This window comes from Manis javanica, chromosome 11 (assembly GCF_040802235.1).
Source record: "Manis javanica isolate MJ-LG chromosome 11, MJ_LKY, whole genome shotgun sequence".
Taxonomy (NCBI): Eukaryota; Metazoa; Chordata; class Mammalia; order Pholidota; family Manidae; genus Manis; species Manis javanica.
In genome coordinates this window covers 42,042,283-42,330,640 of record NC_133166.1, presented here as the reverse complement: position 1 = coordinate 42,330,640, position 288,358 = coordinate 42,042,283, and the positions used below count along the sequence as shown (strand labels likewise).

At 36.2% G+C, this 288,358-nt stretch overlaps 3 protein-coding genes, 1 long non-coding RNA gene and 1 pseudogene across 9 annotated transcripts; 3 read left to right on the top strand and 2 right to left on the bottom strand.

The window, feature by feature from the left end:
* Positions 1-42,230: 42,230 nt before the first annotated feature.
* Positions 42,231-44,072, top strand: LOC108389366 (guanine nucleotide-binding protein subunit alpha-12 pseudogene; annotated as a pseudogene).
* A 33,629-nt stretch (positions 44,073-77,701) lies between these two features.
* LOC140844400 (uncharacterized) lies at positions 77,702-110,002 on the bottom strand. The gene is made up of 3 exons (XR_012122643.1): positions 109,751-110,002; positions 82,696-82,802; positions 77,702-77,851 (listed from the first exon to the last, which is right to left on the bottom strand). It is a non-coding gene; the product is annotated as an uncharacterized lncRNA (long non-coding RNA).
* A 59-nt stretch (positions 110,003-110,061) lies between these two features.
* Positions 110,062-116,040, top strand: SVIP (small VCP interacting protein). Its single transcript, XM_017644865.3, has 4 exons — positions 110,062-110,310; positions 112,301-112,351; positions 112,864-112,977; positions 115,333-116,040. Exons 1-4 carry the CDS (start codon positions 110,257-110,259, stop codon positions 115,345-115,347), a joined length of 234 nt encoding a protein of 77 aa, XP_017500354.1. The 5' UTR covers positions 110,062-110,256; the 3' UTR covers positions 115,348-116,040.
* Positions 116,041-122,010: 5,970 nt separating this feature from the next.
* GAS2 (growth arrest specific 2) lies at positions 122,011-243,151 on the bottom strand. 6 transcript variants are annotated; one of them, XM_017644838.3, is made up of 10 exons: positions 241,339-241,493; positions 235,021-235,185; positions 224,120-224,241; positions 196,521-196,662; positions 183,041-183,104; positions 176,753-176,894; positions 170,356-170,463; positions 157,158-157,211; positions 151,888-152,002; positions 123,112-123,248 (listed from the first exon to the last, which is right to left on the bottom strand). In XM_017644838.3, the coding sequence occupies exons 2-9, from the start codon at positions 235,163-235,165 to the stop codon at positions 151,919-151,921; spliced, it is 861 nt and encodes a 286-aa protein (XP_017500327.1). In that variant the 5' UTR covers positions 235,166-235,185; positions 241,339-241,493; the 3' UTR covers positions 123,112-123,248; positions 151,888-151,918. The 6 variants fall into 6 exon arrangements, 5 of the variants coding, with proteins under 5 accessions (XP_036882883.2, XP_036882882.2, XP_017500312.2 ...); XM_037026988.2 differs by lacking the exons at positions 151,888-152,002; positions 241,339-241,493 and adding an exon at positions 243,027-243,151 and having other exon boundaries at positions 122,011-123,248; XM_037026987.2 differs by lacking the exons at positions 151,888-152,002; positions 241,339-241,493 and adding an exon at positions 242,743-243,018 and having other exon boundaries at positions 122,011-123,248.
* Positions 243,152-264,008: 20,857 nt separating this feature from the next.
* Positions 264,009-265,247, top strand: FANCF (FA complementation group F). Its single transcript, XM_017644811.3, has one exon. It carries the CDS (start codon positions 264,062-264,064, stop codon positions 265,136-265,138), a length of 1,077 nt encoding a protein of 358 aa, XP_017500300.3. The 5' UTR covers positions 264,009-264,061; the 3' UTR covers positions 265,139-265,247.
* The last annotated feature ends 23,111 nt before the right edge of the window (positions 265,248-288,358 follow it).

Sequence of the window (288,358 nt, the reverse complement as noted above, 5' to 3'; positions counted from 1 at the left end):
GGCTCCTTTCAATCAAGATGAAGGAAACATGATGCCAGATGGAGAAGGGTGATCATCTTTTTCCAGTGCTGAAAGTTTAAGTATAAAATGGAAATTGTTTCTTGAAGGTTTGTTGGAATTCATCTTTAAAATTGTCACTGGAAAAAAATGTCATAGTCCGCTTAATTCATGATTCAGTAAAGGGACAAAAAGAGAAAAAACAAAAGGAGAGAGGTAGTAGAGAAAAAAAATAACAAAACAAGAAATCAGAGAAAATAAAATGGGGTCACTTAGTCAGTCAGTCAATTAATTGGACAACAAATAATTGAGTGGTTATTATCAAATCCCCATGACATAACAACATAACAAATTCCAAGCACTGATAAGATCCATGAGAAAAGTAAGTAGGGTAACAATTTAAGACTAAGCAACTGATTTCATGCAGATGGTCAGAAAGGTCTCAGAGAACCTGATGCTGGAGTTGAGATGTGAATGGAAGGTCAAATATTCCAGGATGGCGGATCTTCACCTAACATTTTAGTGTCTCAGGATATTACAATTTGGCTCCACTTTTCTGTTTCTAAATCCATTTTTTGTCATGTGTATTTCCCAAAAACAAATCAGGTTAAATTGTCCATGGTATTTTCCCACAATTATTTTAATCTTCTTGATATCTGTATTTATTTCTTACTTTATTTCTAAAATTATTTGTTCCTTAGCTCTTCTTGGTCATACTTCAAAAAGTATGACCAAATATGTTATTTTCTTATTTTTTTAAATCTCCTGTGTTAATTAACTCTAGCCTTTCATTTTTATTACATTAATTTCTACTTCTCCTCCATGAATCCCTTCTTATACTTTGATGGGTATACTTACATTGTGCTTCCTAACTTAAGATGAAAGCATAGTTTACCAATGTTTAATCTTTTTGTTATTAACATATTAATTTAAGGCTGTAAATTTTCTCCCTCCCTGTGTCAGATCCCTCACCTTTCTTCTTCCTGGGGAAGTTGTTTCTTTGCCATCTTGTTTTTAGTAGCCTATCTTCATATTTTTCTGGGAGCTTTTAAGATTTTATTTTTATTTGTGGTGAAATGTTGCTGTGTCACTATGTCTATATTTACTAGTTTGTTTTTCAAATTATTCTCCTTAAGATAGGGTGAGTTCTTTTCATCAGATTCAATCTTCAGTTCTAAAGGTTGTCCATTGTCCTGTCTATTTATATATCACATGTACTAAGTCTGAGCTTCTTGTTAGAAACATGTTGAAACTATTGGATATATCCTCTGTATGTCACAACTTTTCTTTCACATTTGTCTCTCCATCTGTGGTGCTTTGTTTCACTCGGGTTAACACAATCTTCCAGAACCTAACTTATTCTTCCACAATTGTGGAACTTTCATTTTTAATTTCAACCACAATTTCCATATTTGAGGTTTACAGTTCTTATTCTTTCACTGCTAATAGTTCTTATTTTATGAGTATAGTCTACTCCTTTATATAACCCAATTGAGGGTAGAACATAAAAATTACAAAGTGCTAGCCACATAGGGAAAAACCTGTGGTAGCTATTAGCATTTTCCTGATGTTTAATTCTTCCATTTGTTGAGCTTTTTTATCTGCTTTGTACTTTTTGATCTGTTAGGCATCTTGATTGTATGCTCCTCGTACATAGGGGTTAAGTTTCTATTTAGACTATCTTCTGCATCTGTTTGTGCAGACTGCTGAGCGAGAGAAGTAAAATAGCTCTTGAATCCTGGCATAGTTTCAGAGAAGGTAAGAAAGTAGTACCTTAATGGTATTTTCAGTGTTATGCTTTCCCTATTTCTTCCATCCTCTGCCATTTGCAACACCACTCTGCCTTTCCTGCATGAGATCACTTGGAAACAGACGTAGAAATCCACTTGCTTGGCTCCTACTGTTGTGGTCTCTCTGGCTCCATCCAGCTCCTAGTATCCATCCCTTCCATGCAAAAAACAGTCTGGGAGCTGCCTGGTTTTTTCATTGCCTCTGTATTTTGTGACTCTCCTGTATCATCCCATATACTGCCCATGTTTCAGAGATTTTCACTTGTATGTGCTCATTAAAGTATTGAAATATTCTTTTTTGTGATAAGGTAAGGTGCTTACCTTGTGGCTTTCCATTTTTTCCCATAATTTTTGTGGATCTGGAGAGGGCGTAGAATATTGTAGCCAGGCTTCTCAGGCTACCATCCCAAAAGGGAACTGCAGAGAGTTTTAGAATTAAGTTGTCAGGAGTCTTTGCAAAATGAATACTTACAGAATTAAAATTATTTAGGTTATACAATATTACAAAGTATTTCTCAAGTAATTTTATACCATAAACCTAATTTAATTTATTAATGTATACATATATTTATGTATACATTATACATAATGTTTTACATATATAAAAAATAGTATTTTATTTTTTAAGAAGTACACTATAACTGGTAGTGTTTATTCCAGAAATGTCATTGTCATTCAGTTACTATTTCAGCATAGTCCATTCAGTCAATAAATTAAAATGAAAAGTCATATAGTTATACAAACAGATGACAAAAAGACATTAGGGATTCTAATGAAAATTTAAATAGGAATGTTAGGAAGCAAGTGATCTAATAATGGTCGTATAGCTAGAAATCATTACTCTTTCCAATTACGTGTATGTAGAACATAAAATTGGCCCTGCTTGTCTCTGTTCAGTTCTGTTCCTGTTCATACCTGGAGCCTACATAATGGAGCAGTCTTTACCTGCAATGTGCTATTCTCATTGCAGTGAGAGAGAATGAATCCTGGCAAAACCAAGAGATGGTTCTTAAAGCTTCCATTAAACAGGACTTTGAGTGATGGATGCATGTGTTCCATTAACCAAAACAACTCCTGTGTCAAGTCTGATAAGAAAGAGAGAATACTCCATCTACTGGGAGGTGCTGGAAGTCAATTGGCCATGATATACTCTTTTTTGGAGGAAGGAGAGAGAAAATGGGAAGAAAAAATGCTATTTCAACATGGAAAAGACTGTTATGCAAAACCCACTAGCAGAACACTGACGTTATTTCTGTGAAAATCAGAAATAACACAAGGATACCTGACATCAGTGCTAATACTCAACATACAGAAAGAGGGTCTAGTTAATGTGTTAAGAGAAGAAAGTTAATTGATCAGTTTAAATATTTAAAAAGGTACATAGTATTATCCTTCTTTGATAAGATATTGTGTTTATAAAATCACTTTGTCAAATGAAAAGCCAGAATTTTTAATGTGCCTGAGAAGAAGAAAAATTTAAGAAAAAAACAGTACTGTATTGTGAACAACAAAATATTTATATTTTATTTATATTTATAGGGGAAAACCATAAAAATTTAAGAAAAGAATAAATCAAAAGTACAAAACCATTAGGAACAAAAATATAAAATTTCATTAAGTTACTTAAAGACTGGAATTTGAACTAATGTGAAATGCTCTTGAACAAGAAAATTTATTATTACAACATCAATAGTTCAAAATTAACAGATAGATGAACACAAGCAAATACAATATTGTTTGTTTACTATATTGCTTATAAATTCATAATCTTCCTATATATTTGCATGTTTACATGTGTTTCTGTTTTCGCAACTCACCTGCAAGTTCTGGGAGAGCGAGGACCAGGTCAGTCCTGCTCACCATGTCAGGCACAGCACATGCATGATTCTTGTAGTAGTGCAATAAATCATTTATTGGTTGCATGAGCCACAACATCATCAACATAGCCGTTTGTTGTATTACTTCAGACTAACCACTTCATGTGGTTCTAGCTGCATGTTATTAGTCCTATTAGTAGGTTATTGCATCATGTTCCATGTTGTGGAGAATATAGAGATGAATAGACTTTGTCTGAATCTCTCTCCCTCTCAACAATTTCATAAATAATGAAAGGAAGGAAGAGAGGAACACTTGCCTTGAAGAAGCATCCTTTCTAATGAGAGTAACAGCCATATATGTAACTAAATATCACAGAAGGCAGAATGATAGGGGATGAGCACAGAACAGTATGGGGGTGGAGGGAGCACAGTAAAAATAGTAACACATTTTGATTTCTGGATGTCAGGGTCAGAAGGTCTTTATGCATCAATCAGATCAGTAAAGAATGAGTAAAAATTTGGTAGTCAGGAATGTTTTGAAATGTCTAGAGTAAGAGAAGTAATTTTACTATCAATTTTAGCCAAGCTGTAGAATTAGAAAAATACATGTATCACATTGACTCTGAAGTCGAGCACAATTGAAGTGTTTTAGCTTCACCTCTCCTTACTACTGGATACTCTTTCTGTGACTGCATTTAACTTCAATAAGCTAAGGTGATACAAAATTTCTAGGGATATTATTTCTGTTTGCTCTTTCATATTGTCTCCACTTTGACATTTTTTGTCACTCTCCTGATATATCTCTATTTCTCTTCTTACCAACCTGTCTTTATTTAAAAAATTCTCTCACTTTTTAATCAGTTACTTGACAGCTCTTTTTTTCTTATAGTCCATGAAGAACTCCATGTGAAATTAGTAAAAATACTACTATTGAATCCCCCTTAATTGTTGTATCTTCAGTGTACAATAGATGAGAGGTTTTTTAGCAAGCGTGTGAGGGAACTATCATACATATTTGCTACTGTTCAGGAAAGTAAGACTCATTTTGTAAGAAAAAAATTAAATTTAAGGGACTACAAATTACATTGTTATTCATTTTCTAAACATCCTAGGCATTCTTATAAATTCTTAAGTCTGAATGAATTCAGAAGACAACTTTAGAAAAGTAGATTTAATAATTGCATTCAATATGTGACATCATTCTGTCAGTACATAATATATGGCACTTAATAATTCCCAGTTGGATCTACATAGATATAGCTGGAAGTACAGATAACTGCAGAATGGATGTCATTTTTTTAATTTTGTTATCGTTAATCTACAATTAAATGAGGAACATTATGTTTACTAGACTCCCCCCTACACCAAGTCCCCCCCGCATACCCCATTAGTCACTGTCCATCAGTGTAGTAAGATGCTGTAAAATCACTACTTGTCTTCTCTGTGTTGCACAGCCGTCCCCGTGCCCCCCACTCCACATCCCCGTGCCCCCCACTCCACATGATACATGCTAATCATAATGCCCCCTTTCTTCTTCCCACCCATCCTCCCCAGTCCCTTTCCCTTTGGTAACTGTTAGTCCAGAATGGGTGTCATTTTGAAAAGATTATCTTACTGTCTTTAAAGAGGTTATATTACGCGAATAAAGAATCAGTGAATGACTACACTCTCGTTCCTTGGCCTTGTTATGATATTCTTGAATACTGAAAGATAAGAACCTAATTTTTAATGAATAAGCAACCAACAGACATTAGAATCCAAGTTTGAGTCTTAATCTCCCAAATCTTTAGTTAACTTAGTCAACTACATCTTGAATCATTGCCTGTTTAGTCAAAAAAACAAAGGTAAATCTTCTAAAACATATGAAGGCATATTCAAGAAAATAAAATCTTCTTTGATATGTAAGATAGTTTCTGTACAATGTCACAATGCCATATATGATTGTGTTTTTTTAAGCAACTGATTTTCATTTTCTTCTTTCATGAAATGTGGCACTATAATTATCTTCTGGATCTTTACTCTCTTTATATCTTATCATTTTTTCTTATCTGAATTGTATAGCTCCCATATATCAGCAGCACCATGGACTAGCAGACAGAGTTTAGCTATCGCCCAAGAATTTCAAATTAGAACATATATGAGTTCGTTGTGCTTTATAATAAATTCAATAGCAGATCATTTGTTGGCTGACTGTCCATCTGTTCCTACAATAATTCAAATCTGGAAGGGAATATAATCTTGAGCTGGAAGAGATAACTGCCTTCAGGTGCCAGATCCTCTTTTTCCTTTCATGTGTTAATCTGCTCGGTTAAGTCTGGCCACCACTTTTACCCAGGAGACATACTTAGAGAGGAAAAAGTAAATCAAAACACTGAAACTGTTTAGCTGTAAAAATGACCAGATTCAAAATAGAATTCTTCAGAATATATTTGTTTCTGAAACTAAAATGAGAAGACCAATATAAAAACAGAAACAGTACCTAAAATTTAAGAAACATTTAGAAACTAAAATAAGTCTCAAAATTAGAAATGATGTTAAAATAGCAGAATTGATCATTCATAGAATATTTACAAAAATGATCACCCTATGAAAAAATATTTATGAAAAATTTTCAAAGAGGGAGAGAATTGGCTTTTGTCAGTTCGAGCTAAACTGTATTTTCCATAGTTATGCACATATCATGTTTGCTTGAATAATGGCAAATTTCACATTAATTGTGGTCTTAAAAATTAATTTAAAAAAACAGTGGGTAGGGAATAACTAGGGAGTGTGTAAGAATAATAGATTTTAGGCATTTCCCTTCAGTTTTCCATGATGGCAAAAGAATAATATGCTAAAAATAAGAAATTTTCTCCCACTGGCTCTAAAATTTTTTACTATTTTTATCAGTCAAAGTAGAAAAACAGAATTATTCAAATATACACATACAACTTATTACTAGAATTGTATCTTACTCCATTTAGGAAGCTGGTTAAATACAGATGGTATGTATCATTTATTCTGTCTGGTGATACAGCCTAAAGCCAGCTGGCAGGTAATAAGGAAGGGAAGATAGACATCCAATGGGGACAGCAGAGACTAAAATATAATTGTGACGACACTTGAAATCCATGTGGGCAGCCTAGAACAAGCTGGTATCCTTTCGTTTAGAGAAAAATATGCACCAGGTCCCTGAGTCAGAAAGTTAAAAGAGGAGATGCAGCAGGACCTGGAGTAGTTGCAGGTGCGGATACTTCCACACCAAAAAGGTGAACCAGCAGATATGCCTCATGCCTGCTTACAGTGTCCCTCAGGCACAGTGTGTGAGTAAAAACAAAATAAATTATATGAAACAGCTTCCCATCTCTAATCTGATACCAAAGCACCAGTTCTTTTCCTATCTGATGTTTATTTAAACTGCTATTTACAATATGTCTGTATGTATATAAACATGTATGTTCTTTTAATACAGAAAATTTTCTCATTATAGATTGGTTTTCAAATACTATTCAAACATGAATCCAAAGTGTTTGGGAAAATACCTGGTACATGAATATTTTGTAAATATTTAGCACATCACTAATTGTTTTTTGCCCTATTGCAATTCCTTGCATAAGTTTCAAAAATAAAGAAAATGGAAGTATTGTATAATGGTTGATTTGAATTTCCAATTATAAACTCTTTTATTCCCAGGAGAATTTATATAAAGGAATTTTTTATATAATTTTTATAAAGGAAATTTTATAATTTTTAAGGGAATTTTATAAAGAAAAACGAGCAAATAGTTCCACTCATTAATTAGAATTCTTGCAAAATTTGCCCTCCAAAAATAATTGATACTCTTTTGTAATGAAAAAATGAGTGTTCATATGTAGGAATTACAATTATGGCTAAACACTTGGCAGATCATAAAATAATATATTCATTACACAAAGTTGTAATAAAATATCAGTTTCAGGTTCAGCAATCTGTCTTTATGTGGAATATATTTGATTACTTACCAAGTGTCTTGTCAGATGAGTAAAGAATTCTTTTTTTGTATATTCAACTCATTATCATTGACTGAAGGCCTTTCACTAAAATCTCTAAGCACACACATCCAATATGTAGATATCTTACAGCTACTGAGTAAAAACAACAGAAATCTCCCATTTCAGTTTCCTAATTTTTCCTCAGCTTAAATTTGAAAGAGCACCTGAAAAACTGAAAAGCAAGAACTGAAGTTGAAATCAAGAATTACTAGAAAAAATTCACAGTGGTTAGAAATCAGACCTAGGTCTAATCCTTATATGACACTTTTTAAAATTGATGATCACCTTCCCTTTGTTTTTTTCAATCTTCAGGACATGAGCTGACCACAATCCATCTCTCCAAGCCCATCTTTCTCCACTTCCCTTTCCACTTAACATGCACCAGCTGCTCTGACCTTAATGTCCTAAGTCCATTGCCATTTCTGACACTTTGACAACCTGTTTCCTCTGCACACATCCCTCCCCACCACATTGGTTCTCTTCTGCTTCCTATTAAGTAACCACTATACAGCTCACTTGCCTCGCCTTCAGGATCCCTTCCTGACTGACACCTTCTCTAGAGTATCAACTCTTTATGCTTCTCACAGCTCCAGGTACTATGTGGTCTGCTCCTGGTTCACACATGGACAGCAATCGAAAAAAGGTTCAGAAGTCAGAACACAGGGTTTAAATTCCAGCCTTGCTGCTTATAAATTGTGTAAGGATGGAGGGACAATTAACTGAAAAGTTGTGGGCATAATACATACACAACGAAGCTTTTAGAGACAGTATACCTAGAATCAAAGCCTTGTTCTTCCATTTACTGGCTCTGTAAAATCTTGGGTAAGTTATTAACTTCCAAGGACCTTGGTTTCAGCAGTTGTAACCGTGAATATCAATAGTATCTAACTATTCAGCTTAACTATTAAAACAGTACTTGTCAGATCAACGTCAGTTACCATATAAGATATCATATAGAATTCTTAAATAGGTAAGAACATAGCTCAGTACAGGGCATATTAAGCAGCCAAGAACTTATTTGGAGTATTTGTTGTATTTGTGGTAAAATGGTTGCCCCATTATAAATATATCATCAGTTGTGTGATTGTTTGTTTAATATTTGCTCCCCAACTATACAGACAGACACATGATGATAACAATGGTATTCATCTGTGGACACTGTATCCCCAAGACCTAACCGAATATTTTGCATATAGAAACTCCTCAATAAAATAACTAGTCAATGAATGAATTGATCTTTTCCTTCAAGTGAAAGTTATGAAATCAATTAACTTGCAGTACTTTTTGGAACTTTTGTGAGATTTCAATGAAGCAAAATATATTAAAAAACACCAAGCACACTGCCAGAAATATGGTATTCCGTAAATGTAAATTGTTTTTCTTTTTCCCAAGTCCCTAAGCAAACCTATATGTCTCTTCAATGTACCACATTTTTGATCCATGTCTATAATATGCATCTTTACTCTGCCATTAGGACAATTTCCAGAACAATTTAAATGGTAATTCCTTTTAGAACTTTGACCAGTTATGGTAGCTTCATTGGGAAAATAGTTCATGGTGCTCCTTACACCACAATTAAAGAAGTTTTCCTTAAACTGATTTTTAAATTTGTTCTTCCATTTTGTGTCACCTTGGAAAGCCACACTAAAAAATAGGATTAGACCAGGTTATCTCTAAATAGTATTCCATCACATATTTGCTTGCATTCCCTATTTAGAGAACAGAGAATTTTTAGCGATCATTGGAAGAACATAAATATCCCTGAATGACATTGTGTGACAATGCAGTCATACACAAACACACACACACACAAAGTCCTAACTGAACTGAAATTTATGTAATCTTTTGTCTTTCATTTCACTGAGAATTTTCAATAGCTGGTGCTCTAACAAAAACTTCAAAACCGTTCTAAGTCTCAAGTTACTGAATGTGGACAGCTGCGCTTGTCTCTTCTTACATTTGAAATTCAAAGACCATAGTGCTTTGCTAAGAAAAAGGGCAGGGAAGGCTTTTATCTCTAGCATGTTGATGAACAGGTTGGAAGTGGCACTTGCACCATTAGGAAACCATAGGCCATGAGTGGCTGTCTCATCTTTGACCTTTGTTACTGGAACAATTCCTGGTGATGAGCAGCTTCCTCACAGGTATACTGTCAATTTAGCTAGTTCCTTAGATTTAATGACTTCCTGGCTCCTATTGATCCACTTTTCAATGACTGGCAGAACTTGACTTGCTGTTTATAGATGCTCTCTGAACATTATTTGAGGCAGGTCAACAATTTCGTTCCAAATTTAATGATTCTGGCAATCAGAGGTTCAGATCACTACAGATCATTTCACAGACTTCCTGTCACTTATAATTTACATGAATAGCAATATGTGGCTGACACTTACTAAGCAATGTTTATTTTAACAGGAGCCAGATGCTTTACTGAGTGATGTGTATACATGTTGCTAATTATAATAATCTTACATTGTATTATGACCAAATGATGTAGGAATTGTGGTGATGGTTACACAATTATGTGAACATACTAAAAATTACTGAATTGTGTGATTTATTTAGATGAATTGTATGTATGTGTGAATTGTATCTTAATAAAACTCAATTTGAGTCATTTTTCCTTTCCCACTTCTGCTGGACAGAGAATCCATAAGCATTCTAGCACCATGTTATTCTCTTCATATATTCTTAGCACACTCCCACACGTTTTACTGTCCCACTTAAAACACATAGAAACATTTTCCCAATCTTGCCTCATTTGTTTTTGCTCCTGAGCTTGCTTCTATTTCTCTTTCTGAACAAATAGCCTTCTTATACATATCCATATCCCTACATCATATAGTAGTGTCATAAAAATAGGGAATCTATGTGCTTAGAACTGAGCAAGGCACTGTGACATCTTTCAACATAGTAAATGAGTAACAAAATAGAAAAACTTCCTTGCACCCTCCTAAAAGGAAATGATCTCTCCTTTGAAATTCTTTAGCACTTAATCAGAACATCTCTTATAGCTTTCATTAATCTATCGCACCTTAACAATTGTTTGCATCCCTTATGAATCTTCCCAGCTATTCTGTGGAATTCTGGTGCAGAGACTCACATTTAATCATCCATCTCCCAAACCACATGATGCTGTAAGTCATTGGTTCCCAACCTTCTTTTGGCTCAGCACCCACTTTTTCAAAGAGTGATTCAGTAAAGCCCCCTTCGGTGAATACTATACTATATATAAAACAGTAGATTTTTTCATATTATTTTATTAGAAGAAATTAGCAATATTAATGTATTGCTCAAAGAACAATTCAAATTTTTTAATTTAAAAAGTTTATATTATTTTAAAAAGTTAATGAAGTCTATTCGTGAGAGGGTTGAGCTTTGTGAGATGACACTGATTTTTCAATGTTTGTTGTCATTTTTTGTCATCAGCAATCTTAAATCGTCACATTTCACTATTGACAGTTTGTTTCTTTTCTTTGTTAATAGATTGCTGGCCATATTAAATCCTCTTTCAGCTAAATATGATGATGGAAATGCAATGAAAAACTTCTTTGCTACAGCTCATAAGGCTGGATATAATATTGGAATTTGCCTTTGAAGCCAAAATTCTGATATCCATTTTTAAATTTCAATTTCAATTCTTCATTTGTTGACAATTCTATCAACTCCTCCTGCAGTGGTAACTTCTGCTAGTTGTAGGCTTGGGGAAGTTTCTAGGACCCAGTCTGGAATAATTATGTTGAGTAAATCCTGAGATGTATTTGTAAAATCTTCTTTAAGTGCTTCTAAATGCTGGCTATAAGCCAGAATGTCATCATCATTTGTTCCCACTGAAGAAAGATTGGGAAACGGATAAAATTGTGTTCGACTCAAATTTTGTTTGTACAAGTCAAGTTTTGACACAAATACAGAAACAGTTGCCTTGGCTTTGATCAAATTCACTGTAGAGTATTCATCAAACCTGTCATTGCATTCATGCAAGTATCGTCCAAGGGGGCGGCGACTGGACCCCAAAGTCCCCTTAATATCTCTTGGACCAAAAAAGCCCCCTCAGATTTCTTCCCCTCCCGCTGGTGGACAATCCTGCCCTCCATTGGGAGCCAGGGCTCTAAATTGAACGTTATAACTTACAGTTAAGATGTGTCTCTCATGAGCAGCATGTACTTGTTTATGACTGTCTTTTAATCAGTATATTTTGTCAATTTACATTTAATATAATTACAGATAAAGCTGGGTTCATAAATACTATATTTTTGCTTGTTTTATACTAGAAAAAGTTATTTTATGTTAATTTTTATTGCCTTTCTTTGCCTTCTTTTGAATAATCAAAAATTCTCTATTAATTTGTTAGCTATAAAATCTGATTCCATTTTTCCTTAGTTGTTCTAAAGATTATTATAACATGAATCTTTGACTTATAATAAAAATCCAATAAAAATATTTAACATTTTTCCTGGTGCTAAAAACATTAGAACACTTTAAATTCATTTATCCCTCCTATATTTTTTATTATTGTTGACAAACATAACAGATGTGCATGTATTTTAGAACACACAAGACCTTACTATCTGTATGAAAAAACTCAGTTCTTCTGCTTATGTTTCTTTTTTATTCTTATACTATTATCACATCACAGAACTTCTGAAACCAGATGTGTGGGTTTTTTTCCCCACCAAGCAATTCTCTATGACACTATCTGGGTGTCCCACAATTTAATTTAATTATGACACTATCTACCTGAAGATAGCATCACTCCCACAGGTTAAGGGCTCAATTCTACAAGATTACCTACCTCCTCACATTCCATATGCCAATTGCAAGTTCAGGTTGTTACCTCTGCTTCCCATTCCAAGAACCCTTTACTAAGGAAATTACTTTGGTTAATTTGCTAGAGGGGCTCACAAAACTCAGAAAAACAGTTTACTTTCAGTTTAACAGTTACTATAAAAGGATATATAAAAGATACTGTTAAACATCCAGATGGAAGAGAGTGTAGGGCAAGGTATGTGCTAAGGGGCTCGGGCCTCCCACGTCCCCTTCAGGAGAACCACTCTTCCTGCACGTCCACGTGTTCAGCAACCTGGGAGCTCTCTGAAATCCACACCTTCAGGATGTTTATGGAGGTTTCATCAGGTAGGCATGATCAATCATCATTCTTCAAAGAATAGGGGTGGAGTGGGGCTGAAAGTTCTAAGCTTCTCCTCTCAGCCTGTTCTTTCTGGTAACAAGTCCCCATCCAGGAGCCCACCAAGATTCATCTCATCAGAACAAAGGGCACTGCTATCATCCAGTAAATTCCAAGGGATTTAGGAATTCAGTGTTAAGACCCATCAAAATAAGAACGATCAATGGTCCTAATACTCTTACACATATGAAATTACAAGAGTTTTAGAAGCTTTGTGGTAGGAACAAAGGGTAGAGACCAACTATATACTTTCTAGTATTTCACACTACTTTTTTAAAGCTCCAATATTCAGTTGATGTATGTACACTTACCTACATATTTGCACTCTCCTTTCTCTACATCCTACCTGCAGTATATTTTTGTCCAAGATCATTTTCCTTCAGTTTGAAGAGCTCTTTTCAATATTTCTTCAGTACTGGTGACCAACAATAAATTATCAGTTTTTATAGTCTGGAAACACTAATTTATTTGAAGTCTGATTTTAACTGTTATAAAATTTACATTGGCAGTTATTTCCTTTTCACATTTTTAATATGTCATTTAATGACTTTCCATGCCCATAATTTTTGATAGTCAGCATTAAGTTCCTTAAACATCATGCATTCCTCTCACCAAACCCTCCCTCTCCCCGTACACCATGATTACTTTTGACAATTGTATTTATCTTTGTTTCTCAGCAATCTTCTGTAGTGCATATATGCATTGTATTCTTGGTATTTGTACTCTTGAATTCCACAGAGCTTCTAGAAAAAGTGTTCAGTTGTTAATCTCTTCCAATATTATTTCTGCTCCCTTTCTCTCCTGTCTTATGAGTGGACCCCATTTAGACATTTGTCAGATTTTTACACTTTTACTGACATATCTCAAATTCATTTTATGTTTTCCTTTATTTTTTATCTCTCTTCTTAAGTTTAGCATTTTGTCTTGATAATTTTAGTTTACTTCTTTTCTGCTCTCATTGCATTTAATCTTCTGTTAAACAAACAAATTGTCTTCATTATAGATGATGTGCCTCTTAATTCTAGAATTTATATTTTATTCCTTATTTGAGATACTGATTCATCATGTTTTAATCTATTTGCATCTATTTTTTTCTATGGTCAAATTTATTTTAAATTCTTTGCCACATTTAACCTAGATTTACATCATTTGCAGTCATTTTTATTGTCTGTTTTTAATCTAGTTCTCATTAATTTGCTCCTGTGTTTTGTCATATATAGTAATATTTGATTGCCAGAAATTGTGTATCCAACAAAAAAGGTCCAGATATTATATTCCTCCAGAGAGTTCACATTCTGTTAGCCTAATAGAGTGATGGAAGATTATGACTGTCAATTCAGGAATGTGATGAGGCAAAGACTATTCACAGTACTATAAATTTCAGTCTACTGCTGATTTATCCCTAACGATTTGTAATACTGAAATGACAGCCCAGTGTCGTAGTCTACAGGGCTCCTCCGTATGATAGGTTGAACTTCTAATTTGTGTTTCATAAGACTGCTGAAATTTCATTTACTGTGTTAGCATAATTATGTTTAATTCCAAAACATAACTTTCATGAGATATAGCCCCAGATTTTAGCAACTGTCCTGATGGTAAACCTAGGATATGCAAAGGGCAATGTTTTCAAAAAAGCATAGTTTCTTTTTCCTGTACCTCTTTCAACAGTGCTATACAAGTGCAAAATTTGAATCTCAACCACTGGAAGTAAGCAAAATTGGCAAATTCTCCTACGGGAAAAATTAGCTACAGAAACAAGTGCAATATTTTGAGATTCTTGCAACTCCAGTGACTTAGTCTCACAAGTTTTTGTTTCCTCACCACCTACCCATTATACTCACATAAATAATTTTCTGTTCTGTTCAATTTTTGCTGTAGTTCTTGGTTGGAGTCATATTCTGCCAATAGCTTAGTTCATCCTTCCCTATAACAGAATTATAAATGAAAAATGCCCTAATTTCTGATGAATTATTCTATTTTCTTTTGCATAAAACTAAATTATATAATATAAAATACTCTAAAGTGAACATTATCAAAGCACCTGTCAATGTAAAATGATTGTAACAAAATTCAAGAATACTTGTATAATTCTTATTGCCAAATCATATTATTCTGTCAAATTGAAGCATCTACAAGGGAAACGCCAATTCATAACTTTTAACAATGCAAAGGTCCAGAAATTACATTTCTGAAAGTCTATTTCTATAAAGCTAAAGGACATTAGCACATTCCCATCTAAATAGAATTCAAGGGCTTTGAGTTAATCTAAAAATCTATCTTCATGATCATGTGGAAAATTCTTCCTAATTTGTTTGAAAAGTCTTGGATTTCTACTCAAGTTTAAAGTAAAAACAAAATGAAAGCACAAAAAGCATCTAGCTTTAAACACATTTGGCACCGATTCAAATAAATTAACTGAAATAAAATGCCTTTCACAATGAACTGTACATCATGTGCTGTTCTATGTCCCTAAGATTTAGGTTCTTACAGAAAATAAGAGAAACAGAAATAAGAAACAGTTTTTTATTATGACTACCATTTTATAAAAGCCTCATTGTTTTTAAAAAATTGAACAAAACAATGAACACTTCATAAATACAATGTTTTAAATAAAAAAAAATAAGTACTTTACATTTTAATATGAACATTTTGTGTCTTCACCTGCAGTTCTCTCTCTCATTTTTTTCCCCTTTTTAATGGCAGATGTGAATTTTAATATTGAATTCTCTTTGGGGAAAGAATAATAAGAAAAACATAACTTCTGTTATTTTTATTTATAACATAAAAATGAATTTTGGAAACTTATGAAAGTCTTAATTGAAACTATGCAAATAAGGAAAAGGAGAAAGTTACTTGGCTTCTCAGTAAATAGTTTCAAGTTCAAAAACTCTTTCTCTGAGTTTATCATACTAATATCTAATCAAATGCATTTTTCTTTTCTGTAAAATAAGGATATTATAGTTTATGTCTCATTCAATTAATGAGGTAATATATACAAATGTAGAGATATCACATAGTTTGGATCTTTATAAGTAGTTACTATAATTTTTATTTTCATCACTTTTGTTATTGCTATTATTTATGTCAAAATCAGCATAGTGATTAATCAAAACCTTACTGAAAGTATGTAAAACTAAAACAGTGACAAGTTATTTCAAAAGAGATAAGATAAAGTATCTGGATGAATTGATTTAGTCACAGAGATCAGAGGTCTTCACATTTTATCCACATCCACTGATACCTCTACAAGTTACCTTCTATGTTTGGATATTTCCCATAAATGACCATAGAGAGAAATATGCAACAAAAAATATAGAAAACAAAACTATGGAGATATATGAGTACTGGGGGATGTATAGTTAGTGCAATAAATAAAACTTATGGAGCATTATCAGCTACTAGAATATTGAATCCACACTCTCAAATCAACTATCAGAAAACTCACTGAGATGTAGTATTACTACCCTATCCTTAAATATGAGGAAACTAACTGCTGAGAGGTTTACTAACTTGTCCAAAATTGCAAAGTCAGTAAGCACTGCAGCTGGATTTTCTGGCACAATTTCTCTTGTTGCACTTTTAATGACTATTCTCCTCCATTCCCAGCAGAGTTCACTCCACTGGCTCAGTGACTTCTGCAAGTATGTTTCACAGTGCACATGTTCAAACTATAGAGAAAAATGCTAATCAGTTTGATTATTGACCATCAAAAGACTATTTTTCATACCATTTCACACCATCTAATTCACTTAAGAACTCATTCCAGATAGAAAAGTGCTATTTGGAAAAATAATGTAGGTAAATATATAAAGAGATTATAGTAAATCTGCATAAGAAAAGGTTTGGGTTATTTTATTTTTTCTTAATGTTGTTTTAAATAAAGTATAGCTGCAAAAACATGTTATAGTAATACAATCATGATTTTTTTCATAGAGAATACAATTCATACCTCAATCATAGACTATCATTTGATTTTCAGATTATACGTAGTGATGAAAAATGTAGAAGTTATTGCAACAATTTGTTAATGTAATAGACATGCGAGCAATGGTTGTGTAAGCAAAGATGTTTATTTCTTTGCATGTGCAGTGGCACTAAAATGAATCTCATTTTTTAAATACAAGATATTAAACTTTTCTTTCCTTAGATGTCTCTGCTAGTGAAATTCAAAATATCCCATCTGTACCAAAACCACTTTTACAAAAAATTGATATTTTCTTAGAAAAGTAAATCTAGAGAAAAGGGTGGATTTGAAGTTTTATGTCACTGCTAGTAACAGAAGCTAAATTGAATTGGCACTTGGTAACTTAGTTTATGAGAAAGCTGAATCTACTTTTTGATCTGTTTCTGTAGAGGAAATGCACAGTAGGACAAAGAATGTGATTCCCAGTCAGCAAACCTGAGTGCTAGGCTTCATCTGTGCCAGGAATAACCATTTGTTTGATTTTGTGTGTATCACAGAAATTTCCAAGTTTTAATGTCTGCTCATCATACAAAGCAAGGGCTTCTGCATGAAAAATGCTTGACTTGATTTAGGCACTGTACCACCCTTCCGGGACACTTGGTAAATAATAATGGTAGATGTCAAGTAATTCATTAAACACTAACACTAGCTTCATGTAACACTCACAGGATGACTGAGCATCAAGTAAGATAAATTCTCTGATTCTTCCTTCCCATAGCACTCTTTATTCCCTTTTGTAAACTCTCATCCCAATTGCAGTTAAATAATTTATGTATCTGAATATCCAGTCCTTAGACCAGTGCTGAGAAATTAGATATTCAATAAAACAACTTTATGTTTGATTCTATTAATTACATGTAAAATATTTAAGATGGTTTCTGGCCTATAAGACTTCATTAAATGGAGTGGTTATTATTTATTGTTCCTCCATAAATTACTGTGGTTAGGCAAAGTACACTTCCACAAATAAAGAATGTAGGTGAGACATTAGTTATTATTATAAAAAGTTATCTATTCAAAATTATTTATTTAACATTTCCTTAGTACTCAACTTTATGCTTAGAACTGAAGGGAAAAAGTACTCATAATATGTAGCTCTGGGGGAAGGGTGTTCCCGGCCTGGGGCAAGTCCCTGTGAAATCACTGAAACCAAAGTCAAGGGAAAGGGTAGTTGGGAGAAAGGTGTTTAGTTTTCACAGTCACTCCGATTCACTAGTTAGGCCTGGCCCTACCTGTCTTCTACAACTGCAGCTCATGCTCTGCGGGACACACTCTACTTCCTGCTGGCCCCTTCCGGGAGGAATTCCATTGGCAGGTTCTTGGTGACTGGCAGATGCCAGACCAATTATGTGGCAGGAATGGAGGGGAGGAGAGAATACCATTTACTCTCCTCCCCTTGCCCCAGAGGCTGCGGGATGCTGCAGTGGTAAGCATTTATTTATATTTATGTGGACTAAGGCCAGGTGAGAGATTCTGTAAATTCTGCCATTTACCCCACATAATAATAAGTAAAAAATACTCATAAAATGCTTTTTCATTAAATCAGGGAACCATTACCCCTTTTCTAGAAATCACCTTCTCTGTGCAAAGTTGAGCGCCAGGCCAGGTATTCCATCCACGCTTTCCATAATGAATAACAACAGGACAGGCAACCGACCCAGCTAACCAAGGACATTTCTTTCCAGAGATGGCGATGTAGTCCCTATAAAAAATAGAACTAAAGTAAAAAAAAAATAAAAAAGAACCAAAGTGATTAGTCTTTTCAGCCACAATTCAGGTATCCTCTGGTTTCTGAAGAGAAAGCCAATTCTCAGAAGAATGAGGCCAGATAGACAATGCAGGAGGGAGAGGGACATGCAGAGGCAAGAGAGAACAGAGTGAATCATTCAAAGGCTTTCAGTTTGCACTTCCAGCTCTCTTGGGAGGCTAATGGCACTGGGTCCCTAGGTTTACGTTGGACTCTTAAAACCTTACAATAAACTCCTAGTTTGTTTTCACTAGTGTTTACTGTTTCTAATTGAAAGAGTAACACATTCAAGTTCATGGATTCATCTTTGAAAAATTAGGGATCGTATTATCAAGAGCGAATATCACAGATTCTTCTCCAGCACCTAGAAAAGGCCCTATTTACTGTCTGTTGTTATGGCTTGTGTTAGTATGTGTCCTTGAAACACTAGATGATATTTTTAGCTCTATAATTCCCTCATGAAATATTAATCATAGATATCATCGGTTGTATTGTAATACAACCAAGACAGTTTATTGAATGTAATTGAAAAATTCTAAGTTAATGCCAGTCTTGTTAACTATTTAACTTGTTGGGACAAATTGAGAACCAGCTGAGAATTGAATGGAAGTACTGAAAGCATTTAATACAATTTATTGTTAAGTATAAAGAAACCCAAGTCTGGAAAGGTGCAGTAAAATTTCACTCTAAATCAGTACTGTTTGTGCCTGGCACTGTGACTTTGCATTGTGAATATATTTAGATATTTGTTAATCATTACAACAGAGTAAATCATATTTTCCAATTCTACCTATTTTTAACCTACCGAAGGCAATCCACAACCTTTTCACAGAGGTTTCTATATTTCAGGAAAGGAATAGAATGTTGAAACCTTGAGATTGTATTTAACAAAGTTCTTCAACAGCTTTTCTTTCTAATTAGAACCAATTTAAGAGGTGAGAAGGAAGATGAATATTATGTACCATGGAATTCAACTGAATTAGAACAGTATTTTAATTATATTAAAAATCATATTAATTTTGATATATTGTATTGATTATATTAATATGCATATATTAATATATGCATTAGTAAGTTTTTTTCATAAAAAAAGAGTAGAAGGTGTAGTAAGTGGAAAATTCTTGCGAAAGGGCCTCTGGAACTGTGTTTACATCTATCAGCACCACTAAGTTGCTAGGTGAGGAGGAATGGACTCTGAGAAGAGAACAAGTGACTTCAAAAGTCACTTCCATTGCTTAAAGTCATTTATATGATACAAGAAATAAAATCCTAATGTCTTTCCACAGCCAAAATTTATGTTTTATTCATCTCTTTAAAACAGTGCAAATTTCCTACTTCATCTACACTTTTAATCCCAATAAATGTGTGTTCAGTGAAGCATCCTAAATTACACCAAATGGTTTTAATGACTGATAATCAAATAATCAATTACAGATGCAGCTTCATTGTACTGGGATTCATTTGCATGATGAATCTTTTATTTGTTGTTAATACAATAATGCACTACCAACTAAGCATTGATATTTGCCTACATAGTTGAATACTATTTAATTTACTCATTCTCAGTGGTCCCACCTGTACTCTCAGCTAGTATTAGTTCATTTTTAGCAGTCTTGTAACTGCAGCAATAAGTGCTCTAAATTTAAATTAAATTTAGTGTCCCCAAGAGAAGCTTAAGTATATAATGTTAATTTGTGTGTGTTTATATAGTACAGTTTTTCTTTAATTGATTAGTTCAGGTAATTTCCAATGGAATCTATATACAATGATCATGTTTATTGAGATTTCTCTTGTATAATTAGACTTAGTTTCTGTTGTGAAATATTTAGGTTCATAAGTTTTCTGTCTTGGATCATTATATTCATTTAACGAAAGTCATATAAGCTTTAAATTTTAGTAACATTCGCTCTATTGTAAAAAAAATGTCTAATTTGCATAAAATAAATCTTTCCTTTATTAGGAGCTTCCTTAATTTCTCAGAAAATGAATAAAAATGGTTTAATTATTTAATTACAAAACCAGTTTGACTTGTTAAAAAAATCATAGTATTGATATACTGCAATAATTTGACACAAATAATATTTAGCAGGCTAATATTGTTGAGCTTGAATAGCACACAAAATCACACAAAATGAAATTGCAATAAAAGCTATTTCTAGCATACAAACTTCGTAAGAAACTATAGGAAGAGACTCTGACACCAACCTTCTGAGAAAAGCAAAACCCTTTAAAATCATTTCCTCTAGTGCCTTCACAATTCGGAAGAACATTACAGCCCAAAATACCAATATAGGTGTTATGTGTATTCTATAGTTATGTAAAGATTGTGGCATATCCCTCTCCTCAATCTTTTTTCATTCTCATTCTGAAATTATACACAAAAAAGGTCCTCAGCTTGGTCCAAAGTACTAATTCAAGTCTGCATGGCCTTTTCCATTTGGGAGACAAAGCTAAGAATCCCTTTTTTTTTGCCACTAATACACCTTCTCAGAGCTATCTATGATGCTGAGTTAAAAAAAAAAAAGAAAAGTGAAATATTTAAGCAATAGCAAGGACCACTTTGAATCTTTGAAGTTCATAGTCCAAGTATTTTATATTTTTAAATGTCTTCTATTTATATTTTAACTAGTTCATCACAATTAAGCAAGGCATTTGAATAAGTAGAAAATTAGCTTTTGCTTTCACCTTTGTATTTAAAATTTTATCAATCAGATATTTTGCCATCACTTAAATGAGCTAGTTTTTCAATGTCATATAACAAAACCTTTCTTTTCCCCTTTTTGCAAAGAGAAACTTGTGAACCATGTAAAACTACTCTGGTCTTTAAAATTGAACAGCAAATATAAATGGCTTTAATTACACAATCATACAAGACCAATGACCTAAAATATTCCCCCAGATAAGTCAACTTTAACCAAATATTTACTAACATTTGAGCAAGACAAAATTACGTTTTATTTAATTTAAAAAATTATTTTCTTAAGGGTAGATTGCACTCCTATTTAAAAGTATATTTCAACTGCATATTTTTCTTCATGTTCTTTCATTTTACCAAAAATGACCTATTTTGGAAGGCGAAGCACAAAAGCATCTAAAGCTAATGCATACTGAAAAAATAATGAACATCCTAACCATTCTCTGTATGAAAAGTCTTTTCTCATTAGTAATCTGTCCTGGTTTTATCTCATGCAAAAATACCAAATAACTTATTCCATAGGAATAAATTAGTACATCTAGAAAACTGTGGTAATGTTAGAAAAAAATACTCCTTAAAAGGAACTACCCATTCCTTTGATGTTTTTTATTTCTACCTAAAATTCTTGACCTCAAGGATCCTTAAGGCTAGTCTTCACTACTTAGAAAATATAGGAAAAAACAAGAGCCATTTTCTGCCCCAGGGCTATTGTCCATTAAACACATTTCCATCTATATCAAAATGCATGAATATAAACTCAGTAAGGTTGTTTAGCTTCATAATTATACAGAAAACATGATGAATCTTTGGAGGATGGTATAAAGTGAGAAAGACCCAAGATATATTAGATGATACATTCCACATAATATATGTGTATCATACGTGGCACAGACAAGGCAAATGACAACTCAGGAAAGGAGGGGAGGGAATGAGATATGAGAATATAGCTCTCAAATAATGTTGATCTGGTTTAGAGGTTGAATCAACCACCCATAGTCAGTGAGTTAAATCATGCCTATGCAATGAATCCTTCAAAAAGCCCAGAAAGAAAGGGTTGTGAGAGGTTCCAGGTTGGGGAATTAGAACATTTCCACGTGCCATTGTGCCAGGTTCCAAGAGGAGGGAAGTCTCTTTGTCCAGGTCCTTGCCGTATGTACCTCTTCACCTGGCTGGTCATTTTTAGCCTTCTAGTGTAAACAAGTCACCTAGTACACTGGTAATCATTTGGTTAAGGTAGTATTTGCCAGGTTTGTCCTCTACAATGTTATCATTTTTCTTTATCTACTCTATTATTTGGCAGTGAGTTGGTGGTGAGTCATTTTTCCCCATGCAGAACGCAGGGAGGGAAGACTAAGTTTCACCTGGGTGTATCTACATGTCTTATTTGGGTCCCATAACTTCAAAAGACTATTTTCATTGTTCTGGTCTCTTTAAGAGGCACTTTCTTTAAGAAAGAACACTTTCCAAAATAGAATTAGATATTCTATATTACTTTTTCTCCAACATTTAAAACATTAGCTCAAAGGTTATACAATATTAAATAGTCTCATAAATTGTAAAAAAAAAAAAAGCATGAACTATAAACTCTAAATAAATTTTGTGTTCACTGATATCAGAGGATATGTAATTAATATTAAAAGCTCTATTTGTCCTATCTTTATGTAAAAACAATGTACCCAGAATATTGAATCGATTCGTGTTAAGCAGAAATGCACATTAGGCGCATTCTTACATAATGAAAGAAATTGACTTTAAAAATGATTTTGCACTGCAAAGAGAAATCCAAATTGTCTCCAACATACACACACATAATCTTTCAATTTAATATCTAATCATTGTCAAGAAAGTGAGTTAACCATGTAAATAAGAGCCAAATTTTGTAGTTAATCTTTTAAAATGTTTGCAGTTTATATGGAGACTAAGGAATTTTTCTGTCTTGAGTCATGAGTACCCCACTAAAACTTGACTTATTACTTCCAGAGTAAAACTTTAAGGATGTAAAATTGAAGAAGAATCATTTACAGCCCTTTGTTTAAGTCTTCTAAAACATGAAAAGTGAGTACATAAATGATATAATCAAGCAAATAGGATTTGAAGGAGTCTAAGAGAAATTTTACTGATAGTAAAATCAATTCTCAGTAGTAAAATAAAGCAGAACTATCTGATATCATGAAAGTAAAAGAAATATTGTGTTCTCTGGGAGTTCACTGTGGAGAGCATATCTATTGGGCCAGCAAGGGAAGGCAAAACAATATGCAAGCATAACGAGAACAAGATCATTTTGCACCGTAGTTAACATATAAGCTACAAATATTAGAAGTGAGGAAGATGCTCCTCAAAACAATATACTCTAAGAGTCAGGTCTCATTTCAAAGTGGTTAATAGGATTATGCTGTATTATGTACTTTGTTGTATTTTGCATGTGTGTTTTGGTGTGCTGGTGTTTGCCATGTTAAATTACAATTATGGAATTTTGATAGGAAACTGAAGTCAATTTGTTCCATTTTGGTCATGTCAGATTACATAGACGAGGCAAGTTTCACAGGTTTATTCACTATAATTGTCCCTCTATATTAATCAATAATGTGTGAAGAGATACTTTGAGAATATTGAAATCTCTTATGTTTCATTCAACTTCCACAGATTAAGTTTAGGAAACATTGAAGATTCTTAGCAAAATCAATGACTATACTATGAAGGTTGCAAATGGTGATTTTCCAACTCCATCATTTCCTTATATTTTTTAGTTGGCAGTTTAAAAGCATTCACCAAATGCTGAATGTGTGGTAGAATATTATGATTTTAATATACAATTCTCGTTATCTTCTGGATATCTGCTAAGTTGAGCACATTTTATATATTGTGTTTCTTGTCCTTTTATTTCTGTGTGTGGGGTGACCTATCTTGTCCCCTCTTTGAACAAAATAGAGTGAGAACTCAATTCTTCCTGTTGGCCTCACTTCCAGCCCCAGAGAAGTAGCCACAAGTAAGAACAATTCATGCCACCATCTTTCAGCAATTCAAGTCTTTGAGTTCCTTCAGATTAAAGCCCAATTTATATGACCTCTGTTGCTGACAAGTGCTTTATCCATATCTTACTCAGAAATCTGAAAGGCAGACTTTATATCCTACTATGTCACCTGAAAGAAAAGCTTCATCTCCTTAATGTTATGCCTGATTTCTTGCCTTTTGAACATGAACACCATTTTCACAAGCTGACTTTAATTTAAATCTCTAGTTTTCATGATTGAGATCTTCTATCAGTTATTACATCATGAATATTATCCATAATGGAAGTCTATTCCAGAAGTAAACCCTTTCTAAAGAAGGGCATTAATGAAATTAATGAAACCATTGGGAATTTACATATAATGGCTGTATTTATGCTGGTTGACCCATATTTCAGTTTCCTTTATCCTTGTTCATTATGAATGCAAATGTGAATTTTAAAGTATTTAATAATGTATTCTGTCCTAAAACATTTCTTTCTTTCTTTGCCAAACTTAGCAGATCTCTCTTAACCATCAGATCACCAGGTTATGATTCCTATGGAACGTTAAATTTTTGAGGAAAATACTGGTTCGTAAGTGCTGGATTTTCCCAGAGGAGGACGCTGCCCCAAATCACTCACGGAAGGCGTCTCTTGATGCAACAAGCAAGAGGAATTTATTCAGGGACCAGCTAGCTTGGGTCCAAGTGTCAGCCCGACGCAGCGGGTCTCAACAAGGACTCCGAGCACTCAAAGCCAGAGGTTTTTATAGCATTTTCAAAAGGACAGTATTTTTCCACAAGCACATAATAGTGTTTCTCCATAGACACATAAGTTTTCGGCTGGCACCACATCCTGGGGGTTTAGCGAGATAAGATCACCCTCAGAATGTTAGGGTGGTTTTAGCAAGATAAGCTTGGTATGTATGATTAACTGATTGAGGTTAGCTGACTAAAGGTCACTGCTATCGGTGCTCATGATTGACTAACTTGTTTTTCAAGGCCCTACCTAGTTCCAATATTCTTTTCTTCCTGAGTCACACCCTCAGAAAATGGTTTCTAGGTTTCTAAGATGGCTATGCTTATGCTAACTTACTAATCTTACTAATGCTTAGATTCTACACTACCATTTGTTACTAGCTACTTGTACTACCATTATCACAGATGGCAACTACCAAAAATTAAGAATTGTGTATAACTACTTTGAACATAAACCTGATTTAATAAATGAATCCACAGAAGCAAACTCATTTTGAAATATGGGAAAATATTTTTTCCTTATAATTTTAGAGTCTAAAGAAAATACAATAGCTTATTTTAACAGGCTCCATGTAGATACACCCAAACCCACTCTGATATGATCGTAGTTTAGATACAAATATAATTTTCTATGGAGATTATAACATGGAAATCAATGCTAAAGTATTGTAGACTGTTCTTGGATTGTCTTGAAAACAGGAGACCTGGTTCCACAGTTGTCTAGGTAACAGTGAAAAGCTACAACAGTAGAGTGAATAAACTGCAGGTAATAACAACATTAAGAAAACAGGCCAAAATACATTTTTATGGAGAGTTGACTAAAATAAGAATATAAATCAGTCATTGGAAGAGCTAACACAAAACAATAATAATGAAAGTGAGTCTTTGGGTTTATTCTGAACTAAATCAATGACCTTGTTATGGAAAACTATATTGATGAAAAAGTCATACACATTATCTAATGAGTCTGATGTGACAGAGTGAGATATGAATAGATGAAAACCATCATTCATCAAAGCTCAAGAGATATACTTTAAGTTTCACCTAAATGCCATGAATGCAGTGACCATGTCATTTATTGTCCAAATGGGAACACTTGTGGGATGGAAAAGGGGCACTAGTAACACAAAGATGACAGAAGAAACCATACCATCCCAAGTGAACTGAGACAAATAATCATCCTGGCAAGAATCACAATACTAAAGCTACACTTTCATCAAGTTGGCCACCACTTTTGTGGAACACAACTGCCAGGGCGCTTTACCCATCCTGTGCTGTTCTCCAAATGGCACCAGTAACAGAAATCATCGTGAACTGTCCCTGGGGCTGGGTAAGGTGGTGGTCCTGGTCCTTACTGTAAGCCAGGCAATTTTTTAAAGGCTTAATGCATATTATCTTACTTATTATTAAAAACCTCTGAAATGCTTGTTATCTCCACTTTACAGATGAAGAAACAGAGATAGATAGCTTGGATAACCTGCCCAGAGTCACATACTAAAACTGGTGGAGCAAGGATTTGGACCCAGACTGTCTGGCATTCCAATTCTTATTTTAATCACTGCACTACATTCCACCCATCTATTCTCTTTTCTCTAGTACAATATTTAATTATTAATAGTCAGGACAATACTCTAAAAGAGTATAAAACTTTGACGATGCATAATGTTCCCATAATGTATTCTATTCACGTAATTTCCATTACATTAGTAAGGAATATGCATGTAAAATGATAACATGGGAGTTGGGAATATTTCACAAAGACTAGGTTAAGATGACAGACTTTGTAAGTCAGAGTTTTACATCTGGCAATTTTATTTTAAATTACTTAAAAAAAGAGGAATCCCCTTTTTTTAGAATCATAGTCAAATATTCCATTTCTTGCTTTATATTTCCAGACTCCATGAAAATGAAGAGTAGTCATGTGAAAAAATTCACACCTTTCCACCTCCTGATGATCACTGCTGACAATTCTTTGAACTAGTAACACTTTCCACGCAATATAAATGTTCTCCAAATAAACTGTTTCCCCAAAGAAGGAATTCTAAACCTCAGTTTTAAAAATCAGATCAAATGTGAAGAATTCAAATATAGTATTCCTGGGCCCATAATGTTTATATTCTAAATTTGTTCTCAAACCCTAACTATGCAGATCACCCAAGAGAAAAGTGGCTTCATAATGTAAAAAGAATCAAACTTGAATGTGTATTGGGAGGAAGCTATTCCGAAAATAGCAAGAAGAAAGCTAATAAATGTAACAAAAATAAAATATTTAGCATGGGAATGGCACCTTTCATCTTTATTTAGCTTCTAGTTTCCCTACACTCATTCTAATATAAAATTCATGTTACAACTTGAACATTAATGAATGTGTTCCTTCTTTTTGGGGTGAATCAACTTCTTGTCTGCTGCTGTAGAGGCTGTTGTGCAAAGGTGTCATTTGTCTTCCTGGACTAATTGCTACAGATACTGTTTTCCTGAGCTGATTGATGACTGTAGACTATGGGTCATGGTCCTATTTTTACATATACTCTAGCTACCACTCATTTGCATATTAAGTGTCTCAGGTCACATAAACCATCCAATTTTGGGCATATCTGAAAGGGCTTCCAACTCTAAATCTCCATTTAGGGTCAACTGCATTAATTAAAAATGGTAAATAACTGAATATGAGTGAAAGTTTTAGATTTTTTAATATGAAAATATAAAGATTGTTCAGACCAAAGGTTTACCACACTCTCAGAGGTGGTTGATAATAGCTATTTCCAGGGTAGTAATTATCTTGTAGGTATTGGGCTCTCTATTGCTCAGGAATTAAACAGCAAATGAGTACTATCAATGAGAGAAATAAGGTAATATGTAAGAGAATAGGGAAGCTGGTAGGCTATTCCGCTATGGTTCTGCAATCTTCTTTTTACTGTGTTGCCATCCTCCAGTGTGTATTGGTAGAAATCTCCAAGAAAAATCTCACTGTGTAAAATCCGAAACCCCAAGCCAAAGCCAGCCTTCGACAGGAATTTACCTTTCTCATCACCAAGTCTTACATTATTACCACAATAATTTTTTGTAGTCCCGTAGTTAAAATTTAGATAGAAATGCTGTGTTTAATTATAAACATGTAACAGGCTTTTAATGATATAATTTGAAAGAAATAGGGCTCACTTGTGAATGAGAAGCAAAGCTATAAATGACTGGTCACTGTTGATATAAAAGTCATGGCTACAAGTAAATAGCATAAAGAGCGGGTCTTCTCTCCAAGGCAGTAACTGTTAGGGCACTTAAGGAGCTCAGAAAATTGCTAGGCAGAGAATTGTCTTTTTAGCAACCATTAAACTTCAGGACTGTCTGACATATAATCTAACTTATTACATTTAAAGGTTATCTGTAGTGTTTGCAATTCTTATTACCCAGGGAACTTTGGACTGCCAAAATACAACTTTTGTTTCTAGTGTCGTTATTGTTCTTCTTCAGATGGTTTCTTAAGAAAGCAAGATTGAAAAGAAAGATTGGTATCAAATAGGTAACTTATACCACATCCTTCCCATCTGCCTTGGTTACAGCCACACATTCACTAATTAAATCTCTTGTGTCAAGTGGAAAACTCATATTTAGGCATATTTTAGGTTATTTTATTTTCTGCATGGCAATAATCCATTCTAAAGTCATTATATCACCATTTTATGATGGGCAAAGAATACCAAAGAGCAAAACTGGTTAACTGAGGATGAAAATATATGAGAGGCCAATAAAGCATGTACTCTAAAATTTCTCAAGTTATCTATTACAAATGTCTCTACAAAAACTTTCAGAGCATAATGTTCTACAACAGTTTCTATTTTGGACAAGTCTGCCTTTCATTATCTCTTCAAGCTAGACACAAGCTCACAAGTAATTATTACAACAGCATCCTAATTTCCTGTATGTGCAGACCACATTTAATAAAATGTTTCATTTTTCTAATCTATTTCTTCCCCCGTTTATAGTGAGGTGATAAAAGAGGGGTTGAAAATGTTCCCATAGTCCCCAGAGGAAATGTCTCTGATGTAATGAACATAAAGCAGAGATTTAGCTGCCAATCAAAAATATACCTTCATGACTCCAAACTTAATGGCAAGTTTCCATCTTTTCCCCAAGGCTAGAAAAGGATCAATACTGATCTAATAGTCATAGCCATAAAGTAGGATTATCTAATTTAAAAACAGATGTGGTAATATTTCTCAGAAATTACTGTGTAGTCATTTCTTCTTCAGAAATTATGATCTAATAAAGAATAGCTTCTACCAATAAAACAGTAGTAACTACAATGCTATTTAAGTGAGATAAATAATTATTACATTGTGTTTTAAAACTTAGAAAATGTAGCTGGGAGTACTGCTTTGTTATTTCCAATCTGTATTTCTAAATCTTAATAAAACACTGATCTGATTCCTAATATTTGTCAACCAACTCTTTTTTTAAATAAAGTTACCCTAAAGCCTAAAAATAAAAGATATCCTCTACAGTTTTCTATTTCTTGATAGTGCTCTTTAAGTGCTTTGAAAGTTTATTCCCTTAGTCAATATTTTCTTTGGCTTAAAGGCACAAAAGTTAGAAGTAGCTTCGCATCAGATCCTCCCCGAGGCAGGTAAAAGCCCAGAACCCAACCATCACTACAAGGAAGGCAGCTCAACAAAAATCTTCTCTACCAATCTGGAGGTGCAAGAGGTGGCTCCAAAGCAACTAAACATGGATCAACTATTAAGATAGGAAAAAAATAAAAACGACATGTTAGTGGAATACCCCATGGGAATAAGAGGGCAGGGAATGAGGTCTTCCCTCTACAGTATAAGGGGCATACAAGAGGGGCCTCCAGGAGAGTGGCCACTGGAGATCCATGCCAGTTTTTGAAGCCTATCTTGCTTTGTTCTCTTAAAGGAAGCAAGTACAAGCAGTAGTATCCTTGGATTTCTAAATGTCAAAAAAGATACATACGTTAGAAATTAAGACATACATTACTAAATTACATGAGGCAAAGTTGCTCAATGGGGCAAGAAAACCTCTGGCAGGTGGAACGCTGCCTAAAAGGCACAGGAAAGAGAGAAATTAATGAACAGAAGAAGAAACTTGATTACAGAAATCAGTACTTGTGAAAATCCTGGATGTATCAGGAGAAGAATCTTGGAGAGTGTGAAATCTGAGTGGGCTTCAAAAAATATTTTTATTACATCCGTAAGGTGGCAAAGAATCTCCTAGGCAGAGGGAACAGCCTGAACAAAAAGCCAAAGGCAAGAAATCAGGGTTGTGCAAGACAGCTCCTAAGTCAGGAAGACTGAAGAACCTAGGTGTATGGGACTGTAATTAGAGATGAGGCTAGGAAGGTAGAGAGGGACAAAATATGAAAAGGCTTTAAAGATGACTGAGGTTTTGAACTTGACATTTTTGCCCAGAGCCTGCCCTAAGCTAACATTTGTTTGTTGTTTTTAATCCAGAAGAGGCAACATAACTCTGGAAAAATAAGAAAGGGTTATTCATTTAAAGATGCCCACATCTTCTCAAGTGTTGGATATGTTTTTGGCTTCCAAGATTTGAAATGTTGTGATGAAAGACTTGGACAAACTTGTTCATGATCTTGCAAAATCTAAATTATTCTAGTGCAAAAATTCTTTGGGAAAACACCGTGTGCAGGGAAAGAACTTAAATATCCTTCAGAAAATGATAAGGTTCAATGAAATCCTGAAAAGAATCCTTCTCTCAATTATTAATTAATTAATTATTTTTAAGACACTCTATTCCAAAAAAATTAAGTGCAGATGTGGGCTACCTAGTAAATGTTTGTCATATAATAAACATTATGAATAATTTAGAGCCTAAATCACTTGCAAAATGAGGAATTCACTCCCACCAAACCTGATGAACATCACACTTCAGAATAACCTTGACAGTGGGAGCTGTGAGCATGACCAATACAGAAAATTAAAAAATAATTGATCAAATGCTTTGAACCAATTGTATACTCTTTGATTGAAGGAACTCATCAGTTAGTAAGGAAGAACTGAAACTGGGCAGGAAACAAAGTTTTGAAATCTAATTTGAATCACTAACTCTGTCTTTAGGTCTTTAGTTGTCTAACAAACATACATAGTACGTACTAGATGCAAAGTACTTTTCTAGGCATTCATAAATTGCAACTCATTTCATTCTTATAACAATCTTAAGTGTGTAAGGTGTTATCACCATTTTAAAATTGCAAATAATAAGGTACATTAAGTGTCTTGCAGAAAGTCACATATGTTATTAGGGACAGAGCCAGGGTTCATGTGCATGATAACTACTGGGCTTCACCCTCTTCTTTGCAGATTGTTTTCCAAGAGATAGAGAAAATGTGATTATTCATTTATAAAACAAGTATTTATTAGCCTTTATTTTCAGAGTAGGCATTAGCCAGCTGCTTGGGATTAGTGGTGAATGAAAGGTGCATAATGACTCTGCCCTTCTGGACCTCACTTTCTGGTTAGACAAGGCAGGAAATACATAATTAAACCATTAAATAAGCAAGATTATTTCAAAGGGGAATATGAACCACGAAGAAGATAAAGGGTTATTTGAGGGGAGTAACTGGAAGTGGACCAAAATTTATGGTGGACAAATATATACAAAACTGACTTTGATTTACATATCTTCAAACAAAAAATAATTTTCATTGCAACACTTATCTATAACTTATATAGTTGCAAACTAACTTAAGGACAATGAAAGTTACAATTTCTACAAAGTCAAATACCCAGAAGGGTGTGCTAAGACATTATTTTCCATTGATTATACCCAGTATAATGTTGATCCAGTCATTTAAAAATTTTTCACAATTTCGTCTGACACTGTGTCACAGATCATTAGTGTCATATAAGTTATACTCTAATGACTTAGAAATGTGTACTTCAGAGATCCTGACATTTTTATTCTTGCATATATTGATACTCAATAAACCTGTGTTGACTGATTAAGAATAGTTACTTAGATGAGTATTTCCAAAGCATATGTCATGAAATAATAGAATGTCAATGATTGACACAAAAATGATTTCACTGACATTACTAAAATTAATAAATGCTGGAAAAATACTTTTCAAAAAGTTTTACAGGTTTTTTTATTTAGTGGGTTTAATATACCAATGTGTATTATGAATTGTCATGAGGGGGACTAGCATATTGAATTGTTTTTTTCTTGTTATTTTGGATTAACGACATGTTTAAACTGATCATACTTTAATTATATATTATGGCTATTTGGGTGTGTATGCATATGAATGTGTTTATTTGGCTTCATTGCAAAATTGGAGAACATGTGTAGAACACTCAAGTTGGAATTTCTTGTCTATTCAGTTTAGCTATTTTACCATATTTTTGTGACTAATTCTATAAATTTTATAGTGTTTTCTGAAATTTTTAAAATAAATAGGCAACCATTAATATAAGCATTTGATTAAACAGATTAAACAGATTAAACGAGAAAATAAAACTAACCAATGAGGAGATGTGATTTATAAGACAATAGATTCTCAGGCTTGTTAATTAACATAGCACATCTTCCAAGTCTGCTAAAATTGTACAATAGATTCAAAGGTTTTAATTTACCATTCACCTGGCTCATATATTAATGAAAGCCCCTTTTCAATACTACTATTTGGTTGTAATACCTTTATTTTTAATTTTTGTATTGAGGTACATACAATAACATGCACAAATCTTAGTGTACATCTCAGTGAATTTTAAAAAGATACTATATGAACAAAAAATATGACATTTTTTAACACTTAATATCCTGGATTTGTTGATTGGTCTTTTAACTTTCGAGTGAGGAAGGAAAGAACTGATAAGTCTTTTGCCTCCAGATTTGCACATTTATAATGGATTGATTGCCAGTGAGAGGGAGGAATGAGGAGGACTTTCAAAGCTTCAACCATAATGTACCCTAATTTATTAAATTCAAATTTTACAGAGTTAATGGAAAGAAATGCATGAGTGGCTATGGCTGAATTCCTCAGATATTTGTAGATGCATCATTTGGATCAGAGTTACTTATTAGTGATTAATTTTACAAACATTTACTAGACTCCTCTTCCCAGGTACTAGGAATTCAGCAGGGAAAAATATATATAAGGCTTTGCCTGTCTTGGAATGTATAATCTAACAAGGAAGACATATTAATAAACAGTAATTGAACAAATAAGCCCATAATTGAAGATATGATAGCTATGGAAAATAATGGTAAAGGTGACTGTAAAGGCACACAGGGCGCCTATTTTAGACTTGGAGATCACTGTAGACTTCCCTTAGGAAGGGACATTTAAAGGGTAAAATGAATGTAATTATTGTATAGCACCATATTAAGTAATTTCATTTTCTGTAAAATACTGATCATTATTATTTATAATTTGGTTACAAGTGACATGTAAATATGTAGATATAGATATATAAATGCATTAGCTCCTGAATTTCTCCTTAATATGACTATTATCATCAGTCTTAATAATATGACTATCATTCACAACAGTGACAACTTGAAGAATGACAGCCAGCTTTACTCAATGTTCTCTTACTATCTACCCCAGAAATATTCTCCGCTAACAAGTTTATTAATGTACTTTTTTTCTAAAGTAGAAGTCAGAGAGCTTTTTAAAGAGCATAAATTTAATACTGATTTTTGCACTTACCACATAAATTTGCTTCAGATCTTGCTATCAGATCTTAAATGAATGAGACTTCAAGCTTTGAAAACAGTATAAGAGCATGTAAGGAGGTTGATAATTTATAGTTAACATGCTTTGCTTTATCCACTAAGCAAAAGGTAAAATTTAGAAAGAAACTTAATAACCCATTTTTTTGAATCCCAAAATGCATCAGAATCACCTCCATCTTTAAAATCATTTTGAAAATATAAATTGAATCCTTGATAAGTGGTGATTATATAAGCTATTAAAATTTTTAGACACTTTTTTGTCAACCTAGCCTTAGTTTTCAGCCTCTAATAAAAGCAGATAATCCCCTTAATACAAAAGATTATGCTTTCTACATAGTGTAGGAATTATAGAAGTTTTATAATTCAATTTAAACATTAAATTTGCAGGCATGATTGCAGTACATATACATAAGATCCTTCAAATACTGATAGAGTTGACATCCTTGTCAATTCAAGTAAAAATATAAAATAAAACTAATACATGTAATCTTGCTCTAAGTGTCCAGATTTAATTTGGTGACTCCTTATGGAGTGCCTGCTGTATGTGTGTGGCACTGTAAAGACCACAAAGCAGAAAATCACATGGTCCCTGGATTCTGTGGTTGGTGTAAAACTACGTCTGCTAAGCACTAGCCGACTATGTGCCATGGTTTTTTGAAAGGAACAGGCTGCATGTCTAAGTGAAAACAGCATAGATGTTGGGACCAAAAGTTTATAATAGAGACAGGGAATTAGGATATTACTTTAAAGGTTAGATGACTATTATAAATACTAGAGAAAATAAATTATTTCTTCTTTCTTATTTATATCTTGTTTAATTTAAATAGGGCTGTAAGTATGTATGTATGATATAACAGAAATAAAAATAAGATAAAGGATTTATATTGCAGAAAAATAATATGCAGATCACAGAAGATTTTAGTGTGGTGAAATTACTCTATAGCCTACCATAATGGTAGATATGTATCATTAAACATTTGTCCAAACTCATAGAATATTCAACACCAAAAGTAAATGGTAATACAAACTATGGACTTTTGCTGAATAATCAGTAAATTGATTGTAACAAATAAAGCACTTCAGTGCAACATTTTGATAGTGAGGGAGGTTGTGTATACATGGGAGGAGAGAGCACATGGGAAATCTCTGTATCTTCCACTCAATTTTGCTGTGACCCTAAAACTTCTCTAAAAATAAAGTATATTTAAAAATTGAAAGAAAAAAAAAGTAAGATTAAGGGCAATGAAATGTCAAGTGTATCCATCAAATACATACCATAAAGTCTTAGGTAGTTTCTAGGAGTGGGCCAAAAATGTGGCTTTTGACAAGTGCAGAGGAAACTAATAGCAATATTTCAGTATTAAATAAGATTAGAAAGTTTTCTTAATAATAAGGGATAAGAAAAATTTTCTTTTGTCTCAATAAAAGGAGGCATATAAGGTTTTATAGTGGAATACAATACAATAAATATATCAATGATGTTCCATAGATATTTCTCATGACTGAACAATTCAACTACTGTAATTTTAGGAAGTGCCAAAACAGTACATTCTATGTGTACAGATTTTGGTGACCTGAGTATTTCACAGGTAAAATTTAGAATATCTAAGTGGTGTACTTTTCAAATTGTGTTAAGAACACACCCAGTGATATGTGCAGGTGTACAGGGGCATTCAAAATCACATTTTGCTCCATGTTGAATCATATTAAACATTCATTTTATATGAAAAAACCTGGCTAAAATACAGTAATATGATTAAGTAACCTCCTCTCCCCACAAGAAAGGAAAGAAAAACATGAAACTTTAAAGAAATGTCACTCCCTGTGTACAGAAGGTTATTTGGCTAAATGAAAGTAAGTCTCCCACGAGTACCAACTTACTCTTGCATCATGAGGATGATTTTGGTGAAACATTTGAAATGGGGATTCCAGAGGAAGGGTGACAGATTAAATGCCAGAATTAATGTTTGCAGTGTGCTTCATGGAACTATAACCTTCAGCCTGGCCGCACCTTCCATTTTCCCTCTGAAGTCCATCAGCCCCTGGTAGTAGCAAGATTTCCATCAAAGTTTAGAAGGAAGAGACTGAAGATAGGTAAGGCAGACATAGAGGAGAACATGACCTTCAGAGCCAGAAAAAAAGATCATTTGAAATCCTGATGATGCCACCTATTTGTTGTGATTTTAAGCAAGTTACTTTACCTTTCTATGCCTTAGCATCTCATTGAAAATGAGAATAAAAATAATACCTACCTGGTTATATGTAATGAGGATTATATGATATGATGCCGCCTGGTCCCACCAGGGTAGCCACTGCCTGGTTGTGGTTACTGAGTGGTAACATGTAGCCGGTCTGACCTGAGATATGCTAAAACTAAGATATACACTGGATTTTCAAGACATAGTATGAAAAAAGAATATAAAATATTAATTTTCTAGATAGCTTATTTCTGCACATGTAACTATATTTTGGATATAACGGTTTAAATAAATATACTGTTTCAATTAATATCACCTGTCTCTTTTCACTTCTTGAGTTTTTTATTGTTTTATACATCCATTCTGAAAATGGCCAGGATTGCTTTCATTATTCTAATATTACAAGTTTGAGAATGGAGGCTCAAAGGAGCTAAGACTTAATCGAAATTCCGTAAGTAGGGACAAAACAAAGAAACTAACTCCAGTCTTCTGTTTTTTAATCACTTAACTGTGTTACCTCTAAAATCAGCATCACTACATAATACTAGTTGTACTAACATTTTCACTTACTGAGTGCTCTTCATGAGCCTGACACTGTTTCCAGCACTTTAAGAGAACTGACCAATCTAATACGCCTGCTCTTGAGATAAATGCAGTTATGATCCCTGTTTTACAAAGCAGGAAAGCGAGGTGCAAAGCAGGCCTGTGTGCTTTGGTTTCCTACACTTGATCTACATACAGACTTTGACTTACAAAGGAGCAAATTAAGGGACCTTGAAATTTGTTTTTCATTTTGTGAAGTCAGAACATCTCTGCATCTCCAGTGCAATGTTGAATTTTACTTGATAATACTGGATTGTTAACTATTACTAGTGAGCATCTTCTGGCACTTTACCAAGGACTTCAGCATCAGTGTGTTTACATCATGGTTCGGAGTGCAAAGTCTCAAACCAGCCTGCAGGTTTCAATTCCTGGATCTAAAGCTTCCTAACTGTGATTTCAGAGTGAGTTACTAAGGTCTTAAACTCACAAGTTTTTTCTCTGCAAAATATGAAATGAAAGAAAGTTTAAAGAAGGCAGAAAAATAGTCTCTTTCCTATTCAAAAATTGCCACGTACCACAAAGTCACATCAAAGGTTCATTTTTGAAAGGTGCCAGAGAAAATATTTTTTAAAAGGTCCTTCAGAAATTGATTATTTCACTGGATTTTTTATTACTTTACATTTTGTGTAGTGAAATGAAAATAGGAACAATGAAGAGGGTAGCATTGTTATATCAATATCTGTCATTGCTACATCAATATTAATTGATCTACACATAGAGGGGTATAGTGTTTGTGACTGGTCATTGGTACCTTGCTGTCCTGTTTAATTTAAATGTAATTTTAAATTTAAATATAATTGAGAAGACCCTCATGTAAGTTATGGCTTAGAAGACATAAAATTATATGTATTCAAAAACTTAGGCTTTGTACCTTTATGGTATCCATTTTTTGATATAAAAAAACAAATTGACACCATTTTTCCCACAACATCCTTTTCTCTAGTAGTGTAAACTAATCTCATCACTTGCCTATATTGACAGAGCTCTGTGTACTTACTCTGTAATAGGTAAGTCTGAGGCAATAAGCTCCCTATTTCTGTAAAGACATGATACAAGGTTGTGGAATAGATGTAGACAACACTCTCTAAATTTATGAATTTTTAAGCATTATCTTTGGCAGCCATGAAATAAATATAATTCACCTCCATTTGGACTGCATATCCTCCAACCTCTATTTGTAATACCCTCTTAGCACTTTATCCCTCACACTATCATAAAAGTAATGAAGAACATGTATTTTTAACTTCATCAAAAACACTGAAGTAAATATGGAAAAATAAATCTCTTACGCACTGGGATCTGTTCACAAAATGAAATAAACACTACCCCTTTCTTTGATTCATTGCTATAAATTTTCTCTCTGGATTTAGTCATTTTATTCTCTGTGCCTCAACAGTTACTCATGCACATAAGTCATATATGCAAAATCTAAATACTCAACCTAGGACTACTAAAAGAAGAGCGAGATCAATTTAACATTCTAATCTACATGATAATTCTCATTTGATTCATTTATTTTTCTAATTCTAAAAATACTAGTTTACAGATTTGTTCAATCAGCAGAGGTTTTTGAAGCGTTCACTCTTCATGATATTCTGTAATAAACTCTGTTGTTAGAAAGATGTCAAAGAAATAGTGCCTGTTCTCCACTAACAACTGGAATATAGTTTCATTGATGCCAGTGTTTTTAATCAAAAAGAGAGGAAAGCAAGTATGTAAAAGCACCCCAGTGAGGGGGAGCCAGAGGACAGGGACACAAGGGACACTTTCAGCTGCCTCCGGAGACCCCACCTGCTGTGCAAGGCAGAACAGAGTGAGAGCACAGGGCCTTCTATGGAGGTACTCACAGAGGGAAACGTATGCATAGAAAGGTAAGACACAGAATTTGTTGAAGAAATGGTCAGTTGTGAAGTATGTTCCCAGAGCGCATTACAAGGAGACAGGGTTGAGAAAATATGGGGCTGGAGAGAAAATTAGGGGTGAGTTCATGAAGCAGGCCTGCCTTCAATGTTTGTAAGGCATGAGGGGAGAGTATAAGTGAAGACTGACAAATCATATATTAAAAATTTTAGAAGTTGCAAGTCAAGCTTTAAGAAAGCTTAAATACATTTAAGGTGTGTAGTGCTGGACAGCTGCCCCAGGTCAGGGTTGCTTTGTCTCTGAGAGCAGCTCATCACTGGGCTAGCAATTTAAAGCAAGATCTGAAAGGTGAGGGGCGCAGGAACAAAAGACGGCAGGAGGGCACATGTCCTTGGCCCTGAAGACTGCTTTCTTGTGGGAAGAGCCAGAGGAGGGCCACAGAGACCCTCCAAAGCACAGTGACATGGGCGGGGGTACCTCTCCTTGGGGCTGAGACTGGATGTCTTTTATGCTAGGCATAAGACTGTGGACCTTTTTTTTGCAGCCTAAAGAGATCCACTGAAGGCTTTTCAGTAGTGAATACCTTAGGTAACATTTTTATATTTTGGATAGCTACAAATTAGTGAAGATAGCAGGTAGGAAAATTTTCTATTCAAAGTAATGCTATATACATATCTAACCCTTTTTTTGAAAGACCTCATTTATTAAGGTGCTGCACAATAGATATAATTAAAATTGGCAAACTACATAAAGTACACATTGCTATTTATCCTGTGTAGTGCCTTGATATTTAAAAACCCCTCAATATCCACGCCAAGCCTTGGATTTCATCCTGACAGTGTTCAGTGCTTGGAGTGAAAACAGATTTCCCACAGAGGAGATCTGTAAATGTCCAGGCTGAGCCCCATAGAATCCTTAGGAGATGCTGGAGAAAGCAGACAGCATTTCAGAGATGCAGACTTGGGAACTGAATCTGCACAGCCTATTTTTCAAACAGCCCCACCCAATTTTTCCACAGGTATTCCTTAAGTACACAGTACCTATGCACACATCGTCTAGAAATTCTTTGCTTTAAAATTGCTCGCCCACACAATGATTCATACAATTTATAAATGTCTACGAATGGTGTTAAAATAGCATAGAATTTACATCTAAACGAAGAAAATGTCCAACACATGGTAGTGAATGTCATGATGTGCCACCCAGACGCCCACCCACTCAGGGTCAGAAGCATCGTTTGCCCAGGTGGCTGGTGCCAGGGTCCCTCTCTGGGAATTGTCCTTTTCAGAAGAAAACTGCCCCTGCGAGGGAAACAGCTCCTTCCAGGAGGAGTTAACATACGATTAGTCAATGCATATCCCCTTAGAGAGGTCGGTCCTCCTTGCTTGAATGCGTGGGAACTGCGCAGGCTCTTCTCAGCAACAGAGCTGATGCTTCACAGTCCACTCCTTCCCTTTGCCGAATCCTGCTTCCACCACGCCTCCGCGGATGCCAGTCCTAAGAATTCCCCCAATAAATGCCCCGAGCATGAATTTCCATCTCAGAGTCTGTTTTCTGGAGAACAGCACTAGAAATACATATTGAACTCATCAGTTCTTAAAAGAATTACCTGAAGGGATAGGGAAAAAATCTTAAAGAACACATGTGAAGCCGGTGCCCTGTCTTTCCCTTAACATCATAATTCTATAAAGGAATTATTGCACCCTTATAAGGGTAAATTAATTTTTTTAGAATTTGTCCCTGTTGTCAGAAGTCAAAAAGACAGTTTCTCCACTCCTTTTATTATAACACTTCATCGAGAAACCCAGTATTTATAAATTCTTTCTCTGTCCTTTTGAAATGTATGTAAATCTTGATAAATAAAGTAGTGTTACAATCCAGGAAATTTTTTCTTAAAGGCCTACAAGCCACTTCTGTGAAATGTAAACATCAAGGATGCTGGAGTCCCTATCTCCATGTCATCAAAATTTAAGTTTAGAGGCCTCGCTCCAAGGTGTAACCACCTGCTTGTCACAGAGGTGCAGAAGTTTTATTGCTTCTTCAGATAAAAACAATTGGCTATCCCAGCTTGCTATCCCATTATCAGATGAATTTGGGATGAACTATGAAAGAATATATAGCAAACAGTCTGTCGAGTCTTCCAAGAAGACAAATATGGTTAATCAGGAAAACATACACATAATGGAATATATCTGTTTGGTGATACACAAAGGAAAAGATTCCTTGACTTTATAATATCATTAACAGATGCCCTGTGATGCCCATCCCAGTCTGATTTAATGTTTAATCAATAATAAAACTGTTTCCTTCCTTTTCTAAAGTTCAGGGAAGGATGTTCTAGGTTGACAGGGTATTTTATTTTAAATTTATCCTCAACACGTTGAGCACATTTCTGTCACAAATAAAAATATAAAATTAAACAATGCTATCATCACGCTATCCCTGTGATGTCAGTGATTTCCCATCACTGATCATCCCTGGGGATGTGGTTGGACTGTTAAATGAGTGTTCATGGCAGGTAGAGTTGGAGAGAAGGTGGGACTCGGTCTCTCGAATCCTCTCTGTCTGAGGGCTCTGGGCAAAAGTCACACTTCACCACACCATAGAGCTTGAAGCTCCCATCCTTTGTGGACCCTGGCTATTTAATGAGCTGACTCGGGGCACGTATGTTCGAGAGGACTCTTCTTGCCTAGAATGAAGCAGCCTGGTCCAAAACCAGTTCTCCTTGGACTATTTTCCCTAGGACAGTGATTATTAATCCTTTTGAGAATGTCATTAATTCTTGGAAACTCTGATGACACTTTGAACATCTAACTCAAAGTACACATATTCTACTTAAAGTTAAATATTTGCATGCAAATTTAGGAAAGTTCTGAGACTCCTGGGCCTTTGTTCTCCAGTAATCAAGAAAATAAAATATTCCTTAACATTGTATAATTTTCACCTGGTAGATATTCATTCAGTAAATACTAGGTAGTCTTCCATGGAGAAGTGAATGGTGCCTGTGATTAAAATGATAGGCAAACTACTTTTTTTCTTGTTTTCCTACAAAGAACTGAATTTCCAAAATAAAAGCTTCCTTAGCTGCCCTTGGATTTCAGTTTAACTTCATTGTGCTTCTAGCAAGAGCCCTTTCTGTACACGCCACTATGCTATATGGGTGGGCATAATATAGTAGTTAAGAACATAGACTTGGAGCCACATTGCCTGTATTTCAAATAATAACACTCTGTGCCTCCATTCACTTTTTGTGACAAAGTAACTCATGTACTACATATAGTCATTGACATAGATAATTGTCCAATAAATGTTAACTATAATGATTCTAAGAGGAAAGTTCATATTCAAGGATGCTGTTTAAGGACAGAAAGTAACTAATCAAAAAGTTAACCAGTACTGATGAAAGGAATTTTTTTTTCGTAAAACAAATTAAACACATATTCAGACCTCTTTTATCTGAGGCTAAGCAATTAAAATGAATGGGATAGAAGAGAGGAGAAAAAGCAGTTAAGGATAGCCTGATTCACATAGATGGATGAAATCAAATAGGGATTGAGGAATAGTCTTATATTTGAAGTTTCAGCCCTTGGTGAGAAATTTTAGGAACATGAAGAAGACCACAAAAGGGATTTTTTCCTTTGAAATAGATCACATTTTCTGCTTAGGATAGATCTGTCACACTTTCAGATTGATCACATTTTCCAAAAAGACTTAAATTTGATGAATGAGGAGAGAGAAATGAGTCTTGATGCTGAAGTTGTGAATGACGTGATGGAATTTAAATATAATTTGGGAATGATTCAAGCACAAAGCACACATTGACATTTACTCCTCTTATTCTCACTCCCCCTGACAAATTATTTAAACTTCTGGTTTTGTGATGGAAAATTATGTTTTGAGAAAATATGTTTTGGGAAACTGGGAGGAGAGAGTTTCAGCTGGGTGAGTCACTGAAGTACTTCCAGGGCGACCTGGACCAGGTCAGCCATCTTAACGGAGGGCAGAGACAGGAGACAAGTGTTATGATCAATTTTCCAAAAAAGCTGAAATAAAAACAGCATAGTAAAAACTGGAAGGATTCCATCTTATAACTAAGATTCCATTTTAAGCCAGGAAGTTAGGAAGTAAGATTCCTAATATATTCTTTTGCAAACAGACAAAAATTCAATACACTTTGGGGGCAGGGTTGGCAGTCTTGATTGGTATGTTCCCAGAGGGAAGCTGCTATCCTGGTGAGGAACTGACAGATTTCTTGTGTAAAGTTAATTTTGAAAAATAACCTGAAGGACTGAAAATAGAATAGACTTAATGTCTCTCACCCAAGATAAGCATTTTGAGACCACTTTACAAGTTTATACCCCCTGGCCCTTGAAAAATCCTTTAAAGAGGGAACCCCCAACTTCTCAGTGTGCCTCCTCTCTGAGGACATCCACACTTTTTCTAATTGTGTATCTTTAAATAAAGTTTTCTCACTGCTCAACTTACTGCATTTTGTCTTTTTGCTATTTTATTCTATTTCCAAGTCTCCATTTTACCTCTGATAACTAAGGAGGGGCTGCTGAGAGCTCATATTTGGGCCTGCACCTTCCTGTCGCCTGGGTGACCTGGATGGAACTGCAGCTACAGTAACTTACCTGAAAATCTCCTGTCTCTGGGAAGCTCTCAGAACATAGCCTAACTCCATCCCATGCTCCACAACTCCCCAAATCCCAGGGTGGTAAGGGCTAGCCTCCATGCAGTGAAGATCCAAGTGGACATGGGAAGCCAATGACCCTGGCTTTAAGAGATGGCAAGGGAATCTGCCCTATACCAGGAAAGTGTTCAGCGAACTTTCTCTCTTTCTCTCTACACTTCTGCATTTTCCTGCTCTCAGCTGCCTGCAAGGCCACTGCCATTCATTTCTACTCTCACTCTAATGAATTCCTTCCTTACCTATACTCATATGACCTGTGAGAATTCTTTCTCCTTCAGAGTCAAGAACCCTCTCCTGTCTAGGCTGAGGTTTCACCTGCTGCACAGGAAGAGGCCTCCCAGGTGCAGCTACCTGGCAACAATGTGAATTACTTTCCTAGTAAGCAGAACATACTGTGATAAGGAAGGCCACCAAAGGCAATGCGGAACTCAGCTTCATTGTTGAGAAAATCCCTTTCAGGATGGTGGATGTGGGTGGCCAGCAGTCCCAGTGCCAGAAGTGGTTCCTATGATTTGATGGGATCACATGGATCCTGTTCATGTTGTCCTCTAGCAAATATGGTCAGGCTGTCATGGAGGACAGCACACCAACTGGCTGGTGGAGTCAATGAACATTTTCGAGGTCATAGTCAACAACAAGCTCTTCCCCAGTGTCTCCATAAACCTGTTCTTCAACAAGACTGGCCCCCAAGTGGAGAAGTTGAAGACCATCAGCATTAAGAAGCACTTCCAGGACCTCAAGGGTGAGCCCCACAGGATGGAGGATGCGCAAGGCTACCTGGTCCAGGATTTCATCTGAAACAGACCGAATCACAGTAAGGCGCTCTTCCACCACTTCACACTGTCATAGAAACCGAGAGCATCTGCTGCATGATCCACACAGTGAAGGACACCATCCGCAGGAGAACCTGAAGGACCTGATGCTGCAGGGAGAGTATAGCCCCTTTCTGCACCCTGACAGGCTGTCAGCTATCTGCAGTGCATGTTGTCCATCTGGCCCAAAGCGGGTTTCCCAGATCCATGGCATCCAACACCTAGTTCAGGAGCGCTGCTGAGCCAGCCAGGCAACACGCTCCAGGCCAGAGGACGTGGAGCCTTTTACGTTAGCTACTGAATCTTGGGGACTAGTGACAATCTTGAAACACAAGTGCTCGCTTTGGTATTGGTATCTAGTAACACAACTTTCTTTTTACAGAAACATTACTCCTTTTCTGATACAATTGAATCAAGGACTGTGTGTGTGTGTGTGTGTGTGTGTGTGTGTGTGTGTGTGTGTGTGTGTATGCATGCACATGCTGTCTGTAATGACAAAAACACAAATCATCTGGCCTAGCAGATGGCATTCTCTGAACTCCAAGTGTTCAGTAAGACAAACTTCCTGAAAGTTTTGCCTAGCAATAGTTTTGAGACCATTAGATGTATGCCTATGCTGCTAACCTTCAGATCCACACCTGACTCCTGCACCCCATCCTTGGGGTCTCAAGGCCACCTCCCAAAGCCAGTGAGTTGCCTTTTAAAACTCTTTGTGTCAGTTTCCCACGAGACCCTGGCCGAGGCATATTAGATTAGGCTGAGGGACCCCAGCTTTAAAGGATAGGAACAAGGGCTCCATGATGTGGACCTTCCTTAATGCCCCACAATGGGCACTGGTCTTCCTGCCTTGTCAGAGTGCACAGCAATGTGAGACAGGGTTGAAATGTATGGAAAAAGTATGCTGATAGTGAATGTCCCTCTATCCGTGTGCAGAGTCATGTCTACTACTCTATACCAGCCCTTCCCTCCCCTCATGGACTGGCATCAACCAGCTTCCCCAGAAGGTCAAACCCACATTATCCAAAAGACCATCGTGCCCAAAGAGCCATCTCCTGAGTTTGAGTTCATTAAAGAAGTGCTTCCATCTCATCCTTCGACCTGGAGGTGATGAAGCTGACAGATCAGTTTGTGGCCAGGAAAGGGCTCCAGTTTCTGACCCAGCTAATACAGGAGAACAATGCAGCTACCTGTCTGACTTCCTCTGCCCACAGCACAGCCTCCTCGACTACATCACAAAGCTGCTGGAGCAGTATACCAAGATCTTGATTCCACCTAAAGGATTAATTTACAAAGCTCAAGAAAGAGGCCAAGAACCCTGAGAAGTTTTAGTCCAGGTGTGTTACTGAGTAGAGTGGGCCAAGTTCCAGCAGCGTGAGAGGAAGAAGGAAGAGAAGGAGAATGACTGGGTGGCCTATGCTCAGATATCCTGGCATGATTTTATGGTGGTGGAAACAGTGGGCTTCCAACCCAGTGAGTGAGGGAACTTCCCTCCCCCAACCACCACGGAGGAGCTAGGGGCCCAAATCCTCATGCAGAAGCTCTAACAGAAGTTTGGAGAGCGTGAGGTCAAGAGTGCCCAACATACCAGATAAGAAGGCGTGGAAACAGCATGGGCAGCCGCTGGTCTTCACCCTCCCACTCACGGACCAGGTCTCTGTCATCAGGGTGAAGATTCATGAAGCCATGGGCATGCCTGCAGGGAAACAAAAGCTGCAGTATGAGGACATCTTCATCAAGGATCCCAACATGATGGCCTACTACTACATGGCCAATGGCATCCTCACTCACCTGGTCCTCAAAGGGGGAAGTGGGAGGAAGAAGTAGAAGACAGAAATCTACTATTAGGTCTCAGCCACTGTCATTTTGTTTTATTAAGGTATCATTGATATACACTCTTATGAAGGTTTCATAAGAAAAACAATGTGGTTGCTACATTCACCAATATTATCGAGTCCCCCCCCCATACTCCATTGCAGTCACTGTCCATGAGCATAGTAGATGCCACATAGTAACTACTTGTCTTCTCTGTGCTATACTGTCTTCCCCATGATTCCCCCCACACCATGTGAACTAATCATAATACCCCTCAATCCCCTTCTCCCTCCCTCCCCACCCACCTTCCCCCACACCCCTCCCCTTTGATAACCGCTAGTCCCATCTTGGTGTCTGTGAATCTCCTGCTGTTTTGTTCCTTCAATTTTGCTTCGTTGTTATACTCCACAAATGAGTGAAATCATTTGATACTTGTCTTTCTCTGCCTGACTTATTTCACTGAGCATAATACCCTTTAGCTCCATCCATGTTGTTGCAAATGGTAGGATTTGCTTCTTTCTTATTCAGCCACTGTCATTTTATCTTTTCTGTCCCCCAACCCCTGTCTCAGACCCAGAGACTTGCCCTGCACACATTTCCCTCTTACTAAATTTGGAAATTGAAATCATCCTGCAGAGTTTCCTCCCCACTCACCCACTCGGACATTAATAAGAAAGGGTTTCTTAGCCACTCTCTTCCCCAGTGGTCAGTGGTCTCTGGAATCCCTTTGCATTTGGATCTTTATTTGAGGAAATACATTTCTTCTGGAAGCCCATTAGGAAATGTGAACCCAGGGATGTCCTGCGGGAATAGTGTCAAATCGCCATGTGACAATTGGCTAATAGAATATGCTTGTTGCCGTTATTATTCATTTTGTATCTTTCTGTGGGCTGTCTAATAAGCCTCTTGAACCCTTAAAAAATTAAGGTATAAATTTTAAAAGCTGTTATTCCTGTTTTAATGTAATTGTATTGAATGTGAAAAATCCGTATCATGCTCCCACTATTTGTGAATTGCTTGAAAATACATACAATGAGTTAATACAGTTCCGGGTTTTTATTTTGCAATTTAGATAGGCAGCAAGAGAGCAAAATTCATTTTTTCTATGTCATTTTCATTGCACGTCCCCAAATGGATGTGCCAACTTGTCTTTCTTTTGCAGAATATCCTAGGGGATCAAAGCTACAAATCCTGCCCACCGCAAATAGTGATAACTTTTCACAGTCAAGGTAGTCCAGGTGGATTTATTACAGGAGAGCTCAATTTTGCACTTTCTTCTGCTTCCATAAATTCAGTCTTTGGGGTAGACCATCTGGAAAAGGGAGTTATTCTCTTTGTGTTTTTATTTGACCTGAATATAAAAGTTTAATGACTTCTATTCCATTTATGATTGTAGGATAATAGGCCAATTTCTCATAAATATTGATGACAGCCACATGGCCACTATTATGTGTTGCTGCTTAAATGACTTTCAGAAATTCTGTGTAGTTACTTTAAATTCATTGTGATTTACCCTGGATTCCTAATTGGTCCTTATATAGTAAAGAATTTGACCTTAGCTAAGAGAGATTAGTCTGGCCTCAGCTTCTGGTAAGGTAATCTAAGTCACATTTGACAGGAGTGTCTTTGTTTAGTAAAGGCTGGTCACAGTGGATCTTAGAGTGGGGCTGGCGACATCCCCATCATAGGGTGGGAACTGGCCACACAAGAAAGACCATGTGAGTTAGCAGGGGGGGCTTTGTGTCATGCAGCATCAGGTGACTTGGTGGCTGAGATCAAGCACTTGGATAGTCAATTGGTGATTACACAATAAGCCCCAATAAACTCTGGATGCTGATGGTCAGGTGAGCTCCCCTAAGTGGAAGTACTCCATGTGTATTGTAATAAATCAATGCCAGGAATTAACACATCCTAAGAACAACAAAAGGTCCATGTTTGTAACCTCCCACATTCTGCTTTATGCATTTCTTCCTTTGGCTGACTTTGATGTGTGCACTTTTCCTGTAATAAACTGTAACTATGAATATAACAGCTTTCTGTGAATTCTTTAAATCTGTCTAGTATATTATTGAAATGAAGGGGATTTTTGGAAAAACCCTGAATTTACAGTTGGTGTCAGAAGTAAGTATAGTCTTATTGAAGCTAATGGTACATTTATGAGAAACCAGTTGCTCTGATGGATTGCTCCAGTAAGGGAAGTAATTCAGTGTATATAAAATAATAACCTTACTTAGTCTTTCAGTTTTAGATATTTAGCTTGTTTTTAATTTTCTGCTATTAGGGGTAAACCTGGAACAAATATTTCATACACACAATTTGTCTCTTTTTGGCTATAAAGATGTATCTCTCATTTCCCAGTAGGTCTTATAACACCAAGTTTTTTCACCAAATGAAAGCTGTTTTTTCTTTGACTCAAGCTATTGTAAGAATATAGTAATTTATCCTCCATTTGCCCCATGGTCTGAAGCACATAAACCGGTGAGAATTATGCCTGGGCTTGCCTGGGGCTTGACTGGGTTTACCCCGCCTTATCTCTAAACATCTGGACCCTCCCTCAAGGCAACAGGCCGAGGGGATCCGCCACAATAAAAGGCACCACGCTGCTGCCCTCTCTCTCTCTGTCTCCCTGCTCTCCCTGCTCTCCCTCTCCCTCTCCCTCTCTCCCTCTCCCTCTCTCTCTCTCTCTCTCTCTCTCTCTCTCTCTCTCTCTCTCTCTCTCACCCCAGCCCCCTCTGGGGCAGCCACTCTCTCCTTCAGATTATAATAAAGTCTCTTGCGTGGGTCCATGTCTTCTGAGTCATTTTGGGTAAGGAGGGTCGTGGCGAGATACCCTTTCAGCTATCATGTCTCTTTCATATACATGTATATATATGTGTGTGTATATATCTATATGTATATATATATACATATAGATATATACACATACATACTTGGTTTGTATCAGTTCTGTGTTGTTTTCTAAATAAGGCTTTATTGATGTATGTTACAAACCATAAAGTTCATGCATTTAAAGTGCACATTTCAATGGCTTGGCTTTTAGTACATTTACAGAGTTATGTTTCAATGTTAAACTAAAAAGTTACCAGTGATGTAAAATAGCAACAAAATTTCATCATTTAATTTTAATGATTCTTGGATACCAAAAATGGTAAATTATAGCATTTACGCTACTCTAGTCATGCAACATTATGAAATTTATTTCTTCTGCCCTTTTCATAGGTGCTTTGATTATATTGGTGACAATATCTTCTCCTGGAATTTTTGGCTTCTATTTTATCATTACAGTTGTTAGATTGCATCATCTTTCTTAGATTTGTTTGTCTTTTTCTTATTAACACCATTTACAGCCTAGCTGTGAGCATTCTCACTTTTAAAAGGTGTTTGAACTCAAGAGAAGATGACTGGCTTACAAACAACTCTAAATATGTGTAGAGCACTGAATCAAGTCAGCTTTTATGAAACTTTCATTTGACGTGTTTGCTAAGCCTTGTAACAACTGCCTCCTATTTGTGTCTTACATAGTTATTTGCAGAAACCTAAGGAGCATATTGTCATGGAGTCGTATCTTTCCTTTTTTTTTTTATTTGCATGTCCTTATACTTTGCTGTACGGCTTGTCAGCTGATGAAACTGGAAACTAAACCTTTCAGTTCCTTTGCCTGCTGTTGATTTGATGGATTACTCCAGGATGTAGGAGAAGAGCTAAAGCACTGTCAGAAATTGGCTTGGCAGCAGCGCATTTCCTAAACTCGGAAAACACAACATGAATTTTTTGACACACCCTCAAGTTTGTATTTATGTTTTCCAGAAAGTGATTCTTTTCTTTAAAAAATACTTCTTTCTGCACAGTGGAAAAAGAAACCAACGGTTTCTCATAAATGTGCCATGAGCTGCAATATAATTTATGGCCAAAGGTATTCCTTCCTTCAATTTCCACTGGCTGTATTCTAACCTGGACACAATTTATCTTCTGGGTCATTGCACCAGTCTTGTATCTCCCTAAATCTAATATATCTGTTCAAAATCATGCATGATGTTGCCATACTAAATTTTGTAAAATACAACTGTTTTCATGCTTTTCCTAGCTCAAAAATCTTTACTGGCTCACCATTTCCTGTAGGATAAAAGTAAAATGCCTTAGGCAACATCTAATGGGAGAGGAATTTGTAGAGACAAGAGTTTGTATCCCTGCTATGTTACTTTGCAGTTTTGTGATTTGAAGGCTATTATTTGTCTATGAAAGTCAGTTTATTTTTCTGATAAAATTAACTATTCCTTTTAAGATACTAAGAACAGTAATTAAGTTAATGTGTGCCCAGTTCTTGGAAAACAGTAGGTGCAAAATAAATGTTTCCTGTGTTTCCTTAGCCTCATTTTCAGGCTTTTCCTCTTTCTTGCATAAAAAAATATTTCCTGAACACCTACTGTGCACTATGTATAATAGCAACTTCTGTGAGGGATATACAAAAAGACAGTGTGTTGTCCTCAAAAATGTTCAGTGTAAAGAACACACAGATTTAGGCAATGGAAACTGATATGAACAGAGCGGATGGATTTATGAAGTAGTAGGTGGTAGAGACAATGAGACATAGTGATTGGTTGAATGGAGTTGCAAGAATAGATAGGATAATGTGAAAAAAGACACTAAGGTTTATAAATCATACCAGTTATTCAATGGCAGTTCTTCTTTAATTTTTTTCTGCATTATTTCCCCTTTTATTGGGTTCTCTCCTCCTTCAAATGAACTGTAAGTTCCTTAAGCTAACAGATCATGGCATAGAATTATTTAAATTCACCAGAGTGCTCGGTGAAAAAAAGAAACAGGCACTCAATAAATGCTTAATGAAGGATAAGTGCTCATAAAGAAAGTAATTTGGGGGTGAGTGAGGTCTGCCAGGGATCAGAGGCTTTCCTTGCTATTAGCTAATCAGTTCAATCTCATTAAATAATGCCAAGGCATAAGCACTCACTCCCATAGTGGATAGAGTTACTTTAATAAACTTTTAAAGACTCAGACATCTTTATTTTAGTCATATTAATTTCACCTTCTGGAGTTGTTAAAAAACCCAAAATGACTGACTTGAGTTTTGTTATTATTTCTGTTCTTAATAGTGGCAGACTGAAAAAAATGAGAATGTGTGCAGGAAGTGGGACGAGAAAAATTCAAGACACAGTTTATATAAAAGAAAGTTATATTCTAAATTTACTAACATTTACGATACATAAGCAGCAAATAAATGGCTGTTCACCAAAGACCTATAAAAATGCATGCATACATACATATGAAATATATAAGGACATGTATATTATTTAAACCACCAGTTAATTTTTATTGCTTGTCAATGTTGTGCAGTATTTAAACCACAAATTACAGTACAAAATTATATGATCCATTTGAGACTTGAAGGAGTTTTTTAAAAATCAAGTAAGAGTTTTTTTCTTATTTTCTGTAATGTACTACTCCAAGAGAAGCCAAAAGACTAGAAATATAGGTGTATTAATTCTGAGTTTCCTTCACAGATAACCCTAGCAGTAAAGTATCTGGAAATCATATTCACAGATACGGCAAAGAAAGGTAGATGCCATACTGAGTTAAGGCTGAGAGCTGTATGTTTCCTGTCTGCTGTGCAATCATGTGCAGGGCTCAGGCCACATGTTAAGCTCAGAGATGTTCCTGGAGAGGCAGAGCTCCTGCCCACATGTAGGATGTCCTCCTCACCCATATATTTTATTGTCATAGGAAATTCTAGAGTCATAAAAGTTTTTGAAGTAATCTACTTTTCCCTAGATTGAATGGCTGGAAAAGAAGAGTTCAGGAGGTTCTAAGCGTGAGAGACAGAATTTATAGAGTAATAACACTAGGATATGAAGAAATTGAAGAGAATAGCACCTGGCTCTTATTAGGGTCTCCATAATTTTTATTATATGTCTGAGTGAAAACAGCTGCAAACTGAACTCAAAAGTATTGTTTTCCTTGATGGCTGGAATCCAGAGTATGTAAGATTGGAATGGAGAAACTATGTTTTATGTTAATCTTAATAATACAGAATTCTCTAGGAGTTAATGATATAACTGAAATTTGTCTTATTTTCTAGTTTTTTGGGTTTTTTTTGCAGAATAATATGGGTGGTTTGTATTTGCAATTTTTTAAAAATGGAAAAACAAAAAAATTTTGTTTACAGCTGGTTTCACTGGAATCACCTGGAGAGATTTTGAATCATCCTAATACTGGATACCACCCACTACATATGAAGATTCATTATAACTGGGGCCAATGGTCTGTATTCTTTAAATGTTCACTGGGTAATTCTGATTGTGCCTCTTTTAGCTCAACCTCCCTTCCTATTAATCAGTGTCTTGAAAGGTCATTTGCCATCATTAGCTTGACTCTTAGGAGAATCACTATGCTCCAAAATAATTTGTCTTTTTAATCAAAATAATTGTTTTACTAGTTTTGGATAGTCAATTTGTATGCATGCTGGCAAAGAGCAAGAATATCTGTATGTTAAACTGTTTCAAACACCATATAAAATGTTAAACATATTTGAAATGTCACCTTTAGCAGCACTGAGAAAAATGCAGACCCAATCATGCAACGGGAGTTTCTGTTCCTTTATTGATCACTCATGCAACAAACAAAACGACTTTACAGTCTTCTCTCCTTGAATCTTGTGGAACTAAGTGAAAACCACCCAAATAAGAAAAAGAAGCTATTTATGTAGAGCTTGCTATTTAGCAAGACACTGTTGCTTGCATTTGGCAGAGACTCAAGAATAGGCAAGCTCCATAGTGAGGTGGGGCGGGGAGGAAGGTTTCTGGTAGACTCTGATTGGAGGTCATTAACATGGTGGAGCTTGAGGTGAGTTAAATAGAAGCAGCGAAGTGTTTGGGGAGCATATTTGGCTTTCTATAGTTGGTCATTAGCTGAAATAGGGGTAAAAATAGGAAAACTGGTAATTACAAACCAAGTCCTGATCATCCTGGCTGATCACTGCACAGGCTGTAGCTTGGCAGCCAGGACTGCTCACTGGTTGTTGATCAGACTCTTACCATATACGGTTTGGTTCGGTTGTATATATCAGTCTCTCAAACTTCACAACCAACTGTCAGGTGTGTTTTATTATCTCCATTTCAAAGGACAAAGAAACAGAGCCATAGAAAAATTAAATAACTTCCCCAAGATTATACATTTAGGTAAATGAAGGAGCTGAGATGTGAAATGAGGTCCACCTGACTGAAAGTCCTTGCTAGTAACCACTACTTTACCTGTTTTACCATAGGAAATGATAATATTTAAAACTAATAATGATACAAAATATCTATATTTATACATCTCCTAGGTTTTTTTGCTTTTGTTTACATCTTTCAGAGGCCCATATTTATTCCAGTAGTATTACAGCGCACGGACAATCTAAGGTACAAAAGAAATTCAAGACATGGCAAATTATAAATATCTTTAAAAGCTTATGAATTCAAAAAGGAAGAATTATTTTATTTTTGAAAAGTTGGTATCTTTCAGAATTAAATGTTTATTTTTTAATTTTCTTAATTATATGCTATTTTTGTTCAGGATTCAGCTTGTCTGATTAAACCGTGTTATATTTTGGAAGATTATCCATTACACTGGAGGAAAGTGGCCTATTAGAGGAATTCTTAAACGTTGAATAAGAAAAAGACGCCCTTCTCTATTCTGCTACATATTTGCAGCACGACCTTAAAAGACCTTTCATTTTTCCTTCTTTTTAAACAGAAAATAAAAATTTTATATTTCTTCATAAAAGTATCCATCTCCTCGTCATTTAATTGGTAGTTCCTGAAAGCAATCACAAAGTATATTTATTTTCTAGAACTATCTGAATTCCTCTATAATATGTTTAAATGTCAATTTTTGTGGGTAAAAGTAGAAAGGTAGAGAAAAAGAAGTCCTGATTCAATTCATAAATTCTTACTGAAATTTACAACTCAAAAATATTTACAAAAACAAAAATTTACAACTCAAAAAAAATTTACAAAGCTCTACAATATTAAAGTGAATCTAAATACATTACTTAAAAGAGAGACATGATCTACTTAATTAGATTTTCATAGTTAAGATGTAAAATGTATTATAAAAGTTTTTTTGGCTTAAAAATGGGTCACAGTAACTCATATAAGTAATGGATTAATAATGTCAGTCTATTATTGTTATCATTATTCTAAGATTGAGGTAACAGATGATGAATCATATGACCTTCTTTTAAAATAATGCTAAGAAACCTTAGGTTGTTAAGGTTTAGTCCAGTGGGTGAAAATTTTAATCCATTAAAAACATTTATCTTTTTAATAAAAGCATGAATCAAGAGATTTCAAGCAGATACTATATTTAGTAAATGAATATAGTTTTAAATCAGATATATGCAATTGATCTTTTACTTATGTATCATTTTACTGAGCTTCTGAGATAAACTGCAACATAAATACTTCGATATAAAAAGGGTTAAAAACCCTTTTTTAAAAATCCCTGTATTTAGTTCATGTATTTCTATGCTTGTAGTAAAGAAATATGACTTAAAAGAAGGATATTTTTTAAATGGCCTTTCCTTAAGAAGTTTTGTCAGTTCAGACTAATTTTAGATGTTCACCTTAGTATTCATGAAAATTAATTTTCCTCATCTGACCACTGAAATTAATTCCATTACCTGTCTAAGAGCTTATTTGAATCTTTATTGGAAAGATCCTTATTTGGAACTTATTTGGAAAGAAAATAACTTTCATCAGCTCCTTTAATGGCAAAACAACTTCTTACTTTGAAGTGTATGAATATGGTTATATATTTATAGTCTTTCTAATTTCAACCTCCCTCTTTAAAAAATACAGTGAAGGAACAAAGCTCTACAATATTAAAGTGAATCTAAATGCATTACTTAAAAGAGAGACATGATCTACTTAATTAGATTTTCATAGTTAAGATGTAAAATGTATTATAAAAGTTTTTTTAGCTTAAAAATGGGTCACAGTAACTCATATAAGTAATGGATTAATAATGTCAGTCTATTATTGTTATCATTATTCTAAGATTGAGGTAACAGATGATGAATCATATGACCTTCTTTTAAAATAATGCTAAGAAACCTTAGGTTGTTAATAAGTAATATCCAAAGTCTATTCTCATTGAAGAATAAACCTGAAAAAAAATATGATTTACTTAAAAAAATGTGATTTACTACATTAAAACAGGTTTATCTTAATATTTGGGATAAAAACAGATCTCTTCATATATTAGTTTTAGCATAAATGGAAGTCAATTTAAAAACTATTTAATCAGGGCTTTAGCTGTTTGTATCTGAAATTAACAAGTTAATGGACTTTTCAATAGACCTTTATCCTCCCCTTAGGATGAGGGTTTTATCACATGAGCTGGGTATGTGCTGAGGAATAGAAGAGAAGACATTGAAATTCGGAAAATAAAAAAAAAAAGGAAAAAATGAGGATGACATAAATGGATCATGTATTTTTGAAATGTACCCCCAGAAAGTTAACATAAATTCAAGAAAGCAATTTTGCACTGGAGAGGAGGAAAGACTAATATTTATGTAAGAGGTGTCAAGAATACGCTGTTATTTATGGTGGTATCACAAAGTCACAAATGTGGGGGTGAGTTTATGAAATTCTGGCTAGGGGTGAGGAAGGCTGCGACCACCTTTGGATCCAAGAGCAAATCCATTCTCTGGACATTCTGCTTACCCACAGAAAGGATTTCAAAAGTTACCTGCGCAATAAAATTCTCTCCTTAAGGATTCATTTTAAAAATCAGTATTTATTATGAACTTACCACACACAGATGACTGTGAAATATGTAGTGGAAATAGATATTGTCAAGGCATAGTCACTTCCCTGTGGCAAGTACTGATATATGCAAATTATCAGCTTTGATACAAAGCAGATTTTAACAAAGACCTGTTTTGAAAAAAATCATTAGAATTAATTAGGTTCAGTTGGGTCATGATCCTGTTCAAAGAAAGTATGAGCTTCAGATACCTAGGTTTGAATTTCTCCTCTTTTATTTACTATCTTGAGTAAGACATGCATCACTTTTGATTCCGAGTTCTGTAAAAGCAGATCTGGGGATGCACGACCCACTTCAGTATCCTGCCCGAAAGTACTTAGTTCAGCCCTTTGCCTGGCAACATGTGACCAGCACATCATCCAGTACCAACAAGATCGGTTTTTTTTCCTTCATGGAATTGGATATTGTGTTGTGCCTTATCAATAGTGGATATAATTTTGAAAGGAGATGATATTAGAAGAGGAAGAAAAATTGGTTTACTAAACCATGCTAGGTTTATACTCTGAGTTTAAATTAATAGACAATTTAATTTCTATTTTTTCTTGCTGATATTTAATCACCTAAGAAAAATCTGACAAATGGTTGGTGAGGCTGGATGAATTCTTTTCTCAGAACAGATTTTCTATCACTGTCACCTTTCTCTGGACCAGGCTCCTGATTTCATAAGTAACATAAGTTTAAAGGTGAAATTTCAGAAAGTGTGATAATACTAGAAGAATTATAATTCTGTATAATAGAGAAAAAGTTCTAGAACTTCAGAATGTATGCTTTTCATTATCAAATATAAATTGTGACCATTTGTAGTATTGGTGCTTAAATTTAACTTAATCTAGCCCTTACTCTAATTTAAATATTAAACAACTTTGTCAAAAGCAAGAAAATGCATCCTTTTTCAAAATATTTACTTCATTTGTATTTTTTAAATTCAGAAGAAAAAGAAAACTATTCGATGTCTGGATGTAATTCTGATACTTCTGATAGTTCTCAAATTTTATGCAATTTACTGAAATGCAAATACCAGCCTTTCTCCAAAGGAGGGATTGAACATTGGATATGGGAGGAGGAGGTAAAACTATTTTCACAAAGTTCTTCTTAAAGCAACTGTTACAGTAATTGATAATATAAAATTAATTATGCAAGCAATTTTATAAAACAAATACTAAAAACACTGAAATTTTATAATTTGGCCCAGCCCCAGATTACCAATAATCTTGTCTAATAGTATGTGAGAAAGAGTACAATATGTTAGAAAGAGTACAGTTTTAGTAATAAAGCACAAGAAATTATTAATCAGCCATTAAGCACTAGTAATAGCTAACAAGAGCTTGCAATGTACAAAGAGCTCACAATGCATCTAGATTTGTTCTATGCATTTACATGTACTCACATTAAATTAATTTCTGCTTTTAGCTATGCAATCTCTAGCAATTTCCTGCTTCTGTTACAGGTTTGTGTTGCTCTATGGATGCAACGCTGAGTTTGTTTCCTTTGTGTTTTACTCAGTTTTTTCGGTTGGCACTCGTGTTCAGCATTCTGCATATTGTAGGTGGTAGGAGAGCTGGAAATAGGGTGAGGTGAGTGAGACATCTTATGCCTCACTCAGGGCATAAGATTAAAAGGATACCAAAAACTCAGTCAAAACAAATTGTATTTTTATACACTATTTTTTAAAATTAAAAATGAATGCAAAACTCCATGAAAACAAAAATATAAAAATTTCAAAAAAAGATGCCATCAGTAAGCCTGCTGCACTTGAGAAAAAAAGGAAAAAAAGGAAAAAAATCAGAAACACAGTTTTTCACCATGGAGTTTTTACATTCATTTTTATTTTATAAAACTTTGCATTAAAGTATTATCTCAGTTAGTGAATTTTTGGTGCCCCTTTAATCTTGTGTCTGAGGTGAGTGTTTCGTGTCCTCGCCAGAGTTCTCTGTCTGCTAGAAGTTATTCTCATGCATATCATGTGCATCTATCACAGCTGGAGTGGCCTAAATAATACTCAAGTGAAGCTTTTTGCCATAAAAGGAAAAAATGACTGATTTCCTGCACAATTACTTATCAGGACAACCTTCACTCTAAAAGCAAAACCATATACTGTCCCTCCAGTATGTTCTGTTTCTCTGCTTTAAAGTACTAAAAAGCAGGAGAAATCAGCTATAAAATGGAATTTTAACTCCTGACTCAATGTAACGTAGTTATGCAAGCATTAGAGAAGATGATCAAAGGATCACAATAAATGGAGTGGAATAGTCCTAAACAGCAACTACTATTTCTCAATATATTGTTGACTAAAATGCAAAGATCACAAAATTGGTAAATTACCATTTAAACCTCCTTGACTTTTTTCTAATGATGTGCTCTCTTGTTTATTGATGGTATGAACACTGTAAACAAAATTCAAAGGATATCAAGTCATTTTTAAAAAACCCAGGTTTTGGAGGCCAGGCTTTATTTAAACTGAAGAAGTGAAATGTTATGATTCTCAAGAGTACCAACAATAGAGACTGGGGAGCATTTACTTTCTATCTCCAGTAGTTTCTGAACATGAAAGACATCAGTAGGGAGTCATATATTCTTCCAGAAATATTTACTCAGGGAACAAAGGTGAATAGGGCATAACCCACTCTAAGGAAGAGTTTAAACCTTGATATGTACATATGACTATTTTTAAGGAAAAATATAAACTACTGTCTTTTATTTTGATACATTTGAAATTTACATTAAAAATTATTTTAAATACTCTTTTAACGCTGTGGTTCAGCAGACATCTGAAGGTAGGCTATTATTTGTTGAAGACTAGACAGGAAGTTGGGATAAGCATGAGATAAAAATTTCCATTGTTCCTTGAAATTCCATCTGTGGCTCTCCATATTCCTAGATTTATCTTAACAATCTTTCATTCCCTATCTTTGCTGTGTACTTCTCAGAAAATGTAAAGATAATCATTAGAGTACGTTTATAATATGAACATAAAGAAGGAGCTCACGTTTTCTCAGTATGTACTATGGGCACTGTGATGGAAAAGCCCATTCTCACAGCAACCCCAGGAAAGGAATAATGTTTTGATATTTGATAAGAAGGGAAATTATGTTGCAAAGCAGTGAAGGGATTTGTTCAATCTCGCATAAATAAGAGATTTCAAATTTCTACCTAGCCCTGTCCCAAAGCCTATGTGTCCCATACTGTGCAGATAGGGCCCTGCACGTGCGTGAGTGAACTGGGTCATTCTAGGAAGTGCCAGTGTGCCCAGAGGGAGCTCAGCTGTAAGGAGGCAGGATGTTACTCTCTACAGTTTCTCAGGAGAGGACACCTGAAGAACACAGAGACAGTCACAATCAAAGAAAAGAAGGGTTCCAACTTTCCAGTAGGTAAATTCATAAAATTTTGTTCATGGTCTCTATGCTCTTGAGGATTAGGGAGAAAATAAGGGAAAATGAAAAAAAAAACAAAGTCAATTGCAGTCACAAATGGGACAAGGTAAAAAACACAATTTCAAACCTTTGTTTAGTTGAAACATTAGTTATAAGGCAGGCCTGACCCCAACGACAAACAAGTAAAACTGGGAAGCCATCTTCAAGCAAGACGGGAATTTGGCAGCCTCAGGGAGAAGTCTTGCCGATTTTATACAGAAACCATTATATCAGTGCTGCTAAATATTGTGTTTTATATTCTTAAATTTATATCATGTGCTTCAAAAATGGTATGTATGAATGAATGAAGAGATTCACCTAACTTATAATTATAGAATTTAAAGGATAAACAGTAGGTTTCACTTATCAAGATTTATTCCCTAAATGCTGGCCTCCCCAAGACAGAAATTACCTCCACAGAGCCCCCATAGAAATCAGTGTTTAAGGCGACTATGAGCTCAGCCCACTGTAGGACTTGGACCTCAGCCTTGCTGCCCTCATGCTAATGGAAGCACTGGAACTAAGAACTGAACGGTAGCTGCTAAGGTTGAGCTGGAGTCAGTGTTCTCCCTGTAAAATTGCCAGTTCATTTCGGCTCTGATTTCCCCAGGGAGGGGTCTGGATCTTGCCTATCATGCAGTTTAAAAGCCACATACCTCAAAGGGTTAAGGTTGCTTCCTAGTTAAACAAAGTTATAAATATTTGTTCAATTCTTATCCCCAACCCTAATTGGCAAGCAGTCATGGAGATGAAGGTAATATTTATCCATATAACAAGAAACATGATTAAATAAGTGGCAAAACATCTGATTCCTGAGCTTCACATATCATTTCAAGTTTCCTAGGGCTCCCAGGACAAAACAGTTTTACATCTTTTCCCTCCATTAGGCAATCAGCAATTTATCTGATTTCTCTCTCCATGATCACTCTATGAATTTCATCTATAGGCAATGTAGTTATTATTACATGATCTGGAAACTTCAATCTATTTAAGACATGAACAATTATATTGTTAATTTCCTAGAACAAATTGTTAATAACCATAGCATTTTAATAGACATATATTCTTATTAAATCACCAACCAGTGTAAATTTTCCAGAAGAGTGATTCTGTATGTCTCCATAGGAAACCCTAAACATTGTTAGGGGTGCATTCTCTTGGGGGGAAATGATTTCTATATTGCTTTGCACATATGTGTACCCTCTTTTCTTCATTGAAGTGTAGTTGAGGTACAATATTATATTGGTTTCAAGTATACAAGATAGTGATTCAAAAGTTATAAGCAATATTAAATCCTCACCCCAACTAGTGTAGGTGCTGTCTATCAACAAAGATGCTACAGAACTATTGACTATATTCTTTATGCTGTACTTTCATCCCTGTGACTAATTTCTATTATGATTGAGATTTTGTGATGTGTGACCTCTTTTTGACAATGCATTTAAAGAAGATTTTTGAGTCTTTCTTTGGACACTGAAGCACAGTAAAGGAAGACTTACAATCCAGTAGGGGAATTTAACATTGATTCCTGTCTGTCCTTCCAACCCAGTAGCCCACAGGTGTACTATTAATTACAATCCACTGTGTTTCAGGTTCAGCTGCTGAAAGGGGCAGGCTGTATTTCTTGGCATTATTTTCCCCAGATGCTGTTTATGGCTTTTTTGAGGCATCATATAACTGGATGCATGAATCCAGATGAGCTAGTGAAAAATATGTTTTTGAAGAAGCAGTAAACATTTCTTCTATCAATGCATAGTTGTCACTATTTGTGTGGGTTTTTGTCTTGGGAGCAAGGACAGGCTCCACCCCCCTTCTCCCACGTCTTAATGCTACTAGTCTAATACCAGAATCAATTCTTTTCCCATTGACGGGGTAGACTGTAAAGATATATTCTTACGTTTTGAACAAATCTATCCTCTTTGGCTTATAAGCAAGAAGATTCTGCTTCTTTGTTGTGTCTGTGTTTATCTTGGGATTTACAGATTTCTCCAGTCCCAAATTACAGCAGCAAAAAGTGTAACTTCTCCTCATTCTTGTCCTTGCAAGGAAATACCATGAAGTATGATAAAGTTTGGACATTTACTCACTACCTGTATGTGTAAACCTTTCTGATTTCATTTTTCATACCAGACCTTAAGGGATTTTTGATGAATGTCTTTTGGAACTAAAGCCTTTCTATACAGAGACAGAGCTACTGATGAAAAATGTTAAGTTTTTAAAATCAGTCTAAGCAATTAACATAAAATCCTGCTTTGTAAATCGATACATTCCTACTTACACTAAACAAATAAATTTGTTTGCCTTAAAGATCAAAAATAAATAAAATAGAGGTTATACTTGCAATGCTGCAATAAATAATTTAAAAGCAACACAATAAAGCATAAATATTCATGACTTATTTTAAACAAATAATGTGTTAGAAAGATAATATCTCCCCATAAAAAAAGAACTGTGGATGTTATTAGCAATGCTGGTTTTTATTGGCATTTTTACTGTAAGAAATTGTTCTCTAATTAATCTGGATAATATGAAAGAATTGAAGATCTCTGATTCACTGTTTTGGATTTGTTCTGTATCAAGAGAAAAATCTCATTAACACCTAGTTACTGTGAAATAATCTAATAATTTTCACTGTAAAACAAATGTTTCACCTAGATTTGAGTTTCAAAATGATGAATAAATTGAGAACTGATTGGATAACAGTTAAATACAATCCAAAAAAATCTCTTGAAGTAAACATCAATTACTTCTTTTTGTTTTCTCTAATAGAAATACCTAAAAACCACGTAACTACATTCAAAGAATGTATTTAGTTTGGAGAACCCAAGAAATTAATGAAAATTTAAATACTAATCAGTGATAAATGCAATCAACAATACAAAACAGGAAGTCTTTGAATCTATATTTTCAAAAAAAGCCAAGACTTCATAGATGAATTGCAACTTTATCAGTGGTTGTATTTACTTCTTTATTTATAATTTAAACTGAACATGTTATTTCAATATACTCACATATTACAAAAGGATTACCACCATAGCATTAATTAATACCTGCATTACCTAGTTACCATTTCATTTTTGTGGTGAGAACATTTACGATCTACTCTCTTAGCAACTTTCAAGTATGTAATACAGTATTGTTAACTGTTGTCACCATGCCACACATTAAAGCTCCAGAACTTACTCATCTTATAACTGAAGTTTATATTCTTTGACCAACAGATCCCCATTTTCCAACCCTCCAGCCCCTGGTAACCACCATTCTACTGTATCAGAGATTCTGTTTAAAGAAGCTAAGGGCTCTACTGACCAATTCCTTATTCCGAACATTCCACCAAACATCTTATTAATCACCAACTGGAATGTATATTGTTTTGTGTCAAGTTAAAATATAACCACAGTTTAATATTTTCAGAGAGCTTAAAGTTTACAGTAATTGGCAACTTTCAGGTAATAACTTCGTAATTATTACAATTGGCAAAATTCATTAGCTCATTGACTGAGTGTGGAAGAAATGCCTTATTTTTCTTTCTGAAAATTTATAAACATTGCGGCACATGTTCATATGCAAACTGGTTCAAAAATACCAAATCAATATAAAAACTGACTCCAAAAATGTACTTATGTTTAGCTCTGTTTTCAATCTAGATGTTTTGAAAGTATTTTTTGGATGTCTGCCTACAATTGTCAGCTCTGAGGAAATAAACTGTTTTGTAAAATATTTTTTAAAGAATTGTTAAACATAAGCTAATTTTATACTAACAAACATAGGAGTCTAATTTTTAAAACTATTGACATAAGGCTCAAGTCTTCCATAAAGACTATTTTTTTAAAGCACATTGTTATAACCAAGTTTTCTCTAGACTGTGAAAATGAAAAGTTCTGTAAGAAATGATTTAAGATTATGATTTATATTAAAAATTAGGTCTTACATAAAAGTGAAATGACTGCAAATGCCTGATTGTTTTTCAGTGACTCTTTTGATAGGCTAGGAGACTTAGAATGGTTAGGTGAACTGATGTTTTAAAACTTCTTTTCATTGACTGAGTGTGGAAGATGTAATAGGTAAGACATGCAAATCAAAGTATTCCTGGCTACAACTGTACTCTTCTCAGTATGGAGAGAAAGTTCTGGGTCTTTAGCTATGAGAAGCAGTGAACATAAGTCCAGGAGTCTTCAGCAGATCTACCTCCTTTTTCAGCAAATAGGTTACAGCTGCAGGCCAATCCAAGAGGCAAATTAGAAGCAATTTACCTATTTCATATATGCTAGCAAGATCAAGATTTCCAGTCCCTTAGAGAAAATGCAGTTCTGTAAGACTGAACACAGTTTTCCAACATTTTCTAAAGAGCATTCATTGGTGCATGCAAAATTGATAATTGTAGATGTAAGTAGCAGTTTTGTTCAGTGAACATCTGTTTGCAGATCCAAATGTGCTGGTTAATAGAATAGGAGATAGAGAAATGGTAACATCTGTCCTTTTAAGATTTACCTTGGATACTTAATATGCAACACCCAAACTTCCACTGATACCTAAGCATAACTTCTATGCCCTAAAAGAATTCTCTGTTTAAAAAATTGAGAAATGATAATAATATGAATTCATGAGTAGCTACTACATTCTCATCTCTCAAGAAGGTATCTTTGAATAATTTAGAAATATGAGGTATGGTTCCTACTACTGATGGGTTTATTTAGAAAGATAAAACTAAATAGCTAAATCGAAAAAAATGAGGATCTCAAAACAGTTATTTGCAAAGTACTTTGAGAATAAAGGGTAAGGAATTTTGAGTTAGAAATTCTGGGTCTCAATACCCAATATAATGGAAGTGGTGAAATGAACATGAGCTAATTAACTTCTCTTAGCACATAGCTTCCTGTGATACAAAGGAGATAATGTTCCCACTAGACACCCCTTGGGCTCTCATCTTGAAATATCCATTGAGCAACAAGGCTCAGTGGAGTTGATGCCACCCACTCTCATGACCTTCAAATATACAAATCTCTCTGTATTAACAGGGCCTCTCTTGTATCACCTGAGCCAATAAGAAGTGCTGCTATTATGGTGACAACACCAGGGAGAGGCACAGGTGGCTGGGGAGCCACACTGCCTTTAATCTCTAAAGGCAGAGGTCCTTGTTTGTTTTCTTCCATGATAAATCCAAAAAGGAAGGCCTGGCAGCACTAAATGATCAATAATATTTCTTATAGAATAAATAAAAGGGTTTGTCACCAGAGATTCAGTTACCTAGTTACCATCACGTTATCATCTCAATTTTCAAAACAACACACAAGGGATCGCAGCACAACTGTATGTATTGACAGTGTTACATAACATAACTGTAGTCCATTTCTTTAAGTCTTATAGAGTGATTCCATACAAACTAAAAACAAAAGGGTCAATCTGTGTGGAAGGCAGCAAGAAAAGTGGTAGGAGCTAGAACTCAGGACAAAGGAAACTATCAAGAGATAGAGTAGGTGGGAGCAGGAGAGAGAAAGAGAGAAGCACTTAACTTTGTTAAATGTTGAGGCAAGTGATACAAATTGCAAGCTCTATTAGCATTTACTGAAAAGGAGGGAGCTCTAAGAAAGGAAAAATGAAATTTTGAGCTTTGCTCCAGGACAGAATATCAGTAAGATGAGAAGAGTCATCATGGAAGAAATTAACAAAAGTCTGAGTGAAGACAAAGAGAGAAACTGTTTATATTTGTAATAAATAGAATAAACAGAGCAGAAATACATTTAGTTCTCATGGCTTCCTCCCTAGGTTCTTAATGTTGTTCATTAGTGTTCAGCAGATGCTGCAAGATCTCAAGCAACCCTTCCATGAGGGGTTCCACAGTGCCCGAACTAGACGTGGAACTGAATTGAGGTAAAAGTCAGCATGGCAGGAAGTAAGGGAATAGTAAGTGTTTCAGAACAACTGGAAAAACTATTGGTCAAGAATAAAAAGTCAAATTTGTTTGGGAGGTCATATGGTTTGCAAGAAGCTAAGAAGGAAAAGGAAGCCACTGACAATCACTAGATGGAGAAACAAAATGATAAATATGCCTTAAGGAATGTTAACTACATAGTTTAACAAAATATACTTGAGAAAGAAGAGGCGAAAAGCCTAAAAGCAGAAAAGGCAGCCAATCCAAATAAAAGCAGATTATTCATGATTAGAGCAATGAGGAAAAAGAAAAGAAGGTAATTATGAAAAGATACACTTTAAAGGAAGTCAAAAGATACTTGATAATTACAAAATGACAGAAAGAAATTAAAGATGATGCCATGATATTGATCCTGAAAACATACATTATTTAAAATAAAGTTGAGAGAAAATACAGTATTTTATTGGATTGTTGGTAAAATTGCAATATTTCCAGAATCTCTCACCTGGCCTTAATTCATCTCCATATCAGTATGTGTTTCCAAGTGGTGGAGAGAAGTAGTCCATCTCCACATCATAGGTGATTACGTGGGGGAGTGAGGGCATATCTGAACTGAAAAGGTTGGGTGGGGCCCCTTTTTTGCAGCTGGGTCATGACACAGGTGAGCAGAAGTAGACAACTGCTTGTCAGCAATAAACTATCTCTCCCACTTTATTTCTCTCTTTGACTGATTTCTATTTCAAACTTAATTTGCCCCAGTCTGGGAAAATACTTAACCCCCAGAGTTACAAGTATGTTCTATAATTTGCTTTCCTTGGACTATAACATTTTAAATTTGGAAATATGGTCTTCCAGGTCATGTATCATGAAGAGTATTTATGGAAGTAAAAGGATAAAACAAATTTTATCAGTTTCTTAATTTTATAATATTCACTATTTAGATAGGTGGCCTCCATTTGAATTCCTGCCAAATGTTAGGAGTGGGCCTGTCTAATTCCAATAATCACTTATTTCTAATCCTTATGCTATTCTGCTTCTTTTCCACACTGTTTCACACGGGAGTATTTGTGAAATTTGGCAACTGAAATGCCCTTTCTACAAATTTCTATGATACTATATTTTTTGTGGATGGCATCAGAACTTTTCCTAGATTTTTCATTATGTTAGAAATTCATCTTATTAGTAGTCATAAAGAAATAGTAGTCATAAAAATTAAGTAGTTGTAAACAAATATCACTTGATCTGAAAAAAGTTTGCAATTTGCAACAAAATGTAACTTCAGAGAAAAATCAATATTATATAGCTGAGGGTTTACCAAGAATATATGAAGGAGTCAAACATCCTAAGAGTAGTTACAAAGAATAAGGAAAAAAAGACAATTACACAAGGTCAAACCTTCTTATTAGAGAGAATTCCCAATTAGAAAAATAATCTTTTCATTATAAGTTGATATACCTCCATTTTGAAAAATGGGCTTTGAAAGGTCTGGTCACACATGAATGAAAAGATGCTCATAGCAAATCCGGTAGATTAAAGCCATACACTTTGGAAAGGCAAAGGTGATTATTGAAAAAGTTTAGAAGCTTTTAGTATTCCACTAAAAAGTTTTCTATCTGATCATTTTAATTGTTTTTATATTGGAAGATTTTTATTTTATGAAGGTGAAATGGAAGTGCTGGTCCTATCTAGTCCCTTAAAAATGTTCCAAATTACAAAAGAAGAGGTCAAATTATAATGCTCAATCAGATTTCAGCTTTCTCTCTCCTATAGTCTCCTTCCTAGGCATGCTGAATTTCATGGTCCAGTTCAAATGCCTAGTTAGAGACAGATGCATTGATATGGAACAACACCTCTTTTCCTAAGTCTTGGTCTTGGCAACAAAAGATCATTGCTCATCTTTATTCAGTTGGGAAAGTTCAGACTATTGAATTAGTCATCCCTGGACCTGAGCCCACTGATTTCAATTTTGCTTTTATAATCACATTCATTAAAGTTGACAATTTTATCATGGTATCTAATACTTATACTCTATTGAAGGGTTCCAAAGCCATTAGAACTAAACTTCACACAAAGATCACAGAAGTTAAAAACAGGTAATGTTCATATCTCTAGTTTCTCAGTTCAGTTATTACCACCCTATGACAGTCTCAACTCTTATTCCCTGACTGTTGTATGTAAATTTGGGTGCTGTAATATTTCTTAATGTGCCAAATCACAAAATTTACTACAAATAGTAATAGCTAACCCTACCATGAAGCTTACTGTGGACCAGGCACTACTTAAGCATTTTAACTCCTTAAACAACATAAGAACCTATGAGGTAGGCAATATCTTCTTCATTTTTACAGGAAAGCTTTGTTCCATTGTCCAGTTATCAGTTCCTCCACATTTAATTCAAGTATGCATTCATTCAGCAAATACTTATTGAGCCCCTACTCTGGGAAAGCACTGTACCTTACACTGAAGGAACACTGACAACAAATATACACCTTCTCTTCCTTCACAGAGAGGGAAATCTAGTGGGGAGACAAGCACAAAAACTAACAAGGCAGAAGAAGTTCCAATAAATGTGTGCAGAGCTCCCTAGGGTCACAAAAAGGGTCATCTGAATCAGACCAGGAGGGTCTCACAAGACTTTCTTGTACAAGGAATACCTAAGCTGAATTTAGAAGAATCAAGTAGCTAGAGAAAAATCTGTGTGTGAGAGAGAATGTGGGGATGGAGAGGTGCGGGGAGGTGGGTAACAGACGGCATTTCAGGCAGAGGAAACAATACTTGTAGCAGTGATTTTGATTATTTGTAAGGAAAATTTTGATCTGTGGCAAAATGTCATTTTGATGAGGCAGAACTTTTAAAAAACACACACCTGGTTGGGGGTGGAAGGAGTTGGATGAGAGGGGAGTAGCGAGCAGGGGAGAAGCGAGCAGGGGAGAGTGGGGGTTACTTAGCTAGTAGGAGACTCCGGCTTACTACCGAGCAGCCATCTCTCAAAGGCATATTTATCTAGTTGATCATAAGTTTCATTGTGAGACAAAAATAAAATTCATGAGTTTATGAATATCAAAATGAAAGTTAAGATTCTTGATTTAGTGAGTATAGTCCCTGGAAATGTAACTTTTGAGAGAACAATAAGAGAGATGGGGAAGAGGATAGTAATCGATTCTGGAGAAAGATAGGAAGCTTTGCAATTATTTCTGAATTGAAGGATACATGAAGATCTTCCAATACACTCCTCTTGGAGATTCTTGTTGAGAGCAAACTCTCTTTTCCAATCTAGCTTGTTAACATCTAATTGGCTGAAGTTTGAATAAATGTATTCTTTTCTTATCACTTGTAACCAACAGCAAATACAGATGTGCCCCTGCTGTTAAATAGACAACATATGATTTTGTATAATAATTTACATTAATTTTTACTTAATTCATGTGTGACCAGTATTCTTTCACACTGGTAAGAGTAGGTAATATAGCATAGCATTCAGGATGATGACTCCATGCACCCCACCACCACCACCACCAAACGCTTGACAATTGCCTGTCTAACTGTCATACTTACCCATGACTGGATTCAGATCAGGCTGGCATTCTTCAGTGTAAATCAGGCATTCATTCTGCATGACTCTTACTTCAGGAAGAAGTAATACCTTTAATACCTTTAATAATATGGGTAACTGTTGAACCAATTGAAACCAATATGATTGTACATTAATAATATTTCAATAAAAAATGAAGTCATTCTCTTGCAACAAGCAATTTTTACACATTAGAAGGAACTTAAACCTTTGTCAATAAAACTGGAAAAGATTGTTTCTTTTCTTAAAAGAACTCTTAAGCAGATACACAGAATGACCTAGGATTAACATAGCAAGGGACACACACAAGACCATAAGCAAAATCTAGAAAACTGAAGGAAAAATAATTTTGCTAACCACTTTGGTGAATAGATTTCACCAATATTTGAGGGAAGAAGAATGAATAGAAATTAAAATCATCAAAATCATTCTCTATGTTCTATCTCTGAACATATAAATATTTATGTTGAACTTTCTAGTAACCAGTATAGTTCCCTCGATCCATAATGGGAGTTGAGCCAGTCACTAGAAAAGAATTAGTTGAAAGATCTTTATATATATGTGGATCATGAAAAATTCTCAATTCTGCAGCTAAACCTCAAATGCCAGAGTAGACAGACTTGGTAGGTATAAGTCTGTAATGGGTACTATTGTCCCACCAGATTTCCTGTGTGAATGTGCCTCCTATTTCATAAGCATTAAGGCATGAGATAATACATAGAGTTAGATAATAAAATAATGATAAGGTAATTTTTATCCTCCCCAATTTCAAAAGAGATTGACACTCAAAATAAAAGCACAGTTATGATATACCTAAACAATGGACATAAAAAAAGAGTATTAAACTGGAGATGGAGAAATGTGGAGAAAAACAATATTAGTTACTTTTCTCTAAAAGATAAAGTAGGTGCAAAAATTTAACCATATGCTTCCCTAGTAATCATGACAAGAATGATGGATACAACTACGTGCTTTCAGTGAAAAAAGGTCAGATTCACTGATAACATTTGAAAATTTCCTTTATTTTATAGCTATTATAAATTATTTGTATAAAGTTATTTTGGCATTAGAGTTTCATCTCTATCCTTTGAAATGTCCATGAGCACCACACAAGCTGGAGAGATCCATGTAGATTTTAAGGTTCCTATTCTGTTTTTATTTTGCCAAAACACCTCAGAAGTCAGTTGTGTTTTTTTGAAATAAATTTGGGATGCAGAAAGTTGAGATCACTGGTCTAGATAGGAAATGAAGCCAACTGGTTAAAATTTTTACTACAATGGAGAAAATTCTATAAGGTAAGGCCATTTCCGTGATCCTTTGGTAAAAGTGCTTTACTGAGTGAGTATCAAAATTTTGTATAATATAAATAATGAAAAGAACTGAAAAAAGTACTTTCTGCTACTTTTATATCAAAATAATTTTAATAAAAATCTTTTTAATGTTTTCAATGAAGAATGAAAAGATAATTTGAAATTTTCTTACCTCATCAGTTAACCTTCATATTTCCATGTTCTCACTGTCTGGGTTTCTCAAGCTAATACACAAACACGCCACAAAATACAGGATTCAGGAAGCAAAACATAACTATGGAATATACCTTAAGCATACATTTTCCAAGCAATTAATTTTATACTCAAACAAGACATATTTTTAAGTAGAAAGGTAAATCTGCATGATTTTTTAAAGTAAAATTCTAGATTTCTACAGATGACTATGCATGAGTGGATCAAGTCAAGTCACATCTGCAGAAAGTGGTTCTCTTAAGGAATGATTCAGGAGGACTTCAGACCTTTCATGATGGTGTATGCCTTTTTCTCCTCAACCCAAAAAATGAAAAATAAAAATAATGTTCCTATGTAAGAAAAATTATATATTAAGGATGAGTAGAAGTCTATTTTTTGTTAACATACAAAGAAACAACAAGAAACTTCTTGTTTCTCTTTTTCCAACTAGCTGTTTCCCCAAGATCACCACATATAGACATTTTGTAGAAGTTCCTGCTTTCAGAATGTGTGGGGTTATACATTGACTCTTCTCTATAGAAAAAAATTAGAAAAATTTAAGATGCACATTCCTAGACCATATGAACTTCAAGGGCAAGTAATCTGATTTCCCTGGTTGTCAGGACTAAAATGGTACCAGAATCAATTAATGTTTATTATAAAGAACTGCCCTCACTTTGCTCTACATAAATATCATCCCAAACACCAAAAATATATAAACCTATTTCCAAACTTCACAAAACAAAAGCTCACACACAGATCTTGAGTTCGAATGATTTCCTTTCCTACTGGCTTTTTCAAATCAGAATGTTCCTGACAATTTGCCACTTTGGGAAGCAGTTAACACTGGCCTGAAATAGTTCAAGGTCTGTTGGTAGCCCCAGAATTTCCGCATCAGAGAAGGATGGAGTGACAATCTGGTTAGACACGGGAGATGGAGAACTAGGAGAAAATTCTTGACGTATTATCAAAACTAGCACGTTCTGTTTTGCTTCTTTAGAGGTCCCATTACAAATATAAATATTTAGTTCTTTGATATAAAAAATTTATGAAGAGTTTTTATAAGAATTTACTTAAAAAGCCAGTAACTCTGAAGAATATCATCATGAAGGGAAATACCTAATAGAATAAAAAGTTGTTTTTCTAAAATATTCAAACTATTAAAATTAAAATAACAATTATAATTAATAACATCAATATATTAAACAAAATGTATCTGAGTAAAAGTGAGATTTTAATTTTTTAATTTACAGTAAATCTTGTTAAAGACATTTTTTAAAAATAAAACTACTGACAGTTCTAGCATTAATTGTCTTGTTGCCAATGCAAAGAATATACATATGTCACTGCATATGCATTGTTTTTATATCTATATATCTATACAAATTTAAGAGTGATATAAACTGTTTAATATTATACAGTATTCCATAGTTTGCATGTACAGTGGTTGTAAATACTGGGCTAGATTGTGAATCATAAATTGGAACACAAAGAGAAGTCAAAGAAAGGACACTCAGCATTACCATAAGCCATAATTCCATATGCAAGAAATCGTTTGCATTCATGCATCTTGGGGAAATAATTTGACAGATTAATTAATTTATCTTTTCTCTTAAGCAAGCACTTCTGCCTTGGAAATCATCCTTACCCTCCAAAACAATGTGTTCTCAACAGCAGCAGTGGCACGAGCTATGCATCTTCACAACATGAATGCTATTATCTTATCCAAGGACACAAGGCAAATATCTAGAAAAACATTTCCTTAGAGCCTAAGTAGGGTTACTCACAAGTGCGTGGCACATGAACACCTCCTGCACCAACCTAAGGGTGTCTTTTAAATTTTCTTTCACTGGATATTAGAGTCCATCCAGCTGCACATAAGAATATTCTTTTTTCTCCAGGTCTGTCCTTCATGTTACAGAATTTCTAGAATTCTTGAATGCTATCTACTCAATGCCAGTGACACTTTCAATCATTTGTGCAGCAATACTAAATTTCCTAAATACTCCCACCTGGTTTTACAATCCACATTGAATAATAATTCCTAGAGAAAGCCAAGTTAGAACTAAGAACTGTTAGAATTTAGACATCAATGTTGATGTGGCTTTGTTTAAATTTAAGCATTTGAGCTATAGCTCTAAAAGTGGTAGAGATAGCTATCAACACTTCTGCACAACAAAGGAGCTATTGGTGATCACTGCTGTGGCCTGCTCCACTCTGACCAAACAGAGCTTCATCTTCTATGGGATTACAAAGCACCAGTGACGTATCAATCATTGTTGTTACTGCCTCGCCAGCTTATATATACTGACTACCATGAAGTCATTTAGATCTAGGAGGGCAGGAATGGTGCAATGTATGCCACCACTCTCCCCAAGGAAGATATATGACAGACTATTCAATCCCAGCATACCTTTCTGCTATGCAATATGGGTCCTCTCTGTCCCTCTCAGACCTTGCTTCCAGGTAGCTACAATCTGCAAGCTGAGTAGAACATGAGAGGAAATTTGTTTGCCATCCTTCATGTAGATAAAGAGTAATGAGCTATTAAAAAGACATTAATGTAAATAAAGGAGAGTATTAAGTTATTTGTTAAGCCTTAAACCTATCAATAAGAAATGCTGTTGCAGGTCTAGGCATTCTGGAATCTCTACAAAGTGAGTAAAGAAGAGTACCAAGGGCTTTATTCTCTGGCAGAAGGAGACTGCAGTTTATCTGACAGGTATGCCTTCTGTTAACCAGTCTACTCTAGAAATCTCTTTCAGAAAGATTATTTACATCAAAATGACTAGGGTAATACATGCTCCTGTTCCAGATGAAATAGAGTAAACACATTTCACTCTACCTGACACTGATGGCAATTATAAAATAAGCACAGAATGCATGGATCAGCTATTTGAGGACTGAAAAATAAACAGTAGCAGAGACATTGGGGAAGATTAGCATTTGAAGTCCATTGAACTATGAATGACATCACTAGTTTTTTTTTTCCTTTGGTACAGCCCCATTCAGGACTCAACATAACCTTAAACATGGAACTGGGTGAATGGAACCTGATGTGGGGAGCAAGAGCTCCTCTGGTTCTTACTCTAGGAGCTAGAGGCAGGTTTCTTAATGCTCTGGGATGGGGTTGGGGCTAGGAAGGGTTTCTTTGATTCTTTTTTTGTCCTCTAGTACCCCAGCTTCCAGACAAACCTGCAATAACAGGTTATCCAAGCTTTATAAAACAAAAAGATCACAATACAGAGCAGACAAGACCTCAACTAGATATATGTGTACATTCATGAAGAAAGAGCATGAGAACTTAAAGAAAACTCAGAATCCTCTCTAATTATCCACACTCACTTTTATGTTCTGTCTCTGTCTCCCTCTCTCTTGTTATTACTGCTATAGCTGAATGAAACAAGTTATTACCATGACTAGTTATTAAACTTTCACCATTTGTATTAAGAGGTTGTATTAGTCATGCAAACCAAGAAACAATAAAGCTTTAAGCGAAATTTTAGGTCTACTATAAAAGCAGTCCTGCAGTCTTGATCCTGATTCTATAATGCCTGGTGAGACAGCTGGATGCTGGGTTACTTTAAGGTGAACTGGAATATACCCTCCCTGTAGTTAAGGAAGTTGAAACCAAAGGAGGTTGTGTTATCCGCTTGTGTTAGCTTTGGGCCCCTTGAAAACGAGGGAAAGGAAGTGAATAATGGTTGAGTGGCCATGGTGAGCCTTCATCTTGCCTACATAATACCAATTTTTCTAAACTACCACTCTGAGGTAGGTGTTATATTTTCCATGTCTCTGATGAGGTTCAGTTTCTTATATTTCCCAAGTTTACTTGCTCATGGAGAAATAAAACTGGCTCTCTCCTTCCTAATTATTTCATTTTTCTCTCCCTCTCTCTCTCTGTTATTTTTTATTGTTCTTCTCCTGCTTTACATTAAAACACTGAAGATGTGAACAACTGAATCCATTTAAAGGAATAGAATAATACTATTATTCAAGCATTCAATTTCCAGTAGGCATTTGTTACCAGAATACTGATAAATATTAGAATGCTATACCTGTGCTTCTATTCAGCAAACCAAAAAGACAGCCTTATTTACAGCTTTGGTAGATAATAGGAGATTAAAGACAGCAATGAGCCATCGAACGTAGGTGGCAACATAATCACTCTGTAGAAAAAGCATATCCAACTGTGGAATATACTCATGTTTTGTGATAGCAGACAAAAGAAAAGGCATAAACTACACTTAAAGTCAAAGAGAATCATCCCTCTCCCCATATCCCCTGTGACTCTTGGCAGCTGCATGGAGCAGCTGACTGATGGATCTTGCCAGGCTACACAGGTGAGACATACTTGGCAGGTACAACATAGGTATGCTATTCCTTTTTTGTTAATGATTAAGCAAAAATGTAAATAAATGTAAAAATAGATAATTAAGAAAAGTAAATAAAGACTGGAGAAATAATTTGAAATACATTAATTATAAAAATATTCTAGGTATTTGTTTTATTCTTAATTTATTGTTTGGAAAATGGTACTGTGTTTATTAGCACAAGTCAATAAAATGGCATAACAAAATTATGCACTTTTATATCTGATTACATAAAAATCATAGTACTCAAATGACTCTACAGCTCAATCAGTTTAAGTCCCTCACTTTATTATACACCACTACCACCAGCTGCGTGATACATGCAATTCCAAAAGAGCCCTGAAATCCATGACCATTATTACATATATATATATATTTTATTTCATATATATATTACACACACACACACACATATATATATATATATATATACATGTTTTAGATTTTTATCATTCCCCATATGTCTAGGGATAATGACTCTACTCACTTTCTAGGATATTTTACCAGCTTCTTGGATATTTCTAGCATTGGGTGAATTCTACAGTTACATCTATTACCATCTCATTAACTCATAAAAGTGCACATGTCAAAAAAATTTCTAAAATATGTCTATGCAAGTACTTCCCTATAGTCATCTTTAGTATGGGAGAGGTTAAAAAAAACTTCAGCACTTAAATTAAAAAAATCTTTAATAAGAATTGTCAATTACATTGATATTTATCAATGAAATATTTCTTACAAACTATAAAAAAATTTGTGAGTGCATGATCATCTTTATGTGATGTTTTTCAAGTAAGAATGCTCTTTTTCAAGAATAAGAGATCTTAAGAGACTGATTAAAAGTTAAGAATCTATTTAGCTACAAACAATTAAAATCCCAACAAATAATGACTTAACATAATAAGTGTTTGATCTCAGACTTCCAGCTTCCAGAACTGGGAGAAATACTTGTTTCTCACTATTGTTTCTAAGCTACCTGATCAGTGGTATTTTGTTATAGCAGCCCAAGGGGACTAAGAAAATTGGTACTGAGAAGTGAGGGCTCTTTTGCATCAAATACATGCTTCCTTGTGTGAACTTCTCAGACAGATAATCTCCTCTGGGGTCAAAGGATTGCCTTCCTGTTTCTGACCAGATATGCTATTGCCTTAATGAGTAAGGTTGTGTCATTCAAGGACTGAAGCCAGGCAAGATGTCCATAGGCAGGAGCAGGGAGAGCCAGAGCAGGCAGGCAGAGCTGAAGTTCTTTTTCCCCTTGATGCAGTCATCCTCCAAGGGCTGCCCAGGGCATGGTTTCAGGGAAGCTGATATGTTACATTACAGGCTTCAAAAAAGCAAGCTACTGAGTTACTCCTGACACCCTTAAACACAGGGGCATCATCAGGCATCTCCCATTTTTCATGATCCACTTAACAAGCTACTTGCACAACCATTAACATTGTTTTCAAAACTTAAAATTGTCACAAGCTTCAGGAACAGTGAAGTCAAATTCACTTGTAATTATATAACTTCCAAAACTTCAGTCCCTTTAGCAAAAAACCTTGAAAATCTATTCCAGTGCAAACCTGCAGCTATATATTCATAATATACATAAAGGGACACATTTTTCCTAGCCTTAGGGATTATGTGCTTGAAATCCCTTGCAAGTGCATTTAAATTAGCTGGACTACTCCTCATGATAAGAATTCAGTGGTTCATTGTACAGCTAGATCCACTGTAGATGACTAAAGTTAATATGTAGAATAAAATGTCCCCAACCTATGAGAAAGGAATAGGTTGCTCTGAAAAGCATTTATGCTGAAAGACCAGGGGGAGATTATATTTCTGATCATTTGGCTCCAGTTCCTCAGCCCCTATGGCTGCCAACTCTAATTATGTCATTACAAAAATTATCTCCTAGGAGATTACTGGGATTTTTGTTCTGCTATTTCATTTGATGCAATTATTTGAAAACTTTGAGAAGTAAATTAGGTTACTTTTCAATTTTTTTACCTGGCTGATTTAGAGTTATTACTAATTACTATGAAACACAAGAAAGTTTTCACCAAGGCCAGGTCTACGGATATAAAAAATTCCTTTACCACAGCCAAGGAGTGAATTTTGCACTAATGACTAGAATGCCGTAGATTTTCATTGTGTGCGTGTGTGTGTGTGTGTGTGTGTGTGTGTGTGTGTGTGTGTGTGTGTGTGTGTGTCTGTGCGGACATCCGCACCAGATAGCCTCCATTGTGTTATCCAATCTACTCCTCACCCATTTCCTTCTTGATCTCTGCCTTCACAGGCTGACTTGTATGAGCTTTATCAACAGCTTTTAGTACCCTGTGGCTTCCAAGGGGATTTATACAACAGGTAGCCCCCAGCAGTTGCTCAAAAGGAGCAAGAGAGTAAGATCACAGCACTGATTCCACTAGTTGACTCCTTTCAAGTAATCTGTATCTCTTGATCAAAAACTCTTTGCTTTTCTCAGGATGAGCATCTTATTTGACTCCATCTATGGTTCTGCAACAGTACCTTTCAATTATCCCTTTAGGCTTGGGTCAGGGAGATGGGAGATTGTCATAGACTTTGTGACTGTTAAGATGCATCCAATTTCTTTCTTGCAACCCAAGTAGCAGAGGAAAGGAGGCATAAAGGAAAAACAGTGCCTTTCCCCTGACAAGTTTCCAGATATTAGTGGGAAGAGAGTGAAAGATGGCAGCACCTGGGAATAAGGGAGCTCCTTTCTGATGAAGGATTTATTACAGAAAGGAGATTGGTGATTATAAAGGGGACTACCTCGAAATTATCTGCTCTGAGGAGGAGGTTGCTCAGCATCAAATATCAAAGAGATTCTGGAAATATAAAAATTTCCCCACATAAGTGTTTTCAGTTGCTTCCTGTGATTTTTATGATACTGGATATTGACACAAAGAAAATAAGCATTCACTAAATTCTACTCTTTCCAACTAATAGGAATATTTTATGGCTCTTCTGTTAATTAGATCTCTTTTATAATCATGCATAGTGTTTGCCTGGTTTTCATGCCTAATAATTATACCCAAACCAATGGCTCCAGCTTCTTTGGTTCACATCTTACATAATTTAATACTGAAGAGATTCCCAAACTCACATAAAAAAAAATAAGCATTCTCCAGATTGATTCCTGGGTAAAATCTAGCAGCACAACCAATTTTTCATCTTTTCAAAATGAAGGAATGACCCCATTTATCTAAAATGGTGGTCTTTAAAATGAGACACCTGAGCTCTGAGGGTAGGCCATGTAAACATGGTTTTAAGAACTTCTGGTTCAGGACTGTCCAGCAGATCCACTCCAGTCTTGACTTCAACAGTAACTGGCTGGCTGACTGTTGGTAAATTACTGACCCTCAAGAAGCCTCATTTTCATCTTATGTAAATAAGTGAATCTGTGTATGAAAATAATACCTACCCCACAGGGTCATTGTATTGATTACATAAAAGAAATGCAGGCACAGAACCTGGTACAGAGTAAAATTTCAATGTTCTAACTATTATGATCTATTAAGATGCCATTAAAGGAGAGTTGAGACAAACAAGTGAAATCTAGGATCCCCATCATCCCTCCCAAAGCCACTCTGTTATTATTTGGTTTCCATTTGGAGATTTCAGGTAAGGTTCTACTTGAAGAGTTTTTCACTCTGTAAAAGAAAAAAATGAAGGATGAAAATCAATATTTCAAGAAAATAATAATCAACTTTTTTTGAGTACTTATTATACACTAAGCAATATTCTGAGTCCTTTGTATACATTAACTTAATTTTCACAGCAAACTCTGACAGGTACAATTACCTATACTTTATAGAAGAGTGAAATGAGACACAGAAAAGCTAGGTAATTTGGTCAAGTCTATCCAGTCAGTAGCCTGAAGAGCCAGGAGCTGAAATGAGAATCCTAGCACCAGAGCCTGGCACACTCAGTGTCTCTCCTGTTTTTCTGAGTATGAGCCACTCTCTGCAGGCCCCAAATGTATCTTTCTCCCTACTGTTTTGAAGGGAACAATTACATCTTTTACTTCCTGTTCAAAAAACAGGATATAACAATAAAAGACTTGAAAAGATAGCAATCCAGAAACAAACCATGCTGTCCAAAATATATTTCCAGGAGCCTATATACTTGTGAAATAGTATGAATTATCTCAGTGCAAAATCATCAACTTCAAAGTCAGGCAGACCTGGTTGAAATCCAAGGTATGGCTACAGTATTCTTTCTTAGGACTCTCAAGGGGCAATTGTTGAAACTCAACTGTTTACTGGCATAAGGACTTAGGAAAGATACCAGATGCCTTACAAAACCTAGAACAAAGCCAGCCAAAGGGTCTCAAGGATTGCAACAGAGGACTCAATACCAATAGAACTTTCTTCTACTGACATTCATTCTCTGTGATGCCCCAGGACTGCCCTCAGCTCTGGGATTCTGTCCATAGCACTCATGGACAAAGGTAAAGGAGGAGTTTTCACTGCCAGCTCCAGCACGAAACCCAGGGGAGTGACTCCAGTTGCCCCAAGGTGGACCACCTCCCTTCTCTTCCTATCCAGTCACCCAATCCCTGTCATCAAGGAGGGGCCCTCCTGTTTCTAGATGAGGGAGGCCCGTTGCTGGACGAATGGGGATAGTAAGAACTTAAAAGTAGACAAAGTCCATCTGTACCACAAGGACTCAAGTATTTATCTGAAAGTTCAGGTAATTCTATTCATCCCACTGTATTATAATAACGATAAGTTGAGTGATATATGTGAAGTAACAGGAACACTGTAGATGCCAAATAAATATTAGGTTCTCCAAGTTCCTTCCTCAGGTCCTGAGAAGCTGCTGACAAAGGGCCAGAAGAACTAGTTGAGGAGTGTGTATATTCTCTATGTTTCCCATCCATGGTACTTTGTTCAGTACTGTACTCCGTGACAAGTTTTCTTCTCTGCACTCTGTTTTTCTAAGATGGTCAATCCTCTTCTAACCATCTCACCCTCCCCAGTTCAGGTAATGTCATGCCCACTTGTGCAGTTCCAGGGTGGGTCTCACAGTAGCTTCAAAGCCATCCAGTGGGTTATGTCCAAAGGTTATGTTCTCTCTCCGTGTCTCTGGAGCCAGAGTCCAGATATGCCTCCAGAAGCTGAGAAATGCTTTAACTCCTTCTGCTGCTTGGAGTGGGCTGCTCCAAACCACTACACTGTGCTATGTGAACATCAAGGCTAGCATTAAACCAAAGGCAGATTGACACAGACAACACTGTCATATTCCAAAGGGATCCCTGATTTGCTACTGCAGGCGAGTCTGAAGTACGTGGCTAGATCTAATCCCTGCTCTGGACCTTACAACTGTGACTGATTTAAGTGCTTGTCCCAGGCTGCAGGGGATTTCCCAGAATGAGGGAGAATATCCTTTGCCTCCAGTACTGTGCTCTGCAGAAAATAGTGTGTCTCTAGACACAGCACAGAGTGCATGCAGCATAAGTGAGGATAATTATTTCCAGGATATTCCACTCAGGGGGGGAAAGGGAATGATGTTCCCACATCCCCATTTAAGAAGGTCACTGTTGCTTTGTCATTCTTTGCCTTCTTGTGCCCTCCCCTAAAGAAGCAGCAAGAAACTATTTGTTTAATTCCACACAGATCATAGTCAGTTCCATGTAGCTGGAGTTCTCTGCAAGCAAGTCAAAAGTTCCCTGGGTGATCTGGAGGAATTGGATACAGGTTGAGGACACCGTCAACTTAGCTATTTACTGGATGATGTCAGTGAAATGGGCTCATCCCTAATTTCTTGTGTGCTGTACGTAGACTTTCTGAAACTGTTTTCTATTAAGGGCATGGTTTCTCAACAACAGTACTGATGTTTTAGACCAGATAAATCTGTCAATGTGAGCTGTGATGTGCATTGCCTGACATTTACCAGCATCCCTGGCCTCTGTCCACTGGATGCCAGGAGCATCTCCCCACCTCTATCCTTCAGACAAGGCATGAAAATTAAATGTCCATAATATTATTCAGTTGTAAGAAGAAAACAAATTCTACCATTTGCAACAATATGGATGGAACTAGGGGTATTATGTTCAGTGAAATAAACCAGGCGGAAAAAGACAAATACCAAATGACTTCACTCATTTGTGGTGTATAAACAACAAAGAAAAACTGAAGTAACAAAACAGCAGCAGACTCACAGACTCCAAGAAGGGACTAGAGGTTACCAAAAGGAAGGGGGCGGAGGAGGATGTGCAGGGAGGGAGGGAGAAGGGGATTAAGGGGCATTATGATTAACACACATAATGTAGGGGGTGGGTCACGGGGAAGGCAGTATAACACAGAGAAAACAAGGAGTGACTCTATGGCATCTTACTAAGCTGATGGACAGGGACTGAAGGGGGTATAGGGGGGACTTGATAATATGGGTGAATGTAGTAACCACAATGTTGCTCATGTGAAACCTTCATGAGAGTGTATATCAATGATACCTTAATAAAAAGAATTAAATGTCCATAGACATGACTGATATTTCTCCAAACCACTGGTTTAGGAAATCATTATCTAATAAGACATATATACAGAAAGAAAACTTCCCTATAGAAAGGGAAAATTTCAAATTCTCACTTTCCTGGCCTTTCTTGCAATTAAGGCTCAGGGATATAATTCAGTCATATATATGCACCAATTATATGCACCAATCCTATATTTGGAATTATGTGTTAGTAATGCAAATACCAGTAATGCATGCAGTCTATGCTACAGAGGGCGGTATCCATAATAAGGCTTTGTCAGTGGTAAGCTATAGCATAAATATAAAGATAGTGCTATGGACCAATGTTGATGGTGTCTGCAGTGTGTACTGTAGTGACTCTGACAGGGTCATCTGTGGCATCTAGATCAGACTGGTTCTTCAGTGTCATTTGGGGGCCTTGTTTTGACCACATAGTTCCTAATCTTGATACTCTGTTCAGAGATTCTTGGAGCTTCTCAGTAAACTTTCAATAAATTTTCTGCTTATGTTAGAGTTATTGCTCTTGTTTGCATTTAATAATCCTGACTGTTACAGTAACTAATGCATAAATTCAGATGTTTCAGGAAGCTTTGACAAATTATTATGAAAGATATATAATTTGTTTCCAAGTGAAAGTTCTTATTCTCTGTTAGAGAGGCTAGCCCACCCCTTACTGTTGTCTACATGTTGGAAAAATACATCATAGATAGGTATTTCATGATGGATTAGAGAAACAGAGTCTACTGATTATGACAGATAAATATTGCTTTGAAAGAGATAACTAGCTTGACAGAAAAAAGAAAGTATGCCCTTTGCTGTATTTTTCATGGATTTTATAAGCTCCCATGCAATATGGTGCTTTTATTATTCCTGAAAAAATGATAACTGGTCCAGAATCAATCTTATAAAAGGCTCTTAGAAAAAGCTTCTTAACTTGACTATATGTAGCACAGTATATAGTATATGAACAATCCCTAATCATATTTTTACCACTTTCTCAACAGAATATAATTGTTTAGGCTGGGGACTTTGGAATAGGAACTACTCTGAAGAAAATCACTTAGAACTTTTCATTTAGATACCTACAAATCTGCTTCTTAACACAAGATGCCTTCTGTGGTTCAGAGCTTAGAGAAAGGGGAATTGACAAGATGCTGGGATGTTAGAAAAAGGACTCATTTATCTTTCTGAAATTTTGCTTTTAAGCCAGGATCACACACTCTTTAGGGGTCAGGAAAGCATCCAATAACTACCAGCCTTGGGCATCCTATCTTTTTTATGGAAATACACTTAATTCTCTCCCTTGGCCATATTCTGGCTTCTACTTTCCCATCCAGGGGTTTCTGATTTTTCATGCTTTCTTTTTCATTCTCAGTTGTACTTGTTTTCCTTGCCTTTAATCTCTACACTTCCCAGAAATTAACTTGCATTCATGCTGAGATATGTTTCCTCATCTGAGAGCTTCAGGAGCCCAGCCCTCTGGACCCAGCTTTGGTCTACACATTCCAGCACAAATCCACCAAAGTGATGGCTCCGCCCACTCCAAGATTCAAAGGAGGTATCCAATACCATGTTTTCCAGTGGGAAGGATCCCCTTAAAGAACAAAATCTCCAATTAAAACGAGTTCAAACAATGCAGGCATTTACCATCGCACCCAATCAGAAGACTAGAGGTAAGAGGTGCTGGCTCTGGAGCAGCCACTCAACATTGTCATCAAAGGTTTTTCTCTGTCAATTCATTCATTGACAATGAATCTCAACATGGCTGTTAGGCTGCTGCCACAGCAGGGACACAAGTGACTTCAAATAGAAAAACGGGGCATGAGCAAGGTGGACTTCTATGTACAGGACTGGCTCTCTCTTACCAGGAAGGAAAATTATTTCCAGGATATTCCACTCAGACTTCCCTCCAACTCCCAGGCCAATAAATGTCATGGAGCTGGGCACCCTACCACTCAAACCCACATGGAATCCTATTAGCAAGAAAGGAAAAGGTGCATTTGGAATTGCAACTTACAGGTCTGTCACCCAAGCACAGAGTAGGAGTAGAGAAAGGCGTAGTGGTTGTACGGGCTCTCCTTGTTCTTTCTACCTTTCTTGTCAAAAAATCATCAGAAAAGAAGTCTGAAGTGTGGAAACAGAATTTGATGTTTAGTCAGAGGGGATGTTCAGTATTACTAGCCGCTAATTATAGTATGTGGCCCAAAACTGGAATCTCCTGCTTGTAGGAGACCCCATTTGGTTACTGTCCCATGAGAAATCATCTTCAGCTATTACCACCACCATCTCTGCTCTCGTCTTATTTCAACATATTCATGCCACAGCAGAAGGAAAGACTGATGACGGTAACAGCAGAGCTGAGACATCCTCACGAAGGAGATGAATCACACCACTGCGTTTTTCTGCAGACTCCTGGGGCACAGCACAGCACATTATGGGGTGAATGCTGCACATGGAGAGAAATGAGCCAAAGGCAGATGTAAGCCTTGTTTTGTATGGATCATGTAACCCTGACAAGCTCATGGTGATAAATGTTAAAGAAGAAAAAAGAGGGATTAAGCTGAAAACTAGTCAAACTGCGACACAGAAAGTGATGCTGACTTGCGGAGATAGCTGCTAAAATAGAAGGCTTTAGGATAGACATCTAAAACAGGATTTATTACAGTGCAGAGAGTCCTCAATCAATATCCATGCCCATATAACATACTTTGCAATTGCCTGTGTGAATGGAATAGGTTGGGCTTGAAGCAGAAACTTCTTTGCGAAGTTTAACTTTTCTTGGTATCACCTGCTCCAAACATAATCTTCAACAGGAGGCACCAGACTTATTTCATCTCAGATAAGTACTCTTTATAAATCTTTATGTAAAAAATGAACACCACACTGTTAATAGCAATTGCTTTTCAAAGATAATGATGGCAGTAGTGATAATTTAGTAATGTACAGGAAAAAGTTGCATTAATGTTTTCTTCATCAGACTGCATAAAATGGATAATGTTGATAATTTGTCCCTTGAATATGAACCTCTTGTATGCTAAACACTTTATTTTTATGCTTTATCCCTAAAGGTTATAAAAATCCTATATTACAAATAAGCAAACTGAGGCTCCAAGTGATTTTCCCAGGACTATGCAACTGGTAAGAGACAGAGCTGGTCTTCAAGCTCAAGTTTGTCTGGCTTTAAAGCCCTTATATTTGATATGTCCTAATATGCAGTTTCTTACATACTAGTGTTTCCCATAACAGCAATTATACATCAGTCCATCTAAAAATGCCAAACATGAGTAAGAGAGAATGGAGGATGAGCCACATCTTGTTCTGTGAGGAACACAGGAAGGGACTGGGTTAAAGGCCGATTAAAAGTTGTACCTGTAACATGAGGACTAACTGTTGAAAATGCTGCTTAGATAGTGGGTAAAAGTAAATCAAGTGAATTAAAACAGCACATATTTTTGTTGCTGAAGCTGAACACTGGCAACATTTGTAAAGCAATTCATATCATTAGTTGAATTCCTAGATCTTCCTCCATCCAATTAACTAAAGGTTTGTGAGGGTGTTTTGGGATGAGATTATTAGCACCGAGTCCATTGGTGGACTCAGTGAGGTAGTTTGGTTTCCCAGTGAGGATGGGTATCATCCAATCTATTGAGAGTCTGAATTGAGCAAAAAGTAGAGGAGGAAAAATTCATGCCTTTTTGCTTCCTGCCTGCCTGCTTGAGTTGGGACATGTCATCTCATCTTGTCTGGACCTCAGACAAGGACTGAAACCATCACTCTTCTAGTCCTGCAGCCTTCAGACTAGAGCTGAACTACACCACTGACTTTCCTGGGTCTACAGATGGCAGTCTTGGTTTTCATAATATTGTGAGATAATTCTTCATAATAAACATTTCTCTCTCTTTTCTCCCACTCCTTAACTCTTTTTCCTCTCTCTCCATTTTGAATCCATGAAAAGCACAGGCTACAGTATTTCCTATTCTACATTCCATTATACACATACACACACATATTCATCAGGACATGTCAGATATGACTGTAAAAAACTAAAGTCAATAACAATCAGGCAGAAAAAAAGAATTTTTTTGGTTCATATAATTTATACATGAGATTTTGGGGTGCAGGGGTTGGAGGGGATTAAATTTGTTGGACAGGAAAACATGGATATAGATTGAGGTCGAGTTTCCTAAAAGAGAAAGGGATACTGTTTTTGCCTGAAGAAGGGTAGGAATATCTGCAGAACAAGCTAGAAAAATAATAACTAATTCCAATTGAATAGATGAGATAGACAGATAAGTGCACATGGATAAACATAAGAGATTATGTGACAGAATGTTAATGTTTTATCTGGATGGGCATATTATTTGTGTTTTGTTGCTTTTTTTCTAGTTGGAGCATACCTGTATGTAGTGGACACTTTAATTCTAAACCTCTATTCCATTCTTCAGTGTGGAGTGTTTGGAAAGCTATAATCTAAACCCCAGCCATTGCTGTTGCAGTTAACATTCTGGATTCAAATTACGCCCTGCTAGCACTTGGTGATTTGGAAGGCATAATGAAGAAAAGACCATTTCCCTACCACTCTTAGCTCTTGCTGCTGGCAATTTAGAACATGAGACTCTCCTGCCGCATGCCAGCCCACACTCCACTTTTGTTGGTATGAAAACATGGGGTGACTTCCTTGTCTAACTTCCTAATATCTGGATTACAGCTTCAGATTTTTTCTTCCAGGGTGAAAGATAATTGCCCCAGCAAGTAGTAGTGGCTGCTTCAGAGATAGTAGCTCCCCGTATGAATCAGCTCTATATTATTATTCTGGGAACCAGTTCAGAAAGTCTGGCCCAGAAACTGTTCTCTCAGGCCTTCCAACAATTGTGTAAGTACCTCATATCTTATATTAAATTCCTTTCTGCTTAAAATACTTACAGTAATTTGGTTTTTTTGCACTCAGTTCTACTGATTCACCTGTATTTATTGTTTTGTGACTGTAAGTATATATATACTTACATCTTATTTAACTAAAATACTTCTTTTAAATCTCATGCTATTCCTCTGCACACAAACTCTTTGTTTAAATTAAGCTCACATCTTTTCCATTCCCAGAAATGCTCTTTGTTCATTCTTCTATGTATTCATTTGCATTGTCTGCTCCTCCCTTCCTTCTGTTCCAGCCTACCTGGGGAAACTATGGCACGTGGTGCAAAAGCAAAGAGTTGTAATGTGGCTGCCACATCCTCAAAGCCCAGCCAAGCCACAGGAGTCTGTGTGGGGGAACTGGGAGGTCCAACATGGCAGGACGGAAATAGTGAAATGGAGCTGTGAGAAACCTCCCAGACCCAAAGAAAATCCTAGGTAGATCTCGAGTTTCTCCGTGAACTGTCAAGAACAAGGGCAGGGTGATTTGGAAGTGTATGTTTGTATATTCTGATCTCCAGGAATGATTTATTTATTCTTCTTCTCCTAAAAGAACTCTGAATTTTGACAGTGCGGAAATGAATATCATCTGCCTATCTGTTTGACTATGTTTCATTTCCTCCTCTTTATTCTAGTGAAAGAAAGCTAACATTAGGTTGTATTGTTTTGTGTCCCTTTGGATTAATTTTTTTAAAGATAAATGCATGTGGGAAAAGTTTGACCCATAAGAAAGTGTATCAAATGCATAAAAAGGGAGCTTCCTGTCCTCATCCTTTTTGTCACCTCAGTATGCAATCCCACTGCCCAGAGATAGCCAAAGCCACCAGACCCAGGATAAAAAGGCTGACTGACATCTTTTGATACATTTACATAGTTTTTAAAAAAATGAGAATACATTGTACATAGTGTTGCTTGGTATTATCCCTTAACAATGTATTATGTACATATTTCCATGGAATATTCATTAGACTACCTTTCTTTAAAAAGACTGCTTGTGACCCACTGTACACATGCAGTTTATTTTTTTATCCTATTATTCTTTATCCTTGAGATTGTTTCTTCATTTTGATTCATGAAAACAATGAAGCAATGTATTTCTTAGTGTACTTGGAGTTAACTTGATTTGAAAAAAGCTTCTCAAATGCAGGTTTCATTTGCCAACAAAAGAATGTTAAGAACTACTTAATTTATATATTATAAGACCTGTGGATAAATTAATATTTTTGTTGTAGTTTGATATAAAATTTGAGTTGAAGAATGAAAGTTGGGAGTTAGTATATTAAGTATGAAGATCTTGATCTTTTTTCCAGCAGTACCCTGAAAATAGACTCACAGAATAAAGGGCTATTAACCACTTATGTTTATGTATGAAGTTGAGAAGATTAATATATTTGAAATATAGTATGGGACCCACTCCCAAAAAGCAAATTAACCAAGTTTTATTGAGATAAATCCAAAAGACTTCTTAAAAATTTAGCAATAAATGTTACCAGTGACTCAGTAAAAATTAAATTTAAAAATGTTATTTGAAATGGATAATTTCAGTTATCAAAGAAAATAATACAGCTGAAACAAGTTCTAGTTATATTTTGTTTCAAGTATATCCCAAGCAGAAGTTGAAAATATGAACTTAAGCTGAAATTAGTGCTACAAACCATGTTAGGAAATCACTTTCTTTAATGTCCTAAACACAACAAAACTTAATCCCAAGAACTGTGAGGAGCCCCCTCCCCATTCATGACTGGCCTAGAATGAATCATCATGGCAAAGACAGAGACAAATTTTTTAACAAATTATACTTCCAGAGAATCTCAAAGCTCAAAGGGATTTCACAGATCACCTAACTCCCTGGCCCTTGAGTTCCCTTTTCTGCTCCCCACCGAATTGGCTACTGGCTTATGCTTGAATACCACTAGTTACAGGCAGTTCTCCACTTATTGTAGAAATTTGTTTTATTTTTAGATATTCAGTTTTTTAAATCTTGGATTTAATTCTTCCTGTAGCTTTTGGTCTTGGAGCAACCCTATGGAGCCATAAAGAAAAAGCTTCACTCTCCTTCCACATGACAGCCTTGCCAATATCTAAAGACAGGTGTCATCTGCATCCTGAGGTTTCAACCTCAAGGTTAAAACATCTTGGCAGAAGGAATATGTTCTGAACACATCAAATCAATTACACTTTGCAGAGATCTCTAATTTTTTTATTTGATTATTCATTCTATAAATCTATTAATATTGATTGAGAGCTTCCCACATGCCAACTATGACACACCCACTCACTGGGAATAAAAGCGAAGAGAACATTACAGTTAGGAAAAAGGAGACATTAATCAATTAATCAACTGAAGGAGGCAAACTTTCTATTTGTCATCCCCATAAGCAATGTCCAATTACAGAGGAGACCAAACCCAGTGCTACAGGAGCACATAACAGAGAACTAAAGAGCCTGACCTAGACCCGGTGGTGGGGTAGGCTTCATGTTTGAGCTCTGATCCAAATAACGTGGACATGTGGGAGAATAACTTTGCTGACTGAAAGAAGATATGAATAAGACCTGAAGGATGAGGGAGCATAGCTTGAAAAAGACTATGTAACAAGGACTAGAAAACAGAGTAGATCTCATACTCTTCTCTTGTGAAGAAGTGCTTCTTGGTCATGTTTAAGGTTTGGATGTTTATGAGCAGTGGAAAGTTATGGAAGAGTTTTAAGTACAGGAGTGAAATTATCAAATTTGCATTTATAAAATATGGCTCTGAGATCATAAGAGAAAACAGATTGGAAGGAAGCAGGAGGGAATATTAGTCAACTTCTAGGAAGCTCTTGGAATGAGTCAGTAAGCTGAGGCTAGACCATGAGGAAATGGAGTGGCTGGTGAGAAATGGATGCATTTAAGAGATCTTTCATAGGCAAGTGTTTATAATTCCAAGTGAACCAGCAACACTTTCTAGAAAACAGTTTTTGCAAATATGAAAGACCACAAAGTACAATAGAAAAAATTCCAGCACATTTTTTTTTTTACTAATTTTGGCATGTCTAAGTGTATCAGCAGATTTGTACATCTTTAATTTAATGTTTCTTCTTCCTAAGAGAATCTTGGAATAGAAGGAAAAGAAAGAGGAATTTCGAGGTGGATTATAAGTGTTTGTATTTTATTAAGAGTATAATATTGAAACATATGAAGATAGAGAACGAGTAAAATAAATAGTTTTAAATATAATCCCTTTTCCGTACAAAGACTGAGAGATAAAAGGAGAGTAGGAAAGTGTTTCTTGTTTCCATGAGCTGGTCAGGGTTCTTTTATTGTAAAAGTAATGAATTTGAAGCTACTGAAGATATTGAAGAATTTCAAACAGTGATGTCAACAGTATCCTGGTTGTTAATCCTGGAATTCGGTAAAATTGAAGTTGCCTTTTTCAAACGCATTGATTCTTAAAGGCTGGTCACCTAGCACCATCTTCCGGCTATGCAGCTTTTCTTCTCCTTCACTACAAATTGTTACTGTGTAAATATTATGATTGTGGCGCCACCTGCTGGATTCGTTTTCCTGCGAATGAACACAAATCCTAAAGAGGAAAGCTGGGAAATGAGCCAATTGCAGTGCAGGGGCAAGATTTCTAATCACTCTAGAAAAAATATTTGCATAATAGCTAGACTTCATGATTCTGAGAATTATTCTAAATTATTCATACACGATATTCTAATTATTTAAAAGAATTATTGCATATTTTATTTATTCTTATGGAGAAAGAGAGTATATACCACTTTGGTAATTAATTCTCTATTTCATCTTTTGTTGTCTCCATGCAAACTTTAACCACATGAGAAATTATCCCCGAAGCTTTTAAGAGGAACATAATACTTGAGCACACTTGAATATACGATTCCTTCTATCTTACAACACTAGTAGACAGTATTATCCCCATTTTACTTACTGGAAAAGAGATTTAGTTTAGCTCCACTAAAGTAGCTTATACCAGAATAGAACAAAGAAAACTTGAACCAAGGTATTTTTACACTGAAGCCCTGATTTTTCTACCCAACTTAATGGGGTTTAGGTAAATGCAGATTACATGTAAGATTTTTTAAGTCTATTGAAAGATGTCTTCATCTCCATTAATGTTTCCTTGTCAGAACTTTAAAGCTCTTAGTCAAGATCACTTTATTTCCTTCATTAATTTTTCCACTGGATGAATACTGCACTCTCCATTTGTCATCTTTGGTTTCTTTCTGCCTGGGTATCTCTAAAACACCCAGGACATTCAAATCTGCCATATTGGTTGGTATGTGGAAAGAAAAGTCCAGAGAAAGGAATAATGGGTTACTTTATTTCTAAAGTGTTGATAAGATTCAACTTAAACATAAAAATGCTAAAATTTGTAAGTTAAAAATGGATGTTCTATCAATTTGCTAATACTAATCATATTTAATGTGATTTAACCTGAGCATTGTAATTATACATTTCAAATGTTCTCTTAGCTAGTTAAATATTGCCAATCAGAGTCTTATACAAAAGCTGGGAGTGAGGACTCCCTGTTAGGTAGAGCGTCCAATTGTAAAGGATGGCAGCTTAGCAGGATGGAGGTGGGGGCTAGAGATCCACATTATCTTTAGAAAAGCCTATTTGCAGCAGGAAAAAGTAAGGCCAACATACAGAAAGAAACAAAGCTAATAGGGATGAATAATTATTATTTAACTCAACAAAATTTCCTCCTTTATTTCCCAGTCATGTAAGCCAAAATAAAAATTCTTTTGTGTATTACTTTCACAAGTGTTTCTGTTCTTACAACTAAAGGAAGACTATTTACTGACCCAACTACTGTTAAATGGAATGACCTTGGTTAGTTCTCCTAAGGTCTCAGAGCTTCATTTGTTAAAATTCCATTGAAAAATGGAATCATATGCACTTTACTTTCCTCCCAAAGTCAACACAGTTAAAATAAAATGAGCACCATATGAAATGAAAGATTTCTTAATGAAAGATTTAGGAACTTATTATAAATGGGCTATATAAATGACAAAGTCATGGGTCCAAACCTTCTATATTGTTGAAGAAATCAACCCATGTGCCCAGCATAGCGCTACTTGAATATGGTATATGTTCAATTAAGTTTAATCTGTTTCACCGTCAGTTCTAAAACAGAATGATAGTAATGGGGAGCTTTCCAAAAGTTTTATTAGTTAATACAGCAGTCAATAGTTTTGACAAGATTAAGTAACATACCAGTATAATGATCACTGACATCTGCATTTGTCATTCAATAGGCTCTTGAAAGAAAATACTTGATAAGAAACATCACATTTATATATTTTTCTCTTTTGTAAAAAAGTGAAGTCATTGTGTCTGTCAGTACAAAGTGAAATCATTTCATCATAAAATGAAATCATTGCACACACTTTTTTTCAGCTCCTACTATCTGGAAAACGTCTTTTATGAAATACTGATCCAACTTTTAATGTTCCTGTGATTATGTAAAAGATCAGAGGAGCAATTCTTATTTATTTCTGTGATGTTGAATAACCAGTACAGTTTTGGTAGACAGTTAAAGATCTAAATTAAGATGGAACCAGAAGCCTTAAAGGAATTGTGTCTTCAGTAATGATGAACATATCTTAAATACAGTTACATTTTCTTGCTTAACAACTAAGTCTGTGTGCTATATGTATATCCAGTTCTATACTATATGTTTTCATGTGCTCTCAAAATGGCAACTTAGTGTAAAAAGCTGTATGATTGCCAAAACTAAGGAATATATGAAGAGATTTGTGATCTCTGTGAACTTGAATATAATTACCTGCTCTTACACAGAATGACAGCTTTAGCAAACTTACCTTTCCCATCCAGCTTTCCCCAGAATTGAGATTTCAAGACTTTTAAGTACTGTAACAGGAGCTCTCTCCATCACTAAAACTTAACTCTTAAATAATCTTGTTCTAAAATTAAATTACACTGTGCTTTTTTCCAATATGTATCACCTAAACAAAGACTGCAAAAAAGATTGAATAAAAGTCTTCCATTTTTCATTCCTGTAAATTCACAGAAAACAGTGTGAACATAGAGGGAAAGGGGAAGTAACAGGGAGCTATGACTTACCAAAACAGATCATAAGTATTGAGCATTATTGACCCTAAGATCAAGTTGCCTACAATATGCAGTTCCTAGAAATGCATGTTATTTAATAAAGATGTATCCAATACTGGGAATTTTAAGGCACGCCCTATACAGATTAAAAGTTAAGTACTTGATAATTATAAAGTGTGGCTGTAAATCACTCCTTTCATCTTTACTTAGATGACTACCTAAAAATTAGAGTTAGACCCTGAAATTTGGGATTCAGAAGAATAAGTGTTAATTACTAGTCCAGCCAAATAATCCACTGATAGTTCCTCTTTAGACTCATAACATTTCCAGGAGGAAACATGAAATTATTATAACTTTTGGAAGATTTCTTCCTATCTGCCTGTAGAAACTAGGCAGCTCCCCCATGATGGGGAGGAAGTTTTACTGTGAAAGTCGGTCACCATTATCACAAGTCCTTTTTTGTGTTGTTGATACTTTCTCCAGAAAACTCTGAAAATCCAACCTATTCTAATGTGTGAAGATCTGCTTTTCAGAATGAAACAAGAACAAAGGATCCCATAACCTGGACTTCCATAAATCAGCACACAGCAGGCTCCTACATGTTTCTCCAGGCTGACTGTATGTAATGAAACATATCTAGGGACAGAGACTTGAGGGATGAGAAAATGTTTTGCAGTGTTTAACTAAATAAGGAGGCTGTTAGACAGATGTGACTCTAATGCCCTGGCGGCCAATGAAAGCAAACCCAAATCTAAGTCTGTAAATGCCTCAAGGGGTGAAATCAGTAAGAGCCAATCACAAACAGCCAATAGGCTTTGAACTATAGCCAATCAAATAATTTCCTTTTTTGGCTTCTGTACTTCCTCTATAAAAGTCTTTACCCTGGTGCTGGTCAACAAGTGGTCCTGACCACTTCCTGTTTGGTGCAGCTCCATTTGAATGGACTCTTGTTCAGATAAATGCATAAAAACATGAATAGCATCAGTTTATCTTTGAATAGCACCATCCTTTGGTGACTCTGTGTGTGTGTGTGTGTGTGTGTGTGTGTGTGTGTGTGTGTGTGTGTGTATACATGTGTGCTATCTAGCAGTAAGACTGGGTTCTTCCTGGTAAATAATTGCCTTTGCAGTCCTTTCCAAACTATTTAAATTGTAATATAGGATTGATAAGAAATTAAAACATTCCAACTGAGAAAGATTGAAGACATTTAAGAGGGCAAATATCCCCAAGGACTTTTGTCAGCTGGACTAAACTTTTAGAGATAGAGCTGTAAGAGTCAAATGTCTACTTGTAATATTTATTTCCTTACACATCCATGCTTAAAACCACATGATATACATATTATATTAATTTAGAAATATGGCTTATTTCCATACCCACATTTCATCAAGCAGTTTTATTCAGCCTCTTCACATGCATTTTCAATATTGTCTTCATTTCCACTAGAGCCACTTTTTTAGTTTTCAAAGACATTCCTTTTCAAACCCATCTCAGTGCCTCCAAATATAGCACTTTTTAAATTCTACACTGATAACTGTTAAATGTTAGTGGAAACTTATCCAAAGCCTAAGCACTCGTTTACATAACATTAGAACAGCTGTTTATTGTTTTCATTTGTCCTTTAGGTGTATATTAAACATTTCCAAAATGTAGCCGTTTATCTGTTATATTCATTTTTGAAGTGATCTTTAAAAGCCTTGTTTACAATGGTTTCCAGAACTTCCAGATATGAAGTGGTGCCCCACGAGATAAGTACTGTCTTTACCCTGTGTCTTGACAGATACTGAGAAGTGACCTTGGTAAGTGTCCAAAGCTGGCATTCAGTAAGGCCATTTCCAACTAATACGTTTTCCTGACAGACTTTGTTTCTTTGAAATAAAGTAATTGAAAAAGTACTCTGAAATACAGAGACTTCGTAAGAGTTCTGACACAAAGTGACTCACTCTTTCCTAAGGAAAAATTTTGAGGGAAGACCTGACCTTATGTGGGGCAGTCATGATAAGTGCAGAGTCGGCAAGGATAAGGGAGCTGAAATACAGATCAAGTGCAGAACCACTTAGGAGGAATTACAGCTGAGTGGAGGCAGGGTTCATGGCCTAGGACATGGAGGCACTGTGCTCCAGAAAACAAAGAAGGCTCTTGACAGGATGGAATGATAAGCATTCTGAGAAGGTGTAACTTCCTACAGAAACAAATTAAAAAGCTACAACCCGGATTTCCTAATTTAACTATCTAGGTACAGAAAAGGGAAAACCTGTTACAAACTCAGTACCAGGCAATAATAGCTTAAGAAATGACACTAAATGCTACTAGGCACCAGGTTTATGATAGACTGTTAATTTCTCACAAACTCTGTAAAATAGGTTCAAGACCACTTGCGTAAGTTGCTTGTCCTAGTGCCAAATGAAACTGCAGAGCCATTTGCTTAAAATTACAAATTTTAAGATGGGAAAAGACCATTAATCTTTCTAAGCATGACTCCCTATGTGACTACAAAGATTGTACACATGAAGTCATTCTTTATTATTATTTTACCTGGGACTCATTCATCTAAGACTCATGTCTGCCTGTTCTGGGACAAAAAAGGGCACTCGGCATGTGAGTGAGTATATGAATGAACGAATGAAACAGGGGCAAGAAAGAGTGATGAATCTGTCAACATTCTATTTACTAAATAGACAAATAGCATTTTATCATGGAAAGGCAACAGACTTTAATTATAAGAAATATTTTACTGTTTAAAGAATCTTAGGACCTAAAAAGATTTACTTCTTCAAACTATTGGAGTGGGTGGGTGGGGAGGGTGAGGGGGATCAAGGGGCACAAAAATTCTCAGTCATAGTGTAAGTTGGTCACAGGGATGGTGGTACAACATGGATTATGTAGCCAGTGATTCTGGAACATCTGCCTGTGTTGACAGATAGTAATTGCTCTGGTGGGATGAGTATTTAATAATATGGGTGAGTGTGGAACCACTGTGCTATACATTTGAAACCAATATAAGATGATATATCAACAATACTTCAAAAAAATAATAAAGTCATAAAAAAATCCTAAATACATAAATTAGTCACAGTTCACCCCTTTACCTTATAAAATCATTTCAGATCAAAAAATTAAAGTTATATTGAAATCAAAGTAAATATTTCCTAAATGACCCCAGATAGATTCCATGCATGGCCCATGGCCCATTGGAAACCCAGAAAGCAAACGAATCAGAGAATCTGTGAATACTGGTATCATAATATAATTTTGTATATGATAATGGTATTATTATATAATGCTACTTTAACTGATTTCATCAGTGTATAGAGACAGATAATAAAGACACAAGCTGCAGTATGTAAATAGTCTAACTTGCATTATCAAACAGCCACTTAGGATACAAAACAAAAATCAGCAAATTTTGCTTGGACAGAAAATGAGAAAAATAATTGGAAAATGTGGGAAAATTTGATATTCAGAGTTGTTGTTGTAGTTTATTACATAGTAAAAAAGTCCATACTTAAGGTAATGTAAAATAATATTTAGTTATTTAGAAGTAGTTATTCTCTTTAATCTAGAATCCTTCACATATAAGTGAGAGGGATAATGGATGTCTCACTGAAAAGGGAGTCCAACAAGCAAGTTAACTGGAGAAATACTGTATAACATACACTCTTCTGGAAATTCACAATGACCTTAGCATATTACAGATCTGATTAGTTCTACAGTAAAGATATGCATTTAACTTTCTTTTACCTAGAATATGTTGCAAACTCATTTGAACTTGGCACCCATTTTTAGGTAGTGTGGAAGGGTGCTTTTTTACTTGTTTGTTTTTCACATAAAACTATAAGCATTTTGAGATGGTGGTTATGTTCTGGGGTTGACTTTAAGAGTTGTAACTCTATACCAATTGTTTTGTCAATGGGTTTCATCCCCAGGCAAGTTCACTGTGTATTCAGTGAGACTGAGGAGTGACAATGGAACATTCTTGGGGTGAAAGGGTTTATTACCTGGCTTGTTCTCCTGGCAATAGGTTGAGCACTAGAATTACCTCTGCATCCAACAGACTGCAGGTCTATGATCCACCTTGTCTCTGCCTCTGCCCAGAGCTCTTTACATAGTGACTCACCCAATAATAGCTTATTGCCTAGGGTATGGAAGCAGTAGCTTAGCAGCAGGCCAGTTCCATCATCAAGTAGGTTAGGGTCAGATGAGGACCCTGGCCACAGGAACTTTCACTTTATGCACACCAACCAAACAAGAACAGCAGGAATACCGACTATGCTTTCCTTTACGATTCAGGAGTTTTCATAATTTATTTTACAGTTAAATTGTATTCACTTCTCACAAGGGCAATTTTTATGCAAATGTACTGTCCAAATATTGGGAATTAATACTCCTGCCCCTTTCAGTGTTGGTCATATCACGTTTTGAGATTTGTGTTCTGTGCTGGGCATTGGCTGACTGATAATATAGGTTATCAACCTGGACAGTGGGGAGATTTGAAACTTCTCAAGCATGTTAGGTTGAAAGACTACAAGTGACTTGGGGCATGATGGTCACTGGGCCACTTAGTAACCTGGTGGCTTTCAGCTCTAAACCCACTCTTCCCTATTCTGTTTGGTGAAGCCAGGGCTGGGACTCCATCTTTAGAAAGAGAACTGGGAATTTAGTTAGCTGGTATGCTGGCAGGTTTAGCCAATGGTGGGTGTTGGAGGGAGCCTGGAAGGCAGGAAGGGGAGTCTTACTCATCCCTGTTTCCTGCTCTCAGTGTCGCCTCAGAAATGACACTTCACTTGGCAGTGGGGATGATCACCAGCAGCAATTGTTTCCAGTTTCTAAGTGCTTTCTACCCCAGATCTGGTTTAATTGCTTTTCCTTAATTATACAAGCACCTGCTAAATACTGCCCCTTCCTGAGAGGTCTCTGATCACCAACTCTGAAAGACCCTCCCCAACCATCCAACCTCCTGTGGTACTACTTCAGTTTGGCAGAGTTCCCCTCAGAATCCCAACCCTAGGGCTCCTCCTCCAAATGCCTAGATGTCGACAGCCTCTTCCCCAAACCTTCATGTTGAGGAGAATGTGTTTATTTTGTGAGGCCCTTGAGGACAGAACTAGAGCTGGTGGGTTGAAGTGACAGATTCCAATAATTAGAGGTGCCAAAAAATTAAATGGGCTGGAGTGAATTTCCTATCTATTAACTCAATCAAAAAAAGGTCAGCCTTTTGAGTGGGGGCCTGGGGGGGAATACACTGTGAAACTAACATATGGACAAGATTTAAAGTATCAGATAGGATATTGGACTGGATGAGATCTAAGGGTCTTCCCATGTGAATGATTATACAATGTAACCTATAGTACAATATAACTAGAAACTACCATTATTGAGTAACTACCCCATTAGTAAGGAATTAACTCCCCATTTTCTTATATTATTTCTAATGTTCATAACAAACCCATGTGATTTCATCATTCCTGCTTTATAAATGTAGAAAAGGGAATGGAGGCTCATGCAAGATAGTTAGTTGGCCAGAATCACAACATTTTCAAGTGAAGGCAGGATTTGGATGCTGAGTTCCACTACCTGCTTCCTAATACGTGTCAGACAGGTACCTCTGAGTCATTCTTTTATGGTTGTCTCATGGTGCCTGGATTCAGTTAATCAATATTTTATTTCAATTTCAGTCCTTGTGTTTTTTTGTTTTTGTTTCTTTGCAAAATGGTAAGAAGACTATGAGAAGTGATGAATTAAGAATAACAATTTGATGCCTATGGCTACGTATTTGTCAAACCCATGATAATGAGCCATATTCCCTGCCATTTGGATATGCTGCCACCTCCATCCGGCATGACCTCTCCTTAGCTATCTGATAAAAAACTTCTATAATGCTTTAAAGTTCAGCTCAGTCACTTCCGAATACAACTTCAGGGTCTGTCATCATCCTAATGAACCCCTTCTGAGGGTATTGCACAAGCAAGAGGTAGTTCTAGAGGATTCTGCCTGTGGAAGTATCATTCCAGAAGTGCAAAGGCAGATCAGGAAGTCAGAAGAGTGGAACTAACATGATTGGCCAATGTGGCTATACCACTGGGATGGCTTCTTGACATCATCCTGAATGCTTCCTCATCCGACTGAATTAGAGACCACTGTGTTTCTGCACATTGTGACATTACTAGACCTCAACACATTGTTTTACCTTTTTATTATTGTCTGACTTTCTTTAAGGGCAATAGTTTAATTTCAAGTTAATTTCTGGTTTGTGGTCATGAGCAAGATTACATTATTCCCAGAGAGGAGATTTACAAGGAGTGGCCAATAGCTTCAAGCACTACACTTGGGCAAGTTATTTGATTTTTCTAAGCTTTATTCTTCCAAAATACATCTTTGCTATTCCTAAAGCTATGCAAAAGTCATGTAGTAAAAGTGTCCATTTAAATCAGCAGGAAGACTAATAAATAGTGACCATTTTGAAACAAGTACCAATGGGGTAGTAAGGGCCATATATTATGCTGGATATAAAAAAGAAGAAATGTGAATTGCAGGCAATTCTTAGGAATATTTACTGTAGATAGAGGGGATGGACAATAGTCATAATTAGTTGTTCAAAGGGTTTTGGTTCATTAATTTGAATAAGGGAAGACTTGAGCATGTTGTATGTAAATGTTTAAAAGAGAGAGGCAATATAGAGAAGTTAATAAGGAGAGGGAACAATCTGTAGAGAAAGATCTCTGAGGAGGCCTCTAGGAAGGAAATAACATGGGAAGAGAAATAGAAAGATTTATTTGAGACACGAGGAGTGACAGCAATTTCAATTTCAACAGGACTACAGGGGAAAGTATAATGTGGATACAAACAAGGGTTACAGGCTTACAGGTAGTCATGAATTGAGACAGCTCCAGTCCTGGCTTTTAAAAGCACTGGGTAGCATAGCACAGTGATCAATATCACAGGCACTGGGGGCAGACTGTGTGGATTTAAATCCCAGCTCACCCTCTGATTGTCTAACCTTAGCATGTTATAGGTTTTTTTTAGCATAGTAGTGCCTTGTTTCCCAGATAATAATCTTGCACTTAACCCTCTTTTGTTGTTTTAAGGAGTTGATGAGTTACTGTGTATAAATCCATCTAACTGTGCTGAGCATAAGCTTTATATAAGCGTTAGTCTTTATCAGTGCATGAAGCAAGAGTTGTCCTACTTCTGCTGAAAGTGACTGGGAGATGGTGAGCTCAGAGATTTTCATAGAGGGAAGGCAGTCTAAAGGCAACGCTGCATAGTACAAAAAAGAAAGAACTAGGGAAACATAAGGAGTAAGCAGTGGTGAAGATTCAGTTAATTGGAGATCATGAATACATATGGTAGCAGTCCTCAAGTTTTTCACCCCTTCAGCCCAGTGACTGACAGGGAGAAGGCAAACAGGTGGATGAATCCAACTGGAAGCGTTGTGATGGAAGAACAATGAGGGGACGAAGCTGAGAACCCTGACAACAGGCTGAAGGGAAGGGCCATGGAACCGAAGCAAGGTTAGTAGGGAAGGTGGCTCCATGGAGGGAGAGTAGGGAGATGAGGAGTAGAAAGGATGGAAACTGGGTATCAGGTGGTTGTCTGAGTAAGGGTGCTGGAATCGAGGTAACCTGATATCCCGTAATTCTACAGAAGCTCTCGGGACACCAGGGAACTCACTTTTCCAGATTGGGATTGGAAGACGACTAAAGGGAAGGGCGAGGCCGGGGAGGATGAAGAGAGCTGTGGCGGGACGGGGCGGGGCCTGGAGTGGTGGTAGACGTGGCCCATGACTCCTCAGTCCGGTGGTCTTCCAGGGGTGCTCCAATGCTCTGCAGCATATGCCTGCGCTGCAGGAAGGGCGAACCTGCCCAAGTCCGCCCTGTGAGTTCGCGAGGCCTCTAACGCTGCCTCCTCACCCCTGCCGCTGACCTGCACGTGCGACTGGCCTGGCAGTTCAAATATCTGTTTGTTGACTGACCCTTTGATCTGTCCCGGAAGTTGGAGTGAGGCTTACAGGGGAGGGCGGCAGGATACAATGATGGCGGGGGAGATTGCTTTTGGGTCCTTGGGTTCAACAATTGGATGAAAATGAGGAGAGGAGTGAGTAATTACGGTACTATTTAGAAATTAGGGGAAGGAGTGGAAACCCCATAAAGCAACCACCAAGTTCCCTGTGCTGCAGAAAATCATAGCACCTGCTGGAGTTCCTCAATCACCCCAGCTTTCCCAGGTTTCAGAAGCCAAATTAAGGACCAGGCCCGTAAGTGAAGCACAGCCCGGCCCCACTGAAGTCACATACCAGCAGAGACGGGAGTTTTTCGATTGGAGGTCCTGCCAGAAAAAAAAAAATCTCGGTTCTCTACATATTCCCTGTACCGTGGTTCATAGCTGGTTCTTTTTCTTGTAATACCATCTCCATCCTCCACCCGATTTTTACCTTGATGCTCTTATTCTGGTCTTGCCTCTTGAGGTTGAGATAATATGAAAATATTACATTAATTAAAAAAAAAAACAGTAGCATAGTCTCCCTATAATAATAACCATATTTTCTGTTTGCTCATGCCTTTTTCAATTTTACAAATTATGTAGGAAGGACCAAGGCGGCACCATCCTTCAGAGGTCACCAAAAGGCAGGAGATATTTAAATCAATAACTCTGATTATTTCAAAATTGTGCCTTCATCTTGTTCTTTTACATATGGTGGGCTCTAATCTGATCATCATGTAATTAGCTAGACAATTCTGCGTTATCTTTCTGGGAACTTTGGGATCTTGTGAACACTGTCGGTATTAGTCTTGGAAAGCCTACAAGACTTTTATTCTCATTTTTTAATGTAACATTTGATGCATATACAAGACTATATGCAGCCCATGTCATTTGTAAAACAGAATAATAAAATACACCTCCATTTAAGAAAACATTCCAGGTATCCTTGAAGCTCATCTAGGGGCTGCTCTCCTGTTCTGCTTCCCGGTATCTCTCCTAAAGGTAACCACTATCTTGGATTTTGTTTTTAGCAGTCTCATGTTTTCCTTTAATAGGTTGTCACATATGTACCCGTAAAGGTATATTGTTTGGTTTTGCTTGGTTTTGAATTTTATAAACATATGATCACACAACATTTAGTGTATGATTTATTCCATCTTCTCAGCATTGTTTCCTAAGAGTCATCCATATTGTTGTATGTAATTATAGTTCCTTTATTTTCATTGCTGTTTAATATTTCATTGTGGAACATATCGTAGTCCATTAATCCATTCTCCTGTCAATGGGCATTGGGTTGTTTCTTCATTTTTCTATAATGAACATTGCTATTGTGAACATTCTAATAGATGCTTTTTTTGCCCATTAACAGGAGTTTCAGTTGACTACTTAGACAGGAGTAGAATGGATCATAAAGAAAGCTAATTTTTCATTGTTATAAGGTAATGCCACATTGTTTTCAAAGCAATTGCACCAATTGGCCTCCCATTGGCAGTGCATATAAGTTTCTGTTATTCATATCCTCTCCGCCCTAATGCTGTACTATCTTCAAAGCATTCTAGTTTGATCCCCTACATCTCTGCTCTGTATAATGCCGTACAATAGGGACATAAAAAAATGTGTGTGTGACATGCAATATTTTAAAAAAACTAAAGAATGTGAATGGCTTTTGTTTTCTTACTTCTATAAAGAAAATCTCATTGGTGTCTTTAATGGACATTATATTTAATAAAAGTAAACACATACATCCATGAGTCTTGGATCTGTCTAAACATGCACAGTTGGTGAAGTGGGACTCAAGAGTAAACAGTCTAATTTGAAGACTCTACTGATGCTCCAATGTGTTTTCTTCATCTTATAATCACACATTTGAAAAAAAGGTTTTTCCTGTTTCTAAGCAGTGATGTAAACAATATGCACTGATTGTGTTCATCTTTTTTATTGACACAAACCAAAAATATAATCCATGTTAACTTTTTATGTCATAAAAAGTATGATTTTCTTTCCTTTTAAATTTCCAAAAGTCCACAGTTAAATGTATCCAGGATATGAACCAGGACTCCTAGTAAGTATAGAGACTTCACTGAAATTAACAGATCCTTAAATGTGAAAGACATCCTCATTTTTACATTACATAATACTCAATTTTACTTTTGTCCTTTACTTTGAGAAATGTGTAAATGTTTGGGAAGGTAGCTTAAAACTCATCTAATTAATTTCTCATTTATTACTGAAATCTCCTTTGCAGTTGTCTCCTGGAGATGCTGTTTAATGGAAACAATATGATCTATGAAACCACGTTATGGATTCCAGTTTTTGCTTTGTCCTATATTATCTGACTGAAAAGTTATTCACTTAAATTTTTTGGATTATGTTATTTGGAAAATAAATGACAAATTCTCCTGCCAAATAGTTGTTCAGCCTAGGCTTGAACACTTACAACAGAAGATTGTACGTCAATCACAGTTTATTCCATATTTGCATATCTTTGACATGGATTTAAAAGTCCTTCCACACAAAATATCATATTATTCCCATTCCACACAAAATATCATATTATTCCCATGATCCCTTAACATGTGGAATTAATTATATTTCTTGTAGCCAGACATAAATCCAATGGTCCTTCCTTTTGAAATTCCTTTCAGATATTTGAGGATGACTGTTACCTCCCTTTGTCTTGAGGCTTTCCTTCAGGGTAAAAGTCCCTATATTCCTCATCCAGTCCTCTTTCAACTTAGTACTGAGCCCTGGCCTATTTGGGCAATCTTCAGGATAAAAATATTTCATTATAAAAATGTTGCTGGGTAGCTGCATCTGGGAGGTCTCTCCCTGCACACCAGGTGAAGCCTCAACCTGGACAGAGGAGGGATCTTGACTCTGAATAAGAAAGAATTCTCCAGCAGGTCAGAAGAGTGTAGGTAAAGAAGGAATTCATTAGAACTACAATAGTCACAAATGGCAGTGGCCTTGCAGGCAGCTGAGAGCTGGAAATTGCAGAGGGAGGGAGCGGGAGCTTGCTGAACTTCTCGGCATAGGAAAGTCTCCCTTGCCAGCTCCTGAAGCCAGGGTCACCTGGCATCTTGTGTCCGCTTGGATCTGCATAGCGCGGGGACCAGTCCTTACCATCGCAGGATTCAGGGAGCCATGGAGCATGGGATGGAGTGAGATCATATTTAGAAACATCCCCAAAAGGGAGATTTTCAGGCAGGCTACTGCAGCTGCAGTTCCGTCCAGGTCACCCAGATGACAGGAACTCGCAGGCCCAAATCTGAGTTCTTAGAAGCCCCACCCTGCTTATCAGGAGTAAAGCAGAGACTAAGTGGTGGAGACTTGGAAATAGAATGAAATAGCAAAGAAACAAAGACGCTTTCCACTGGAAAAGCACAGAGAATCAAAACACAGTTAAGTTGAGCAGTGAGAAAGCTTTATTTAAAATTACACACTTAAAAGAAAAGAGTTCAGGCAACCAAAGAAGAGGCACACTGAAAGACTGGCAGTTCCCTCTTTTAAGGATTTTTCAGGAACGTGACAAAGAGCCAGGGATGTAGAACTGTCACATGGTCTCAAGATGCTTATCTCCAGTGAGAGACACCATGTCTCCTACCCTCTATTATCAGTCCTTTGACCAATTCTGCAAAATAAACTTAACACAAGAATTTTATTGATCTGATTCCTCCCCAGGATACTGACTTCTCTCTGGGAACATATCAATCAAGACTGCCCTGTCCTGATGGAGGGCTGAATTATTGTCTATTTGCTAAAGAATATGTTTGGAGTATTACTTCCTAACTTCCTGGCTTTTAAAATGGAATCTTAGCCTTAAGATGGAATCCCTCATTATACTGTTTATATCTTAGCTTTTTTGGAAAATTAATCATGATGCTTGTCTCCTTTCTCTGCCTTCTATCGGAAAGACTTGGGAAAAGTTATATTTCTAATACTTAATTTTTTCCTGTTAATTTTCTTTTTGAAAGAAAGTATTTTATAGTACACTAAAGAACTATGTCAGTTATGAATTGCTAACTTTAGCTCTTCATTAGAGAAACTCAACTTCAGGGACTTAACCAAATAGAGTATTTATTTTCCAAACAAGAACTACTGACCGAGGCAGTCTAGGGTTTATACAGTGGTTCCAAAAATCACCAAACTCCCAGGTTCCTTCTGTCTTTATGATCATTCAAACTTTTCACATGGTTTTCATTCTCATAGTCTCCAAATGACTTCTACATCAGATGTTGTGTTCAGATTCCAAGAGAAAAAGGTATAGGACAAGAAATTGATATAACCATATGATTTTTCTTCTTTAGACTATTGTAATGGATTTTATTAATTTTTTTCAGATGTTGAACCAGCCTTTCATACCTGGGATGAATCCCACTTGGTCATGGTGTATAATTCTTTATATATATTGTTGGATTCAATTTGCTAACATTTTATTGAATATTTCCATATTTATGCCCTGAGAGATAATAGTCTGTCATTTCTTTTCCTTTTTATTTTTCCCCCTTGAGGAGAAAGACAGAGGGAGACTTGAAGCACCTAGAGCAGGAAATATGACGCAGGCTTGGTACACATAAAACAAAATTGCTTCTCAGCAGCACCTCCCAATATCAGCCATAGCGTTCCCTAGGAGAAGGTAGAGTCCCCCAACTCAAGCTGGCTGCACCTCAGCAATTTTCTTTCCTCCACAGCTGTATGTAGATGAACATTTGTAATTTCCTTTCTTATAATGTCTTTGGTTTAGGTATTTGAGTAAAACTTATACCATGGAATAAGTTAGGAAGTGTTTCCTCTGTTTTTACTTTCTGCAAGGGATTTTTCAGAGAACTAGTATAATTTCCTTTTTCATTGTTTGTTAGAATTCAACAATGAACCCATCTGGACCTACTGCTTTCTTTTTTGGAAAGTTATTAATTATTGATAAAAATTTCTTACACTTTTTAATTATCCCACAGTTCTTGGATATTCCCTTTTCTTTTTTGTCCCTCTGTCTTTTTGCATTTCAGTTTGGTCTGGATCTGATGCTTGCTTTGTGTCTTTAGAAGGTTTTTTTTTCCTTTTTAGCTTATTATAATTTTTTGTTGAGAGCCAGACATAATGTATTGAGTAACAGAAACTGAATAGATAAACATTTAATGTGAGGTTTTATGGTTTTCTGTCTAGGATTCAGGCTATGTTTTCTGTTTACTGTAGCTGTGGTGTCAGAAGTAAAAATTTACTCTATGACCTTACTTTTGTTTCCCTTCTTGTGTTTGGGTTCCCCTAGAGATTCTTTCTTAAATAGGCTCTGAGGTTTGCAGGTCTCTAAATTGGACTCCCCTGATGTTATATAGGAGCCCTATTGATGTGATGGTAAGTTGTGAGGCAAGAGAAATATACTATAGTCCTATGGTTATGTCTCAGTCTTTTAGTGAGTCTGTGTCCTTGGGATGTAACTTTCCAACTACTTCTAAGCTACCCTCTCCCTTAAGTGAGACAGGAAGACTATAGCAGACCTGAGTTGGGAGTTTTCCTTGCCCCAGGTCAGTTAGGGTTTGATAAAACCCACGTTGGTTAAGTTCTGTTAAACTAGTTTGCTTTGAGGGCATACAAAGGGTATTTCAGAATGGTTGCTTTTCCCCTCCCATGGCTAGAAGCAAAAGGAGGCTTACCTTGACCTTCACAGTGAGACCTGGTGGGGCTCACAGATGTAGAACTCAAGGAAATATGAGGGCTTCCCTAAGATATTACCATCTACCCTGAGTTTTTAACTTTCAAGCTAGTTTCTGTTGACTCTCAGCAATTCATCCAAGGTTTAAGTGTTCCTACCAGGACTGCCTTCAGCAGCATCGTTTGTCTTTCCAGTTTTCAGCATAGTGGTTTGCCCTGTGACCTCAGTTCTCTGAAGGAGCTAAGAAGAGTTGTTGATTTTAGTTTGCTCAGCTTTTTTTTTGTTGTGAGAATAGATACGATGATTTCCAAGTCCTCTACATGTCAGACTGGAAACCACTACTTACTATTTCTTCGGTCAAAACTTAGGCCCGGCCACCTAGCTGCAAGCATGCTTAGGTGGGTAAACAATTGTACTGGCTTCCTTGTTGCTCTGAAGAGAACTGAAGTGTTGCTAGTGTGGAAGAAAGTACCTTCCTTTCCCTTCCAGATTGATGATCCTCCTCCTGTAATTCACCACACTTCCTGAATTCTGGAGTAAATGCATATTATAAGAGGAACTACAGCCTATTAGCTTTGTTTTCCTTTCATTTTTGCACAGTCAAGGGAGCTTAGGCATTGCCACCTAGAAACCGAGCATCCTCACCTTTACAGAGTTATTGGACTGTCTTCAGTATTACAAAGCTCCTCCTTTGCAGATGGGCCAGTGTTTGTAATTCTACTCCCATAATCATGGCCTCTCTGATAAGCATGAAATATACCTACACACCATATTTTACATCTGTACACTTATTCCTTAATAAAGCAATAATGTAAGATATAGGGGGAGAAGGGAACAGTGATTCCTGATACCACCTTTCTATAGGGTATGGCAATTGCCACTACATCTGAGCCCTTTAACTCTTGAAACCATTTCTTCACAGGTGGTTTGGTTAATCTTCCTGTCACTTTGCCAGCTCAAATATTTTGTGCCATTAATTTCCTCTCTTTGTGACTTGTCCCTCAACACCAAACCATTTAGGGCTTTCAATTAAAACGTTTCCTTTTCTTTCTTGAGCTGCCAGATGTCTTTTATGGAAATGTCTCTAGAACTGTTCTATAAATCAGTCATCCCACCAACTCACTTGAGCTTTCAGAGACAACTGTAATAGCTCACAAATAAATAAAAATATACAAAATAAAAAGTACAACATATGAAAAGCCTGAGCACAACCTGGTATTCAGTATTCATTCTCCTTAATACAAATATTCTGGAATTGTCTCCAGAACATCCAGCTATTTTCTTTTGACAGTATAGACCAGTTATGAAAGTTCTCATATCTGTAAAAGAGAAATATATGTGTTTCTCCCAAGAAAAAACATCAGGAGCCTCAAAGGTCCAAAGTACACACTATGCTCCAAGGGTCTTCACCACTCACCAGAGTGATAATAGCAAGGAAGTACTAGGGGAAACCCTATTCTAGTGTTTCTTCTATATATTGGACAAGACTTAAAAGATCTCCTATTTAAGCACAAGCTCTCAGTGTCTCTCCGATGTGCTCAAAGACCAGTTTTGTTTGATTTGGTTTGGTTTAACTTCCAAACCATCATGGACTTATTATTTTATAACATAGAGTCAAAATGTCAAAGCCGTATCAAATTGGTACAAATGAACATAAGACTAGCAGTAAAACCAGACCACACAGAATTATGCTGCTTTCAACTTCCCAGATTATTCTTTTTTTCTTCTATTTTTTCTAAATTCTTTTGTTATAAGCAGCATCCCTACTGATACCCTTTTCTCATTTTCTTTCTGTTTAAATTGATCTTTGGCTTTGGGGAGAAATATAATAAGTATTTGTATAACTTAGATGGTTTGGATGAAAATGAAGTCCATACCTATAAGTATTTTATTGATATATGGGTTGTGCCCAGTAGAACAGAGGATGCCTTGTGAGGGTAGAACAGAGGTGAAAAGAAGTTTGAAAAAATAATTTTGTTTTGATTTTTGTCTATGTAAAATCTCTATAACAAAAGTTCTCTCCTAATTATAGCATTATTTTAGTTATGGATATTAAAATTATCCTGAAATATTATTTTAAGGTTAAATTCCTGCCAATACAGAAATATACAATCTTTCCATTTGCTCTCGCTTGTCTTGTTGCTCACTTCATTTTGAGTCATTTCAAGACTTAAAACTTAAGAGACCTAAAAAAGACTCTAACAAATGCATATAATATGCTTTCTCAGTCAATCAAGACCATAAACTTGGAAAAGAAAATCCCTGTGGACCTCTGTCACATCCATTAAATTTAGAAATCACTTTGACCCTTTTTCCAAACTGTTATTTTCAGCTTCTACAAATTCTCCCTGCTTGCAGTGTTTGTTGCCTAACAAAAATAAAGTTTTATACCACATTTATCCCTAGATGTGATTTATTTGATAACAGTGCTTTTCAAATCTGGCCTCTTTCTGAGTGGGGCCTTGCTTTAATTTAGCATTTCTAGCTCTTATACGACTCTTTTTGTATAAGGACGGTTTCTTTCCCTGAAACCTTTCCCAGATAATTTAGAGCTTGTATATACTTTCTTTTTATATTTTTAAATTGAATTTCTTTGTCTATTTTAATCTCTTCTTCCAGTGGACATAAACCTGGAGTCTGTGTGGAATAAATCATGCCAGACCAAAATGTGAAGATTTCTAACATCAAGTGCCATTTCATGATATGACTTCATTTGAAAAATAGAGGCAATACTCAGCCATCTCAGCAAAATAAACAGTGGAAACACAACATACAAGCCACAGCATCTGTAATTTGATTAAATACCATATTGCACTGCCATATTCTTCTTGTGGTAAATTTGAGATTTCTTTTTCAAGAAATAACAAATAAACACAGGCCTCTGAAAATGATACACTCATGTTTAAATTTTTACAAATAGATTTATGACATTTAAATATTTAGAATTATACTTTAATAATAGGGGGAAAAATTTCCTCTGCTGTTCATTTATGTGACTTGTATTGAAACAAAATGTTTGAAATCTTTAAACAGCACTAGGAAAGAAGTTTTAATATAACTAAAGCCTATGTTATGTGGTGACACTGTAAATAAGCTACAAGGCAATTAAAATTTTCATTTAAGGTAAAATTTGATTACCAAATTAAAATTTACTTTCATGTATGAAATGAATTATATCTGTCCCTGTAAAAATTCTTGCTTAATTACATAAGTAATTTTTAACATGTAAATGGAATTATCACAATTATTTTCTAAGTTAAAGAATTACGACTATTGAATTAATAGGAACATTACATTCAGTGACTAATCTGCCATCTCCAAAATAAAATTAAAGTGAAGTACAGGGAATTCTGCTTCAGGGCATAATGGAAGTACCAGATTTACTTTCCCATGGTAAGCAACTAGAAAACAGGAGGAAATATTAAGTAACAATGCTTTTCAGAAATTAAGCAAAAGTAAACCAAGGGGTGTGATCCTTAAAATAAATGTTTTAACTGCTTGGAGGAGCAGTCCAGATTTTGATGCAGGGAAGAGGATCACAAGCAGAACACAGCAGTTTTCCTGAGTTGAGAAACAAAGAGAATTATTCAGGGAGTCTAGGGTAAAGAATTCCAAAAAGTAAGGAACTATTCAAATTACTCTGTAAATCTGCATATGGCTTGCACTGAGTCTGCTGAATGCTAAGCTGTATGTGCACAAAGAGAAAGTCAACAAGGTCAGATCTGTTTACTTTTTGTCTATCATCAATGTCCACTGTCTAGTGTCCAGTCAAAATTAGTAGGCATGACAATATGCAGAAAATTGTAACACGGTCGGGGGAAATAAAGTCAACAGAGACACAGATGAAAAGAGATGATGGAATTAGAAGAATTAATTCAAATTGGTAATGAGACCAGGAGACTTTTTTGGGTGATGGAAATATTCTATATCTTCAAGTACACGGATGTATACATTTGCTAAAACTCAGCAAACTGTAAAATGGGTGCAGGACATTATATGTAAATATTACATTAATAAATCAATTAGCCTGGAGGAACATACATTAAAATGTTAACAGTTAACTGTCACTCTGTATCCTATCCTTTGTAATATTTGAAGATTTTTCCAACAAGCAAGAACTAATACAATGAAAGAAAGGAAACGGAAGCGGTTTTGTGGAGACCAGGAATTTGAGGGTTGCATGGGAGTTTACTAGAAATCTCAGGTTCCACCCGACTTGCTAAATTAGCATCTAGTGGGCATCTAGTTAAACTGTAGATGCTGATTTAGCAATTAATATTTGAAATATTTGCCAATTAATATTTGAAAAGCACTAAAAACATTTCTGAAGATCAAAATTACTACTCTTGGAGGGATAAATGAATCCAAAATACTAGTAACCAATGGGAATCTCAACTAATGCCGCTTTCACGAGGCTGTATTCTGAAGTATAGTGATGGATTTCATATTCTACCTTCTCAACTGGAGTAGTACCGACAGTCACTCAGAGGGCAGAAACGGGTGCTGAGGTAGGTCAACTTGCAATCTGCTATCTCGCAAAAGAGGTAGTACAAATTATCCAGAGTCGTGTCACTCATTTATAAATGGCCAGGCAACGGAATCACGAAGGGCTTTGGAGAGTATAACCAAGCTTTCCAACCTTCGTTGCTGAGCACAGCATAAACGTTTCCTGGCACCGAGGCCCTGTTCGCCTGTCTGTCACTCGCCGGGCGGGGCTGGGTGGGGTGGAGCCGCGAGGTGGGTGGGGCATTGCTCTGGCAGGCGGGGGCGAGCTTCAGGGTCGGGGCGGAGTCGCGAGGAGGCGGGTCGTTCAAGCAGGGGGCGGGGCGGGGCGGAGCTGAGCCGCGGGCCGGGGTTGGGGCGGGCAGAGCGCCGCAGACCTGGACGCCGCTCTGACCGCCCAGTTCACACTGCCTGGTCTGGCGCGGGCCCCGTAGGGGACCCCCAGCGGCTGTCTCGATGGGGCTGTGTTTTCCCTGTCCGGGGGAGTCCGCCCCTCCCTCGCCGGACCTGGTAAGGCCGCGTCCTCGGGCCCCGTGACCGCCCTCCCGCGCCGCGCGCACCTGTTCTCCGGAGGGGCGCGTCCGGGGGCCCCGCCCTGCGGGCACCGCGGGCGGTCGGACGCTGTGGCGCGGGCCAGGGAGCCCACCGATGGGGACTCTGGTGGCGAAGTCGTGTGGGACCTTAGGGTCTTGCCAGCGGGACCTGTGCCGCCGCCTCTGTGTCGGTCTCTCCGCTTCTATTTCAAAAGAAAGGGTCCGAAGGCGGCTCTAGGGACTTTTTACCTGTCTCTGAGTTGGGCAAACTGGGAGCTCGTAGGACGCAGGCGTGCGCGGACGGTGGGGTGTGTGGGCCAATCTTGACGATGCAGTAGATGGGGCGAGGGTGCAGAAATTCCTCTCTCCGTGAACCCAGTTTAATGTTCCAAGAGGGCATTTTCCTGTGTCTCCACCGGCTGTTTAAAGAAGGTGCTCAGTGAAGTCCCTAATACTCTCTTGCGCTTTGTTGGATCCTGTATTAATGATTTCCCTTTAGTATTCATCTCAAGTTTTTCCTTTTTTAAAAAAAAGTATTTTATGTAGAACAGAGTTTATAATTTGTGACGTTGTTTGGTACCTTTAGCAACAGGGCACGCAGTTAAATTTCAATTTTCATTTACAAAGAATACATTTTAAAAATAAAATTGCCCCATGCAAAATTTGGACCATGCTTATACTAGAAATTGGGTATTTTGTGGTACAGTACATTTATACTTTTTGGAGCTTTTGTTTTTAATGTTAATAGTCCTTACAGAGAGTTGATAACAGAAAACTTAAATTCCTCTCTTCTATCTACTTAAAAAGTCGTTAGAGGAAATGAGTTGTATAGGGAAGTACATTAGCTCTTCAGCCACTTGATTGTAGGTACTAAAATGATCTGAGAGTTGATATGGGAAGGTTTACCTGTCTATCTCCTGTTGCTTTTAAATGTTCATTTTGTTTATTTGGCGGTTGATAACATGCAAATCTGCCAGCATTTGTTAAGCCCAGCCACCATCCCCTCAGATAACCACATGGCTTACTACTTAAGTGTCACTTTATCTTTGAGGCTTTTCTTGACCACCCTAAATAGATCCCCCGCTATACTACCCACCCATCCTTTCATTTGTTGTGCACCATATTCTGTATTTTCCCAAAGCAGTAACTACTATCTGACAGACATATATTTACTTGACTAAAAGTTCCATACGGCTGGAAACGTTTTTTTTTTCACTTATGTATCCTCAGGCCCTAGAAAAGTTCCTGAGGCATAATAGTTGCTCAATATTTGTCCAATGAATGAATGAGTATATGTATTGTGGTGTGAAAAAGAAGGAATTATTAACACAAATTCCAAGAGAATGCTACTACTGTCTTACATATTTATATATAATTTATAATAGTAATATGTCATGTAGAAAATTAATGTTCACTGTTTGCCAACATGGAACAGTGCCTCTCATAAATTTCTTTCAGTCCTTCCTATCCTGCACAATGAGATTAGCCCACTTCATTCATGAAGTTTTCTGAAAGTACCAGCTTACTTCAAACTCCTTTTTAACAGACAGTACCAACCAAAACATGTATTTTACTCCTTGTGTTATTAGATGTCATTCTCTTTATTAATTGCCCTGACTAGCTTGTAAGCCCTTTAAAAAAAAAAGCCAGCAACAGATTATTTTATAGGCCAACCTGAATATTTATACACACACACACACACATATATTTATGACATAATATATATAAGATATATATTTATATGTTTTATATGCTTATTTGAAGTCATATTGATTAGGAGAATGAAATTCAGAAAGTTAAATATTTTATAAATGTTGTAAACAGTGGCAGTCTTAGTGGACATTTTGGGCCACTAAACTCTTATAAACAACATAAACTGTTATATTACCTACGAGATATGGGTGTATAAATTATCCATGATAATATCTGTTTTACTTTAAAACATATTTTTTAAACATTTTCCTTAGGAAGAGAAAAGAGCAAAGCTTGCAGAGGCTGCAGAGAGAAGACAGAAGGAGGTGAGAGTGGAAATAAATTTTTACCTCCATAGATAAGTTGTACTTTCTTTTCAACAGATGTCTATTACTAGTAGTATTTTCTAATGAAAATGTTTTCTGATATCCTATAAATTTATGTTAAAGATAGTTATTTTTCAAAATGATTTCTGTTTTTATAAATTACATTAATGCATTTATGTCATTTAATGAATGAAAATTACTATACAGAAGTCTTCTGAAATGTGAGACACTCCTTTACTAACTAACATTGTTCCTTGGGATAAAATGACTGCTTCAGTAAACAATGACAGATGTGAAGTAAGTTTAGGGGGGAAACACCTAATAAGGAAATGATAATATCTTGTATGTTTTCTGTAAAGCTGTTGTAGAAATAGTATAATTCTTTGTTACCAAAAATGGAACCAACACCCTGGCTCCAAAGAAAAAACTAAAAAGGAAAAAAACACAAGTACCCTAGACACTGGAAACTGAATTTTTTCGTTTTTTTGTACCCCTTAACAAATTTCTTAAAGGCTGCATCTCGGGGCATTTTGGATATTCGGTCTGTGGAAGAAAAGAGAAAGAAAAAGGAAAAAATAGAAAAACAAATTGCTACATCTGGCCCCCCACCAGAAGGTGGACTGAGAGTAAGTATTAAAATTAACTTAAGTTTTAATTTACCTGGCATTTTTAAAACCTTAAATAGCAGTCTATTCAGGAATTTCAAGTGGATTATCAGGAAATTTGAATTAATTAAAAAGCATGAATAATGTAGACTGGAAGAAGTGTCAATTTATTTGGACATTCCATTATTCATTGGAATAGATTTGCTTTCTTTTTCCCAAAATGAGAATAGATTTTTCATGATTATCTTAACACTTACTTACATAATTAATCCTAATCTTAAATGCGTATAAAACTTAAGCAATAAAAAATACAAAAAAATCACCCAAATTTGCTGCCATTTTGACAGACATTGTTTCTAATCTCCATTTATATATCGATCTTACTAATTGGGCCACACTACAAATTCTTTCTGTATAACCTACATTTTTGCTCCAAATGATTTGAGAGATTTTTTAACTTTCCACTGTCACTCATTATCTTAGTTATCTGAATGTTAGTTTGGACAATGGGGTGTACAGGGGTGTGTGTGACCTATTGCACCTCTCAGTGTAGCAATTACAGCTTTTGACACTAGCAGAATAAGGATGGACAAGCTAAGTTTCCTGAACTTGAGGATCTTTATAGTCTACAGGACTGTAAAGGTTTTATTTTACATGTTAAAGCTCAGGGAAATAATAGTTCAGATATTAAGATTTTATCCTTTGGTTCATTTTTAAAGGAAATAAATCTCTCAAGTAATTATATTTGTAAAAAGGACAATGTCCTGAATTTCACTTATTTATATTTAACTTGTCAGTGATTTATGAGCAGTTTAGCTGATTCACTGTCTTTTCAATTCAGTTTGGTGTTTATTCTCAAAAGTGTATATATATATAAAACTAACTAACTTGTGGGACAGGGAATTTAGGAGCCAGTCTCATGAACCACTACTGTTGCCCACTGTGTTGTTTTCCGTTGGACTATTCCTAATCGCTTCTACAACTAACACAGTTTCTTTAAGGAACGTGATCCTTCCCCTTGACCACCTGTATAGTTCATCAACAGCATGCACTGAAGTTCAAAATAAAATGTTGAAGGCTTAGGGATAACAGATGGGCAAATACAAGGCAGAAAATACTTTAATCCTCCACTACCTCGGCCTAGAGTTCTTGAAGGGCTACTGTCAGGCCTGTTCTGCAGGCTGACCTGGAGTGTCCTGTAGTATATATAGCTAAATTCTTTCTAGCCAGACCCCTTAGTATGAAGAAATCATGTCCTTTCCCTGCCTTCATGCCTTTTTCATATTCATCCCCTGACTAGCTCTTCTCTTGCCAGGATAATTGTATTGGTAGTACTCACTGTCTCTTGGAGAGGCAGCCTTATTTTAAGAAATTTCTGTGGTGATAGCATCAGACCACTAACATCAGTACAGGAGAAGGGGCAGACCTCTAGTGCTGTGGCTCTCAACCCTGGCTGCACGTTAAGAGTCTCATGAGGAACTTTCAAAAAAGGCTGACCCTTGGATACCACTTTATACCAGTCAGAATCTCTGAGAATGGGGGTTAAGCTGTCTGGACTTTTTAAGCTCCTCAAGGTAATCTAATATCAGACCAGATTGAGATACACTGCTCTAGTGTTTTTAATACTTGTCCTGAGAGATATATTGTGGAAAATAGAATCCCATGGTAAAAACTTCTCTAAATTGTATACTAAATTATTTATTGTATATTGAATCCTTTTCTTGAAGAATAAAAAAGGCATGATATTCAAGCTCTAAGAATCCTAAAGTAAATAAAAACAAGTTTACTAGATTAACCCTTAATTTTCAAAAGTTATTTAAATACAGATCTTTAAACATATAACGTCCGGTAATATTACTTGGATGTACTTGGAAAATACTACTCAAAAGACTGGCAGAATAACTCTGGTACAGTGGCTCTTCCAGAACCTGTTGTAGATTTAATAAACTTGATTAAACAGAACAACAAATGGAAGAGTTTCTCAAGTCAAGCAAGGGAAAGATTTTGCCAAACCATTAATTTAATACGTTCTTCCTTTTCTGGCTCCCTGTCTCACACAAGAATTCCTTTATTTTTATTTCATAGTTTCATTGTTCTGTTTTGTGTTTTGTTTTTCCTTTACTGACCACTAGATATTTGGGACCTAGCTACCCATTAATCTGCCCAGATACTTTGTTTTACTTCTTTATGATTTTGAGCCACCATGTATCTTATTTCAGACTTCTGACTATAATGTAAAATTTTACTGATTGTTGCTGCAAGTAATTTTGCATTTGTATAGCCCATAATCCTCTCTTTACCTGCTTGCTTACTAGAATATTGCTGCATGACTAAGTAAAATTTACTTTTCTCTGTGTATTTTTATCTTTTCTAAAGTGGACAGTTTCATAAAGTGTAACATGAGTGGAAGAGTCTACTGCCAATAACATCTCTGCAATCAAGTGGACACCCTCCGTATAACTTCTCTTTGAATAAATGATGATTCAGGCTTTGTAATTTTAGTGCCCTTACATGTAGTGCTTTTTCAATATTGAAATGTTGAAAATGCTTTTGATATTCAAACTTAGAAAATGGCCAGGCATTTCATTAAATGCTATTTTCCTAAATTGCTCTTCTGTTGGTAGTGGGTGATTTGCCATTTTTTAGCAGTTAAACATGGACCTAAATAGTGAAAATATATATATATGTATATGTATATGTATATGTATATGTATATGTATATTTACATTGCATGTAAAAATGCTGTATATGTCTCAAGTAATAAAGTTTGCAATTGTATTTTCCCTCCTTTATAAAAGATCTAGCTATTTATAGTTTGCTACTTAGCCTTTTAGCTCTTTATTTCATTATATATGAAGACTGCTTAAACTTAGGGACTTAGTGCCTTTAAACTGATCATCAGGGAAAATACTGAAAAATCACTTGAAGGGCTTATGTGAAGGAACACTGTAAATTTTTATAACTTACTAAGTAATGAATGTTTAGAAAATGTTGAATTTCTAATTTATTTTCTATGTCTGTAGCTTATAAAATTAACTTTCTGTGTTTTACAATAAAGTTTCTTTTTGCTTGCTGAATTTAAAATTATATATTAGTAGTACCATCAGAGGGCAGTGATGTTTTACTGTACAATATCAGATTTGGCTCTGTTAAAGATCTTTATAGTAACTAGTTAAACTAAGAATCTGGAGGGTTATTCTGAATGGTAATTTGTCCAAATTTCATAGGTATTTTCTTTTGTATTTTTTAAAGAATACCAGAAGGTTTATGCAGATGGAAATTACCAAGCCGTATAAATATATGAAAGAAAAACACAGAGGTACTATATTTAAAAAGGTATAAACATATTAGGTAATTCTATATGATGCATAGTCATAAACTATTTAGATTTTTGTTCATTAGTAACATGAGTTTTATAGCATTTTTGTTTTTTGAGGGTTTTGGGGTTTTTTTTAGTATGTAAGTTAAAATAGAAGAATTGCTGTATATTTTATTCTTTAAAATGACAAGGCCACAATCTGAGCCCCAAATGAGAATGTGCAGGTATTAAGTGCCAATAGGGACTGTAAGTTAAATAGACCAGCTTATTTATTTAACAGAAGCAAAACTGAGCCACTATCTTCCCTATCCCTCCTATAAGACTTGTGTTATATTGCAATATATTGTATATATTAGTTTTAAAGAGTTTGAACTATAATATAGGTCTCTCGACTACTCATTGGAAAATTACTTTATTATGGCATGAACTATTCTATGAATATCCAGGCAAGACGTAGAATTAGGGTCAATTTTTTTCATCCTTTTGAAAGTATGTGGTATTTTGTTTATAAAGGATAGTGAGGTCATTGAACTGTATTTTAAAAATAAAATTTTTGACATAATCAACATGATAAATTTTTCCAAGGCAGAAAGGAAAAAAGGATCATTAATAGTTGAGTGGATATAGAACCAGAGCATACCATCCTTGAACTGTATAAATCCTTCTTTATGTTTTAATGTAGAAGAGTTTTATCTGTACCACATCTTAAATTACAACTTGGGTTAGTGTAACAAAGGTCTATATCCAGAAGATAATGTCCTCTTTCTAATAGCAATTTCATATCCAAATACCATGCTAAGTTACTACTGAACCATGAATGATAAGCTGGAGTATTGCCTTTTGGAAACAGTAGGATATGCTGCTCCAGCCCACTATAACTTACCTGCATGGCTGTGATCAATTTTCTCCTAAATCACATGGGTTGCATGGGCTAAGGGGTAATGCTCAAATGTCAAGAACAATACTAGAAAGGGTAAGAGAAAAAGGGAAACTAGGGATATAGGAAACCAGTAAGTGACTACTAAATAGAGCTATATATCTATATTTATAGATACCTGTATTTATAGATTAATGTAGATATATCCAGGCAGCAGTGTCATAAAGTTACAAATCAATTCCTGATGAAAACCTTGGAGCCAATTTCCCATACTTCATATTTTAAATAGGAAAACATTATGATGTTTAATACGTCCCCAAAGCCCCCAAACCAAATTACTAAAATATAACTGAAACAGTAAAATGTGTACATGTAACTCTCATGTTGTGATGTATAATGCTTAACTCAGTGTTTCTTTATTCTAATCAGACTTAATACAACTGGTAACAGAAAGTTGTATATTATTACACGGCCCCTTTGTTAGCTTGCATGTTTTTAAAAACATCTATATATGTTGATTGTATTTAGAATGTAATAATCCCACATGTGGTTTGTTATAGATTCTGTATTGTCTTACAGGGATAATAAACACATATTTTTTCCTATATAACAGTTGGCTTTGACCGTCTCTGTTAAACAAAATTTTATCTTCACTGCATCTTAAATAATTAGAATTTAGATGAGTGGTTAGAAAAACCTCTGGATGTTTTCATCAATTTTGGATTAACAGGAACAGAGCTAAAGGCTCTTTGGTGTGTCCATACAATCCTTAAATTTATAAGTAAGCATTGTTCTTTTGCTATGCTCTAAAGGAGAAATGATATTAGTCTCCGGTTTTCTGAGAGAAATGCTATCATAATGAAGGTTCTAGCTATCCTTGGTATCCCAGGGGAACTGACATAAGATTTGAATTCTCCTTTTCTCCTTCAACAATCAACTTGATAAGAATTATGCAACCCCTTAGAAGAAAAAGTAACTCACCAATTTTAGATCCGAATTATATCTGCAAAAATAGATAAGTAGTAGGTAGGTAGATATGCACACCTATCTGTATTGACATTTAATGTGTATTCCTTTAACATTTCCAAACAAGCATCTCAAAATTCCCATGACTACTATATGTGATTTAAGTTGATTCAAATGTACTATGGCCATTTTCTTTGATTTTCTTAAAAGGCACAAACACAAAGCATTTGTGTATATAGCAGATTTGGAGAAATTTTGGTTTGATAGAGAAGTTTGTGTCCACAAACAACTCAAATACTTCAAATTTCTCTTATGGCTTTTTATTATCCTGTTATCCCTCTTCCAGGTGTGTTTGTTACAAACATTGCCTCTGAGTATTATGATGGACAAAGAACTGAATATTCATAAATTAATTGACCCAGATATGATACTTTTATTATGTCCTGAATTACATTGTCTATTTTTATGGTACTATACTTGACTCGAGTTTTGAGTCAAAAAACAAGGTTGAGCTATTTTTTTCAAATACTTCAAACTTATCTCAAATGGAAATAGTTTTCCATACAAACTGGCTCTATGCTATTTCTCTGAAATCTATTTTATTACATAAGTCAGAAGTCGAGGAGAAACTCCTTACTCTAACTCCTACAGTGCCCTTTTCTCATTCTGCATTTCTTAGATAGGTTATAAGTAACAGACATACTTACAAAAGGTTTAAAAAATACCAAGCATCTCATCTGTTGAAAAAAGTACATAAAAATTTGTAGAATTAATGAGTTTAGTAAGATTGCAGACAAATCAGTATATGAAAAGGTCAATTACAATACACAAGTAATGAGCAGTCTGAAAATTAAGAAAATTTCAATCGTGTCATCACATAGAAAAAAATACTAGAAGAAAAGTAAAACATCTGAACTAAAAGCTATAAAATGGGAAAAAAGATCAAAATGGTGAGACATCACATGTTTATGGATTAGAAGGCTCTATGTGTCAAGATTGTGTTCTGAAATTGATAAATTCAATGCAAAATCTCAGCCAGCTTTTGCTAAGAAATTAACAAAATGATCCTAAAATTTATATGAAAATACAGATTTTAATAGCCAATCTAATTTTGAGAAAAGGAAGTAGTAATTTTCACTAAGGAGTCAATGAGTAAGCCATCTACATTTGATCATTTTCTTCTGAGAATTGTCTCATTTTTCCATAACCTTGCTTCATGCCATTCAGCTAGCAGCTAGCTCCTAATGTCAACGGTGATCAATTCTAACATTAACAACACTTAAAAGATCATCATAGGTGTAGTATAGGTAGAAAGAATAATGCCTCCTCCAAAGAACAGTAGCAATCCCTGGAACCTGGGAATATGTTACATTACATGGCAAATAGTATTTTGCAGAAGTGATTCAGTTAATTACCTTAAAATGGGGAGATTAGATTAGATTATGTAGGCTGCCTAAAGTAAATCTAATCACATGGAACCTTAAAAGCAGAGAGCTTTTGCAGTCTGTGGTCAGGCAAAGAGATATAAAGAAACAAGCATCATTTAGGTACTTGATTGCTGGCTTTGAAGACAGAAGAAGGGGACCTGGGCCAAGAAAATCAGGCAGCATCTAGAAGGTAGAAAAGGCAAAGAAACAGATTCTCTCTTAGACTCTGTTTAGACAGCCCTGCTGACATGTTGATTTTAGCCCAGTGAGACTGTTGTAGGGAAATGTGTGGGGAGGTTTCCCTGCACAGTAGGTGAGACCTCAACCCTGGAGAGGGCTCTTGACTGATCAGAAAGAATTCATGAGCAGGTTGAGCAGGTGCAAGCAACAGCTTCTTAAAGGAAAAATACACACACAACAGTGCGGGCAGGCTCGAGCAGTGAGCAGCAGTGGAGTGGCTAGGTTTGGATTTTTGAAAAGGGTCTGATTAACTATGGGGTGAATATTTATGGATGTGGAGGTAGGTAATCTGCCTAATAGATTGGGTTGCACATACCTGGTAAGGGGAAAAAAATGTTTCCTCTTAAGAGGAAACTGACCTGGTAGGCAGACCACAAGACTTTGTTTAATATGTCCCCCCATCAGCAAGCATCCTACTGTTTTGTACTTTTTGTCTTAAACCCTGAGAACCTGAGTGCCTCTGCTTCCTTTTCTAGCCTGCCTCAAGTCCATCAGAAACTTCTGACCTACAGAATTGTAACACAGTAAATTTGTGTTGTTTAAGACACTATGTTTCTGGTAATTTGCTACATCAGCAATAGAAAACTAATAAAATAGATGAAAAGATTAATAGTATTTCTGTTAACCTAAACTTATTTTTTAATCAAGTTAATGAGATTAATTATTAAAGCTATAAAAATGTTTATGGGAAAAATTAAGCACAGGATAAAGATTTGATGAAAATGTTATTGCCAGTTACTATACAAATTCAGTGTTAATGTTAATTTGGTAATTAAAAAAATCTAATCATTCAATGTATACATCTAAAAGATATAGTTATTCACTGTTTCAAGGTGGTTTTATTTCTTACAAAACTTGTTGGGAGCCGGTCCGAACCACCAGCCTGATGACACAGTCCGGGCAGTCATATGGCAGGGACTGCACGGCGGCCTTGCCAGAGGAGCCACCCCGATATCCCTCCTGCTCAAAATGTCCCTCCTCATAAATTTGCTTATTTCAGTTTCAAGTCCAGCTGCCCCTTCAGAGAAGAGGCCATATCCAATTCTCTCTGAAAATTTTAGGTACTGGCCCTAAAGGAAATTGGAAAAAACCACTACTGTCCTTGTGACTACCCCCAATGATGCGAAAGTGAGACCCCATGAGTACTGGACCCAAGTTTAAGGGAAAAGGGATATGGAAATTTACCTGGGTCAAGGTTCCTTCCCCCGCCCCTACATGGCCTCCAAATAACATATTCAATGTTTAATGGCAACAGGTGGGTACAGAGAACAAATGATATTCTTTGGCTAGCCCACCAAAGAACAACCTGGCAAACTAAAACACAAATGAGAACACGGCATTACCTAACTCCAGATCAGAAAAATCTCCATTGTAAGTCCTTCTGAAAATGGGTCTGAGGCACAGTTCATAAAATTTCTCCCTGCCTGCCAAAAAGTCATTGTGTCATTTTAGAGAGAGCCTCTTTCTTTCCTATCGGAGAGAAGAATGGGAGTATAGCTATGAAAGAATGAAGGCCCTACATAAAAATAATAGAATAGTGAACTTTAGTCATCTGTAAAGAAACCAAGAGTCTGGCACCTACCTAACCTTTACAAGATTTTCTGACCACAATAACTAGGACCAAGAGCAGGTGATTTAATCTCATTTTCCAAACTCATGTAACCTTGCTATATGTCAAATAAATGAACAATGCCTGTACTTTACTTTATGTAATCAGAGAGTATAAACACAAGCTGCTACTTTTCATTAAAGGCCAGGCTCAGCTTTTGCTAGTGTCTGGGTCCTCATTCATTTCAGTCAGTCACTGACGTCGTCCATCCTTCAGGGACTCCTGGACTCGCTGGAGCAGGACTCCAGCAAAACTTTTTTTTTCCTGAATGATTATCACCACTTCTAGTACCGCCAGACTATACCATGCCTGTTGTTTAAAAACTTGCCAGTTAGCAGGTTGTATATACTTTGACTAAATTGGTCATGCAATGTTTTGAGATACTTCCTCCTGACTCTGTGGAGCAAGAAAAGTGGATTTTGTTGTTTAAAAAATCAGGAAGTGACAAATTAACTCTGCCTATACTTTTCTTATGCATGGTACCACTTAAGGGACTACCTGTAATAAAATCTAGATTTTCCCCTAAGGAGAATAAACACCACCACCACTCAGCTGCCCAAAGTAAAGAAATACCAAGTAACCACAATTTGACTCTTCCTAGAACTCTCAGAGAAAGTTGCCATTTGAAGATTTTTATTCCAGAATGAAGCGTTGTTATAAAGAAAAAATTTTTTAAGTATCTTTTTAATTATTGAATCAGAGAGGACAATATCTTGCCGTTTATTAAGTACAAAACAGCCCTGTCCTAGGTATACAAGGATATACATAAGTCTGTAACACCATTAGCTACAGTGACTTTATTTACTAGACAGCATAGCAAAGTAGGATTAACTAAAGATATATTTCAATAAGAAAATGCTATAAAATAACATGAAGTCAATGAACATTTGACTGTACAATTTACTCTGTCAAAATATAAATGTATGTCAGCTTATGTATGTGAATTACACTAAGTCAGTCTCAAACAGCCGTGTGCTTAGGAATGTGTGACACAATTCATACGTGATTATCTAAGGGATGTACTGAAAACTTTCAAAAGTACCCCAGATATTTGGTCACTGATAAGGGATAAACTTTAAGGCAATTTTTCAAGTGAATGTAAACTTTTTGAAGTGGCTTTTCCAGTAGAGTATTACTGTTGTGAACACTCTGTAGTGCAGTTGGATATTTATAGTAGCACATTATCACACTAATTGTCACTTTTTAAAAATTAGCTTAAAAATCCTGCAATTATAAAAATGTCTGGGGTGCTTTTACTCTGTAGACACAAAGCAGGCACTTGCTGTTTACTTATCTGTAAATCCTAAATATTTTCTCCTAATAAGAGTTTTCATCTCTTTCTAGAATTGTATTTCCAATATTGTGTTCTAAATACTGTGTTCACATACTGAGAAATAATTGACCTACCATTCGTCTACTTTAAATCTGAGTTTAGAATTTCTTTTAATAGGTCATTTTCTACTGAAGCATTAAAATAAATAGTGCTACTCTTTGAACATTTTTCAATAGGATGATATGTTTCTGTCTGTTACATCTTTTTCCAAAGTAATTCTCAGAACATGTGGACTAAACTGACTACACTGGAGAAGTGGATACAGGCCATTATGAGAGTCCCCTTGTAGTGACCGGCTAGTTTCATTTAATCTCTTTCTTAGACTTATAATTGGCAGAGACCACCAGGTAATTATCTGGATTCATGTCCTTAAGAGTTGGAGATTTGCTCTGGATGGGGGATGTTTTGCCATCCACACGGGAGATCTGTAGCATCCGGCAGGGGTCGTGTTTCAACAAATACCCTGCAAAAGTTTCCCATCCTCCTCCCACTCGGACCATGACGTGTTTGTTGTGCAGCATCTGAAATGAAATAAGAGCGAAACTGTTAAACTCTTGAGAATTCTTCTGGTATCTCAAATCAGCTTTCAGTTCAGGTGGTGTTCCTGTGTTCTATCTGTCTTGCTTTTCATGCCCCATTGTTTTTCTACTTGGTGCACAGTGTCTGAGTTAGCATATAGTTTATGAAAGAAGCTTTGTTTTCCTTTGCAAGAGGGTCATGTGCACACCATCCCAGGGATCCAGCTTTGCCCTGCTCTGGGAGTCAGGGACTGTGTATAATCCCTTGCTGGGTTTAGTTGTCTGGAGGCTTCTCTCTGACTCTTGATGTTCCCTGACAGCCTCATCACTGTTCCCGTTTCCTGCCTACTGCCTCAGATGAGTGCTCCATATTCACCCACCCCCCAGGTTATCCTCTCTGAACCAGGACTTAAAAGACCATGGAAATATCTGCTGTTCAATATAGTGTTGATAATCACATAAATATTCACAACAAAATAGAACTGAAAATGCACTCAGAAGTCAAGTCACTGATCCCTTCCAGGCAAGATGCTATTGAATGGCCAAACATTTATGTTTTCCTTTATTCTTATTCTTCCTAATTACTTAAATTTTACCTTAAAAAAAAACACCTTACCTTAAGGCCTGTGAACCATCTAGAACTCCAGGTTAATAAGGCTACAGATCAAAAAAGTGAAGAATTATATGTTTCCTTCTATCTACAAAAGACATGCTAGAGCTGTGGAGGTCCAGCATGGAGAGCCAAAGAATTTCACCCTGGCTTTTTTCAAATGTCACAAAATGAAAAATTAAGGAGGAATGTTGAAACATCACCAAAGATCCTGTTGACAGCCTCTTTTCCCCCCATCCTCCCCAACTCCCATCCCACACAGTATTATAAAAACACACTGGCCATGTAATCTTGGAAAGGGGATGTAGTTGTATGAGGGGTTTTGGAGGTATTTTAATTGCAGGACCTGTAAAAACTATTTTAATTCCTCTTGCTCTGTGTCAGCTTGAGATCTGGACTTTTTGGTCTCCGGTCAAGTGGAAGATGACTTGTGCTCTTACACTTTCATTTACATGTGAGAGAATCTGATGCAAGTTCTGGTCTCTCTTTCTGAATGCCTGGATCCACAGAATTTTGTCTATGTGCTTAGGATTTTAGTGACTCCCAGAAATCCATTCATAGACTCACACTAAGAAATCCTGATTCATGGAATCGACATGAAGCAGTTTCCAAAATCAAATATTGTGCAAAGTCATAAAAGTGTGCTGCATGTCAATAATAAAAACTGTTAGACTCATGAGAAGTAAATGTAATTCTACTGGTTATTCTCATTTAGAATTTAAGAATACAAAGGATCTTGGGAAGCATCTTCTAGCTAGAGAAGTCTTAAAACTTATTTTAGCATCAGAATCTACTCATTAAACAAATCTTTCATATATATATATATCCCTAGAATATAAAGCCGAAAAGGCAGTCAGAATTTAGCTTGTAACTCTTTTGCCTCCACTTGTCCTGCCAGTGTGTTCTTGTTTTGCAGGTGAAGACATTGGGGCCCAGATCTCTGATGTGATTTGCTTAGACTAGGACCCAGATTTCCTGACTCTACTCTGATAACTTTTTCCATAGAAGCACCTCCTTATAAAATTAAATCTATCAAGGCTTTTATAATTTTACTGGCTTATTTCCATTCCCTGTGTGTGCTTCTATTACCTGCTTCCAAATATTGGAGTTACTGGAACAAAAAAGGCAAAGGCCAGGGTCAAAGCAGTACTTTGACTCTTTTTCCCATTGTTGTAGAGAGCAGCTTGGCTTTTTGTTGAAGTTCTGGCACCTCCTAGCCCTGCCAATTGCATTTAAGAGTTGCCTCTAAACAACAGCCTTGGTATGAATGCCTCTGCCATAATGCCCAAGTTCATTTGACTGTGAGCAGGCTATTTCAACCAGAAAGAACCACCAGTCAGAACAATTCTTAAACAATTAGTTACTCTGGAAAACAGTGAAAGAAGTGTTTTTCTGCCTGGAGTACATGATTGGTTAGGTATCAACTCTGCTTGCAGATTCTCTAATGAATCCTGCAAAGGGGATCCAACATGAAACAGAGTCACAGTGACTGTGGGTAACACAGGAATTAAATTTCTGGCCAACATCTCTTCCATTTCCTTCCAATAGCTAGTCAGCAACCTATAACTTGTGAAGAATGCCAGTGGTCCAACTGGGCAACAGTTTCAAGCATGGGATTAAGGTTTTAGGACCATAGGGGTTTACAGCCCTGAATGTGGAGATTTAAATTCCATGCCTTTAGTTAGTATGTGTTTGGTCTCAAGAAAAAGTTTCACACCAGCTTCATCGCCATAAAGAAAATCTCTACAGTTTAACCTAAAAGCAATTCAACCTATCCACCAAATTAGTCTCAACACCTTTGTCCCTTCACAGTGCTTGCTCTACAAAACCCGGACCTTGATCAGCTGTATAATCATCCTTTTAAGTCAGGGCAGATTAGCTGAGCACTCCTGGAAGAACTCTTTCCATCTCAGGGATCAGTGACATTAGGCCAGTTGCAACTAACTGATTCTTTTATTTTTTGTTTTGGTCAGCTCCATTTCCTATTCATCTCGATTTTTCTCAAACACTACTTACCACCAGCCTCATCAGTCTACTGATGACTTCACCTTCATCAGGCATGGCTTCCTCTCTCTTGGAACTTCCACTGACTAATTTACTTCAATCTACATTTATCCTTTTTTCCCTACTTTTCTTATAACAGAAATAAGCCCTTCTGTTCAAGGTCGATTCCTTCCCTTAAATCCTAATTCCCATTACCTTTCATGTTGAACCTAGCTGAATCAAACACCCCATCTCTCTTCTCTCTCTCCAATTTATTGTATAATGGTCCTAACCCTTCAAGAAATAAACATTCCCAAGCCTCTCCATTCTTATACAAAGCAAAACTCTGCTCCTTCCATCCCAGTCTACATTCGCTGTCCCAGATAGTTAAGTTTACACTTGCTGTCTTTACTGCTGAACTTCTATTCACTGTCCAACCCACTATGCATTGCTTCAGCTACCTACCTCATTTTTTTCTTTATTAAAGTATCACTGATATACAATCTTATGAAGGTTTCACATGAACAACATTGTGGTTTCAACATTCACCCATGTTATCAAGTCCTCAGCCCCCCATTGAAGTCACTGTCTATCAGCACAGTTAAGATGCTATAGAGTCATTACTTGTCTTCTCTGTGCTGTACTGCCTTTCCCATGACCTACCTATATTTGTGAATGCAAATTATAATGACCTTTAATCCCCTTCTCCCTCCCTCCCCATCTACCCTTCCCACCCCCTTCCCTTTGGTAACCACTGGTCCTTTCTCAGAGTCTGTGGGTCTGCTGCTATTTTGTTCCTTCAGTTTTGTTTTGTTGTTATACTCCACAAATAAGTGAAATCATTTGGTACTTGTCTTTCTCCTCCTAGTGGCTTATTTCACTGAGCATTAATACCCTCTAGCTCCATCCATGTTTTTGCAAATGGTAGGATATATTTTCTTTTTATGGCTGAGTAATATTCCAATGTGTATGTGTACAACATCTTCTTTATCCATTCATCTACTGATGGACACTTAGGTCGCTTCTGTATCTTGGCTATTGTAAATAGTGCTGCAATAAACATAAGGGTGCATATGTCTTTTTGAATCAGGGATTTTGTTTTCTTTGGGTAAATTCCTAGGAGTGGAATTCCTGGGTCAAATGGTATTTCTATTTTTAATTTTTTGAGGAACATCCATATTGCTTTACACAGTTGTTGAACTAACTTACATTCCCACCAACAGTGTAGGAGGGTTCCCCTTTCTCCATACCCTCGCCAGCATTTGTTGTTTGTTGTCTTTTGGATATTGGCCATCAGCCCCCTGCCTCTTAACTGACTGTATAGGTGAAGGGAACCAGACAGCTTCTCAATTATCAAATCCAATGGATGATCCTTAATCCTAATCTTTCTTGATCACTCAAGAAACATATCTGATGGGAGTGACTACCCCTTCTCTAAAACCCGTTATTTTTTTTCTCTATGATAAGATTCTCTTTCCCAGATCTCCTGCTACCTACCTGAGTGTTCATTCTCTGCCTTTTTCCTAGGTTCTGTTACTTTTCCCTGTTTTTATGTTTTGCTGTTCCAAAAGATTCCAAAGGATTTCTTTCTCCGCTGCTTTACTCACCCTAACCACTTTCCATTTGCAACCTTGTGGTTTTCACTACCATCAAATTGTCCTCCAATGTATATCTATAGCCCTTGCCTTTTCCTGAGTTTCCAAATGCAAAGGCATAACCAGCCCACTTCCTTCTACTGGTAGGTCCTACAGCCTTTCCTAAAAGAGTGGGTGGCATGGGCATTCTCTGTCACTAGTTAGATACCAAAAACATTCATTTCCCTACTGAATGTTTCTTGGGATCTTTGTAGTCTTCTCCCTGAGAAGGTCTCGCTGCCTGCAGCCTTGCTCTGTCTAATCTGGTTAGCAAACTGCCACCAGTGGGAATTCCAAAAAGGCAAGTTTGATTGTCACCTGCCTTAAATGCCTTCACTCTCTCCTTCTCTCACTCTCCTGTAGGATGCGATTCAGTTCCCTTTATTTGCATACATTATTCACCATGACAACTCCTGCCAGTCTCATCCATCCACCCTTCCCTGAGCTCTAGGACTTCTGAATTCTTTTAATTCTACATTCCCAGATAGCATATTCATTCTTTCACGTTTTTGCGCCTTTGCCCCTAAATGTGGAACAGGAGATGTTGCCCTTCCTACTCAGTAGGACCACAAATATTTCCCCAATTCAAATATCACCTCCACCTGAAATATTTTCCATGATCATCTTCCTTACCAAATCAGTGAATGCTTCCTTGTCATAAGCTGTTTACACGTAACTTCATCCTTTCACTCATCCTGCTGTATTGTAATTGCTAATTCACCTGTATGCCCCTTTTAATAATGTGTGAGCACTCTGAAGAGAGTGATGGTGTATTTCTTATTTTTGGTGTCTCACATAGATCAGCTCGAACAGTATCACTACTGTAATCTTACAGGACTCTTCTTCATGTATGCCCACTCCCACAGGCTCTGCTTCCCAAATTTGCCTGACCTATGATGTCATTACCACCATCACTCCCACTTTAGAGATATGAAAACTGATGCTCTTGGAACTGAGGTTCTAAAACAACTTGGGTTGTGTGGGATGGAAATGTTAATGACAGAGCTGTGCACAGTGCTTGGCTTGTTAAGATAGAGATAGAAACTTCCAGAGGGCATCATGGGATTACAGGACTGGGCATAGATCCTTGGAATGCTGGATTATCATTGGAAAGTCACGAGGGTCCCCCACTCCTGTTGTTCCCATGAGCCTGAAGGTGTTTTTCACAAATGCTGTTTTTGCATAGTATAGTTCTAGTTTAACCAAGCACATGGCACACACAGAGCTCAGCTTTGTGTCTCTGATAATAATGAACACATGGAAACCTTTGACTGTATGAAGAATTTAAGATTAATCACATTCTGTAACTTTCTGCACTCTTGTGATCTACACCTGTGCTATTTTTAATCATGATGTTAAGATTCGAAAGCACACAATAAATACAGGAACGAACATAGCAAAAGGGTCTTAACCTCAAGTCCTGGCCCCCTCGCCTTCTCCTTTCTTCCTGTGAAGTAAGATGTGGAGGAATCCTTCATCCTTCCTCTCAGGGACTGCTGGCCATTTCCAGCACTGGGCATGATCACACAGCAAATCAGAACTGGGACAAGAATCCTTGTTTCCTTTATACCATACTCACTTATTCTGTAAAGCTCCTAGATTTGGAGTGTCATGTCTGCTGACTTACTTACTAGTGATAATTTAGTACAGGCAGGGAATTATCAATGGCAGAAATAATAACAAGTAGTTTAAGCAGATTAAATGCTTGTGTAAAATGATTTATAGTTTTAGGTTCTAATAAACCATAACAAACACTGAATTTAATTTCAGAAAATGTACCCATTGGCTAGGAAGAATTAATATTGTCAAAATTGCCATCCTGCCTAAAGCAGTCTACAGATTCAATGCAATCCCTTTCCAAATACCAACAGCATTCTTCAGTGAACTGGAACAAATAGTTCTAAAATTCATATGGAACCACAAAAGACCCCAAATAACTAAAGCAATCCTGAGAAGGAAGAATAAAGCCAGGGGGATCTCATTTCCCAACCTCAAGTTCTACTACAAAGCCACAGTAATCAAGACAATTTGGTACTGGTACAAGAACAGAATAGACCAGTGGAACAGAATAGAGAGTCCAGATATTAACCCAAGCATATATGTCAATTAAAAAATGATAAAGGACCCATGGATATACAATGGGGAAATGACAGCCTCTTCAACAGCTGATATGGGCAAATCTGTTCAGCTACATGTAAGAGAATGAAACTGGATCATTGTCTAACTCCATATACAAAAGTAATCTCGAAATGGATCAAAGACCTGAATGTAAGTCATGCAACCATAAAACTCTTAGAAGAAAACATAGGCAAAACTCTTGAATATAAACATGAGCAACTTCTTCATGAACATATCTCCATGGGCAAGGGAAACAAAAGCAAAAACGAACAAGTGGGACTATATCAAACTAAAAAGCTTCTGCACAGCAAAGGACACCATCAGTAGAACAAAAAAGCATCCTACAGTATGGGAGAATATATTCATAAATGACATATCTGATAAGGGGTTGACATCCAAAATATACAAAGAGCTCATGCACTTCAACAAACAAAAAGCAAATAATCCAATTAAGAAATGGGCAGAGGATCTGAATAGACACTTCTCCAGAGAAGAAATTTAGATGGCTAACAGGCACATGAAAAGATGCTCCATATCACCAATCATCAGAGAAGCACAAATTAAAACCACAATGAGATATCACCTCACACCAGTTAGTATGGCCAACATCCAAAAGACAAACAACAAATGTTGGTGAGGATATGGAGAAAGCGGAACCCTCCTACACTGCTGGTGGGAATGTAAATTAGTTCAACCATTGTGGAAAGCAGTATGGAGGTTCTTCAAAAAACTAAAAATAGAAATACCATTTGATCCAGGAATTCCACTCCTAGGAATTTACCCTAAGAATGCAGGAACCCAGTTTGAAAAAGACATATGCACACCTATGTTTATCGCAGCACTATTTACAATAGCCAAGAAATGGAAGCAACCTCAGTGTCCATCAGTAGAAGAATGGATAAAGAGGATGTCATACATATACACAAAGCAATATTACTCAGCCATAAGAAGAAAACAAATCCTACCATTTGCAACAACAGGAATGGAGCTGGAGGGTATTATGCTCAGTGAAATAAGCCAGGGGGAGAAAGACAAGTACCAAATGATTTCATTCATCTGTGGAGTATAAGAACAAAGAAAAAACTGAAGGAGCAAAACAGCAGCAGACTCACAGAACCCAAGAATAGACTAACAGTTACTAAAAGTAAAGGGACTGGGGAGGATGGGTGGGAAGGGAGGGAGAAGGGGAATAAGAGACATTACGATTAGCACACATAATGTAGTGGGAGCAGGAGGAAGGCAGTATAGCACAGAGAAGACAAGTAGTGACTCTATAGTATCTTACTAAGCTGATGGACAGTGACTGTAATGGGGTGTGTGGTGGGGACTTGCTAATGGGGGGAATAGAGTAACCACAATGTTGCTCATGTAATTGTATATTAATAACACCAAAATAAAAAAAAATAATAAAAAGAATAAATAAATTGTACCCATTGACATAAGCAGGACTGGGCTTTGATTTGACTGAGCTCGTGTATTTTTGATGCTCCACCATGTTGAACATATTTGTGTTCTTCCTTCCAACAAAAGATAATTCTATCTTGACTGGTAGCATCGATGTATATGTCAACTGGGTTGTTAGTACTGGTTTTATATGCTGTAAGTGAGAGTTGCTACTAATCTTCCCTAACATTGTATGTTGCAAAGCAGCAGTTTTTGCATGTTAGGTCTATTCTGGCTGTTAACTTTTTTAAAATCAGCCTCATTCCCACAGTGCCCTTGATCTCACCAAAGGGAAGAAGATGCATTATCAAGTTAGCAACGTCTTTAAATGTTGAAGAGAAAAAAGACAATAACAAAAATCTGTCCCAACATGTTTCCCAAGGGCCTTAATGAAGTGTAAACAGATCTGAGCTGTTGCAAACATCATAAACATTTTTTTTCATGTCTATGAGTGACATTCATTGCCTGCCAGAGAACAGAATCAGGATGCCTCAAAGTTATGTTTTTTTGTTTTTAATGATTTATTTCAGTAATGGGGAATAGCATTCCGACTCTTATCAAGGGCATTCTGTTTATGCCTTTGTCTTAATATGATGCCTAATTATGTGCATTTTCTTAGGATGCCTCTTCCTTTGTGCCAGCAAAAGGGAACCTTTTATTCCTTAGATGACAGAGTCATAGTAGTCAAGCACCTACTCTGTGCCAGGTAATCTACAAATATGCCTTGTTGAAATAAAGCGAATGAAAAGAAACACGAAGATCATGGCAGGTCCTCTCATTTCACAGATGTACAAACAGGTAGACAGAGGGGCATGCAGAGGCCAGCAAGGACATCTCCTTTATGCCCAATCCAGTGCATGGATTTACAATTGAAAAGATGTAGTCTTCCAAAAATTATTACTCTTAAAATGAATCCAATATTTCAAGGAGGTGAACCAGATTAATATCAATATATTATCATGTAATATATCACATTGATATTATATATATATACATATAAAATACATATATATATAAACCAGCAGTAGTTTATAACATGTCAGATAAATCCTACCTGTTTTACTGTGCCCGGTGCCCATTTTGTTAGGCTGCAGTACCTTTACTTGAGGCCTGCTTGCTAGCACTACCTTTTGCAATCTTACTTTCCTAACATTATATGGTAACAAACTATCCCACAGCCAACAAGTTCTGTGGTTCATCCAGATACTTAATTCAAAGAAAAGGCTGAAAGAAAATAAATTAACTTTCCCATATCAAATCAGAACATAATAGAAATTTCGAAAGTTGTACAAATGATTAATCAACAGCTCCGTACAAATCTGGAGGTCCGTGAGTTATCAGGGGGCCCAGTGCTCTGGCTCTTGTGATATGTGATAACAGGATTTCAGAAAGGAGATTTATTTTTTCCCTCTCTAATTATGTAGCTTTCAAAGACGGGCTAGAATTATATTATGTGTAAACTGAGCTTAAAGCAAGAAAAAGTATGCATTTTTCTTCTTCTTGGGGACATTAATTCATCTTTAGAAACAAAAATACATCAACTCACTTGTTGACAAGACACAGACCTTATTTATGTACATCTCAGAAAATCATATGTTTTACTAAATGAAAAAATAATGGTCATATAAGAGAGTAAGAAAATATTAATGATTTATTGGTAACATGTTTGTTTTTAAGGTGACCAAGCTGTGTACAGCTATATTATACAAAACAAGCAAAAATGATCAACAAAAATAAATATTAACAGGAAATTTCTTTCAGATAAGTGGAATTTACAGTTAAATGCTTCATGGTTCATATTTTATAGCTTTATTTTATTAACTCCCCAGCATAGACATGCTTGAATATTCACATCTGTCCTAAATCATAATTCTTATGAAGTGTTTCAGGAGCTACCACCTCTCAGGAAAACAATGACAAATCTCTTTCATTCTGATTTGAATCTGTCAGTGACGTTGAAAACTGAAGGAAACCGAAGTATCTGTCAAGTGCTCTGAACACCAATGTCACCAGCCCCTGAGGATGTGAGAGCTTCCCAGCAGGATGCCCTCATCATCTCTCACACTTCACTAATCCACCCCTACTCCAGCACCTGAGTGGTCTCTCTAATAGGAAAATCTGAACATGCTACTGCCTTGCTTAAAAACCTGTGAGTGGTTTTCCATTGTAGAGTTTCTCAGGCATTTTTAGCTCTAGCCTACCTGAGGAATGACTCATTCTGATTAGCACAAGAAGTCTGGCAAAAATTGTGAGGGAGCGACAGTCAGACTTCACACGTGGGCCATGTATGCGTATGTGTCTGGACGGCTGAATCTGCATCTCTAGGATCATCAGAAGCACACAAAATTTGAAGAAACAATTCACCAGCAATTCTGATATTCCCTGTCCTACCTCTGTGCCTCTTCTGCCATGAGAACAACAGTCTGGCACACAAAGCACGTTATGGTCCAGCCCCTATTCCTTTCCCACCTGCTTTCTCATATGCCTTAATGACCACATGTGTTGTACAGTTTGTGCACTGCACACCTATGCAGCTCTACTGTGATCCTACTTGTCTGTGCCCATGTCCACCCTACAAATTGTCTACCCCACAAATATTCTGACCTCTCTACAATCCCCTGAAAATTTCATGCCTTTCTACATGCAGAGAATTGGTCCACATTCACCAGGTGAGCCACTTCCTTTAGACATTCAACAAATAATTGTTGAATCCTAAGCAAGGTTATTCCTTGCCAAATTTCATACCCTGAGGGACTAGTACAGTGCCAAGTACATGATGAGCACGCAAAAATGCTTATTAAATGAATTAATGAACAAAGGTTAACACTACTAATGTCCCACCCAAGCATCACTGCTTTTATTTAATTTTTTGGTACTCTTAGACCTTTAGATTTCCTTCTTTGGATATTGTGATTTTCCTGAACAGACTTCAAGCAAAGCATTTATCATTCTTTATTGCCTCATTTTCTTGTCCATCTTTCTCTAATGCCTTGTAACCTCGCTAAAGGGTCACTTTCTATTGGATTTTGCATACCTGGCAACATTTACAGTATATGATATGTAGAAAACATTACTTATGTACAGAAAGGCAAGAAAAAGGAAAAGATGAAATAATTTGTCTTTAGAAGGGAAGGCATGAAAAACACTATGGTATGAATGTGAATCCCCATCAACCATTGTTTAGAGAATTCCTTCAAAAGATAGATTTGGGGTCAAAGAAAGAAGCTATAACAGGAATCAGGAGGGAGGGAAATTGCACTGAGAATCAATAGAGCAATGGACAGGAAAGAGAAAGGAGCAGGGGAAGGCGGGAGAGAAGAAGAAAATATCTTGAATGCATCCAGACTTAAGTACATCCCTCTCTCCAGTGTCTCCCTTTACAAGTTCTCATTACATCTGGAATGCATTTTTTAAAAAGTATTGTTCACTATAGTAACAAATGACTTCATAAAATTCTCACCCTCCTTTTTCTCTTTTAACATGCGAGGGTTCTGGGTCTCTCAGCACAACTCTGTCTCTCATTAAGCCCTTCCTCACTTAATTGACCACGACGGCTCAGATTTCTGCCCAGTCAATCAACTGTACCTCACTGGAGCCATTCCTTTAAGACACTGCCTGGAGTAGAGACAACCCACCTAAATTTAGATCAGTTCAGCCTCCTGGGATGTCATATGCATCCTAGCACATCTCTATCAACCCTATTCACTGTGTGTTTTTACAAGCCATCATAACTCGAGTGAAAATATTGTTTTTAGAATGCAGTTACCTGCTCTCCAGGGAAGAGTGTTAATTTATAGGACAATACACTCTGTCATCATCTAATATTATACTGAAATGGCATATGCTCAAAATTGGGCAACTGGGAATTCAGCTCTGCCAAAGGCCCCTGGCGCATTAAAGAGTAAGATGGCAGGTGTTCAGTCTCCTGCCTTGTTGAAAGTCTGATACCTGTATTTTCAAGATGTGATAAGGTCACCTGTTAATAGTTCAACAGAGGCTCTTAACTACAGTGACATGTGAAGGCTTCTTTGTCAAAGGTTGGGGATTCACGTCAATCTCTCCAACTGTTTGAAATTATAAATGGTTAAGTATTACCCAAATAAACAAGCTTCTGGAATGATCACTTTATGGTTTACAAGCATTTGTCATATTTATTGTCTCCTTTATCTTTCTACTAGTTTCTTAGTTTATTATGCCCTTGTCTTAGAAAAAACCTCAGAGAGATGAACAACAATAACCAGGAGTTACCATTTGTTTTGTCTTTACCAGATTGCCTAGATATTGCTGCCACTAATTAGCTGTATATAACCAAGACATATATTTAATCTTGCTGTGCTTCAGTTTCACATTCATAAAATGATTACAATATAGAGTTTAGGGACAAAGACATTAATGTGTGTAAGCATCTAGCAACATTGCCTGGCACATGAAACCTAATAGTAACCTGCCATTACTATTACTATTATTAAAATAGTAATAGTTATTGTGATGATGATGGTAAGCTTCTTTCAGATTTTATTTCAGTTAATTCTTCTTGCAACTTTAAGTGGTTTGCATTATTATCCATATGTTCAAATGGAAAAAAATGGCAGCTCAGAAAGGTTAACTGCACAGTTACCAGCTAGGAAGTGACTAAGTGTAGATTTGAACCTGAGTCTCTTTGACTTCAAAGACAGTACTCATTACCACTTAACTTTACACCCTAAAGGGTTCATGGTTGAATTTTTCTCTAGACTCTTTAATGGACAATGCTTCTTTTCTTTCAGAATACATGTGGCCATTTTATGATGACTGCATTGATGATCACATTGCCCATCTCTGAAGGCACACCAGACACTGAATAAAGAAGGCGCTTAATACATGCTTAGAAGAACTTATGGGAATTTGAGTCTGACTGCTTCACTTATACAACTGTTAAAATTAGGTACATGAGTGCTTTTGTTCTGGGCCCCACACTCTGAGAAGAAACTGTCTAGGAGAGATTTCTGAATGTGTGCAAAGTATATTGCCTTGAATTATTTCATTTTGTTATCATACTTCTCCTGTGTTCCAGGTAGGCTAGTATTACTGTTCTCATTGTAGAAATGGGGAAATAGTGGCTCAGAGAGGGTAACTGAGTAGCTCACGGACACACAGCAAGAACATGGACCTAGTCTTCTAATTCCCAGTTTTGTGATTTGTTGTCTTCAGTGAAAAATCAAACAGTTCAGGGAATGTAATCCTCAACCCCTCATTTGAAGGGTAAACTACTATGGTGCCCTAAATGGTGGTAATCCATCCTTCAACACGAACAGGGTCTTGGGCCAGAAATCATCTGGATAATGAGGATGTCCAGAAAAAATTCCTGGCCTGCTTTTGTTGTTTCCCTCTGGATTTGGAGGTATAGATGGGGTAGGGTCACTTTCCAGGCCCACTGTAAACAAATGACTTTCAGTAGCTTCTTTCTGGAAGCAAACAGGAGAAGAGCACCTAGCAGATAAATGTAAAGATTGACTGGCAAGAAGTGCCATTTACATCTGCTTGGAAATATGAGTAGAAGCACGTTATGCCAGCTGCCTGTCAGTTCTCATCTACTTGTTATATAAGGCCTCCATTTTCCCAGCTCAGCACCCAAATGAAATTAAGAAGCCTTAGCTACAACCTAATTATAAGTCTATGGCACCATTTCAGACAGGGAAGGCAAGATTATGATATATATTTCATAGAACACTCAGCATAGTGAAAGCTACGAGATGGAAATCCTAATGCAGGAAAGAGAACAGCTATCTTCAGGAAGGACTGTAGCTGTTACACACCTGATTGAAACTAGAAGTCAACTACCTCAGAGATGCAGCAATTCTTCAGGAAGGGGAGTTAGGCTCCAAGGGGCAAGGAAACCCCATTCTTTTCACTAGCCAAATGGGGTCATGGTTTTCTGACTCAGTCTGAACTCCCATTCTCTCTTCTAAACACTGACACCAAAACCTAACAGACTGGAATCAGTACTGGGAAGGCCACAGGTTAACATTTCGTGACAATGATGCACACCAGTGGCTTCCCACCTGGTGTTCTCCTGGGTCCTGAATAATAACATGGTCCATAATCCAGACACTGGAAAAACAATTACTATGCCACTCTTGAGTGTATCTTTAGTATATTGGTAGAACCATTAAAATGGAAAACAAGTATCACTAAATACATTCAGATCTTTTATTTAACACGATTTGAAAACTTGATTCTCCTTCCCCTCAAACCCCCATTCAAATGAAAGGCAAAGAATAAGAAAGGTACAAAGCCATGGGACAAAGGGAGGTTGAGAGGATGGAACAGGAGCCCAAAAAGGTCCAGACTATTTTAGAAGATGGAAAACAGAGATGAGTAGTAACCAACTAAGGATGGAGGGCCCTGAGACTAAGAGCCTGAGTGACGGCTGCCAAAAAGAAGCAACTTGATTCATACCTCGAAATCACAGGAAATTCAGGTGCTAGGATCACCAGGTACTTCCATCAGGTGAGAGCAAAGTTCAGCTGACAAAAGGATCAGTTGCAAATCAGTTTGAGGATCATTAGACAAGGGAGATTAACTACACTGCACCCCAGGTTTGCTGGGCCCCTGACTATCCCACTGTGCCGTTGACTACATCACCACAACAGGAGGCTGAAGGTTTATCTTTGCAGAAACGGAATCCAAGATGCTCCAGACTCAGGGATGACACAGGCACAGGACAAAGAGATGGACAAATAGATGATAAAGCGAATACAGCAAAGAACCCAAATGGTGGTTCTCTGGGTGTGGACAGTTATAAAAGGTGAAACTACCTGCCTCTGGGGAGAACTCAGGAGAAAGACACGGAGCACCGGGGTGAAAGCAATGGGGCAGGTTTGCTGTTCTTGGTCATAAGCCTTACAGTGTCATTTTGTTACCTATATATATGTATTTTTTATAAAAATTAAAATTAAATTTAAAATAGTCACACTACTTAAGAAAACACAAGCAAAAAGGGAAAAAAGAATTTCTAGAACATACAGAATGCATATTTCCTCATCCAAAAAGTTAGTTCATTTCCATGAAAACCTACTCTTCTTTTGAAAAACTAGTTGGCAGGCCCTCAGATACTTCACTATAAGGAGGCAATTTTACCTGAAATCGCTACAGATTTAGTAATGATCTTCTTTCCCTCTTGACACATTCTAGGAGTAATAGGAAAGGTCAGAGTAGAGACCTTGAGGACAATCTGGCTGCCTCACCTTGAATACGTTTCCTAAGATCTTAGTAGTACTTTATGGTTTACAAAATCCTTTCCAACACCATTGCATTTAGCCTCCAATGTTACTTTAAAAAATATTGTCATATTACATGTATTTAGATTTCTCCCAACATAACAAAAACATCACTGTATCCTCAGATAAGATGGTGACATAAATTTAGGGATGCACATTTTGCTATTTGCATGGTTTCCCTTTAGTTTGTTTTGTCCTTGCCTTTTTAATCAGGTTATTTCTTACTCATAACCCATTGTAAGCCTCATCCAGAAACTTTCTCTCCGAGATCACGATTCCTCGTTGGCCCTATTCCTCCCTACCCTCTGATTAAACGCTATACACTTCCCATCACTGTGTTCCCTGTAATCCTAGTTGGCTCCAAAAGCTTTCTGTGAGGCACAAAAGTGTTCCTCCTCCTCTAACTCCATTTCTTATGCTATTTAAACAGTAAGAGCATAGAAGAAAAATATAAACCAATCTCACTTATCAATACATATATATAAACATACCACTTTTGTACATGGCATTTTAAAAATCTTTAGCCTTTATCTTCCACACAGCTATACTCTTTGCTACATCTTTAAATAGATACAGCTGTTCTGAATTCAAAACTCTTTCGTTACTGAATATTGCTTTCCACCTTTCATTTTCCAATATGAGTAAGTGAAGTTTGAAGCTCACTTCCAGTTATTCAATATTTTTAAAGATAAAGTCCAGGAGAATTAAGCATCCATCACTGTGTTCTCCCACTCGTGCTCCAGGGACTGGTCATGTGCCCACTCATAAATGAGCCTCTTGTTCCGTGGGGCCACCCAGAGCTCCCGATAGGGAAAATGACACAAACTCATGTGGTAAAAGCCACATATAACGAATGCCCCTGGAAACTATTACCAGAAACCTCCTGCTCAAATCCACCCTGTTTTCAGACATGACCTCCCAAAGCACCCATGGTGATTTTCTTTGCTCATCAATTAAGTTTTGCCTCCAAGAATTTTAGTATCTCTTTTGCTATCAAAGTTTACACTAAAATTTCCACTGTCCCATCTTTTATTTTTATGTTTCCATAACTTTATTCTCTCATTTCTATAATTTTGTCAAGATTTTCTCAAGTCTTTCATATGTGCATGTGTGTGTACAGGTGTGTGATATACACACAGGTAGTTAAGAGAAATAACATATAAATGTATCCCATCTGATACAAATACATCCAATCTCATTTATCATTCCTACTCCCATGTCTTTTTTTCCTTCAACTACTATAAGAGAGATATTGTTTGTCAAATGAGTTCCAGGCTGGCACAATGGAATAGTTTTCTCTTTGTTTAGTCCATCTCCCGCAAACAATGTGCATTTTCTCACGACAGGATCCACAGAACAAGTCCACAGCCACATAAGTCCCTTGGCCACTTCCTTTTCTCTCAACAACCCACTGCTTGTAATGACATCTTCCTGTTTGTACAAATACCTTCACACATTTCAGGAACCTACCTGCATAGCTGGATCTCTGCATGTCAGTGAGAAACCATGGTTTTTCTGATAAACACTTCCCTGGGTCCCTCTTATTCTATGTTAAAGTATGATGTTGAACGAGCAATCATATCCCCACTAACAAACCCCATCTATGCCTCCTAACACCTTGTTTCAGATTCAGCTAAATCTCCAAGGATGTACTTGTTTCTCTAAGGGCCTCATATACAGACTCCATTCTTAACTTGCTAATGGAGAAGTCACCCCTGCTGACAGCACGAAGCCATCCCCTATCCAAGGGAGGCAAAGCTGGCAATGGTGTAACCCACTCTGATTCTGCCCCTTCCTTTTTTGTCCTAAATGTCCTTTTTTGTTTGTTCTAATATCTTTTAAGGCCACTCAAAGCTCTTTTTTGTCACTTCATGATTTATGCCCCCTAGCATCTAACAAGCTTCTGTAGCAAGATCAAAACAAAAATTTTTTAATTAAAGTCATATTAGTGGCTCCAGATTCTAAGATCCCTCCTTTCTTCTTCTGTACATAATATGATTAATACACAATTAATGGAAATGGCTACTCCATATGCTGCCCATTAGCTTCTAAAAGTACTTATCAGAAGCATGACTGTCTGACATCTTAAGGACCTTTACACGGAGGCCTACAAACTAAGAGGTACTATTCATCTACAGCGATCTCACAGGGGTCTTTGATGTGGGACATCAGCATCGAAAACCCTCACCTCTCCCCTCGTGATCTAGAGAAATCTGCCTCCCCTCCATATCTTTTCTAGCTCTTTACAGTTCCACAGGATTCCATTATCCAGTCTCTCTGCACCTTCACCATCTATTCATTCTTAACAAACCTACCACCTTTCTTCTCTGTCTCTCTTATGTCCTAAGGGGTGTTCAGGAAGGGGAGTTTATGTACTCATCTGTCAAAGACTGGGGGCAGCTGCAGGCAGAGAGAACATTCCAGCCACAGAAATCAAGTTGGGCCCTGATGCGGGGAACTCGACAACATACTAAAGATTCTGTAGAAGTAAATGTGGTGATAAGGTTGAAGAAAAGAAGGGGGATTGTGCCATCACACCAGTCTGAAGAGCCAGGCAGGAGCCCTGTATAGCCATTTAAGGATTCTGGTATGTAAATTCAACGCGAAGCCTCTTAAGTTCTCTAAGTGGGGGAAGCAATGCGTTTACAGGTTTACCAGCTGCACTGTGATACCTGGTAGAAAGGAGGAAAGAGTAGATGCAGCAGCCAGTCTGGAGGCTATTGTAATGGCCCAGGCTACAGGTAGTTGACTGGGCTAGGTGGGGTGTGCCTGCTAGAAAATTTCTTACAGTGTCCCAGTTACCTCATTTCCCCCCAGGATTGATGTTATCTCCTTCTCAGAATGCACCACTGGTTCACACGTGGGAACCCTGTCATCCTCTCCAATGGGAGGTGACATAGGTCAAGGGGAGAGGGTTCACAGTCCCTGTTAGGTAGGGGAGAAAAGTGAGACAAAAAAGGCAAACTGCTTTACCAAACATCTCATCACTTTAGAACAACCTCCAGAACAGGCTCTGAGATCTATGCCTGTCTATTATGTCAAGTTGGAAAAATACTTTGTTTTATTTAATGTGTTATAATCAAGTTTCACTCTAAAGTGTCTCTTATTTTGTACAGCATAAAGCTGAGTTATAAATATAGTTAAAACATATTTCTCCCTTGCTAATTAATTTCAGTGTATAAAGTGATATCATTTTTTAAATCCAGGAGCTTATATTTCTCCAGTAGTCAGATATTTCTCTACTGCACTAATTAACTATTAACTAGCATTAGATTCTCTATGATCATCTCTGTCTTGTTAGTGTCAATCCTAATAAAAATGACACCTAATAGGGCCTTGAACTTCCCTTTCATCTACCATAACAGTTATCAAAAGAATTATGTATACTTTTGTTTAACTTCTACTTTGGAAAAATAGGTTAAGCAGCATTATCTACCTAGTGATGACACAATCCCTGACACATGGCACTTATAAAAAATATCTACAAAATAATAATAATTTTTGAGCAATTACTAAATAGCACACACTGCACTAATAAGGACTTTAAGTGCAATATCTCATTTAATTTTCACAGTTATGAAGTAATTGAGAAATCTTTATTTATTTAATCACAAAATTCAGTAAGTGGCAGAGTTGGGATTCAAACTCAGACCATGTATACATGTATGATACTGCCATTTTTGAATACATGAATGAGTGAATGAATGAATGGATTGATGGAATTTGCTAACAATTCACTATACATACAACCTGTCTAAAGTATAGTATAAGATCAGACTAATTAAAATGTATAAAAATCACTTCCTAATAAGTGATTCCCATGGCCTGCTTTTCCACTAGTGGTTCCCGACCCAGGGGACATATGGCAATTTCTGGAGATATTTTTTATTTTCACAACTGGAAAGGGGAGCTGTATGAACATCTAGCAGGTGGAGGCCAGAGATGCTCCTAAACCCCTACCTATGCACACAACAGCCCCCCACAACAAGGAATTATGTGGTCCAATATATCAATAGTGCCAAATTTGAAAGACCTTGTTCTATATCTTAGGAATGTTCATATGAAGTCATTGAGTTAGGGACTGTTCATATGAAGTCACTGACACCATTCCTATTCTAAAAAAACCCACATTTTAATTATTTTCCCAGTCTCAATCATAATTTCTTGTTCTCCAGGCACTTGGGCTCTCTTTTTATTGCAGTTTTTACTCCCATGAGATTAATTAATGTGCAAGATGCACAATATACTACTTTACTGTAGGAATAATAAGAGTTGTAACAGATATGTGGTGGCAACATTCCTTTTCCTCGTAGGGCAACAGTGCTTTGCTAAAACGCAGAATTACAGAGGAAACATGCACCATTTCATATTGCACCTGATCCGTGAATGCCAGATGAGCCATGCGACCAGCAAGAAGCAGGCAACCAATTTTGCTTGAGCCAGAAGCTGTGCACTCTTACATCCTTGAGAAGGGAGGGGAAAAAATAAATTCCTACAGACACACCACAACGTTATTTAACATCTGTTTCAAAATGACTACCAAGATGTTTGCCCACCAAAAGTGCTGCAAAATTGCAGTTACTGACTCTGGGCCCTAGGTGGCAGCATCATCTCCGTGCGTGGCCACCCTGAGCGAAAATTCCGTGCTGCACTGGCTTGGGTTCTACTTGAACAAAAGAGGTAATGTTTTTCCCTGACATTCCTCACCATTGCCTTGCATTTCTTTTACTGAGTTTCACCTTAGTAAGCTGCTTTGTTTTCTGAGCAAAACTTTTCGCTCTAGAATATTTATTTCTCTGTGTGAGAGTAACAAATGTTTATTGTACATGTGTGTATGTGTAACACGCCTACACTCTAATCATATCACACAGCATTATGTCTTATATGTACATGCGTTGCATATGTTGTATTTAATTGCATAACTTATATACATGCAATGTATAATGATGGTTGGTGGACATGACAAAAGAATACGTGTTAGTCTCTCCTGAGCAGTTTATCTCATTTAATACTTTTAACAAAAACCTTATGGGGGAAGGTATTAGCTTTCTCCCTTTTCAGTTTAATTGCTAAGGACCAGAGATTTTGAACAAGTTGGCCTGGGTCACACCATGTAATGAGCCACAGATGGGGGATTCACGTTAACATTTTAACTCAAAGTTTGCACACTTCTTGAGATCAGGGATCTTCATTTCTATTTCTATTCTCCCTCACCAAACATAGGTCAGAGGTACAAATGTGTTATATTAGTTATAAAAACAGCTTGTGTCCATTTTATGGTGTTAAGGAAAAATAATTCATGTTGGGAAATGAAGGCAATTACAGGGATGACCAAGTGTTTAATTAATTCCCCCCACTAATTAAACCTGAATTTCTTAAGGAACGTACTTTTCTTAAAGATTGAATTCTAATATGCAGGGGAGCGACTGTGAGAATAAAGTTTTGAGTAGTCGTAGAAGACTTTTCTCACTTCATTTTGGTAAGTTCTCAGAGACAGAACTGAAAATGCCAACAAACTACGGAGAAGGTCATGAATGTGGTATTTGGCACTGAAGAAGATACAAATTCGCAACTCACTGACACCAATAATATTCCACCCATTATTGTTCTTTCTTCTGTGGTCAATTCTGTGACTTCAGTGACGGAAGCAAGAATCTATTTTTGTCTGTTTCCATGAACAGCATTTCCACACAAGCTCTACATGCAAAGAAGCTAACGGTAGGTAGAATTTGGACAATTTCTGTCCTACATTACTGATTATCTTTTAGGACCGCAGCAAAATATCCAAGATACATTTTGAGATGTGATTTATTATTAACACTAACTCTAAATTACTATTGTTGAACGCAGATTCTTGCACATAATGGAAAGGGATAACCTTCTGCTGTATGCATAAGTGGATAAATGGATGCAGAGGGAGTAGTTACATGATGAGTCGTGACTGATTTTATTGGTTAATCTTCAAAAATCCACTTAAAGGCATTCTTAGTAATTCCTACAGATATTATTTAAAAAATTATATAGCCAATTATTTAAAAAATAATAAAGATTGATGATGACAGCTCAGAGAAAATTCTCCTTTTCACCATTTTCTTTAACTCAACTGTTGTATTGCAGATTTGTTTTCAGAAGTGAAGGTCTGGAAAGCTGTGACTGTTTTAACATAACTATGAGTATAATTAGGAACATTTTAAGCAATTCTAAGGTGACTAGAACAAAGGTATCTTGTCCTTGGAAATATAAAATAGTAAGAGAGTGGGGGATTTTTTTTGTGTTGGTTTGCTTTGGTTTTTAACCAAACCTTCCCATGGAAAACTAAGCCCTTTTGCAGGACTTAACCAAGAAGTCTGCCTTGTATGGATTGTACTCCTTTATGTGCAGAATCAATTCAGATCATACATACAGCTCATAACATTAGCATGAAAGCAATTCCAGGATGTGCTAACATGTTGACATCTTCTAGAATTATAATGCCAATTTCCCTATAAAAGTAAAACCCTCTACGTTAATTTTTGTTGTTCTTGTTGCTTATTTATATTCCTGTACTGATCACCCTGAAAAGCAATACTCAGGAGGCTAACAACCTTTCTAGGGCAAGTGGACTATCATCCAGTTCTTAAATGGCAGGCAGCACAGAGCAAAAAACCCAAGCACTGCAGATATTGTAACAAAAGCAAAGGTGGAGACACACTTAGCAAAGAGTCCCCAAAGAAGCTTGTAATCCATACAGGTTGTCAAGGCACAGCTGTGGAGCTGATTGGGGCATTCCCTCATTTTCAAGACATCATCAAAGTTCTTTAATCAGCACGTACATTGTTCTGTTCTGTGGATAATAATGTTTTGGAATATTAAGGGGCTAGTGATTCAGGACCATCTGGCACTTCCTGGTAAAGCACAGCACTGATAGAGTAAGGCTGTGTCAGGAGAAAGGAAAAATAGTTTCCAATGAGGATAACATGTCAGAATGAATCTGAGAATCTAGCTGAGAATGCGAAAGAAGACTGAAAACCTACCCACTCAGGATGAATAGACAAAGAGGAGGCAGCAGGGCACCAAATGCTTGATGCTGTTGACCTTTGACCATCAGATTCTAAGGATGTGCTTTCTGGGCGCTGTGGGTTGTAGTGTTTTGTTTTTTCCCTCTGCAGTAATACTGTGGAGTGTGGACCTGTGGTATACAGGGTAGGTTGGGCTTTGATGACAAAAAGCCACAATTCACAGGAGCCCAACAAGCTCTCCTTGGCATTCAGAATCCCCAGAAATGGAGCATTTAGAGGGTGATAGAGGAACCCCCCCCACCTCCCCCATCCTCCAAGAGCGAGGATGTCCTTCCAATGTAATCACAGGCTTTTGCGTATTTCAGGTTCACTGGAACCTTCTGTGGTCATGCCAGAAGATGCAAAAAAAGTCAGCAAATGAATCTAATCCATGACCTCAGACCTTATAGTCAGAGGCAGCAACTGGCTGGAAAAAAAAAAAAGAGTGTCAAGAGAGAGAAATGTCTCAGAAATGAGGGTTAAAAGTTCTTATGTGAGGATGAAGATAGAGGATATGCAGAGGATCGCAGCCACTTAGGATAACAGCCGTGCAGGACTGGGCTCATCTCCAGGCCCACGGAGGAAGGATACAGGCCACTCGGAGTGCACCAGAGAGGCACCGGGAGTGGCACAGGCCCAGCAAACCTGGTTTGTGGGAAGTGTTGAATAAACTCCTCAAGAGTGATCAGCTGCGACTTGCAATTTAAACAATTTCTACTATATGCCAAGCTCTTAATGTACAATTATCCAGAGCACAGGTATTTCTTATCCATTTTATAGATAAGCAACTTGGGCTCACAATAGAGCAGTGAATTGACAGACAATGCTGTTGAATATGGCAGAGCTGGGGCAGGAAGTCTTGGTTCAGTACTGAGGGTTATAAACCTTCTAAACTAGAAAGTACCTGAGAGATCAGCAATCCAACATTTTCCTTTTTGAAGATGATAAGGAGCCTTTAAATAATATCATGACGTGCCCAAGCTAGCTTTGCCCAGATCACCTGAGTCTTAAGTCTGTTGAGCCTTAAAACAGTGCTTCCCAATTGGTCCATAACCAAGGAACCCTTTTCATTTGATTTTTCTTTTAAACCCCACGTGTTGACAGAATGAGGATAACTTTGCTGGTGACAAGCATCCTTCATTAAGAGGCTGCAATATGTCAGTTTCTGGGGTAGGTGTCCTCTCCCAACAAGCCTGTTGCAGAGATTATTCACTGACCCCTTCATGGAGATGAGAGAATTCATGACGTCCTCAAAGTAACAAAACAGTATCAGGGCTGCCTGGTGTATTTTATTCTAAAATCTATGTTCTTTCTATAAATCATGCTTAATTTGTCAGTTAAACTTTTTCATAAGAAATAACTTACACCCCAGTATAATTAATCAAAACCAAAATTATGCTCTGTAGACCATCAACTGATAAACATCAATAAAGAAACAATCATAATACTAATCTGACCGAAAGCCTAATGTTTTGGTGAGCCACGCATCCTTGCCAGTGGTGAAGGTACAAGTCCCACTTTGCTTTCTGAGATACTGAAATTAGCCTGTGAGTCCCCTTTTCTACAAGCACAAGACTTAGGAATCTAGAGATCTCAAGGTGGGAGCAACTTTATTACATTATTATAAAAAATAATTCCTGCCAATATTGTACTTTTGGACTTTGTAATATCTTACACTGGCTTAAATAATAACCCTGAGGGAGTTCACTCACATGTCTAAAAAGCACACATCAACAATTATGATCTGCTTTTTATTACGGTTTCTGGTGAAAATCTAGTTGTTAAAGGGGTTATGTTCTCTTCCTATGTAAACAAAGGAACTGTAAACATGCAAGAGGTAATGAGCACTGAGCTTTTCTCTCTAAGAGAGAAAAATTACAAAGGAGGAATGATAGATGGTGCCTGCTGGAAATTTTAATTAAACCTGTGAGTGAAAAACTCTTGAATCAGGCCAAGTGGCAGCTGCACTCATACATGACCTGCTGCAATAGCAGAGGCGGAGGAAATACATGCATCAGGAAATACATATCCTCTGAGGACAGCCGTAATATCCTTGAATTTCATTTAATCCAGCTCTCCATAAGGCCTAGCTTGAAGGGCCTTCTGGGAGACCCCCCTTCCCCACTCCCAGCTCAGTGCAGAACTCAGAATACAAAGAAATCTGCTCTTGGTTGCTTAGTGACACTAGAGTGTAGACCACAGCCTGTCTTTAGAGAGTGTGTGTGTGTGTGTGTATGTGTGTGTGTGTGTGTGCATGTTTGGTCCTCGCTTGTTGAAGGACAGTATGACCTGCCAGTACACTGCACTGAGGGCTTTGCTGCAGCAATTAAGGAATTAAAAGCCCTGACCACGGAAGATTCCATAGGAACCTTATCTAAGAATTTAGATTAAAAATACCAGCTATCCTCTCTAGTTCTCCTGTATTACATAAATATTATAATTATGCTTGGCTCCTATTCCCTGCTTTCCAAAAAGGCATTTAGGAGATGCATCTTCTCTCTTCCATACATCCACATGTTCCCATTGCCAGGGTCTGATGTGCTTTTGGGGACAGGAGGAAGAACTTGGACTTAATAGGTCACGAAAACATGGTTCAATCTTGACTCCATCACTAATAAGTTGTCTGACTCTAGTCTGTTAATTTCTCAGGTTCTCATTTGTAAATCTATCTAGCTTTGGGGGCTGTTCAAAGGTCAAAAGTCCTTAGTCAAACTGCTTTGTAAATACAGTGAAGCATTAAAAAACATAAGGTGCTATGATTTTTCTTCTTTATTTCTAAACCACATTTATTCTTCTTTCCTGTATTTTTGGAAATTTAAACACTTATATGGCTGACTGAATTTAGCTTTGAATCTACTATAAAATTAAACTGCTTTCAAGTCAACACATTTCATAAGAAAAGCATGCCAGACCTTACTGAAACAACCCTTGCTGTGTCTGTCTCCTATGTAGGTTCCACCAAAATAGCAAAACAAAAACTGCTACCCAAAAGAATAGATTGTTTTAGTATCATAATTCTTGTGCTGTTAATTGTTATTACAAATTAAGAATCAAAGCCTTAAATCCAAGGCCATAATTGATGCTCGATGATCTGCCAAGTGGTCATTCATCTTTGTTCCTGATCTCTGTGGTGTTTACACTGACCTCCCCAAACGACACAGATGATCTCCAGTATCTATCTTCCTCTGAGAGCAACAGAAATTTTATTTGGGTGCACAGCTGCCTAGCGTAAAGGCTACTCTCTAGCCTTCCCTACAGGTAGGTGTGGCCACACTGCTAAGTTACAGCCAATGAGAAGTAAGCAGCAGAGTCCACTGAGTCAGGAACTGATCTCTCCTGAAGAGGCACAGGCACTTGGTGCCTTCTTCATCCTTTCCTTCACGTTTCTGCCTGGGGCAGAGAGCCACCCTGGACCACGTGTCTGAGACCCACTAGCAATGGCAGACTGCAGGGCTAAAGAAACCCTGAGTCACTGAGTCCTTTCAGGAGCACAGTCTTGAGCCAGCCCTAGAATTTCATGATGGAACAATAAACTTCGGTCTTCTGTAAGTTACAGATTTTTGTTTGTTTCTGTTACTTATACAACTAATGAAATTACTTTTCCACATTTTTCTTTTCAGAGCCCCTCAACTTCCAAAATTCCTGCACTATCCAACAATATCTGTTTACTTTAGTGCAACACATTTGACAAGATACTTATTATGCAACTCTCACATGCAAGACCAAGTTCTGGAGGGTGTGTTGGACTAAGAGGAATCAGTGAGTCCAACACAGATCAAACACCTAAAGTCCTTAACAGTGAAGAAGGAGTGTAAGGTGCTTGGGATCAGTACTCCTTAACAGAAAAACCAAATACAATGGGGGCCCAAGAGGGAGAGGAAGGAAGGTTGTTGAAGGTCAGGACTAAAGAGTAATGACTGAAAAAGGAGATATGAGGCAATATGCAGAGAGACGAGGTGCACTCCAGCAAAAACAACAACAACAGTATTTTCAAAGGCCTTTGAGCAGGAAACAGTGTAGTGTTTTGAAAGAAGAGAAGTTCAGTATGGCCACAGCAGGGCAAGAGAGACCCCAGATGTAAGTGGAGAGGCAGTCAACGTCCAAAATCCGCCACTTTATTCTCTATTGTCTTCTCATCTAAACTAGGGGAGTGGATAAATGAGAAAGACTAATAGAATTCAGGAAGAAAAAAAAATCCTAGTGCCCATATTTCAGTATTTCCTTGTGGGGGAGGAGATAGAATTTAAACACACACCACAGAATCAAAGTATTCCCTCATGATAGGTTTTTTTTCCCCCAAAAAAGAAAAAAACACTGAAGTGAGAAAAGATACTGCTTAATGGGATCATTGTTTTGCCCTAGTTTCTGTAAGAATGGACAGACCAAACTAAAATATGCCAGTCATCCCTCTCAACAGAACACTTCTTGTTCTCCTCTGTTTCCAAGCCTTCTCATTTACAAAAATAAATAAGAAAATAAAATTCTCTTCTCTTTGAAAGAAGCTGGCTTCTCAGAAATTTTTTGTTTCCTATCTCAGGAAATATTAATGCATTGCACTGGACAGATGAATGAGCACACACTTTTGGCATCCTCCACGGTGCTAAGAAGTGTTGGGAAAAGCCTATTAAAAGAATTAAATAATCCACAGGGAAACTAGAAGGCAGGTGTCTCTTTTAAAATCTGCTACAATTTCTACCCACAGACTGACAACCAACCCCCACCACTGTAGGTATGCATGCCTACACTGATCCCGTTTTCCAGAACTGTTCACATTTAAGGTAAAACGTCTGCTATGCTGCTCTTCAAATAAGCCCAACCTCATCCTTGTTCTTCCTGTCACCTCTGAACAGCTTTCCCTGCCCTTCTCAAACCCGGCTCCTTCCATTGTTGATGCCTCCCTTCAAATGTCACCTCCTTGTGGAGGCCAGTCCTTAGAGCTTTACCTAGAGTAACTCCTCCTGAATCGCATTCAGCAAACGTTTCCTTCTAACATTTGCCAGAACCCCAAATTACCTTATATATTTACTTACTTGATAATAATCTGCCTCTAAGGAAAAAGTATAGTGCTTAAAGGCAAATGACCTTATTCACTACTGTATCTTCAAGAGTTAGAAATGAATTTGTGGAATATCTGCTGAATGAATGAATGAGGGAATGAATGTCAGTTCTCTAAAATGAGTATTATAATTCACATTACAGATGACTCACAGAGATTGTAAATAACTTGCTCAAGGTTATGCAGCAAGTTGATGGCTGAGACAATCTCAGAGACTTCTTTAAGTTTTTGTGGAGAAAATAATTTCTTCTAAGAAAATCATCATTTTCAAAACTAGTTTCTTCTCTGCCTCTTCCTTCTGTTCTATTAAGATCCAATCAAGCCTACTCTCAAAATACTATTCACATTATCTGCCCTTCCTCTTTCCATTCTCTCTGCCATTGTTTTAATTAATGCTCATATCCAAAAGAGATAGAATACCTAATTAGTTGCATAGCCTTTACTTTCTTCCTATGTCAATCTATACTTCTATATATACACCTTTCCCAGATTAATTGCCTTAAACTTTAGTTTTATCATGCTATTGATCAACACCTTCAATTGCTGTCTAAGGCCTTCAGGTCAAAATGTAAGTTTTTTGGCTTTATAATCAAGGCCCTCCACCATCTTGATCACTGCCAGCCTATTTTCCTCACATTATTCCTTACTTAAAACTCTACATGATCTCCAGCTAAACTGGCTCACTCCCCATTCAAACACATCTTAAGTTCTTCCTATTCCTCCACCATACTTCCCTATTATCCTCCAGAAATGCTTTCCCACTTTCAAATACTATACATTTCTCAAGACACTGATGAATTTCCATCTTCTCTTTGAAAACTTTCCAGATGAATCCAATACCGGTGGCTCTGCCTATCTAAATTCATCAGTGCCTAGAAGAGCATCTAGCTCATTGTAGGGGCTCAGCAAATTTTTGTCGGATAAATTACTCAATCTATAATCAAAATTTATTTTGTCTTATTTTATCTGCATTATTAACTCATGGTTCTGTTTCTTAACTGGATCTTTGAGGTCTGAGGCCATGACTCCTATTTAGCTCTTTATATACAGGAGGTTTTACCCCCGTTTGACAGATGATTCCACGTGCTTTAACCAAGTGAATCAAGAGTCACACAGTATTACTGACAAACTTGTACTCTCTGATTTGCTCTATGGCTCAGGATTTAACAACTACTAACTAATTTAACAAGTACTAACTTTACAGATCTTGTCAGAGAGAGCACTTGAGATTCAAAAGTATGTCCCTCCTTTTTTCTTTAGTTAATGTTTACCATCATTGATACACTATAAAAGCAAATCATCAGTCTGAGCCATTTCTTGTTAGAATGCACTCTTTTTTAACTTTTTCTGACACTCATGAAATGATACCTAATAGTTCTAGTGTGTCAACAGGTAAGGACACAAAGCTAGCACCCAGGATAGAAACTACTAGAATACAGGGTCCATTCTTTACAGGGCAGCATACACTTTTAAAAGGCATCATGCACAAAATACATACTTACCAATGTTACAGTTTCTCAATGTCAAGTGAGTTCAGTCATTCAGTAAGTGCCATGGGAGTTCAAAGGAAGTATGAATTAGTGAAGGCTGGGCATCAAGGAAGGTATCTGAAACTCTCTTCAACAACAAAACATCAATTATTGAGTTCCTCTACATGTAGACACATTCTGTATGGTCCCTACCTTTTATAAACTTAGAATCTGTAACTTAATTGTTTTACATACAGTTTTAAGATATATAAATGATATCAACAACTTACTCCTTAATTGCTTGGACACTGATTTAGCGCAGTCGCGAAGAGGCCTTCCCAGCCATTGCAGCCGAAGCAGCCCCACTAGCCGCACCTGGTGTCTCTGTCCCACATCACCCTGCTCTGTCCTCTTCCTTATTAGCACATGGAACAGCTTGCTTATTTATTAATCTATGTCAAGGGTGAGCAAAATATTACCCCCAGGACAAATCTGGCCCTCATCCTACTTTTATAAATAAAGTTTTACTGGAACACAGCCATGCTAATTATCTTTATAATCTATAGCACAGCCTTACATATTATCTAAGACTGCTTTTGTACTAAAACAAGAGAGTTGAGTAGTTGTGACAGAAACCATATGGCCCATAAAAACTAAAATATTTATAACTGGCTTTTTACTATTTGACCCTCTGCCTATGTGCTTATTTTCTGTCTCCTTAGTCCCAGACTATGAAAAGAGATGGTTCGTTTACTGCTCTGACCATGCCACTTGTACCTGGGACATAGTAGGTGCTTAATATCTGCTGCTGACCAGAAGAAGGGTGAATTACATGCCCGTGTACCCAGAGCTCTGACCTCGGCCACACACCCGGAATTATTGCTGTCTGGGTACATATGTAATGAGCCCATGTAAAGAAATTTATAAATGGCCAAAGAGTCCTTTAGGGAGTATTCTTGGCCCAAGGAACAGTTTTCATAGAAAATGCCTTGGTCTCACTGCTGGGCTTACTGGGGGAACACACTGTATGTTTTATAGCCCTGCCATGCTAACCGAAATATATACTGAATCACCACGCAGACCTGGAACTGACAGTCTCCATAGCATCTGGGGAGTAAGAGCTTGGGGTAACAAATTTCTAAAAATTTGTTGAGAGGAGCAGTAGTCTGTGCTTTTTTTATTAATTTATTTGGCTCTTGTCAACTGATGTCACCCAGAGGCTTAAGAAAACACAAACACCAGAGTTGGAAAATATAAAAACACCATGTCCCCCACCATTCACAAGGTTTCTCTAAGTAACTTACAATTGTATTCTATGTAAAATTCACACCAAAGAAACTGTTGATTACCAAGTGGAAATTCTGACCGACTGAAACCCACCCAATTCCTGTATGCCTGGCAGATGTGGCCAGAACAAGCCAAAATCAACACATTACAATTCCATGTAAGGGACAAAGACCAACGTCACAGCGCTTCTGTGTTTAAGTAACCTTCACACCAAGACAGAGAGCTTCAGCCAAGAGATCATACTCTGTATTCCATCTGGGATTTTCATCAGGTATGTCTCCAGGCTGAGCTGCTCTTTTCATGACCCACCCACTCCTCAAGCCAATATGAGATGGTGTTCCTCCAATTTCACACTCTTTTGATTTATTCTGTATGCTACAGCTTCAGCGATATAATCTATTTACATGCCGTTCCTTCTGTAAATTCTTCAGAATCTCCATACTGCCTTCTGAAGAAAGCCAAACTCTCTTAGCACAGGTGGCTCAGCCTCTCTTGCCACCGGAGGTGAGCCCTCTGCTCTGAAGGCTGCACTTCTAAGAGTTTTGTTAATGTCTCATTCCACCTCTGTCTCCTGTCCATCCCTTTCTGTCTCTTGTTCCCCTTCCCTTTTCTCTAGTGCTTCTGGGCCTTTGAGCATATTGTTTCCTTTCTGATTCTCGTCAAAGTAGTGCTTTCCCATCTACTCTTGTTTGGCTAACCTCTGCTCATTTCTTTAGTCTCATCTCAGACTTTTCTTTCCCCTGATAGCCCTTCTTGATTTCTGAAGTCCAGATTAACAGAGAAGCCCAATGATAGGTAACACTCTTATTGCAAACTCCAACCTTAAATCTAATCCCAAGGAATGTGTCACGCAAAAGATTAATAAATGGTAGAGCTCATACTTTGATGCCAACCCCAACATGGTCTAAATTCTTAAAGTCAACGTGCCAAGTACTGCTTTAAGTATTCTCCCAAGCAATTCATCTAGGGGTCTCTTAGATAAATTTCCAAATGCTTTGCTATCCAAAACAATCCAAGGATTGCTCTTTTTAAAATATGGTAAAAGCACTCTGTTTAAAATGGCCCCCTAAATACATTTTAATCAAAGACATAACTCTTGCTGTGAAAGCCCTTCACCTAATGGAAATTAGAGAACATGCATGAAGATAAGCCACTTAGAGTAGCTCCAACACCTTCTAATATGAAAAAGCACTGGGTTATTCTGGAGAAATACTTGTAATAGAATAAAAAGATTTTGAGATCACTGAATACGCAATCTTGTGTAAAATGGAAATAAAGCATTGATGTATTTAACTGGAAATATCCAGGCAGCAGATGCCGGGTGGAGTCCTTTTATGTACATCAACACCTCCCTCCCCAGCCTCCGGTTAAATGGAAATTGCTACAATCTAAATGGCTAAAATTATGCTTGCCACCTTGTTAATGAGCTGATGAGAGAAGGGGGTCAAAAAGTAGCATCGTGGAGTAAAAGAACTGATCTACAAAGCGCCTGCAATAGCAGGCAGAAAAGGCAGTCTTGCTTCAGAGAGAACAACCATTCACACCAAGCAGGTCGCAAGGCAGACGGTCAGTTGCTGGCCTGTGCAGACCCGGTGGGATCTGAGGGTGGTCTGCCTTGCAGAGAGACTCACACTGAGGGATGGTGTCTGTTATGAGGGGTGCAGATGAAAAGAGCAGAAGTCCCAGCTGTGGAACGGTGTTTGAAATGAGGCAGGGAAAACTGAAAATTGGGTACAGACTTGTGTAATAATACTCAGGAATGAAAAGAGCTTGGCAAGCCTCCCCAGCGAAGCGTCAGCAGGATGTGAGGGCCTGGCTTCCTCCAGCGGATAGTGTGAGAGTGGAGTGAGACGGCCGGCAGCAGAGCACGGCCACGAGGAAGACTGTTGGCCTCCAAGTACATCAGCCCTTGGGTCTGAGGTGTAACATAGCTTCCTAAGCCATGTTTGCCCCTGTCTAGGAAGTTCTTAGTACCCCGAACCTCCTGGGCTCAGGAGTGAAAGGAGGGATAACTCCTAAAAGGTCTGTGCCCAACAAATGATAAAGGTCAGCTCAGAACTCTTTCTTTGGGCACTTGTAGGGTCTCTGAGAAGTGCTTCCAGGAAGCAAGTCTTAATCTTGATTGTAGTACATTTCACTTCAGTTAAGACAAGGCCAGTGTTGTCCTTCCATGTCTGACTTTAGACAGAAAGAACTGCAGGCAGCTGGGAGGGGAATGCCCCCCAAAAACCTGGTCACGTATGTTCCCTTCCTCTACTCACCTTCTCTGGGAGCAGAGGAAAGGAGAAAGAGTTCTCTGCACTGCTTTCACCTCCCCAAAAGGAGATGTGAGCTGCCCCCAAGAGAACTAGCATGCCAGCTTCTAAATGAACTTCCCCTACAAAATCCATGATGCCTACTAAGAGGCATACTAGCTTCAAAGATTTTCTAGAGAGACTCACCCTAAAATACAAACACTCGTAACTAGGATTATCAGATAGCTACATTCCTGACTTTCTAGTTCAATACACATGCCCTTTTAAAAGACACCAGTGAAAAATTAAAAATACTTTTAAGAGAAATAAGGAGAAGTGTGGCAATTTAAGTTCTGAAAGGTACACAGATACTCACAGTCATTGAGCAAAGAAAGTCTGTCAAGTAATATCACCTTCTTTAACCAAGTGACATCTGAACAGTGAAAAAAGAAAACCTCAGAGCCAGCCAGCAAGAATGGTTCAATCAACTTTGGTGCAAGATGGGGGTGAAGGCTGTCAGAGCCAGATCAGGGCTACAGATCTAGGTTTCACCTTCATTTAATGGTTACGTGCTTCATACACCTTTCTTCAACATGTTTTGAGAGGTTCAAGGAAAGCTTTGGCCAGTGTTTGTGCTCTCCAACTTGGTTGCGCACTCTAATGTTCTACGACATTTTCAGGTTCATTGAGGCGATTCAGAACTGACCTGAAGGCAACTCATATCTTTCTCTTCCTTGTCAGTTATTAATGTGGTAACCAATCAAATTATATTTAATTATCAGAAGTATTAATAATTATTACCAATTATTTACATTGTTAAGCATGGTGTTTACAAAGAAACAGCTTACACACAGGGAAGCTGTATCCTCAAGATTCTAATGGTTCTTTGCACATAGCATACACTTATGTATATGATGAAGGAAGGAAGGAACAAATTGTGGATAAAGAAATTCATTTAACAATACTTTTTTAGAAATCTAATTCTCATAATTAGATTCAAGCCATATTCATCCTATTTAAAGAAGAATTTACAAACTGAGGCTTTTCCAACAATTATTTTGTATTTATGTGAAATAGAAAAGACAAAAAGCAAGCTGTTCTTTCTAGATCATAATTATTAATATGTGAAGGCTAAAAATGAGCCACTACTTCTGTCTACACCAGGAATCTCACAGCATCAGATTCAAATCCTAGTCCCTTCCTGCCCTCTTTAACTTTCACTGTACTAATAAATCACCTGTGTTAGTTAAAGCTGATACATCTGGAGGGTTAGGTAAGGTGTCAGGAGCAGATCTTCGACAGGGGCCCACGAGGTTCCACACGTTAAACCACAACCAGCAATTAGTGCAATGGGAATAGAATGGAAATATTCTGAAATTGTGTTGTGTTTCAGTTTCATTCTACAGTGTATTATTTTAAATATTTTAAGACAAAGACCAAGATGATATGGCATACAGAAGCTAAACCCCAGATTCTACTTTCAAAGAATTTTAGTAATAATCCCAATGAACACACCAGAGCATGGAAACCGGGCTAAGAAAAGACAAAAACTGCTCGGTTCGACCTGCCACCCATGACAATAAACCCCAGTCTGCCATTTTTACAAAATGTTATGGGGAAATGGAAGAAGGAGCAGCAGTTTAAAATCTCACTGAAGAAAAAACAGAAGAGGTAAATATCCATTTTTGGGTGCCCAGCTTCCCTCATTTGATTGGAAGCCAAGACTCCACTGGAGTGAAAGCAAAGTGGAGAGGTTTTCCCCGTAATTATCTAAGTAATTACCTTAAATGTCTGCTTTGCTTTGGCTGTGGACACATAGTTACAAGCATGAAGACCCTACTGAAACAAGAAGATACGAGGTTCATATGATGCTCTCCGTCTCCACTGCAGAAAGGCACACGAACAGTACCTGAAAATGCAAACTGTGCTCTTTGGGAACAAGGTTAAAGAAAACTACTTTTTGAAGTTACAATGAGAATAACTATTCCTGTATTTCTTCATATCTTACAGTGAGGGATGTTTTATTGCCTCTGCAATATAAGTAATAAACTCATTTTATAAAGATAATTACATCTTATAAATAATAATATACATTGAGTAATAATTGAAGCACACATTGTCTGAGAATTGTAGACAGTACCCGTCGTTGGCATTTTAAGACGCAAATGTTAGAACTATTTTCTGGGGTCTTTTGGTCTCCTGTTCCTTGCTCAGAGATCTTACTATAGAAATCAGAGATACATGTACGGACGTAATTTTGCCAGGGAACAAACATCAAGTCTGTGTCCTAATTCCACAAAAGAAACATATTCCAAGAAATGTTTAATGAAATCCTAGAGAAAATTGTTAAGTAAATAAAGTATTGATTTTCTGTATGAAACTTCCTATTTTAGGGGACTATCTTGTCATCTTGTCCTGGCTTCCTTGGTACCTCTGCAGCTCATGTATATTGGCCTTCTGCTTTTATTCAAGGCCCTACCATTATATTTACTTTCATAAGACTGTGTGACACATAAGACACTCTGCCACTTCCTTCTGTTGTAAGTGAAAATGTATTTATGCAGCTTTCTGATCTGACAACAGTCACGTACTCACAAAGAGACACGCAGCCTGTCTGAAAGGTGATTGGCTGAAAGGCCTTCAACAGCACTGAAGGACGCATCTCAGATTCTCCACCTGGGCATCAGGGTCCCAAAGCAAAGTCACCTTTAGGAAACACTGCCTTCCCTTTGCATGATTAGACCTATTATGGCTGTCATTCCTTATTAGTCAAAACTACCTTCTTCTTTAACCTTAAAATAGTTAACTGAACCCTTCCTCTAGTTAATATATGTAAATGTGCTGTTCACCAGCTCTCTGGGTGCTGTACATGAAAGGAAGATCATATTCAATCTTCGATGCCAATATGTCAGTTAAAATTCGGGATTCTCTGGAAGTCACTTAGTACTCATTGGCGGATTTCTTTCTGCTGTAAAATGTTGAGTAAGTACAAGAAATAGCTGAACTCTTTAAGGTTGGATATGAGAGACGTTCCCTCTGCTTCTGAGAACACTTCTAGCCCCTTGCCATGTTGGCTCTAGATTGTTAGGAAAATAGGAGGTAGGAAGCTGTTTTGTAAACATGACTGTAGGAGAGGAATTTTATGACATAAACATTGTGGTCCAAAGGGCCTCTTTGTGCCAGGCTGCAGCCAACCTCAGTGTTAGTCCTACCAGGTGGGCAAGCAGTGACACAATAACAAATCTAAGGTTATGTGTGCCATGTGAGTTTCCATAGTTTTTCTATTAATTCAGGACTTTAAAAGACCATGATTACCAAAACAAGGAGTCTTGGATTAGGTAACACTAGCACAGCTAACATTGGTGCATGACGACAAAGTAATGTGTTACTACTTGCTTGGGTGTGTGTGACTGTTTTGGAATGGGATTCCTGTAGACCTTATGACTGATGTCAAAGTTGAAAGAGATATCTGAAGTCAGGTCTGCCCTTTACCTGCCTTCAAATAAGGCCTCAGAGAGATTATCCAATTATTCCTGGTCCACATATTCTATGAGACTGGATTTCAGGAAAAATATGACAAATGACTGTGTTCAGGGTAAAAGAGAACTATTAACCAAGGTGTCAGTTTCTGGTAAAATGAATAAAACATCAGGTTGTTTTTTTCTTTTTTTTAATAGGATTACAAAGTCCTTTACATGGTGTTATCTTGAGTAATTATAAATTTTTATTTGGAGTTTATAGTCTCCTAAAATTTGTCTATAACATAAACTAGATTATAAGAACTCTGGGCCAGAGAAAAGGCATTTCTCCATAACCACCAAGAGTGCTAGAAGCACAAAGCATAGTGTAATTCAGGAGGATTCGAAGTTGGCAAGAGAAGCTAGTGTGTAAAAGAGATGACAGTGTCAGAGAACCTGCAACTGGGAGAGTAATGTCCTGTAGTGGTTTCTTGCTGGTGTTCTTTTAAGGAAACAAGGAAAGCATCTCTAAAGAACCCATTGGAATTTTGTTGTTGTTAACAACATCAGGATTTTCATTATGAACCAAATTGAGTATATGTCCTAAGGTCAATAGTAAACCCAAATTTGTGCATCTGTTCCTCCCAAAATCTATACAAATATTTCCTTAAGATCTTTGCTTCTAACAAGATGGAAAGGGCAGACTAGATCCTAAAACAACATACAACCAAGCTTCAAATCAAAATATTAATACTAATAAATCTGGAACACACCAGTGAACTAACATTGTATGTGAATTAGTAAGGCTCCTGCAACGACAGGCTTGGCAGTTGGTCATAGAGGCAACTGCTCTGTTCAGGACCAAGATGCTATATTTTTATTGGAACTGAAATTCAAAATGTCAATTATTAGAGGAGAAATGCAAGGTCTAAAACGACCAAGTCACACAGAAACTTAAGTCACTGATTTTATTAAAAAAATACAATAAATGAGTCCTAATTTATTGTCATCAATTCAATGTAATGACAAAATTTCCACCGTGCTTGAATACATTCACTAGTAATTCAAGATAGACACATTTGCAAAATATGCTTTTTAATGAATCTGGCTGCATCCTGTTTGTGCAACTTGAGCCCATGGGAAAGTTATATACAAGCTATAATGCCAGATATTTCACCGGTTTATTATTTGGCTGCTAGAAGACTCATCAATAATTCAAGAACACAACACATTACGTATAATGGTTTCATTTCTTTCCCTTTTGCAAAAAAAAATCATTAATGCTTTAATCATTAAAAATAATTCACACTTATATCAACACAGAACATGTAAACCATGAAGTGTTCTTGCTGGGAACACTACGAAAGGAAAAATCTTGTAACCTTTATAATTTCACATTACTATGTAATATTTACTTTGTAATGCAAAGCACATGATCCTTAAATTAAAAGCATAGTGAACAACTAAGTCTTTTCACTTATGTTAAGATTTAAAATATAACTTCAAAGGTAAATTTTATCACATGAAATTTAAAACATATTAAATTTAATAAATAAACATTTATAATATAATTTATTCCTGGATCAACCACTTACTAGCTGTGACACCTGTAAAATCTTTTATCTGAAGTTTCCTCATCAATAAGATGTGAAAATTAACAAACACCATTTTTGAAACAGAGCAGTAATGAAAATAAGATGAGATAATGTATAAGTGAATGTACTTTGCAAACCATATAAAAGATACACTCTACCACCATCAAATAACAGATAAATACAGTAGAGAAAAAATGTTATTTAAAAATTTCTTGACATTCATTTGTAGGAATCTTGCTTTAAAAAGCATTAGTTGCTATGAGAGAACTTTTCAGTTTGTACTTTGTCATAAGTCTAATTAGACCCTTTAAGAGTATAAGAAGGTACAAAACACAAGTTCACCTCCCCACCCCATCATAGTATGTTCATAACATCCTTTCATATATCACCAAATTAGGGGAATTTAATCTTAACTGCATAAAAGCAAATTGGAAATGGAAATATATAATTGCAGTAAATTGAGATTATCACTTAATATCTGCATTTCCAGAATAAAATTTTGCTTTTGGAAGACTTTTCAAGTCTGTTTAATACATAGTGTAAAGAAAAACAATAAATAATGTTGGATGGTATGGAAACCATTCTGGTTGGCTTTTCTGAAAATTTTTTTGGGGGTTGAGGTTGTTACTGTTTTGTAAGATTCTGTTTTCCTGGGTACTCTCTTCTGATTCTCCAACAGGGATTAGCTACTAAATTCCATGTTTTGCCAAAGCACACCAGCAAAGGAATAAGCAAATTAGAAGCTGCCCATCAAGTACAGGTCAATAATTAGTGGATATTACAAGGGTTTATATCAATACTCACAATATGACTTGGAAAAAGACTAGTCAGAAAAAGAACAAATAGCGAACAGTTAAAACTGAGGGCTCTTAAGTCAGATATGTGGAATTCAAAGAAAAGTTTTGACTCTTACAGCTGTTGGGCTTTGGCATGCAAATAACTCCCTAATGCTTGTTTTCCTGATTGTTGAAATATAGGTAATAGCAGTGCATATCCCAAAGAGTTTTGAGGGCTAAATAGGAGATTCCAAGGAAAGTACTAAGTAAAGGACCTGACGCACAGCAAACATACAGTGAGTGCTAAATGGTACATGTAAAGAAATGTAGACAAACAAAAGGCTTATTTTTCCCACAGAATCTGTGAGTAGATTTAAGTTTCAGGCACAGAAAAATCTGAGATCTCTTTTAAATTCAAAATTTCAAATCACTGGACTAATTCAAATCTCTAATATTGTACACACACGTACGTAAACACAAACACCACTAAGTAAGACATGTACACATATACACACGCACATACATATGTACATGTGTATGCATGCAACAAATTTATCTAAATGGCAGGACAGCTACATCAACGCAGAAACTGGAAATGCAGATCATAGGACCTGTGCATTTGCTCAGTGAAGCCATTTAATTTCCAATTGCTTCTGTGAATTTAAATAATTTGATTTGTGGCTAGTGAAAAAAATTGTCCATTTATTCAAATAATAATTCAATAGCAAAATATAATGATTCAAGGTGAAACAGAGTCACACATGTATTGAATGACTTAAAGGTATGGTAAACCTTGCTATTCCAGTTGGATATAAGCAAGAATGCTTATCACATCAGGTGAAAGATAGACACAATTTTTAAAAAATCTACTCATTAAGTGGCCGTAGTGGCATAGTCTCAGGGATAAAGGATCTTTGGTTTTGAACTCTCATTTATTTCTTGTTCTTCACACTTGATCTATCTGTTAACAATTGAATGGAAGAAGTGAATTCTCTAACTTAAATTAGAATATATAAAAGTAGCCAGATATGTTACCTAACTTTCCTATTCTTGTAAGAGAGCAAAGCATTTTTTCTTGCTTTCAAAAGTGTTAGATGTAGTGTTGGGTGCAATCTTGGACAAATTCTACTTTAAGTTTTCCTATGTTTAAAGGTTTTCAAGCTCAGAGGATAAATCTCAGAAAGGCAACACCCCAATAGCTGAAGCTTTTACGCTCATGGTTAATCACTATTTGTATATCATTCATTTATCCAAATATATATGCCTTTCTGAGAAAGAAGAGGTTCAGAGAACTTATTAACATTTGCAAAGTCCTTTGAGAGATGTGTTACCAAATTGTAAATTATATCCATGTTATTAGACCAGCCTCACTGAACATGAATAGATTACAAATGAGTGTCTCTAATGGAGCAAAAATATTATTCAAGTTTTTTTAAATCTGAAATTAAAATGTTTGAATACATTTTAAATACTTGCTGATTGCCTTCCCTGAATTACTGTTAGGTTTTTAGATAGATGGGCAAAGAAAGGAAACTGAATCTGGAAATATTCGTGTGTTAATAACAGCCATGTTTCTCTCACTATGGGTTAGAGCACTAGAAATGTCTGAGATTTTACATTCATCAGAGGCAAACACGGCCATATATTTTTCCTAGAAATGTATATAAGCCATTAATTAGATAGTTTTGGTATAATCACCACTGTTCTCATAAATTGCTAAATTAGATGAAAGGCTCATATTCATGTTACTCAAAAAATGAATGTTCAGCATTCAGCTGCTATTTGTGCAGTGCTTCCACAAAGATAAATGGAAGTTTTATTCTCCTTGCTACCTGTTTAAAACTCCTTTGCATTTTTATACAACAGTCCATTTTTCATTACTAGGAAAGGTATGCAATTTGAACCATGCCACTTTTTACTCACAATAAATCAATATGTGTCAGAGGAGCAGAAAGAAAGTAATATCACTTCCTATCATTGGACCTTCCCTTACAGCAAGTCCCAGAAGACATTGCCAGGTTACTATAGCAACAGAGCTCTGGGGCCTCTCTTGCTTGGTTGTTACAGTGAGCTGAATTTTACCATACAGGTATAACTCTGAAAAATTTTTATGGTAAAGAAGAAATGACAAAGAATCCATAACAATGTGTGTGGCCTTTCCATTGATCTGAGATGATTTAATTCAAAGGTAGTATAAACATGGTGACTCCATAATACTTCAAATCCCTTTGCTGACTTCCAATTAAATTATTCATTGTCTTATCTTTAGCTTCCTTAAGTAGTCACATTTCTTGAATTGTGGAAATAAGCAAAAAAAAACCTCTGTACCATTAGAGTGTTAGCACAGAACCTCATATGGGTTTACCCACCTGTGAAGCTCTGCTATACAAATGTCTTATCATAATACTAATCCAGTAAAAAATATCTACAATTAGCAAAAAAACTCAACAAGACTATACTAGCAATATAGAATTATATCTTCAGACTTCTATTAAAAATATATCAGGACAGATAATGATATATCTTATAATGTATAGAGTTCAAATTAGTTTTACCAATTAAACAAGACAGGCCATATAAAACATTGTGAACAGTGTCTGGAACACAAATAAAGACCTAATAAATATTGTTATAATTTTTATTACGGTCATAATACAATCAGATAAACTCATTACAGCCCTTTTTTACAGTGGGTATTATTGATTATGATTGTAATACCCTTGGCATTCTGTATATTTTTACAGTAAAAATGAGGTAAGGAATATATGACTATATAGATGAGCCTTAAACATAACGCAAAAGGTGCAGGTCCTCTTTAGAGAACCAATCTTATGAATAATATATTTGTACTTAATGGATGTGCCCCAGGGAGGCAGCTTGGAATGGAATGTGTTGTGAATTTAGGAATCAAGACTTCAGTTTTGTTTATCATACTGCTTACTGAAGGAAGACCTTAACCTCTCTAACACTTTGTTCACCTGAAATTAAAGGATAAGAACAATTTCCCAGCTTTGTGGTAGAGAGGACACAGTGACACCATGTATATAAAGCACGAGCTAAAATGCTTGGCACATATGACAGTTATTAAATTTTAGCTCTTTCCTTTAAAGGTTTTCTAGTCATTTCCTTATATCATAATTTCTAAAGAGAGCTTGAAGGTAAAAATGAGTATAAACTCAGTATTTTTTAGTAGTACCTTAATATGTATGGTTTTAACTCTGGTAAAATCTAGAAAATTTTCAATTCAATAATTCTATATTATAAATTATGTTTTAATTTTGCTTCATCTGATAATGTATTTCCCTCAAGTATGTTTTAATGACGTCCTACTCCAGGATAGTGGTTGGAGAAAAAGGGTGGAAAAGGGATCATTTCTATGGTCAGACACATTTGGAAAATGCTACACAGTACATCTTACTCAAGAAAGTAATAGATCACATGAGTATATTCTATCCTCTAAGAAATCCCAGATAAATAAATCAATAGTGCTTAGTGGTAAAGAATATAAATTCAGGAGTTAGACCTTTGAACCCCACTTTCACCACTCATTAGTTTTTAACTCTGGAAAGTTACTCAAACTTCATGTTTCAACTTCCTCATCTGTAAAATGGGAATGGCAACAGTATTTGGCATATGGGATGAGAGCTTAAAATGAGACATATCACCTGCTCAGAAAGAGACTAATACAGCCAATTAATAATAATAAGGGTTATCACAGAAGCCTGTTTAAAATCTTAACCATGATTACTCTTCTTTACAAATAGCATCTTCTGGAATGGCTATTCCTTGGAACACACTTTGAACAATGCAAAAGTATAATGTGAGGGTAGTAATAAATTATAATTAGTTAAAAGAGTATTCATCATATTAGTGCCCAAAGTAAGTAGCACAGAATGTCAGCTACCTCACAACATGTGGCCTCCCTGGCTAACTATTTTACCAAAACATTAGAGTAAGTGTGTTCACTGTAGAGATCTTATGCCATGGATGTTCTACTCATTAGAGCTATTTACAACCATTTCATGCATTAGCACAGATGAGTTTATCATATTAGGTTATTTGCATGTCACTAAAACTAAACCTTAAAAGAAAGGGACATCAAATGATTAAAGTTTTAATGACTTGGAGAGAGAAAACTGAGTACATGGCTCACAGATGGGATCTGCAAAGTGCAGGGACATTGTCCAGATGTCTGCATGTTTCCTAGTGCTAACCCAAAACAATTTGAGTGAGTTTCCAAAATGGAAGGATAAACGAGTAAAAGAAGATAAGAAAAGATGAGGGTTTCATCCAAGGAAAATGTGCTACAAATTCACAGCAAAATGCAAAGTCCTCCCTGGTTAAATAGCACCATGACTCCAATAAACCTCCCTACCTTTTTTCAAAAGATGGGAAACTTAGCCAAAGTACCTGAAAAATGAGCAGTCAGCTAATTAATCTGATAGCTTTTAGAAGTCCTTTTACTTATTCTCAAATTTGCAACTGTACTTGCTGACTTCTTTTAAAGCATTCATACTTGTTAAAGTCATCATCAAACAGAAAAATAGTTCATTCATAATTCTATGCCCTCAACATAGAATTATGAATGATGATACCTAAAAGTCTTCAAAATGCTCATCTCTAGTACCTTAATGGTTCTATTCTTCCATGACCAGACATATAACTGATTCTAATCATGTGTTGTACAACAAATCTCTTCCTTTACATAGTTCTTTCTTTCAGATTAGTGGTTTCAAACCTCAGCCCACATTAGAATTATCTGGAGGGGTTGTTAAAACACAGGTGCTGGGCTCCACCCTCAGAGCTTCTGATTCAGTAGGTCTAGAGGGAAGCTACAAGAATTTGTAGTTCAACAAGTCATTGGTGGTATTGAGGTTGTTTATCTGGGGTCACTTTTAAACATTACTGTTAGGTTATTTACAAGGAGTATTATCATCACTAAATTGGTGTAGACAAATAAACAAATGACCAATGACAAATAAAATTGTTATGGCATCTAAGATATATTTCTAAAACCTTTCCTACCAGCATATACAGATTTATACTGCCAACTGTCTTCTTGATACTGGAGGCCTGGGTAGATATCAACTAACTGAAAGAACAAAAGTACAAGGGAAAGTGCTTCTCTCCTCTTCAAAATCATAACATTAGGCCTTAGGTCCATCTACTTACATTCTAAAAGCACATAGCATGGTTAAGTGGTAATATTCAAATCTCTGTGTGAAATCAGCAAGGAGGTTTTATCAACACTGTCCAAATTCAAAAGTTATTGAAACTTAACCAAAATATTTATACCTTGGTGGATAGTAAATTTATACCTGCAGATACAAATTAATTGCATTTAACCTGTTTGTCCAGACAATTCAAAAGCAGTGTTCCTCATTGGAAGGTATAGGGCAAAAATCTGGTTTTGAGGAATTGTTTTTGATAAGCTAGAAACAAGAGAATTCCCACTTTGGTTGGGGATTATTAACATGTTTGCCTAAAAGCCACAGACAAAAACCTCAGAGATTTTTCCTCGCACTCAAGGATTCTCTATATTTGGGTAGAGATTAATCCCTCACTTTAAATGGAGACATGCATCTAAACAAATATGCCTACAGAAGTATATAGATTCATCTATATACATACACATTAGATAGCCATGTATGTGAAGTGTCTATTCATACATTGGTTTCTGGAAAGCCACAGATAAGACACATGCTTAGCAAAGATATCTTCTGCAGAAAGTGTCTTCTGGGATCTTTCCCTGAAATCTGCACACATTCTTATATTTTTCATACTTATTTGCTGTTACTGTATCTCTTTTAATGTATTAAAACAAGATGTGTTCATATACATAATAATCATAAAAACCATACATAAATAAGGTGATTAGATTTAGTCAACAAACCTTGAAATTTGGTTCACAATGAAATTGTTAACTCTGGCTTTTGTTGAAAAGAATACATCAAGAGTGTGTTAGACGCAGACTTTATAAGAGAATCTTGTACTTCAAGTTCGTTAAGAGGTAGTTTTTTCCGAAGCAGTGTTTTGGTAATTATGTTATCTTGAACAAAGAGCTAAATCAATAGTCTTAACAGCTCTAAATAACTCTAAACTGTTCTTTGCATGGACAGGTTGGTTATGGCCATATGAAGACACTGCTGCCCTTGGGATAGACAGAAAACAAGGAGATAAATCATGCTAAAACACTATGTATACTTCATTAAATGTGTAGTTTATAAAATAATATGCATAAAGGCATCTACTTATATTATGTAGTAAGTATTGTTATATTTGGCATTGTCAAAAAAAGATAGGATAAAGTTTAAAATATGCCAATGTTAAAAATACAAACTTAGGAAGCACAGAATTGCGTTGCAGAGACTGTAGGGCAATCCTCCTCCTCAAGTGTTTTGAGAATTTGACTACAGGCACTTACAACTTAATCCAGGCATTCAAAAAAACTTAGGTTAGATTATTAGCAGCCAAAACCATATGATCACTGGAAAACCAGTATCTCTGAGGTTTTTTTTTTTTTTTTTGAGTAATAGCTTCTAGTTCTTTATAATGAGTTAGAGCACAATGACAATCAATTAAATATTGTCCCAGCCACAAATCAAAAAGTACTGGCCAAAGTGTGTACACATCCATGAGGCAGTTTCAATTAGCTCATTCAGTAGAGAAGAGGAAACTGGGAGAAAATGAGAAATGAAAGGTGCATCTGACTTGCCTATGAAATTTCAATTCCTAAATTCAAGAATACAGGAGTTAATTGACCCTACGGATATCAGAGAGAAACAAAGGAGCATTTGAGGAATCACTTTATGCCATCAGGGTGGGAATGGGCCCCTGGCAAGCCACAGGATAAAAATGTCAATGAATATGTATTAATGGATATTTTCCTTTCCTGACAAACAGATTAGATTTAGTTTCCAATTTAGGTAGTGATATTAAGTTTCCTTTAAAAATATATTAAGATTTGAAGAAATAGGTCAATTTTAAAGTGAAATTTGTTGTCAAAATAGTACAAAATTATATGTGGACAGTGCAAAATGAAGAAAAAGTGAATGACTAGAGTTTGTTAAAACACTGTTGTGGAACACCTGTCATAGCTGCTCAGTGCCATCACACACTGGGCCAATCACTGAATAACCATACTACAGTTAACTTTCTTATTGCAGGCTTACCTGGAACATTAGAAGCATGAAACAAATGTGCACAATGTGCTATGGTATGTTAATTAATATTAAATTCAAATGCTATCACTTAGGAATTTGGTGAAATTTTTTCAGTAAAGCAAATCTCAATTCCTCTATAAACAATACATGCATAGCATTAACCAAAAGGAAACTATTTTCTGAAAAGAAAAATGGAACATCAAAACATATCTTAAATGTTAAATACAATATAAACTCATGTTAACCATAAATACTGATATCAAATTCTTTGACATTGACTAAACCTGGAAGATCAGACACAAATAAACATAAGTAATATATACTTTTGCCTAAAGGCATTAGGTTACATTAAAGAGGGAAGCTGTAATTTATTAGTTATGTTTTATCAATACTTCTATTATAAAAAGAAATAATTGCTTAAATAAATAACACTTTGATTCTAGGCTCTAGAGGCTAATATTCACAAGGAGCCTGAGGCTCAATTGAGAAAGGTCAACCTGGGAAAATATAAACACATCTGTAGTAATACTACTATTGTAGAGATAATAATCACTATTTTTAATGTACTAAAGTGAAAGCAGGCAGCTTAGCTAAAATAAAAATATATGTTATCCTTCTAATAAAAAACAAGAGATCAGTAAGTGATGACTGGGGCAACTGTCTATCCTAGTGAGGCCATATTCCCAGATTTGTGCCTAAACCCCTAATAATAACATAGCACTACATCCTTTCTGTCGACCACTACAAAGCAAAATAGCAATTATTATTACCTGGAAATTTAAAAAAAATGATCATTAGATTAAAGTACAAAGTGACATTATTTTTGATGGCTAATTATGCTAATTAAACTTTTCTTCAGATATCATGTAGAGCCTTAGAAAATTTGTCATATAAGTAACTTTAAGTGAAAAATCGAAATCAAGGAAATTTTACACTGATAAGATCTCTACTGTACTTTCAATGATTTGAGTATTGTTAAGAATGTTCATTGCTTGTACTAGACGTACACATTCACATCATTCTGCTCTACAAAATAACAAGCAAGATATTTTTAACTTATTGAAATAAGAGAATACAGTTCCTTTGAATCATAACCTCTGTTCTTTAGGAAATGACTAAAAATTAAGGTAGAAAATACTCATTACTTGCAGATTTCTGGGAATATTATCATGCTATGTTTTTCCTGTTCTTGTTTTTGAAAAGAAGAATTCTTGGTTTTAGGAAAAGTCACAAAATTATTTCGAGAGATTCAGTTCTCTTGATTGTTAATAAAACAGATCAGAAATAAAAGGCCTGAATGTCAATTTACTGAGCCAATAATTATAATATGAAACCATTCATGGTATCTAGTCAGACTTTTTATTTGGATGACTGTAAAATGGATAGAGACCACCAAATCCTGACACTGGTCCACAATTTTTCATCCTAAACCAGAAAACTAAGTAAGAAACGCCAGTCACAGTTAACCAGGCTATTATAATAAGCTTTCATTCTCCTCACGCTACTTCATGACCCAAATTTCTTGAAAAATCATGGTCAAACAATCTGAAAATTACCAGGACCAATAGGATTATTCCTTCCCAAACTTGAGATATGGAAGACCAGCGTAAAATACTATTTCCCATTGTTTCTGTGTGTGTGGGGTGGAGGGGGCAGGGAATGCGTAAGTTCCTTTGACACTAAAAATATATAAACAAAAAGGAATTTGTTTTTTTCTTTTCTTTATTCTATTTGATCTCTATGATCTATTTGGTGCCTGTGTTAGTGTATATGCAAAAAGAGAAAGATAGTCCTACTTATTTAGCCCTCAGTAGTAATTATGTACGACACATTAAAAGATGTTCATACTTCTTATCTTCAGATCAAACTGTAAGCATCCTCAGGGAAGTTCTTACTTAGTTACTGGTCCTATTTCCCTTGCTACCCCCAATTCAAATCCTGAATAATCTCATAAAGGACAAAATATCAAGTGAAAAGTAAAACCTTACCCTAATGAAGAGGATCTTTTCCCCCACTCGGTATCTTCCTTGAGAGAGCCTCTCCACACAGAATTTGTTTGGGCATTTGCAAGGAGGATCTTCAGAAATCCGTTTCACCTAAAATAGAAGAGCAGGCCTGTTGATACACCTCAATCAGGAGATTTCAATATCAGACTATGGACATGATGCAAGCATAGAAGTATCACATTAAGTCCTAACTATGTAAACTATGTAAATTCAAGGCATCTTCTGAAGGCCAATAACCGCACTAAGGCATAATAACCTGGATGATAACAGTGCTGGAGGATAAAGATGGGCAAATCAGTCGGCAATGGAGGAATGATGAGCTGGGTTCGCAGCTTTGGAGGATCGAAACAATCATGTACAGTCAGTTGCCAAGATAAATATACTGAAAACTAGAATAGTACATTAAATAGAGTATATGTTTTCTCATTATAATGTTATTTTACCCATCTTCAAAATAAATGAGAATAAATTATTTTTTAAATGAGACTATTGTTTAATATTATTTTGAACTCTAAGATTTTCTTTAAGAAGTCATCTCTTAGTTCACCCAGACTCAAACAGAAATTCACTCCATCTCAGTTAATTCCCACCTGCTGAAACTTATTTTTTTCTGTGGCAACATCTTATAGGATGTGTTTTATAGGATCAGTGTCCAAATATAAAATTTTATCTCTATTTTATCTATCTCTCTATTCTTTAAAAATATATATAATCTAAGTGATATGTGCACAGTGCTTATAGTTTTTATTATTAGAAGACATTGTATAATCCATGATTTTAGGAATAAGGTTTGTATTTAGGTTTTCCTTGACAGGGAATCTACTGTACTGCATCTTATAAGCATACTCTCTCCACCTAACCAACCAAACAACCCAAAACAGTAACTTCCTATCTTTTGAGTCAAAGTTTCCATGCAAGAAGAACCTAATTCATGTACAGCCAGCATTTGAGAATCTAGAGAGAACAAATTTAGATTCTGAAGGAATTGGCTTGGACTCTCCTCACCCAAATTCTTTCTTCCACAAAGACATGTTTCCTAGAATTTTGTCATCAAAGAAATTCAATCATTCCCTCAAATAATTTAATGTCTGGAAAGAGTAACACACAAACTCAGTTGCATGTTAGTGTAAAGGTTTTAAAGCGCTTGGTTTCCCTAGAATAAGAGGGGTTCCAGAAAGTATAGAAGTATAAGACACTAGAGGGAAAGCTGAAGCAAAACTAAGAACTATACAATTATGCCTCAGTGAAGACCTATAAAGAGGAACTAACACCTCAGGATACATATTTTCATCAGTCCCTTCTAGAATCCCTAATTCTGCCAACATATAAAGCTACAATTCTTGGTACTTATTTTCACCACAGCAAATTGTATCTGTTATTGGTAAATTTTAATGTCTCTTTGCTAGATGGTGAGTTACTTAAAGGGTAAGTATTTCATTACAGTTTTAGATCCTTGAAACAAAGCACAATGCCTTAATAGCATATAATATTTGTTCAATAAATGTACATTGAATAAATAAATGAATACATAAGAACATGAACCTATAAGACACAGGAGGAAATTAGTGCAATAGATTAAGATTGAATTCAAAGAAATCTTGGATACAGCTTTCATTGAAAAATGAGGGAAATGTCTGACATCACTAACTTAGTGATTGCCCATGTCTTTGAGTTCTGAATTTTTCTTACCATATGATATTTGGTCTATAGATATATCCCCCAACTCTTCCAGTAGTAATAGAATTCTGTCCTGAGGGATCTTTTGAAGGGGTATTCTTTTTTTTTTAAAAGGAATGTTCTTGAACAAGATGGTGATACTAGAACAAAAAGTACAGAAGTTGGGTGATATAGTGTCATTTCTTTCTATAATGCAGAACCACCTTTGAGGCTGGGTGGGGTCACAAGACCAATGAATGTGCACTGTTTTCAGTGTTTCTCTATGTGTATCTCTATATGTAGTTATAAAAATGTTTTATAAATATAAATGTGTCTATATATGAATTATGTTTAATTTATACCATTGCTATAAGTGGTACAGCTTTCCTTATCACTGCAGTAAGAGCTTCTATGAGAAAAGAAGGAATGAAGGAAAGGAGGGAGGGAGGGAGAAGGGCCTTGGCCATCCAGAAGAGAACTGGACAGTCAGCATCACAAAAGCAAATGGCCCAAACTTTAGGACAGACATGTTTGGCACAGCTTTACCATCACATAGTAATTGAGCAAACAGTAAATTGGTGTTCAAGTAGTCTCTCTGCTAAGGAAAGAGGATTACAAGTATGTCAGGAAAGTATTTCCATTTTGGAGTGTTCTAAGGCAAAACACAGCATCTGTTGGTATCAGATGAAGTAAAATACAAGAAACATTTTCTCCAGCAGCCTGCCCTTCTTTTAATGACTTCCTAGCTTTGAAAACACACTTGCTTTTAAAAATCAAGGGCTTTTTTATAGTTGTAGGAGACGTGGAGGCAGAAATGGAAGAGACGAGGCTGGACCGTGGGTCTTGTAAATATACTGGTGAGTACAGTGCTTGATGGCATCTGTGCTTCCGACACGACCGTGGGATCAGTCAGTCTGGCAGGTGCTCTGGGTTTGGCCGGAACCCAGACAGCATTTTGCTGAAACAGGATTTCAAGAGGAGCCTGATTACTCAGAATTACATTCTCTCTCATCCCAAGGCTGAGGAAGTTGTTGCAGGAGAGGAAGAAAGTGAGAATGGTTTCTTAGAACTGTATTCAACTCATTGTGTGGGGAGTAGAGCAACCCACGGGAAGGCAGAGGATTCAGCCGCACTCCGCCATTCTGTCCCAGCCAAATCGCTCCTCTGGCACTTCTGGAGAAAAATTCATCCAAAAGGATTCCGCTGGGTTTCTTTTCTGGTATCTTGATTAAAGAAGGTGGGATGTATTACCCACCTATTTTTTTCATTTTCCATTTTCTGCAATTCCCCTTTGTAGCAAACAAGGAAATGTGAGGAAACATTAAGATTTCAAAACTGGCAGTTACTGTTGAAACTGTTCTTTAAAATATATCTTAACATGGGTCCGCTTCTCTTTTTTTCTTTATTCTTTTGCCTTTGCTCCCCTTTTCTTCATTCCCCCTCTTTACACTCCTTCTGTCCTTTTTCTTTTTTGTGATGCTAATAATGACTTTGCCAGAGTTGAAACAGCTATTATTATTAACTAAACACAGGAACTCTGTGAGCAGTCTCTATTGTATATTCCTGTTCTAAAGCACATATTGGAGTACCTGAAATACAACTCTCCCATGGCTGTATAGGCCTCGTATGCAGTGAAGTCATTGCCATAGAAACGATTTCCTTTTTAAATGTGACATATGAAACTGATTTAAACTATTAGAGGCTCAAATTATTTTTCTCTCTGTTCGACTGTCCCTGAAATAAAACACTTCAGTGAAAAGCTGTCACTTCAACAAAATGAAAACATTTCAATTCAATTTCCCCAACATAAAATGAAAAGACTCTGCAAGACTTCTGTGGCCAATTAGTTTGGAAAATTCAAGGTTAAAAACAATCTTACTAAGGAACTTAGAAGTACCTTTGATACATCAAAGTGCATTGCCAAACTATAGGTAGGGACTAGAGTAAGGTGTACTTCTTAAACTAACCTAACTATGGAATTCTTTCCCCCCTGGGGCATCTGGTGTTAGCGTTGGATTAAACATTCTTTGAGAAATGCTAGTTTAAACACTTTTAGAACATAGTATTCTCACTGACAACAGAACAGAAATACCCACGTTATACATTTCCTACATTCAGTTAAATCCCCTTAACTAAACAAATAGTTTTGGCCCAAATATTATTTAAAAGGGGGAGGCTTTAAAGGGGGTTTATAGCTCTTCTGTAATCCCCTCAATAGTTTCCAATTGAGAGAACAGAACTTGGTCTTGGGGAGAACCACCCTGGAGCGACAGCCTTGCCATTTTAAAGACAGTACCTATCTCATTCTACTTCTTCTGAAGCGGAGTATCGGTAAACTTTTCCAGACTCCCTTTCATAGTTGTCTCACCACCTTCTACCTCCAGTCGCTTTCTCCCTTCTTAAGGCTGAGGGATGGCTACACCTGAGACAAACTGTTGAAGAAAGGGAACCATTCTATCTACTCGTGCCAGTCATGTAAATTTATCCAACTAGCACGGCACTGGCAGATAACAGATTAGTGAAATATGGTCCTTGACTTTGAGAACAAGGACTGCACCTAGAGAAGAATGGGTATTAATGGCCCATGAGGTAAATACATCATTAAAGATATAAAAATCCTTGGGGCACAAGGAAAACTAATTCGTCAATTACTTGGAATGGAGATGCCAAGAAAAGCTTTACATAGTGGGTCGCATGACCAGAATTTTAAGAGACGAAAATGTGTTTCAAAGTGGATTTAAAAGAGAAGTAGGCAGAAGTAAGGTGAGGAAGGCAAGCAGCACAGGGTATATATAACATGTTCTATGGGGGTTTAGCAGACATGCTTACAAGGGATACCTCAGATGACAAGAATGAGTCCCGAGGGCAAAAAGGCCTGGAAAGAGAAAGTGGGCCAGAACATGGAGAATTCATGTGACATATAAATGAGTATGGGCTTTACCATGGATGTTCTATGAAACCTCTATTTAATTTTAATGAAATCCAAGTTGCATTTGACTTATCATTCTGGCAGCAATAATGTTCATGGAGGCGAATTTCAGAATGGAGCAGCCACTGGTGTCACATACCAGAAAGTTCTCTGATAATATGAGGAATAAAAAAATTTATTTGATTCAGTAATTCATTCATTAAGGCGTTGAGAGTGATATTAGCCAAAGCTCTGACTGTAATGCTTAAAGAAGATGAATGGAAGTGATAGCTGAGAGGAAAAGGACTACTATCAAGTGTAGAAACCCAGAGAAATACATTTGTAAGTGAAAGGCTAAAGGGTCATCTTACTTTAAATTTAAGTCTAGTCAAAAAAGTAATCAAGAGAGAAGAAAAATTGTTGTCATCAGTATATAAATAATGCACCATTATCTACTATTAATGCAATGTTATTCAATTGCCTCACAAAATAAAAATGAAATACTATGACAAGCAAGGCACATGACTGATCCTTATAACAATTCTGTGATTATACAATCCTTTTAGGTAGCATGATATTAAAATGCTCTTCCTGTACTTTAATTCCTGTGTGGACTGAGCAGAAGAAAACTAAATTTACACTGGTATTGGCTAAGATGCCTCGGCAGGCAGTTTAAGTTTGCTGCCCTTAGCAGAAAGAGGAATTCTCAACCTGTCAGACAAATTGCTGTATTTCTGCTCACCAGTGATGAAACAATCAGCAATGCAGGCTATAATGTCACACGGAGGAAAGCAAAACATGGGGAAATTTTTCTTTTGCATCTTATAGTGTCCATCAGCCATTTTTCTAATTCTTTGCAGGACAGACCTGGAAAAGGAACCTCTCAGCTCTGGGCCCACAGTCCTTTCCAGTCCTGCCGGTTCCATGTAACTGGCATTATGGCTGGTGCTAGTTCCTGATGACTCTCCCCATGTATGTGAGACACACTTCAGTGTAACATTCCTAAGGTTACCATTGTCTATGAAATGCATAACCAAGTTTTACATTTGCACTGAAAACATATGCTCTGGGACGTGAATGCATATACAGTATCAAACACTAGTTATGACCAAAATCTACTTAACAGAGGTAGCCAAAGCATTTTAATTCATCCAGTTTGGTGTTACAGCCAGAATCTGTTTTCTGTGACTATGAGGGTATGATGAAAATATTTCCCCAATCTGCAAAAGACTATGATTCAAGGACTCACTAAGTAGAGAGACAGGGACCTCAGAGAGTTAGACAAAATTGGGTTCGAAGCTCAGCTCTTCTCCTACCCTCAGCAGGTGATCCAACTCCTAAGTTTCAGTTTCCTTAATCAGAAACCTGCCTACAGAGAACAGGGGTGCTGGAGGAACTCAGGCAGCCCCTGGCGCGCAGCAAGCAGGCAGCGCAGGGCCGTTATCTTCTGGCGGCACATTTGTTCCGCCTTCTTTAACAATCCTCAAGGTCTCATGCCTCCAGCTTCTTATCTGTGAAATGAGGAACCATGAACCAAAACATCAGGTTTTAAGTGTTTCCAAAGACAATTTCCAGGAAGTTGACTTACTATCCTAAAATTTTAGATACTACTCAGCAGAAGTAAATGACATTTTGTTTTAAATGACTGCTCAGTTCTGAATCTCAGTATGACAACTATAGCTGTTAAGCTTTTAAATAAAATATTAAATTGAATTTCAATGGAATAAAAATAGGTAAAGGATAGACCAATTAAGAATGAGTTTTGAAGTTTAAAAAAGTTAATTGCTGGTGAGTAGGGCAACCAGTTTCACTTACTGCATCATCCAGTAAGTTTCCTGTACTCTTTTTTCCAGAAGACTTTGATGAAGGAGAAGGTGAAGGAGAAGGGGCAGAGAGTGTTTCTTCTTGTTCAATCTCTTTTTCCAATTTTATCAAACCAGGAGGCTCCACACCATACCTTTTAAAAGACACCAAATCAATATATACATGCATAACTTAAAATGATATATTTACCATATGTTGCATTTATTACCGTGTAGTATCAAACTGTCACTTTTTAAAACATTACCTTTTTATGGCATTGAAATGGAATGTCTTAAATTGTTATCTTTTTAAGGAGGAAAAAGCATGTATATCTGATTTTGATATATGTATCTACATAAATATATGCATGCATACATATAGACATGTTTATATATATATGCACATATATGAAAACACATAATATTAAAAATAAATAAATACTCCATGCAATATAGTCAATAACATGAACATATTGAATCAATAACAGGAACTGTCTTGTAAAATTTAGTCTTCAGCTTTCAGACTTACTAGCTTTAATAATATTAGCGTTATAATTAGACTCCTATTTTAAACACAAGCTTGTTAAAGATGCAAATAAAATCAAGAGAGTCAGAGTCCAAGTTTGAAAGCAGCAATTCTCCAAAACAAACATCCTTAAATGATTTAACAGCGAAGAAATTCACTGTTCGGTCTATACCTCTTAGTGACCCAGAACAATACAGTCTCATAGGTTACACTCTTAAGAACAATATAATGAAAAAATTTATAGTGCTACTGGTAAAGAAAATGAACAGCAAGGAAACAGAGAAAGAGTTTATAAGAACAGTATGTTAAAAATTGTGTGTTGTAAATTATAAACACCATAGAAGTTCAAAGAAAAAAAGATGTGGTTGTTAACAGCATTCTCATCTCCCATAATCATATTTTTCTTAGGCTAAAGTTGAAGCTGATTTAGTTTCCTAGGTGCATGTCAATTGCACCTACATGGAGAAGCACAAAGGTAGTTCCAGAATTTGAGTTGGGAAGGACCTTTGGGATCATCTAATTACACCCTTTCATTTTTACAGAATAAAGAATACCCATGAGAAGAACGTATAGAACTAGCTAGAAGCAGGAGAGAGATGCAAACACGGATTTTCTGAATTTCAGGGAGAAGGCTATTTTTCTCTGACATTTTTAATCAGGTAATCATGTATTAAAAAGGAGAGGGAAAGACCACTTGGAAATTTGAAAACGGGCTATAGATAATCTTCGAAGTAAATAATCTATGTAGAGAAAATTAATTTGTTGACAATATGTCTAGTACCTTAAGTGAATAGTGTAGTGAAACATCATTAAATGTAAAAGCTTAGATTATTGTCTTGTTCTAATGGCCTATTATTTTAACCAACTCCATCACACCTGTGTGCAGTACACACTTCTGGGAGAAAGGAAGTTCCCCACTCTTGATGTTTTGTTCTTGTAGAGGGTGCTCAGTTAGTTTAATTCCTGGCTCTCTTTCATTACTCACTCTTCAATAAGATGAAGGGATTTCTCTAATTCTTAAGTCTAAGAATAAACTGAGTATGCTGGGCTCAGTTTGCCCTTCTTTTAGAGAAGAAGCTACTCACAGGAGGGCCTCCATAGGAACCACCCCTCTGACTGTCTTTCCCTGTGATTAGGTCATTAATTGGGCTGATCCTGGAGCCCAGTTAGACACTAAGCATTTCCGTCAACTTAGATCTTATCAGTAATAAAGGTGATACTTGATGTGCTGCTGCTCTTCTATTTCCTTTTCTGTTTTTCAGAATTCAGAGGGCAAGACTGGGGTTTGTGTCAGGTGTACTTTGAGAGCTGAAACACTTAGGATTCAGTGAGCAATATTTTATGCTGGCACAACTCTACTGAACACCTTCTGTTTTTAGAACTGCCTCTAGTGAACAGAGTAATTTGTAGTTATACAGGTCATTAGCTTAAAGACCTAGGCACCATATATCATATTTTTAACCTTTCATACATATTAGCTAGTTAATGGGACATCAGAAGAAAAAGGTACCAGACTGCAATTTCTCTATCAGTAAAGATACTCTGATTCACAGCATCCCCAGCAGCTAGCACAATGCTCATACAATGCTTTTGGGTTCCAAATACAAATTTGGTCTCATTGCAGTGGATATTTAAATATGTATCACTTTTATAGAACAAACCAATAATAAATATGCATAAATGCTTTGCCAAAAAATGTTCTCCTAGAAGACTTTAAACCTTATCCAAAATGAAAATGCATGTTTTTTACTGTCTAGTACTTACTACTTACAGTGAACTCAGCCCAGCATCTCATTACTGTTGACAAATACCAACAATACTCATGTGGAGACCTGTATATCATTCTTCCCGGAGTTGGACTTGAGCTAACTGTGCCATTAACCTGCTTCTTAAACTTAGCAAATTGCTTAACCTCTAGGAGTCTGTTTTCCACCAAGAAAGTAGAGATGAAAATGGGCTGCCCTAAAGGTCTGATGCAGCTGGGAAGGAAGGGAGGGGGAAGAAGAGTAGAAAAGCAACTGCTATGGACCATCTTCCATGTGTCTGGTACATTTGGGCATCCTGACATACATTATTTCTGAGCCTCTGTTTTATTTCAAAGTGAAATGAAAATTCTAAATCCTGCATTTTAATATTATTAGAAGGAATTAAAATAGTATCCATCACAGGCCAAGCATAGTGTCTAACATGTGGTACAATCTTTGAGTTTGCTGTTGATCATTGGTTCTATCAAAGGTTGCACAACCAGGAAACTGCAGGACTAAGTACTTTTGCAGAAGTTTTTTTAAAATATTACATTACCAAATGAAATAACGTAACAGTCTCACAGTTAGGATGTAAAGTATTATTATTGTTTTTATATTATTGCTATTGTTTGTAGCCTTTATAAAAGAACTTACTATAGGCTTTCCCTAAATCAATTTTCCCAGAACTGGGGAGGGGCAGAAATGTTTCAGTGCTGGAGTGCAACAGAACAAGTTATAATTCAGCTTTGCTACTAACTTGCTGGATCCATTTCAGCAGGCATCTCTTTTTAATCTCTCTAGATGTCTTTGAATTCTTAGTTCCATCAACGTATGAAATCTTGTTATGTTTAATGTTAAGAGAATAATACAGTCAGTGAAGTTAGAGGAATTTAGCACACTATAGTTCACAGCCAATTAAAGGTTAATCGTAAGCAAAACTATATTTCAAAGTTTAAATTAGTCAATTGGAAAATATGATTTCATTTGTAATTGTAGATGGATCCATGCCACTTTTCAGAAATAGGTTTTATATTTTTTTCTTTTTCTGTTCTAGTTTACAAAATGAAACAATATGAAACCTGTGATTATACCAATAAGCTCAATTCTATGCACAATAGGAAGCAGACTAAGTTTGAATGAAATCTGGAACAAAGTCATGCATAGAAAACCTTGCCCTGGAGATTTTTTTTTATATGGGAATACTGAAAATTAGCTATGCCACTAAACACAGAAAATCAATGCTAAGCTTCAAATTTCTGTTTATATTGGCTTTTGAATACTTCAAGCTGCCTAAGGTACAGTCAGCCAGTCCTGAAATGCTCACTTAAATACGATCATTGGCTTCCTGTCTGTCTGGAGATGTCAACAGGCTGTAAATCACAAAATTCCCCTTGGGTCGGGAGCCTGCACCTGCAGCCAGCTCAGTCACCAAATAGGTCTTTCTTCTGCTCTCCAAAAGGCTACTTCATTCTGGTTTCCATGAATTTACCACTTCTCATTTCTATTTTTGTCTACACAATTTTCACAAATGTATACTTTTTTCTATTCATTTCCACCTACAGGATTTTATAGCTTTGGGGGAGAGAGGCAACTGTCACTTTCAAACTGAATTAGGTCAAACTCAAGATGACAAGACAGTTGAATCAAATACTCAAAAGTGCTAGGGAAAGGGTCTTACAGTTACTGACTTTACAATGAGATTCTAGGAAAGGACTTTGCCTTTCTCTAGCATGTGATACAAATTTTGAGACTGTTCTAGATGAAACAACTGAGCCTACAAACTGGGTTCTGAACTAAAGAAGTTATTAAAGGCTGTAGTTTTCAAACAAATCCCCTTGGGACTATGTTACTAGAGTTAGAGGGACAAATTTTAGAAATGCCCATTTTTAAAAGTATGTAACAGTTAATAGATTTTTACAAGACAGATTTTTCCCCTCATTTTTGTTCTGTTTTAAAGTAAAGTAAAGATAGATATAGATTTGGAAGAAAATTTCACCCATGTGAAAACGTGATATTCTAAGCAGAACTTGAATGCTTTAAATAGGATGAGTTCATTAAGAAGCCTTGTATAAGAATATTTCTCTTTTACATAACATTTCATTAGGCCATGGATTGAAATGAGAGACTAATGAAAATATTCACTTTTGAATGAATGGTATTTCTTTTGAATGGGCATAAATTTTGTTCAAAATCAAGGAAATACTCTAAAATAAAGATACAAAAATCTCCACTATGATGTTGATTATTGATATGGCCCCAAACCAATATATCAAAATTTTACATTTATCATAAAGCTAATCTCAATTTTGCAGTCTGTAAAAAGGACTGAATTCATAGTAACTTTTTTTTTAGCAACGAATATCAAAACACTTATTAAAAAGGTCTTTGAGGTTTTATTGACCTACTTTTGCTGAGTGTTTTAATTTTCAGAAGGCTAACTCTTATATTTTACACTCAGAAACTGACATGGTTTCTGAAATATTAATGGAGGGACTCTACTCTCCAGTGGTGATAGCTGTATTTCATTGAAAATGAAAGGAAGTTTTACTCCTGAGAACAAAAATAAGTGGTTTCATTCTCCTGTCTTAGAACTCAGAGAAACTTACAGCTCTCAAAGAAGTATCCCTGAGTGTTCCCAGGCAGGAAAACTTGGTAGAGAATCAGAAACATTTTGCAAATCATTTTTGAAGTGATGTGGATGCTTTTAAGATGACGTTTATGTAATTTTGAGAGGTAAAGATTTGAAACCAAATACAAAAAAAGCATCATGTATAAGTAATTAAAAAATAAAACATAAAACTTTTGAGGACTTTGTTATGGTCAGAATTTATCTGTTGCATGTGCAAATTAACATTTTGATCCTTGAGAGCTCTTCCCAAATCACTTCTAGTTTTGGTTAAAGCTGTTTTAACTTGTTAATTAGTGTGATCCTCCATGGAGCAATGGGGGGAGGAGAAAGTACAAAACAAGTATCTAGATACAGGTTTAATGTCTCCAAAGAAAAATTTAAGAGTAAAATTAGATTGGGGTGGGGGTTGGTGGTGGAAAGAAGAATTCCTCCTTTTTCCTTTAACTAAACATGTTTTACCATAGGGCTAAAGTACTGAGTCTTGGGTTTATAGGATTGCTGTTTATAAAGTACAACTGAACTTCCATTAAAGTGAACATCTTCAAATGTGTACAGAAAGAAACTTCAATAGGCATTTATAAGTCCTAAGGAGGAGCTAGATACCACAAAGCTTGAACTATGCCCAAGAAGTAGAGACCTGAGCGGACTGAAGATGAGGGGACTTTCTTCGATGGCTTTCACACAAAATCTGGGCATGGTGTGGGAGAAAGGAGGAAACCCTCCAAATGTTTTGAATTTATTTTTCCAATCCTTGTTCAATGGAGCCACAGTCATTTAATTTGAATTTTTTAATGAGAGCAATCTTTCTCAATTCACTTACTGTGGTAAAGCAAAATTCATACCTGTTGTACAGTTTGTTAAGATTTTGTTGACTGTGATGTTTTAAAGAACTTGAGGTTACTTCTTCTGATTGCAGGTTAACCTTCCACTGACCAACTAAAAGGGCTGAGGATGAGATGCTACATGGTGAAGAGGAACAAAGGAACAATGGAAAAAGGAACAGAGTAGGAGGTTGAAAATTCTTAAAGATTAAACATACAAAAGAGGGTGAAGGAGCTGGGAACAAGAGTCAAGGGAATAGACCCCACTAAGGAAAGAGTAACTGTCACATACAACCTCATGTACAAGACCCTCCCCTTCCAGTTGTAAGTACTGGAGGGAAAATGGATTCGATTAAAGGATATTCAGCAAATGCTCAGACATAGTGGATTTGACAACAAAATATTGATAGAATACTTTTAGTTTGAATAACTGCTCTCAAGATGTTCGTACTCTTCATATTCAAGGAGTAGCTTCTCAACACCCAGATTCAAACATCACCAATGAAAAGTCAGCAAACTTCTCAGTTGTTTGGATGCTGAGATGCTCCAGGTCTTGACATAGTGAAGTAGTTTGACTTACCTGGCTGCAATCCGGCCAAGCTCTAGCAAACAGAGACACACTTCTCTGGGTTGCTTATGCAGGACTGAAAGACAAACACAGGTGGACACCTTTACAATAGAAGAGATTGTAAAGCAGCTCAACGGTGAATAGTCTTGCCAATTCACTTCATCCCTCATGCCCCAGTAAATGAAGTAGTCTTCATTCTGACACTCACAGAAACCATCCTATCCCACAGCTAAGTAGCTCTTTTAAAGTCTTACAGCACCTTTCAAAACTCCTTGCCCAATCTTCCTCCTAAAAACCATGAATCTCAGGAAATAATACCCTGAGTAAATCTCACCCTGAAAATATTTTCTTTAATTAGTTAATGTTAGTAAGTCAGCCTTGGAAACATGCGTAGCTATAATCATGATATAAATAGTTGATAGATATCTAAAAACACATAGCACATAGAAGGCTATGGAGCAAAGACTTGCCTTTTCAAAATCCTGAATCTATCATCACTGGAGATTTTAGCATAAATAATGCAATGAATAAGGACAAAAATTATACACCTCAGTTCTTTGTTATCCTCCAATGACATCAAGTGACTCTAAAACTTGATGTCCTCCTCAAATTTAAATTGATTGAATGATTCCTTAGAAGAAAAAATTCCAATTGACTTTACTTTATAAATATGTACTAATATTGACCATCAGCCAGGTTTGCCCATAAAATGAGCAAACTGGAAGACTCTTCTTTGCACTGATATTTCTATTCTAATATAATCTGATTACTTAATAAACCTACTTTGCCCATTGCTTTGGGCACATTAGCAATGCTGACAAGTCATACTTGCATTTGTGAGGCTATGAAAGTAGTGTACACTGCCTGTACTGCTCTTTTTTACCAAGATTAGAGCAATTTAACAATGTTATTATATACAGCACCTAAGAAGACAACAGGTATTGGAGGAAAAAATATTGCATTAAGAAGTCTTTACATAGACACAATATCCTGATGAAGAAAATATTAGCTCATTAATATAGCTTATTGACAGACTCTACAAAAACAGCAACATTGCTTTACTTCTTAAATATGGGCTTTTATTTAGCTTCCAGAATTATTCTTCTCCCTTAATTTAAATAATCTAATTCCCTCTTACAAGATTATGGCAGTGGTAATATCTGGTCCACTGACACCAGGATGGAATTTGTTGGGAGTATGTGGTGAACAGAAAAATACATTTATTTGTATTGCAAAGGTATATGATATCACTTGGCTTTAAACAGATTTTTATAAAGATAAAAATGATTATCTTGTTATAAAATGTTACCTTTAAAGCTTTTAAAATACATTCTAATCTCATCAGCAATGCTCATAAAATTCAAATTATGGGAAATCTGAATTATGGAATATTTCCAGTCTTGGTAATACAAATTTTAATTTCAGCTGACCCTAACTGAATTGTCCCAAACCCTAACTGAGGAAGCCTAACACTACTTCTAATTAAAGGGACTTAAAATAAAGATATTTACCATCTACAGTTTCATATGCACCAGAAGTTGATTACTCTGTCTAGAAAGATACAAACTCGAAAAATTTTGGGTATATTAAATCAATGTCAGTGCAATATAACATATGGATTGCAATGTCACATAAGCATCAATTTCAAACAGAGAACAATAACAAACATCACAAAACAGAAGCAAACACATGAAAACTGATCTTCCTGTCTAGATAATCAATATCTTCTGCATGGATGTTTTTTTTAATCCTGTTCATGGTGAAAAATAGCAAACAGGAGTTCTGCTTGGGAAAAAGGAACAAAAGCTGAGGCGGGGAAGATTCTCAAGGCCCTGATAACACCCTGTCTTCAGTGAGAGCTGATGCCAGAGGCTGGACCCCCAGGGTGTAATCTCATGCATTCCTTGATGGAAACAGTGTCAAAATGTGAAGAATATTAATGAACTAACTAAACTGTGTCAACGTGCAGTCAATGACCAACTGTAAAAAGAAGCACCTGACCCCAAATAATTCCTTAACCAACTTACTGTACATATGTGAAGGACTATATAGCATTGGAAGTAAACTGACAAATCTTATGGAAAATAAATTTCATTCTGAAGAAAAACATTAATGTGAACAACATGCGAAAGACAGTGTAACATGGAGGATGTATGACAGCTGGGTACTTCTTTGCTTTCTCATTTGAGCTACCAATTTAAAACAATTTTTGCATGCCAAGAGTCAAATGTTAGATCTACCACGGACTCATTAGAAAATCACTTTGGCAAACTGAAAAGTAGCTGTTATAATTCTCCATTTTGTATCCTTAAACAGACACATTCTATAAAATTTAAGATAAACCTCTTTCTCAGCATATTTTCTTAGGAAAATGCTAGTAGAAAGACAATGTTTTACTTCCTACTTTTCTTGAAAATATTATCTTTTATAAGGCAATAAAAATGTTTCAAAACACATCTATAATATTATTTCACATGTTAATGGTTTTTTTAATATTGGACATATCATGCCCGGCCCATAATGGCCAAAACAATTAGTGTTTGATGACTAGCAAGCAATGAAAGAGATAAATCTGTAGAGGTACATAACTTAGCACAATGCCAAGAGTACAGTAATTACTCAGAAAGTAATATATCTCAAAATATTGAGAATGATGACCATGCGGTGAAGATAGCAGTTGTGATGATGAACAAAAGGAATACGGATTAAAGTCTTGCCTAGTATCTTTAGAAAAGGCAAAAATTTAAATGATATAAATGTTTATTTAACTGTACAAGCAAACACTTTTAGCTTATTGCTATGGAATTAAATTCAAGAGTCTTAAATGGTACCTACATTACACCAAAGAGGTGATTTGTTTGGTTTTTGCACTCAGGCAAGTTCTAAATTAAGGTGAATAGATGGAATGAATGGAATGGCTGTGGGATTCCAGCCACAAAGAGCTGAGTATCAGTGTAAGCTCTGACACTTACTAGTTGTGCTACCTTAGGAGATTGTTTCATAAAATCTCAGTTTTCTGAAGGAAAAAAATCAGTACATACCTTGTAATACTTTTGTGAGGCTTAAACAAAATAATACTTATCTTGTTATTCTTAACACAATGTTTGGCATATATGAAAGACTTGTCCAGGGAGATTAGAGATGGCGTGAGACAGAGAACTCCTCCCAAAACCACATATAATATGAAAATACAGTTAACAAACTAATCCTTAAAGTGCAACAGGAAAGAAGGCTGCTCCAGACTGCATACACCTGGAGAAAAGAGCAGACCTCACAAAACAGGGAAATGTACCAAAGCCTTGATTGGGCAGGAACCAAGCCCTTCCCTTACCCCAGCTCACCAGCAGGAGGATGAGAAACGGAGCTGGGAGGGGGTGGAAGCCCAGGACTGCTGAACACCCAGCCCTGCAAATCTGCTTTGAGAGCACAAACCTACAATGCATGGTGCTCTGGAGGTTAGTGGGGTGGGAAAGCTAAGACAGGTGGAATACTTGGAGAGACTGAGATTCCAGCTGTTTGTGGAGGACAGGGATTCACATCTGGCTGCTCTGGGACAAAGGGAAGTTGGGCAGTCTGAGAGGCTTCCTAGCAGCCAGAGGGCTGATGAAGGAGTGGGGATTGCATGGAGCTTGTTGCATGGGAGAAGGGATAGGTGGACAAGGTTGTCTGGTCACACTCTGCCCAACAGGTTGGGAACTTTCAGGAGCCTCAGGTGCTCCAACCCCCTGACTGGCTACTCAGCTCCCAGGCCCCCCCCACTGTGATACACGGCCTGCTGTGCCTTCCTCTTGGCCTGCTGGCATCAGCTCATAAACAGGCAGTCCCTGCCCTGGCATCAGGCCAGCCAGAGTGAGGCCCTGCCTATGGCAGCTACAAATGCAAAGCACAGAGGTTTACACCTGTGTGCTCAGCCCACTGGTGGAGACAGGCACTGCAGCTGGGAAGCAGGAAGCAGCTCTTTCCCCCCAGGCACCAGCATTGCTCCCCTGTGACCCCTGACATCACTCCAGGGGCTGAGCAGCTTCAGAGACTAGAACTTCTGGAGACTAGAGGATGCCATATACAAGTATGAAACATCAAAGGAATCTGGGTCAGATCAAAATCTCACAAACTCCAGAAAAAGGCCCAAATGAAACTGAACTCACCAATCTTCCTGAAAGAGAGTTCAAAATAAAAATCATAAATCTGCTCATAGACTAGGTACAAAAAAATATTCAAGAACTCAGGGACAAATTTAGGATGGAGATTCAATCATTAAGAAATTCCATATTTGAAATGAAATATACAATGGAGGGATTTAAAAGCAGATTAGAGGTAGTAGGAGAGATGGTAAATGGAATAGAAATTAGAGAGGAGGAATACAAAGAAACTGAGGCACAGATAGAAAAAAGGATCTCTAGGAATAAAAAAATATTGAGAGAACGGTGTGACCAATCCAAACAGAACAATATTCACATTATAGGGGTACCAGAAGAAGAAGAGAGAGAAAAAGGGACAGAAAGTGTCTTTGAGGAGGTAATTGCTGAAAACTTCCCCAATCTGGGGAAGGAGATAGTCTCTCAACACATGGAGGTGCACAGATCTCCCAACACAAGGGACCCAAGGAAGACAACATCAAAACATAATAATTAAAATGGCAAAGTTCAAGGACAAAGACAGGTTTTTAAAAGCAGCAAGAGATAGAAGAAAGATCATATACAAAGGAAAACCCATCAGGCTATCTTCAGACTTCTCAACAGAAACCTTACAGGCCAGAAGGGAGTGGCATGATATATATTTAATGCAATGAAACAGAAGGGCCTCCAACCAAGAATACTCTACCTGGCAGGATTATCATTTACATTTGAAGGAGGGAGTAAACAATTTTAAGATTAGCAAAAGTTGAGAGAATTTACCTCACACAAATCACCTCTACAGTTTATTTTGGAGGGACTGCTATAGATGGAAGTGTTCCTAAGGCTAAATAGCTGTCACCAGGGGAAATAAAAACACAGTAAAGAAATTAGAACAATTAATTACTAAGCAGAAGCAAAATCAAATCAACTATCTCCAAAGTCAATCAAGAGATAGACAAAGAGTACAGAATATGATACCTAATATTTAAAGAATGGAGGAAGAAAAAAGAGGGGGAAAAAAAGAACCTTTAGGTTGTGTTTGTAATAGGAAAGACTTGTCCAAAATTGTTTTTCTTTATTATAATTAGTTTTGTTTTTGTTGTTATAAATTATTTTCTTCTTGTTCAGTGAACATTAATTCACTTATTTTTCTTTCTCCAAGCATTTTTTTGGTGTGCCTATCAGGTCATTTACTAGACTAAGCAGTAGAAAAACTTTAGAACAAAATCCTCTATTGGAAGACATGTAAAATTTAAAATGCTCTTATTAGAATGAGTGTATTTTGAATATTTTATCATTTATATTATATAAGAGATAGTTAATTCTAAATTTAATCAAATTTCAGGTTAAGAAGGTCAGTTTGGCCAGCATACATTGATATATAGCAGATATCCTAAGTTTGTGCTAAATATTAAGTTTAAGCAACAATTTCATTAGGACATGTCATTTTGTGAAATACTAAACATCTTACTATTTATTTCCTCTGTCTCTGAGAATAAAATAATTTAGATGTGTCTATTTTCAATAAATTACCTAAGTTGATTATGTATCATATATTTTAGAAGATCAAAAAACAGAATAGATGTCCTTGTCAGAATGATCAGAAAAGACCTTTCAATGTATTGAGTTTGAACTAAAGCCTTTCTATGGAGTCATACATAGTACTCATTTTAAACATATATAGTGATTCACCTTTACAAAAAAATTAGAAAACTTCTTCATATTCTGACGTTTACAATGGGAAACATTTTTTTTCACTCTGTCTTTGTAACATTAATACAGTATCTCACTTTGAGTTAGGAAGAGGAATCACTATTGCTTTATTTCCTCCAAACAAATTCTCTAGTCAATGGTTATTATTATGCAAAAAGCTTTATCACTGAAGACTCCTTTTTTAAATAATCAAAACCATTTCAAAGAAAAGTATAATGCAGAACACCTCTGGGAAAACTAACACAGATCCCTATTGAAAAATACGTGGCAAGAGACTCAATCTTATAACCTAGATTCTATAAAAATCTCATGGGCATCAAATGTCAAATGGAATGCAGCTCGCTCCAGGAATAGAAAATGAGGCCTTCCGCTACCGCAGGGGGAAGAGTTTCAATGTCACAGAGTCTGCAAGGATAAAATGCATTCGACCATGAATGTATAGTTTAGCTAAATTTAAGTTGGAACAGATAGGCAAAAAAATGAAACCATGAAAAACTGTGTTGTCTATTTGGTTTCCACAGACCTTTGGCTACCATATTCATGTTGGTTTTGAGAAAAACTGGTTTGTAGATTTACATTTAAGAAGAAAATTTTAAAAAATTATATTTTGGATGAACATTATTTGTAAAAATGTCATTAATTAATTTAGCAGCCCACATTCCCAGAGCAGAGAACAGATTCTAATACTCAGAAAATGTGGGCTAGTAGATGACACATTAAAGCAGAAGTCAGAAGGATGGGGTTCTAGCCCAGGCTGCATAATCTTTTCATCTTTCAAACAGGGTCTTGCTTTATACTTGCTCTTCCTTATGAGGCAATTTTATGGTTAAGAGAGCTTGATATATGGTGAGCACTTAATAAATGTTACTTCTCTGCTACTTCCATATGGCTTACAGCCCAGGAGTGTTGTCATCAACTGGGAGCTTGATAGAAATGCAAATTATTGGGTAGCACCTCCAACTTATTGATCAGATTCTACATTGTAATAAGCTCTCCAGGTGATGAGTATGCACATTCAGGTTGGAGAAGCACTGTATAATCAATGATATGATTGTTACAATAAACATCGGTTATAATTCCTATGTCTATTTTGTTAAAAATACTTAAATGTGCCTTGATATATGAAATATGCTGTACAAATATTTAGGATAAGAGTGGTAATGGTGAATGGAACAAAAATAGTCCATATGCATTGGATAAGCCCTTAATGGGTATTGTGGGCACTTCTCTCTGGGCACGATTGATAAGGTACAAGGAATGCCTCCCAAGAAAGTGAAGAGAGGGTCCCAACTGCTCCCTATATTATGTCTTTCCCAGTAGGACCCATGCAGAAATCTGAGTTTAAAGGAAGAAGGCAATTAGAAATAGAACAGCAATTTAGGTGCCTTCCAAGTGATCTGAGGTAAGACTAAAGAGAAGAAAAGGTGAACAAGAAAAGAATCTCACAAACTCAGTAATGCTGAGTGTGTGTATCCAAATTTCTCAGCATCACTACTCATTTAAGATAGGGTATGCCCTCCATATAATTCATATAAACAAGAGCACTCATTCATAATCTCATTAGTGATGGAAGACGTGCAGAAAAAAATGTAGAACACTGCCTGTGCCACGAAGTTGAGATATCCTGGAACAGGTAGTTCCTTTCTTTCTCCAGCACCCAGACCTTACGTCAAGTCCATGGATTAAGTCACTATCACTCAGAACAGCAGAAAGAGGCAAGAGTCCCTTTTAATTGGTTTATAGTTATTTGTCCTTTTAGTTGAAACAATCATATGAATTTCTAAAATTAACTCAAACATAGCATAACTTTCTGTAACACAGGGGCATGATCCTTGGAGGTAAATGGAGCTGAATTCAAACCTTAGCGGGGCCACTGAGAAGCTGTGTAACAGTGGGTAAGAAATTTAGTTCTCTAGCTCTCAGTGTTCCCATTTATAAATGATGGTTGTTGGGAAAGTAGATAAACACATGTGGTGCTACCATTATTGAAACTATAGCTATTAACATTGGGTATCATACAGTGAAAATTTGACCCTGGAAAAGCTGAAAAGCTGTCCACTTTCCTAATTCGACCCTGACTCCATCAAATCCTGACACACCTATCATTCCAGGGAGATATTTGGTTCTCTAAATCAGATTCCAGACTGCTATCTCTTACACTTTTCCATTAGCCTAGGGCAAATGCCTAAATTTGGAAAGGATTTCAGATTTCAAAAGTAAAAAGTGAATTGAGATGCTAATAAAGTAAGTACTTGATAAGAACAGGTGTTAAAAAACAAAAATTCTAAAATAAATTGTTCCTGGTAGATAAATAGAGTGATTAAATAACCCAAAGCTGAATGGGTATTCTGAAATTGTGATACTACGCTAATCAAAGTAATAGAACTTTTTTCATAGAAATACTCTTAGAGTCCTCAGTATAGACGAAAACGAAAACAATAACAAGGGATGATTTACCAAACACTGGAAGGTAGGCACAGGTTCTTTTTCTGATGCAAAAGTTGACTTTAAAGTATAAAACGGAAAACAGTGTTTAAAAATCCACACACAGTCTGTTTTACTTTTGTGCAGCAACATCAAAGTAATACTGCATGTGGGTCAGTGACTGGCCCATGTGCAAAAGAACAAAGCATTTTGTAAAACTGCTCATCAGAGTCATGCATCAAAACAAGACAGTGCCACACAGCAAACACAAACACAGAAAATAAAAATAAAAACAAATCACACACATTTGCATGCTACACAGCAGATAGCAAACCCTTTTCTTGCTGAGTAGATTCTTTTCAGAGAAATAGATGAGGAATAGTCACTGGCCTCCAAATCCTATAATCATCCAATAACATAATGATATTGACACAATCACAGCAAAGCAAAAACTTATGCATTTAAAAAAATTTCCCACCTTTTTCTTTTCCCGTCTCCCAGCTCACCAGAATGCATACAAATAAATCAAAATAAACAAGGCTCTGGGAAAAACATTTAAACTAACTTGATCATTTCTAAATTAGCGTGCTAAAGTAAATTACAAATAGTAAGTCCCCCACAGAAGAATATCACTAATTTAAGAAGATAGTTTCTTACTTAAAATATCTTGGAAAAATTCATGTAAGAGCGCCAGTTTTAGGATTTATAACTTATATTGTTTTAAGATTGAGAATAAATAATAGATTCTTGGTCTTAATTTAAATAATCAAAATGAGCCATATCAGAATATTCAGCATTATATTGGAAAAGGTGGTTAAAGCATTTAACCTTTGAAAAATTATTACATTTACTGTTATGAAGAATACTGATTAATATAGTTGAATTCATTTTCCATCTCTGCCAAACTGAAAACAGAAATGCTTTCACACAAAGAGTGTTCTAAACATTTTTTTTCTTCACTCCACAATTAAAACTAAAGTTCATTTCTCTTATAATAATTACTGGGGAAATACTCAGTTTTTAGATTGATGAATTACATACTTTTAAATTCAAGAAAACATTATGCTCCTCTTTTTAACCTAGAGCACAATTCTAAAGATTTTTAGGTAATCCCTTGAAACCAATCACTAGTCTTAATAAATCAGACATGAAAAAGATAATCCACAGCCACTGACTTATGTGTCAGCATGGTTTGAACAGTGCAGGTCTGTAGGTGAGCATTACATGTAGACCCGTTAAGGTTCAAGCATGTTCCACAGATCACAGAGAGATCTGTCATCCGTTCCTATAGCCATATAAAATTCTATATGCACTTGAAATGCCAGTTGAGCCTCAACAATGTGAAACAGCCCTCATAACACATAATGCACAAAATTTGATGTCAATAAGTAATTCTCTGTGAAAATTGGTTCAAATTTTATTCGTATAAACAAAATTGTTTGTGTTTCAGATTAGATTGTATACAGGTGTTCAGTGTTTTAAGGGTGTTAATAGATCACTGAAAACGAAAATGGCATCATTTACAACCCAATTCCTATTTATCTGTCTTTCAAATTCTGAATATGTTTTACTATTATTTACTAGACACTAATGACTTCATATTCATAGTGTATCATAAGTTTCCCATATCCTTAAAGCCTCTAGAATATCATTTTTGATTGGTGTCTATGTGATGACTAGTTTTGTTTAAGCTACCCTACATGTCATAGAATCAGTTCATTTCAATATGCTTTTACTATTACAAAAAATGTTTCAGTGGACATTCTGGTACCTACCTCTATTTCCTTCAGTAAACTTTTAGAAGTAAAACAACTTGGTAAAAATATATGAACACTTCTGAGATCTTTGATCCGAAAGTCAAATTTCCCTCCAAGAATGGATACCAGTTTTTCCCTTTCTTCAGCAATGTATAGAAGTTCCTATTTCTTACATACTCAATACAAAATATGCAATTTTCTTAACATTTGCTAATTTTTTCATAGTTTTTAGTTGAATTTACCTTAATTACTGAGGTGTCTAACATTTTCATATCTTGATTGGATATTTTAAATAAGTCTTTCATGGGTAGGTTGTTCATGACCTTTGCTATTTTTCTTTTGACTCATTTTTGAATACTATTTGGGACATAGTGACTCTATGATCTAAGAACTGACATTTCACAGAAGAAAAATTATCAAGAATGTCATAGAAGATAAAATGCAGGCTTATGCTCTGTATTTGATTGCATCGTATGGCACAGAAAGTTATCTGCCAAGAATCAAAAAGACAAGAAACGTGAAGAATAAGTTCTGTCCCTACTTCCTAGTTCATCCCATACCTTCCCCACTCACTGAGATTTCTTGTCATTAGCTGCTTTGGAAAGAGAACAGATTGAATGAGTCGTGAATCAAGATCCTCTCACAAATAATAGTACAAAGAGGTTCTGCAACAGAGGGTAGCGTATCAGTTGCTACAAAGATAAGAATCCTTTATGCAGGCAAAGGCCTTTGAACAGCTAAACACAGAAGCCTCTTGATACACACTCAGTACAGTGATCTACCTTATCATCCATTCAAACAGATTTTCCCCTTCATCAGGGCATCTTTTCATTTTATTTGCTGTTCAAAACACTAGGACACAAAGGAGGCTCTTCATCTTGTGTGCTGCTGAAATGAAATCTTGAGGTAAGGAAAAAAGAAAAAAACTCTTGCCCTAAATTCCCTTTCAAAAGTGAAGTGTGAAAAGACATCAAGCAGGGTACACCGTGTTACGGTCGCAGAAAGTCAATTCTGCAATACAGAGTCCAGGGCCATCAGCCGGGCTGAATCACTTCCTCACCCACAGTGAATAATAAGAAAAATCCAAGGAGAAAGCGTCCCACTTGGGGAAATGGAATTTCTCATTGTTCTTCCTCTTCATTATCATTAACATCTATGGGCACAGCTGCTGCCTTTCTCTGAGTAATCCTAAAGTCAATGCTGTAATATTGGCTCCCTCTTCTGTCTCCACAGGGTCCATTATACATCACCTCATGTCCTATTCTGAGCAGCAGAAATTTCAGATTTATCTTTTTGCTGAGCAGCAAACAAGAAAGCCTACTTGATTCAGTTTGGCACTAAAAGGATTAAAAAATATTTTTAAAATTGTGTAAGCCTTAACAACTTGATCTGATTAAAATTTCTTGGATATATAAGTACATTTTAATTACAAGGTATAAGCTAAATTATAATATAGAAGATAATCAGAATCAAAGGTTTTTTAACAAAATACTTAACAGTTATTATATATAAATTATCATGGACATTCCTTTTTAGTCAGTTTTTTTTTCAAACAGGGTGAAGAACTAGACCATCTCAAGATTTTTACTGACATAATTTTACATGCTACGGGATATGTATTTTTATACCAGGACCATGATTATATAAATTGCTTTGGGCTTTCTTGTTTTAACATAAAATATATTTCTTGCTTATTACCTGCATGGGGTTTTAAAAAGCCATCCAAGCTCCTTGCATTCCAACTGAAAGTTTTATTAGCTCAAGTAAAAAATAACTCATGGATATTGAGAAAACTGAGACAAAATCATATTTCCATTCATAGCTCCTAGTGATCTACTTGGCCTAGAGTAGTAACTGAAAAAATGCTTCTTTAAATGAAAACCTGTACAATGAGAGAATTAACAAAGCAGTTTCCCCATGTGGCAGTTCTTAAGCAAGGCAAGGGCACTGCAAGATTTCAAATCATGATGTTATTTTTCCACACATGAAGAGTGTACCCCTTATGACTAAAATTTGATTTTACAAGTACATAGAGAGAGAGACATTTACTAGATCTCAAGGAGTCTTTTTGCTAATAATCCCTCCACACTCTCTTTCTATAATCCTTTTTTCATGTAGATTCTTATAAACCTGAAAGTAAAATTACCACTGGACCCAAAAAACCAGCTATATACATACACATGTATCTTCCACCAGTTGTTTTATTTTGATGTGAGGAAATGGTAAGAACACTGCCAGCCCATTTATATAATGGGCATTCAGGGAGCATGCTGCTGTATGCAGTCTGCTACTGTGCAATTATTCTGTTGTTTTACTTTTCAAGTAGAAAATGTTCTTCAAGTCTAAAATTCATGTAATTCTATTCTCTGCGGAGAGAATTCTCAGACATTTGATAACAATCTTTTCCATATCACATAATCTCCTCTTAGTACAAATATACGTTTCCTTAAGAATATAAAATGAGTAGGATGTTATTTGTTACCATCAATTTCCCAAGTTCAACAGGGAATATTGTTTTTGAGGCCTTAGGGGTAAGGGGTATCCTGACATTTGGATGGCAATTTGTATGCTTGTTCTCTCTGAAGGATGCTCAGTTTACTTTCAAGTTAATATTTGGTATTATGTGATTTTGTGAATTGATGTTTTTAAAGCTTCAGGCAAAAGAACCAAAGTTTTTTTTTTTCCTCTACATGTCTTCTTTCCTACCTTAGTTCAATTTCATTAGATTAGGACTTTACTTCCAATATTCTCCATATTAGAGTTATACTAAAGTTCAGCTTATTATAGAAGGTCTGAACATTGAATGGTAGGGTATCAGGTAATGCTGAAACACTAAACAATGTATGTTTTCTCCCAAGGAAATACAAAAGCTGTTTCTAAGGTCTGAAAGTAGATTTGCCAAATATCAATTATAAAACAAAACAAGACAAAATAACCCATAATTCTCTGAGTAAACCTAGCACTAAGATATCTGCCTTTTATTTCATCATTTTTAATTATCACAATCTTCTGCTTACTAGCCTGATTTTTAACTCACTGAAAAATAAATAAACAAATAAACAAACTTCAGTTTGAACAAACACAGTTAAGGGACAATGGTGCTTTCATACTTTTGTAGAGGTGAAAAGACAATAGTGCTGTCATGGCTGGAGCATATATAATTACCCTTCTACTCCAGGGTAGAGCCTGGTGGTAAAACTTAACCCTGCGTTTTCCAATATCCCCCCATTTTGCATCATATGTACTTGATTTTAGGTTGAAAAGGATTGTGCTACTCATGTTCCTATTTTCTTAATCAAAAGGTGAGCAATAATAAGAGAGCGAGCACTTTTCTACCTTCAAAGACTTGAGTTTACAACAAACCCGTTAGTTCACAACAAACTACAAATTTTTTTGAAGTTAACAACAATCACATGAAAAAAAGTTTTGATAGTTAATACTGATAATTATTTTAGCAGCTAAAATTCTGAAGGAAATACATACCCAAACCTTCGGATTCAAATAGACATGTTTCATCTACCCCTAAATCTCGGCACCAGGACAAGAAATTTGCTGTATTGTCTCGGGCGAAAAAAGAGCCTGAGGGTGCACTGGCTTTGCATGGAATCTTCTTCAAGGGCAGATTCTGAAAAAAAAAAGAAAATCTCACTCTGGTGGAATATCTGGCAAAGTCATCAGAGCGACACATTAAGCATACATTCAGAGTGACACATTAAGCATACATTCTTGTTTTCAACAAAAAGCTTTGGAGTGACATCATATCAATAAGAAAGTTAGTGAAGAGCTATAGAAAAGGAAGTGAATTGCAAATGAAACTTAGCTGGCATTAAGAGACTATGAAAACCTATGCCTATAAACATAGCCTTGCTTTTTTAGTATCTAGTAACAAATATACTTGAGCCCCGTTCCTGGCTCAGATTGTCCCTTTTCTTTCTCTTCTGTTGTTTTTCTGGACTTCTCTTTCATCTAAATATTCCATCAGTATTTCCCACAAAGTATTTATACATGCTTTTCTCATTTGTTTAAGATGAAATAGAAATTTAGAATATAATATATATAATGTATGTCACAGATATACCTGCATTCTTACACACACTATAAAAGTTATGAAAGAATTATAAAGTGAAAAGAGAGTAGCAAAATTATCTAACACTGTGAGTCTCATTCACTAATACCAAGGAAGGGAAATATTAAAAATCTCTTAATAATACCATTATATTGTATTTCTTGCAAACTATTTCCTTTTAAACCATAGGGTATTGCTATGTGATATAAAATAAAAACAATTCCGCTGGATTTCTGATCTCTGATCTTGAAACATATTGATATTCTGCATCATTTCTCTTCTGGGATAAAAAAATACTTAAGATAAGGGAGGGTGTGACCCAGAACAGACTTGTAACAGTCCCTCATAAAATTTTAGCCAGGAAATCTCCCTTGACACTACACCAAGTGCTAATAAGAGTTGTGTGTGTGTGTTTCTTTAATAGAATATTACTAGGTGCTATGGCATTCCATGAAGTCATAGAATGTGACTGTGATGTGAAAGATGGAGTCATGTATTTGGATGATGTGGGCTACACTGAGCTTTGCCTCAAAAAGTAAAAAGATCAAGGGATAAGCACTTCGTGATTTAAATTCACAGATAGAATGTTTCCTTTGTTCACTGAACCAACAAATAAAACCAAAACGTTGTTGATTGTTCAGCTCAGTTATAAGGACGGTTATAAAAAATGAAATAGTGGCCTGGGTGGATTGGGGACTCCTGCTAATATCAAACTACTACTAAAGTTCTTCAAGTCAAAGGACTTCGTGGCTACATAACTAAAACATTCCATTACCACATCACTTATAGGCTGTGTCTGTCCAATCTCAAAGATCTATCTACTTCTTGCTGACTAAATTTGATTTAGGATGGACATAAGGCTTTTGCATGAATACACATATATTTGTATAGCTATATACTTAAGGCACTGTATAAATATATAAGTAATAATGAGGTTACCTATATAGCAATACTTCCTTAATCAACTTGGTAAAATAATGGTTTTCAAAGAAATACTTTCCTATATAAATTGTAAAAACAATCAGAAATAGCACAGTATAATATCTCATTTATAAAATACAAACTTCAATTAGTATTTATTAAAATGAAAATACATATATCCTTAAATCTAGCAATTCATTTCTAAGACTATCATCCTACATATATCCTGTACACAATAGTGATTAAACAGGAAAATAACAAAAATAAGAACATGTAAAGAGAGGGCTGGTAGAATAGTATATAATATACAAATACAATGGAATTCTCTGCAAACATTTGAAAAGAATAAGATAAATGTATATATTCAGCCATGAAGATGTTTAATGTATGTTCTTAAACAAGAACAAATAATTTGAAAATATGTCACAATTCCATTTTATGATGTGTGTGTGTATATACACATACATACTGGAGTGTGTGTACACACACAATATAGATGACCATATATAAAGGAAAATTGCATATAAATATGCTGTATCATAAATATGAATGCTGTTATTTATTTATATAATGCTAATTTAGGAAAACTTCAAGAAGGACATGCATCAAATGGATAGTAATTATCAATGAGAAAGGCAATTAATGCATAGAGAATCGCTTACTTTACATAATTCCAAAATAAGTAGTAAGACTGAGTAACTTACATTTTATCAATATTTTCATATTAAATAATTAAAATAGGTAAATTATGTCAGTCAAAATACAAAAAAAGAGAATATGCTGGAAAAAAAATCACCAAGAGGGAACTGTAAAGCTTTTTATGGTGTGAATACAGCAAAGTTCACCACTGAGTCACGATTATAAATAGACTCAAAACTCAGTCCTCTTAAGATCTATAACCTCCCTCCCTGGGTAGGGAAAAAAAAATGTGAAACTACTTCAAACATGAATGAATTTGCATACAGGAACTATAATCTAGGAACTACAAAATATTTGACATAGCTAAGGGCATGCTAAAGGACATGACATACACAGTTTGTATGACAGAAAGGAACACAATATCCATGTTGCCCTAGAGAAGCTTAGAGATTGATTTGACACTTAATGCACCAAGGGACACATTTTGAGAGTATCCACAAGTGACAAGCCCTCAAAAATTATTCAGCCCACTCTTTAAGAACTTACAAGGAAAAACACTGGGCATAAAACTGAAACCAGTATTTTCCCCCTATAAGCTCATGGTCCTTACAAAGTCATCTAAGTATCATATACCAGAATCTAAGTATTTATTTAAAGTTTATTTGTATAGAAAGCCATGAAAATTATTTTAGGACAAGTAAGATGAAAGCTGGCTATTGGTGCTTCATAATTTTGGAATTCCCAAAGCAGAGGAATTCAGTAGGAACACTGATCTAACAACCTGGCATTTGAGTGGTTTATGGGATATTTGTTTCTCTTCTGCAGCTGTTGGATTTAATGCTTCCATATCCTGTGAAGACTAAGAAACTGCAAATAGTGTGAATAGAAGCTTCCAATCTCCATCCAGATGAAATGTTTTATTTGGTAATATTTTAAAATGTCATCCTCATTAGTCCAAGTGATAATGAACTCTTACACACAGTACCCACAAAGACTATTACCTATAACCAGGAGTAAAGATTTCAGCTCACTGGCTGAAAGCAATAGCTTATGGTTTATAGGATTGAATATTCTTCCTGGTTGTACACCAACCAAGAACCAAAGGGTCAAAGATCTTCCCAGGGCTGCTGTACCATTTATAATTAAATTCATATTCTACACTATATTAATATTTACACAATTTATGTAATTACATATAAGTTCTCAAATTAAAGAACAAATGACTAATACCAGCACTCAATACCTTTGGAACTTAAAAATATTTTTTGAATAAAAATATTTTACACAGAAATATTTATGAAGTTTTGAAAGCCTTAGCAATTATATCTCTTCCAGTTCTGTGGTTTTAAAAAATTTGTTAATTTCTCTATGTTCTCATGAAAATCATGGAGAAAAAACAGTCTTTTGAGTCTCTTCTTTAATATCAATAAATAAAATAAAAATAAACTGATACACAATAAAATCAACTTGCCTTGCCAAGGAAAGCATAAAGAGGATTAGGACAGATAACTGCCTTGAGTACTTGTGGAAGCTGTGGGGTAAACTGCAGAATTTCCAGACGTTCCCGCCTGGCCTTACACCATTTACTATATATCGATAGGTGTTCACGGCTGCAGCCTCCCGCAGCCTACTGGACAAGGGGTGGAGAGAGAATAGACATTCTTTCCTCCCCTCCATTCCTGGTACATAATTGGTCTGGTGTCTGCCAGTCACCAAGGACCTGGCCAATGGAGTTCCTCTTGGAAGGGGTGGGAAGGAAGCAGGGAGAGTGCTTTGAGGGCAGAGTGTGAGCCACCCACCACTGGAGGAGACAGACAGGACAGACCCAGCCTGTGAATAGAGCAAACTATGAGCAATAAAAAGTGGTTTCTCACAACCCATCCTTTCTCTTGACTTATTTCAATTTCACCGGTACCATAGGGGATTCTCCAGGGGCCAGGACCACCCTTACCCCCAGAGTTATAGACGTGTATCTCGAATAGCTGAAGAATGGACCACAGTTACGGGGGGGAATCCTTCAGATCTAAATAACTAGGGTTTCAAAAGGGAACCACCATGCATAGTTCACCTGTTGTATCTTCCATGTAAGTTTTCCCTTTACTCTTTGGAGCTCAATTCTCCAAAGAACTTATACAGCATTTATAGTACATGCCATCTTTAGTTATTTACTTATGTAAGTTTTTCCAGGCAATGCTATTATACATATGTCTCATACATGATAAATGCATGCATGAAGGGTTAGACTTGACCTCTCACACTAGATCATAATCAATGTTGGGGCAGGGGCAACCACTGTATTAGTTTTTATATTCCCAAGGGACATGTATACAGAGCCTTCAAAATTCAGTAAATTCATAGCATAAATACACATAAAATGCTTCCCCAAAAATAAGAAATGCATAACTGAAAATTTTTAGTACTACCTTCAAACTATTTTTCAAAGTTACTAAATATGGAATGATGAATAGAAAACAGTTACCGAGATGAACTGAGATTGGGTAGAAATTTAGGCTCATTTATGGACCAATCATGCTACTGTTCTCCAGCCTCCAGGATTCAATATTTTGTGTTGGCAAAATTAGAAATAACTACCAATACATCATAGGGATCAGAAGCAAGTAGTCAATAGGATGCATATTAGCTTTTCTAACATGGAGAGTCTAATGTTTATCTTTTCATATCTCAGCAAGATTAACCCAAAGTATCTGCTTATAGCTGCTACAATACTTACAGATCAAATGATTAGCATATGAAAGAATGTTTTGAATTTCAAAAGTTTTCTCTCTGGCAATAAGCAAGTTCCACAGGGATAAAAATACAGAATGTTAATTTACTTTCAAAGGCTTTAAAATCAATCCATTGCCTTTTAGGTTAATTACCTGGTAGGGCTTTGGCATCCAGTTACACAAGTTCAAACGCAGCTACATCACCTTATTGCTATTACTCTGGGAAAAGTACTCAATGTTTCTGTCCCTCACTCTCCTCTTCTATTCAATGTACATAGAAAACAAGTCGTCTCACTATCTATATATTATGTATGTGTGAGTGCAAATTAAATAATATGATCTAAGTATAGAAATGTTCAATAAAGGGTATTTATTATCACTGTGATCAATGAAGTAAAGTATATTGAATTAACTATGATTTCCTTCTCTCATATTTTCTTGCAAATATCTCATTTTTTTCTGTTATGGCTACAAGAATGCAGAAGATTGCCAAGCAATTGACTTCTATTTTCACCCTACACTTGAACCTCACCTTTAGAACAATTTTCAATAGAACTTTCTGTAATGATGGAAATATTCTATATCTGTGCTACCCATTATAGTAACCATTAATAACATATGGTTGTTGAGCACTTGAACAGTGGTGAGTGTAACTAGAGAACTAATTTTTAAATTTTATTTCATTTTGAGATGATGGACGTTAGCTGAACCTAAGTGGTAACCACTTCACAATATATGTAAATCAAACTATCCTGCTGTGTGCCTTCAGTTTACATGGTGATGTATGTCAATTATTTCTCAATAAAACTGGAAAAAAGTCAATTTAAATGGCCACATTTAGCATTTGGCTGCCATTTTAGACAGCACATTCATAATAGGGAAAGTAAGGCCATTATCTAAGGGTTTAGGGAATCCAATATTTGACCACTTAACTAATTTTCCTCCAACTAATACTGTCCCTATGTCTTTCACCTCCGCTCAAATCCAGTAGTTCCCCAGGGTATAGTTACTGAGAGATACAACAACTATACTGGTCATTTACAAAGAGTTTACTTAATATGCTGCAGAGTTCAACATGTATATGTGCTGGTTATGATGTCATGGGTGTTACAACTTCAGAAAGGTAGTAGGGACTCATCCAGTTTATAATACTTGTAATGATCTATACCTTGAGAACCAGTCACTATACTGTCATAGTATCAAATATAGAGCTTTACACATAAGCACTACTGACTTATTTTTTTGTAAATCATAGGGTAGGTTGGGGAGGAGGAAATTAACATTGCATCAGTTATGCTCTAAGGCACACAAAACTAACTTTCATATAGATTATGTTATTTAATTCTCGAAAAATGGTTCCAATGACTAGGTAGGTAATAATATCTCAATTTCCAAGATGAAAAAACTGAGCTGATACACAGTTCAAATCAAATCATCAGTCTCTCATATCCATACACTTCTAAATGTCCCATGACACTTCACCAATGCCTAGAATTTAATTTATTTCAGCATTTAATTGATTTCCCTTTTTTTTTGGCCAGGTAATATTAAAATAAAGAATTATGTATTTTCCTTCACCTATTCAAACTAAAATAAAAATTGAAAGAATGTATTTTTAGTCTGTACACAGTAAGTTGAAAATTCAATACTAGTTTAAATAACCCATTCATCAAAGTTTGAGACAAACTACTCCCCTTGATTACATCAACTAGATATTTCAGGTATAAAATAGAAAAGATATACATGGAAATTGCCAAGAACTAATATCTTTCTTTTTCCAAAGGGTATATAGAATGTGTTGTTCAAATACACAGGCAATAAAATCACTCTTTCCATAATGGAATTAGTGTTCCCTTTTGTATCCCCTTGCTACTTTTAGTTTCCTTACATATTACATTGAAAAGAATCTCTCTCAATAAAATTATTTCCTTGAACATTCACAGTATCAAGGTATTGGAATATAACTACCAAGTGATTTTAGAAAAGAAGAAAATAAATTCTTAGAGCTCAAAATTTTTGAAATTTAATATGTAGGGAAAAAATTCTTTCTGGATACCATCAACCTTTCCTGGGGACCCTGTAATAGGACCTCATGCCTCAGATAGTGAACTATGATTTAATAGCAACTGAACTCACTAGGACTGAATGTTAAATGAACCTTTCCTCTCTTTCACCCTCTCCAAGATATATTCCACATGATAGAGAACAAGTCGTATAGCAAAATTTGGTATAATTTTAATGCTGCAATGCCATAAGAACATTCAGATAAATAAAAAAGAACTATCAAAACATGGTCTCACAGAATTTGGTGTACCTTATAAAATCACGAGGAAATCACTTAAATAATAATGTTAGAAAACATGTTAAGTATTTTGAATTATTTGAAGTTTTCTTTGTTATAACATAAAATGATATTGGAAGTAAAGGTCAAACCTAGTGCTCACACTTCAAGCTTCAAAGATGAGATGGACAAAAGTTAGGATGTAAATGAGTTAAAACTAATGTCCACACAAAACCTGCCCTTGGATATTTAGAGCAGCTTTGCTTTATTCACAGTCATCAAACTTGCAAGCAACCAAGATGTCCTTCGGTAGGTGAATGGTTAAATAGGCTGTGGTATATCTGCACAATGGAATATATTCAGTACTAAAAAGAAATAAGCTATCAAAAAAGACATAGTAGGACCTTAAATGTATATTACTAAGTGAAAGAAGCCAATCTGGAAAGGCTACATATTATACGATTCCAACTATAGGACAAGTTGGAACAGGTAAAACTACAGAGACAGTAAAATGATTAGGGGTTAGAGAGGAAGCAGGGATGAGGAGGTGATTCATCATGAGATTCATCACACAGATTTTTAGGGCAGTGAAACTACTCTGTATGATACTATAATGGTAGGTATATATGTCATCAAATGTTTTTCAAAACCCATGGAGTGTACACCAAGAGTGAATCTTAATGAAGCTATGGGCTTTGCGTGACAATGATGTGTCAATGCATGTTCACTGATAATAACAAATGTATCACTCTGTTGTGCTTTTTGCTCAATGTTGCTATGAATCTAAAATGTCTCTAAAAATTGAAGTTTATGAAAATGTTATATCATTGATAGTTGTTTAAGAAGCACTAAATGCTTCATAAAGGAGAAAATATATGAAATTCCACAACAATTGTATTCTTTCCATTTTTATATGCATTGTGCCTTATTTTACATATAGGAATCCACATGGGAATCAACATGAAAATGCTATGCTACTATGAAAAGCTTCTCTCCAAATTAATTGCTTTCATATGACTAGAGAGATGTTAGCTTCTTAAATATTTTGAAACTCTAGCCCTATACTTTAAAATTTAGCTAATTGGTGAGGCTACCAAAATCTTTTAATAGAAATTTAATCTGATTCAAAGCAACCAATCATTATTAAATGAGAACTCTATTCCAGTTGTAGCACTAGGCTCTGAAGACTGAAATACAGAAAAGAAGAGGCCAAGGTTCCCTTCTGAAGGCCCTCAGTGTCTTTGAGAACAGACTTATAAATCATGATATCAGATAGTAAGAATTACAAAAGAAGTTTAAGTATTTAAAGTGAAACAAATTTATTTCTTTAGGAAATTTACAAGTGTGCATTAAACTTTGAAGTAGGGGTTGATGAAGCTTCATTGTTAGAAAGCCTTACAAAGGAATAGCAATTTACAAAATTGGAGGATCTCAAGCACTCATCAGGTGTAAAAAAGAAGGGAAGCGCATACCATACAGTAAAACATCTGACAGAGACTTGAACAAGCATGGATGAGTACAGAAAGTATGTGGAGGAGAAAATGAGACCAGAAAAATCAACTGGGCCAGGATCACAAAGGGCACTTTATGCTTAACAAGAATTACTCATATTATAATCTCACCCAGGGGTTATAAATTTAAGGGCCCAGAAGATGTCAGACAGATTAAATGGAAGAATGAAGCAGCTAGTTCCAGAAGACTATAAGGAGCAGTGGGGACTGTGGAAAATTGAAGAGCTCATGTCATGCCCAGAAAGGACAACCATATATATTTGATTCTAACTCACTGTTACCATAAAAAAATACAGTCCTGATGTTGTTAGATCTTCCATTTTTTCAGAGGAATTTGGAAATCTGGATAGTTTAATGTGAAAATCTCCTGATTTTGAATGATTGGATGTACATGTAGATGTATGTACTTGCCTGTTTACAATTTCACTGTTCTCAATGAGGAGTAATGAGAAGTTCAATATTTTAAACTAACTCAATTATATGTGTACACTGGAAAAATAATTATGTTATTTGTTGTCAAGGACAGATTGAAGGAATGAAGAAAAATTTAGATAATTTTACAGAAGTAAAACTAACAATTATTTTTGTTCTTCTGCCACCTCCATCTTCACAGCTAGAATATCAAGACTGGAAGAGTGAGGTGTGAATGGGAGGAATATAAAATTATTCCATGAATATGAAATATTTCTCAGAGAATGGAGTGAGTATTGGATACCAGGAGTGATAGTCACTCAGATTCTTAACAAAATTAATAGTAATTGCTAATTACTAATTAATTATAGGAGCTCAAATTGGTGATAATGTTTTAAATGTTTTTGAAAATATATGTCAGCATTCTGTATTCCTTCTGAAGTCAAAGAATTACCTTAACAAAATAGGCAAGAAAATTCTTTTAAAATGCGTCTTGAATTTTTCCTCCCCAACAAATATAATATACACTCTAAGATGTTGGCAGCAATTTTTCAGTTCATGTAATCACTGATTCTAATATTTTAGTTAAACCACTTTTTGGTACCCATCTGTAACATTCAACAAAGAAAACTATCTTCAGAACATTGTTTTATGGATGGATTCCAGGAAACCCAATTTATTCTAGTGGAAAACAGATTTGCAAGTGCTTTTTTAGCAGACTCCTTTTTTTCTGTAACTCTACTGCACTACAGATTTGGGGAGCACTGTAAGTGTCCATCAATTGACTGAGGGTATCTCCCTATACTGTCAGTAAGTTTGAAACATAAGGGTATTAAATTTTTTATTCAAAGAGGAAAAGCTTAAGCCTTGAAACTGTAACTCACAGGCAATAAGACTCTGTGACCAAACATAGTTATTTGATCTATTTAATCTTTGGACCTTCAGGTTCATCATTTGTACTATCTTTTGAGGGTTAAATATGATGTTTTGGAAAGCACCTAATACAAATCGGGAAACATAGCTTATCTTTAATTAATGTTAATTTTTTTCAAATACATGTATACTTTCAGTTCTGTTTAGAAAGAATGCCCTGATGAGAGTTGAAAAAGTTACATCAGCACATCTGTAATTACTGTAAAAAGTCACATCTACAAAAGGAAAAAATGTAAACAGATGATTTTCTTTTGTATGGTGGTTTAATTAAAATTTGCTTTTTTCCATCATCTAATTTTTTTAATTAGCATGCTGTGCATTCATCTCTACTCTCCACACTCTAATCGGAGTGGAATTTCAAAAGGCAAATTTAGCATCTTAGTGCTTCTAGGATAAGGGCAAAGCTCCTTATAATAAGGTTTCCACAGTTTGTATCAGCCTGACTCCTACCTGCTAACCTAGTAGTATGGCAACTCACTGTCTCCTACAGGCACACTAGCTTCTAGCCTATGTCAGTCCTGCACACTCCCCGTGCCCCGCACACCACACAGCCCTTGCATAGAATTGTCCTCTCTGCCCTTCCCATACCTCCCTGCCTGACTAAGTTCCAACCCCAGATGAAGGATCACTTACCCACAAACACTACCCCTCATGCCTGCTTATCAACAGTTAAAATCCACATAGCTGAAATGCTCCTGCAGTCCTGCTTATGACTGTCTGATGAGCAATTCTCTCCCTTTAGACTGTTAGCTCCATGAAGAGTAGAGCAGTATCTGGTTTTGTTCTCCATTTTATCTCCAGCACCTAGAATAATACCTATCAAATAGTTTTTAAAAGATTTTTGTTAAATAAATACAAATATGAATATAGCTAAAGTATACATTACCTCCAGCGAGGGGCAGCAGAGCAGAGTAGTTGCAAGCACAAACCATGAAGCAAGACTGCCTGGGTTTGAATCCTGAATTTTTACTTATTAGGTATGTTATTTCAGGCAAGTAACTTAACTTCATCTGTGAGATGGCATAATAATAATATCTACATGATAGGGTCGCTATAAAGGATGTATAAGTTTACATGTATGAGTTCTTGAAATAATGCCTGGCACATAGTAAAATTTAAGTATGTGTTTGTTAGAAGACTGAAGCAAAGGGAAGTTTTAAAAATCATATAAAATTTAGCCGGGGGCTTCAGTGAACCTCTAGGGGGACTTCGATAGTCACTGAAACAAATAAACACAATCTCAATCCCTCATTTTCACTTACATATCTTACCATCTAGGGTATCTATCAAGTCATTATATTTTTTCCCCCAAACAAGATTTCCTTCTTTTAGTTTTGTCCCCTCATCACTGTAGTTTCCAAACTTCAAAGATCACAGTATAGCTTTAGTTCTCCCCTCACCCGTTCCTACTGCAACCAGTAAGTCACCAATCCCGCTCATTGCTATTTTCTAATAAGTGTATCTTCTATTATCTTGCCCCTCTCAATACAGTATTGACACCCTTACTCTAAATCCTTTAATATCTCATGTCTGAAAAAATATAGAGTCTTCACAAAATGCTCCTACTTCAGCCTCAGATCTCTCCAGAGCACTCTGTACATCGTCATCGTATCAATTTTCCTAAATGTAATGCTTTCAGGATCCAGCTCGTTGCCTGCAAAAGAAGGTTCAGCTGCTTAAGCCTTGCAGCTATGAGGCTCCTCAGCTTCCCCAGTCCGCATGCCAAACGTTCTCCCCACACACTCCCCACATGAGCCATGTTGGTCTATTTACTATCCCTAGAGCATACTTTATATTTCCAACTTCAACATTTGGTTCATCAACTATGAACTTACATTGCATTTGCTTTTTCTCCTTGTCCATCCATCTGTTTGTCCCAAGGCTGAGTGATTCAAACTCTATTGCTTCCATGCAAATTTCCCAAACACTCTAACAAATTGACTTGTTTCCTGAACTCCTATAGAATCTGCTGCCTGTATCAGCAGATGTCAATATACAACAATATGTTTTGATGGGCTAAGAGTTAAGTCCACAGACGTTTGTGACAAAAAAGGACATATTGATCCAAAAGTGTACAATTGAATATGCCAATTTTAAGGTATACATTCAAGGTTATTTCTAGAGTGTCCTTTCTTCATTTTAGTTTATTTTATTTTTTCATTGAGCAGAAATGAAAGGAGCGATGCGACACAGAACCTACAGGGCTTGTAACCCTTGGTCCACAGGTGCATAATAAGAGCCTGTGGCCTTCCCCCACTCCTACTCTTCCCCTGCCTTTCCAATTGCAAAATAAGGTACAACCATCCAAATATGTAACCCTGAACCAATCTCCCTTACCTTTTCTGTCTTATTCATCACCAAATCCTGCCAAGCCCACTGAAGGGGAGCAGAATAAACCATCCTAAAATATGCTACTTTAACATACGGATTATTTTGAATTAAAGGTATTTGAGAAATAGCCGGTACAAGAAGGACACTCTAAATCCTTCTCTGTGTCCTTGAAAGCAAGAGATAACTCTCCCATGTGAAGCTACCCTCCATACCAGCAGGGAAGAAGGCATCCTCATCACCAGAGACAGGGAATTTGGGGCCCAGAAAACCATATAAACAAACCTTGTTACTTCAGCAATTTGCTACCCCAAACCCAACTCCCTTTGTCTTGTCAATTCTTCACAAATTTATTATCTCTTTGTCTAAAAGGTATAAAAGCTTCCTGCTTTGGTCACTTCTTTGAGCCTTATATTCTTATGGGGCTCACATACACATGAAATGAAATTTATTTTTCTCCTGTTAATCTGTCTTATGACAATTTCATTATTAGACCAACTGAAGAACCTAGAAGGAAAGAGGGAAAAAGTTTGCACCCTTATATGCCAAGACTCAGTATATCTCAGAACATCCACTTCTTTCCAGTATCACTGCTACTGTCTGAGGCTAAATGGTCACTTCCTCTCACCTGACCTGGGCAAATCCTTCTTAAGTGGGATCCTTAGCTCTGTTTTCACCTCTCCCTTCCAATTCTTTCGCTACAGTGAGAAGGCCATCTTTTTAAATGATTTTGTCATGCTCCTGTTTATAATAGTTCAATGGAATAATGTTGTTCTTAAAATAGAAACCAACATCCAACAAGACTTAGCTTTGGTCTCTTCTCTTACACCAGGATTATACACACAGTAGCCAAAAACACTCACCTTTAGCTCCTCAAAGTCATCATGCACCTCCGCATCTGCGGGATTTTCTGTATTTGGAACACTCGGGATTCCCTCTCTGTATGGCTAATTCCCTTTCTTGTTTCAGAATTATGTAAAAATCCTTTGTACAAGTTTGGTTAGGTTATCCTCTTAAAGTTGCTCGTGTACTTGGCTTTTCCCATACTTATACATAACACAGGCATAATTATGTTTGTTTAATTATTAGCTTAATTATCCTTGCTACCATACAAGTTACCTTGTCCTGCCTCTTTTGGGTGTTCAATACATATTTGTTGAAAAATTGATTGAACATCATCAATATAATGCATGTTGCAATGATACAAAGTTTGAGAACCACTGGTGTATATTATTTATTGAGCACTTTTGATATCTTTATTTTTAATATGTTCATATTTTATTTATTTAACTAGACTTTAAGCCCTTTGAGAGGAGAAGGTAATGCTTTAATTTTCTTCTCATTTTTCAGCATCCTAGAACATAGTTAGCACTCAACACAGTTGAAAATTCTAGAAGAGCATTCTTGGAGGATACCTTATACAGGGTAGTCAGAAAAGCATCAGCCAAAGGTGACACTCCCTTCAGAAAAGATATCTGAAGGGAGTGAGGAGCACATCATACACATATCTGAGGAAAGAATACTAAAAAAGAGAAGGAGTTGGAAAGGCCTGTGGTAGATGGGGCCTGCTTGTTGGGTTCAAAGAACAACAGGAAGTCCATGTGGTCGCAACAAAGTGGGGTGAGGGGAAAGTCACAGGCAAGGAGCTGAGAGAGTGGAGTACACAGGGCCTTATACGCAATTGTGAAGTTTTTGGCTTTTACTCAAAGTAAATCCAGGTGTCATCGGATGAGCAAAGAATCAACATGATCTGACTTAAGTTTTAAATTATTTGATGATTTAATCCATATTAAAAGTTTACTCTAACTGGCACAGAATAACTACTTAGTAAATGTCTGCTTAATTATCATATCACAAATTAGCTTATTCTGTTTTATATGTGTATGACAATATTCCTTGCTAGGTTGTGACCATCCAGAACAAAAGTTCTTTGTTTGGGAGGATCATGAACTTGAGGAGCAAAAAATTATTTTTACTTTCCTCTAACTGAATTTAAATATTCTTATATTATGAATATAAGCAATCTACAATAGCTCTCTCACCAATAGAAATTATGGGTGTTTTTATTTTATATTACAAATGTTGCAGATATCTGGAAATGTTGGGTTTACTTTCTCCTGTACTTTATAGTACTTTTTTAGAACCAATGCCAGATTAATAAAAAATAAGACAACATATTGCTTCTCTATTTTTAATTTATGCATTAATATTTATTTTTAATATTGTAATCACTGTGTTTCAAAATAATTGATTCCCTTTATTTTATATTTTTATTCCTGTATATGTTATTTCATGTATTTAAAAAGTAATTTTGAGAGGGAAGGAAAAAATCATCCAGAAGGAAGAGTCTAGGCTTATTTATCCTCACATCCTTCATTACATCTAATACAAAACAGAATCCCAAGGGATTTCCTGCACTTACTCAGAATTTGGTTGGGTCACTGCCATTTTAAGATTCCCTCCCTTTTTGTCACTTGAGGGGCTTAAAATTCTTTTAACAATTGTTGATTGAGCTGAATTTTTGCTTTGGTGTTACTGCTTTATTTTGGATGCAAGATACACACATTGCCTCTTATTTGTTTCTTATATGGTGTAATGAAGCTAGCAATGCATCCTAATTAGACAAGCAGAGTAAGCTGGTGTGAAATTAGACATGACTGGCAAAGTAATCTAAACACAAAATACATACAAGACAGCTTCATGCATGATATGTAATGCACTTTCAAACTGCTAAGTGATATGATAAAAGGTATTCGTGTAGTCAGATCCTAAAAGCTTAAGACATAGTTGAAGAGCTCTATATACTGTAAACTGAATGACCTCATCTAAAAAACACTATGCCATTACTGTATAATATACCAATACCATGTACCTTGGATCACACATACATAAATGCAGTGAGTACTTAACATTTTAAATCACCTATTAATCCTCAGATCTTCTTAAACTAAAAGGAATTCTTTTTCCTTAATATTCAGTCCTTAAAAGAAGCTCTTATTATAAAGTCTATAAGTGTTCTACTTTAAGAAATGGCATGATATTCATTATTGATTTGTCCAGATGACATGAATTTCTCCAAAACATTTAGTAACAGCTTATTTTAAAATAATTAATTTTCTATTTGCCATATGGTGAGAGTGACTTTTCTTGACATCATATTCTGTATCCACAGTGCTTTGAAACAGCAGTGGCCACTATTAGTCCTATCAAATATCATGAACATAGACCCCCTTGTGCTCCTTTTACAGTCTGGTCTCGCCCATGTGCCTGCAGGCCGTTAAATACAGGATGTGAGCCTGTAAGTAAAAGAGATGATGTCATCATGGAAAAATTTGATCGGGTTTACTTTTATGCTCAGGGAGCAATGTTCTGCTGGCACTGCACAATTATGTAGATGAAAAATGTATGTGTGTGTGTACGCCATCTAATCTTAAATTTGTTGTAATTTTTTCATGCTTTCTCGAATTTCAGTTTAACATTTTATTATAGTCTTATGCTTCCTATGCTTTTAATGCAAACATTCTTTACATTACCAAACAATAGCTTATAGTCCAACCTTTTGAAAGGAAAGAGCTTCTGAGTTTTGAAGAAGGGTCCTTTATCAGCAGATTCACATAAACTTGGAACCCCTGAAACTTGGCAAATTTCTAGGTTAAATGCTGCCACCTGGTCATTCTCCCTCTTCCCCTACTCGCTCTGGAACCTGGGGACTCTCTGAGCACCAAATAGGGCCTGAAATACACTCTGTCACATCTCTTAGCTCAAATAGCTCATCTGAAACAAATTCCAATATGAAAAGAACATCAGAATTTGGGAAAATAATGACTTGCTGTTACTCATATGAAAAGGTTGGCAATTACTGATCTAAAACAAATAAGAAAGGAGCCAAGCATAAGAATAAATTGTATTTTATTCTCTTATAATTGGAGGGGAATTCTGAAATAATTCTCATTCTTTTCATTTGCTTCTTTGTACATAAAAAGAAAGCCATCTCAAACATGAGTGGTTGTCATAAAAATTAATTCCATGCTTTCTACATAGTCATTTTCCATTTGCCTAGGACCTATACACTTGTCCAAATAATTAAAAGTATGTAAAGCCGTAGTTTAGTTCAACTTCTATTTCCATCTAAAGATAATTCAACAAGCTTTATATCGTTTTAAGTAATTTTCCCAAAGAATCTCAGCCCATCTTCTTAGGCACTGGCTTTCTCTGCCACCTCTGAGAGAGTTATATAATAATGTTAGAGGCTCTTACAGTGCCTGACTCACTCCATTTTGAAGCAAGCTAAGAAGTTGCCTCCATGTTGCCCTCTAAACAGACCTTTCTGAGTTTCAGGAATTTCACTTGGAGCCCCCTGGAACCCACAGATAAGGCATTTCATTTCCAAGGCAGTTTTGAAGCACACAGTCTCCTTCTCACTAGGAAGTCTGCCTACAAGCCATTGATTAGTTGCTAATCAATGTGGAGAACCAGCGCCCCACAACTCCTCATCCCCATGTCCAGGAAGTTCCCCTTTCCAATACTCTTGCTCTGAAAGGCACTTGGGTGATGGTCCTGGGACACTAGTCCACCATCTTTCCAGGTTGATATCTTCCTGAATAAAGCAGTCTTTCCTGTTCACCAACACTTGTCTTTCAAGTTTTGGCCTTTCAACAGACAAGTAGCCAAATCTGGATTTAGAACTGGGCTCTTCCTGGTAACAGTAAAAGGGAGAGGGGGCAATTTTTCTGATTCATTGAGGACAACCAAAGTAGAATAATTTAAATTTTGACTTCATGATAATACAAAGTAAGATAAAAGGATATAATAATGGATAGGTAGTAGGAATGTTCAAATTAATGCATTGAATCCACTGAAAAATCATTGTAATAGGCCATATATATGCACATTGGGCACTGCAATGTTTGTACAGTCACTATATATTATAAAACACTTATTATTATTTCAAATGCCTAGACCTTTTGATTTAGGAAGTAGATAAGACACACTCAAAATAAAATGAAAATAAAACTACATGTATGAAAAATTTTCAGTATATACTACTATATGTTTTAAGTTCTATTCTAAATTCAGCCACATGATAAAATATTGTCTTTCTCTTATTTAACCTGTGACTGCTTAAAATTAGTAGTTTTTAAATCATTTTATCAGCTTGATCTCAAAATATGTGTATTACCACATACATTATATTTCCTTCTAATAGAGGGTAAATTCCTTAAGTGGACAGTGTCTATCTTTAAGTCACACCTTTTTTCACCACCAGTATATACACACATAAACATCCACAGTAAGTAATATCACTTCCTGTTTCTAACACATACTTATCAGTCAATCCTAAATCAAATATTAAAATAGCATATAAAAGTAGGATTCAATTACCATAAAATATTTGTAGTTCCTAATTTTCTATATTATTAAAGGTGATAAAATAATGAACTTGCTGTATTCCATGATCATTTTAATTCTCCTTTTTGAGTTATCCACTGGTTAGTAACACATTTTTGGAAGACCAATAGCAGTATTTATTGCGCATTGTTCCTAGACACTGGAATTTTCTCATTTCCTCTTGCAGTTTTACAGAAATATTTTTTTTTTACCTTGATTGTTACATAGTGTTTTGGTAGATGGCTGATTAGGGGCTCTGAGAAGAAACAATGGTTCTTATATACCCATTTTTCACTCACTAACTATTTCATTGGACAAAAGGGGCAGTTATTGAGAAAAAGATGCAAAAAAAAACATCCCACAATGATTTCATCTTTATGGCTCCTTAGTAATTGAAAGAAACAACCTTTAATTACTGTAATAGCTCATTTCAGGTCTTAAATATCTCTTGAGAATTTATTACATAGAAGGTCCTAAAATTACTCTTTTCCTTTTTCCCAATGATGAGCAATTAATAAAAACTGGTATTTTGATCTTTATTTTATTGGAGCCATGCAAACACTTAAACAGGCCTTGAAAAATAATCCTAACTGAATAAAATATTTTTATACTAGGATGCTTATTTTTGTCATCACTTTCCCTTAGGTAATGCTCTGAACTCAATAACATATCATGTGATTATATAACATCTAAATTAACTAAATGATCAACCTCCAGAATTCGCTTACTATCTAATTTAGACTCCCAGTCTAATACTTTAGCCAATCCCTTGCCAGCACTTTTAATGCCCTCAGATCCTGTTTCTTGACCTGAATTGCCCTATAATTCTCTCCAGTCCTCTGTGTTCTCCATTACGTAAAAGTCAACTTTGTTTTTTCTGGTTTTGACTTTCTTGACATCAAAGACTTTGAGCTAAGCAAAACCAGCAGAGGTAGGAATTTCAAACTTGGTGAGAATAAAGATCAAGAATTGTTAAAAGCCACTGATAACAGTTTTTTGGACCGACACATATAGATCTACACTGGGCCGTTCATTCTTTCATACATCCCAAAACATGCTTACTGAGCACCTATAATGCCCGGTATTGTGACAGACCTATACACAAATAAACATGAACCATGCCCTCAAGAATTTTAGAGTCTAGTAAAGGATAAAGGCAAGCAAACTAAGTATAACAATATGGCCTAAGTGCTCTGATGAATGGGAGAACTATAAATATGGAGTCCAGGGCTATCTACCCAGTATGGAGACCATAAAAGACATCTCTACTCTTCCAAGATCCCTTTCCCTTCTTCTGGGAAGTAATTCCTCTCTCATTTTATTCAGTCTGAGCAAATGTCAATCAAAGTGAGGCAATTACCCAATCAGAGAGTTGGCTGTTAACCACACTAATCAGATTCTCCTTGCTAAAATTTGAATCTTGAGGGGAATGATGAAATAAATTTAATAGGTGACTATTAATGTATATACTACGTACTACTCAGTACATTCCATTCTACTATATTAATGCATTTAGTCTTCACAAGAACTCAGTAAGATGGGTATGGTTATTGACTATATGTTATAAAAGAGGAGATAAAGAGGCAGAGAACATAAGTACTTCTCCCAAGCTAATAAATGATGGAGTTATCATTTAAACCCAGGAAGTCTGGCAGCTGAGTTCACACTATTAACTACGGTTTAGCTGTGCTCCCCCAGAAATGTTTAAAATGATTCATTTTGACAGCAGTACTGTATAAAGTGACTGCCCATGTATCTGTGTTTATAACCTTTGGATATTGTATAAGTCCTAGGCTCTCCAAGGCTTTTAGTTTTCATTTCTTCAGTGCTAGAAATAAAGTTCAGACATCAGGCCTCAGAAAAATATGGGATATTTGGAATTGGTTTTGAGGCCAGTTTTGGAACGAAACTGTGGAATGTAAAACTAACAACCCATGGTATCATGCAGGGGCTGGAGAATAAACTGCTTTTGTGAGGTTTAAAGCTTATACTTTTTTGGGGCTCATTTTATGAAAAGGAAAACAGGATTATGAATATAGAATTAGATATATTAAATATGTATTTAGTAACTTTTAAAAGGTGATAAACACTAGAACCGTCACTAAGTATAGAAAAACATATAATGTTTTTATTAACTGCCTGAACCCTATTTTATTTTTCCTTAAGATTTTGGCTTTATCCTTTTTGATTGCCTCATCTTATGGGAATATTCTCAAAGGGAGAACAGAAAGATAACCCAATCTTTCTTTTAGCCTGGTTACTAGAACAAATGTTTCTAATAGTCTAGAAAAATCTCTTTGAGCCTCACAACTCATTGCTAAATAGCATACATTTTGAAATTTATAAAAGTTCTGTTGTCAAATTTGGAGAAAAATCTATCAAGTTTCTTTCATATGCGAGGTTTTAGGTATGGAAGAATTTTCCATAGAACAGCTATGATGTAAGTAGCTACGATATGCACTTTAGTATTGGCTCCTGTCCTTTGCTTAATTCCTGTCTCCTGATCAGTTCTGATTCCCAAATGAGAAAGAGCTAAAATTCTTATCTTGAGGGAAGGGTAGAGACATGTAGATGAAGGGTAAGCTGGAAGATGAAACAGCAAACACTCCCTCTCAGAAAATAGGATAAGTACATGGTGAGTTCTCCACCCCTGTAATTCTCCTGGACCAGGCTAAGAAAAGAGTATCAATGAACTTGGACATAAATGGAGCCATTGCTCCATCCTTAAAATCTCAACTAGACAGAGCCCAGAGATGACACCCTCCAGCAGGTATCAAAATGCTGTAGCTTGGATCTCGAAGGATTAGATCCATTTCACAAGACTCTTGACAAACATAGGAATTTCTAGTCAACTAGTTATATAGCCTCAACTTAAAGTTTTGAGGGCCACTAAGTATATTATGGAAGGGTTTTTCTCTATTTATGTAATAGATTTTAAAGGTATTATTCTAAAGAGAATAGAATATAATTTTAGATTTGGCAGAATTAATTTATTGTAGCTACACAAACCAGAATTCACTATGCTAGCATGCACAGCCACAGATGATCCTGTAAAAAGCCAGGATCTGCTAACAAAAACGTAGATGCAAAGCTAGCCTCCACTAAAAGACACTTGGAGTCCAGAAAGCATTTGATGTAACGTAGAGAAAGGAATTAAAAATCTTGGAGAAGGAATGCTACTTGCAATTTATAATGTACACCGCATCTAGGCACAATTTTTCGACTATGTCACTCAGGGGCCCAAAGAGCTCTATTCTTCATTAAGATGTGAAAAACAGTTGGTGAAGAAAGTTCCAGAATTTTCTAACATGACTTTTCTCTCCAGAATAAGAATGATGGTGACAGAAGATTTCTCATTTTAATGTGGATGGGGATTCTTAGGGTGGCAGGAACACACGGTGGCAGTTAACTCTCATAGGTTGGAATACAAGGAAGGCAAACCAAATCTGACAATGACGTGTCCCACGAGATCTGACTGTGGTTTATTAATCATGGTGCCTCTAGATATAAATTGAAAAGCAACTCCCTAAGTTATTCATTTGTGTTATAAAAACAGCAACAAAAATAAGATGAAAGCATCTTTCTGATGACCCATTCCCAGGCTTGAGCCAATTTATACACCCAGAGCCGAATGCATGAAAGGAGTGGTAATGTGAAGTCTTTACTGTAAAGCTTCCTTCCAATCTTCAAAGAGACCTGATCTGCTTACTCTGCATAAGGGAAAAGGAAATGTCTTGTGGCAATCAGATGATAGATGGAGTTCTGACCTAAGTCTACCTTACATTATGCCTATTGGGCCTTTGAACACATCAGAGGTTATTTTTATAGTTTTCCCCAAATGTGTAATTGGCACGGATATCCTCAGCAACTGTCAGAATTTTTTTTTACTGCCTGACATATGGGATAAATTCTTATTTGATAAAGGACCAAATTAAATATCACAACTTTGAAAAAAAGTCAGAGAGTCACGCTACTATCAATGACCCAAACATTGTAAGGAAGGTGAGTTCCACTGCATTTCCATTCAATTCAAGTCAATACAAGAGATGGATGGGGCATGGAGAACAGCAGGGAGGTTATGCTGAAGTAACGGTTTCAATCAGAATTGCTGTTCCAGATGTGATCTTTTCACTGAAGTATATTCGTAAATATCCTGGAACTTGGCATGCATCTATTGGTCTGGAAAATGCAATTTTTCTTAATCTTGATAAATGAAGAACTCCAAAGTAGTCTGTATACCCTTGACAGAAATAACAGAACTCTTTTATTATCCTGTACATTATCTCCAGCTCTGTGGCATAACCTACAGGGATCATGGCCATTTCAACATCACACATGACATCAGACCTCCTACTATAGTATGATATTTTAATGATTTAATATTGAAGAGCAAGAATAAAAGTCAAACTAGACAGCTTCATAAAATGTATGCATTCCAGAGAGGAGAAGATAAACCCCATGGGAATCCAGGATGGGAGTTTTTTCAACTAAATGAAGTTTCTGGATGCTTTAGTAGGTGCCATTTAGGAGCATTGTCTTCTTTGTGAAGGACACCATGCAATGTTCCTAGCTCGCTATCAGTGTCTGATGGAGGCTGCATCTCCATCTTGGCATACAAGTGACCATGAAACTCAACTGTTTAGTATGAACTTAGTGCCAGATGATCAACTTGGCCATATTTTCAGTAGTGCCCGGAAATACACTATCATCTAGTAAAAGTGTCATATATGGGATTAGTTCATTTAGGCCTGAAGATCCAGGTAAATTCCATAAACATATCATTCACTCCCTATTATGCCTACACTGTTATGGTTTTCTTTTTCTTTCTCATCCTAAGCATATAGCCCATATCAATTCTCCTATAACTATAGGTGGGAAAAAAAATGGCATTGAAACCCCCTCCAGGTATTCCTCTGTAAGACGATATAGAACAGAAACACTCTCAATGAGGAAAATATTAAGCAAGATCTAGAGATGATGTTTTTCCTGACCTAGAGATGAAAGGTTTTCCAGGTGGTCAGGGACTCAAAAATGGGAACAAGAGAATTTAATTTTTACTCGGAAATAATTTACTTTAATATATTTAAAGCTTGAAGATATTTTTATCTGATTTTTGAAATCCTGAGGAATTTGACTTTAAAATTAACTTTTCTTTTTTTTTTCCTTTCCCTTCAGTCCTAGGCAGCAAAATAACACACACACACACACACACACACACACACACACACACACACACATACACACACAGAGATACACACCCAGAGACACACACACACCCAGACACACACACACACACACACACACACACACACAAATTATTTCCACATCATTACACCTATATCCCTTCCATCTCAGCATGATATATTTTGGGGGGGTTAATTCTAGCATTTTATTTGCATTTCAAACCGTGACTTGCTTAAGGAATACACAATTATTTTAGTTATATAGCCACATATGGATGAGTCTAGATTAATCACAGCTGAGATTTTCTTTTCAAGACTAAACTTACATCACTTCAACCATACTTTCCTGTTCAGTCAGAGATGTCAGCCATAAACACAAATTTAGATTTTTCTGAATCCAATCCTGATAAGATGTTCTCTAGACAAAAGGTGCCATTGATTCTTAAGGGGGAAGCTCTCATCTTCATTATTTGATTTCTGGATGGTACAAACATCCTGAGGTACTGTTATCTTGCAGCTTGGAGAACTAGGTATTCTTGATAGGCAAATGTGTTGTGTTCATTCTGTTTGACTGGGGTGTTCTTTCCCCTAAACAAGGACTGGATTCTACATTTAGATGGCAAGTGTTCAGTTCCTTTCTTGGAGCATAATGCATCATTCTTTTAGGTAACAGAACTTCTTTTTTTCTTTCCCTTCATGTGCTTCAAACCTGATCTAACCACCCAGGGCTCTTTGAAGTCAAAGGAAGTGCTGAACCCCAGGAAACTGATGTCTGAGGCAGAGACTCTCAAGATAAATGAGACAAATGGAAAGGAATGTGAGGAGAAAAGAGGAGGTGAGCCCTTTGACTATCTTGTGCCATGTTGATGCCCCTTGGCTGAGAGAACCTTATACATAAATGAGCAAGTCATGACTGGTGGCAAAACAACTGAGTGAAATATACAATAAGAACAGGCTCATACAGTTAAGTTCTGTCTGGATGGGAAGTGAAAGTTCATGTATCAGTGTAACAATTACTCTGTCTTGCTTGAAGATGCCAACTTTGAGTCAGATAACTAAGGGTCGAAAGGCACAAACCTACTCTTGTTTCGGTTTTCTCAACCTGATAGGATATTGGAAAGATAAGTTTTGTTTAGATTTTTGCCTTTAAAGGTCCTCAGCTCCAGGAATATCAAATGTATAGTTACAGTGATTGATTAGATATGTAGACAGATAGGTCATATATGGTACATATAAAACCAACCAAAATCAAATTATACATTAAATTGACACATACTGGTCTCAAAAGCTTCTGACCAACTGTGGCCTAATTCTGTGAAATTTCTTCATTGAGTCCATTTTCCCATTGAGTGTGGGAAAAGGCAAACCTAAGATGAACTACTTACAGCTAGAAAAGAGAGGCTTTTAAAAATCGATCTATTAATGCCTGGAAAAGAAGAATCATAAGATATAACTTTTTTTCATTAAGAATCTTTCAGCAAGCCAGAATAGGATGTGACTCATGTGATAAACATTAAATATGTTAATTTTCTCACTAAACTTACTTACAATATTTACTAAACTTACTTACAAATATTAAGTGATTAAATCACTCTGAACACAGACATACTTCACACATACCAGGCATAACTTACTCAAATGTATTTACACAGCTGTAAAAAAAACTCCAAATGAACTAGCAATCAGGAAAAGTAAAAATATTGCTATGAGAACAAGAACGTGAGATGTCAGCTGCTTAAAGAAAGTTACAAAGGGCTTCCTGGGACATGACTTAAATGGATCAAGTTTGTCATTGAGTTTTTTAAAAGGAATCATTTTAACATCTCCCTACACCTAATAGTTTATTAATTGAGCAAAGATATTGATCAACACATCCATCTTTATCACTGTCCTTAAATTTAAAAATGCCAAGGTAAAAAATAATTATGCACATGTATAATCAGAACTAATATTACAACATAGAGGTTATTTATGCCCAAGTTGGAAGCCTTCTTTTTTTTTTCTATACCAAATAGTAGGTGTAAACCAAACTATCTGATTAAGTTTCCAAATTGCTTTCCTAACAGTCTTAATGCTAAGCCTGACATGAATTTAGTGAATCAACTTTTGTTTAAATTTACTTAATAATAGCAAAATGCTATACAATCTCATATAACATCTATTTCTGTTTATTGACAAAAGATGGATTGAAGACCTTGAGTCTTGACAAAATCATATTTATGAACAAAAATAGCTATAAAGTTATCTGCCATTTGGCTTCTTATCTTTTGAAAAATTTCTTATAAAAGGTAAAAAAGAAAAACTGGCCTTCTCTCCATTTTTCACATATAGTAAGGCACATGCTCTTTTGATTTAAGCAGCAGATTTTGGAAGTTGTGAAATATATAAATTCTGCCAAGGACACAGAAGGCAATTCAGTCAAGAGTAACTGTGTCAACTTCTAACTCAGATTAAATTTGATTTTTTAAGCACTGAAAGTGAGGTCATAAAGGGTATTTTAAAATCTACACTTGTTCAATTACCATAATGGAGCTTTTATACTAAAATATATTTATTCAGAATAAATTTGATCTTTATATTCAATTAAACAAATGGCTTAAGGTCGAGGAAGTATTTCAAGTTTAATAAAATCTTGCTGCAGTTTTAGTCACTTTGAAAGGAAAATCTATGTTGTTTCTTTTTATGTTTTACAGTTTTATTATAAAATAATATAATTCTAAATAAATGTTTCAATGGAAAACACCTTTCAAAATCCTGATCCATAACTATCCTCAATATTACACATGACTTTGGAGATTTGGGCAAATGTACACCTATGCATATATAGTAGCTATCATGTTAACTATAAACATTTAGAAAGTACTTTTGTTTGCTTGTAATTAATCTAAAATTCTCATCAGAGTCTCTTAACTTTCACATAGGTCAAGAAAATAGTATTTATTTAGAGCCTTTCTTGTGCAAGGCTTTTTGGAAAGGAGATATATATATGCTGTGGGGTTTGTCTTACACTTGACAGTTGTATAATGATAATTCTACTTGGGGAGCTTAGCTTCTGTTTTAAAAAGCCAAAGCTTACAGAACAAACAAAACCAGAAAACTGTACACTAGCCTTAGTAGAGTTTATTCTTTGTTTCTGTGAAGGATTCAAGTCTTGAACACTGAGGCGATGGTTTCTCTTTCCTCTACAGTACATATGCAATACAACAGAGGTGTCAGGACCTATGTAACATCAATATAAGGTTCTCAAATGAGTCTGGTCACAACACTGTTTTTTCCCCCTCTGATAATTATTTGTTAATGAATTTCCTATAAAAACTGTCCTCCTGTCAGACATTAAGTTTTCTCATTGGTAAGCTGAAGGAGAGACCAGTTACATTAGAATGAAAACAACACAATAATTGGCTTCCTAACAGCTCTAAGTTTGACATGAAGCATCTTCATAAACAACCTCCTTAAGTCTATGCTACCCACAGTGAAACCAGATGAGAAAGCAATAGACTTGGAAAGAGGGTGTCTTTGTCAAATCTTGCTCAGTCACCTACTACACCGCTGATCTTGCACAAATCACTGAGTCTGCCTCTGACCAATGAAAGAAAAAAATAGGAACCCAGTGGTTTTCAAATGGCGTGTGCTGCACATTCGAATCACCTGCAGAGCTTTTTAGGAATCCTGATTCCCAGGTTGCATCCCACAGGCCTTCAATCACAATGTTCAGATGTAAGTTTTTAAAGATACGCAGGTGGTTCCAGCTCAGGTGCAGCAAGGTTTGGGAGTCACTGAATTAATACTTGCACAGAGCTGCTTTTAAGATGAAGATAAAGGAGGGCTTCATATATTGTATAGTGCTTTACAGAGTGACACAAAATATTGTCCCACAACTAAGTACAGTGTTATAAAAAAATACATTGTTTTAGGGAGCTTAATCTTTTGTTTGAATTTTAGTTAAGTAATCATAAATAACCTACACAAATAATCAGTTTACTCTTTCATGGCAGAGCTGTACTGCACTTGATTTAACAGTTGTTTTTTATTTTCTATTGTAAGCTGTCTTCAACATTATTTTAACCTAAATTTTTTAACCTCTTTCCTTCTCTACTAAAAATTAAGAAAACGTCATCTATCTTGTTTCCTTCAGTCTCAAACACCACACTCTATATTGTGCACTTATAATAAGCAGAAAAGAATTAAAACTAAAGTAGAGAAAACAAATCTGAGCAGACAGAAGGAAAATAATTTGTCCAAAGTTACTTAGTTCAATGCTACTAGTTCTTTAAAACAAAAATTACCCATTCCAGATATTTTGTTCCAATCTTCTGCAATAATATCTATCTGGAAACAAAGACCTATTCAGTAAATCTTTCTTGGCCAGACTTTTTTCATTGCCTCATGACATAAATTATTTCTCTGCTAAATTTTTAATCAATACTTCAGATTTGACCAGGTGGTACACAGTACTTGTTATATATTAATACCATCAATTTCCATAACCTTCTATTTAATTAGATTTAGGGAAAGGATTATGTGATTGATGTAATTAGAGTGCAAATAACATTACATAATTAGAAAGCACCCTCTGTGTTTTGTTGCTAACAGAGATATTGTATCCATTCACAAACAAAATCCTCAAATTAAACTCAATTTATAAGCAATTGCAAATATAATCTACCTCCTGATAATGATTTGGTGATCTTTTACCTTTGTGGGCTTGCTAGCCTCCAGGCTCTCCTTGAATTTCTCCTGAACAGTTTCTGCAAGCTGACAGAGCAAGGCGCCATTATCCAATTTCTCCATAAAAGTTTCTGCCGTAATCTCCCTTCCTGCATTGACAATAGAAGCATTATGAAAGCATCCTCATTCCCCAACACAGATATGGCACTGATGCCAACATACTTGATGCAGCTTTTATTACCAAAATTTCTTTTCCAGTTTAGTTACATATATCGAGGATGGGAACTCACTGAAAAGGAAGGTTTCTTTGGAATTTTCTGTTTTCCTTTGGTCTCAAAAATCTCAACATTTTCTATTTTCATCATATAGTTTCAACAGCATAAAAATTTGTTTCACATTAAAAGTGATAACATAACATACTGGATGAAAGAGTCCCGCCATTTAACAATCAAGAGGAGTAAGATCCAACCAGCCAACGAAACTGACAGAACCAGCCTCACCAATGATTTTACAACTTGGCCTCTGAGATTTGTTCAAGTCTCATCCTTAGTAGCCTACTCAATTACCTGGACCAGCAAGGCAAGGGCATAAAAGCAGAACTGGTAATTTTGTTGCCTAGAGTCTTTGTTGATAAGAAAGCCGTAGCTCTTTTCTTTAATTTGAAATGGAGCCATCAAAAATCAACCACCATTGGTAACGTTAATAGCATGGCCAATGCACAAAGCCACATCTCTCAATTCTATTTAATTTGTTTTCCTGATGAAGATAATACAGGTAAAGTCAATGCAAGTGATAACCTGCTCTAATCATTTCCCTTCCAACCACAGTCCTGGGACTGTGAATTACAAGGTTCAGTCTCTGTTATTTTCTCTCTCCTCAAAAATCACTCTCACAGCTGCAACTACAGCTCTGATGAACATGATTCAGTTGTTTATCCCTGACATTTAACCAATTAAATTTTGTCCTCTTTCCTATATTCTTGCAAAACATACTTTCTTTCTTTATTTTCTTTCATTTTGTAACATTTTATTTTATTAATACTTTATTGTGATGTAATTTACAAATCTTGTAATTCAGCCATTTAGTATATTCACAGAGTTGTGCAATCATCACCACCATCAATTTTAGAACATTTTATCACCCCCCAGATGAAACCCTAAACCCCTTACCTATCACTCCTGAATCCTTCATTCCTCCCAGTCCTATAAAATCACTAAGTTTTCCTTACTTGCTCTCCAAACTCATCTATTTTCCTGGTTCTGTTAATTCTCTAAGTTTCAGAATATTTTCTTTTCCTGTCTTAATTTCCATTAACTTCTTTGTCACAAGTCCTATAGATTCATGCCTCCGTCTGTTTCTGGTACCATAATCTTACTAAAACTTTTCATGATCTAATAACTAAACTTCTAGCAACAGGAACAATGGCTATTCCTTGTAGCCCCAGCTTCTCTCTCCAGTACATGTCACATTCATTGCTAAAATTAGTATTGCTAGACAACACCCTTACTGGGTCATTCTTCATCTTTATTGCATGGTCCCTAATCCTCTCCTCTAGTTAAAAGACAAGATATATTCACTCAGTATCCAAAGGCCTCTCTGTATACCTTCAATCCACTTTCTTGATCTAATTCCCTATATCTTGCTCCTTGGTCTTTACCTCGCCTTCACAGTTCCTTTAGGAGACCTTCATGTTTCTATGGGCAGGTCTTTTCTCCTGGCAGGGACTGTTCCTGTAATGTCCTCCTACCTTCTATCTGCTTAAGTTCTACATTTCCTTCACTCAGAATTCTAGAAAGAGATTCTCCCAGTACACACTGATCTCTTTTCTATATGGATATCACTCACTTTGTTACCTATCAAACTTCTATTGCTAGTAACCTGTTTTCTGTAAAGTTCCTGTCTTCCACAATACACTATAAACCACTTGCAATATTTTGTGTGTGTTCCTATGGAACTAAGCATAACGTTACTCACATCGTAGGCACCTAGTCAACATTTTCAGTGAGCTTGTGAATTAACAAGTGAAGAAAGAAATTACTGGAAAACTTTAAGAAAATGCTGGGTGTCATTTTTGTGAAAAGTAGTTGAGGTACAACTCTGATGAACATGATTCAGTTGAAATACACAATTTCAAAGGAAGGAAAAATGTAAGACAGGGAAGCTTTTTAAACCTTCATATGTAATAAATTTTCCATCCAAAATACAAAGAAAAGGAGGTATTTAAAGACTCTTATCAGAAGAGTAACCTTTATCTTACGAAAAATGCATGCAACTCAATTCCATGAACACTTAAAATAAATATAACCCAATTGGAACAATAGACAAACTACTAGCTCACACTGTCTAATACATTTAGATTTCAAGAGACATCTGTTTAAAATGATTTTTTTTTCAGTTTTGGGGGAAGGGCAGGTAATGAAGGAAAGATAATTAGTTTTTTGGTAATGTTCTTTTTCTCCTACTGGATAGTTCACATTTTAGCCCCCAGTTAGGATAATGACTTCTGCAGCAGGCAAAACATCTATAGGTCTAAGTACTCACCACAAGAGGTAGTCTATACAGAACTACTATTATCTCAAAATTGTACGCAGTTCAACTCAGTTCAGGAAGGCAAGTAATAGTCTGAAGATGCAAGAAGCCAGCACAACAGAATTTGTATTATGCATCTACCATATTTGCCTGAATTTTTAACAATATAAGAAAGCTATTTTTCAAACAAGTATGAAAAATAAATATTACAAATATTTTCAAAATTACCAATCAAATGTCAAGGTAAAGAAGGTACATTTTACTCTAAATTGTTGAATGATTCCTTGATAAATTACTTATAAGAGTTCCCACATTTGGAAGAGTCTTTAGGTGTTCTTATTTCATTAATTTAAGCTCATGGCAATTTAAGGATTCTACTCATAACCTTAATTGACAAGACGATTATAATAAATTGTAAAGAACTTATAAATTACAAAAAGAAAATGTTACTTCATAAAAAACTACCAACAATTTACCAAAAGGTACAATTTTTTCTTTTATGCACAAATACCTGAAAATTTTTAGTTACCCTGTTTTCATGAATATTTGAAGAAAAAATTTACATTGAACATCTGTGTCTAATGAAAAATATATTAGGTGTCAGCTTTCAATTGTATATTTTATAGCTCTAAAAGGTGAGATTTTTTTTCTTTTTGGCTAAAACAAAACACTACATAATTCATAGTTGAAATATACAGCTTCAAATGAAGGAAAAATGTAAGATGGAGAAGCTTTTTAAACCTTCATATGTAATGAATTTTCCATCCAAAGAATCATAAACTATACATTTTAAATGTACTATGTAATTATAAGAAATCAGTTATAACCCTGCATGGGACAATATATTATCTCACACTTATTGCATTAATACTACCGAAAGTATAAGAACAATAATAAATTTAGCTGAATTTAACCATGACAAATCCATTAGAATAGGCAGTAAAGCACTACTTACAATTTCTCAAGTAAACATTATACAAAACTAAGAATCTCTGTTTGGTAGAATCAGATCTTTAATCTAAATTATGTAGATGGGATAGGACATTAGATTATAAATATTAGAAGCACTAGGATCCTGGCACCAGAGAGTCATTTCTTCCCCAGCCTTATTTTACCATGTTGTTGGTACATTGAGGGAAAGGTAGGGTAAAGAATAGATATAATTAAAGCACCGTGAAGCATGGCCACACACTGGGTTGTGAAAACTATTGAATTGAAGTTTAATCTAAAACATCCTAGTCTAGAAGTAATATCTTTACTTCTTGAATTCATGATAGTGGACTTCGATCTTCACACCATCAGTTCAGTCAGGAATGACAGCTTGCCGGTAGATAGAGATCAGGGAGTATGGTTAAATGTTGTAGCTAGTCACTTCCTCTTAAAGCATTAGGACACAATGATGTGAAGTAAACACCTGCCTCAAATCTTTTGTCAAGCAACTAAACTCAACATGCATGCTTGTATATGCCAGTGTATTCCTCTCCAAAATACATGCTTGACTAATTTCCATAAAAATTAAGAATCGACCTATATAATCTTTTAGACTGGAGCCATCTGGAAAAAAAGAAGTCCTTTTATCGTTCATTCTGCTGAGAATGAATGTTTTCCTCCCAGTAAGCTAGCAGTACTAAACTCAGGTTCCTGATGATACAATAACATCTAATAATGATATTTAACATTTGAGTTCTTACCAAATGCCAGGAAATTTACATGTATTGATGTTTTTAATCTTACAAAACTGTGAAGTTGGTGCTACTATTATATCCATTTTTGAGATGATAAAACTGAGATATTTAGATTAAGTAATTTGCCAAACATCACACAGTGAATGTGGGTCTTTAACCCATGAAGTCTAGGTTTAAAATCTATCTATGCTTTTCTATTTACAATAGCCAAGAAATGGAAGCAACCTAAGTGTTCTTCAGTAGATGAATGGGGATGTGGTACATATAAACAATGGAATATTATTCGGCCATAAGAAGAAAACAAATCCTACCCTTTGCAACAACATGGATGGAGCTAGAGGGTATTATGCTCAGTGAAATAAGCCAGGCAGAGAAAGACAAGAACCAAATGATTTCACTCGTCTGTGGAGCATAAGAACAAAACAAAAACTGAAGGAACAAAACAGCAGACTCACAGAACCCAAGAATGGAGTAACAGTTACCAAAGGAAAAGGGACTGGGAAGGGTGGGTGGGAAGTGGGGGATAAGGGGAATAAGGGGCATTATGATGAGCACACATACACGGAGGAGGCACAGAGAAGGCAGTGTAGTACAGAGAAGACAAGTAGTGACTCTATAGCATCTTACTGCACTGATGGACAGTGACTGTAATGGGCTATGTGGTGGGGACTTGATAATGGGGGGAATCTAGTAACCACAGTGTTGTTCATGTGATTTTATACTAATGATACCGAAGTAAAAAAAAAATCTATGCTTTTAAAATCCACCATGCATGGCTACTTAAATAAATATTTGCTGAATACACAAATGACTATTCCCTATAACAATGTATTTTCCCTAACTCAACTCTCTTTTTCTTTGTACAAACTCCACAGAAAGCCCATCAGAAGAATGACAGCTTGGGGCTGAAGATAGTGTTGCTGAAAAATAAATAGCTATTCACCATGTAGCTGAGGATGTCATTCAATTATATTATGATATGTGGCCTGACTCACTGCAAAAGAAACCTGGCATATTTTATTTCTGAAGGTGAGCCAAATAGGATAAAACTCTATTCCAGACTCCAGTATACCTCTCCTCTCAATCTCAGTGTATTTCTCTAGTTGAAGACCTCAGAGCAACTATCTGCTATCTTAACTCAGATTATTCAGTGTTTGAGACTGCAATGTGAAGGTTGTGAGATATAAATGATTCGTTATATCCAGAAACGTTAAATCAGCGCCTGACCCATACTGATTCAAATACCTACCCACCATTTATATCAAGAAAAGACAAAGCCAGTAAAGTTGGGTAAAAAAAGTAGGCAGTAACTGCTCTGAAAGGAGTCAACTTGTGAACATAACCTTAATTCTTTAAACATTTGAACATTAGATACCACCTTCCCTAAGGAATTGCCATTTTCAGTATCAAGAATATAAGAACTTTTCAGGATAAGGATCTGGCAAAAGGGCTTTAAGAAAAAGGAAAGAAAGCTGTTTCAAACTCATTATACAGCAGTTGTATTTGACAGCAGCAACTCTGATAAACAGATGCTTACCTTTTTAATGCTGAAAACAGATTATTTTTAGAAAAAACTGAAAAAAACTGAAATGTTATATATTGGTCATATTAAGCACATAACAATTGAATTTTATTTAATGTACATATAGGAACATCAGATAAAGGGAAAATCGCCATAATATCAATTTTTCATAACGCATTTCTAAACATAAATCAATTTGGCATAACTTGATTTAAAATTTACTCAAATCCCCTGTAAACATCCAAACACACATGCCTAATCCTAAAGATCTACAATCTTTAAGAACAATGTCAATTTCTTTGATGCTTAATAAATGTAATATTTTCCCAAAATACATTTGCATGTGATTCATAGTTTATTAAATAAATGCTAACTGAAGATAAAGGTAGACCATGATTTTCAAATGAGTAAAGAAACACAAGTGAAATAAACAACTTGAGAACATTTATGTTAATTAATTTCAAATTTCACTCAGCAATAATCTTCAATAGTCCACCAACAATCATGAGATTTGTAGAATGTGCCTCATCTATTTGAATGATGGCTAGTTGTTCTAATCTAGAACTGTTAATTTGATTAACAGGCTGTTTATTCAAAGTGACAATTAAGTTTTCTCAAGATTTATTTTTAAATTCATTTGGTGTTCAAATATATCCTAAGGACAGTTAAGTAACAAATGGGTGATAGCTAGTTCATGAACAAAAACAGCAAAGCAGAAGGCCTAAAATAAAGATGAAATGTGGTATTTAATGTAGAGCAGGCCAAAAAGATATTTTTTAATGGTCAAAAAAATGTTTTACAGGGAAGAGTGAAGGGATTTTCAAGATTCTTCTGCTGTCTTTTCTGGATGTTGGTCATAAACCTGCTTCATGGGATCAGCTATTGGAAAACATACTTGAACTACAGAGACTATTTCCAGTAAGATCAGTAGATATTGCCAAATATATGTGAGTAGTCAGTAAAAATGACATGATGATCTTGTCATGAATCAGACTGTTGTATTACCCCATAAACAAATCCTAATTACCATAACTATTTATTCATCTTAACTAGTTAACTTATCACAAGATAGCTGGCATTTTATATTTTAATATATAAATTTCAGTCTAAAAATTTGCTATTGCTACTTTTATTCTATGTCTGGAAACTATAGTATTATAACTCCTTACATGTCATAATGTGTATATCTGTCTATTAAGCAATGAAGTAATTTTCTTCTCTATCAAATAATTTTTATCCACCAAAAATCTGAGTATGAATTGTTTTAAGAAATTACATTCTTTCCATTACATTTTATACATACAAGCAGAAAAATCTGAACTTAGAATATCATTGATGCTCCTTTTGAAAGATGTAAAAGGCAAAATGTTACATTTTAGTCAAATATTACTAAAAAGAAGTAGAAAGCCTTCCCACATCCCACAAGTAAGACCCACATCACTACAGCAAAACCTAATTAAAAGCTTTAATTTAGTTTGTGAGTTTCTATTGCATCAAAAAATTTAGATACTTTTTGTATCTTTTAAGTTTTAATTTAAAATATTTTTATACTGAGGTACACACAAAATTCACAAATCTTAGTGTACAGCTTTATGTAACCATCACCCAAGATATCAAACATTCTCAGTAATTGTTCCCTCTTCACCTATTTCACCCAATCCCTTATAACCCACTTAGATGCTTAAAAGGGATGTAGGATCAACTTCGAAACTACTTCCATATCTCTAACTTTCAAGCAGATAAAAAGCAAGAATTGAAAGGGAGCTAGCTACACAATAAAAATTTACAAATATTTCTGAGGTGATAACATGGCCAGAAATAATTTTAAAATTTACTTTAATGACTTCATTTATTTTCAAAAATATATGAATTCTAAATATCTTTGTTCTATGTAATAAAAATATCTTCTAATGTAGTCATATATTTTTTCTCCCTTATTATCACCACTCTAATACATTACGTATTTTCTTACTTCCAAATGTTTTGCCATTTTAAATAATCTCAAATTTAAATAACTAAGTTACCCTGAGTATAATCACTTGAACTCTATTATTTATCTGCTTTTATAAATTTAAGTTAATACCAAGTGGTACTTCACTGTATCTTTAAATTCTTTGAAGATTCCTTTTCTGGGAAAATATTACAAACTGTCAGTTGCATATTTGATACCAACCATTAACATTAAAAAATTAGACTTCTTATTTTTTAAAAGAAAGATTATTTATGTAAATTGCTTTATCTTTGTTTATGCATATTGATAGTCTCAAACTGGGTCTCAAGAGATGAATTTCTTGGAAACTTAGAATTTTAGAACTGGAAAGGACATTAGAGATAATCTATTCCAACCCCTTCATTTTATGTGGAGGACACTGAGCCCAGAAGAGATAGCTGAGTGACTTTGGGCAAGTTTCCTACCGAATGGCAGAGCCAGAAGAAGAAGCCAGGTCTCCTGACGCCCTGTTAGAAGCCAGGTCTCCTGACTTTAGTCCAAGGATCTTTCCATTTCACACACACACACTGACTCTCTATTCTTTGAGGATTTCTTGGGCTGCTCACACTGATCAAGCTGCTTTGTAAATGATCACATTCACCAAATAAAATGCCTTTGATGACAAATCATAGGACCTTGAAACATCTCTGTATAATCAGTCTATACTCTAATTAACTATGATCTACCCTTGCTTAGAACATTTCAATGGCTCCTCACTGATTATATAGTAAATTATAAAGCTCCTTAACATAGTCTTCAAAGCAGTATATGATCTAGCCCCAACATGTCTTAGTTTCCTTTCCCCATCTTGATCTGTGCTGTGGATAGAAACCTTCATTCAGTTCTTCCAATGCACCAAACTCCTTCCTATCTCAGCACATTGCATTCCCTCTACTCAGGCTCTTCTCCCATGCTTTGTATGGTTAACTATTCAGTATTCTTCAGTTCTCATTTTAAATATGACTCCTTAAAGAAAGTTCCTCTAAGCACTTTGATTCTCCATCCCACTCCTACCTCCTTGTTTTTACATTCTTACTGCAACCTGTTATCTTTCAGTGTTCACAACAAGTGCAATGAATGAATTGCTCATTCAATTACTTATTTAATACATGTCTTATTCAATCTACTCCAATCTCTAGAAGAACAGGAACTCTGCCAATTCTGAATCACCACTCTACCCTCCAGTATTAGCAGAACACAATAATCACAACAGCTAATATTTACTAGAGGTAGTGATTACAATGGTGCAGACCTTTTCCAAAGGGGATGATCTCATTCAAATCTCCAACAATCTCATGAGGTTGGTACTAGTGTTATACTTACTTTCAGATGATGAAACTGAGGCCCAGAGCACCGAGATTTGCCCAGTGTCATGGAGCTGGTAGGTGGTGGAACTGAGATTTGAATTCAAGCATACTGATCCCATAGTCATTTTTTAAAACAAATACAATTATGCCACTGTACACTCAAATATTTGTTGAATAAATGAATGAACTTATCCACTAAATCAAAATAACAGCATCACTGAGCTATATAAATGGGATAGCAACAAAAACACATTTAGTGTTTACAATATGCCAGGCACTTTATAAATAGTATATATATTTTAATCATTTAATCTCACAGTAACCCTGCAGAGTAGACATTACTATTGTTAACAATTCACAGAAGAGGAAACTGAGGCACAGAGAGGTTAAGTAACTTGTCTAAGATCATATTACTACTAAGTGGCACATCTGGGGTACAAACAGGTAGTCTATTTCAAGTCTGTTTTCTATTCCACACTGCCATACTTGTGATACTAACATATCTGAGAACAACCCGAAGTTAATTATAAGTTACTCATGTAACAATCACTAGCAAACCCTGGAAGGAAAAAACAGGAGAGGAAATCCATCTGCTATCTGCTTAGGCTTACTTGACTACCTCTGTAAGACAGATAAAAGCTTCTCCTTTGCATGGATGAATCAGGAAAAGAGATTAGCCCCTTTCTTCTAGTGACTAAGGCTCCCTAGTACACCTTATGCATTTCTGCCCTCGCCCTTAGCTAGGTGCCCTTGTGAAGGGTACAAGCTGCATACCCACATTCAGTGGTCCTCTTGGACCACACAAAGTAGCTAAAATAGTATACACACAGTGAGGAAAAAGGAAACGTTTAACCCCTGTATAAAAGCTTAAAAAGATATGTAACAGCCATATAAAAATCTGGATCCATCATGAGCAAAAGGAAAATTTTGCTCAACTGTGCTAAAATCTTGCCAAACCTTGCTAAAACCTTGCTAAATTTTTGGATGGACAGCCTGCTTCTAATAAGCTCTTTCATCAGCTAGAAAGTGAAGATAAAACACCTTGAAAGATTCTCTGTACAATAAAATACTGTTGGTTAAAATCTCTTCTGCAAATTATAAGGCACCATATAAATTCTACATGTACTCACTATTCAAATCTTATATCTTATGTATGTACAAGGGTTCTCGCCAAAGGTCTTAAATCAATTTTATTTTCTATGAAAAACTACTAATGAAAACAGTGTTGCTAGCATAATGATTCTTTAAATGCATGATTCCATTTTGCACATGGCTGAAGTTTTATCCAGTGAATATGCCAGCACAACAGAAACAACAAAGAGGCAGCTTTAGCATGAGGTAGCATTTTTCTCAGAGACAATAGCTCTGGAAGAGTACTTAAAAACAAAAGTGAAATGAAAAGAAAAAAATGTTGGTTCAAGGTTGGGTAACTGTAGTCAGCTCATTTGGACACAGGAGAGATGTTTTTGCTCTAAAGTTTGGGTATTCAGCAGTTTTAGAAGGTGCACTATTAAAGTAGGGCAAAAAAAAATCTAGTTTTAGAAGTAAGACTTCACCGACTGTGGTCTGTGTGCAATAACAAATGAATAGGTCAGCTTGGTCAGCTGCATAAAAAGTAAAAAGCAAACCAATCAGCAGACGAAGGAGGCAATTTGATCACATATTTCCACATGTCAATGCATGATATTAGAACTACTAAGTACGGTTAATGTTAGAGACATTGGGAAACTCATTTAAATTTTCCACATGCTTCAGGTTTCCCAGATGCAAAATCCAAATAATGAAATCTTTCTTTCCAAGGTGCTGTCACATGCTTTGGTGAAGGACACTACATGATGGGAGTGGGGTGGGGGAACTGTTATCTTTGCTCACAAACTGAGATCTTACAACCTTACCTAATAGATTGGTTAACCACAAGGCCAGATCTTCTTTCATCGGTAGCAAATTAGCTTCATGTCTACTGGCCAGCCATTGGCTATACTGATGCATATCAGAGAGGCCAGGTCCACTGCGTACCTTTGGGCTCACAGCTGTGCACATTATTTATCCACTTGTAATACCTGTTTTGGAAACAAAAGAGCAATTGCTGTTTATATAGACTTTGCTTGTTAAACTTATTCTGTCAATGATAAAGTAGGAAACTAGATTCAAGGACATTTTGATGACAGGTCAGGCTATTAATTATTAAACCCCATGAAACACTGTTTGCTTTATCCGTACTGGTCCTGTCACTTTTGACCAACCACTTGGTAGGAAACAACAGCAATCAAAGGTCGAATAGAAAAATAAAACAGTAAGCTCTAAGCTTGTGTAAAACATCATATTTGGAAAAAGCTTCTAAGACAAGAGATTGTACTTATTCAAAAGCAAGAAAAAGTAGTTGATTAAAATTTTAGTATCCAAATTGTAAACTCCCATGGTCTAGTTTAGTTTTTTGAAACAATAGATTTCCACAGAATTCTAAGACTAAGGGCTAGCAATGACAGTATTTGCACAATTTATTGTAAACATGTGGTCACATCTCTTGAAAAAACTATTACCTATAAGATTAAGCATAGCACATTGACTCACAAATTAGAGAATTAGATGGGAGAGAGGGTCAGGGGTGCTTTCAGAGTCCCTGCTGTGTATGTCTTATTTTATAGTTAATGAAAACAACACCAGAGAGGATAAGGGATTTAACCAAGCTAGATCATGGCAGAGTCAGTCTTGATCCTGGGTCTTTGTACTCTCACACCATTATTCTTTCCAGAATGACAGAAAACAGATTTATCAAGACTCCATATAGTAATCCAAAAATGGCACCATAATTCTGACAAACACTGATACAGGTTTTCCTTTTTTCTTGTTTTGGGTCTTTCTACTTTATATGTTTTATATACTAGGTTTTCTTTGCAATCATCTTTAGAGTAGAAGTAATTAAATATCTATGTCTACAAAACAAAAGATGATTTCATTAATCTGATCACTGAATGAATAAATAGCAGAGTCCCCCTGTGGAGACTGTAGAAAACATGTTTGAATTCTAAGTCTACAGAAATAATATTGAGGTAGCTAAAGTAACCAATAAGCACAACAATGTGTAGGATGCTGTTCTGTATACCAATAGGTCATAGAAAATAAACAAATGCATTAAGACTGAATGAAAATGAAAATGTTCCTAACTGACAAGAAGCAAGGATTATATGACATAATGGGGTTTTTGGATATATTTTAATATGGTGTTCTAAATTTACCAATGTTAAGTTAACACACACTCTTGACAATTTTATTCTTTGAAACATTATATAGTATTTTTTTCTAGTTACCCTCAAACTCTAATTCTCTTAGGATAGATTAATTTTTGCCTTTTAAAGAGTGCTTTTGAAAAAAATAAGACATTTGGTGCTCATAAAAATGCAAAATGTGACCATCTCCCAAACATTGAGACTGCAAGAGCCTCTGTAAACACCTAAAACATGCCCTAACATAATTGAAAAGCACAGACAATTTCAATTCAAGAGAAATTATGCCTTGGAAAAACCTGCAAAAAAAATTACCATAAATTTTCTTCCAAAGCACTTTTTTGTAAATCTGTAACTAAAGTGAACTAACACAAATATGAAATATTCTTAATACACCTTGTTATATGTTACTATTATCATTAGAAGAACCAGAACATCAATATTGCCTTTTCTTACCCAGTTAATTATCACATCAGTCATATGGTCCTAAAGTTCCTGCTGAATCCTGGGATTAAATACCAGAAACCTAAAACATTTTTGCCTCAGTTCTTTTAAAAATAGATCCAGTCCCAGGAAAATAAAATTCTCCCTGCTGGTGAGGATTCCTATAGGCTAGCTAGTCTCAGAAACAAACATTTAAGTAACACATTTAAACACATGAGTCATACATTTAAATAACTAGTTGAAATCTTAAAAGGGGTACCTCTAAAATGCCTTTCTTCTCAAGACACAATCTCTCCCACTACTTTCCTGAAAGTGAGATGTGGTAGTTTAGTAACTTTACCTTCATCCTATTATGTACTCTGCAACTTCCATTTAAGTATCAGAGTTCTATTTTGCTCTGTAAAAGGCAAGAAGACACCTCAGATTCTTAAGCTCATTGTCCAGCAAATAATTCGTTGGGGGATAGTTTACAGTACGCCTAATGGCATGTAACACTTTCAAGAGCCAGAGGGACACAATTCTTCCCCTTAACACTTCTACACAGTGAAGTTTTTCTTTTCCTTGACAGTGCCACATTTATTTCTCATGTAGTCTTTCTTGTATTTCGCCAGAAATGTAATTCAAACTATCTTGTAATATTTATAGGTGATCATTAAGTAAAAAATCAAAATAATATAAAAGGGGGAAAAACAAGAATAGAATTAGTTTCCCAGGAGGCAGAAGTAGGAGAAAGAAGGCCTAGAGGGTAATTAGTGGGCAATAGAAGTTAAATATATGCCAGATATGCAGACACCTAAAGACATGGTTACAGACAAGAACTCCTCTGCTTAAATCCCTTTTGAAAAAAAATTAGGATTTCAATCCAAATTCTCCTGATCCTTTTCTCATATCTCAAATGACCATCAAACTTAGCATGACACTGTGGTTTAGCTTTAAGTGACCACACGGAGTTCTTGGGATTTAGATATGGCTATGACATGAATAGGAAATGTGGCAATGAACCCAGCTAGCAGAATCCAAGTTTGGAGTATGGGAGAATTGTCCCATCCTAGTTTCCAGTTGAAATGTTTAACTGGGATGAACAAAGGTCAAATAAATTTCTATTAAGCAGATAAAAATATCACTATAGATTGTACCCTTTCCATAATTTTCAACAAATGTTTCATCAACTGGATGAGCTGAATTAGATCACAAGGACAAACTATAACCAAAAATATCATGCCTGATCTTTCAAATACAATTAAGTTTTCAAAAACCACAAAAGATGCCAAAGGGTACCTTTTAAAGATGGGGAATGAGATGATTACTCGGTTTGGAAAAAAAAAGGCTTGGAAGAAAGAAAAAAATTTTCTCATTTAATATATCTAAATGTTTAAATATGTTACCACTAAAATTCACATAATCTAAATATCTAAACGGCATGATAAGTGACTTTGGTAAGTACTAAACAAAGCCAATTGTATTGGAAAGAGGAGTAAGAATTCAAATGCTTCTGTGACTTCTTTAAACTATGGCTTCTCAAGCTTTATGGGTCTGTCTAAAAATGGATAATTCAAACCTTAGGATCTGGAATTCAAAAAAATAAAACTTAAAGGGAAAAACATGCAGAAACTTAATACAAAATTCTTCAAAGAATGTGTGTGTGTGTATGCGTGTTTCTTACTTTCCATAGTGGAAGGGATTCTGGAATAACCATTATGAATATGATGAGACCTGAACTCACCCAGGGGAAGAAGAAAAAATTAATGACTCCATAAGTAAAATATCACATGTTTATACAGACTGTTTAGTCTGTTGCTCCAGAATCCCATTTGAAGATCTCATAATTTTGACTCTTAAGAAAAAGTATTCTTTCACGCCACCTAGAGGTGTGCTTTGCAGACATCTTATAAAAAATGTATCACAATATTGCATAGAAAATAAATTGGAAAGAAAGAAATATAAGAATAAAACAATAACCATTATATCACCATTGTTTACTATGAGTTCCACTAAAAAGCTCAGAATTAATAGATTAATGGACAGAATATGAGAATTGGAATCAGAAGTCCTGAAGTCAGCTACCAGTAGCTATTCTGTTCCAGTTATATGACTTTGTCTCTTTGTACCTGAGTTCTCTAGTATGCACAATGGAGGCTAACACCTCAAATATAATTGTGAATATTAAATGTTTGTGCCAGGGTTGGCATATATCTTACATTCAATAAAGACAAGTGGAATCTAAATTACCACTATAGAAACATACCAAAATAAAATTTCCATTGACTTGTTTTAAAAAGAAAAGCAATTCTGTAACAAAATAGCAATATTTTATAAAACTATAAATCACTAAGAACAACCAAAGGATGGGGGGAGAAATGAAAACAAAGTATTGATTAAATAAAAACATAAATAACAGAAAATCCAGTTTTCTTCATATTAAGGGGGACAAAGCCCCCAAGATAAATGAACTATGAACTCCAAAATAAGTAGTTTACATATATTTCTACAAATTTTGATAACAAAGTATATTTCATTTTCAACACCAGTTAAAGACTCATAAGCTATTAAAATAGGGGAATGTTATACCTCTCAAAATAAATGTGAGAGGATCTTCATTACCACCCAACCACCACCACCCCACATACACAAAGCCTCCTTCTGTGGTCATTTAACAGCGAGGGGCAATGAACCCACAGTCAAGGGGCTCACCCCTAAAGACCACATTTGATCTGATCTGCAGCACTGACCTCACCTCTGTGTTATGGGTGTGAAAGAGTGAAGAAACAAAGCTTACAGTCCAATAACATCATTTTTTAAAGTAAAAACAAGGCAAACACCCTTTCAAAATCTGGAAGGAAAAAACGCTATGTGTCACTAGTCTCAAAAAACTACCAACCAAGGAACAGCTCTAGACGGCTCTTTGATCATTCTGAGTTCTTTACCCCCATGTGATTCATTTTGGCTAACCAGCAATATCTCTACAATGCTACCTATTCTCAACAAAGGCCATGCGAGAAAACTCTTAACCTGAGGGTCTAATCAGAAAATTAAAGTCTAAAATGTAGTCAGTTCATCTTCTGTCTCGGAATTGAACCTCCACTTCTAGCGAAAGGTTGTCCGCAAGTGAAAAATCAGGAAGCATAAAGGCAACATGACACTCATTACTGGTTGTTCTAATTATAATAAAGGCTTTAAACTGGAATGTCCCTTTGAAGATGTAACAAACCCCTGGTTACTAACAAGGGATTGCAGGCCTAAAATGTTTTGGCCAAGCCGCAAAGCTATTTAATCACAGTCATTAAATGTATCCAACTCAGCCCTCCTCCTTGTGCCCATCTCCAGCAATGCTCTCTTCCACGAATCTCTTACCTTGCAGCCCCATGATGATTTTTCTTGAACTAAATTACGGTATACCTGCAATAATAATTCCTTCTCAAATCATGACCAAAAAAATTAAGACTGAGTGGCAACTGATTTCTTTTATGTTCAGGGCTTTTGAGATTTTTTTTAAATTTTTTCTTTAAATTCTACTAAACCATTTCTCCAAATTAGAGAAGGAATTTGGATCCCTACCAGATTAATCTGAAGCACAATGTAAATACAAAAAAAAGGTCTCAAAGTCATTCATCAAATAGAATATTGAAGGACTTAGATCAAAATTTCATCGAAGCTGATTAACTAAACCTTAATTATGAGAATGTTGTGTTTTCTTCTGTGTTGTCTGTAATGCAAATAGTTGTGTTTTACTTAACTATAGTGTAGTTGAGAGGTAGCAGAGTTCTACACTGTTAAATATATGCATGTATATACACACATATATATATATTTTTCCCCTCATGTAAGGAAAAGTATTAGTAAAAATTCAGATGACCCTGAAAGCATCATCTAGGACAGAAGAATTACACAAGCATCTTAGTCATTTTAACAAGTGAGGTTTTCTACCTTCACTCCAGTTCTTTCTCTAGTCAGAAAACGTTGTGTGGAAAACCTTGATAGTAACTCAAGAGAAATGAAGCAGTGGGGTCCTGTTTGTACCTCAAAACCACAAAGATACCAAAACAGCCTTAATACCAGCTGCAGTTTAAACAAAACTCTGCAAACCAATTGATAGAACCTCATTACTCGTTTTCAACCAAGGTAACTTTGGCCTCCCAAAGGCGCCAGAAGTCTATAATGCAGACTTGCAGCTTTGAATCAAAGTTCTAAAATTACACCTAACATACTTAGGATTAATGTAAGACCTGACATTTTTCCATATTTGGGAGTTAAAGTTTTAACGAAGATTTCTTACCAACATACTAGAAAATACAGTGGCAGTCACATGACCTTTTGCACCAAGTGAAATTAATTTGGTCACGTGAATTTCCCAGTAAAGCACAGTCCACATCACAAAAATAAACTGTTCAGCGCTGAAGTGAAGAAATAAGCCCAAAATTTAGTAGCACACAGGCTGAAATCCAAGCTCCCATTACATTTCAGAACCCACTCAGGGAGCCAGGAGTGAAAGGCTGCAGCGTGCATTGCAAAGGCTGCCTGTCCCAGCCTCAGACGTCTGTCCCTTACCTTCTCTTAGGCAGTCGTAACAGGAACGCCCATGTTAGAGGACCACCACGGCCACTACCTCCTCCTCCCCAGTTACGGGGGAGCATTCCTTGAGAAGGAACTCATTGATCGATTTCAAAGACAGGCTGGGCAAACTAGATCCCAGCGGTAGTTAATCAGTGTCCACACTGCAGAGAGGTTGGGGGAAAGAACCAATGAGCACAAGGGCTTGCTCTCCGCCTTGCTTCTGTGAATCTCAGGGGATAGGTGGGGAGGAAGGTGGACTTCCTCTGCCTCGCTGGCACATCCGACCTGTCTGAGCCTTTATGTTAACACTAGGAGGCCAAATCTGTGCACATGCAGATTTTATTTCCTCGGCATAAGATCTCCCATACACTACTGATCCGTTTTGTTGGAGAGAGTTCTTGGGGAGACCAGGGGTTTGCAAGAGGGACAGTAAAGTTTTGCAAATTCTTGACCGCAAAAGGGTGAAGATGAAGGTGGGGGAGAGTTACGGCTTTGCTTTCCAGGAAGGTTAACTAGAGGAAATTAATGAACCTACCCCACCCCAATTGTACTGCAATGTAGAAAAGAGAGTGTTAACCCCCGTTTTTGCTCCCTCTCTGTTCCAGACAGTAGAAACTTGGGATGTCTGGGCTAGATTAATTACAATTTACTTTACTGGGCTTTAATTTTGCCAGAATTTTGCCAGCATCATCAATGCCACCAAAGTAAAGCTGGTCACTCTGCTCCCCAAGTTTCAGATTCCCAACCCTGCTCTTAGGATGAAAAGAAGACTACGCAAAATCTTTCCAAGGCGGGTTGATTCACCAACTAGCGTTTGTTTATTCACGAAAACAAAGCCTAACTCCGCCAAACCTGTCGGTCCAAAACAGCGAGTATCACCCCAAGTCACACGTGTCGCGCGCTCTTTCCTCCCGTCCCGGCCTCCTCCACTCAAGCAAAACACTCAGGATCAATCCATTTAGGTCATCCCCCTCCGCGCCTTCTCCCCAGTAACAGACAACAATGGGCATGCATTACAGGGACCCTTATGCACGCGTGCACAAGTGTGCATTTATAATCGCCGGGCTAATTAGAAAGCCCCACTTGTGTCCCTAGTTGGCTGAGCCGCCCCAGCCGGCTTTTGCTGCGGCGGTCATTTGGGCTGTTCCACAATAGGGATGAGGAACATAGGGCTGTTTCCAGCGATCAGAGTCACCCACTGCAGCGACCATCCATTCAGCGCCAGACCCGGCCCGCTGTCCGCGGCTTTCACCCTTCCCAGTCAAGTCCCCGAGGGTATTTTTAACGCCCCTCCCCGCCGCCAACGTGCCCCGGCGGGCAGGGGCGCCCCCAACCCCGGCTGCGGAGCGCGCGCAGCCGCGGAGGCGGCAGGGAGCAGGGCCGGCCCGCCGGGCTCACCCCCGCGTCGGCGCTGGGCAGCAGCAGCTCTCAGGGGCGCCGGGGCTCCCGGCCGGGCTCCTGCGGCGTCTCGCGGCGGGGCCCCTCCCGGCGCAGGTCCTGCGGCCGCTCTCCGCAGCCCTCCAGCCCCGCGGAAGCGGCATCTGCAGCCGCACTGCCCCTCTTCATACTTCTCCGAGGGCTCCTCCTGGTGCTGTTGGGGAAACGCTTTTCTCCCCGCTGCCAGAAACAGATTTCCTACATTTCATCAGTCCACATAGACCCAGCGGAAGTAAAATGCTTACTTTTTCTGGTGGACAGCAAACGCAATTGACACTGATTTATCCTTCAAACGGGGAGAGATTGTATTACAAGCCCTTGGCAGCAGTTCCGAGTTTGGGGCCAACCTCCAACCCCTTCTTGGTCCCCCAAACACTAATCAAGGGGCGGGGGAAGGTAAGGGGATCATATTTAACTCCAGGGTTTAACAGAGTCAATGGCTTTTGCACAGTATTAAAATTGGGTGTTGGAAAAGTTTTGTTTTCCTGGCCAGTGATTTTTGCAGACTCAGAGGCATGAGCTTTCCAGTAACTTCGGCCACTCTTTGTTCCAAGTTGGACAATTTAATTTCTTACAATTCTCTTCAAATACCAGAGTTTAGAAGAGGCTGCACTCACTCACGGCTGTTCTCGCTTTACAAACGGAAATACAATCCCACTCTTGCTTCTCTCAGCCTCAGCTCAGCACTATGTTGACTGTCATGGACAATTTTCTCCAACTGTTGTTTATTAGTATGTGTATTCTGAGACGAAAAGTCTTCCCAGGAAGCAGACAGACGTTCAAGAGCCTGCTTCACTTATAATATCCATGTGACCTCTTCTTGCTGAATGTGCCAGTCGCCTCAGGTCACCACTTTCTATGGAGTGTAGATGAAAACCACGCACTTGGTAGTTGTCTTGTTTTCGTGCCCATGGGTTGTGTGCCTCCCTCCAGTGGGTATGATGGCAGGGGCCCAGCTATTCTGATTCTCTCCCGGAAACCATTTTTAACACGGTGAGTAACTTACCTGTGGCTCCACAATAGCCAAGTGACGTAAATGATTTTAGATACAATTTTTAAAAGGCATTTTGCGCTTATTATTGCTTCATCTGGAAGTAGTTATTTGCTCTAAGACATCTACAAACTGTATCAATCTTCGTTTGTAGGAACACTACAAATAATGAAGAGGGGGGAAAAACAGATGGAAAATTTGGTTGCATTGAACTGCAACCCTTGTATTTTAGTTCAATTTGATGTTGCAGCTCTCAGCTCCATATTCCTCTTTAGCTCCCCACAAGGAAGGAAAAGGAACCATTCCTTATTTTAAGGAGAAACAGCATTATAAAAAGTCCTCTGTTACTGCTTAGATATAAACAACCAAACAGAGAATAGGTTACTGATGAATTTCAGTAAATGTTGCTAAATAATAACTTCTCGAAATCTAACCAGATGTGAGTATTCCTAGAGCCCCAACAAAGTACTTTGAGTTTCTGAACCTGTACAATTTAAGTAAAAGTCCAACATCCTTGATAATTTTTCATGATCCAAACGTCATGACCCAATAAATGTTAACTTAAGTATTCTCAGGGCATACAATAAGAGTTCAAGGAATCTAACACCTTGAATTATGAAAAGCTTAGATCCTATTCCTCTCCAGATATAAAAATTCTTGCCACATCGTTCAATATTAATGTTATAAAAAGCAAGGTGTAAGGCAATAGTTTTGTTGACTCAGGAACACTGCAAACCCAGTTTGGGAAAATAAGGAGGCTCACAGAGGCAATGGGAAAATATAATCACTCAAATTACTCTCTCCAAGGACCTTTACTTCCAGGTTATTTTCAGTTTTAAATTCCACATAATATCAGATACTCTACCCTTTTAGCAAGGGCCAAAAGCAAAACACTAGGAGAAATATTTATTTTTCTCCCTTAGCATCTGAGAGTTGTACTGAATATTCTTCTGTCGACAGAAGAGAAATAATACACAAGATTTCCGAAGTGGTATCAGAATAATGTTTTCATTTAAATGTTTTTTTCCAGCATTTGTAACAATGCCCATTTGATCTTTCTTTTGCATTTCTCAAAGTAAAATATCTATTTATGTGTCACAATCAGTCACTTACATTAATCAAACAATCTTTTTGTCCAAGAACTTTCTCTACCTAAACATGTTCGTCTTAGGAAACTGTTGTCCAACTGACTCAACTATAGCCTCCTTGATGTGAAGGGAAAGGAAGCAAATGCTTCTCTAATGGGCTCAAACTGTCTAACTTCATTCTTGACACTTCATAGAATAAAAGAGAAAGCCAAGCCAGATTTAAAGAAAACAGTTTGGTTTTCCTTTAAGTTTTCACAATTTAGAGGATTTTAATATTGAATATTTCTGGGTTGCTATGTGCCTTGAGCAATCTAAACCTTCAACACTATCTTGAATATGAACTGTGCCTTTTCTCGAAAAAGAATGTGTGTATGTGTGTGTATGCGTGTGTGTGTGTGTGTGTGTGTGTAAAATGAGCAATACATTCTTTTTTCTATTTTCCTCATTTACAAGCAAGCTCCCCTCTCTCCCTCCCCTTCTCTCCCTCTTCTCCCCTCTCTCTCTCTCATGGAAGTAATATATACCTACTCATTCTGAAAAGTCAAGCAAGCCTTCAGTTCGTGATGGAAATTAAAGGACGTTTCAAAATAAGTTCAATGATGTGGAAAGAGACACTGGGTTAGGGTAAAATAAATTTCCAAAGGTGACCAAGACATTCTTATATTCCTAAATAGCTTTGAAATACACTTAAAGATGGCAAGCCATATAGCTTTAGAAGCAAGTGAGAATAATGATGCAGAAAGCACTGTGCAATGGGGCTAGAAAAATATATGATGCAATGGAATAAGTGAAAACACATACTACATTTTATTGAAATACTTACCAGTGTTTATCTCTCCCTACTTAACATCTTGGCCCATAGTATAGGCCTTCAATTGATATATATTGAAATACATTTTTTAAAATGTCATATGGCAAACAAAATGGATTTTGTAAGTCCTAGTATGGTAATTACAAATACTTGTAGGGACAAAAAGCAAATGCTATTACTTTTCATCACCATTCATATATAAAACTATATAAAAAATAAATTTAAATGTGAGGAATTTCATGTGAAAAGTTCAAGGCTTACTCTCAGTTTGATGTGTAACTTAAAAAACCTGTTGCTTTACTCTCAAAGGAGAACTTTAAACTTCGTAAGTCCACCTCAACAGAAGCATAGATATCCATTCCCTACTGTGCAAGGCTCATGTTTTTGCAAAATGTGTGTTACATGTGAGCACATGTCTTCTATTTTTTACACAAGGGATAGATTGAAATCTTCATGTAATATGCCATTTATCTCATCTGGTTTTAAATATCTTACACAATATATGCTCTTGTGTGATTTTCCTCGTTTTAGCTGGAATTTGGTTTTTTATTTTTCCTTCACTAAGTATTTTGTGACTTGCTTCTAAATCCTTTATTAAAATATTATGTCATCCTAAAAGCAAGAAGTTCAAATTTAATGTTAATGTTTAATATAAAATATTTTTCTTTCAATAATCTTGTCTTTCTTTTACACCAGTTATCTCCAGCATCTAGAAAAACTGGACATGTGGTACCATTCAATAAATAATTGTTTAATGAATAAATGACTACTATAGAAGAAGCCAGTCTCTTATGAAACTTACTAATTGATTAGATTTTTATGTATTATCTTTAATTTAGTAGTTTGGAACAGAGAATTGAAAACTAACATTAAAATAACATTATAAATGATGGTTCCATTCCTAAGCTAGAATCATTCCATCTGGTAAAATGTAACTAGAGTTCAGTAAAACAGATGCCTGCCAGTGTGCCAGGCTTATAAATGAGGTCAGTCTGTGTCACTTGTCACTTCATTAAAAACCAAGCTTGATTTGGACTCAATGTTTAATCATAACCAATATAATATGAGTACAGTGAAAAGTAATAGAGTATTACTACTTCAGTGACTTCAGAGGTTTTTTTTTTTATTGTGACCCACAATAAGAAATACATTAAGGAACAGACACACAACACTCAGTCAAAACAACCAAACATGTTTCACAAAACAATACTTACCTTCCTCAGTTAATGAACTCTGATGTTTTTCTATTTGGCTTTATACTAGTTTTTTCTATTCCATTCAGTTGAAAAGAAATGCTGTAGGGAGAACTGATAAATTCATATCACAACCCACAGTTTGAAAAAAAATCTGATTTAGAAACTAAACTAAGGAGAAAAACCAATCATAATTGAGGCAGAGTGTCAATGAACAGATGGTTTCATTATACAGTACAAAACAGATGCGCATATACATATACTGTCTGCGGTAAACTTGACACGATGTAACATCACACTGTCCCAAAGAGCATACACCCTCACACCTCCACGACTTTCTCATGCTGGGACTAAAACGATCTTTTACCTTTTATGTTCTCCCTCTGCAGAAATCAGATTCATTCTTCCAGGACCAGCATTAAAAGTCTTATTCTTTGTGGTTCTCTTGATCTCCCTAGCAAAAATATTGCTATGTTCATCCAGTGCTCTGAGAATTTTTTCACTTCTTTACATCTCATGTATACAGTAGTATAATAGTTATTTTCTTAAGCATCTAACTCCCCTACTAAACTGTGAATCCCTAGAGATTAGGAACAAGTGTATCCAACTTTGTATATCAAGTCCTCAGCACAGTACCAAACCCAAGGAGGCTGAGTGATTGAATAAATGAATAAATGAACCCTAAAACCACTGATTATGTGAACAAGAAAAGAGCAAGTGTCACTGGATGATGAGGCAGATACAGGAAGGAAGGACTGTGCTCGTCAAAAATCTTTCTATAAATACAGCACCAGTTGTTGATTTTTCATTGTTATACATAGTACAATTTACGTTACAAGTGCGATCTTGCTATCACGTTTCTTGGACTCTCTTGCAGGTAAACCTTGGTCCAGTAATCCATTTATTTTTGAGAATACTGATAATGACAAATTTAGGTTACTTGTGTAAGGATGAGAAAACTTGTTGAAATTTCCATTATTGAAACTGTAACATAGTTCACAAACATGGAATCCTTGCCAACTGCTGATTTAGATGAAGTTTTCAGAGAAATGGCCCTTAAAGTTATGTCATTGAAGGGCTCTTCTACTACCAAGTAGTAAACGAGGCAACACGCCATGTAAGGTAGCACACCTGGCCTGCAGTGAGAGACCTGTGCAGGAAGGGCTGAGCATCGGCGAGGCCTCTCTTGGCACAGGGAAATGTGGCCACCCTGCTGCTGTCACATAGCCACTTAGACTCTAGAACCATTTGCAAAGGGATTATTTCACCAGCCATTATCACCACCACAGCTGTCAAGGAACAGACATATTAAATTGTAATAATAATAGTCACTACAGTTACATAATAATTAAGAATCCAGATTTGAAAGACAGACAAAGCCAAGGTCAACTTCTGGTTTCTTCACTTATCTGCTAAAGAGTATGGGCAAATTACTCAACTTTTTTAACTATCAGTTTCCACATCTCTGAATGGGGGTTAATAAATACCCTTTCTTTCATAGGGACGTCTTGAGTGTAATCTAAAATAATACTTATAAAATACTGAGTTTACTGTCTGACATACAGCAAGTATGAAATGGATTTTAGGTATTTGATTATAAACAGAGCACCTAAATCATCTTATTGTCTCATTACAATTCCCTGGAATAAGGATATTACCATCATTAATAACACAGAAGAGAATTTTACACATTTCTTTGTCTGAATATTTCTCTCCTCCCCACTTGATGACATCCCATTTTACACCCTTTTAGACATGATTCGTGTCTAAATCATGAATTTATGATTCATTTCATGAATGAAACTTCGTGGTTTCATGATTCATTCATTCATTCATTCATTCATTCACCAACCTGCTCTGTGCACTTGTTATGTAAAGATGATGTTGCAGGACGTGCCCTCAAGGATCTCACAGTGTAACAGAAAAAATGCTCTATAAGACAGCACAGGTAAGGTTCAGGCTCATGTCTCCCCCTCCCTCCCTCCCTCCTTCCCTCCTTCCCTCCTTCCCTCCCTCCCTCCTTTCCTACAAGAACTAGTTTCTTTCCTCTTGGCTCTGGCTGCAGGAGAGAATATAGATGGGAGTCAGGGAAGGCAGCTTATTATTGAACTGCCATGTCCTAAACAGGCTGAATAATCCAGAGAATGAAAGAGATTTAGTATAAGGACTTGGCTCATGAAATCATGGAGGCTGACGGGTCACGAGCTCCTCAGGGTGAGTTGGCAAGCTGGAGACTTAGGAAGGCTGATGGCATAGTTCCAGTCTGACGGCCAGAAAGCTCAAGACCCAGCAAGAGCCAAGCTTTCCGTCTGAGCTGGAATGCAGGAAAAAGGTAAGGTCCCAGTTCAAGGGCAGCCAGGCATTGTCTCTTATTTGGGGGAGAGTCAGCCTTTTTATTCTATTAAGGCCTTCAACTGACTGGATGAGGCCTACCAACCCAAGTTAGATAGGCCAATCTACTGATTTAAACATTAATCTCATCCAAAAATATCTTACCCTCATAAGAACACCCAGAATAATGTTCGACCAAATATTTAGGCAGTCAAGTTAACACATAAAATTAACTACCACAGCAAACACAGGTGCTCATTTAAACGTACATTGTTCTCAGGACTCTCAGCAATCTGTTTCCTCATTTTCTATACAAGTTAAACTCTTAGCTTGAACATAAACATTCATAGTTTGAAAACTAAAAGAAAAAATGAAAGTTGGAAGGGTTTTCACCATATTCCATTTGAAATAAAGCATGACTGATGTTCTCACATGTTCCTTCAGTACCAGACTAGCATTACTGTATCAAAAAACTGCTTAATCTATGAGAATGCATAATAAATGTTCAAGTAGTCTTATACAGCTAATACAGTCACTAACTCTTCCTGTTCTTATGACTCTATATACTTGAATAGAAAATCAAGAAGTTATTTCTCCCTAGTAACATCTTTCCTTTGATGTACCATTTATTCTGTGACTTTGCTTTTTTTAAGCAGTATTTATTCTGCTAGCAATCAATTATTAAAATGAGGCATGCTTTGTGTTTACCAAGGAAGACAAATTTCCTAACTTAACAGAGCCTGAATTTTACTTCAGTGAGACAGACATTCAACCAAAAAGCCAATAAAATTAATACAGTATATATCAGGTGACAGTAAGTGTGAACTTCATAAAAATAAAATGAGGGTAAGCATGATAGAAAGTTCTGAGGGATGGCAGATGTTAAATGTGGGCACAGAAGGCCTCTGATCAGAGATTCAAAGGAAGAAAGTGCACAGTGAAGATTCCTTAAGACCATTTCAGACAGATGAACAGACAGCACAAAGTCACTGAGGCAAGAAAATGCCATAAATTAAGTGTTGGTGGAAATCAAGAAGGCTCTAATGGCACAGGTAAGTAAAGGGGGAGGAAAAATAAAATCAGAGAAATGCATGGTGGGGTCCAGATCCCAGTGGGCCTTGTAAGTCTTTCTAAGGACTTTGCTGTTAGAGTTTGAGCAGAGGAGTGGCATGCGCAGATTTGTAATTTAAACTTGTCGCTCTAACTCCTGGGCAGAGGCCATGGTGAGTGAGGCAAACAGTTTGGTGGCTATTGTAATAATCCAAGTGAGAGGGCAGAGCGGCTTGGATGGGGGTGATAGCCATGGAACTACAGTAAGTAATTCAACTCTGGATCTCATCTGAGTAGTTATTCTCTTTTCTTTGTACTCTTTTTCTTTCTTTCTTACCACTTTCTCCCCAGTATATTCATTTCATAAGGAGGCACATGAATTATGCAAGTATCAGATCCTAGTCTACAATACTACATCATCCATGATATATTATGATTTTTATATTAAATTATGATTAAAATGTTATCATTGATGGATGGATATACAGTGTGAGAGACAGACAAGGAGAATTGTAAGGTTTTTTGTGTCAGCAATTATGAAAACTATGTTGCCATTTACTGAAATGGGAAAGGCTTTGGGGAGAAGTCTGTTGTTTTGTTTTAACTTATCTCATTTTGAAAGGCATGGAAATTAGGTTTCTAGTCTTGGACAAGTTAAGTCTGAGATCACTATTTGATACTGTAGGTAATTGTAGAACTTCTAGAATCTCCCTCCTGGCCTTGGGCCATTTATATATCATTAGGTATTTACCGTTGCAGCTTCCTGCAGCCTCCAGGTTAGAGGGTGGGGAGAGAATAGCCATTCTCTCCTCCCCTCCATTCCTGGTACATGATTGGTCTGGTGTCTGCCAGTCACCAAGGACCTGCCAGTAGAGTTCCTTCTGGAAGAGAAAAGCAGGAAGTAGAGATCAAGCTGAGGGGGTAGAGCAGGAGCAGTGGTGGGAGGAGACAGATGGGGAAGGCCTAGCTAGTGAATTCCAGCAAGCTGTGGCTCTGAGCAATAAAAAACGGTTTCTCCCACCCTACTCTTTACCTTGACTTATTTTGTTTCAACTAGTTTCACAGGAGATTCCCCTGGGCCAGGAACACCCTTCCCACCAGAGCTACCAATATCCAAGGGAAGCTATTAATGGGGTAGGTAGAGCCAACTAAGAGTGTGAATCCAAGATAATTGCATCTTTTAAAAGTAAATCCTATGTGTTTATACAAGTATTCAGTTGTCTCAATTCTCCCTCTTCTCACAAATGCACCCATTGTTTAAAGTCTCTCACATCAAATACTGGGAAATAGCTGAATAAAAGTAGAAATATTAATTTTCATTTATAATAGTTTAGTTGCCAGTTATATAACTCCAAGGAGACTCAGCTCATTACTGAATTATGTAATGAATTTAAATTGTAACAAAATATATTAGGAATAATGTACGATTATGGGCCAGGATAGGATGCTCACATAACTGGGCTGCTCTGTTTGAAAATAAAAGCCCTGGAGAAAGAGGCTGAGGAAACAGCCATGATCCTGCTGGTGAAGGGGAGGGAAAGGGAAAGGAGTCGAGGGGAGGAGAGGGAAGGGAGGGGAGGGGAGTGGAGAGGAGGGGAGGACAGGGGACGGGAGGGGAGGAAGAAAAGGGGAGGGAGAAGAGGGGAGGGGAGGGGAGCGAGGGGAAGGGAAGGGAGGGAGAAGAGGGGAGGGGAGGGGAGAGGACCTCATAAAGAATCTCAGGTTCAGAAGAAGATAACCTACTGCGTTTTCCTTCCCTACTACTCTTTCTGTTCTCCTTTGCTTTTGCCTTGTTATATTTAGAGTTTGTTTGGCTCTCTTCATATAGATAAGTAGATATGGGTTTAGATTTTTTTGGTCCAGGGAAGTATACTACAGGCAGCTTGATTGTTCTGTGCTCTCTTGACACAGGTTTGATCAGCTCCCCTTCTGGAGCAGCCATTAAGTGCACATGCTCACCACTGCCCTCACTGGGCTCTCACTCTGAACCACTATGCGTCCGCTCTCTTCTTAACCTCCCTGGGGCCACTAGACAACTCGGGAGAGCCCCCGGGTCTTAGGGGCTTGCTCAAATTCACCAATCTACAGGGAGCTCTGGAAAACTAGCTAAAGCCACCCAGCTTGCCATGTAGAAACCGTCCCCATATAGCTCCAGCAGTCTGGCACCCTGTATCAGGGTGCAGCCCTTGCGTGGCCCTTGGCAGCCTTCTTTCTTTTGGAGCTGTTAACAAAGAGCTCTGACTTCCATCTCTCCAAGTGTCAGTGTATTTTGATGTGTTCTACCATGAAAAGAATCTTTAAATTTTGTAAAACCAAAAGCAAAAACTGGAGAACTCTGTTTTTATCCTGACTGCTTCCCTTTCTTCATCTTATCCACACATCTAGAATTCCTCTCCTCTTACATGATTACCAGATTCTTCCTGCTTCATTGTCCTTCTGTCTTAAAATATTCCTTCCTCCCCACTATCTCCTCTTCATAGTAATATAGTGATGATACTTTGCTCTGCTTATGAATTTCTGTAAGTTGTCTTAAAATACTTTGTAAAAATAAAACTAAAGAAAAGATGAGTAAAAAGATTAAAACTTTGTATAAAAACGAAAACGTCCATCACAGAGTATAAAAGTATGTAAGGGCTATAAAAGTGTGTAACACACACACACACACACACACACATGACAGACATATCTGTGGGAAAGTAAAAAGCAATACTTGCACATGATATCCACTCTTAACTTGAACTGCCCTTGACATTTTCCACTGTCAGTAATTTTCTCTAGCTCATACATCTTATAGCTTATGAATAAAAAAGCATGGGAATGATTTTCCTTTGTTTAATATTTCTTTAACACTTGGTCATGGATTTGTCAAAGTTGAAGGTTTACTTCTAGATGCTTTTAAAATTTCTTTTTAATTCAAGTAATTCCTCATTGTTGACCTTGATTATACATTGTTCTTTATTTCCTCCAACATATGAACATTCTCTTTACATGCATCCAATTTCTCCTTTACACAATTGTGTTCTAATTTTTCTTTTTCTTACATAAATCCTCTTTGCTTCAACAGATAATCTGTTTTCAAAGTTCTATGCCTTAGGCAGATCTCCCTAATTGGTGCTGGTGTCTGTCATGTGCTAAATTAAGAACAATTGTGAAGTTATCCAACTCCTTCATTAATGACATATGTTGCAAGAGATTATGAAAAGCTTCAAGTTCCAGGAAATATAGCCAAGTTTAAGTCCCAAAAATCTAAGTCAAGAATCAGAAGAGATGTCAACAACTAGTATATGCTATGGTTTTACAGCTTGTAGAAATTATGGATGTGATTAAAATAAAAATTTCCTATTTATTTTTAAACATTTTTAGTTTCTCATTCATGAACAACTTTGGTCCTAAGTTTTACTCAGACAATAGGATTCTATGTAAAAAAATTTTTATTTTTTAGGAAATAAAATATTTTTATGAAATAACAGGAAGAAACTATATCCCAGGGCCACAGAAAGTACAAAAACATTTTATAGATAAAATGTTTATTTAACACTCTTTTCAGCATTATTAATTTATAAAGTCTCATATATACAGCCTTAAATATTGCATTAATTTTGCTAATTAAAATTTAATATTTAACTTTATTTGTGCTAGACACATAGAAGGTAAGGAAAGAAAACGAGGCCCTGTACCAAGAAAACATATGATTTACATTTTATGGTTTGTTTTCATTTCTTTGCTGAGAGAACAGATGAAGCATTTATGAGGTCCGCCAAATCATGCACTATTTTTTTCAATGAGACAGAGTATATAAGTGGAACCAAATTATGTATGGGAATTTTATAGACATCTTCATGAGTAGAGACACTAATTTTTTCCAAAACCAACTGGTGATTTCCACAACTTGGAGTTTATGATTTCAACAAAGTACAGTCACTTTTTTGTTCCTGTTTTCCAAGTTCTTCAAACCAATTTGAAATGAAAGAATAGATGGAGAACATTGATCGCATTTTTGGAATGCATCTTGCCATATCACAGACTTTTTTCAGGTTGTTTCCTATGTTTTTTTAAATAATTTAGGAAATATTTACTAAGTACCTAAGAAGGGTACTGTGAGAGTACAAAGATGAATTAGACATAATCTTTCCCTTGAAGAGTTTTCCACTGGGGAAGGAAGCAGACATATGAATTAGCCAAAGTCAGAATGAAATAAGTGCTAAGTATAGACAGAAACAGCCATCTAATGAAGAGCAAAGAGATGTAAGATCGGCAGGCAGGTCTCTGGGAATCAGAATAGGTAGCATGGCGGGGTGACCCTTACAGGACAGGAACGGAGGTGAGAGAACATACAGTCTTCAGAGAATGAGAGGCAGTGCAGAGAGCCCAGGGGTTCAGGCGACAGGGGGTAGTTATGGGGATGAGGCTCTGATCAGGTTTTAGTTGGTCTTGCATACCATATTAAGAAGTTTGGACTCTTAGTAGTATAATTCAAGTTTAATTCAATTCATTTCCTAACAGATTTGTTTATTAATTCAGGTGTATCACACAATGTTTTTTTCCTCTGATGAACATTTTCCTTCTCTAGCCATGAAGAATAGTTATATAGCTCTATGTTAACCATAACTTTTTATGGTTTATCTTAGTTTCATAATAAAAATTCAGTGAGACACTTCACATTGGGAAGGAATGTCTCTTTTGTCAGAAAAAATAGGTAAGTTTTATATTATTATTTCTCACACTTGGACCTATGAGTTACTTTACAAGTTATTTTACACTTAGAAAGAACATTATTTAAACAATTTCAACTAAAGGGATTTAAAAATATTATTGGACCAGTAAGTGATAATGGTCTCCTAGTCTTTAGCCTGGTTTTGAATGAAACACCTTCACCCAGGTACCACCTCACGTTCCAGGTTCCACTAATGTTACTATTGTTGTACAACAAGCCACCCCAGATTTAGTGATGTAAAACAACTACCATGTAATTTTGCTAATGAAGTCTACTGGAAATTTCAGAGCACTGAGGGGATGACTTGTCTCTGTCTCACAACACCTGAGGTCTCAGGTGGGAAAGCTCAAGGACTAGAATAATCTGCAGGTTTTATCACTCACATATCTAGTGCCTGGGCTTGGATGATTGAAGGCTGCTTCCTGTGAACTGGCCTTCCTGCAGCCCTGCGGCCAGATTCCTAGGGGGCGTGTTGCTAGAGCAATGTTCTGAGATCAAGCAGTCCAAGAGAACTGGGTGAAATCTGCAAGGCCTTCTAGGATCTAGGCTCAGGAGTCACACAGTATCACTTCTGTTATGCATTATTAGTTAAATCAGTTAGAAATACATCCTTTCACTGGGTGGATTGTCACATATCTCTGGGGCTGTGTTTAAAACAGTCCAACCCTTTGAATTTTGAGTATCTAAAGTTTTCTTCTTTCTTAGACTTGTTCTGGCTGATGTGACTCTATCCTTTATTATATCTTGGAACATACTTTGGATTCAAAAAGTATTAGTTGAAGAAAAATTAATAAGCTATTTCCTAAATGCATCTTGTTCACCTCCTTTTCTTCTCATATTGACGGTCCTCACAACTCGAATATCCTTTTCATTCCTCTGTCTATATACCGACACACACACACACACACACACATACCACATAAGGTATATAGATATCATAAATCTATATACCTTAATGAGAAAGAGTAAAAGAACTAACTAATATCAATTGTACATAGATAATGTACTATAGCTATGCTAGAGGCTTGCAAACATGATTTCATTGAGTCCTTCTAACATTAGGAAAAATTTTATCTCCTCTTTATGAATGAAGGAACAGAATCAGAAAAGTAACTTGCCTGCGGGAAACTTATAAGCAACAGTGGTATTCATCCAGGGCCTGTCTGATTCTAAAAAAATTTAAGCTCAGCACTTACTGAACACCAACTATGTACCAGTGATTGTCTTAGGAACCAAAGGTGCAAAGACTTAGCTCCTCAGGAGCTCAAAGTCCAATGAAAAGAAGTTTCACTGTCTAAGAAAGTGCATATTCTTGTATTCCTACATCCTGTCAGGTACTATAGACAGTGTTGTGGACATTAAAAATACTATGAAGACACAGTCGTCCCATTCAAACAGGTTAAGGTGAAGTTAAAATGCACACATCCTTTTGAAAATGTAATTAGCCTGTGTGCTCTTACTACTTTTGTGCAAAAAGGACCCTTGTACCATGAATTTGGATCATTAAACCCTTGTAGTAGCAATATGCCCACTACTGGTGATGTATCCAGTAGGTTCATGTCATTAAATATTTGGATTATAAAAAGAACCTAACTGGCAGTAAAGGCAATGAGCAGTAGATGACAAATTAACGATCCAAACAAAAGTGTTACAGGAACCGGGAGTGAACAGTTTACTTTCAGCTGTACTTATGGGAAAAACTCATGAAAGAGGTAATATTTGATGTGGGTTTTGTAGCATAGAAGGAAGTGTTTCACCTGAAGCAGAAAAGACAATGATTGCAGGTGCAAGAAACATTAGGCACAAAGCAGTTGAGAAAGGAAGAACAAAACTGTTCTGGGGTAGAAATAAGACAGGTTTAGTCATGTTAGAGGTAAGGTGCCTTTTTTTTTCTTTTGGAAACATCATAAAATAAAGCCTGCATATATTTCTGAACACACTTTTAAAAACCTATACTACTCAAGATAATATTAGCTCCCTTTTTCTGAGTGCTTTGTATTCTGCAAAGCTGGTAAGTCTTATTGTGACCATATATAGAAGCAAATAAGTGAAAAAAGAGAAAAAGAGCAGAAAGAAGGAGGAAGGAAGGAAGGAAGGAAGGAAAGAGAAAAAGAGGGAGGGAGGGAGGAAATTTTCAAATAAGAAGGCAAACTTGGCACTATGCAAATACTACTTAACTAAGCCACATATCCTGGATGGTTTATGAAGTAGGTTTTTGATTTTTGGATTACCTTCTAAAAGAGAAGCCATACAAAATCAACTTAACATAGTCAAATATCTTATGACTGTTTCCAAAATAACCCACCTTTCTCAAAATAGAATTTTTTTTTTGGCCATTTCAACTGCCTATTTCCTTTAATGCTGTGCCAGAAGTCCTGCCAATTTCCTGTCTTCTAGGTACTAGGTTAATATTCGTAGTTTATGCTCCTCAGCCATATACATAATGAGAATCTTGAGCACCAGGTTTAGTATACTTTAGGCTCTGAAAAGTTAGAGAAGAATAAGGGAAAATTTAACAGCTAGGATAGGCAATAAAAAGTAAATTGATCCCAAACTACACCATAGAGCTATTCAGTCATCCTGTTGAAATTAAATTAAGCTGTTATTTTTCCTTTTCTACTAAAATCTGTAAATGAGCTAATTAAAATAATCACATTGTAAAGCTAGAACATAGTGTTCATTTCAATCATTTCTCATTACATAGAACTGCAGATATTAATAGACATTCTCCTGGTTGGGCAGATGATGAGAATACCAAATTGTTTTTCTCACTTAAATGGATAAAATCAAATACATATGGCAAAAACGGAACATTTCATTTGAACTAGAAAAAGTTAAGAATGTTACACTTGTAACAGGATTTCACTTTAAAATGGAACTGGTGGATATGAAATGGAGCATCTCGTGCACTCAGCCTCACATGAACAGAATGTAAGAACTGGAAGACTGATTTCCATTAAATGCCCAGTTTACAGAAGACAAGACTTATCTCCTGACCAATGAACACTGTTAAGAATCCCTCTCTATCCTCTAGCCAATCAACTTACTGCTTGGACTTGGATGAACTTTCCCCTCTATGGACTCTTTCCCATAAATACTGCTGCCCCATTCCCTCAACAGACTCACCTGTAGCTTGCTACAGCATGTGTTTCTCAAATCGCAATTCCTCTGCTATGTCTGAACAAACTCAATTTCTGGTAATTTGAATTTGCCTCAGTTTACCTCTTTATTTAGATTGACACACTTTAAAACTTACAATTTTTGGCAACAAAACTTTTTACCTTAAATTTGACATTGTTTGTCAAAGTTTAAAATTATGTTGTGGCTTACAATCCCTAACTTTGTACTATTTCAATAACATTATTTAGGAAAATATCGTTCTGAAAAATTTCTCAGTATTTCCCATGCTATGTATTTTAGAAATCTTATTATCACTACTTTCTTCTCTCTACCCCTACCCTAACATTCTCGCAGTAATTTTGCCTTGTTTTGAACTGTTGGCATTTTCTGATATGCCAAATTGTCCACAGAATACTCAAATGTCTTTAAATGGATCCAGGTACTACCAACATCCTGGTAACAGAGCTGTCACTTGGTTGTATGCATTTCCTTCTCTATGCCCAGCATCAATAAAACAGTTGAGTACCAAAATTACGTCAACCAGGGAAAAAGTGAAGACACACCATATTCTGCAATAACAATAGAGGCTTTTACTTGTTGGATCTGTGTAAGTAAAGATATGCAAACTGTTAGAAAATTACAACATTCATTAATCCATTCAAAAGAAAGAAAGGAAAAAGAAATATTAGCTATGGCTCTTTTGCTTTAAACACTCATCTCTCTCTTTAAATTGGGTGATTCCCTCAAATCTGATGGAATATTCCCTTTAAAGCCTCCCTTTATACTTAAAATTTGGTAACAAACTGATAAAAACATTACCAGAAAGAATTTTTACATTCCAAGAAAGTGTCTCTGTGACATTGTGAATTTTGTTTTAATCACTTTTTTGGCTTACTTCAGCCAATTTATTTTGAAATGCTAGGAATCTTTGGGGAAAACACTCAACATTAATGATATTAACAGACTAGCCCAATCTAAGAGCTGAGATTAGGTCTGGAAGTTATTAAAAACAAGAAAGTTTCTTGATAACTTCTCTTCATATTTGCTATTCAGTGAGGGGATGTTAACAAGGAAAATTAGATTCATTTATTGCCTTTTTAAGGAAAACTTAAAATGAGTTCATATATTTATATGCATGTGTTATACATGCATACTTTATTTCCATTTCCTTGACTTTATTTTTTTATATATAATTCTCTTAGGACATTTCAGGTTATATGTCTGGAAACTTCAGCCATCCAGAAAAAAAGAAGGTTGGGAAATAATGAAAAAAATGTGCTGAAAGAATTCACATAAAAGTTTTGGAGACTTGAAAATGGAAACAACAGACACTTAAAAAGTTATTGAACCAGAAAAAAAAAGCCCTTCCTGGCAAGTACTTACATAGCAATATACTGATAACTGTGGGATGAAAATAAAAGCAGCCAGACATTATTACAGAACTTTCCTCCATGAAATCTAACTTCTAATTCAAAGTTAAAGAGAGCCTGATTTGTATTTTTGTCTTTCTGATTTGGACATTAGAAAAAAATCACTAATTGTAAAAGAAAAATGTAATCTTCAAAGTAAATTTAGTTCAATTATTTAGTTCAAGTATCTCCTTCATAGGAATTTCACCCATTTACTTCTATACAAATATACACACATACACAAAGGAAAGTATATAATTTGTAAACTGATATACAGTATTAAAACTATATGTTATATATTTAATTTTGTCAGTGTGAACTTCATCATTGTTCCTTATATATAGATTTTTTTTCAAAACAGCTGCCCAACCAGATAAAAAATTATAAAAAGGATAAAAATCAGAGTAGCTTCTTACAGTGAGATTAATTCAAGTATTTAAGTAATTTCTAAATATTAGTAATTCAAGAGGTAAGAAGTTAAGTGCTCATATTATTTAAGAAAGGAGAGAAATTCTTGTTTAAATTCTTCTTTTTGCATTAATTTAATCCATGTTTTTAATAATGCAACTCTTATGCAATCAAGATGTCTTTTGGAGTTACCATAGTATTCACTAGTGACACGTTCAATTAATCTAATACACTAAACCAGGGCATCCTAAAGAGTGTGCAGAATGACAGTAATCTGGGATTAAACAACAAATTCATAAGAATTTTTCCATAGCCATTTTGCTGTAAGGTTTCTTTTTTTCTTTCCCAGTTACTGACCTCAGTCAAAATCAATACCAATCCATTTGTTCCATTCCAAAGGTAAAGAGACTTCACCCAGTCACTTAAAAGAGAATATGCAGAGTAATTTTGAGTCTTCTCTCCCTTAAGGTCTATTGATTCTTCTTCAGAAAGAATTTTCAAATCTGAGATCCACCCTCTCCACACCCCTCCTTAAATTTTCCTCTGTATCTTCTTTAATGAAACCCTCATTTTGTCCTGGACTATTGCAATATTTTTCTAGTGGACCTCCATTTCTAGCCATTTGTCCTAGCTGGATACAACCAATTCTCTACTTTGCTTTATTCAGATATGACCATGTTACTGTTGTGCTCCAAAACTGTCAATGGCATCTGAATGGCAACTGAATACAGACCCTATTCCTTACTTAGGACAGTTATTTCAAGGTCTCCATTATGTGGGTCTGTCTACAAACAATTCTACCATTTCCCTCACTAGACAGAAGATTTGCAGAATTATGAATTTCACAGATTTATCTATCTATTTATATGTATGTATATGGGTACACACACACACATATTCTGAAGTTGATGTCTAAGGTAATAATAGCAAACTTTCAATTTTTCCAAAGGAAACACAAAATCAGCATTTAATATCACCATCATATATGAAATGCTTTTTTCCCTTCACTTAAATTAATTAGGTTTATGAAAACACATTATTCTGTCACATATTTTCAAGTTAATTTCTCATCATTAACAATGATGACATTGCCATAGATTGGCAGCAGTGTATGGCAATGACAGGTTTTTGGGAATCACTGCCTTAGATACTCACCATTCCCTAAACACATACTGACTGGTAATATTATGACTCACAGACTTATGTTAACTATAAGGATGGCTGAAAACTTAAAACAACTATGTCAGTTATGGTCTTGGCAAGAAACAAGCACAGTCAGTGGGGATTTTGAAAATAATTTAATAGAGCAATATTTACACATGTATGGCTGGCTTAAGGGACTTAACAAGGTATTCGAGGGCACAGGGATTAGCAACAGCAGGAAGTCCCTAAGGTTGCAGGGAGTAATAGGTGCTATCAGAAGCTCAGGGAGGCCTTAGAGAGCTTCTAGAGGAATGAAGAATCCTGAGGCCTTTGTAGAGAGCTGCAGAAGGAAACCCCTACATCCCTTTCCTCCCCCTGATTGCTTGTTAATGTCTCTCATTGGTCAACTCAGCAGCAAGCCAGAGGGCAAGGGAAGAGGCTGACATAGATTTTAAGATTTTAAGGATCAGGCCAGTCCTCTCTGCAAAGCAGGGAAAAGAAGGGAGAAAATGCACAGGGTGAAATAGGAAGTACGAGTGGAGAATAACTAGCCAACTAACTTTCTCCCTGTCCTATTTACAGACACCAATAGTAGGCTAATTTGTATCACAATGCCTCCTCTGTTGTCCTCTGTTCCTAGCTAATTGTGGTAGAATACCTATTCCAGGGCAGCGCTTTCTGATTTTTGTTACATTATGGCACATAGCAGTCAACCAAAGAGAATTTGAGAGGCATGTATATGAGCCTTGGTGAAAAAAAATTTATCTTAAACTTTCTTTTTATGATAGTATAAATAGAGATGAAGATTCTGCATATTAAATTTATGTGACCATGGACATACAATGGGGAAATGACAGCCTCTTCAACAACTGGTGTTGGCAAAACTGGGCAGGTACATTCAGGAGAATGAAACTGGATTATTGTCTAACCCCATATGTAAAAGTAAACTCAAAATGGATCAAAGACCTGAATAAGTCATGAAAGCATAAAACTCTTAGGAGACAACATAGGCAAAACTCTCCTAGCAAATTTTTCCTAAACGCATCTCCTCGGGCGAGAGAAACAAAATAAGAAATGAAAAAATGGGACTGACTACATCAAACTAAAAAGCTTCTGTGCAGCAAAGGACACCATTAACAGAACAAACAGGCATCCTACAGTATGGGAGAATATATTTGTAAACAACATTTCCAACAAGGAGTTAATACCAAAAATATATAAAGAACTCACATGCCTCAACAACCAAAAAGCAAATAAACTGATTAAAAAATGGGCAGAGAATATGAACAGACAAGTCTCCAAAGAAGAAATTCAGATGGCCAGCAGGCACATGAAAAGATGCTCCACATCGCTAACTATCAGGGAAATGAAAATAAAAACCACAATGAGATATCACCTGACATCAGTGAGGATGGCCAACATCCAAAAGACTAGGAATGACAAATACTGGTGAGGATGTGGAGAAAGGGGAACCCTCCTACACTGCTGGTGGGAATGTAAGCTAGTTCAACCATTGTGGAAAGCAATATGAAGGTTCCTCAAAAAACTAAAAATAGAAACACCATTTGACCCAGGAATTTCACTCCTAGGAATTTACCCATAGAATACAACTTCTTAGATTCAAAGACATATGCACCCCCATGTTTATTACAGCACTATTTACAACAGCCAAGATATGGAAGCAAACTAAGTGTCCATCAGTAGATGAATGGATAAAGAAGATGTGGTACATATACACAATGAAATACTATTCAGCCATAAGAAAGAAACAAATCCTACCATTTGTAACAACATGGATGGAGCTGGAAGATATTATGCTCAGTGAAATAAGTCAGGCAGAGAAGGACAAGTACCAAATGATTTCCCTTATTTGTGGAGTATAACAATGAAGCAAAACTGAAGGAACAAAACAGCAGCAGACTCACAGACTCCAAGAAAGGACTAGCAGTTACTAACGGGGACGGGTGGGGGAAGGCGAGTGGGGAGGGAGGGAGAAGGGAATTGAGGGGTATTGTGATTGGCACAAATGGTTTGGGAGGGATCATGGGGAAGACAGAGTAGCACAGAAGAGGCAAATAGTGCTCTGTGGCATTTTACTACACTGATGGGCAGTGACTGCAATGGGGTATGAGGGGGCATTTAATTATACAGCAACATCAAGAAGAAGAGAGCAACTAGCTCTTCAGCATGCCTACTATTCAGCTTGTAAACACCGACACAGTCTATTATGACTTTCTTCATATTTGTCAATATTCCTGCTCTACCAACTCTGAATTCAGAGTAAGAAAGTGTTCTCTGAATCATCTAGGCCTAATTGACTGGAATTAGTTCACTTGAGCATTTCTCAACAGAATTTCTGTGCAATTTTGAAATAAAAACTTTAGTTTCTTTAAAATTTGTAATTAAGTATTAATCTTGAAGTTTTTTTTTCCATTTAATGTGGGCTTCAGTTCTAATGAAAGATTGTGAAGGCCCAGAATTTAGCATAGTGCTGGCATTGATTTATTGGAGTCAGTACATTTTTACTAAACTAAATTGAACTAAAATATTTCATATTTCACACTAAACAACATATTTTATATACTTGCACATAACAGCTTGTTTCTGGTATGACCTAATGATAAACCTCAACACAAATCTTTAAGGCAAACCTCAGGAAATTTCTACTAGGGATTATTTCCAAACCGAAAGGAAGCACGGAGACTTTGGTGACTAACTGCATCTCGCACCTGGCTCCCGGAATTCTCGCTTAAGTGCCCTACATTTATTCTCCCCCTCCTCCATCAGCCTCCTCAAAAACTAAGGCGAAAGTAAAACCGGCGGGACTTTTTTTCCACTGTAAGTTTCCCAGAATCAAGATACCCGGATTAAAGCAGGCTATTAGATTGACAGGGACTTTGCCCAATAGCATCATAGAGAGGCGTGTCATTTCACAGGGCTCCAATCAACACTCAGAGAGTCTCCGTCTCCAAGGTGAAAGCGGAAGTAAAGCCTTTGCGCGCCTTCTTGGAAACGCGCCGTCATGGAAACACTCCTGCAGCACCTGGAACGTTTCTCTGAGGTTCTGGTTGTCTCCCGCACTAGCCATGTCGGCACCTGGGATCCCGCCACTGTACGCAGGGCCTTGCAGTGGGCTCGATACCTGCGCCATGTCCACAGGCGCTTTGACAGCCATGTGCGTATTCGCACAGCTTTGGAGCGGCGGCTGCAAAACCAGTGGAGGCAGGTGGGCGGCTCCGGCCCCGCTTCAGTCCCCGGGTTGACGAACTTCCAGGCGTTGGGGAGCTGTGACCTCCTGCTGTCTCTGCGCCTGCTGGAGAACCGGGCTCTCGGGGGTGCTGCCTTTCGTTACCTGCTGCAGCAACTCTTTCCGGGCCCTGGCGTCCCGGACGGCGACGAGGAGACGCTCCAAGGCCGCCTGGCCCTCCTCGCCCGCCGCCGGTCAGCTGTCCATATGCTGAGTATCAGCTGCCGAGAGAACCTGGTCCTTCTGGAGGACTCGGTGATGAAGACTCAAGCGGAGCTGCTGCTGGAGCGTCTGCAGGAGGTGGGGAAGGCCGAAGCGGAGGGCCCCAGCCGGTTTCTCAGCAGCCTGTGGGAGCGCTTGCCTCGGGGCAACTTCCTGAACGTGATAGCAGCCGCGCTGCGGCTAACGCCGTCGTCTTCCCGACCCCAAGAAGAGGAGTCGGAACTGGGTGCCCCCAAAGCACCCAGAGAAGGGAGTCAAGAGTTGGTCCGTTGGCTGCTGGGGAAGCCAGATATCCTAGCTACCTTTTGCCGCAACCTTCCAGCCGGGCTTTTAACTTCGGTCGTGGGCCGTCATCCACAGCTGTCCCGGGTCTACTTGAGTCTGCTGAAGGACTGGGGTCGACATCTGCATTACGACCTTCAGGAAGGCGTTTGGGTTAGAGCTGAGCCTCAGGATGTGTCCTGGGAGGAATTGTACGGCAGGTTTCACAGCCTCTGTCAGGCCCCTCCACCTCTGAAAGATGAAGTTCTAACTGCCCTTGAGTCCTCTAAGGCTCAGGATGGAGATTTCCAAGTCCCTGGTCTTAGCATCTGGACAGACCTGTTGTTAGCTCTTGGGACTGGCTTATAATTCCATCTGGGAAAACAGCCCAGGCGCCAGTGGCCACGCTCTGTTACTGATTACTTGAGTATATGGATTACAAAATTAAAATTACATTGTTTCCACCAAATCTCCTATACTTTCATGTGCCCAGAATATTCTTTTATGCACTAATTTATAGTAGGTGTAATTATAATGTACAATTATAAATATGTAACTGGCTTTTCTGGGTAGAGGAGGTGACACTGGAAGTATCCTCTTTAAAGCCCTAGAATTAACAGTAGTTTGCTTTTTAGAACGTCCATTTCTAAGAAGGATGAAAAGATAACTACTTTTCAAAGAAAAGACAGTTTTAAAGTGACACCTTTTTTCTTAATGTATGGTTTACTTTTGTAGGGTCCCCCTCATCCCCTCAGTAGTGAAGAGTTTTCTTTAACCAACATATGTTGGCAGAAATGGGTAGAAAGCTAAGTGGCCTATTTGGAGTTAGACTCCTGGGCCTTGACCTTGTTAAACTAAAGTTATAACCAATTAACAAGCCTCAACATGTATTAAAATTATGTTTTCCAGAAAGTTTGTTTCTCATTTCTGTAAATTACTACCCTCTGAAATTGAAAGACCAAAAAATTATTTTCTTAAGGACAAGAAAAAAATTGTTACAGTAAACACAAATATATGCCTTTGGATATTAATTTAGCATTTGATGGTAGAAGAATCAAAACAAATTTATGAATTTGAAGACAGATTTTAGTGCTGCTTCTGCCATTGGCCTGCTTAATAAATTACAATCTTGGTGTTACAGTTGCCTCATGTTAAATGAAGTGTTTAGACTAAAATAGTTAAATTCCCTTATTTTTCCCTTGATGGCTATCCTCTGGGGACAGTTTAGAATGTTTCTTTGTAGTGTAGGTAAGAACATTAATTTTGTGAGTTGACCCAGATGCTCCACAACTGGCAGAGTGATTTCCAATCACCAAACTTAAAAATGATCTATTCATTCATATTGATTAAAGGGAACTTTTTATCCATCAAAGATATTTTTGTCCATGTCCAAGTTAGTTAGTACCAAGTTCTTTGGAAAACATTGATATTCAGAAAGTTAATTCTTCATTTCAGAAATGGAATTAGAGCAAAAGAAGTTGTATAATATTGTAGAATTTTTAATTCTCTAATAGCACATAGAGTAAACTACTAGTGAGTACGCTTTTCCAGGTGATCCTGGGTTAACAAGCAGGCTCTTATTTCCTGTTGTCTAATTCCTTGCTCTAGCTCTCATCTGTGTGGAGCATCTTCTAGATAGCATTTACCTTGCATTCAAGAAGAAAGGCAATTCCTTCTGTCAGTTACATAGAAATCTGATTTCAGGAAACAACCCAGTAAAGAGTTCTACCTTCTCAAGTCCTAATATTGACCATAATCCTGAACTTGCAGAGAATGATAGTTTGTAAACTTGCTTCCCTGTTTCTGTGGCTACATTGCACAGTCATATAAGATAAAATGATAAAAATTGGTATAAACTTTTAAGTAAAGAAAATTTTTAAATCCATTTTTATTCTTGCCATATCTTAGTTTAGGCTCCAAGCTATGTTCATTGCATAGATAATCTTATTTAATTTTCACACCAACGCTGTATTTTTACAAATCAGGATATAAGCTAAAAGGTTCAGTATAATGCCCAAAGGTACACAGAAAATAAGCAACATGAGAGCAAAGCCCTATCTGTTTATTTTTTCCCTCCAAAGCCTAGCATAGTACCTTGCATGAGGCATCTTTGAATAAATGAAACCAGGATTAGTACCTTAATCTGTATTCTTTATCTTATTTTAAACAAAATTAAAAGACTTGAAAAGATGCTATTGAGTACAGTAGTTTTATTATCCCTCTAGAAATCTTATGTATAGATGGGAGAAAAAGAGGAAGGAATGGGGAATTGAATAAACCAAGCTTCTTATGAACCATAATTTCTGTGGTTCTATGCCATAATTTTTCCCAATGAACACTTCTATCATTTTTTCCTGTTTCAAAATGTTATGCTTTTTGTTCTTCGCTTTATTTTGCTGTTCTTTCCTCATTTCTTAAGACATTTAGCTCATTTGTAACTTTTCTTTATTATATAAGCATTTAAAACCTTTAAATTCTGTTTTCATTGCAAGTCTCACAGTGTGATGTGCATCTTTTTTGGCATAAAATAATACCCCCAAGTTTCATGTAGAACTGGCCATCCAGCCATAAGAGTACATCTCCCAATATCTCTTGTAGTTAGATATGGCCAAAGCACTAGGTGTTGACCACTTACGTATAAGCAGAATTGATATGCTTAACTTAGGATTCACATTCTAGAAATATGAAATAATTTGCCCTAAATGCTCTATTTCTACCTTCAAATGAATTGTAAAGCCAGTATGGTGCTAGCAAGCTACCTTGAATCGTGGCTGAGGACGACTGCTGCTGAGTCTAAGAGGAGGCCCCATGTTCGGGATGGCAGAGCAGAATCCACTTGCACAGCTTGTCTTGTTATATAGGAGAGAAACCCATTCTTCCTTGAACTACTCTTTTCTGTATAACTGTTTTGGAGTGTTTTTGTCATATCGATTTTGCCTGTACCCTTAGTATTGGTATATTCTAATTTCATCTGATCTATCTCCTGTTCAAGCTATGCACTGAGTTTTAAATTTCAACAATTTTTTTCTAAGTTTTATTTGGCTCTCTGTCCTCACCACCCAAATCTGCCTGCTCATTTTTTTTGTTAAAGTATCAGTGATATACAATCTTATGATGGTTTCACATAAACAGTGCAGTGATTTCAACATTCACGCATATTATCAAGTCTTCACCCCCAAATTGCAGTCACTAACAGTGTATTAAGATGCTGTAGAGTCACTACTTGTCTTCTCCATGCTGTACTGCCTTCCCTGTGACCTACCTATATTATGATTGCGAATTATAATGCCCCTTAACCCCTTTCTCCCTCCCCACGCTCCCTCCCCTTTGGTAACCATTAGTCCCTTCTTGATGTCTCTGAATCTACTGCTATTTTGTTCCTTTGGTTTTGCTTTGTTTTTATATTCCACAAACAAGTGAAATCATATGGTATTTGTCTTTCTCTGCCTGACTTATTTCACTGAGCCTGCTCCTTTTTTTATGAACTCATATTGCATGTTTGATTTTTGAGATTCCATTTATATTTTTAACACATTTTATATTTTGTAGTAATAATTTCACAATTTGAAGTTTCTAGAGACCTAAACCCATGTGTTTCTGTTATTCTTACATATGATGAATTTGTTTCTTTAAGTGTATGGTTATTTCTTACCATGAGTTCACATTTATTTTAATCCATGTAAATCCACGAGTCTAAATATGGTACTCTTTCACATTGAGGGCATTTTCAATTGCTGCTAACGGAAATAGTGAATATCTGTAACCTAGAGTCACTTCGGCAAGTTTCCTGGGTTAATATGCAAAAGTTGGCTTCAGTTTTCCTACCTTGTGCTTGCTTAAAGCATAGTTTCCATATCCTATTTGCATACTACTCACAGCTCTCTGCTATTGGGGATATATATGTTTGGTTGGGGATGGAGTTGGGGGGTGAAGCAAGGTGGGTTGGAAATTTATTTATTGAAATTCCACCAGTGCATTAAGAGTTATGTTTTACTGAGAATCTAAATGTTTGTAGCAGTTGGGCCCTGCTGATCAGAAAGGCACACAGCCCTATCGGAAGTGGAAGTCATCATTTTCCCCTTTAATGCATATCAACCTAACTCCACCTTCAGTACTCCTCCTAAGTATTGTCAAGGTCACCAGTCATCTCCATGATGCAAATCATAGGGCAATTTCTGGTATTAAGTGTTTTGACCTCTCAGCAATCTTAGATACTGTTGATCCCTTCCTCCTTTTTGAAACTAGGCTTGAAAATTCTGTTCTTATAACTTATTTGACACTACTTTATCCTGGTTTATTTTTTAAATTTCTAGTTACTTTTTCTTAGTCTGTTTTTATGATTCCTCCTTCCCTAATCAACCTTTGTTTGGGGGGATTTTTCAGAATTTAATAATCTGCTCTCTCTCTTGTGTATACTCTTATCCAATGTGATCTCAGACATTTCTATGGCTTTATATACTACCTATGTGCTGTCAATTACACACTTTATATCTCCAGTCCAGGTCTCTCATGAGAACTTCAGATTTCCCTACTTAAATGTCTCACAAGCCACTCAACCCAAACATATCTAAAACATCCCCAGAGAAGCTTATCCCATATATTTTGCTGTAAATAATCAGGAACTCGTAAATTATCTTTGAATTCTTATTCTCTCCCAATTCTGAAATTCATTCCATCCATTCTTCCCCTAATTTCCATTTCCACTCACCATCCTAACACAGGCCAGGGTAACCATACATTTTTGTTTGCTCAGGACAGACTTGGGTTATTCCTGTTGTCCTGGCACAATTATTACAAGGAATATTACAGATTATTAAATTATAAATTGTAAATTATTATATGCAATTTGGTCATAGTTGTTTTCCCTGCTTTCTTTATTGCACCTCCAGAATCCTTACTCTATGTAATAGCTCAAGGAGTGGACTTTCAGTCACATTCACTGAGAAATTTGAAGTCATTGAAAGAAATGTTACAATGAATCTTACCATTCCATCTATCTAGACTAGACTAGCATCTGTAATCACATACTTATCTTCTGCTTGTTTTCAGTGGCAAATTGTTCTAGATTAAGCCAATTTCTATACTTGTACAGCAGATTTCATTCTTTCTTACCCACTCTAGATCCTGGCTCCTGCAATTTTCTTGTCTCTTACGACTCCAGCAATATACACATCTGCTATTTCTGTTTACCTTAAACAAAGTAAATGACCCTTCTGTGCCCATTTCACACACCAGGTACCAGCTACATTTATTTGCTATCTTACAGTGCAGCAACCTTTTTGTAAGCCTCTAATTTTCTCTTAAGACTTCAATAGGGATTTTCCCACTGACCTTGGAATTCCATCAAACTTGCCCTTCCAGGACACCTAGTATCCTTCAGGGTGCTAAATCCAATATTCAGTTCTCAGTCATCACCTTGTTAAATACATCAGCAAATTTTGATGCAGCTGATGATTTCCTTTTCCATCTTACACTTTTTCATTTTGCTCCCAGGACACTACAATCTCTTGGTTTTCTTCTACCTTTATTGTCACGCCATCTTAATATTCATTCTCTTCTCTGTAAACTCTTAATATTAGAATATCCCAAGGATCACACTTTCTCTTCTCTATCTACATTAACTTTCTTGATGATCTTATCCTGCCCACAACTTAAACATCATCTGTATTTCACCGACTCATACATTTTTACAGCTCAGGCATTTTTCTCAAATGCTAGATTCGTATATCCAACAGCATACTAAATATTTCATTTTGGATACCCAGAGTCAACATGTGTCAAACTAACTTGATCTGCAGCTTTCCCCATCCCTGTTATTGGCAACCCCATCCGTCCAGTTACTCAGGTCAAAAATCTTAGGGTCCCAGTTCATTCTTCTCTTTATCTTTCCCTGTATATCTAAACTAACAGGCTTAGTAATTCAACATTCCACATACACCCAGAATTTGATCCCTGCTTACCACCTCTGTCACTACATCCACCTTTCACCTCTTACCCAGGTTCCTGCAAGAGCCTTTTAATTAGGTCTTAATTTCATCACGGTTCCTCAACTATCTATTCTCATCAGTGCAGCTAGATACAAACTGTAAGATCTTATTATTTCTCTCCTTAAAATGTTGAGCTGGCTTCTCATGTTACTAAAAGTCTTTCTAATGGTCTCCAAGGCTTTGTAAGATCAGCATTCTCCCCTTTACCTCACTGCCTCTCCTCCTACACTTCCTGTAACTCCCTCTTGCCCTAGCCGCACTGCCCTCCTTGCAGTCCTTGGAAGATGCCAGTCATGGACACGTTCTGAACTGCAGCTGTTCTCTCTGCTCATAAAACTCTCCCCCAAGTCATCTGTTTAGCTAACTCCCTTACTTTCGGTCTTTGCTCAACTCACCTCTTCAAGGCTTATTCTAAGTTTTCTATTTAATATAGCAACCTTCTTCACTTTCACTTCTCCCATTTATATATGATTCTAATCTAAACATTTGATTAGAGCATCACCCTTTGGGTCATACCTTTAAAAAACCTAAGTCATTACAGCAGTAGCTAGAAGGAGTACAAATCCTCACAAAAAGAGTGGAGACTCCAATACATGGTAACATTTCCAAATTATAACCCCCCAAATCTGGAAAATCTTCCAAAACTTCTTTGTTGTGTTTCAGTCGGATCAACATCCACCAATGTCAAGATTTAATTGCTGTGGTTAAATTGCCCAATTCCACTTGATCTTTATAACTCTGTTATACAATTTTAGTGCTCTGAAACAAACGGTACACAGAAGCTCTAAGGTAGTAATCTGTTATAAATAGAATAGCCAATCTTCCCTAGAATATTGTGGATATAGGGCATTCATATTAACATAAATTAGTTAATGTGAATGCTCTAGGAAGGAACTATTGATTTCTCTCAGGAATTAATTGGAAATGATCAATCACTGTACTGGAAGTGTGGCAATAGCATCATTTATCAGATGATTAATGAAATAGTGGGCTAAGAATGCCCTTTTGGCTTAGAAATCTGGTGGCCCTCAGGGAAAGTAGCTTGAATAGTTACAATAATTAATGTGTATACAACTGTCTCTTGAAGCTTCATTACTCTTAATGTTGGGGTAAAAATTTGAGTTCTAAAGAGCTTATAGCATTTCAAAGTCTCTTTGTGGTCTTACCCTTTTATTGCATGGATAATCAACACTTAAATCTTAGAAAAATTTTATATGCAGTAATTCAGAAGTATAAGCAAGGGACATAAAATGTGAATAATCAGCTTATAGTTTATATTTATATATAATACTTGTATACCAAGTTCTAAATGAGATCTATCATAATCTCAATGTTAGGGATATAGTTGAAATTTGCATTTAAATTTGGGTTTTATACATCAATGTTTAAAATAAATTTATTCTGAAGACAAATAGATTTGTTTATCACTACAAACAAAACATCCTCACTTTCTATGTAACCATTCAGTTTTATATTTGTTATAAATTTTTATTCATTTGTTCATTCAATAAGCACTCAATCACCTCCTTATATGTCAGACTATGATTTAATGTGCTAAAAATGATTACAAAACAATTTATTTAGCTTATATATTTGTATATTATGAACCAAATATTTCATTTCTTAAAAGAAAAATGCCTAGAAAGCCATATGTGAAATATAAATAACTGTGTAGATAGCTATTGGACATTTTACCCTCCATAATTGTTGAAAGCTCTATTGGATAGCTGTTGAAATGTTCATTATTATACTAAGCATCTGACATATTATCAATACTTATTTGGTAAGATATTCCATTTAAGGGTATGCATATATTTATGAGCATTGATAATATGCTGAAATGGAATATGAAAACCACACACTGTTAGCTTTCACTCAATATAGATGCAGCCTTGGACAAGAATGGGTAAATGTTCTTTGCTCATCTCAAACACATTAGGTACCTTAAAAATGTTAACTGAATTTGAATCCACAAGGAATGTTAATATCAAATTTCATATAATCTATCACTAACACATTACCTATCAAAATGCAAAATTGGAAAAACAATGTAGATTATAAATTATTTTATGGTCTCTTTTAGACATAAAGAGATCTCATAATTTTGTAATAAATATTCTTTGCAGAAAAGGAGTATGTTTTCTATCTTTTATTTTTAAAAACTCATGTTCACAATCCTTGATGATTTTCAAGAATATCCAGTAATCTACATAAATATTAAAAACCAGGAGTGGGGATGAGGTTGGAGATGCACATTCTCTGGCCTGTTTTTCCAATAATTGTAAAAACATGTGTTCCTGACACTGCTGGTTTGAAGTTGTTGTTGTAAACATAAAATAAATTGCAAGTGACTAACAAGGGCAATTTACTGAAGATACATGATCTAGTTCACTAGTCAGCAAGCATAGGCTGCATATGGAATTACTATAGTAACCAGAACTAATGGAGAGCAGGCGCCATTTTCTAATTATAGCTGGAAGCACTGGACCTTGTGCACCAGTAAATTGGCCCCAGTAGATTCAAAATGATTTCACTGTTTGTCATTATAAACATTAGCTAAGGCAGAATATTTGAAAAATGTGGTGTCTGCAATTTGTTAAAGGTATTATACCCATTTTTATAGTCCAATTCTATGAATGGAATATTATACTTGCCATTAAAATATTACAGTTAAAATGCATTAATAATTCCATTTAAGATTTAAAGTAGGTTTAAAAAAACAATGATTATTGTTTTACATTTGGAAGACTAAAGTACAGCTAATGAGACAAAAAAATACCTTGTTAAATGTCTTTCTCTTATGATTGATTTTTACCAGATAACACTGTTTTGGGGCAACCTTGGATAAATTCTTTTCATTACTCTAAGCTTCCAAGTTTTCAGTTATATAATTTGAGTAAGATTAGAAACTACATCTTCCTTAAATAAAACAACCAAAAGCATTGAGTATTTAAGAGCCTTTTTTAGTCCTTCTTATAAAGAGATGGGACATGTAGAGAAAGGAAGAGTCAGTCATTACCATCTTATACTAAAATATGGTTTAACTAAGTCTCCAACTTTTTCTTCTTATTCATAATCTTTTTTTCTTTCTTTCCTTATCTGGTACTTTCTTGGATTCCAGGTCTACTCCCAAAAAGAGTGGCACAGATAACTTGCCTACCTGCTGCCAGGTCTGCTTCCCACATGGTGACTGCTCTGTTCTCTAAGTTAGGGGCTGATCCCTGTAAGCTGTATTTCCTAGACCTCTTTGCCTGTAGACTTCTAATCAGGTTTAACCAGTGGGAATCACTGACAGGAGATTGATGCATAGGGAGAAGGCAACATACGTCTTCCTGTCTTTCTCTCTGCTTTGGGCATCCCATCTCCTGCAATAACTGTCGAGTGTTTCCAACTTGGAAAGAACAGCATCCAGAGCCGCTCTTCCCTCCAGGCAGCCCAGGCTCATGAACTCTGAGAAACCAATTCCTTCTTGGTTCTTGGACAGTGGTGGCTTCTTATTCTTCTGAATAGTGATTGCCTCACTCTCTGTAACTATTTTAAGTAACTCCTCAAAGTTTATTTCCTCTAATAAGCCTTTAATGGACCACCTGCCATAGTTCTGTTTTCTTGATTAGATCCTGACAGTTGTATATGTTTTCCACAGACATGTTGTTAAGTCATTAGTATCTCTTGAAGAACTATTTATTAGCAATATCTTAACTTACACTTCAGTGACTTTTTCTGTTAAATCCAATTTAGGTAATGTTACTTTAGTCAATTTATCTACTTGCTTATTTACTGTCAACCTACCTCCCTATGTATACATTTATATAGATGTGGATATGGACATAATTATTAACCTAGACATAGATCTACGCATAAAAAAGTATCTGGCAGCTCAGCAGAACTTGATCATTATTTCTAAATAGGATAACATACGGCTTTCACTTTCTTATGTGCACTTTTGTTGAATTAAAAAAAGTAAGCATATATGATTTTTATATATAAGTACCAAACATTTTTCTTAAAAATAATCTTTATGAATGCAGTTGAGGAAATACATCAATATAGCCACCACCTAATTGATTTGGTAACCACGGCCAAGGTGACTAGACACATTAATTTTATACTCATCAGCAGGGCATTGATCTGATGAATTTTAAATGTGGATCTGTAGACCCTGTAGAACTGATTTATTTCTTCTTTGAGGGAAATTGTGCAGCACTCAGACACATTTCACCCTGCAGTTCTAATATATATCATAACAGCGGAAAACATGAAGATGAGAAAAGCCAGAGAAAAGAGACAATTGGCTAAATGATAAGCAAAATGTATAATGTGTGTTGCTATAAACAGTTATATATAATTGGCAACCAAATTTTCTGATCATTTTTATATTTCTTTTATCTATTTATTTTGCTTGAAGTTGTTTTCTTTTTTCTAAAGTTAGGAGGAATGAGATACTTTGTTTATAATTAGATCTTTGTTAATTGAAAATGATTTGTCTATAACTTCGAGATGGAGGTACCAAACCAAGTTCCTTTCAAACATTCCTTGAGTCAGAAATGATTGATAAAAGCATAGAAATCATTGTGATCTTACTGCAACTAGAATTTGCAAACTATTGACATGTCTTAAAACATAACACATTGGTTAACATTGTCTATTAGTTATCAAATAAATTGCTACTTTATTGATATCCTAGTTATGGATAAATGCATAAAGATACACACTGTTAAGATTTGAAAAAAGAAAAAGTATAATAATTACTCCAATTTCTTATTTTACATTAAGTCTAATAAAAAGGAATTTGTTATGCTTTAGATATTCTATTCTGAAATTGTGGTACAGGTAAAAATATCTGCTTTACAATGGCTTCTTTGAGATGTAATCATGTGCTGTGAATAATTTAAACAATAACACAGTTATAGAATAACTTTACATAGGCACTCACAACATTTTGAAGACAGGATATTTATTATTTGAGTATCTGTCCCTATAACCATTTCTTTATTCCAAAGGAGGGATATTGCTAAGCTTTAAACAAGTCCAGAAATTGCTAATGGGGATTTTCTTTTTTAAATCACTGACAATATTGCCATTCATTCAATTTATAGCCAATCATCATTCTTTTTGTTTTCTTTTGTTTTTAATTTTGAACCCAAACCATGTCAGAGAGAGAAATCAACAAGCAAAATGGCTGTCTTCAAGGTGATAAAGACTCTCTCCTAGACTGAAGTCTACTTAGGCTCTTCTGAAGCCTCTTGCCAACTAAACCTCAATTTTAGACCCTGTCTAGTCCTGTCTTCAGCCTGCTCAGCCCAGTTTTAGCAAATAATCCTGCTACGTGTCATCTCCCCACCTTTGATATTTGATCACCCTTGATGTCTGATCAAGTTCTTCATCCCCCACTTTTGATATTTAAGGCCTTGGCCTACCTTAAACAAGAATCCTACAAGGCCTCTTTATCAAGAATCCCCATCTTTGATGTCTCTTAGTAATTTTCCACCCACTCTGCTCTCACTCTGCTAGTTGGCTATAGATCCCCTGGCTGTCTTTGCTATGATCAGAATTGAACCCAATCTCTTTCTCCTATTGTAATACCTCCATTGTGATAGTCTTAAAAAAAGTATCTCTTACCATTATGATAATTTTTTCTTTAACAACGTAACAATAACAAGATAAATCAAATCAAAGTCGTAAAGGTTTTCCTTATGATCTGAATGTGCTTAGGAGAACTAAGAAACAAGTATTATGCTTTCTACTTTGAAGTTCGCAACCAATCACTGAACAGTTGATACGATGAACACGTCCAAAAACACAAAGTAACCAGCAGCAGCCTGCAAAGATGTACTAAGAACAAATCATGAAAACAAAGGTTATTTCACTAACATGAAGTTTACTAGGCTAATATTCCTGGAAATGCCATAGACAAAACTTATAATAATTTGGGCAAAATACTTGAAAAAATATTTCACGGTATCTCTGTGTGCCAGATGAAGGAATATGAACTGGGTGATGGTGTTGGCTGGGTTCATTGATTGCAGCTCTCCCTCCACACCTACACCCCCATACTGGATTTACTCTCTTACGTAAGTCTGTTTTATTTTCATCATAGCACTTATCACTCTTTGAAGTTACTTGTTCATTTATTTGGTTGTTCACTTAATTTATTTCTTCACAGCACAGGTAAGTTAGGTGCCATTATCCTCTTCATTTTATTTTATAGGTAAGGTAACAGTCATAGAAAGTTAAATAACTTAGCCAAGGTTATACATTTATGATTCCTGCATGGCACCATCTTCCTTAGCATGGATTGAAGATGATGAGCTTTTATGGGCTTGTGAGTAGATGTTCATGACTCAGAAAGTCATACCAGATAGTAGGTTTATGACCACTAAAGTCCCTTCTAAGCTTCACTCCGTGTTAAGGATTCACTGCAGAAGTGAACAGAGTAGATATGTTGTTTAGATTTATTCAGTCCTGGAGATCAGAGTGACTGGGGAAGATGTAGGACTAAAATTAAATAAGCAATCATCATTTCATTATTTTAAAAACAATGTGAATGACCCCAGCAAAATTCCTAAAATAATTTAAATAATTGACAGAATTTAGTGGCCTAATGGTACTAATATAGAAATAGAAATGTTCCAAAATGCAGACAATTATGATTCATTTTGTAAATAAGTTTGAAAGGCTAATGCATGTGGACAGCTGAAAATTTGAAATCAGAGTTTAAATATGCAGAAGTAGGTATACAGCATTTGACATGAACATTATTAAGAAAAGATGGCCACAAGCCTTGATTACCTTTCTAAAAATGTTGGCAAAGAAGTTCTGTCCTTGGCCTTGGGCTTTTTGTCTTCAGCATTTCCATCTTACATGCTGAGGACATCACTTAGAGTTATGACGCAAAAGGTGGAAGAAAGATCTTTGGAGCTGACATGCAGGAAGACAAGAGGAGGACAAATGGGACCTGATGCAGAAACTGAAAAGAGGATGGTCTTTTTTTATTTTTTATTTAATGTAGTATCATTTTAAGAAGAGGATGGTCCACAGTGTCATCTGGAAACAGATGATTGAGAAGAATGGACATTGGCTTGGATATGATTAAAAAAAGGTTTTGACAAACAGGATCAGTAATTTCTCAGGGCCTGCAAGGAATGGAAGACAGTTTCAGAAGACTAAAAATAGTGTGTTAATGCAATAAAAAATTGAAAACAGACCAAAGATCACTGACTGACTTTAAAAACTCATTGCAAATAGAAATACTATAGCATACTTGCTCAGAATCCAATATTTGGAGTCAAGCTGGAATCCTGCTGAGGAACAGACTTAGCTTCTTCATCTGAAAAAAATGAGGATCATGCTACTAGCACCTGTCAACAAAGACCTTGCAACGTTAAATAATACAATGCATATAAAATACTTGGAATAATGTTTTCATTTGATAAATGGTCACTGAATGTTATATATGATTATGGAATGGTAGTTGTAAGAGTAAAGTGATAACACTTCAGGTGGTGTGTATGTGTGCATTCAGAATGGTTGTGTGCATGCTGTGAGGGGAGGTGTAATGGAGATGGGCAGTTTATGGCTTCTAGCATGCGGTGCTCTTCAAGTAATAGCACTCTGCTTTTGCTTTAGGAAAACCACACTTTCCTTGTATACAGTCCAGTGGGGGCTCTGTTTAAATTGCTCTGCTCTCCTTTATGCCAACATATGAAAAAAGTGGTTGAAAGGGATTCATGTTAAGGCTGATGCTCTCACAGATTTGAGCTTATGGTTTGGATCCAGAGTTTTCCTGGTTTCTGGGCTTTTCTTGTTTTTTCCAAGTATTCCCATTAGTTTGTGAGGAATTCATATTCTTCCAGTGTATTTTCTTTTTCGTAGGTGGACCAGGGACACTGTGATTTGTGACCATATAAGCCTGTCTGATCCAGGAACCAGAAAATGTTAGAGATTTAAGGCCTTAAGGAAAGAATAAGAGTGGATAAGACTCAAAGACAATGGATGGAGAACTTATTTGAGGCACTCTTTTATCTAATATTACACAATCAGGGAGTGGAAGAAAGAGTTATAGGCAAGAATGTGTGGAAGCAAAAGGTTTTAGAGAACTTACATGTGAAAACAGGTAGATGGCCTTGATCTCAGTAAAGAAAAAATTACATAGTCATTCATTCAAAGTGAGGATGGAGGGAAGGAAGTGGGACCTTAAGAAGAAACAAGGTATGAAATAATCATAATGAAGAGTCATTTGGAAAGAGAATAAAACTAGGAGGATTTTTCAGGCCTTAGCAAGAAAACTTCATATTAAATTATAGGTGAAAGAGTATTGAGTATGCTACTTTTTTTTTCTCATGATACAACCATCCAATATCAGTAGCTGTTATCTAATTCAGGTTCCTTGTTCTATGGCAGCAAGTAATGATGAAAGGTAATTACTTTACATCAGCTGAGTTGAAAAATTACTTTTTCGGTCACAGTAAAATGTTTGAGTGTAAAAGAGGGATGAAATCTTGGGAATTACTGGTATAATACTATGGTGAACTCAAAGCATGATATGCCCTAAAGAAACAGAAAAGTAATCACATCCATGTCACATCTGTCAAAAAGGTGCAGAACCCATTACTTACTAGCTGCCTTTGTCATTGAAATATTAAGGAGATTAAATGGAAAATCTTGAATTATTTATATGCAAGACTGTAGCATCAGAAAAAATACTTTCAAGTTCTTACAGCTGATTTTATCTCCACTTTCTAGACCAAAACTGAACAATAGAAATTTTGTGGTTCTGTTGAAATGTTCTGTAATGACAATGAGGATTTTAACATGTATAATCTGTGTTGTCCAATATGGTAATAACATGTGCCTAGAGAATACTTGAGATTTGCTAGAGTAATGGGCAAGATAGCTATGAAAAAAACACATAAACAGACACATATATGTAGGCAAACATATATAGAAGTAAAAGATACACAAAAAGAAAATGCAGTATTTCCACCAAATGAGACTACATGACCTTTTTTTTTTTTTTGCTCAGAGCATTTCACGGCACTAGTATTTAGGGAAAACTATGATAGATTTTGATTATGCATTTTTTAATCTGGTCATTTTTCTTTGTGTCATTCAACATATTTGCCTTTTGTAAATGGTAACTAACACCTTCTCAGATATAATTCCTTTTCCATGAGGTTGATGACCAAGTTCCATTGTTCTGATATTCGTATGGTTCTATGAAACAATTGTGGTAAAAAACCTGAGAACTTTGAAATGCAAGGATTTTCCTTTTTGTTTACCAGCTATAATAAGCTATAATATGATGGCATGTTACTGAAGTCATGAGCAAATTGTAATAATAAAAAGAGTGCAGTATCTTGTTTACTTTGTTTGAATACATTAATATGTGTTATATATTTTATTATACAGAATACATATGATATAATGAATACATTAACTCAAGAATACTTGAAGCAAATCATATTCCCTAGGCCATTTTCAGGAGAACTAAGGATTGATTCGCCAGTCCCTTAGCGAGCGTATGCATTTACTAATTAAAATGAAACTGCTATTTTTATTTTAAAATGATAAATAGCTTAAATTAGATATGAAGCACACTTTTTTAGATTGATATATTATCTTTTAACCCTTACCTTTTATAACACTTCTATGTACATTAATGGCAGTACATTTCTACCACATTTGTTTAATTGTGCTCTTAAGTATGTATCAGTCTAGAAAAGCCATTTATTTTATTTTATTTTATTTATTTATTTATTTATTTTTTTTTTTTTTTGAGAGGGCATCTCTCATATGTACTGATCATATGGTTGTTAATAACAATAAAATTCTGTATAGGGGACTCAATGCACAATCATTAATCAACCCCAAGCCTAATTCTCAACAGTCTCCAATCTTCTGAAGCATAACGAACAAGTTTTTACATGGTGAACAAGTTCTTACATAGTGAATAAGTTCTTACATGGTGAACAGTGCAAGGGCAGTCATCACAGAAACTTTCGGTTTTGATCACGCATCATGAACTATACACAATCAGGTCAATTATGATTATTCGTTTGATTTTTATACTTGATTTATATGTGAATCCCACATTTCTCCCTTATTATTATTTTTATTTTTTTTTAATAAAATACTGAAGTGGTAGGTAGATGCAAGATAAAGGTAGAAAACATAGGTTAGTGCTGTAAGAGGGCAAATGTAGATGATCAGGTGTGTGCCTATAGAATAAGTATTAATCCAAGGGCAACAAAACATCCACGGATGCTGAAGATTTCTCTCAAAACAGGGGGGGGTGAGGTTCTAAGCCTCACCTCTGTTGATCCCCGATTTCTCACCTGATGGTCCCCCTGCAACTGTGCCTGTCTTAGGTTGTTCCTCCCTTGAGGAATCGTACCCGTCTCTGGCTAACCAGTCATCTTCCGGGGCCATACAGGGAAATGTAAAGTTGGTAAGTGAGAGAGAAGCAATATTCTTTGAAAAGGTTAGCTTTTTACTCTTTTGCAGATTTATGCCCTGTGGCTTCTATGCCCAGCATTTGTCTTGAGGTATCTTTACCACTTGGAAGAATTATGATACTCGGTAATTTCGATATGAGGCACCAATTCTACTTAAGGGTTGTAATTATGAAGGAAAAAGAGAAGCTATGGAAGTAGCAGACGGAAGAAAACATGGGAAGATTGATTATTTCTTTAACATATCTTCTTGTAGTGTAACATAAGCATGTATAGGTTTTAAATTACTAATTAAATTGTGTGCACACATTAACATAATAGGAATACAGCTACATAACCAAAGCAGACCTACAATTACCAGCTACATCCAGTGAAACCAAGAAAATCAGTTAGGCACCTTAGGCATTTGTGAAAATTTGTCTATGATATAATGGATATTGTCCAACTGTACTTGACCAGTCTGAGAGAAATCAGACAAATTAAAACAACCCATTCCTGGGAACTGTTCACATCCCATATGTTCTTTTAACAGCAGATAGTCTATAGTCACAAGATTTTGGGGCACTACAACTTGCACTTCTAATTCTTGGTTGAGTTCCGACTGTATAAATCCAGTCAAATTTGTTGTTTTACTGTATGCACAGGCCAACTTAGATATCTCCTTCTTCATTCCCATGGCAAGTCCAGGAACCGGTGGGATGAATGCAGCTACAACTGCAACAGCACCAGGATCTTTGTTGAAGTTTTTTGATGATCATCTTCTGGAATGACTCTTCCAGAGTTGATGTTGGAAATTCTTCTTCATATTGTAGCTTAATTCGTTTTCTGGGTAGCCAAATTAGACTTTGATCCTCTGTATAAACACAAACAAACCCTTTGCCCACACTTTGATATGCCCTTTATACCATTGTGAAGAACTTATTGGAGATCACCACACAGGAACTGCTTTTTTTTTTTTAAGAGAAAGGAATATTATCAGAAAAATGTACTTCCATAGCTGATCATCTGGCACCCTTTAAATGATCAAAATTAAGGATATTTAAAGCATGCATTAATCAGTGATTTGCAGTTAGTTTTATCCTATCAGGGAGTAATCCCCATTTTCTTTCTTTTTTTTTTTGTTACCATTAATCTACAATTACATGAAGAAAATTATGTTTACTAGGCTCTCCCCTATACCAGCTCCCCCCCGCAAACTCCCTTACAGTCACTGTCCATCAGCATAGCAAAATGTTGTATAATCACTACTTTCCTCTGTTGTACAGCCCTCCCCTTTCTCTCACCCCCCCATTATGCATGCTAATCATAATACCCCCTTTCTTCTTCCCCCACCTTATCCCTCCTTACCCACCCATCCTCCCCAGTCCCTTTCCCTTTGGTATCTGTTAGTCCATTCTTGGGCTCTGTGATTCTGCTGTTGTTTTGTTCCTTCAGTTTTTCCTTTGTTTTTATACTCCATAGATGAGTGAAATCATTTGGTATTTCTCTTTCTCCGCTTGGCTTATTTCACTGAGCGTAATACCCTCTAGCTCCATCCATATTGTTCCATATTGTTGCAAATGGTAGGATTTGTTTTCTTCCTATGGCTGAATAATATTCCATTGTGTATATGTACCATATCTTCTTTATCCATTCATCTACTGATGGACACTTAGGTTACTTCCAGTTCGTGGCTATTGTAAATAGTGCTGTGATAAATATAGGGGTGCATCTGTCTTTTTCAAACTTGAGTGCTGCATTCTTAGGGTAAATTCCTAGGAGTGGAATTCCTGGGTCAAATGGTAAGTCTATTTTGAGCATTTTGAGGAACCTCCATACTGCTTTCCACAATGGTTGAACTAATTTACATTCCCACCAGCAGTGTAGGAGGGTTCCCCTTTCTCCACAACCTCGCCAACATTTGTTGTTGTTTGTCTTTTGGATGGTAGCCATCCTTACTGGTGTGAAGTGATACCTCATTGTGGTTTTAATTTGCATTTCTCTGATAATTAGCGATGTGGAGCATCTTTTCATGTGCCTGTTGGCCATCTGTATTTCTTCTTTGGAGAACTGTCTGTTCAGCTCCTCTGCCCATTTTTTTATTGGATTATTTGTGTTTTGTTTGTTGTGGTGGGTGAGCTCTTTATGTATTTTGGACGTCAAGCCTTTATCGGATCTGTAGAAAAGCCATTTTATCAAATGATAAATAACAACATTTAAAATGAAACCTGAGTGCATATTAAAATATGCTCAAAATGACAGAGCCTTTGGAAGATATGTCTTAATTTTTAAAGATATAATTAACAAAGCTTGCTTTGCATTTGCTGCACATATTTTGCTTTTGAGTCATTTTTCTGGTCAATATGCATATTTTTCTCAGAAATATCAATAATTAAGTGATGTATTTCTCCTGAGTACATATGAGTAAAACAGAGTGTAGAATTTGAGAAAAGTTTTCAGTTCCAAATTTCCAGTGATGGTTGCCCCTTGTCAAATATCTTCATATTTGAACCCTGAAACAGCTCTTTGGTGAAGCCATGCAGACCATTCATCACTATGATGTGGTGTTGAGTGTGAGTATTGTTTACAAAATTCTGGCTACATCTTCATGCTCCTGAAATAAAGAGGTGGCTAAAGAGTATATGAAGTTAGTTAGTGACAGGTTCTACAGCTACTCTACTTCCTGAACTACATGCAGCCATTTATGGAAAGGTTCACCACCACATTAAACATGGCAATTGTGTGACTTTCAATCAAGGAAATACAGTTAGTACTTCCTAGAATTCATTTATTATTAAATTTATTAATACTATTTATTTCACTAATAAAAACAGTTCCGGTTCTTTAAACTGCTGAGTATTTATATTGGCAAACAGAATGAGAGGTATGACTGCATTGTAAATGTGAACAATATGTATAAATAATACATTTTATAAATTAGTGTATAATATGCTATACCTAATTGTCCTTTAAATTAAATGACTGTAAAAGTCTACTTCAATATATAGCACCAATTTATCAAAAGAACTAAGTCTTCCTCATTTGTGTTGCCATTCATTTATTTAGTTCTTCAGTCAACACCTTACCATGACTTATTATATACGGCACTGATTTTGATAAGAAATGAGGCAAGTTCATACAACAAAAACTTTCATTGTGTAGTTTGAGACTTGATCACTTAGAAAAGCTATGTTAACACTTATATAAAGTACCAACAATGGAATACAAAATTATGAAATTTAGAGTTGCTATTACAGAAAGTTATAAAAGACAATTTATCTGATCAGTACTATGAAGCTTAAAACTAAGAGGGTTAACAGAATTTAATACATAATTAGTTTTGATGTTGGAAATGTAACCAGGACTTTAAATAAATTATATATTTAGTTAAGTGTTTAGTTTTATATCAAATAAGGTTTTATTTATTTGAATTACTCCTTTTCTTAAAATTCTACTTTTTAACATATTTGTTACTGCATAAGTAATAAATAGGATGCACTAAAATATTTATCAAGTTATTTTTTTTCTTATCTAGAAGTATAAAAAATAAAAGCATAAATGCCATGGTAAGAGCCAATGAAAAAAGAAAAAGAAAAAGGAACTTAAGGGATGACTCCAAAATGAGAAAAGCCAGAAGAAACTGAAACCTCATGTTAAACATGCTCTTTTTATAACTGAGGTATTTGCAAACGGTTTTTTCCTGTCAAAAGCCTTGGAAAGCAGATAATCTTACATGCTAACTATTTATCAATGACTAGTTTCAATAGAGTAAGAAAAAGATTGATTTTCCTGGCTTTGAAAACACAAATCAAAAATGTTTTTAAGAGAAAAAAATTAACTTAAAATTAACACATATATTTTTCCAATGTAGAGCACTAAAACAAGTACTGCAGGCATCATTACATTCTCAACATTCCATTTAACTCATAGTATAGTGGGTAAAAGGACAAAAATGTGATCATTACAATGAAAGTACTTCTGTACTTCTCTACTGAATCTGATTCTCTTATTACTCTTATAAACTATCAAAATTATTAAAAGTATGAAACTAACAAAATCAACAGCAGAACCGAATACCATGACTTACAAGTATTTTAATAAAGAGAAAGTTTTCATATGGAAAACTGAATTTTTCAGCTTTCACCTGGATTGGCAATAATTCCATTTGATTGATAACAACTGCTCCTGATGTGTTGAGTTGAGGATTCTGAGACTAACCTGGGGTTCAGTATTTGCTGATTAACTTCTGTCTATTCCATTGGGATGAGAGAGTAGTTGCATGACACCAGGTATTTATCATGGGCTGCATCTGACTTTTCACTGAGTATTTCAGTGAGTCAGATGATTGCATCAGTAACAGAAAGCCTACTTGGCTGTCCTGCTGATTCATAAGTAAAGATCACTCTGTGTCATTATGTAAAATAGATGACATAATTCAGCTATAGACTGTTACAAAATGGTGGTGCCTGATCACTGAGCAGGACAGAGGCTTAGAAACAACATTAGTGAATGTTATTATTTTTCATTTTATTTGGCATATGGGTCTTTTATTAAGGGAAGGAAATCCCTGCTGCTTATTTAGTTATTTTCATGTTTATATGGTTTAAGTATAGGCTCATATGGTAGATCCATATCAGTCAGTTGCAAATAACTTACAAAACATGATATATTTTTATGAGTTCCACATTTTCCTTTTTATGTAAAATGCATTTTATATGCTTTGCTAAAGTTACATTTTTATCATTTAAAAATTGCAAAGGTTGTGGCTACACATTCTTTGTTTTTTTTGTTTAAAATCAGATTCATTCATTCATTACCATGTGTACCAGCAAAGATAGTCAATGTTCCTGCTTGTTCTGGCCTTGGCTGATTATCATCCTGTTGACACACCTATGTACTGTTGCAGTCCGCAGTCTCTCAGGGTGTGACCAGGCAAGGGATTTCAGAAGCTCAGCCTTTTCATAGCCAGCTCACCTATGTCCCTGCCTCTCACAGCTCAGGTGGAGTTCATATTGTTTACTTATTTTTTTAATTTCAAAAATAATTTAAATCCTGAAAGACAGCAAAAATAGTGAATTCCTGCTTCACATTGCCCCTATCACCTATACCCAGTCTCTTCATTTTTGAGATAATCACTTTTAACAATTTGGTGTGTATCCTTTCAGATGGAGAAGGTTTGGTTTTTGTAAACATAAATCATAGGCTACATATTGTTCAGTTACTTACTTTATTCACTTATATATATCTTGGAGATACTTCCCTCTTTGTTCTTATAGACCTAACTCATTTCTTCTAATAGTTGCATGTTACTCTACAATGTGAATAGATTATTACATATATTTAATAAATATATGAAATCATTCCCATAGTAAGGACATTAAAGAGTTCCAGTTTATTGCTATTAAAATACTGCAATATGCATCCTTTTATAGACATCATTTCTTAAATGTTAAAAGTACTTCTTCAGGATAGTTTCTGGGTCCCAAGGTATAATTCTTTTAATTTTTAAAGCTATGTCCAAATATCCTCCCTAAAAGTCTATCTCATTTACAAGGGCACAAATATAATTTGATCCAGCAATTCTATGCCTAGGGGTTCGTTCTACAGATATATTCACATCTTTGTGTTACAATTTATGCATAGTGATTTTATTGTAGCATTATAATCAACCTATATATCTATCAGTTATGTCACATCTCTGTGATGGAATACTATGAAGCCATAAAAAAGAATGAGAAAGCTCTCTGGGTGTAGGTATGAAAACTTGAAGTGTATTTGTTCATAAAAACATTGTGTATTTGTTCATAAATACATAAAATGTTTTTTTTAAATACCTAGATCAATCAAATTAATTGCCTGTGGGAGAGAAACTGCTGGAAGAGAACTGCTGGATGGGAAGGAGACTTTATTGTATGGCATTTTGCACTTGTGCATTTTGATCCATGTGAATATGTTATAAATTAAAATATGAAATAAAAGATATATAATTTGCCCGGCCTAATTTTATATTAATGCATTCTTACCTTGCATGTTACCTTCTCATTTTAAATCTCCCAATTATCAGTGACATTGTGCATCCCTTATATGGTAATGGCCATTGGTTTCTTTAGTGAAATATCTATATATTTTTAACCATTATTTTATCTTACAAGATTTTAGACTCATTCTGTATTTGAAATGTTAGTGTTTTATTTGTTAACAATGTTCCAAATAATTTCTCTCCAAACTGACCCTTATATTTTAACTGTTTTTATAGCATATTTAATCATAGTGAAGTTGTAAGTATTGAAAAACCATTTCTGCTTTTTCTTTACAGTCTCTAATTTGCTTATTTAGGAAAGCTTCTCCTACCTTAATATTATCAAAACTCTCTTCCCCTATTTTCTTTAAAATTTCTATGGGTTTTAGCTTCTGTTTCTTATGGATATTTTTTGTTTATATTGAATTCATTTAAAGTTGATCTTTATGCCATCTGGAATTTATTTTTGTTTTAGTGGCTGCACATAGAGATCCCCTTATACCAACACCAATCATTAAGCTGTGTGTATTTTTCCCACTGATTTTCAATGTTAACTTTTTATATATTAAAAATCCCATACAAATGCTTCCAGACTATTCTGTTTGACTGATTTACTTTTTCACTAAAACTATACTGTTGTAATTTCTGTATATTTATAATGTGATTTGATATCTGGTAATATAAGTTTCCTTGAATTTTTTTTACCAAGAATTCTTGGTTATTGTCACATTTTCTACTTCAGATGAACTTTACAATGACTATACCAAATTCCATCTAAAAATTTCATGGCTCTCTCATTGGATTATATTGAATTTACGTGTTAATTTGTGGCTGATATCTCTATAATTACTGAGTCTTACCATCTGGAAAAATTGTGTCCTCTTTTATTCAGTGATTTTTATATCCTTTATGTTATTTTTTGTTATTGATATTATGTTATTTAATTTATTCTTCCTAGGTTTTGGACATTTCTTATTAAGTTTCTTCCTAGATATTTTATAGTTTTTGTCATTTTTTGAAATACCTTTTCTTCCTAAAGTAATTGAAAGAACCCTAACAGGCAGTAATTTCTGCCAGTCATTCTTGTAATCAGCATTTTTATTCTACTGTATATAGAATCTTTTATTTGAGAAATGCAATTTTATATATGTTT

What these genes read in the sequence shown, in the direction of transcription:
- SVIP (XM_017644865.3), top strand. Translation starts at nt 110,257, where the DNA reads ATGGGGCTGTGTTTTCCCTGTCCGGGGGAGTCCGCCCCTCCCTCGCCG. An exon ending in CCCCTCCCTCGCCGGACCTG is followed by an intron (nt 110,311 to 112,300) that starts GTAAGGCCGCGT and finishes CATTTTCCTTAG; the next exon opens with GAAGAGAAAAGAGCAAAGCT. An exon ending in CAGAGAGAAGACAGAAGGAG is followed by an intron (nt 112,352 to 112,863) that starts GTGAGAGTGGAA and finishes AATTTCTTAAAG; the next exon opens with GCTGCATCTCGGGGCATTTT.
- GAS2 (XM_037026988.2), bottom strand. Translation starts at nt 235,165, where the DNA reads ATGTGCACAGCTGTGAGCCCAAAGGTACGCAGTGGACCTGGCCTCTCT. An exon ending in AGGCTAGCAAGCCCACAAAG is followed by an intron (nt 196,663 to 224,119) that starts GTAAAAGATCAC and finishes TTTTTTTTTCAG; the next exon opens with AATCTGCCCTTGAAGAAGAT. An exon ending in AAAAGATCCTCTTCATTAGG is followed by an intron (nt 157,212 to 170,355) that starts GTAAGGTTTTAC and finishes TTGTTTCAGTAG; the next exon opens with GGTCTTCATGCTTGTAACTA.
- FANCF (XM_017644811.3), top strand. Translation starts at nt 264,062, where the DNA reads ATGGAAACACTCCTGCAGCACCTGGAACGTTTCTCTGAGGTTCTGGTT.